This window comes from Pseudophryne corroboree, chromosome 5 (genome assembly GCF_028390025.1).
Source record: "Pseudophryne corroboree isolate aPseCor3 chromosome 5, aPseCor3.hap2, whole genome shotgun sequence".
Classification (NCBI taxonomy): Eukaryota; Metazoa; Chordata; class Amphibia; order Anura; family Myobatrachidae; genus Pseudophryne; species Pseudophryne corroboree.
Window position 1 is genome coordinate 33302680 of NC_086448.1, and position 274207 is coordinate 33576886.

Below are 274207 nucleotides of genomic sequence, written 5' to 3' on the forward strand. Positions count from 1 at the left end.
TTACGTGAGAATGTCAACACGCTGCAAGGTCGGTTGACGACATGAGACGACCGACAAACAATTAGTAACGGTCCAGGCGTCTCAGAAACACCGTCAGGTTTTTTTTATAAAAAACGCCCATTTACCTCAGTCGGTCGACACAGACACAGACACGGACACTGAATCCAGTGTCGACGGTGAATAAACAAACGTATTCCTCATTAGGGCCACACGTTAAGGGCAATGAAGGAGCTGTTACATATTTCTGATACTACAAGTACCACAGAAAAGGGTATTATGTGGAAGTGAAAAAACTACCTGTAGTTTTTCCTGAATCAGATAAAATAAAATGAAGTGTGTGATGATGCGTGGGTTTACCCCGATAGCAAATATTGGCGTTATACCTTTTCCCGCCAGAAGTTAGGGCGCGTTGGGAAGCACCCATTAGGGTGGATAAGGCGCTCACACACTTATCAAGTGGCGTTACCGTCTCCAAATACGGCCGCCCTCAAGGAGCCAGCTGATAGGCAGCTGGAAAAATATCCTAAAAAGTATATACACACAGACGGTGGTTATACTGCGACCAGCGATCGCCATCAGCCTGGAGATGCAGTGCTGGGTTGGCTTGGTCGAATTCCCTGACTAAAAATATTTTATTGATATAGAGCATTTAATAGGATGCATTCTATATATATGTATGCGAGATGCACAGAGGGATATTTGCACTCTGGCATAAAGATAAGTGCGTTGTCCATATCTCCCAGAAGATGTCATGGACACGACAGTGGTCAGGTGATACAGATCCCATACGGCACATGGAAGTATTGCCGTATAAAGGGAAGGAGTTATTTGGGGTCGGTCCGTCGGACCTGGGGGCCACGGCCACAGCTGGGAAATCCAACCTTTTTACCCCAAGTTACATCTCAGCAGAAAAAGACACTGTCTTTTCAGCCTCAATCCTTCCGTTCCCATGTGGGCAAGCGGGCAAAAGGCCAGTCATATCTGCCCAGACATAGAGGAAAGGGAAGTAGACTGCAGCAGGCAGCCCCTTCCCAGGAAAAGAAGCCCTCCACCAGTGGGGGGGTAGTCTCAAGAGTCTCAGCGCGCAGTGGGATCACTCGCAAGTTGACCCCTAGATCATACAAGTATTATCCCAGGGGTACAGATTGGAGAGTCGAGACATTTTTTCCTCGCAGGTTCCTGAAGCCTGCTTTACCAACGGCTCCCTCCGACAAGGAGGCAGTATTGGGAAAAAATTCACAAGCTGTATTTCCAGCAGGTGATAATCAAAGTACCCCTCCTACAACAAGGAAAAGGGTATTAGTCCTCCACACTATATTGTGGTACTGAAGCCAGACGGCTTGGTGAGACATAGTCTAAATCTGAAATCTTTGAACACTTACATAAAAAGGTTCAAATCAAGATGGAGTCACTCAGAGCAGTGATAGAGAACCGGAAAAAAGGGGACTATATGGTGTCCCTGGACATCAAGGATTACCTCCATGTCCAAATTTGCCCTTCTCAACAAGGGTACCTCTGGTTCGTGATACAGAACTGTCAATATCAGTTTCAGACGCTGCCGTTGAATTATCCACGGCACCCCGGGCCTTTACCAAGGTAATGGCCGAAAAGATGATTCTTAAAAGAAGAAAGGCATCTAAATTATCCCTTACTTGGACGATATCCTGAAAGGGACAAGTTTCCAGAGAACAGTTGGAGGTCGGAAATGATCTATCTAAAGTAGTTCTACGACAGCACGAGTGGATTCTAAATATTCCAAAAATCGCAGCTGTTTTCCGATGATACGTCTGCTGTTCCTAGGATTGATTCTGGGCATAGTCCAGAAAGAGGTATTTCTCCTGGAGGGGAAAGCCAGGGAGTTATCCGACCTAGTCAGAAACCTCCTAAATCCAGGCCAAGTATCAGTGCATCAATGCACAGGAGTCCTGGGAAAAATGGTGGCTTCTTACGAAGCGATTCCATTCGGCAGATCTCACGCAAAAACTTTTCAGGGGGATTTGCTGGACGAATGGTCCGGATCGCATTTTCAGATGCATCAGCGGATAACCCTGTCTCCAAGGACAAGGGTGTCTCTTCTGTGGGGGCTGCAGAGTGCTCATCTTCTAGAGGGCAGCACATTCAGCATTCAGGACTGTGTTCTGGTGACCACGGATGCCAGCCTGAGAGGCTGGGGAACAGTCACACAAGGAAGAAATTTCCAAGGAAGTGTGGTCAAGTCTGGAGATTTCTCTCCACATGAATATACTGGAGCTAAGGGCAATTTACGATGCTCTGAGCCTAGGAAGACCTCTGCTTCAAAGTCAACCGGTGCTGATCCAGTAGGACATCATCATGGCAGTCGCCCACGTAAACAGACGGGGCGGCACAAGAAGCAGGAGGGCAATGACAGCAAGGATTCTTCGCTGGGCGAAAGATCATGTGATAACACTGTCAGCAGTGTTCATTCCGGGAGTGGACAACTAGGAAGATTTCCTCAGCATAAATGAATTCCACCCGGAAAAGTGGGAACTTCATCTGGAAGTTTCCACATGTTTGTAAACCGTTGGGAAAGACCAAAGGTGGTTATGATGGCGTCCCACATGAAGCGCCAGGTCTAGAGACCCTCAGGCAATAGCTGGGACGCTCTGGTAACACCGTGGGTGTACCAGTCGGTGTATGTGTTCCCTCCTCGGCCTTTCATACCCAGTGTATGGAGAATGATAGGAAGGAGAGGAGTAAGAACTATACTCGGGGTTCCGGTTTGGGCCAAGAAGAACTTGGTACCCGGAACTTCAAGAGATACTATAAAGGATCTTGATTCAGCAAGAATCATGTCTGTTCCATGACTTACCGCAGCTGCGTTGACGCCAGGGCGGGTGAACGCCGGATCCTAAGGGAAAAAGGCATTCCGGAAGAGGTCATCCCTACCCTGGTCAGAGCCAGGAAGGAGGTGACCGCACAACATTATCACCGCTTAGGTGAAAATATGTTCCATGGTGTGAGGCCAGGAAGGCTCCACGGAAGAATTTCAACTAGGTTAATTCCTACATTTCCTGCAAGCAGGAGTGTATATGGGTCTCAAATTGGGGTCCATTAAGGTTCAAATTTCGACCGGTCGATTTTCTTCCAGAAAGAAATTGGCTTCAGTTCCTGAAGTCCAGAAGTTGTTAAGGGAGTACTGCATATACAACCCCTTTTTGATGTCTCCAGTGGCACTGGGCGATCTCAACGTAGTTTGGGATTCCTAAAATCACATTGTTTTAAACAACTCAAATCTGTGGATTTGATATATCTCACATGGAAAGTGACCATGCTGTTGGTCCTGGCCTCGGCCAGGCGAGTGTCAGAATTGGCGGCTTTATCTCACAAAGCCATATCTGATTGTCCATTCGGACAGAGCAAAGCTGTGGACTCGTCCCCAGTTTCTCCCTAAGGTGGTGTCAGCGTTTCACCTGAACCAGCTTATTGTGGTGCCTGCGGCTACTAGGGACTTGGAGGACTCCAAGTTGCTGGATGTTGTCAGGACCCTGAAAATATAGTTTCCAGGTCGGCTGGAGTCAGGAAATCTGACTTGCTGTTTATCCTGTATGCACCCAACAAGCTGGGTGCTCCTGCTTCTAAGCAGACTATTGCTCGTTGGATTTGTAGTACATTTCAGCTTGCACATTCTGTGGCAGGCTTGCCACAGCAAAAAATATGTAAATGCCCATTCCACAAGGAAGGTGGGCTCATCTTGGGCGGCTGCCCGAGGGGTCTCGGCATTACAACTCTGCCGAGCAGCTACGTGGTCGGGGGAGAACACGTTTGTAAAATTTTACAAATTTGATACCCTGGCAAAAGAGGACCTGGAGTTCTCTCATTCGGTGCTGCAGAGTCATCCGCACTCTCCCGCCCGTTTGGGAGCTTTGGTATAATCCCCATGGTCCTTTCAGGAACCCCAGCATCCACTAGGACGATAGAGAAAATAAGAATTTACTTACCGATAATTCTATTTCTCTGAATCCGTAGTGGATGCTGGGCGCCCATCCCAAGTGCGGATTATTCTGCAATACTTGTACATAGTTATTGTTACAAAAATCGGGTTATTGTTGTAGGAAGCCGTCTTTCAGAGGCTCCCTTTGTTATCATACTGTTAACTTGGTTTAGATCACAAGTTGTACGGTGTGATTGGTGTGGCTGGTATGAGTCTTACCCGGGATTCAAAATCCTCCCTTATTGTGTACGCTCGTCCGGGCACGGTACCTAACTGGAGTCTGGAGGAGGGTCATAGGGGGAGGAGCCAGTGCACACCACCTGATCTGGAAAAGCTTTACTTTTTGTGCCCTGTCTCCTGCGGAGCCGCTATTCCCCATGGTCCTTTCAGGAACCCCAGCATCCACTACGGACTCCGAGAAATAGAATTATCGGTAAGTAAATTCTTATTTTCTTTTACTTCTTTCCCCAGTTCACAGCGCATGATTTATCTCATTAATAGTATAAGATGGGACCTGACCTCCGCCATCTGCCCCTTTAGTCCATTGCTCTGATAAAGGAGCTGCGCCTAATCCGTACTTCGCTATGAGCGACTGAGCCACATTGATACCCCCTGACTGACCGTGCAAGCTGCTGATTCCCCAAAATGGCCGTCCTGCTCTGGAAAACCTATGTTGGGATGGCCGTAGACCATCAGTGATTAATAACCATTGATGGCCCCATGGCCGGACACTGAATGGAAGTAGCTTCACCAATGGATGTTCACCGAGGAAGTCCGATGTTGGACAGTAGTTGCGTTCATGCATGATTGGGGTTCAACCGATGGATAAAAACCATTGATCATTAATGATTGATCCATCAATGGACATCCCTACACCTATGGACATCAGGAGACATGTAGGGGAATCTACATAACTTATATTTGTACCCAATAAGATCTCCTCTGTGGGGGGAATTCAAATGTTTGAAAAGTCAGTTGGGTGTCTGTTTTTTTCCTATCTAATAGACAGGAAAAAAACAGACACCCAACTGACTTTTCAAACATTTGAATTCCCCCCTATATGTTTTCCCCACAAATACCCTCATCGTGCTCTATGACCTGCACAGCTGGGAACAAGGGGAAAGTGGGTTTGGTGCATTTCCCACCTTGCCTTCTGAACGCAGTTCCGCATCAGCGCCACCAGATGGCGGCATACCACCTCTGACAACTCTGCGCCCACTACGCCTGCGCAGATCCTGGCTCCTCCCTCTTCGGCGTTCCAATCCTCACGGTTACCAGGGAGACCGGGTCCTCTGTAAACCTCAGCGCTGTCTCCCCAGCCCCGCCTCTACGTGGTTGCAATTGGTTCCGGCTTGGTCAGAGGTCTCCTGCGATTGGTGGAGAGCAATGGGAGACGTCACTCGGCAGCGTGTACCCCGCCCACCTCGGTGTGAGTCTCCGTTATCTGCCTCCGGGAGGGACACATGTGGCGGCGGCGGGAGGAACGGAGCGACCGGGGAGCCCGGGGGTACAGGTGAGGGTCGGGGGCTGGTACCGGGACATAGGGGTTATGTGTATACGAGGGGCAGTATAGGGGATCTATGTGATGTACAGCACTATAGGGGGTATATAGGGGATGCGTGTGTATGAGGGACAGTATAGGGGTCTGTGTGATGTACAGCACTATAGGAGGTATATAGGGGATGTGTGTGTATATGAGGGACAGTATAGGGATCTATGTGATGTACAGCACTATAGGGGGTATATAGGGGATGTGTGTGTATATGAGGGACAGTATAGGGGTCTGTGTGATGTACAGCACTATAGGAGGTATATAGGGGATGTGTGTGTATATGAGGGACAGTATAGGGGTCTGTGTGATGTACAGCACTATAGGAGGTATATAGGGGATGTGTGTGTATATGAGGGACAGTATAGGGGTCTGTGTGATGTACAGCACTATAGGAGGTATATAGGGGATGTGTGTGTATATGAGGGACAGTATAGGGGTCTGTGTGATGTACAACACTATAGGAGGTATATAGGGGATGTGTGTGTATGTGAGGGACAGTATAGGGATCTATGTGATGTACAGCACTATAGGGGGTATATAGGGGATGTGTGTGTATGTGAGGGACAGTATAGGGGTCTGTGTGATGTACAGCACTATAGGAGGTATATAGGGGATGTGTGTGTATATGAGGGACAGTATAGGGATCTATGTGATGTACAGCACTATAGGGAGTATATAGGGGATGTGTGTGTATATGAGGGGCGGTATAAGTGATATATGTGATGTAGTACACTATAGGAGGTATATAGGGGGTATATATGAGGGACAGTATAAGTGATATGTGATGTAGTACACTATAGGGGGTATATATATATGAGGGGCAGTATATGGGATCTGTGTGATGTAGTACACTATAGGAGGTATATAGGGAATGTGTGTGTGTGTATATGAGGGGCAGTATAAGTGATATATGTGATGTAGTACACTATGGGGGGGGTATATATGCGGGACAGTATAATTGATATATGTGATGTAGTACACTTTAGGAGGTATATAGGGGGGTGTATATGAGGGACAATATGTGATGTATGTGATATTGTACACTATAGGGGCTATATATGAGGGACAGTATAGAGGTCTATGTGATGTAGTACACTATAGGGGATATATATGGGGACAGTATAAGGGATCTTTGTGATGTACAGCACTATAGGGGGGGGTGTTTGTATGTACATATGAAGGACAGTATATGGGATCTATATGATGTAGTACACTATAGGGGGTATATAGGGGATGTGTGTATATATAAGGGACAGTATAGGGGATCTGTGTGATGTAGTACACTATAGGGGGTATATAGGGGATGCACGTATATGAGGGACAGTATAGGGGATCTGTGTGATGTAGTACACTATAGTGGGTATATAGGGGATGTGTGTATATGAGAGACATCATAGGGGATCTATGTGATGCAGTACACTATAGGGGGTATATAGGGATGTGTGTGTGTATGAGGGACAGTATAGGGGTATGTGTGATGTAGTACACTATAGGGGATATATATGAGGGACAGTATAAGGGATCTTTGTGATGTACAACACTATAGGAAGTGTGTTTGTATGTACATATGAAGGACCGTATATGGGATCTATGTGCTGTAGTACACTATAGGGGGTATATAGGGGAAGGGAGTGTGTATGATGGACAGTATAGGAGATCTATGTGATCTACTTCACTATAGGAGGTATATAGGGAAGTGTGTATGAGGGACAGTATTGGGATCTATGTGATGTTGTACACTATAGCAGGTATATAGATGATGTGTATATGAGGGACAGTATAGGGGATCTATGTGATGTACTACACTAGGGGGTATATAGGGGATGTGTGTGTATATGAGGGACAGTATAGGGGATCTGTGTGATGTACTACACTAGGGGGTATATAGGGGATGTGTGTGTGTGTGTGTGTATATGAGGGACAGTATAGGGGATCTTTGTGATGTACTACACTATGGGGTATATAGGGGATGTGAGTGTATGAGGGACAGTATTGGGATCTATGTGATGTAGTACACTATAGGAGGTATATGGGGATGTGTGTGTATATGAGGGACAGTATGGAGCAGTGGTTCTCAAACTCGGTCCTCAGGACCCCACACAGTGCATGTTTTGCAGGTAACCCAGCTGGTGCACAGGTGTATTAATTACTCACTGACACATTTTAAAAGGTCCACAGGTGGAAATAATTATTTCACTTGTGATTCTGTGAGGAGACCTGCAAAACATGCACTGTGTCTGAGTTTGAGAACCTGTGGTATAGAGGATCTGTGTTATGTACTGCACTAGGGGTATCTAGGGGATGTATGTGTATATGATGGACAGTATAGGGGATCTGTGTATATGAGGGACAGTATAGGGGATCTGTGTGATGTACTACACTAGGGGGTATATAGGGGATGTGTGTGTATATGAGGGACAGTATAGGGGATCTGTGTGATGTACTGCACTAGGGGGTATATAGGGGATGTGAGTGTATGAGGGACAGTATTGGGAACTATGTGATGTAGTACACTATAGGAGGTATATGGGGGACAGTATAGAGGCTCTGTGTTATGTACTACACTAAGGGTATATAGGGGATGTGGTTGTGTATATGATGGTCAGTATAGGGGATGTGTTTGATGTACTAAACTATAGTTGGTATATATGAGGGACAGTATAGGGTATATACAATGTACTACACCAGATGTCTTCAAGGCACCCTAACAGTACATGTTTTAAGGATAGCCATGGTTGAGTATAGGTGACTTACTTAGCACTTCACTTTAACCGCCCGTGTCGCCCGCAGACTCCCCACAAGAGGAAGATGATTATGGAGGCTGCTCCTGCAGACAGCAATCTGTACCCGACGCACCACGAGAAAGACGACAGTATCCGGAAGGTGAGCGGTCTACACGTCCCTTATCTGCACATAACCGTATCCCAGTCACCGTGTCCCTGTTGCTGCCAGTCATGTTTTCTGCTGAGCCCTGTCTAATGCTCACCTGTCGGGCAGCAGAGTGCCCCCCAGTATAGGTCCCTCTGCTCCCCCTCCCTGGCTTCGTGTACTGGAGGCTTCTGGTGTGTGACAGGGAAGATGTCACTTATCTCACTGTTTATACTGAGAATTGTGCTCCCTTCCCAGTGACGGAGCCTGGTATATTAGGGACACCTGAAGGGAAGCTCGGGCGGGGAGAGTCACCCTCTAGAAAATGGACAAATAATAGAACAAGAAAGCAGCTTGATGATAATTCTCCTGCCGACCCTAATGCCTAGCGAGAACCTGGGTGCCGATTAAAGCCTGTAGGGGTCACATATATATTTACTGCACAGATGGATGATGTCACTGATGACATCACGTACAACCAGCAAATGGAAATGTAACGTGGTTTTGTGCTGATCCGATCTCTCTGTGGCTTGTTCATACAATACTTCTTGTTCTTACATGGACAGCGATTGGTGCGCCCCATCCAGACTGACGCACCAGACAGCATCACATTTAATTGGATAACCCTGTTAAGGTATTAGGTAGATTTTCGTTATGTTAACAGGATTTCACCTGTAAGATCTGCCTTAAATACTATCCGGATGTTCAAGGGAAATAAAAAAATCAATTAGCCCCGAATGTGAAACGCTCAGATAAAGTACACTGTTCAGTGTTACCCTGACATCGCGCTGTCTGTATTATTGCAGATTGATTTTCATGCGTTTTGTCGCTGGACCCCACATTATAAACGTTCCTCATTGTGTGTTTCCTGGGGCTGGGCCTGTTGTGTTATTCCTTAGCACCGGGACAGAAATGATAATTGTGCGGCCACCTTGACCCAATTACTGTTGCGTTTTACACCCAAAGCCAATTGTCTCTTTATCCCAATGTTCTGTCAGTCGGTTCAGTAGACAGTATGAATAAACGTCACGAAGGGCCCTGAGTAGTGTCCTCCTAAGCACAGTGTGTAGACGTCACGCTGAGTTTTACTGCTCCGTGTTACTTGGTTCCGGTATGAATGGTCGACCATGTTATGGTCGACAGTCATTAGGTCGACCACTATTGGTCGACATTGACACATGGTCGACACATGAAAATGGTCGACATATGAAAAGGTCGACGTGAGTTTTTTAACTTTTTTTGGTGTCGTTTTTTGCGTAAAGTGACTGGGAACCCCAATTAGTGCACCGCGTCCCCTCGCATGGCTCGCTTCGCTCGCCATGCTTCGGGCATGGTGCCTTCGCTCCGCTACCGCTTCGCTCGGCACACTTTACCGTTCCAATCGTAGTCCATGTGGATCGTAAAGTATGGAAAAGTTCCCCAAAAGAAAAAAAAGTTTAAAAACTCATGTCGACCTTTTCACGTGTCGACCATTGTCATGTGTCGACCATGTCAATGTCGACCTAATGACTGTCGACCATAACATGGTCGACCATGTGAACGGATACCGTGTTACTTGTAGTGGTGAGCGTTTATGTGAGAAAGAGGCGCCGGTCGGTGTTATATCTGTGGCGCACGGTTACCTGCTGCGCTGCCAGTAACAGTGCTCTGTACGGCATAATTGCCTACCTGACCCTCTCCATGAGGGAGAAAATGCTCTGTTCCTGGACTTTCCTGGTAATGTATGATTGCCATCACCTGTGGTGAAACACCTTTCTTATCAATTACCTAGCTCACCACAGGTGATGGCAATCATACATTACCAGGAAAGTCCAGGAACAGAGCATTTTCTGCCTCATGGAGAGGGTCAGGTAGGCAGGTATGCCGTACGGTAACAGCCCGATTGCTTGGTCTGTAGTCTGAGGCAGGATAATTGTGTGAACAGAGCAAGTGACTTCTCCCGGGACAGTTGCTCTTACTAGAGATGCAGCTGGACCTGTGCTTTCAGCAATTCAGAGACATAAACGCACATCAGCCAATCAGACACCAGCTTTCATGTGTTGTTTAACTTCCACTACTCTGATTGGTGGCCGTGGCTTAGTGCATAGTATGCATCTAAATGCAATGCTAGTACATAATATGCCCCCTTCCCAAGCTGTATTTCTCTAACGTCCTAGAGGATGCTGGGGACTCCATAAGGACCATGGGGAATAGACGGGCTCCGCAGGAGATAGGGCACTTTAAGAAAGCTTTGGATTCTGGGTGTGCACTGGCTCCTCCCTCTATGTCCCTCCTCCAGACCTCAGTTTTACACTGTGCCCAGAGGATGAAGGGCGCACTGCAGGGAGCTCTCTTGAGTTCTTTGCTACAGAAAGCATTTTTGTTTGGATTTTTACTTTTTCACAGGGAGCACTGCTGGCAACAGGCTCCCTGCATCGAGGGACTGAGGAGAGAGGGGCAGACCTACCTAACTGATAGGATCTGCTGCCTCGGCTACTGGACACCATTAGCTTCAGAGGGGGTGAACACCGGTTCGTCCTGGGCGTCCACCCCCGGAGCCGCGCCGCCGTTCTCCTCACAGAGCCAGAAGAGAAGAAGCAAGAAGACGTCTCAGGCGGCAGAAGCATTCAGCTTCACAGAGGTAACGCACAGCACTGCAGCTGTGCGTCATTGCTCCACATCACCTCACACACTCCGGTCACTGTATGGGTGCAGGGCGCAGGGGGGGCGCCCTGGGCAGCAATAGTAACACCTCTTGGATGGCAAATAGGTATATACATGTACAGCTGGGCACTGTACATGTATATAATTGAGCCCCCGCCATTTTTTCACCATTTTGAGCGGGATAGAAGCCCGCCGCCGAGGGGGCGGGGCTTCTCCCTCAGCACTCACCAGCGCCATTTTTCTCCCCACAGAATGCTGAGAGGAAGCTCCCCGGACTCTCCCCTGCTTACACACGGTGAAGGGGGTTTAAAAAGAGAGGGGGGGGGGGCACATAATTGGCGGATACAGTATAATACAGCGCTGCTGGGGGAAAAATATTCTGTGTTGGTCTCCAGGTTGTTGCGCTGGGGTGTGTGCTGGCATACTCTCTCTCTGTCTCTCCAAAGGGCCTCTCAGGGGATACTGTCTTCAGAAAAGTTTCCCTAGGTGTGTGCTGTGTGTCGGTACGTGTGTGTCAACATGTTTGATGAGGAAGGCTCGCTTAATGTGGAGGGGGGTGCTTGAATGTCAGGTCGCCGTCGGCAACGCTGACACCGGACTGGGTGGATATGCTAAATGCCTTGAATGCAAATGTAAATCTTCTGCATAAAAGATTAGACAAGGCTGAAGCTAGGGATCAGTCAGGTAGCCAGTCCGTGCCTGTCCCTGTGGAGCCAGGACCTTCAGGGTCTCAAAAACGCCCCATATCCCAGGTCGCTGACACAGATACCGACACAGATACTGACTCCAGTGTCGACTATGAGGATGCAAAATTACAGCCGAAGGTGGCAAAAGGTATTAGGTACATGATTATGGCCATAAAAGAGGTTTTGCATATCACCGAGGAACCCCCTGTCCCTGACACGAGGGTTCACATGTATAAAGGGAAAAAGCCTGAGGTCACGTTTCCGTCCTCATTTGAGCTAAGCGAATTATGTGAAAAGGCTTAGGTATCTCCGGATCGGAGACTACAGGTTCCCAAAAGGATTCTCATGGCGTATCCTTTTCCACAGAAGGATCGGATACGATGGGAATCTGCGCCTAAAGTAGACAAGGCGCTGACACGCTTATCCAAGAAGGTGGCACTGCCTTCTCAGGATACGGCGTCCCTCAAGGATCCTGCTGATCGCAAGCAGGAAATTACCCTGACGCACATTTACACACATTCAGGAACGATAGTTAGGCCGGCCATGGCGTCGGCCTGGGTTTGTAGTGCTGTCGTGGCATGGGCAGACTCCTTATCTACGGAGTTTGACTCCTTAGATAGGGATACCATCCTAATGACCATGGAGCATATCAGAGATGCTGCCTTGTATATGAGGGATGCTCAGAGAGACATTTGTTTACTAAGTTCTAGAATAAATGCTATGTCTATTTCTGCTAGGCGGCTCTTGTGGACCCAACAGTGGACGGGAGACGCCGACTCAAAGCGGCATATGGAGTAATTGCCATACAAGGGGGAGGAGTTGTTTGGAGAAGGCCTCTTGGATCTAGTCTCTACTGCTACGGCCGGTAAATTGAATTTTTTACCTTATGTTTCCCCGCAGCATTCTAAGAAGGTACCACATTATCAAATGCAGTCCTTTCGTTCCAATAAAAACAAGAAGGTGCGAGGATCGTCCTTCGTTGCCAGAGGTAAAGGCAAGGGAAAAAGGCTGCACTCAGCTAGTTCCCAGGAGCAGAAGTCCTCCCCTACTTCCGCAAAGCATGACGATAGGGCTTTCTGGGGGTAGGGGGGGTCAGATCAAGTGGGGGCACGTCTTCGTCTTTTCAGCCACGTCTGGGTTCAATCACAGGTGGATCCCTGGGCAATAGAGATTGTTTTCCCAGGGATACAGACTGGAATTCGAAGACATGCCCCCTCGCCGGTTTTTCAAATCGGCTCTGCCGGCTTCCCCGTCAGAGAGGGAGCTAGTGTTAGCGGCAATTCACAAATTGTACATTCAACAGGTGATAATCAAGGTTCCTCATCTCCAGCAAGGAGAGGGTTATTATTCATCCCTGTTTGTGGTACCGAAACCGGACGGTTCGGTCAGACCCATTCTAAATCTAAAATCCCTGAACCTGTACTTGAAGAGGTTCAAGTTCAAGATGGAATCGCTCAGAATGGTCATCGCCAGCCTGGAGGGAGGGGATTGGATGGTGTCCCTGGACATAAAGGATGCGTACCTTCATGTTCCGATTTCCCCCCCTCACCAGGCGTTTCTGAGATTTGCAGTACAGGATTGTCACTACCAATTTCAGACGTTGCCGTTTGGTCTTTCCACGGCCCCGAGAATTTTCACCAAGGTAATGGCGGAAATGATGGTGCTCCTGCGCAAGCAGGGTGTCACAATTATCCCGTACTTGGACTATCTCCTTATAAAGGCGAGATCTCGGGAGAAGTTGCTGGACAGCGTGTCTTTGTCCGTGAAGATGTTGCAGAGGCACGGTTGGATTCTCAATTTACCGAAATCCCAGCTAGTACCTGCAACGCGTCTGACCTTTTTGGGCCTGATTCTAGACCCAGACCAAAAAAGAGTTTTTCTTCCGGTGGAGAAGGCTCAGGAGCTCATAGCCCTGGTCAGGAACCTTTTAAAGCCGAAAAAGGGTTCTGTACATCATTGCACAAAAGTTCTGGGGAAGATGGTGGCTTCATTCATACGAGGCCATCCCCTTCGGCAGGTTCCATGCGAGGACCTTCCAATGGGACCTATTGGACAAATGGTCCGGGTCCCATCTACATTTGCAGAAACGGATCACCCTGTCTCCCAGGGCCAGGGTATCTCTCCTGTGGTGGCTGCACAGTGCTCACCTCCTAGAGGGTCGCAGGTTCGGCATTCAGGACTGGATCCTGGTGACCACGGACGCGAGCCTCAGAGGTTGGGGAGCTGTCGCACTGGGAAGAAATTTCCAAGGTCTCTGGTCAAGCCTAGAGGCTTGTCTCCACATAAATGTCCTGGAGTTAAGGGCCATTTACAACGCCCTACGCCAGGCGGAGGAATGGCTTCAGAACAAACCGGTTCTGATTCAGTCGGACAATGTCACGACAGTGGCTCATGTAAACCGCCAAGGCGGCACAAGGAGCAGAGTGGCCATGGCAGAGGCGTCCAGGATTCTGCGCTGGGCGTAAGGCTATGTAAGCGCACTATCAGCGGTGTTCATCCCGGGGGTGGACAACTGGGAGGCAGACTTCCTCAGCAGGCACGACCTGCATCCGGGAGAGTGAGGACTTCATCAAGAAGTCTTCACACAGATCGTGGATCGGTGGGGACTGCCTCAAAGAGACATGATGGCGTCCCGTCTCAACAAAAAACTAAAGAGGTATTGCGCCAGGTCAAGAGACCCTCAGGCGGTAGCGGTAGACGCTCTGGTGACACCATGGGTGTTCAGATCGGTCTATGCGTTTCCTCCTCTGCCTCTCATACCCAAAGTGTTGAGATTAATAAGACTAAGAAGGGTCAGAACAATTCTCATTGTTCCAGATTGGCCAAGGAGGACTTGGTATCCGACTCTGCAAGAGTTGCTCACAGAAGATCCGTGGCCTCTTCCTCTAAGGCAGGACCTGCTGCAGCAGGGGCCCTGTCTGTTCCAAGACTTGCTGCGTTTGACGGCATGGCGGTTGAACGCCGGATCCTAGCGGAAAAAGGGATTCCGGAGGAGGTCATTCCTACCCTGATCAAGGCTAGGAAGGATGTGACATCGAAACATTATCACTGTATATGGCGGAAATATGTTTCTTGGTGTGAGGCCAGAGCTGCTCCTACGGAGGAGTTCAATTTGGGCCGTCTGCTTCACTTCCTTCAAACGGGAGCGAATTTGGGCCTGAAATAAGGGTCCATAAAGGTCCAAATTTCGGCCTTATCCATTTTCTTTCAAAGAGAATTGGCTTCTCTTCCTGAAGTGCAGACTTTTGTGAAGGGCGTGCTGCATATTCAGCCTCCCTTTGTACCTCCGGTGGCGCCTTGGGATCTTAACGTGGTATTAAGTTTCCTCAAGTCACCTTGGTTTGAGCCACTCAAAACAGTGGAGTTGAAATACCTCACTTGGAAAGTGGTCATGATGTTGGCCTTAGCTTCTGCAAGGCGTGTTTCGGAATTAGCGGCTTTATCATATAAAAGCCCATACCTGATTTTTCACGTGGATAGGGCAGAGTTGAGGACTCGTCCTCAATTTCTGCCCAAGGTGGTCTCATCTTTTCATATGAAACAACCTATTGTTGTGCCTGTGGCTACACGGGACTTGGAGGATTCCGAGTCCCTGGATGTGGTCAGGGCTTTGAAGATTTATGTGACCAGAATAGCTAGAATCAGGAAGACGGAAGCTCTGTTTGTTCTGTATGCGGCCAATAAGGTTGGCGCTCCTGCTTCAAAGCAGACAATTGCTCGCTGGATATGTAACACGATTCAGCAGGCGCATTCTACGGCAGGATTGCCATTGCCTAAATCGGTTAAGGCTCATTCCACTAGGAAGGTGGGCTCTTCTTGGGCGGCGGCCCGAGGGGTTTTCGGCACTACAACTGTGCCGAGCTGCTACTTGGTCGGGGTCAAACACTTTTGCAAAGTTCTATAAGTTTGATACCCTGGCTGAGGAGGACCTCCTGTTTGCTCAATCGGTGCTGCAGAGTCATCCGCACTCTCCCGCCCGTTTGGGAGCTTTGGTATAATCCCCATGGTCCTTACGGAGTCCCCAGCATCCACTAGGACGTTACTGAAAATAAGATTTTACTTACCGGTAAATCTATTTCTCGTAGTCCGTAGAGGATGCTGGGCGCCCGTCCCAAGTGCGGACTTCTTCTGCAAGACTTGTATATAGTTATTGCTTACATAAGGGTTATGTTATAGTTGGTCGGTCTTGAACTGAGGCTATGTTACTTGTTCATACTGTTAAATGGGTAATTTATCACAAGTTATACGGTGTGGATGGTGTGGCTGGTATGAATCTCGCCCTTAGATTACAAAAATCCTTTCCTCGTACTGTTCATATCCTCTGGGCACAGTTTCTCTAACTGAGGTCTGGAGGAGGGACATGGAGGGAGGAGCCAGTGCACACCCAGAATCCAAAGCTTTCTTAAAGTGCCCTATCTCCTGCGGAGCCCGTCTATTCCCCATGGTCCTTACGGAGTCCCCAGCATCCTCTACGGACTACGAGAAATAGATTTACCGGTAAGTTAAATCTTATTTTATGTCTTTATCACTAATTAATGGGCACCCGGCCTAATTCAGACCTGATCACAGCAGCAAATGTTTTTCTCTAATGGGAAAAACCATGTGCACTGCAGGAGGGGACAGATGTAACATGTGCAGAGAGAATTAGATTTGGGTGGGGTGTGTTCAAACTGAAATCTAAATTTCAGTGTAAAAATAAAGCAGCCAGTATTTACACTGCACAGAAACAATATAACCCACCCAAATCTAACTCTCTCTGCACATGTTAAATTCTCCGTTTTATGCATGCTAACTCCTTTTCTCTTACGTCCTAGAGGATGCTGGGGTCTACATTAGTACCATCGGGTATAGATGGGTCCCTTGGGAGCCATGGGCACCTTTTAAGAGTTTAATTGTGTGGGCTGGCTCCTCCCTATATACCCCTCCTACCAGACTCCGTTTAGAAAATTTGCCCGGTGGAGCCGGTCACAGCTAGGGGAGCTCCTAGGAGTTTTTCTAGTTTTATTATTTCTTTTTTAAAAGCGTTAGGTACAGGCAGGCTGCTGGCAACAGCCTCCCTGCTTTGTGGGACTTAGGGGGGGGAGTAGGAACCAACCCTAGAGGTTAATTGTTCTCTAACTCCGGTGACAGAACACTGAGCTCCTGAGGGTGCTGATCGCAAGCCCACGAGGCGACCGCTCACTCCCGCAGCACGGCCGCCACCCCCTAACAGACCCAGAAGATGGGTGGTGAGTATGACGCCGGTGCCCCGGTAAGCGGGTCACCGTTGGGAAATGGCGGCACAAGGGTAGGAGCGTAGCTCTGACAGGCTGCGCTCCGGAGGGCTCAGTGGTACTTGTAGTGCGGCGCTGTGAGGGGCGCCCTGAGCCAGCGCATATACCCTACACTGGTCACTGATGCTAACAGGGGCTAATCCCACTGTTAGCAGCCAAATCACCTCAGGCCAGTATAAACACTGAAAGCGGGAAGACGCGCCATTACAGGGGGCGGGGCTTCTTCCTCAGAGCGGATCCAGCACTCACCAGCGCTATTTTATCCCTGCAGATCACACTGGAGAGACGCTGACAGGGAGCGCTGCCCTCCACTTAACTCCAGTGGATGGCAGCTGTTTAATCTATTAAGGTTATTCAAGAGAGCGCCGGCTGTCTACTGGGGCGCTGTGTGGCTGGCTCCATATTCTCTGTGTCTCTCTGAAGGTACTCTGGGGGAAACTGTGTCTGCATTTTCCTGTGTGTGTGTGTGTGTGTGTGTGTGTGCATATCTCACATAACCATGTCTAACAACTCTGTATCTTGTGCTGCAGAGTGTGTATCTTCTCCTGAAGAGTCTATTCCATATACTCAGGACTGTAATATACTGTCTCAGCCTTCTGAATCCGAACCCCCATGGGTGGATTCTATTAGGGGAATGATATCACAGATTTCATCTCGTATAGCTCAAAATGAGACAGTCTGTTGAAGTCTTGTCGTATTCAGCCCCCACTACCTCTTCAAAGACCCCAATTGTTTACCCTAGAAGCGTGCTCTTGCCCAGATAATGCAAGCTGACACGGATACAGACTCTGATACAGGGGACGGTGATGGGGATATGCAGGAGGGAGATGCATCCCTTACTAAAGGGGTGCAACTCATGATTGAGGCTATTAGGGGCATTTTACACATTACTGATAAGGTACCTGAGCCTGCAGAGGAGACTTACTTTACTGATACTAAGCAATCCTCTTATTACATTCCCTGCGTCTAAGGAATTAAACGCATTGGGGCAGATGTATTAACCTGGAGAAGGCATAAGGAAGTGATAAACCAGTGATATGTGCAAGGTGATAAAGGCACCAGCCATTCAGCTCCTAACGGTTAATTTACATATTGGAGCTGATTGGCTGGTGCGTGTATCACCTTGCACATATTACTGGTTTATCACTTCCTTATGCCTTCTTCAGGTTAATACATCTGCCCCATTGTTTGAAAAATCCTGGGAAAACCCGGAGAAAAAATTCCAGATCCCAAAAAGGGTTCTCATTGCTTTTCCTTTCCCTGAAGAGGACGGGAAAAAGTGAGAAATCCCGCCTATAGTAGACGCATCTGTGTCTAGGTTGTCTAAAAAAGTGGTTTTACCTGTCCCATGGTCCACCGCTTTAAAAGAGCCAGCTAACTGTAAGATTGAGACTACACTCAAATCATTATACACGGCTAATGGCGTAGCTTTAAGGCCTACTATTGCTTGTGCGTGGATTTCTAAAGCCATAGTAAAGTGGTCAGGCACATTACTAGAGGAATTAGATTCTATGGATAGAAGAGACATTGAACTGTTCTTACGTCACATACAGAACTCTGCAGGTTTCATGGTGGAGGCCATGAAGGACCTTGGCCATCTCAATGCGAGGGCTTCTTCCGTGGCAGTCTTGGCACGCAGGGGACTCTGGCTGCGCCAATGGTCTACAGTTGCGGAATCCAAGAAGAGTGTGGAGAGCCTACCCTTCACAGGTCAGGCTCTGTTTGGGGAAGCGTTAGATGCTTGGATCTCCACGGCAACTGCGGGTAAGTCAACATTCCTTCCCTCAGCTACACCACCTACTAGAAAATCTTATCCTACGTCAACCATGCAGTCCTTTCGGAGCGTGAAAGGTGAGAAGTCCAAACCCCCTTCCACTTTCTTTAGAGGAGGTTGGGGGAAATCCAGAAAACTTGCACCAGCAGGTTCACAGGAACAGAAACCTGGTTCTGCTTCCTCAAAATCCTCGGCATGACGGTGGACCTCGCAGCCTGGAGATCAGGCAGGTGGGAGCAAGATTAAGAAATTTCAGTCATGTCTGGGCATCATCAGGCCTAGACCCCTGGGTACAAGATATTGTTACCCAGGGGTACAGACTGGAGTTTCAAAAACTCCCACCTCACAGATTTTTTTCAAATCAGGCTTACCAGCTTTGCTGACAGAAAGTGCTATCCTACAGGAGGTTATTCAAAAATTGCTAAAGTCAAATGTGGTTGTTCCTGTTCCACCTCCCTTAACAAACAAGGGTTATTACTCAAACCTGTTTGTGGTACCAAAACCGGATGGTTTGGTCAGGCCAATATTGAATCTAAAGTCGTTGAAGCCTTATTTGAGAGAATTCAAATTCAAGATGGAGTCTCTGAGAGTGGTGATCTCAGGTCTGGAGGAGGGCGAATTTCTAGTATCGCTGGGTATCAAGGATGCGTACCTTCACATTCCGATCTGGCCACCTCACCAGGCTTATCTCAGATTTGCGCTGCTGGACTGTCACTATCCGTTCTAGACGCTGCAGAGGGTGTTCACCAAGGTCATGGCAGAGATGATGCTACTCCTCTGCAAGCAGGCGGTGAACATAATTCCTTATCTGGACGATCTGCTGATAAAAGCGTCTTCCAGGGAGAAGCTGTTTCAGAGCATTGCTCTCTCAACTCAACTACTCCAGGATCATGGGTGGATTCTGAGTCTTCCAAAGTCGCATTTGGAGCCGACAAGGAGACTGTCCTTCCTGGGGATGATCCCCGACACGGAAGTACAGAGGGTGTTTCTGCTGGAGGAGAAAACATTGGTGATACGGGCAATGGTTCAGGATGTCCTGAAGCCTGCCCGGGTATTGGTTCATCAGTGCATTCGCCTTCTGGGAAAGATGTTTGCCTCCTACGAGGCTCTACAGTACGGAAGATTTCATGCACGGTCTTTCCATATGGATCTCCTGGACAAATGGTCGGGATCTCCTCTTCACATGCACCAGAGGATACGTCTGTCACCGAAAGCCAGAATCTCGCTCCTCTGGTGGCTGCAAACTTCTCACCTACTAGAGGGCCGGAGGTTCGGGGTTCAGAGTTGGATCCTCCTAACCACGGATGCAAGCCTCAGAGGTTGGGGAGCAGTCATCCAAGGGGAAAACTTCCAAGGAAGGTGGTCAAGTCTGGAATCCATCCTTCCGATAAACATTCTGGAACTTAGGGCCGTGTACAATGGTCTTCTACAAGCAGCACATCTTCTGAAAGATCAGGCCATTCAGGTTCAGTCGGACAATGTAACGACAGTGTCCTACATAAACCGACAAGGCGGAACGAAGAGCAGAGCTGCAATGTCAGAGGTAACCAGAATCGTCCTCTGGGCAGAAAAACATGCGGTGGTGCTGTCAGCAATCTTCATTCCGGGAGTGGACAACTGGGAAGCCATCCAGGAGAGTGGGGCCTCCACCCATAGGTGTTCGCAGAGGTGAGAAGTCTTTTGGCGCGTACCTCAAATAGACATGATGGCCTCCCGCCTCAACAAGTAGCTTCGGAGGTACTGTTCCAGGTCGAGAGGCCCACAGGCGGTGGCGGTGGACGCCCTGGTATCTCCGTGGGTGTTCAAATCGGTGTATGTGTTCCCTCCACTTCCGCTCATCCCAAGGATTCTCAAACTAATAAAAAGAACAAGAGTTCAGGCGATCCTCATTGCTCCGGACTGGCCAAGGAGGGCTTGGTACGTGGCTCTTCTGGAGTTACTGTTGGAAGATCTGAGGCCTCTTCCTCTTCGAAAGGACCTTCTGCAACAGGGGCCGTTCGCTTATCAAAACTTGCCACGGCTACGTTTGACGGCATGGAGGTTGAACGCCTGATTTTAGCTCGGAAGGGCATTCCGAACAAGGTTATTCCTACCCTGATACAGGCTAGGAAAGGAGTAACATCTAAACATTACCATCGAATTTGGAAAAAGTATGTGTCTTGATGTGAATCCAAGAAGATTTCTACGGTGGAGTTTCAACTAGGGCGGTTTCTCCTCTTTCTGCAAGCAGGTGTGGGTGTGGGCCTGAGGTTGGGCTCCATAAAAGTCCAGATTTCGGCCTTGTCCATTTTCTTCCAGGAACAATTGGCTGCTCTCCCTGAGGTTTAGACTTTCTTGAAAGGGGTTCTGCACATCCAACCTCCCTTTGTGCCTCCTACGGCACCTTGGGATCTTAATGTGGTGCTGCAGTTCCTGCATTTGGATTGGTTCGAACCTTTACAGGAGGTTGAGGTCAAGTTCCTTATTTGGAAGGCGGTCACACTATTGGCATTAGCATCTGCTAGACGTGTGTTGGAATTGGGGGCATTGTCCTGCAAGAGCCCCTACTTGATTTTCCATGAAGATAGAGCTGAGCTCAGGACTCGGAATTTATTCCGAAGGTTGTGTTGGCTTTTCATATCAACCAACCTATTGTGGTGCCAGTGGCTACTGACGACTCAATTACTTCAAAATCCTTGGATGTTGTAAGGGCTTTGAAGATTTATGTGAAGAGAACTTCTTGTCGCAGAAAGTCAGGCGCTCTATTGTCCTTTCTTATCCCAACTAGGTTGGGTGTCCTGCTTCTAAGCAGGCGATTTCTCACTGGATCAGGTTTACTATCCAGCACGCGTATTCTATGGCAGGACTGCCGTGTCCAAAATCTGTTAAGGCCCACTCTACTCGTAAAGTGGGTTCTTCCTGGGCGGCTGCCCAGGGTGTCTCGGCTTTACGACTTTGCCAAGCGGATACTTGGTCAGGATCGAACACGTTTGCTAAGTTCTACAAGTTCGATACTTTGGCCTCTGAGGACCTCAAGTTTGGTCAATCGGTTCTGCAGGAGCCTGCGCGCTCTCCCTCCCGTACTGGGAGCTTTGGTACATCCCCATGGTACTAATGTAGACCCCAGAATCCTCTAGGACGTAAGAGAAAATAGGATTTTAATTACCTACCGGTAAATCCTTTTCTCGTAGTCCGTAGAGGATGCTGGGCGCCCATCCAGCGCTTCGTTCCTGCATTTGTTACTTAGTGTGGAGTACTTAACTATCTGTGTATTTCCTTCTCTCGAAGTATGGCCGTCTCCTCAGGCACAGTTTCTAGACTGAGTCTGGTAGAAGGGGCATCTCTGTGCCAAGTACTTACCTCATTGTGTCTATTAAGTACTTTTTCTGGGTACCCCACCTCTGTGCCTAGTATTTACCTGTTTGTGTACCCCTATCTCTGTGCCTAGCATTTATCTCTGTATCTAGTACTTACTCTCTGTGTACCCAATGTCAGGGCCTAGTACTTACCATTCTGTGACCCTTCCCCCGTGTCCAGTACTTGCCTCTCCAGTACCAACCTCTCTGTGTCCAATACATAACCTTTCTGCGCATAGTACTTACTGTACCTATCCGCTCATACTGTCTCTGACCATTACCCACTGTCCCCTGTGAGAAGCATTTTCTCCATCCCCCTTGCCCAGGTTCTCAGGCCCCCTGACTCCCCTGTGACTCGCAGCTGGCCTGTCTCTTGTTTCTGCTGCTTTGTGTTTTATGTCAGTGATCCAGTGCAGCCCCCGCCGCTAATCTCTGTATAATGAGCGCAGCGCGCCCACTTCTGTTATATTACATACTGAGAAGTAAAAGTGTGAATGATAAATTATCTGTTATTGGAATTCGTCATTTCTCCTTTCTGTGTATTTTACATGGAGTCTAAATACTGACTAGGGCTGGGATAGCAAATACACTGATTATTTACATGTACGGATGTGCTGCATGCTAACGCTGCTCGGCTGGACGTCACTGTCTCCCCCGTCTGTGTCACCCCTGTCTGTCTGCCACTCACCTGTAGAATGTAAGCTCTCACGAGCAGGGCCCTCTCCCCTTGTACTTTTCCCTCTCTTACTTACACAATGGTGGTCATTCCAAGTTGATCGCTAGCAGTTTTTAGCAGCCGTGCAAACGCTATGCCGCCGCCCACTGGGAGTGTATTTTAGCTTAGCAGAAGTGCGAACAAAAGGATCGCAGAGCGGCTACAAAAATATTTTGTGCAGTTTCAGAGTAGCTCCAGACCTACTCAGCGCTTGCGATCACTTCAGACCATTCAGTTCCTGATTTGACGTCGCGTACACGCCCTGCGTTCGCCCAGCCACTCCTGCGTTTTTCCGAACGGTCAGTTGACACCCAGAAACGCCCACTTCCTGTCAATCACTCTGCGGCTGCCTGTGCGACTGAAATGCATCGCTAGACCTTGTGTAAAACTACATCGCTCGTTGTAATAGTATGCTGCGCCGCATGCGCAGAAGTGCCGAGTTTTTACCTGATCGCTGCACAGCGAACGAATGCAGCTAGCAATCAACTCGGAATGACCCCCTCTGTTCTACTTCATACTCCCTACATCGGCACCTAACCCTGTGTTTCTGCCACCCTAATACTTATCGGAGTGTCCTGACCCCGATGCAGTTATGTTTATATACTCTGTACTTGCCCTACAGTGTGTTGTACTGTAAGTCACTGTTTATGTACTTTGTTAGGCGCTGCGGAACCCTTGTGGCGCCATATAAATAAAGGATAATAGTAATATGAATTGTAGTATGCCACCTGCATGTTCTGTACCAAAGGGCATTATTCAGGTTGCGATGCGACTGCAGTTTTTGAGAAACTGCGAACGCTTCGGGCCGTCGTTGGGGAAATGGGAGCGTGTCTGCGTTTTAGGCGTGGCTGTGTGTCGTCACGCGCAGCCGCTACAATCGAGAAAATAGTGGTGGGACTCCTTCCGTCGCAACCTGGCTGCGCCAGCAGGAGCCATCCACGATTTCTGTGACCACGCTGTAATTGCGGTGTGATCGCAGAGGGTGGGTGGCGGGTCGTATGCTGGGCAGCCTTGCCCTGCGATGGGCGGCCACAGCTACTTATAACTTACAGTAGCAGCGTATAACTACATGAATACCCCTTTCATACCATAAGCCCCGGGTCCAACCTGGGGGGTGTACTATGGTATGACGGCGACCAGCATACCGGCGCCGACATACCGACAGCGTGACGAGCGCCAATGAGCCCCCAAGAGGGAGAAAAAGTGTCAGGATTCCGGCGCCAGTATATTGTGCGCCGGGATCCCGACAGCCGGCAAACTGAAGACCACCCCAACCTGGGCTATGAACCCTGTTTTAAGCCGCGGCTTGAAACCCTGTTCACACCGTGAGCTGGACCGGGGTTGTTGCTAGGTCTTCCCTCTGCCGGGCACAGGGCCATCTTAATAGCAGTGTAGGCCCCTGGGAAAAGCAATGCACTGGGCCCCCTACCCATCCTCCAGCGGTAGGGATGGGGGGTGCTATCATCGGCAGCTTTGCTATCCCGCGGGTGGTAGGGGGTGTTCTATCTTCCGCTCAGCATGTAGGGCCTGGAGCAGTAATTTCTGCTAGGTACTCCTTTACTGCACAGAAGGTGGGAGATGGCGCGGGAGGGAGAACACTAAACTGTAGAAGGGGGCATATGGCTGAATGAATGGTCTGCGGTACATGACTTCTAGGGTGGTAGGGGGTGTTTAATATCCAGGGGAGTGGTGGATAGTGGACAGTGATCACAAAAAAGCGATATGGCGCGTATTTTACCCAAGAATTGATTGTGGGGATTCAAAAAAAAAAAAAAAAGCAAAAGAGGGTCCCTCAGGACACGCTATGACCAGCAGCACTGTCCTGCGCGGTCAGTCACCGTCTGCTCCATGTGCACCGCACATGACAGGAATTATCCTGCTTTGTGTGCTGTAGCTCGGGCTGTGACCTCCGCGGGCAGGCTGAAGAAATACTGTGCCCATCCAGTGAACTACAGGAGCCAGACCGCGGAGGAAGCAGGAAGATGCCAGCGGTAAGTGGCAGGAGAAGAGGCGGGTGCTACATCATGAGGGTCATGTGGGCTGGAGAGGAGTAGGGGGAAGCTCCTGCGGGACCAGACCCGCCCCGTTCATTCCCTCTAACCTGCCGCTCTGTATTGTAATCTAAACCCTGTCACCCGCTCCCCTCCTCTACGATACCCTGTTGGAGCTCCACAGGGCACAGGAGCGGGGTTGTACTGGAGGGATGTTAAAAACTGCCCCCCCTTCCACTGTGTGTATAACTGCCCCCCCCCCCTTCCCTTCCACCGTGTGTATAACTGCCTCCCCCTTCCACTGTGTGTATAACTACCCCCCCCCCCTTCCCTTCCACTGTGTGTATAACTGCCTCCTCCTTCCACTGTGTGTATAACTGCCTCCCCCTTCCACTGTGTGTATAACTGCCCCCCCCTTCCCTTCCACCGTGTGTATAACTGCCTCCCCCTTCCACTGTGTGTATAACTGCCCCCCCCTTCCCTTCCACCGTGTGTATAACTCCCCCTCCCCCCCCCCTCCCGTGCTCTACCTGGTGCAAAGTGTATAATGTGCTAAACCTGGTGCAATGTGTATAATGTGTTTTACCTGGTGCAATGTGTATAATGTGCTCTGCCTGGTGCAATGTGTATAATGTGCTTTACCTGGTGCAATGTGTATAATGTGTTTTACCTGGCGCAATGTGTATAATGTGCTCTACCTGGTGCAATGTGTATAATGTGTTTCTCATACGTCCTAGAGGATGCTGGGGATGCTTCAAGAACCATGGGGTATAGACTGGATCCGCAGGAGACATGGGCACACTATAAGACTTTGAATGGGTGTGAACTGGCTCCTCCCTCTATGCCCCTCCTCCAGACTCCAGTTAGATTCTGTGCCCAGTGAGACTGGATGCACACTGAGGAGCTCTCCAGAGTTTCGCAGAAAAAAATACTTTTTGTTAGGTTTATTATTTTCAGGGAGACCTGCTGGCAACAGTCTCCCTGCATCGTGGGACTGAGGGGAGAGAAGCAGAACTACTTCTGTGAGTTCAAAGGCTCTGCTTCTTAGGCTACTGGACACCATTAGCTCCAGAGGGTGTGATCGCTAGGTACGCCTAGATGCTCGTTCCCGGAGCCGCGCCGTCAACCCCCTTGCAGAGCCAGAAGTCTGAAGCCGGGTGCGTAGAAGAAGATCAGAAGACTTCAGTGACTGCAGAAGACGGCTTTTGGGGTACCGCGCAGCGCGCCATGCTCCCACATAGAGAACGGCACTGCAGGGCGCAGGGGGGGCGCCCTGGGCAGCATAATACCTCAAATAGCGACTTAGCACAAGTGTATACAGTGCCTAGGCATTAAATACAGAACCCCGCCAGTATAAATATGTAGAAGTAAGCGGGACTGAAGCGCGCCATTAAGGGGGCGTGGCTTAGCCCTCACGGCTCTAACCAACGCCATTTTCTCTTCACTTTCTCTTTTCGCTGCAGAGAAGCTAAGCCTGGCCTCCCACACTACTGTATAAGTAACAGGGTGCAAAACGGGTGGGAACAAGAGATTTGGTGCTATTTTATTGAATTGAAAAGCGCTAACAGGTCTGGGCAGTATATTACTCGCTGCAGAACCGGGATAGGCGCTGGGTGTGAGCTGGCAGAACTCCCTCTGTTTCTCTAACAGGCTTTGCTGTGGGTCTGTCTCCTATAGCACCAGTGTGGTTGTGGGTGTCGGTACGCGTGTGTCGACATGTTTGAGGCTGAGTGCTCTTCCCAGGAGGAGGCTGGTTTGGGGACAGAAAAGGCTGTGGGAGTGACCGTGTCGGCACCGCCGATGGCTGATTGGGTAAATATGTTGACTGTTTTGAATGCAAATGTGGCTCGGTTGACTAAGAGATTAGATAAATCTGAGTCTAAGAACCAGACATGGAGGAAATCCATGGAGGATGCATTGTCGCAAGCTCAGACCCCTTCGGGGTCACAGAAACGTGCATTTACCCAGATAGCGGATACAGATACCGACACGGACTCTGATTCCAGTGTCGACTATAGTGAGGCCAGATTAAATCCTAAACTGGCCAAGAGCATTCAGTACATGATTGTGGCGATAAAAGACGTATTGCATATCACGGAAGACCCTGCTGTTCCTGATACAAGGGTCTGTATGTTTAAAGGAAAGAAACCTGAGGTAACGTTTCCTCCCTCATGAACTGAACGCTCTTTTTGAAAAGGCTTGGGAAAATCCTGACAAGAAGGTACAGGTTCCCAAAAGAATCCCAGTGGCATATCCTTTCCCCTCTGGGGACAGGGAAAGGTGGGAGTCAACCCCCACGGTGGACAGAGCTCTATTGCGTCTGTCCAAAAAGGTAGCGCTTCCATTTCCTGACACGGCAGCCCTAAAGGATCCTGCGGATCGTAAGCAGGAAAATACACTAAAATCCATTTATGTCACTACAGGTTCGCTACTCAGGCCTGCCGTTGCTTCGGCATGGGTGAGTAGCGCTATTGAAAAGTGGGCAGATAACTTGTCATCTGAGGTAGATTCCCTAGACAGGGATAGCGTGCTTTTGTCTCTGGGTCACATCAGGGACGCTGCAGCATATTGAAAAGAAGCTGCAAGGGATATTGGCCTTTTGGGATCAAGGGCCAATGCCATGGCGGTCTCAGCAAGGAGAGCATTGTGGATTCATCAATGGAATGCTGATGCTGACTCTAAGAAGACTATGGAGTCTCTACCGTTTAACGGTAGTGTCTTGTTTGGTGACGGCCTCACTGACCTCGTATCTACGGCTACCGCAGGTAAGTCGTAATTTTTACCTTGTGTTCCTGCACAACAAAATAAAACGCCCCACTATCAGATGTAGTACTTTCGGCACAATAAATACAAAAAAGGACGAGGATCCTCCTTCCTTGCTGCGAGAGGAAAGGGAAAAAGGTCACAGGCTGTGGCAAGTTCCCAAGAACAGAAGTCCTCTCCGGCTTCTACCAAATCCACCGCATGACGTTGGAGCTCCTCTGCGGGAGTCCGCACCAGTGGGGGCACGTCTCAAACTCTTCAGTCAGGTCTGGGTTCACTCGGACCTGGATCCTTGGATATTAGAAATAGTAACCCAAGGGTACACATTAGAGTTTCAAGAAGTGCCCCCCTCACCGATTTTTCAAATTGGCCTTGCCAGCTTCTCTTCCAGACAGGGAGGTAGTATGCACTGCGATACTAAAGCTGTGTCAAAATCAGGTCATTGTCACGGTACCCCCGTCACAACAGGGAGAAGGCTTTTATTCGAGTCTGTTCGTGGTACTGAAGCCGGATGGCTCAGTCAGACTGATTCTGAACCTAAAATCCCTCAATTTCTTTCTAAAAAAATTCAAATTCAAGATGGAATCTCTCCGAGCAGTGATCTCCAGTCTGGAGGAGAGGGATTTTATGGTGTCGGTCGACATAAAAGATGCATACTTACATGTCCCCATATATCCTCCACATCAGGCTAATCTGAGGTTTGCTGTTCAGGATTGTCATTACCAATTTCAGACGTTGCCGTTTGGTCTGTCCACGGCTCCAAGGATTTTCACCAAGGTTATGGCGGAAATTATGGTTCTCCTGCGCAAGCAGGGAATCACAATTATCCCGTACTTGGACGATCTCCTCATAAAGGCGAGATCCAAGGAGCAGTTGCTGAAAAACGTTGCGCTCTCACTGACGATTCTGCAACAATATGGTTGGCTCCTAAACTTGCCAAAATCACAGTTGGTTCTGACGACACGGCTGTCGTTCCTGGGTATGATTCTGGATACAGAATTGCAGTTTTTCTTCCAGTGGAAAAGGCTCTGGAAATACAGAACATGGTAAAACAGATTCTGAAACCGGCAAGAGTGTCGATTCTTCAATGCACTCGGTTGCTGGGGAAGATGGTGGCGGCCTACGAGGCCATTCAGTATGGCAGGTTCCATGCCAGGGTGTTTCAGTGGGACCTGTTGGACAAGTGGTCCGGGTCTCACCTGGACATGCACCAGAAAATACTTCTATCTTCCAGGACCAGGATCTCCCTCCTGTGGTGGCTGCACAGTTCTCACCTTCTGGAGGGACGCAGGTTCGGGATTCAGGATTGGATCCTGGTGACCACAGATGCAAGTCTCCGAGGCTGGGGAGCAGTCACACGGGGAGAAATTTTCAGGGAAAATGGTCAAGCCAGGAAGCTTGTCTGCACATAAACATTCTGGAATTAAGGGCCATTTACAACGGCATTCTGCAAGCGGAACATCTTCGCGGTCTGCCCGTCTTGATTCAGTCAGACAACATAACAGCAGTGGCGTACATAAACCGCCAGGGCGGAACAAAGAGCAGAGCGGCAATGGCCGAGGCCACAAAAGTTCTTCGCTGGGCGGAGAGACATGCAAGCGCTCTGTCAGCGGTCTTCATTCCAGGAGTGGACAACTGGGAAGCAGACTTCCTCAGCAGACACGATCTCCATCCAGGAGAGTGGGGTCTTCATCAAGAGGTCTTTGCAGAAGTGACAAGTCGTTGGGGAATTCCTCAAATAGACATGATGGCGTCCCGCCTCAACAAGAAACTTCAGAGATATTGTTCCAGGTTGAGGGACCCTCAAGCAATAGCGGTGGACGCCCTAGTGACACCATGGGTGTTTCCGTCGGGCTATGTGTTCCCTCCACTTCCACTCATTCCAAAGGTGATAAAGATTATAAGAAGAACAAGGGTTCAGGCGATACTCATTGTTCCAGACTGGCCAAGGAGGGCCTGGTATCCAGATCTTCAGGAGTTGCTCATAGAAGATCCCTGGCTGCTTCCTCTTCGGGAGGACCTGTTACAACAAGGTCCGTGCGTGTATCAGGACTTACCGCGGCTGCGTTTGATGGCATGGCGGTTGAACGCCAAATCCTAGCCAGAAAGGGTATTCCCTGTGAGATCATTCCCACTCTTCTTCGGGCTAGAAAGGAAGTAACGGCGAAGCATTACCACCGTATTTGAAGAAATGTGTCTTGGTGTGAATCCAAGAAGGCTCCTACGGAAGAATTTCAGCTAGGGCGTTTGCTCCATTTTTTGCAAGCTGGTGTGGATGCGGGCCTGAAGTTAGGCTCTATTAAAGTACAAATTTCGGCCTTATCAATTTTCTTTCAGAAAGATTTGGCCTCCCTTCCAGAAGTTCAGACCTTCGTGAAAGGCGTGCTGCACATCCAACCTCCCATTTGTGCCTCCTGTGGCACCATGGGATCTTAATGTGGTATTGCAGTTCCTGCAATCTCATTGGTTTGAACCTTTACGTAAGGTTGAGTTAAAATTCCTTACTTGCAAAGTAGTCATGCTGTTGGCCTTGGCATCCGCAAGGCGGGTGTCTGAATTGGCGGCTTTGTCTCACAAAAGCCCCTATTTAATCTTCCATGCAGATAGAGCGGAGTTGAGAACTCGTCAGCAATTTCTGCCAAAAGTGGTTTCAACGTTTCACGTAAACCAGCCTATTGTGGTGCCAGTGGCTACTGACGCCTTGGCGGAATCGAAGTCTCTTGATGTGGTCAGAGCTTTGAAAATCTATGTCGCCAGAACGGCTCAAATTAGAAAAACGGAGGCTCTGTTTGTCCTGTGGGCTCCCAACAAGATTGGGGCTCCTGCTTCTAAGCAGACTATTGCACGCTGGATCTGTAATACGATTCAGCAGGCTCATTCTACGGCGGGATTGCCGTTACCGAAATCGGTTAAGGCCCATTCTACCAGAAAGGTGGGCTCACCTTGGGCGGCTGCCCGAGGGGTCTTGGCATTACAGCTTTGCCGAGCTGCTACTTGGTCGGGATCAAACACCTTTGCGAAGTTTTACAAGTTTGATACCCTGGCTGAGGAGGACCTTGTGTTTGGTCAATCGGTGCTGCAGAGTCATCCGCACTCTCCAGCCCGTTTTGGAGCTTTGGTATAATCCCCATGGTCCTTACGGAGTCCCCAGCATCCTCTAGGATGTATGAGAAAATAGGATTTTAATACCTACCGGTAAATCCTTTTCTCTTAGTCCGTAGAGGATGCTGGGCGCTCGTCCCTGTGCGGACAATGGGGGTAATTCTGAGTTGATCGCAGCAGGAACTTTGTTAGCAGTTGGGCAAAACCATGTGCACTGCAGGGGAGGCAGATATAACATGTGCAGAGAGAGATAGATTTGGGTGGGGTGAGTTCAATCTGCAATCTAAATTGCAGTGTAAAAATAAAGCAGCCAGTATTTACCCTGCACAGAAACAAAATAACCCACCCAAATCTAACTCTCTCTGCAAATGTTATATCTGCCCCCCCTGCAGTGCACATGGTTTTGCCCAGCTGCAAAAAAATTTCCTGCTGCGATCAGCTTGGAGTTACCCCCCAATATCTGCAGTACTTGTTTAATAGTTTAATGCTTGTGTTATACAAAGGTTGTGTTTCGGTTATGGTCAACCTGTTGCTGATTTTGTTCATGCCGTTGACGGGACTTGTTGCTAATGCCATGTTGTACGGCGTGTTTGTGGTGTGAGCTGGTGTGTATCTCACCCTTAGTTTAACAATAAATCCTTTTCCTCGAAATGTCCGTCTCCCTGGGCACAGTTTCTATAACTGGAGTCTGGAGGAGGGGCATATAGGGAGGAGCCAGTTCACACCCATTTAAAGTCTTAAAGTGCCCATGTCTCCTGCGGATCAAGTCTATACCCCATGGTTCTTGAAGCATCCCCAGCATCCTCTACGGACGTATGAGAAACACATTGCACCAGGTAGAGCACATTATAGGGGGTAATTCCAAGTTGATTGCAGCAGGAATTTTGTTAGCAGTTGGGCAAAACCATGTGCACTGCAGGGGAGGCAGATATAACATTTGCAGAGAGAGTTAGATTTGGGTGGGTTATATTGTTTCTGTGCAGGGTAAATACTGGCTGCTTTATTTTTACACTGCAAATTAGATTGCAGATTGAACACACCCCACCCAAATCTAACTCTCTCTGCACATGTTATATCTGCCCCCCTGCAGTGCACATGGTTTTGCCCAACTGCTAACAAAATTCCTGCTGCGATCAACTTGGAATTACCCCCTAAGGGAAAAGGATTTACCGGTCGGTATTAAAATCCTATTTTTACCTGGTGCAATGTGTATAATGTGCTCTGCCTGGTGCAATGTGTATAATGTGCTCTACCTGGTGCAATGTGTATAATGTGTTTTACCTGGTGCAATGTGTACAATGTGTATAATGTGCTCTACCTGGTGCAATGTGTATAATGTGCTCTACCTGGTGCAATGTGTATAATGTGTTTTACCTGGTGCAATGTGTACAATGTGTATAATGTGCTCTACCTGGTGCAATGTGTATAATGTGCTCTGCCTGGTGCAATGTGTATAACGTGCTCTACCTGGTGCAATGTGTATAATATGCTCTGCCTGGTGCAATGTGTATAATGTGCTCTACCTGGTGCAATGTGTATAACGTGCTCTGCCTGGTGCAATGTGTATAACGTGCTCTGCCTGGTGCAATGTGTATAACGTGCTCTACCTGGTGCAATGTGTATAACGTGCTCTACCTGGTGCAATGTGTATAACGTGCTCTGCCTGGTGCAATGTGTATAACGTGCTCTACCTGGTGCAATGTGTATAATGTGCTCTGCCTGGTGCTATGTGTATAATGTGCTATACCTTGTGCAATGTGTATAATGTGCTCTGCCTGGTGCTATGTGTATAATGTGCTCTGCCTGGTGCTATGTGTATAATGTGCTATACCTGGTGCAATGTGTATAATGTGCTCTGCCTGGTGCAATGTGTATAATGTGCTCTGCCTGGTGCAATGTGTATAATGTGCTATACCTGGTGCAATGTGTATAATGTGCTCTACCTGGTGCAATGTGTATAATGTGCTCTACCTGGTGCAATGTGTATAGGAGGTTCTATCTGGTGCAATGTGTATAAGCAGCACTACTGTGGGGTGTAATGTGAATTGGCCCTATTATGTGGCCTCGCCCCTTCCCCCACAAAGCCACGCCCTAATTTTTTACTGCGTGCCATCTGCGCGCACTGTCCATTCTTTCGCTTATAGGAGGGGGAACACCAATTCACTATCTGCCAAAGGGCGCCAAAATGTCTAGTTACATCTCTGGTGCAGGGTGTCCTGTATGCTACACAGCCCAGCAGCATTGTCACCCTATCCCCCCACCTTGCAACACTTTTGTAGTGTCCAAATCAACTCTGTTTTTATATTTGAATCATCAATAAGAACCTTCATTCCGATGGGACTCAGAAAAAGACCGGTAGGACTCCAATTTTTAAAAGTGAGGGGTCCCTGGGACCCAGTTTTTTTCAGCTCAGCGCGATCACTGGTGGAGTGGGCATTTATCATTTTCCGGTGGGAGGGCCGCTTGCTTGACTGCAGATATCTCCAGTTCCTGGAAATAGATTTCTTGGCTGTCAATGGGATAAAAACACTAGAGTCCCACCTTTCATTATGTATTGGGGTCTTGGGGATCAGAGGTCAGGAGCCAGAGCAATCCACCAACAAAAATATAAAACTGCATATTAGGCGTGTGGAGCTGGAGCAGGGACCGGCTGCTGGAAGGCTGATATCTCTGGTTCTGGGCATAGTAGAGACAATCAGCCAGTGTCCACAGAGAGGGGAGAGTCCCCGCTTTTAGATTATATCCTCAGAAGAACGCTAACTCAGTCTGATATCTCCGGTTCCCCAGGGCCGATTTAAAAAAAAACCCTGGTACCCCTGGAGAAAGGGGACACTCGGCTATCAACCTAGGGCCCTTATACTCCTGGGGCCCTTGGACAACTGCCCATTGAGCCCATACGAAAAGACGGCCCTGCAGCCGGGACTTGCATATGACATCTCCATGCGCTGGTGATCCGTCTCTCTGTATACTGGAAGCGTGATCCAGGTCACATCGTTCACACAGCAGGCTACCCGGTCGGTGCCAGGTTTGGCCCTGGTAGCTACCAGGCTCTGATTCCCAGGTAACACAACCCAGGTAGACCCTTTCACAGCAAACCTGGAGCCAAATTTGAGCCTGGATTTTGATATTAAAAGCATTGAGCATAAACATGCCGGGAAGCAGCGGCTGGTAAATACCCCCACACTTAGGAAACAGCCTTTCACCTACTCTATAGCGTGCAAAAACCCTGCACCATGAGCCAGAAGATTTACAATTGTGATTAATGCACAATCCCTTCTCCCAGTCCCCAGTAGCCACTGACGGTGGTCCATAGCCCAGACAGCCTCTCTATAATATATATTACACTGAGCTGTCCTGTCTGTGTCACGCGCAGTAGGAGCGGGGTTTGTGGTACAGTTGTGTGTGCAGTTTATGTGTTAGTGTGACCAGGTTACAGAGGGTCATAGTGTGTTGTATAGCTGCTATGTAACTCTCTCCCCGCACAGTACTGTCATACTGTCTTATGTTTATTGATTGTCTTTATTACACTTTTGTATTTTTTGGGGTGTGTGGTTGTTGGGGATCGGTTTGTACACCTCCTCTCAGTCACTTCCCTCTGGCGTTGCCGGTGTTTGGGAGCTGTGCAGATCCGGTGACCCTTGCACTTTGGCCTGTTTATGTTGGATATCAGTAAGGTGAGAGGACACAGGGAATCAGGGGGGAGCCGCACAGAGCAGGTCCATGGTAACTATTGTATTTATACGGCGCCTCCGTACTCTGCCACGCTTTACAGTTGGTACCGTACTGGGGTTACTCCCTGACGGTGTCACGTACAGGCCTTGGAGCTGGCTATTTCTATTATAACCATTTATATTATGTCTCCCTCCTCCTGCTGCAGACATCATCGCAGCACTCTCCATTATACGCAAGTAGCAATGCACTGCATCACACCCCGCCTGCCACACAGAGCAATGCACTGCATCACACTCCATCTGCCACGTATAGCAGTGCACTGCATCTCCCTCCATCTGACGCGTATGACATCGCACTGCATCTGACGCGTATGACATCGCACTGCATCTCCCTCCATCTGACAAGTATAACATCGCACTGCATCTCCCTCCATCTGCCACGTATAGCAGTGCACTGCATCTCCCTCCACCTGCCACGTATAGCAGTGCACTGCATCTCCCTCCATCTGACGCGTATGACATCGCACTGCATCTCCCTCCATCTGACACGTAAAACATCGCACTACATCTCCCTCCATCTGACACGTATAACATCGCACTACATCTCCCTCCACCTGCCACGTATAACATCGCACTGCATCTCCCTCCACCTATAACATTGCACTGCATCTCCCTCCATCTGGCGCGTATGACATCGCACTGCATCTCCCTCCATCTGACAAGTATAACATCACACTGCATCTCCCTCCATCTGCCACGTATAGCAGTGTACTACATCTCCCTCCATCTGACACGTATAACATCGCACTGCATCTGACAAGTATAACATCGCACTGCATCTCCCTCCACCTGCCACGTATATCAGTGCACTGCATCTCCCTCCACCTGCCACGTATAACATCGCACTGCATCTCCCTCCACCTGCCGCGTATAACATCGCACTGCATCTCCCTCCATCTGGCGCGTATGACATCGCGCTGCATCTCCCTCCATCTGGCGCGTATGACATCGCGCTGCATCTCCCTCCATCTGGCGCGTATGACATCGCGCTGCATCTCCCTCCATCTGGCGCGTATGACATCGCGCTGCATCTCCCTCCATCTGACGCGTATAACATCGCACTGCATCTCCCTCCACCTGCCACGTATAGCAGTGCACTGCATCTCCCTCCATCTGACGCGTATGACATCGCACTGCATCTCCCTCCATCTGACACGTAAAACATCGCACTGCATCTCCCTCCATCTGACACGTAAAACATCGCACTGCATCTCCCTCCATCTACACGTATAACATCGCACTGCATCTCCCTCCACCTGCCACGTATAACATCGCACTGCATCTCCCTCCACCTGCTACCTATAACATCGCACTGCATCTCCCTCCATCTGGCGCGTATGACATCGCACTGCATCTCCCTCCATGTGGCACGTATGACATCGCACTGCATCTCCCTCCATCTGACAAGTATAACATCGCACTGCATCTCCCTCCACTTGCCGCGTATAACATCGCACTGCATCTCCCTCCATCTGACACGTATAACATCGCACTGCATCTCCCTCCATCTGGCGCGTATGACATCGCACTGCATCTTCCTCCAACTGGCGCGTATGACATCGCACTGCATCTTCCTCCAACTGGCGCGTATGAAATCGCACTGCATCTCCCTCCATCTGGCGCGTATGACATCGCGCTGCATCTCCCTCCATCTGACGCGTATGACATCGCGCTGCATCTCCCTCCATCTGACACGTATAACATCGCACTGCATCTCCCTCCATCTACACGTATAACATCGCACTGCATCTCCCTCCACCTGCCACGTATAACATCGCACTGCATCTCCCTCCACCTGCCACGTATAACATCGCACTGCATCTCCCTCCACCTGCTACCTATAACATCGCACTGCATCTCCCTCCATCTGGCGCGTATGACATCGCACTGCATCTCCCTCCACCTGCCGCGTATAACATTGCACTGCATCTCCCTCCATCTGGCGCGTATGACATCGCACTGCATCTCCCTCCATCTGACAAGTATAACATCACACTGCATCTCCCTCCATCTGCCACGTATAGCAGTGTACTACATCTCCCTCCATCTGACACGTATAACATCGCACTGCATCTGACAAGTATAACATCGCACTGCTCTCCCTCCACCTGCCACGTATATCAGTGCACTGCATCTCCCTCCACCTGCCACGTATAACATCGCACTGCATCTCCCTCCACCTGCCGCGTATAACATCGCACTGCATCTCCCTCCATCTGGCGCGTATGACATCGCGCTGCATCTCCCTCCATCTGGCGCGTATGACATCGCGCTGCATCTCCCTCCATCTGGCGCGTATGACATCGCGCTGCATCTCCCTCCATCTGACGCGTATAACATCGCACTGCATCTCCCTCCATCTGACGCGTATGACATCACACTGCATCTCCCTCCATCTGGCGCGTATGACATCGCACTGCATCTCCCTCCATCTGGCGCGTATGACATCGCACTGCATCTCCCTCCATCTGGCGCGTATGACATCGCACTGCATCTCCCTCCATCTGACAAGTATAACATCGCACTGCATCTCCCTCCACCTGCCACGGGATGCGGTCAAGATGCCGCCGGCCGGAATCCCGGTGATCGAAATACCGACGCCGGAATCCCGACCGCCACAATCCCGACATATTCTCCCTCCGTGGGTGTCCACGACACCCATAGAGGGAGAATATAATAGTGTGCCGAGCGTAGCGAGGCACCGTGCCCGCAGCGTGGCGAGCGAAGCGAGCCCGCAAGGGGCTGCGTTCCGCTCGCCACCCCTGTCGGGATTGTGTGGTCGGGATTGCGGCGTCGGTATTTCGACCGCCGGGATTCCGATCGGCGGCATTTAGTACTGATCCCCCTGCCACGTATAGCAGTGTACTGCATCTCCCTCCATCTGACACGTATAACATCGCACTGCATCTGACAAGTATAACATCGCACTGCATCTCCCTCCACCTGCCACGTATAGCAGTGCACTGCATCTCCCTCCATCTGACGCGTATGACATCGCACTGCATCTCCCTCCATCTGACACGTAAAACATCGCACTGCATCTCCCTCCATCTGACACGTAAAACATCGCACTGCATCTCCCTCCATCTACACGTATAACATCGCACTGCATCTCCCTCCACCTGCCACGTATAACATCGCACTGCATCTCCCTCCACCTGCTACCTATAACATCGCACTGCATCTCCCTCCATCTGGCGCGTATGACATCGCACTGCATCTCCCTCCATCTGGTGTGTATGACATCGCACTGCATCTCCCTCCATGTGGCACGTATGACATCGCACTGCATCTCCCTCCATCTGACAAGTATAACATCGCACTGCATCTCCCTCCACCTGCCGCGTATAACATCGCACTGCATCTCCCTCCACTTGCCGCGTATAACATCGCACTGCATCTCCCTCCATCTGACACGTATAACATCGCACTGCATCTCCCTCCATCTGGCGCGTATGACATCGCACTGCATCTTCCTCCAACTGGCGCGTATGACATCGCACTGCATCTCCCTCCATCTGGCGCGTATGACATCGCGCTGCATCTCCCTCTGACGCGTATAACATCGCACTGCATCTCCCTCCATCTGACGCGTATAACATCGCACTGCATCTCCCTCCACCTGCCACCTATAACATTGCACTGCATCTCCCTCCATCTGACGCGTATAACCTCGCACTGCATCTCCCTCCATGTGGCACGTATGACATCGCACTGCATCTCCCTCCACTTGCCGCGTATAACATCGCACTGCATCTCCCTCCACCTGCCGCGTATAACATCGCACTGCATCTCCCTCCATCTGACACGTATAACATCGCACTGCATCTCCCTCCATCTGGCGCGTATGACATCGCACTGCATCTTCCTCCAACTGGCGCGTATGACATCGCACTGCATCTCCCTCCATCTGGCGCGTATGACATCGCACTGCATCTCCCTCCATCTGGCGCGTATGACATCGCGCTGCATCTCCCTCCATCTGACACGTATAACATCGCGCTGCATCTCCCTCCATCTGACACGTATAACATCGCGCTGCATCTCCCTCCATCTGACACGTATAACATCGCACTGCATCTCCCTCCATCTGGCGCGTATGACATCGCACTGCATCTCCCTCCATCTGGCGCGTATGACATCGCACTGAATCTCCCTCCATCTGGCGCGTATGACATCGCACTGAATCTCCCTCCATCTGGCGCGTATGACATCGCACTGCATCTCCCTCCATCTGGCGCGTATGACATCGCACTGCATCTCCCTCCATCTGGCGCGTATGACATCGCACTGCATCTCCCTCCATCTGGCGCGTATGACATCGCACTGCATCTCCCTCCATCTGACACGTATAACATCGCACTGCATCTCCCTCCACCTGCCACGTATAGCAGTGCACTGCATCTCTCTCCATCTGACGCGTATAACATCGCACTGCATTTGACGCGTATAACATCGCACTGCATCTCCCTTCATCTGGCGCGTATGACATCGCACTGCATCTCCCTCCATCTGGCGCGTATGACATCGCACTGCATCTCCCTCCATCTGACACGTATAACATCGCACTGCATCTCCCTCCACCCGCCACATATAGCAGTGCACTGCATCTCTCTCCATCTGACGCGTATAACATCGCACTGCATTTGACGCGTATAACATCGCACTGCATCTCCTTTCATCTGGCGCGTATGACATCGCACTGCATCTCCCTCCATCTGGCGCGTATGACATCGCACTGCATCTCCCTCCATCTGACACGTATAACATCGCACTGCATCTCCCTCCACCCGCCACATATAGCAGTGCACTGCATCTCTCTCCATCTGACGCGTATAACATCGCACTGCATTTGACGCGTATAACATCGCACTGCATCTCCCTCCATCGGACGCGTATGACATCGCACTGCATCTCCCTCAATCTGACGCGTATAACATCGTGGAGCATTTGGGAAACATATGTCCTCTGCATTGTAAAAATATATATATACTGGCGCCGGCTTTTGATCCAATAAGGGACAATACCAAATCATAAAATTATCAACAGTTTATCAGATACATAATAAAAATTATATGCTGAAAATTTTAAAATAGGTGAAATAACAGTTCTCTGTCTGAATTAGGTTGTCACAGTTCTCTCTCTTTACTGTATAGATAACAGGGAAATATTTGTAAATGACCACTTCGTTCTCTCTCAGATTGACATTCGCAAAATCTGGTTAGGGCTCATTCCTCATCATAGTCATTGGTTAATTTAAAGTGCAGTGTTTACCCAGTCCTTGCAGTTGTAGTCCCCAAGGATCCCAATTGCAGCTGTGGATCCAAATGGCAGTAGGGGATGGTTCCGGGTTCCCAGACTGAAACACTTATAAAGGTCCAATGGAGGCACAAGAGTCTAATTAATACCAGTCGAAGCAGAGGTGGAGATCGTGCTGGTGGTCAGAGATTATATGAAGCTCAACGCGTTTCGCTGGACTAATAGGCTGCCAGCTTCCTCATGCTCCTGCATGCATATAATGTCAGCCCGTTGGGGACATTATAAACCTGCAGATGACCAGGGGAGACCTTCGCTGTCACTGGCAGTAACCCCAATAATAGATCACACTAAACACAACCAATCCAGCTCAGGAGTGGGGATCATGGCTCTTTGGTAGTTCTATTATTATACCTATCTGCCTGCATGTACAGGGACTGCCTAGACATGTTATACCCCACGTGGTAGTGGATTGTGTTATCCATTGTGCGCGCAGCCAGATGGCATGTTACGGTTACATGAAGTACTGCGTTACTGCACACTATTGCTAGAAGTAGTTCTGTCATGGACACAAGTATTAGCATTACATGGATTATAATATAGGGGGCGATTCAGATCTGATCGCTGCTGTGCGTTTTCGCGCAGCAGGCGATCAGGTAGTAACTGCGCATTCGTATGCACTGCAATGCACACGCGTGTCGGACAGCAACAAAAAGCATCGCTGGTCAGCGACGGGATGGTGCGAAAAATCCGATCACACGGGCGTTTGCAAGGTGATTGACAGGAGGAAGCTGTTTGTGGCTGGTGACTGACTGTTTGTTTATTGGGAGTGCCCGGAAAAACGCAGGCGTTCCCAAGCGTTTTCAGGGCGGGCGTGTGACGTCAGCTCCAGCCCCGATCAGCCTGATGTGATTACACTGTAGGAGTGAGTCCTGGGCTGCACACAGTGGATTTTAGCAGCTCGGCCTACACATGGGATCGCACACTTGCATGCCGAATTTACACTCCCCCCTGGAGGCGGCGACTGTCTGAACGCAGGACAGCAAAGATTGCATCCCAGCGATCAGATCTGAATCACCCCCATAGTTAGCTAATGTGCAATATATATGTCGTACCGCACCCTGGGGGTTATTCAGAGTTGATAGGAAACAAAAGAAAGCACACTAATGGGCAAAACCATGTGCACCACACTAATGGGGCAGATGTAACATGTGCAGAGAGAGTTAGATTTGGGTGGGTTATTTTGTTTCTGTGCAGGGTAAATACTGGCTGCTTTATTTCTACACTGCAATTTAGATTTCACTTTGATCACACCCCACCCAAATCTAACTCCCTTTGCACATGTTTCATCTGCCCCACCTGCAGTGCACATGTTAACTTTTTTGGTTTGCTAACACCTCTGAATAACCCCCACATACTGTACCTCTCCAGCATCGAGCACTGGCCGGCTGCTCCACCTTAAAGATTTTAGGCTGCACTCCGCAATCAAATGAGTCTTTCTTCATTTATTTTTTATTTATTCCCGCTATTCAGCAAAGGGTTAATGGAGAAGATGACACCGTTCTCTTCACTGATAGAGGCCAATTTGTCATAGCCGCTGTGAGGATACTGGGTTCAAAATCACTCAGTCATGGTGGTAGATGAAAAACCAACAGTGGTTTATTGAGCAGAATGGGTTATAAACAGCTCAGCACACTTCTGTGATCCAATTCTACACGACAATTCCCTCCTGGAACTCCTGACAGAACATTACTTCTTAGCCAGTCTCCTGCCACTCTCTGACCTTCTCTCTCAGATCTCTCTCACCTCCCCTGTTTGCCATTATCAAACCTTTGTCTTTTCTACCATAAGGCGACACCCCCAGAACAGTTTCAGAGCAAACCTACTTTCACATGCCCTGGCATGTCCCCTAGGCCACAATAGATGTTAACTCAGAGGTTCTCAAACTCGGTCCTCGGGGGCCCACACAGTGCATGTTTTGCAGGTCTCCTCACAGAATCGCAAGTGAAATAATTAGCTCCACCTGTGGACCTTGTAAAATGTGTCAGTGAGTAATTAATACACCTGTGCACCTGCTGGGTTACCTGCAAAAGATGCACTGTGTGGGCTCCCAAGGACCGAGTTTGAGAACCTCTGTGTTAACTAAATTAACCTTACTTACTTAATCTGATTGTGTGGCCTGGAATCCATTGTGTGGGGAAGAATGAGGGGGTTGTATGGCCTGACATCTGAGACTGGCTGTATCTACCCAACAGCAAACACACAGGTTATCTGAGCAGTCACATGGGGGAACATTATTTTACAAGCTATAACACAATAACCAATACATCCATACATCGAAAACATAACTGTACCCTTGTAACACTAACATCATACAATATAATACAATATTGCCTAGTATATAGCCAAATACAGATCAACAATTAGTGTAGTCCATGGGTAGGACCAGGGCTAGGAAAGTAACCACGTGTCTTTTACCACTGTGCGACACGACGCGCCGGCTGTGTCATCACGTGTCGTCACAGCCGCAAATATTCATTATCACCCAAATGTATGACCGAGGTGACCGCAGCAGATATCTGATCCCTCCGTATTCGTCAGCTGTCACAACCCCACATATATTCCTATGGGGATGCGATGCGGTCACATTTACTAAGCTGATTAGCCCCAACAGCTAACGCAATCTGATGACAGCTCGTTGCAGCCTGTAGGCTGCAGATCGTAAAAATTGTCTGGCAGAGGGTTCCTCCGGATCTTTACCCCAAGCATTGTCCACGATGCGTGGGTAGTCAGCGGACGGTGCGTGCGCCAAAGTCCCACTAGCACTCCGAACATCTAGCAGAGATGGGCACCTCTCAGAGCCCCTGTCCCTGCGGGTGTAGAGGTACAGTATATGCCCGGGCGGAGTAATCCTGCAATGCGATGTTGGACGCTTATATTGCACCTATTGACTGATCTTTAACCGACGCTACGTCTTTGTACGCAGACGCTGGGACTCCCCGAGCCACCGGTTGGCGTTTCAGTACTAGTCCAGGCGGCTGCGCCATCTGCAGAATGGTGCACAGTTGTAATACACATTCGCAGCTGCATCGCACATCTTTATCCCTCTAGGGCTTGTCAGCCGCATTGCCCCCTGTGATATGTTGTATGGTGCCGTTCACCCCCTGGTGTTGCGTTAATTCTCCTGTATTATATCATACACAAAGTAGAATTAAGTAGTACTGTACTATTAAGAGCTATCTGCCCAATCTGTTTACATATTTGTGTGAAAGTCTGTCCCATGTGAAAATCCTTTCTCTGCGACTGAGATGACATGAACCGTGTTCCCAGCCAGGCGATAGTGATCAGATTTATGACCTAGTTTCCATATCATCCAGAACAAAGGCTTTCCATTGTCTTCCTTTGTCTCCGTGTGTCTATAGCAGAGTACTGGCAGCGTACCATGGTGGAGGCTGGGGTGCTGGGTATAACGCCTGGCCAGGCCACAACGCAGCTGGTCCCTTCTATACATACTCTACCGATGAGATCACTCCTTCCCGATACCTCGCATTGTGGGGGTTTCCCCTATCCCCGGGACCCCCCTCCTTTGCTGCAATAAAGTAAAGTGCAATGAGTTCAGTTCAGCGTATTGTCTCACCGCCGTACGTACGGGGGCTGTAGTGAAGGTGTGACAGGTATGTACGGGGGCTGTAGTGAAGGTGTGATGGGTACGTACGGGGGCTGTAGTGAAGGTGTGACAGGTACGTACTGGGGCTGTAGTGAAGGTGTGGCAGGTACGTACTGGGGCTGTAGTGAAGGTGTGACAGGTACGTACTGGGGCTGTAGTGAAGGTGTGACAGGTACGTACGGGGGCTGTAGTGAAGGTGTGACAGGTACGTACGGGGGCTGTAGTGAAGGTGTGACCGGTACGTACGGGGGCTGTAGTGAAGGTGTGACAGGTACGTACGGGGGCGGTAGTGAAGGTGTGACAGGTACGGGGGCTGTAGTGAAGGTGTGACGGGGGTATACGGGGGCTGTAGTGAAGGTGTGATGAGTACGTACGGGGGCTGTAGTGAAGGTGTGACAGGTACGTACGGGGGCGGTAGTGAATGTGTGATGGGTACGTATGGGGGCTGTAGTGAAGGTGTGACAGGTACGTACGGGGGCTGTAGTGAAGGTGTGACAGGTACGTACGGGGGCGGTAGTGAAGGTGTGACAGGTACGTATGGGGGCGGTAGTGAAGGTGTGACAGGTACGTACGGGGGCGATAGTGAAGGTGTGACAGGTACGTACGGGGGCGGTAGTGAAGGTGTGACAGGTACGTACGGGGGCGGTAGTGAAGGTGTGACAGGTACGGGGGCTGTAGTGAAGGTGTGACAGGTACGTACGGGGGCTGTAGTGAAGGTGTGACAGGTACGTACGGGGGCGGTAGTGAAGGTGTGATAGGTACGTACGGGGGCGGTAGTGAAGGTGTGACAGGTACGTACGGGGGCGGTAGTGAAGGTGTGACAGGTACGTACGGGGGCTGTAGTGAAGGTGTGACAGGTACGTACGGGGGCTGTAGTGAAGGTGTGATAGGTACGTACGGGGGCGGTAGTGAAGGTGTGACAGGTACGTACGGGGGCTGTAGTGAAGGTGTGACAGGTACGTACGGGGGCTGTAGTGAAGGTGTGACAGGTACGTACGGGGGCTGTAGTGAAGGTGTGACAGGTACGTACGGGGGCGGTAGTGAAGGTGTGATAGGTACGTACGGGGGCGGTAGTGAAGGTGTGATGGGTACGTACGGGGCGGTAGTGAAGGTGTGACAGGTACGTACGGGGGCGGTAGTGAAGGTGTGATAGGTACGTACGGGGCGGTAGTGAAGGTGTGACAGGTACGGGGGCTGTAGTGAAGGTGTGACAGGTACATATGGCGGCTGTAGTGAAGGTGTGACAGGTGCCCCCTGTGAGATACCTTTGCTGCATAAACCTTTCCAGCTCTTCAGCTGCCGACAGGTGCTGCGGTATCGTTAGATGCGCTTTGTGTGCGCGGTTATCATCTGCCCAGACGGCACGCATCCTGTGCCGCCCAACTACAGTGTTTATGGGGCAGATGTATCATAGCTTGGAGAGAGGTAAAGTAGCAGCTAATCAGTTCCTAACTGCCATGTTACAGGCTGTATTAGTAAAATGACAGGAGCTGATTGGTTGCTACTTTATCTCTCGACAAACTTTGCTAAATTTCCTTAATCTGTCGCTGGATTACAGCACATGTGGCCAGGGTATTCTGCCAGATCCTGTATTTTCTTGTTTCAGTATAATATGGACACAGCAATGGCGTTCTGACATGAGAAGTGACTTATAATACACAAGTGGTGATAATATGAGTATAATAGTATAGTTCTGACATTATTGGTTATAATAGGTGAGTATTGATGTCATCGCTTCAGTGTCTGTTAGAAAAACGTGTATCTGTGGCGTGCGTTCCCGCGCGTCTGCAGCTACAGTGTATCAGTTCTATGTATATATAGGGAGATATATTGTCAGTGGGCGGCGGTGGTACTTCTGCCGCACAGCTATGGGTATATACATTGGTGCCCACGCCGTCGGTATTGCAGCCTGCTGCCCCTCCATCGATGCAGTGCTCCTACTATGAACTCAGTGGGGGCTGCCAAGCTGCACGTTCTCCCTTTTGAAGTGACCGTTTTGTTTTCAGTTCACAGCAACCCCTCTGTCTCTGTTCCCCTCCTACCAGGGCGCACACAATCCCCAAATCTCCGTCCTCTTTCATCCGACACAAAGCCCCCAGCTCACGTCATTCACATCTCAGCTCCTGGAGGGTTCTTTGTGTTGTGACCGAGATTTCTGGGAATTAAAACATGATGTGAGATTACTGGACGACCCAAATAAATATGTGTACATCTATACATGTGATAAAACTGTGCTGGTTGTGTCTGTACATGAGAAAAGTACTTCTAGGGACTATTCATGAACTATGGAGACTTAGGCCCTCATTCCGAGATGATCGTGCTGTGCTAAATTTAGCACAGCTACGATCATTCACACTGACATGCGGGGGGACGCCCAGCACAGGGCTATCCCGCCCCGCATGTCAGTGCCGCCCCCCCCCCCCCCCCCCCCCACCACCTGCGTTGGCCGGACCGCGCCCACTAAACAGCGTCCAAACGCCGCCGTTCCGCCCAGCGACCTACTCTGCCTGTCAATCAGGCAGAGGCGATTGCACAAGTGAGATGCCTTCGCATCTCGCTGTGTGCGCATGCGCAGTAGATCTCTGGACCAGCTGCTTCTCCCGTGGGCAGCTTTACGTGGCTTCCTTACGAGTTAGTAGCCCCCAAGCATCTATTTGTGTTAATCCCTGAAGGAAAAACTGCAAATATTGTTTACAAAGAAATTGTGTGCTCAATGTGTTCAATATAATCCCGACAGCCGACAATACAGGCAGCCGGAATCCCGGCGCACAGGGTCTGTTCCGACACCCATAGAGTGAGACTAGAACCTGTGGCGAGCCACCGAGCCCGCAGCATGGAGAGCGCAGCGAACCCCCTAGGGGACACTTAGCTCTCGCCCCACTGCCGACATTATATCGGGTGGGATGCCGCTGTTGGGATCTTGACAGCCGGTAATTAGTATGTATTTCATATATACATCACAATATTAGATGCTGCTGTCTCTGTAACATCAGTTCAGCTGAGCAATAACAGATATCCACACGAATAAGAGACAGAAGGTGGATGGTCCTCTACGGTACTGCTCAGGACAAAGGGATAAGATAAAAGTCCCCCCGTGACTAATAACCAGTAATGTGCCCCCGCAGACACTGAGCACAGGCACCTAATTACCCATACAGTAATAACAGGGAGACCTTATATTATACAGTATAGAGGCGGCTTCTCTCTGTATTATAGGGATGTGACGGTTATAAAATCCTATATCCCTGTGTTATTCCAGCTACCTACACTGATTACCTGTACAGGTGAGGGGTTCTAGGTACAGTATAGAGGCGGCTTCTCTCTGTATTATAGGAATGTGACGTGTTATATGCTCCTGTATTCCTGTGATATTCCAGCTGGTTACACTGATTACCTGTACAGGTGAGGGGTTCTAGGTACAGTATAGAGGCGGCTTCTCTCTGTATTATAGGGATGTGACGTGTTATATGCTCCTGTATTCCTGTGATATTCCAGCTGGTTACACTGATTACCTGTACAGGTGAGGGGTTCTAGGTACAGTATAGAGGCAGCTTCTCTCTGTATTATAGGGATGTGACGTGTTATATGCTCCTGTATTCCTGTGATATTCCAGCTGGTTACACTGATTACCTGTACAGGTGAGGGGTTCTAGGTACAGTATAGAGGCAGCTTCTCTCTGTATTATAGGGGTGTGACGTGTTATATGCTCCTGTATTCCTGTGATATTCCAGCTGGTTACACTGATTACCTGTACAGGTGAGGGGTTCTAGGTACAGTATAGAGGCGGCTTCTCTCTGTATTATAGGGGTGTGACGTGTTATATGCTCCTGTATTCCTGTGATATTCCAGCTGGTTACACTGATTACCTGTACAGGTGAGGGGTTCTAGGTACAGTATAGAGGCGGCTTCTCTCTGTATTATAGGGATGTGATGTGTTATATGCTCCTGTATTCCTGTGATATTCCAGCTGGTTACACGGAGTACCTGTACAGGTGAGGGGTTCTAGGTACAGTATAGTGGCAGCTTCTCTCTGTATTATAGGGATGTGACGTGTTATATGCTCCTGTATTCCTGTGATATTCCAGCTGGTTACACTGATTACCGGTACAAGTGAGGGGTTCTAGGTACAGTTTAGAGGCAGCTTCTCTCTGTATTATAGGGATGTGACGTGTTATATGCTCCTGTTTTCCTGTGATATTCCAGCTGGTTACACTGAGTACCTGTACAGGTGAGGGGTTCTAGGTACAGTATAGAGGCAGCTTCTCTCTGTATTATAGGGATGTGACGTGTTATATGCTCCTGTATTCCTGTGATATTCCAGCTGGTTACACTGAGTACATGTACAGGTGAGGGGTTCTAGGTACAGTATAGAGGCGGCTTCTCTCTGTATTATAGGGATGTGATGTGTTATATGCCGTTGTGATATTGCAGCTGGTTACACGGATTACCTGTACAGGTGAGGGGTTCTAGGTACAGTATAGAGGCAGCTTCTCTCTGTATTATAGGGATGTGACGTGTTATATGCTCCTGTATTCCTGTGATATTCCATCTGGTTACACTGAGTACATGTACAGGTGAGGGGTTCTAGGTACAGTATAGAGGTGGCTTCTCTCTGTATTATAGGGATGTGACGTGTTATATGCTCCTGTATTCCTGTGATATTCCAGCTGGTTACACTGAGTACATGTACAGGTGAGGGGTTCTAGGTACAGTATAGAGGTGGCTTCTCTCTGTATTATAGGGATGTGACGTATTATATGCTCCTGTATGCCTGTGATATTCGAGCTGGTTACACTGATTACCTGTACAGGTGAGGGGTTCTAGGTACAGTATAGAGGCGGCTTCTGTCTGTATTATAGGGCTGTGACGTGTTATATGCTCCTGTATTCCTGTGATATTCCAGGTGAGGGGTTCTAGGTACAGTATAGTGGCAGCTTCTCTTTGTATTATAGGGATGTGATGTGTTATATGCTCCTGTATTCCTGTAATATTCCAGCTGGTTACACTGATTACCTGTACAGGTGAGGGGTTCTAGGTACAGTATAGAGGCGGCTTCTCTCTGTATTATAGGGATGTGACGTGTTATATGCTCCTGTATTCCTGTGATATTCCAGCTGGTTACACTGATTACCTAGAACCCCTCACCTGTACAGGTAATCAGTGTAACCAGCTGGAATATCTCAGGAATACAGGAGCATATAACACGTCACATCCCTATAATACAAAGAAAAGCTGCCTCTATACTGTACCTAGAACCCCTCACCTGTACAGGTAATCAGTGTAACCAGCTGGAATATCACAGGAATACAGGAGCATATAACACGTCACATCCCTATAATACAGAGAGAAGCTGCCTCTATACTGTACCTAGAACCCCTCACCTGTACAGGTACAGTATAGAGGCAGCTTCTCTTTGTATTATAGGGATGTGACGTGTTATATGCTCCTGTATTCCTGTGATATTCCAGCTGGTTACACTGAGTACAGGTGAGGGGTTCTAGGTACAGTATAGAGGCAGCTTCTCTCTGTATTATAGGGCTGTGACGTGTTATATGCTCCTGTATTCCTGTGATATTGCAGCTGGTTACACTGAGTACCTGTGCAGGTGAGGGGTTCTAGGTACAGTATAAAGGCAGCTTCTCTTTGTATTATAGGGATGTGACGTGTTATATGCTCCTGTGATATTCCAGCTGGTTACACTGAGTACATGTACAGGGGAGGGGTTCTAGGTACAGTATAGAGGCAGCGTCTCTTTGTATTATAGTGATGTGTTATATGCCGCTGTGATATTGCAGCTGGTTACACTGATTACCTGTACAGGTGAGGGGTTCTAGGTACAGTATAGAGGCGGCTTCTCTCTGTATTATAGGGCTGTGACGTGTTATATGCTCCTGTATTCCTATGATATTCCAGGTGAGGGGTTCTAGGTACAGTATAGAGGCAGCTTCTCGCTGTATTATAGGGATGTGACGTTATATGCTCCTGTATTCCTGTGATATTCCAGCTGGTTACACTGATTACCTGTACAGGTGAGGGGTTCTAGGTACAGTATAGAGGCAGCTTCTCTCTGTATTATAGGGCTGTGACGTGTTATATGCTCCTGTATTCCTGTGATATTCCAGCTGGTTACACTGAGTACCTGTACAGGTGAGGGGTTCTAGGTACAGTATAGAGGCAGCGTCTCTTTGTATTATAGGGATGTGATGTGTTATATGCCGCTGTGATATTGCAGCTGGTTACACTGATTACCATAGAGGCGGCTTCTCTCTGTATTATAGGGCTGTGACGTGTTATATGCTCCTGTATTCCTGTGATATTGCAGCTGGTTACACTGAGTACCTGTACAGGTGAGGGGTTCTAGGTACAGTATAGAGGCGGCTTCTCTCTGTATTATAGGGCTGTGACGTGTTATATGCTCCTGTATTCCTGTGATATTCCAGCTGGTTACACTGAGTACCTGTACAGATGAGGGGTTCTCATAATGGTATCCGGATGATAGATAGGCAGTGTCCAGTTAGACAGTCAATAGATAGACACTGTTAGACAGACATTAGGTAGACGGGGTCAAAAGGTTGACATGAAAATGGTCGACATATAAAGGTAGTCACAGTGTTTTCTCCAATTTTGAAATGTTTTTTGGACTATTTCATACCTTCTCTATCCATGTCGGCATAGAGTTTGTTATAAACCTTGTGGCGAGAAAAGCAAGCCACCGAGCTGGAAGCGTGGCGAGCGAAGCAAGGTGATGCCTTTCTACAATTGCGGGTCCCAGATGACAAAAATATCCACACAAACCACAAAAATGCGGAAAAAAAATTGTCTACCTTTTCTCTTACGTCCTAGAGGATGCTGGGGTCCATTTTAGTACCATGGGGTATAGACAGTTCCGCAGGAGCCCTGGGCACTTTAAAACTTTTTTAGCTGTGTGAACTGGCTCCTCCCTCTATGCCTCTCCTCCAGACCTCAGTTTAGAAAATGTGCCTGGGAGACTAGATGCACATTAGTGGAGCTCTACTGAGTTCTGCTAGAAAATAGACTGTTAGGTTTTTTATTTTACAGGAAAGCTGCTGGCAACAGCTTCCCTGCTTCGTGGGACTTAGGGAGGGAAGTAGAACCAACTTCTCAGTTCAATGGTCCTGCTTCCGCTGACAGGACAACATTAGCTCCTGATGGGTACTGAACACAGCTCCAGCCTAGCCAGCGTTCACTCCCACAGCACTGCTGCCATCCCTTAACAGAGCCAGAAGTCAGAAGGCTGGTGAGTATATTACCGGAGACCTGCAGAGAGGGGTCCTCCGGTCATCGTGGCGGCATAAAGGTACAGCGCAGCGGCGGCTGCGCGCTATGTTTTCAGCACAGGGTGCAGAGCGCAGGGGGCGCGCTCTGAGGACATATATTAATCCTTACTCTCACTGGAAAAAAGGCATCTCCCTGAAAGCTGAGGAGATGCCAGCCCCAGCCAGTATAAAAATGTTTAGTGCTGAGGGGGAAGCGCGCCATTGATAAAGGCGGGGCTTTACCTCAGAGCGGCCAGTACACTCACAGGCGCCATTTTCTCTCCACAGAAGCGCCGGTGAACTGCTCCTCAACGCTGTCTCCTCAGAACCGCTGTCACAAGTACCAGGATTATAGGGGGGACATTTTTATTATTCATTAGCGCTGCTACTGTAATTTTTGTTATATAATTATATAAATTACGAACAGGGCGCTTTGTGTGGACTGGCAATTCCCTTTGTGTTTTTTCTCTGACCGACATTCGGAAGGTCTGTCCCCAATAGGCCCCCGTGTGCCAGTGGGTGTGTGTGTGTGAGTGTACAGTATACGTGTGTAACATGTCAGAACACAGGGAGGATTCTTCCCCGGAGGAACCCATATTTGAAGCACAAGAGGGTAATATGGTGGGCCTTCCCTCTCAGAAGGAGCTGTTGTGGGTGAGACAATTGCAAACTAATGTCACAACTTGCTAAAAAATTCTCAGAGTCTGAACAACAGACAAAGCATTGGAGACAGTCTGTGGAAGACGCGTTATTCACGATTCCCTCACTTTCCTCCACTCACAGCCCTTCCAGTTCACATAAATTTATGCAGGGGGACACAGACACAGATTCCGACACGGATCTAGACACCGGAGAGTTGAGAGGGGTTGATCCCAAATTGGCGAAAAGCATTCAATGTATAATAGTTGCTGTAAAAGATGTGTTGGAATTTCCTGATGCAACACCACTACCTGAGGAAAAAGATTATTTTAAATTAAATAAAAAACAGGTGGTGACTTTCCCTCCTTCTAAGGATTTGAATGCATTTTTTTGAAGAAGCTTGGTCTAACCCTGAAAATAAATTTTCTATTCCCAAGAGGATACGTGTTGCATACCCGTTCCCTGAGGACGACAGACGTAAATAGGAATGTCCCCCGATGGGGGACACCTCAGTTTCCAAACTGTCTAAGAAAATAATTTTGCCGACACCAGGGTCAGCTTCCTTAAAAGATCCTGCTGACCGCAAACTGGAATCTACGTTAAAATACATATATATAGCTAATGGAACAGCACTCAGACCCACCATTGGGTGTGCGTGGGTGGGTAATGTTGTGGAAAAATGGCCAGACAACTTTCTACTTAATACTCTCGGTCATATCAAGGATGCTGCAGGTTATTTAGTAGAAGCTATGAAGGATGTTGGTTTATTAAATTCAAGATCCTCCGCTATGGCGATTTCAGCTCGCAGGGCTATATGGATTCGCCAATGGAACTCTGATGCAGCGAAATATTGAGGCACTCCCTTACACTGGTGAGGCGCTATTTGGTGACAAACTGGACGCCATGATTTCAACGACAACATTGGGCAAGTCCGCTTTTCTGCCTTCTGCAGCACCTCCAGCTAAGAGAGATTTTCATACTCATACGATGCAGTCCTTTCGGCCCAACAAATAGAAAAAGGCAAAAGGTACCCCCTTCTTCGCTGGTCGAGGGCGGGGTAAAGGTCGAAAACCTGCCACACAGGCAGGTTCCCAAGGGCAGGAGCCAACCGCTGCTTCTGCTACAACCACTGCATGACGCTAGGACTCCCATTCAGGAGTCCGGTCGGTTGGGGGCCCGTCTACTATTCTTCAGTCAGGTCTGGGTTCACTCAGGTCTAGATCCTTGGGTACTACAGATAGTAACTCAAGGGTACAATCTGGAATTTCAAGATCTTCACCCATGCCGATTTTTCGAATCGGCCTTACCAGTTTCTGTTCAGGACAGCACAAAAGTGCTGGACGCAATACAGAAATTATGTCAAAACAATGTAATTTCCTTGGTTCCTGTAATGCAACGAAAAACAGGGTTTTATTCAAGTCTGTTTGTGGTACCGAAACCGGATGGTTCTGTCAGACCGATTTTTAAACTTAAAATCCTTGAATCTTCATCTGAAACGGTTCAAATTCAAAATGGAGTCACTGAGGGCAGTAATTTCCAATCTGGAAGAGGGGGAATTTATGGTGTCAGTAGACATCAAAGATGCTTATTTGCATGTTCCCATATACCCTCCACATCAAGCATACCTGAGGTTTGCCATTCAAGACTGTCACTATAGGTTTCGGACGTTGCCTTTCGGCCTCTTCATGGCTCAGAGAATATTCACCAAAGTTATGGCGGAGATGATGGTTCTCCTTTGCAAGAAAGAAGTCAACATAATTCCTTACCTGGACGATCTCCTCATAAAAGCGAGATCCAAGGAAACGTTCGTGCAGAACATCGCACTGTCCATGACGGTGCTTCAACAGCACGGTTGGATTATCAACCTTCCAAAATCTCAGTTGGAACCAACAGTGAGATTATCATTCCTGGGAATGATATTGGACACCGAGGTACAGAAGATATTCTTACCTCTGGAAATTCAGAGGCTGGTCAAACTACTTTTGAAACCAACACGCGTGTCGATCCATCAGTGCATCCGCCTGATTGGCAAGATGGTAGCAGCTTACGAGGCACTACAATATGGCCAATTCCATGCCAGGGTTTTCCAGTGGGACCTGCTGGACAAGTGGTCAGGATCGCATCTTCACATGCATCGAACAATAATCCTGTCGGCAAAGACAAGAGTTTCACTCCTGTGGTGGCTACAAACTTCTCACCTACTGCAGGGACGCAGGTTCGGGATTCATGCCTGGGTCCTGGTAACCACGGATGCAAGTCTCTGAGGTTGGGGAGCAGTCACGCAAGGGGAAAACTTCCAAGGAAGATGATCACTTGCTTAAAACTAGCGCTCTCTCTACACAAATAAAGGATCTTTAATATTGACACGCAGAAATCCCCTGTGTATTCTCTCTTCTGGAAAAACACTTACAGGTGGTTTCTTTCACGTGTGTCCATAAAGGTATCTTTAAAAGGCTTAACGATTTCACCCACTGGTATCACAGTATTCTTTCAATATTTAGCTTGACAGTATGTAACTTACATTAAAATTCTGTCCCGCGTTCCCATAAAGGTATCTTTATCCTCTCTGTATGTTGGTGTCCAATAGGGATTCCCAGCAGAACACACTTGTTTTCCAAAAAAGGATTTTTATTTAAAATGCAAAAAAGTCATAAAAAATAATAATAGGTAAGTCCGCATACATGCATTGGAACTGGGTGTCGGCAGTTGATGTAAAACCCCGTGAAGAGACGCACCGGCTGCAGACAGGTAAGCGTACCGCACGGAATCTGAATCACCGATCTCCAGGACCTTCTGTATGCAGACACAGGACGGCTTCGACGCGTTTCCGGGAGTCCACTCCCCTTTTTCAAGAAGTACCGTCCTCTTCCTCTGGTCCGATATTTATACTCTAAGTGCACATACAGCTGATCACAATAATACAATATACAGGCAATTATTTATAGAACCATAAAAACCACTTTGTAAGAACATTTAATCATACAAATAAAACTTCTTTCCCTGTTATTAATATTATCCGCTATTTGCTTCGTTCGATGTTTTGCATGTATGTTACTGCAATTTTTATTTATATTCTTAATACACATAAAATACAATAATTAATGATAATTAAAATGGGCTATTTCGTATTACATGATTACCCCACAGTTTCCTATCTTATGCATTTTGCACGCATTACAAAGAATCCAACAGTAGATAAAAAATACAAAACAAAAGGAGACCCGTACTTAATGAGCTGCCTCCGTGTGCAGATTTGTCCCTTCATTTATATAAAATCCGAAAAAACGGGAAAAGGGAAGTAAAAAAATGTAAAAAATGGGGATTCGTTAAACCTTTATTTAAAATGTTTTGTGATGCACACGGAAGCATCTCCCGGACGGGTTCCCCGCATTGTCTCACTCACAGATATAACATTGCTTGGAGATGCAGATACCCTCCCCTGGGGAACATGCAACAAAACACACCAGTACAACCTTGATATTATAATATAGGTAACTGTCCGGTAATATAACCGGCTATTAACAAAAGTATATCACCTTACTTTAGTATAGGCAGGGTTATATATAGAATCTCATACAGGAAGGTGCATCTCCCCCAAAAAAGGAGTATCGACTCTCCAGCACATAAGGTTTACAAACATAACGTGACTCTCTGATGTTATAAAGTCCTCCAAAAGGGCAATCTTTTTCTTTCTTCCGTAGGGGTTATGATTACAGTCCATGGCATATTCTTTCCAATGATTAGGTCCCTCATATGGGTTGGGAAAAAGAAAAGACAAAACAACACCATACAAGTGTATTAGTATACTGATTTTTTAAATAAACCATTTTGTCTCGAAATCCATATTGAGACCATTTGGTGTTAGAGTTCTCAATTCATATATGGTTTTCATCTCTAGTTTTGCTAAATTAATTTCTGTGTTTTTAGTTCTCCAATCACCCTTCCCAATTTTTATTCCACAAAAACTTTTTAAACCTTTTATATCACATTTATGTTTTTCCTTAAAATGGAAAGATACACTATGTCCTTCCATACCGTTTCTGATGTTTCTGACGTGTTCATTCATTCGCTCTTTTAGCATTCTACTCGTCCTCCCCACATATTGGGTACCACATTGACATTCCAGCAAATAAATGACATTTTTACTACAACATGTAATAAAATCCTTAATAGGTAATGTTTTTTGTGTCTGATTTGATTTATAATGTGTTAGTTTCGTGGCCTCTGATTTACAGTTTTTACACATATTGCAGCTACCACAACGGTAAAAACCTTTGGATGTTATCCTTGTTTGTCTTTTTTCTATTTCCAACGTACTTTTAACTAACATAGTTTTCAAGTTGTCCGCCCTTCTGTAGGTAAATTTTGGTATGGTCGTTATGTGACCTTTTAATAACGGATCCCTAGTGAGTATCCCCCAATGTTTTCGTATGATCCCTTCCACTTGTTTATATTGAGATGAAAATTTACTTATAAAATTAATACCTTTTGTTTTGTTTTTAACCTTTTTAACATTACCAATTAATTCCTCCTGTAGTAGAGCTCGATTCTCTATTTTTGCTCTATGTACTGATAGAACAATAGGACATTATTGGAAACGGAAGCAGAGTACATAAAATTGGAAAACCCCTCCATACCAGTTATTTATGTTCTGCCCAAACTCCATAAGAGTATAACCCACCCCCCTGGACGCCCAATTGTGGCAGGAATTAATTCCATAATGTCAAATTTGTCAGCATATATAGATAGTAAGATCCAACCCCTTGTTTTAGAAACAAAATCATATCTGAAGGATACAGGGGCGACCATAAAGTGTGTAAAAACTGTAAATCAGAGGCCACGAAACTAACACATTATAAATCAAATCAGACACAAAAAACATTACCTATTAAGGATTTTATTACATGTTGTAGTAAAAATGTCATTTATTTGCTGGAATGTCAATGTGGTACCCAATATGTGGGGAGGACGAGTAGAATGCTAAAAGAGCGAATGAATGAACACGTCAGAAACATCAGAAACGGTATGGAAGGACATAGTGTATCTTTCCATTTTAAGGAAAAACATAAATGTGATATAAAAGGTTTAAAAAGTTTTTGTGGAATAAAAATTGGGAAGGGTGATTGGAGAACTAAAAACACAGAAATTAATTTAGCAAAACTAGAGATGAAAACCATATATGAATTGAGAACTCTAACACCAAATGGTCTCAATATGGATTTCGAGACAAAATGGTTTATTTAAAAAATCAGTATACTAATACACTTGTATGGTGTTGTTTTGTCTTTTCTTTTTCCCAACCCATATGAGGGACCTAATCATTGGAAAGAATATGCCATGGACTGTAATCATAACCCCTACGGAAGAAAGAAAAAGATTGCCCTTTTGGAGGACTTTATAACATCAGAGAGTCACGTTATGTTTGTAAACCTTATGTGCTGGAGAGTCGATACTCCTTTTTTGGGGGAGATGCACCTTCCTGTATGAGATTCTATATATAACCCTGCCTATACTAAAGTAAGGTGATATACTTTTGTTAATAGCCGGTTATATTACCGGACAGTTACCTATATTATAATATCAAGGTTGTACTGGTGTGTTTTGTTGCATGTTCCCCAGGGGAGGGTATCTGCATCTCCAAGCAATGTTATATCTGTGAGTGAGACAATGCGGGGAACCCGTCCGGGAGATGCTTCCGTGTGCATCACAAAACATTTTAAATAAAGGTTTAACGAATCCCCATTTTTTACATTTTTTTACTTCCCTTTTCCCGTTTTTTCGGATTTTATATAAATGAAGGGACAAATCTGCACACGGAGGCAGCTCATTAAGTACGGGTCTCCTTTTGTTTTGTATTTTTTATCTACTGTTGGATTCTTTGTAATGCGTGCAAAATGCATAAGATAGGAAACTGTGGGGTAATCATGTAATACGAAATAGCCCATTTTAATTATCATTAATTATTGTATTTAATGTGTATTAAGAATATAAATAAAAATTGCAGTAACATACATGCAAAACATCGAACGAAGCAAATAGCGGATAATATTAATAACAGGGAAAGAAGTTTTATTTGTATGATTAAATGTTCTTACAAAGTGGTTTTTATGGTTCTATAAATAATTGCCTGTATATTGTATTATTGTGATCAGCTGTATGTGCACTTAGAGTATAAATATCGGACCAGAGGAAGAGGACGGTACTTCTTGAAAAAGGGGAGTGGACTCCCGGAAACGCGTCGAAGCCGTCCTGTGTCTGCATACAGAAGGTCCTGGAGATCGGTGATTCAGATTCCGTGCGGTACGCTTACCTGTCTGCAGCCGGTGCGTCTCTTCACGGGGTTTTACATCAACTGCCGACACCCAGTTCCAATGCATGTATGCGGACTTACCTATTATTATTTCTCTATCGTCCTAGTGGATGCTGGGGTTCCTGAAAGGACCATGGGGAATAGCGGCTCCGCAGGAGACAGGGCACAAAAAGTAAAGCTTTTCCAGATCAGGTGGTGTGCACTGGCTCCTCCCCCTATGACCCTCCTCCAGACTCCAGTTAGATTTTTGTGCCCGGCCGAGAAGGGTGCAATTCTAGGTGGCTCTCATAAAGAGCTGCTTAGAGAAAGTTTAGCTTAGGTTTTTTATTTTACAGTGATTCCTGCTGGCAACAGGATCACTGCAACGAGGGACAGAGGGGAGAAGAAGTGAACTCACCTGCGTGCAGGATGGATTGGCTTCTTGGCTACTGGACATCAGCTCCAGAGGGACGATCACAGGTACAGCCTGGATGGTCACCGGAGCCGCGCCGCCGGCCCCCTTGCAGATGCTGAAATAAGAAGAGGTCCAGAATCGGCGGCTGAAGACTCCTGCAGTCTTCTAAAGGTAGCGCACAGCACTGCAGCTGTGCGCCATTTTCCTCTCAGCACACTTCACACGCAGTCACTGAGGGTGCAGGGCGCTGGGGGGGGGCGCCCTGGGAGGCAAATGTAAACCTATATAAAGGCTAAAAATACCTCACATATAGCCCCCAGAGGCTATATGGAGATATTTAACCCCTGCCTGTATTCACAAAATAGCGGGAGACGAGCCCGCCGTAAAAGGGGCGGGGCCCATCTCCTCAGCACACGGCGCCATTTCCTCTCACAGCTCCGCTGGTCAGGACGGCTCCCAGGTCTCTCCCCTGCACTGCACTACAGAAACAGGGTAAAACAGAGAGGGGGGGCAAATTTAATGGCAATATCTTGATATATATAAAGCAGCTATAAGGGAGCACTTATTATAAGGCTATCCCTGTCATATATAGCGCTTTTTGGTGTGTGCTGGCAGACTCTCCCTCTGTCTCCCCAAAGGGCTAGTGGGTCCTGTCTTCGTTTAGAGCATTCCCTGTGTGTCTGCTGTGTGTCGGTACGTGTGTCGACATGTATGAGGACGATATTGGTGTGGAGGCGGAGCAATTGCCAAATATGGGGATGTCACCTCCTAGGGGGTCGACACCAGAATGGATGCCTTTATTTATGGAATTACGGGATAGTGTCAACACGCTAAAGCAGTCGTTTGACGACATGAGGCGGCCGGACAATCAATTAGTGCCTGTCCAGGCGCCTCAAACACCGTCAGGGGCTGTAAAACGCCCTTGCCTCAGTCGGTCGACACAGACCCAGACACAGGCACTGATTCCAGTGGTGACGGTGACGAATCAACCGTATTTTCCAGTAGGGCCACACGTTATATGATTTTGGCAATGAAGGAGGCGTTACATTTAGCTGATACTACAGGTACCACTAAACAGGGTATTATGTGGGGTGTGAAAAAACTACCTATAGTTTTTCCTGAATCAGAAGAATTAAATGACGTGTGTGATGAAGCGTGGGTTGCCCCTGATAAAAAGCTGATAATTTCAAAGAAATTATTGGCATTATACCCTTTCCCGCCAGAGGTTAGGGAGCGCTGAGAAACACCTCCTAGGGTGGACAAGGCGCTAACACGCTTATCAAAACAAGTGGCGTTACCTTCTCCTGAGACGGCCGCACTTAAAGATCCATCAGATAGGAGGATGGAAAATATCCAAAAAAGTATATACACACATGCAGGTGTTATACTACGACCAGCTATAGCGACTGCCTGGATGTGCAGTGCTGGGGTAGTTTGGTCAGAGTCCCTGATTGAAAATATTGATACCCTGGACAGGGACAATATTTTACTGTCGTTAGAACAAATAAAGGATGCATTTCTTTATATGCGTGATGCACAGAGGGATATCTGCACACTGGCATCACGGGTAAGTGCTATGTCCATTTCGGCCAGAAGAGCTTTATGGACGCGACAGTGGACAGGCGATGCGGATTCAAAACGGCATATGGAAGTTTTGCCGTATAAAGGGGAGGAGTTATTTGGAGTCGGTCTATCAGATTTGGTGGCCACGGCTACAGCCGGGAAATCCACCTTTCTACCTCAAGTCACTCCCCAACAGAAAAAGGCACCGACTTTTCAACCGCAGCCCTTTCGTTCCTTTAAAAATAAGAGAGCAAAGGGCTATTCATATCTGCCACGAGGCAGAGGTCGAGGGAAGAAACAGCAACAGGCAGCTCCTTCCCAGGAACAGAAGCCCTCCCCGGCTTCTACAAAAGCCTCAGCATGACGCTGGGGCTTCTCAAGCGGACTCGGGGACGGTGGGAGGTCGTCTCAAAAATTACAGCGCGCAGTGGGCTCACTCGCAGGTAGATCCCTGGATCCTGCAGATAATATCTCAGGGGTACAGGTTGGAATTAGAGACAGATCCACCTCGCCGTTTCCTGAAGTCGGCTTTACCAACGTCCCCTTCCGAAAGGGAGACGGTTTTGGAAGCCATTCACAAGCTGTACTCTCAGCAGGTGATAGTCAAGGTACCTCTTCTACAACAAGGGAAGGGGTATTATTCCACTCTTTTTGTGGTACCGAAGCCGGATGGCTCGGTAAGGCCTATTCTAAATCTGAAGTCCTTGAACCTGTACATAAAGAAGTTCAAGTTCAAGATGGAGTCACTCAGAGCAGTGATAGCGAACCTGGAAGAAGGGGACTTTATGGTATCCTTGGACATCAAGGATGCGTATCTCCACGTTCCAATTTACCCCTCACACCAGGGGTACCTCAGGTTCGTTGTACAAAACTGTCACTATCAGTTTCAGACGCTGCCGTTTGGTTTGTCCACGGCACCTCGGGTCTTTACAAAGGTAATGGCCGAGATGATGATTCTTCTTCGAAGAAAAGGCGTATTAATTATCCCATACTTGGACGATCTCCTAATAAGGGCAAGGTCCAGAGAACAGCTAGAGATGGGATTAGCAATATCTCAAGAGGTGCTAAAGCAGCACGGATGGATTCTGAATATTCCAAAATCCCAATTAATGCCGACAACTCGTCTGCTGTTCCTAGGGATGATTCTGGACACGGTTCAGAAAAAGGTTTTTCTTCCCGAGGAAAAAGCCAAGGAGTTATCCGACCTGGTCAGGAATCTCCTAAAACCAGGAAAGGTGTCTGTACATCAATGCACGCATCTTCAGATGCACCTGCGGATAACCCTGTCTCCAAGGACAAGGGTATCTCTTCTGTGGTGGTTGCAGAGGGCTCATCTATTGGAGGGCCGCAGATTCGGCATACAGGATTGGATCCTGGTGACCACGGACGCCAGCCTGAGAGGCTGGGGAGCAGTCACACAAGGAAGAAACTTCCAGGGAGTGTGGTCGAGCCTGGAAAAGTCTCTTCACATAAACATTCTGGAACTAAGAGCAATCTACAATGCTCTAAGCCAGGCGGAACCTCTGCTTCAAGGAAGACCGGTGTTGATCCAGTCGGACAACATCACGGCAGTCGCCCATGTAAACAGACAGGGCGGCACAAGAAGCAGGAGTGCAATGGCAGAAGCTGCCAGGATCCTTCGCTGGGCGGAGAATCACGTGATAGCACTGTCAGCAGTGTTCATCCCGGGAGTGGACAACTGGGAAGCAGACTTCCTCAGCAGACACGATCTTCACCCGGGAGAGTGGGGACTTCATCCAGAAGTTTTCCACATGCTAATAAACCGTTGGGAAAGACCAATGGTGGACATGATGGCGTCTCGCCTCAACAAAAAACTGGACAGGTATTGCGCCAGGTCAAGAGATCCGCAGGCAATAGCTGTGGACGCGCTGGTAACACCTTGGGTGTACCAGTCGGTGTATGTGTTTCCTCCTCTGCCTCTCATACCAAAGGTATTGAGAATCATACGGCAAAGCGGAGTGAGAACGATACTAGTGGCTCCGGATTGGCCAAGGTGGTCTTGGTACCCGGAACTTCAAGAGATGGTCACGGACGATCCGTGGCCTCTACCTCTAAGACAGGACCTGCTTCAGCAGGGACCGTGTCTATTCCAAGACTTACCGCGGCTGCGTTTGACGGCATGGCGGTTGAACGCCAGATCCTAAAAGGAAAAGGCATTCCAGAAGAAGTCATTCCTACCTTGATTAAGGCAAGAAAGGAAGTCACCGCGAAGCATTATCACCGCATTTGGCGGAAATATGTTGCGTGGTGCGAGGATCGGAGTGTTCCGACGGAGGAATTTCAACTGGGTCGTTTCCTACATTTCCTGCAATCAGGATTGTCTATGGGTCTCAAATTGGGATCTATTAAGGTTCAAATTTCGGCCCTGTCAATATTCTTCCAAAAAGAATTGGCCTCAGTTCCTGAGGTCCAGACTTTTGTCAAAGGAGTACTGCATATACAGCCTCCTGTGGTGCCTCCGGTGGCACCGTGGGATCTAAATGTAGTTTTAGATTTCCTCAAATCCCATTGGTTTGAACCACTAAAAAATGTGGATTTGAAATATCTCACATGGAAAGTGACTATGTTACTGGCCCTGGCGTCCGCCAGGAGAGTATCTGAACTGGCGGCTTTATCTTATAAAAGCCCTTATTTAATTTTCCATTCGGATAGGGCAGAGCTGCGGACGCGTCCGCATTTTCTCCCTAAGGTGGTATCAGCGTTTCACCTGAACCAGCCTATTGTAGTGCCTGCGGCTACAAGCGACTTGGAGGACTCCAAGTTGTTGGACGTTGTCAGAGCTTTAAAAATATACATTTCAAGGACGGCTGGAGTCAGAAAATCTGACTCGCTGTTTATACTGTATGCACCCAACAAGTTGGGTGCGCCTGCTTCTAAGCAGTCGATTGCTCGTTGGATTTGTAACACAATTCAACTTGCACATTCTGTGGCAGGCCTGCCACAGCCTAAATCTGTTAAGGCCCATTCCACAAGGAAGGTGGGCTCATCTTGGGCGGCTGCCCGAGGGGTCTCGGCATTACAACTCTGCCGAGCAGCTACGTGGTCAGGGGAGAACACGTTTGTAAAATTCTACAAATTTGATACCCTGGCAAAGGAGGACCTGGAGTTCTCTCATTCGGTGCTGCAGAGTCATCCGCACTCTCCCGCCCGTTTGGGAGCTTTGGTATAATCCCCATGGTCCTTTCAGGAACCCCAGCATCCACTAGGACGATAGAGAAAATAAGAATTTACTTACCGATAATTCTATTTCTCGGAGTCCGTAGTGGATGCTGGGCGCCCATCCCAAGTGCGGATTATCTGCAATACTTGTACATAGTTATTGTTAACTAATTCGGGTTATTGTTTAGGGAGCCATCTTTCAGAGGCTCCTCTGTTATCATACTGTTAACTGGGTTTAGATCACAAGTTGTACGGTGTGATTGGTGTGGCTGGTATGAGTCTTACCCGGGATTCAAAATCCTCCCTTATTGTGTACGCTCGTCCGGGCACAGTACCTAACTGGAGTCTGGAGGAGGGTCATAGGGGGAGGAGCCAGTGCACACCACCTGATCTGGAAAAGCGCTACTTTTTGTGCCCTGTCTCCTGCGGAGCCGCTATTCCCCATGGTCCTTTCAGGAACCCCAGCATCCACTACGGACTCCGAGAAATAGAATTATCGGTAAGTAAATTCTTATTTTTTTATGACTTTTTTTTGCATTTTAAATAAAAATCCTTTTTTGGAAAACAAGTGTGTTCTGCTGGGAATCCCTATTGGACACCAACATACAGAGAGGATAAAGATACCTTTATGGGAACGCGGGACAGAATTTTAATGTAAGTTACATACTGTCAAGCTAAATATTGAAAGAATACTGTGATACCAGTGGGTGAAATCGTTAAGCCTTTTAAAGATACCTTTATGGACACACGTGAAAGAAACCACCTGTAAGTGTTTTTCCAGAAGAGAGAATACACAGGGGATTTCTGCGTGTCAATATTAAAGATCCTTTATTTGTGTAGAGAGAGCGCTAGTTTTAAGCAATTTTTTTCTTTGTGATAATCTGTGGTAAATAGGAGGTATTGGGTGTTTCCTCCACTGCATTAGAACTAGCAGCAATTAACAAGCGCAAGGCTGCTATCAATTCCCTTTTCCAAGGAAGATGGTCAAGCCAAGAAACGCTTCTTCACATAAACATTTTGGAGTTGAGGGCAGTCTACTACTGCCTTCAACAAGCGGTTCATCTTCTTCAAGATCATCCCATCCAGATCCAATCAGACAATGTTACAGCAGTGGCTTACATAAACCGTCAAGGAGGAACGAAAAGCAGAGTGGCCATGGCAGAGGTGACCAAAATACTCCTCTGGGCAGAAAAACATGCAACAGCTCTGTCAGCGGTCTTCATTCCGGGAGTGGACAACTGGGAAGCAGACTTCCTCAGCAGACACGATCTCCATTCCGGGGAGTGGGTCCTCCACCCGAAGTATTTGCGGAAATAACAAGTTATTGGGGCGTTCCTCAAGTAGACATGATGGCGTCTCGTCTCAACAAGAAACTTCAGAAGTATTTTTCCAGGTCGAGAGACCCACAAGCAATAGCAGTGGATGCACTGGTGACCCAGTGGGTGTTCCAGTCAGTATACGTCTTCCCTCTACTTCCACTAATACCCAAAACTCTCAAGATTATAAGAAGAACAAGGGTACGGGCGATACTCATCGCCCCAGATTGGCCAAGAAGGGCTTGGTATCCAGATCTTCAGGAGTTACGGATAGAAGATCCTGTTTCTTCCTCTTCGAGAGGACCTTCTTCACCAGGGGCCGCTGGTTTATCCAGACTTACCGCGGCTGCGTTTGACGGCATGGCTCTTGAACGCCAGATCCTAGCTCGTGTTCCAAATGAAGTCATTCCTACACTTATTCAGGCCAGGAAAGGGGTAACGTCCAAGCATTACCATCGTATTTGGAGAAAATATGTATCTTGGTGTGAAGCCAAGAAGTCTCCTGCGGTGGAGTTTCAATTAGGACGTCTTCTCCTATTTCTATAAGCTGGTGTGGATGCGGGTTTAAGATTAGGATCTATCAAGGTCCAAATTTCGGCTTTGTCCATTTTCTTTCAGAAACAGTTGGTTTGCCTTCCTGAGGTACAGACGTTTGTAAAAGGGGTACTGTGCATCCGACCACCATTTGTGACCCCCGCGGCGCCATGGGACCTTAATGTGGTGTTGCGTATCCTTAAGTTGGACTGGTTTGAACCTCTGCAGGAGGTGGAATTGAAGTTTCTCACTTGGAAAGTGGTCATGCTACTGGCCTTGGCATCAGGCAGACGATTGTGTCTGAATTAGGGGCTTTGTCTCACAAGAGCCCTTACTTAATTTTTCATGAAGATAGAGCTGAACTAAGAACACGTCAACAATTTCTTCCCAAGGTTGTGTCTTCTTTCCATATTAACAAACCTATTGTGGTGCCAGTGGCTTCTGACACCTCAGCCGTTTCCAAGTCCTTAGATGTCGTCAGAGCGTTGAGGACTTATGTTACTAGAACGGCTCGGATTAGGAAAACAGAGGCTCTGTTTATCCTTTATGACCTCCACAAAATTGGGTGTCCTGCTTCTAAGCAGACTATTGCGCACTGGATCAAAGGTACCATTCAGCACGCTTATTCCACGGCAGGATTGCCGTTACCGAGTTCGGTAAAAGCCCACTCTACACGGAAAGTGGGTTCTTCCTGGGCGGCTGCCCGGGGTGTCTCGGCCTTGCAAATTTGCCGAGCAGCTACTTGGTCAGGTGCAAACACGTTTGCTAAGTTTTTTACAGGTTTGACACCTTGGCTGCTGACGACCTTCTCTTTGGTCAGTCAGTGCTGCAGGGACATTAGTACTTTCCGGACCGTACTGGGAGCTTTGGTACATCCCCATGGTACTAAAATGGACCCCAGCATCCTCTAGAACGTAAAAGAAAATAGGATTTTAATATACCTACCGGTAAATCCTTTTCTCGTAGTCCGTAGAGGATGCTGGGCGCCCGACCAGTGCTCTTTCTTCCTGCATTGTATATTATCTTCTTACACAGATTTGCGTGTGTTACGTTATTTTACAGGAGTTGCTGTTGTGTTTAATTACGCTTCGTGACATGTCAGTTGTATGCCGTGTTGTGAGGCATGTTAGAGCGGTGTGAGCTGGTATGAATCTCACCAATAGTTTAATGTTAAATCTTCTCTTGAAGTTGTCAATCTCCTCGGGCACAGTTCCTATACTGGGGTCTGGAGGAGGGGCATAGAGGGAGGAGCCAGTTCACACAGCTAAAAAAGTCTTTAAGTGCTCAGGGCTCCTGCGGAACAGTCTTTACCCCATGGTACTAAAGTGGACCCCAGCATCCTCTACAGACTACTAGAAAAGGATTTACCGGTATGTCGACCTTTTTGACCCTTCGACCTTTCGTACGGTCTTCTTTTTTTCATGTCGACCTTTTGACCCTTCGACCTATTGGCTGTCTAACTAGACACTGTCTATCTGTTATGCCGCACCCCTTATAGTATATATAAAGGCCTATTCTCTCTCTGTTACAGGGATGTGACCCGTTTGCCCAGACGCAGCGCAGTAAGTTGCAGCACCGACGAGCTCGCATCAATCAGCAGATCAACAAGGAGATGAGGATGAGAGCGGGAGCAGAAAACCTCTTCCGGTCAGTGCAGATATTACCTGTACAGCCTGACAGATGGCCACGTTACTGGTAGAGAGATGCTGTAAATGGGAGACTTAGCCCTGCTCATTTCTCCGAGCTCTGATTGTGACCTATCGGTGACTGCTGATCATTCTCCTCTTTATTTTCTCTTTTGATGCACTTGAAACATGGCAGTATTACCTGATTTTCAATACCCCCCCCCCCCCCCCCCCCCCTTCATTTGTATTTAAGACAGTAGTGTAATATACCCCACACCCACTGTTTCTGCGCTTGGCGCTGCCCATATAAACGTGTGTGTATGTATACAGTGTGTGTGTGTGTGTGTGTATGTGTGTGTGTGTGTTTATATGTGTGTGTATGTGTGTATATATATATATATATATATATATATAATACACACACATATAGGTGTGTGTATATATATATATATATATATATATATATATATATATATATATATATATATATAGTTTTTTTTTTTCTTTTTTTTTTTTTTTTCTTGGGGGGGGGGGGGGGAGGGAGATTGACTCTCTTTTGGCACCGTTTTGCCTTCTTTCCAAGAGACTTGCCGTACAGTAAAGTGCAGGCGGTGTAGCGATGTGACATACTGGACTCGTCACTGCTGGGCATATTTTTATTTAAATTAAAATCCTGCTTAGGGATACGAGTCCGGCCACAATTGTTGCAGTGTTGTGGAGGGGGGAGGGGCTGGGGTACATGTATATTTAGGTCACATATAGGGATCTATGGAACAATATTATATATCTTATTGCCACAGCCTCTTCGATACTAGCTAGGTAAGGGTTAATTCACTACTGCTACAAGCTCACCTTGGGGTGATGTGGACATGGGTGACCCTGCCGGCCGAATTCAAGCCAATATAAAGACGCAAAACTAAAAAGTATAGAACTGCGCTTATATAAATGTGTAAAAAAAATTCAAACCTTCTTTTTTTTTTTTTTATCTTTTTTTAAATAAATTAGGACACTGGTAGGGCAATGTAAAAGTGATAGAATTCATCAGAATATAAAATATACTAGTACAGAGATTCCCAGACGCTGCCCTCAAGGCACCCTAACAGTCCAGGTTTTAAGTATAGCCATGCTTGGCCACAGGTGACAAATTAATGTAACCATCTGTGAAGAGTCATGGATATACGGTCAAGGTATTAAATAAATCCATGGCTCGGCACATAGGGTTATATCAATTTGACTGAGGTACTAAGTACTGTAAGTCCCTGTGGCCAAACATGGTTATACGTAAACCTGGTTGCCTTAAAGACCGCGTTTGGGAATTTCTGTACTAGTACCATATACATCCGAATAAATGTTAAAAAGGACAAATTAAAAGTTCATCATGCATATGAAATAATAATTAATCGGAAATGAATGTTCCAATGTCCGTTGGAATTCCGGAGGTTAATACATGGTTATAACAGTGAAGAATGACTGTGGAACTACAAGTTCAAAATGCAAACTGACACAAAGAACGCTATTGAGATTATCAGATGCTCTGTCTGAAACGCAGCGTCCCATATCCAATGTGTGCCGGAGGACCGGCTGTAGTTTAGGTCTGAGTTACCGCTATGTGCTGCGGCTTCTCTCGTCCTCACGATGACTAGCGCGGAACTGTTGTTCAAACTCCGGCAGATACCAAGGATTATCTCTGGTCTTTCCCACAGCAGAGAAGACCGTATGTAGCAGTGTGATTAAAGCCCTGATGCGTTTCACTCCCATTAACAGGCTGCTGTATCAAAGATATAGCAGTCTATGGGCCTAATTCAGCATGGGTTATAGATGTGTGATGAAACGCACATCTACAGTCCTTTACTATAACTTGCAGGGGTACGCCCAGCAAAGGGCAAGTCCGCCCCGCATGCCGGGTCACGATAACCCTCCCCCACCCGGCACACATGCAAGCACATCGTAAGACTGCAGTGCTCTTGTATGTTCAGCGTCGCCTCTTGCCTACGCAGTCGGTGGGCAGCCATCTTGTGGGTTGCAGTGGCTGCTTGTGACGTCACGTAGTCGCCGCAGCCTGACCCACAAACACCTCCGTTGACTGGACCCCAAACAGTGCGTCGACACCTACACAATGGTGCGTCAACACCCCGTTCCCGCCCCCCCTTTGCATGTGATTGCACGCTGGTATTTTTTCTCCATCCAAGGATTAGTACATAGGGCCCGATTCAGTAAGCTGCGCTGAAGTGCGAGAATCGTCAAAGACCAGGGGATGAGCATCAGTTTGTCTCTCTTCTCGTACCAGGGTTTAGTTTCAGGGCAGCGTCCAGAACATTGCAGCTGGGTGTGTGTGTGCTGTAATTAGTAGATATGGGAGTTTGTATCTTTGCTGCTACAAAGAAAACAATCCTAGAATCCAAGTTGTTTTCAGTAATTATCTCCCATGGAGGCTGCTCCCCCCCCACGCTGGCTGTGCTCTTTACTGATTGTTTTACCAGGGTGAGTGTTCGGCAGCTGGTGATTTATCGCCCTGGAATCTGGGAGGCTCTCAGACTCCTTGGAGATTAATCTGTTTATCACTCATTACTGAGCGGCTGCCGTTATTATCAAGAACAATCTCTGATCACTTCTACCAACTATATGCAGTCTCTGCATCATGAGCGACCAATAGGTTTACAGATAAGTTACTGAAGGGTGTTTGTATATTATATTATATTGGTGAAAACGTGGAGTGACGCAGAGGGTACCAGTAACTCTCAAATACCCCATACATTAATCATTAAGTAACAATAGTGACTTCTGCACACACCAGTCGGCCAGGGAACAATGGCTTCATAGCTTGAAGACCACCCCCAAGATGAGTGAAACCAGTTGTCTGATCTATCTACTGATCACTCCTAGTTATTGATCAGCTTCCTCTCTGTATCTGATCACTCCTAGTTATTGATCACCGACCTCTCTGTATCTGAATCAGTGGGTTTCTTCCCTGGTTACAGAAAAAAGACCCCCGGGGGTCCACCATGGGGATGCAGTCAATTTACCTCCAATCAAAATCCCGAAGGTCGAAATCCCGACCGCAATTGACCGACGGTCAAAATCCCGACAAGGTCAAAATCTCGACATGGACAAAATACCGACATTTAAAATACCGACAAGGTCAAAATACTGGCATGTAAAATGCAGACAGGTCAAAATGCCGACATGAATTTTTCATGCTTTTTTCATTGAAACCGACTTGTTCATACTTAACCATCCCAGTGGACCTGGAGGGGGATATAATAGTATGCGAGCGCAGCGAGGGGACGCGGTACACTTATATGGTGTCCATGTCGACCTATGTCGACATACACAAACACACACACACACAAAATTAAACCGCATGTCGGTATTGTGACCTGTCGGTATTTTGAGCTTGTCTGTATTTTAACTGTCCGGTATTTTGTCCATGTCGGGATTTTGACCGTCGGTCAATTGCTGTCGGGATTTCGACCGTCAGGATTTTGATTGGAGGTATTTCATACCGATCCCCCACCATATGTTGCTATTCATGAAATCCTTTATATCGCACAGATTAGCGCCCTGTTTCTCTGTTTTATTGGCTCCTAATGGCTGTGCAGGTCTCCACTCACAGGGATACCGGGGTGCTAACACCCATACACGGATACACATATGTGCTGCTTGCTATCTGGGGGCATGCTGTTATTACACTGTACATGGGCAGCACTCTCTCTATAATCTGCTTCTCCAATGTGGGGATAAGTACACAGTAAGGCGGGCCTCCATAATAATAAGAGGAATCTCCCCAGCGCTGGGGGAGGGTAAAGCGGTAATCCTGGTTATATCCCAGTAACGTGTCTGTTACTGGGCTAGACGTATCCTGGGACTGTCCTGATAAATGTCTCCACTTCTCCCAATATAATGGACAACTGTATATTATAACGCTACAGTGCGCTACTGTATATTATAATGTAGGGATGACCAAAAGAGAGTGACCAAGAATAAATGTAGGTAAATAGTAAATTTTATTTAATAATGACATCCACATACATACTATTGATATATAGAAAAAATACATATATATATATATATATATATATATATATATATATATATATATATATATATATATATAATATAATTATACACACGTAATAACAATACCCTATTGTCTGCGCTGGGAATCGTATGGCTGCGCCATAATGGGAATCTGCTAAAATACCTTAGGTGCTCCAATATTTGTGTAATATACTGTAGAGATATTTCCCTGATACCCTTTAGTATATAATAATAATTAAAATACCAATGATCAATAACATAAAATAGTTTATTCATATTAAATAAACAGAGGGATGTAAAACCTTCACATAAAGAATAATACAATACATAAAGTGCAATAAATTTCCGTATGTAATGATAACAACTTATAGCCTGCTACTTTCTTAGGGGTATAATGTTGTTAGTTCTGCACCTCACCCTCTCGGGTGTGAGCTCATAGGTGAACTCCCCCTTAGGCTTTGCAGGCAGTTGTAAGAATGAACCAACGCGTTTTGTCCTCTTAATGGACTTCGTCAGGAGTACAGATCAATAGGTTAATAGACAGGATATAATACAAATTCAACGTAGGTAGGTAGGTATTCCTTTGATAGGTGGCATGAATTTTGTAGGGTAATGTTGTACCAAACTCATCTTCTAAAGAGCATATTGCTAAAACATATCATGTGATTTTCATCCATTGGTGTCATCATAGATGTCAACAGATCCGCTCTCTAGGGTAACGTTTGTAGTACCAAGTGTGACAGGACGGTACCGTACGTAAGCACTCGCCGCTTGCCGCGTCCCGTTGACTGCGCACAGAATGGAAGGTCAAGCCGCACGAGGCCTGACCACATAGGGGATTCCCGCTTACCGTCAGTAACCGCCTGTTACTGACTCCACCCACTGCGCTGTGGGCGGGTTCTTGCTGCCACCACCAAACTCCTAACCTGCCGTGGCGTTTGGAACCACGGTTCTGCTCTGTATGTGCCGACGCACTGCTTTACCACAGCTGTGTGGTGCTGACGAATCCCCACTAGCCACTTGCTAGGCCTCTACCGGTAGCTGGCGGAAGGCGGAGCTTGGAGACGTCAGGTGCTTCCCTGGACAGCCGGAGAACGGGGCTAGGTTTGGCCTAACCCTGTTGGTCACAAGATGAAGCAGTCTTCTTGAGGCAAAGGTGTTTATTGCTCAAATAACCTTTAAAAAGGCTCCTCCCTATTGCTAGGGGCAACAGCATACAATCAAGATCTTTTCAGCAGAAGAAGATGTTACAATACACAATCCTATGGGCCAACTGCCCTCCTTTTATCCCTCTCCAAGACCCTCTACCACAGGGGGTAAGCCCGCCCTGTGGTGTACAACCAATCAATGTTTACCCATGAGCTGTGCATGCTCTGGACTCATGCACACCTAACATTGTCCCCAATGGACAGTGGGGAGTGGCCGGTCTCCTTTGTCTCTCCCATCTGGGAGAGCAGGCTACTCCCACGGTGCCGTTCAGTCTGGCTGGGGGGAAGTTTTCCCTCCTAAACTGACTTCCAGAAACCTGCCCGGGACCCCTTCTCACTGCCTGCAGCCTGGATTTGGGCTCCAGAGCTGGGCAGCCTGGCTCCCCGGTCCAGGTCTCTGGTCCACTACGGCTGATCTCCATGGAGCTCCAAGAAACCACTCAGCTTGTTTTATAGCTAAGCTGCTTCTCTTTCTCCCTGTCCCCATTGGAACTGTGAGGCTGGATGGGAATGCATTCCGTTTTTAGGGAAAAGGTCTGGGAGAATCCATCAGCCTGCACAGCTATGGATTCCCCCCTCCTGGGACACACAATCAAGTAAGTGCATTTTATCTTTAAATACATTAAATTTTTAAATCACACTGTACATTTCCCTTTGTTAAATATACACTGAGCCTGTGCCCTGCACAGGCTCTACATACTCAGGCACTGCAGTGCCTTCCCTAGCCCTGCAGCCTGGCTGCGAGGGCTCTCTGTGTGCTGGAGGTATGGGGCTGGCTTCCCCCATCCTCCAGCCTGCTTTTCTGCCTCTGGGGTTCCAGGGAGCTGGCTCTCCCTGTCCCCCCAGGGAGGCACTAATCAGTGGCCTCGCCGCACGCAGCGCCGCACCCCCCTGTACCGAAGTCCGGCGGACCGGGACACTTGTCCCGGCCGCCGTGACCCTGGCTTGTTTCAGCGCTGAGGCTCCCGGACCCCAGCGCTCACCATCCTGCTGGCCCGCCTAATGTGCCCACGCCGCTAGGGAGCCGGCTAGCCCGGTCCCCCCTGAGCGGTGCCTGTCTTGTGGCCTCGCTGCAGCGTCCGGCGGGGAGCCGGGCTGCAGCGCACCCCCCTCGCCGGCTAGCAGCCCGGGACGTCCGTCCCGGCTGCTGCGGCTGGCCACCCGTGCTGTGCTGAGGCGCTGGGAGCAGAGCTCCCGGCCCCCAGCGGCGGCTCTCACATAGAGCACTGCAGCGGGAGCCGAGCTCCCAGCCGCAGCGCTCACCCTTCTCCCCGGCGCGCACACTCCAGTGCGCCCGGGGCTACACTGACCGCTGCCGGGAGCGGAGCTCCCGGACTCCGGCGGTCAGCGGCTGCCTCCTCTCCCCCGGCGCGCACACTCTGCTGAGCGCGCCGGGGGCTGTCCTCCCTGCCGTGGTCTCCGGAGGGGTCCGGGACCACGGCGCATTCTAAGAAAATACATTTTTATCCATTTATAAAACACGGCGCCTAGCGCCCACATTATATTTCAAATTTGGCGCCAAGAGCCCCTTTGTCTTGGCAAATGGCGCCGGGCACTAGGGATTAACCCCTTCAGTGCCAGGGCGGCCATTTGCCTCGTGGCTGGGGGCTCTCCGGCCACACTCCTCCCCCCCCATTCAAGCGGGTCAACCAGGGACCCATGTCCCAACGATTTGGGTCCTGGTCCCGCAGTCCTTAACGAGGTTACCGGGAGTTCTTTGGGGGTTCAGGCTCCTCCTGTCGTGACAGTCCATCTGCATTGCTATGAGCCTTGCCTTGCTTGTGGATAATATGGAAGTCATAAACCTGAAGAGCAAGGCTCCACCGCAACAGTCTGCCGTTTTCCCCCGTGGTGTGTTGGAGCCACCGTAATGGATTGTGGTCCGTTACCACCGTAAAATGGCGGCCATACAAATAGGGCTGAAGCTTCTTCACAGCCCAAACAATAGCCAAACACTCCTTTTCAATTGTGGCATACCCCACCTCCCGCGGTAGCAGCTTTCTGCTCAAATAGGCCACAGGGTGCTCCTGCCCATCCGGCCCCTCCTGGCTCAGTACTGCCCCGAGTCCGTACTGTGACGCATCAGTTTGTACAACAAAGTTTTTACTATAGTCCGGCGCCATCAGTACTGGGGCTTGTACTAGAGCAGTTTTCAACGACTGGAATGCCAACTCACATGCGGTCGTCCAGTCAACTATCTTGGGGAGTTTCTTCTTAGTCAGATCAGTCAGGGGTTTGGCCACAGAACTAAAGTCAGGGACAAAACGTCTGTAGTATCCTGCGATCCCTAAGAAAGCCAGGACCTGTCTCTGGGTTGTGGGCCGGGGCCAGTCTCGGATCGCCTCCACCTTCGCTGGTTCAGGCTTCACCTTACCTCCCCCCACACGGTGCCCCAGGTACTGTACCTCTGTCATCCCCATTTGGCACTTGTCTGCCCTGATGGTCAGACCTGCCCACCGAATCCTCTCTAACACCAACCCCACATGGCCCAGGTGCTCTTCCCAGGTTCGGCTGAAGACAGCAATGTCATCCAAGTAGGCCTGGGCGAACTCTCGGAACCCCTTCAGCAGGTCATCGACCACACTCTGGAAGGTGGCTGGCGCATTCTTCATCCCGAATGGCATCGTTTTGAACTCAAACAAGCCAAAGGAGGTGATGAAGGCGGACCGTTCCTGAGCCTCGGGAGTCATTGGTATCTGCCAATACCCCTTGCTCAGATCGAATGTAGAGATGTACTTCGCCCCAGCCAGCTCGTCTAACAGTGCGTCAATGCGGGGTAGGGGATAGGCGTCGGATTTGGTTACTTCGTTCAACCGGCGGTAGTCTACGCAGAACCTGGTTGTCCGGTCCTTCTTGGGAACCAGTACAACGGAGGCGGCCCAGGGACTGTTGGAGCGCGTGATTACGCCTAGCGCTAACATCTCCTGCACCTCTTGGTAGATACTCGCCTGCGCCTCTGGTGAGACCCGATACGCGGGTTGCCGAATCGGCCTATGCTCACCAGTGTCTACATGATGGGCACGTAGGGAAGTCAGGCCGGGCTTCCTGCTGAACTGGGCCTCAAAGGACAGCAGCACTGACTCCAGCTGCTCCCTCTTGTGGTTACCAAGCTCACTGCTCCAGCTAACTTCCTCTACACCACCCTCACCCTTGGCATCCGCGAGGAGGTCAGGAATGGGATCTTTTCCTGGTTCCTCCATCGGCAGGCAGCACACAGCGGCTACCGACTCCACACGCTCGTGGTATGCCTTCAACATGTTTATATGGTAGGTACGCTGCCTCCTACCATCGCTGTCAAATGACACCACGTAGGTGATGTCGCTTAGGCGTTTTGCAACCGTGTACGGTCCCGCCCAGGCAGCCTGGAGCTTGTTCTGACGTGTGGGCACCAGAACCAGCACCTTCTGCCCTACTCCAAAGACCCGAGCACGCGCGCCCTGGTCATACCAAGTCTTCTGCTTGGTCTGTGCTTCCGCAAGATTCGCTTGCGCTAGTCCCATGAGATTCTCTAACCGATCTCTGAGCTTCAACACATACTCCACCACGGACTCATCCTGGTGGATCAGCTCCCCCTCCCAAGCCTCCCGGAACAGGTCAAGAGGTCCACGGACTCTGCGGCCATATAGTAACTCGAAGGGCGAGAATCCGGTTGACTCCTGGGGCACCTCCCGATATGCAAACAGGAGGTGCGGCAGGTATCGCTCCCAGTCTCCTCCCTCCGAAGTCACAAATGCCCGTAGCATCTGCTTCAGAGTGCCATTGAATCTCTCGCAAAGTCCGTTAGTCTGGGGATGATAGGGGGCAGTGCGGAGTTGGCGCACCCCGCACTTCGCCCAGAGACACTGGACCAGATCACTCATGAACTGCGTCCCTTGATCGGTTAGGATCTCACTGGGGAACCCTACTCTACTAAATATGCCTAGCAGAGCGTCCGCTACCTTTTCCGCAGTGATGGCGGACAGAGCCACAGCCTCTGGATACCGGGTAGCATAATCCACCACGGTGAGGATGTATCTCTTCCCCGATCTACTGGGCACAGGTAGGGGACCGACTATGTCCACGGCCACTCGTTGGAAAGGTTCCCCGACTATTGGCAAAGACCTCAGGGGAGCCCGAGCACTGGGGCGTCCAAGCCGTTGGCACACATCACAGGACTTACAGTAGGTCCGGACGTCATCCGACACTCCGGGCCAAAAAAAGTTCTGCGTCAGGCGCCTCAGTGTCCGGTCCCTCCCCAGGTGTCCCGCCAAAGGAATTTCATGGGCAACTGACATCAGTTGCTCCCGAAAGCTCCTGGGAACCACCAGTTGAACTTTCTCCCGCACTGGCCTATCCCCCTCTACCTTGGCTACCCGGTACAGTAACCGTTTCCACCAGGTCACACTCCCTGCCCCCATCCCAGCAAGGCCGCGGCCAGCTTGGCGCCTCATGCCTTCCAGGGATGGGTCAGAGAGCTGAGCTGCCCTAAACTCCTGCCTGCGGCCCTCACTTTCTCCTAGGTTTGGACACTCTACAGGGGGAATATTGGGGTCAGTCAAGTTGGGGTCAGTCATGGTAGGGTCGGGGTAGTCACTCATACTCACCGCCGGAGTTGGCAAACCACTAGGGACAGGAGCATCACTGGGCACCCGCACAGGATTCAGCAAACTGGAACCGACATCCTCTGCGTTGCTAGGGGACGTAGGCCCACCAGAGGCAAGGGGCAGATGTGCTGATCTGGCCGCTGTGGTCTTTTCCTTTGGGATGGCTGACGCTGTGGTTGGCGGTTGTTCAGCCGCTGGGGTCTTTTCCTCTGGGCTGGGCGGTGCTGGCAGAGACGATGAAGACTGTAGTCTGGCCGCTTGACTCCGGGTGATGGCGTTCGCGAAGGCAGTAACGATCCCTCCACCGAGATCATTCCCCAAGACGACATCAGTTGGGAGGCCATCCATGACGGCAACATCTCTTAACTCTTGTCCAGCTCCCCAGTCGAGGTAGACTCTGGCCATGGGCACTTCTCGCTCTAGCCCATCGGCCACTGTAACTTTTGCAGTGCAACCCTGCAGTACGGCAGCAGGGTCGACCAGGTGGGGGCTTACAACGGTGATGGAGGCCCCAGAGTCTCTTAAGCCTTCGCCCTGCAGGGATCCCACTTGGACCGGCTGCAGGTGCCGCCACATATTTGGTGGGGGCTTCTTAGCCATACAGGTGACTCTTTCCGTGGAGTCCACCTGTTTCTTGCCACACTCCATCGGACTGACTGGAGGGGGTACAGTCTCTGGAAGCTCATCTTCCCGGGTTAAGCAAGCAATCCGGGCTCCAGCACTCGGATTTGGGGCACGAGTCTGGGGTGCTTGGGATGCAGGACAGTTCATCCTCAGATGTCCGATCTTCCCACAGCCATAGCACTTTTTGTCCAGGCGTGGCTCCGATGGCCTCTGATTACTGGCAGGGGCACTGCGGGGCGGTTGCTGGCCAAAAGCACCCGGGTTGGAAGATGCTTGCTTTGGGGGGCGATGAGCTGAAGAGGGGTGTCCCCCTGGTGGTACAGTCTTTTGGGGTTGGCTGCTGGTTGGGCTCTTCTGCCCCTGCGGCCGAATTGCCACATATTTGTCTGCTAACTGGGCAGCCATCTTTAAGCTGGGTGGCTCCCGATCTAGCACCCACTCCTTCACTTCTGGGGCGCACCTGCGGTAGAACTGCTCCCTGCAGATCAGGTCGATCAGTGCGTCCCACGTAGTGGCTTCCGAATCCTTCACCCACTTCACCACGTACTGCCGCAGCTGGGTGGCGAACTGCTCATGGGTGCTGCTAGGATTCTTGGGCAAGTCTCTGAATTTCTTCCTGTAAGACTCTGGAGTGATGAAGAATCGCTGGAGGAGGGCCTTCTTGACTTCGTCGTAGTTCCCACAGTCCTCCGTTGCCACTCCTCGATAGGCCTCCAAGGCCTCTCCATGCAGAGTGGGCACAAGGTGTCTCACCCACTCCGACTTGGGTAGATCATGTAGTTTACAAGTCCTCTCAAAGACTTGCAAATGTCCATCAATGTCCCCATCACTGTCTGCAAACTTGGCAAACTGAACTCGTCCTGATCGGTGTACAACAGCTGACAACGGCTCCCGGGGTACCACGGCCTGTGATGCCCGCTCCGCATGCCACATCCGAATGACAAGCATGCGTTCTTGCTCCGTTGCCCTTTCCCCCAATTCCGCTAGCCGATCTGCTAGGGTATCCGGGTCGCCCCCCCTGGGACGTTGGGATCCTGGCCCTGCTAGGGATTGCTGGGAAACATGGCTGTTGTGAGAGAGGGCGGGGCTTGTGGATCTCACCGGTCCTGTGCGAAGGTCCACTGTTGGGTCGTCCTCTGCGATGCTGACGCCGTCAGTGTTTTCCACCTCCACCTGAGACTCCTCCCAGCTCCTGAGCGCCGCCTGCATGACGCTCTTGGACGCGTTGAAAGGGACATCCACACCCTTCTCCTGGCATACGATCTCCAGATCATCCTTGGACATTCCGCTGAATTCCGCCATCTTGTGCGTCCTCCTGCGCTGCAGTTACTCCTCTCCTGAGTAACTCGGCTTCTCCAATCAGGTGATGAAAAGCCGCCTGGGATTATCCCACCACTATGCCACCAATTTCTGTGACAGGACGGTACCGTACGTAAGCACTCGCCGCTTGCGGCGTCCCGTTGACTGCGCACAGAATGGAAGGTCAAGCCGCACGAGGCCTGACCACATAGGGGATTCCCGCTTACCGTCAGTAACCGCCTGTTACTGACTCCACCCACTGCGCTGTGGGCGGGTTCTTGCTGCCACCACCAAACTCCTAACCTGCCGTGGCGTTTGGAACCACGGTTCTGCTCTGTATGTGCCGACGCACTGCTTTACCACAGCTGTGTGGTGCTGACGAATCCCCACTAGCCACTTGCTAGGCCTCTACCGGTAGCTGGCGGAAGGCGGAGCTTGGAGACGTCAGGTGCTTCCCTGGACAGCCGGAGAACGGGGCTAGGTTTGGCCTAACCCTGTTGGTCACAAGATGAAGCAGTCTTCTTGAGGCAAAGGTGTTTATTGCTCAAATAACCTTTAAAAAGGCTCCTCCCTATTGCTAGGGGCAACAGCATACAATCAAGATCTTTTCAGCAGAAGAAGATGTTACAATACACAATCCTATGGGCCAACTGCCCTCCTTTTATCCCTCTCCAAGACCCTCTACCACAGGGGGTAAGCCCGCCCTGTGGTGTACAACCAATCAATGTTTACCCATGAGCTGTGCATGCTCTGGACTCATGCACACCTAACATTGTCCCCAATGGACAGTGGGGAGTGGCCGGTCTCCTTGGTCTCTCCCATCTGGGAGAGCAGGCTACTCCCACGGTGCCGTTCAGTCTGGCTGGGGGGAAGTTTTCCCTCCTAAACTGACTTCCAGAAACCTGTCCGGGACCCCTTCTCACTGCCTGCAGCCTGGATTTGGGCTCCAGAGCTGGGCAGCCTGGCTCCCCGGTCCAGGTCTCTGGTCCACTACGGCTGATCTCCATGGAGCTCCAAGAAACCACTCAGCTTGTTTTATAGCTAAGCTGCTTCTCTTTCTCCCTGTCCCCATTGGAACTGTGAGGCTGGATGGGAATGCATTCCGTTTTTAGGGAAAAGGTCTGGGAGAATCCATCAGCCTGCACAGCTATGGATTCCCCCCTCCTGGGACACACAATCAAGTAAGTGCATTTTATCTTTAAATACATTACATTTTTAAATCACACTGTACATTTCCCTTTGTTAAATATACACTGAGCCTGTGCCCTGCACAGGCTCTACATACTCAGGCACTGCAGTGCCTTCCCTAGCCCTGCAGCCTGGCTGCGAGGGCTCTCTGTGTGCTGGAGGTATGGGGCTGGCTTCCCCCATCCTCCAGCCTGCTTTTCTGCCTCTGGGGTTCCAGGGAGCTGGCTCTCCCTGTCCCCCCAGGGAGGCACTAATCAGTGGCCTCGCCGCACGCAGCGGCGCACCCCCCTGTACCGAAGTCCGGCGGACCGGCACACTTGTCCCGGCCGCCGTGACCCTGGCTTGTTTCAGCGCTGAGGCGCCGGGAGCGTAGCTCCCGGACCCCAGCGCTCACCATCCTGCTGGCCCGCCTAATGTGCCCACGCCGCTAGGGAGCCGGCTAGCCCGGTCCCCCCTGAGCGGTGCCTGTCTTGTGGCCTCGCTGCAGCGTCCGGCGGGGAGCCGGGCTGCAGCGCACCCCCCTCGCCGGCTAGCAGCCCGGGACGTCCGTCCCGGCTGCTGCGGCTGACCACCCGTGCTGTGCTGAGGCGCTGGGAGCAGAGCTCCCGGCCCCCAGCGGCGGCTCTCACATAGAGCACTGCAGCGGGAGCCGAGCTCCCAGCCGCAGCGCTCACCCTTCTCCCCGGCGCGCACACTCCAGTGCGCCCGGGGCTACACTGACCGCTGCCGGGAGCGGAGCTCCCGGACTCCGGCGGTCAGCGGCTGCCTCCTCTCCCCCGGCGCGCACACTCTGCTGAGCGCGCCGGGGGCTGTCCTCCCTGCCGTGGTCTCCGGAGGGGTCCGGGACCACGGCGCATTCTAAGAAAATACATTTTTATCCATTTATAAAACACGGCGCCTAGCGCCCACATTATATTTCAAATTTGGCGCCAAGAGCCCCTTTGTCTTGGCAAATGGCGCCGGGCACTAGGGATTAACCCCTTCAGTGCCAGGGCGGCCATTTGCCTCGTGGCTGGGGGCTCTCCGGCCACACCAAGCCGAGCGTATTATTACAAATATCAAGTGCTTTTCATCCACAGGTGTCAACAGATCGTAACTTGTAGTGACAGTAGCTGTGAGAGTGTGTGGGTGTGTGTGTGTGTGTGTGTGTGTATATCTATCTATCTATATATATATATATATATATATATATATATATATATATATATATATATATATATATATATATATATATATATAGCAAAGCGAGCCACCATGCCCACAAGGGGCCTCGATGCGCTTGCTCTGCTGCCGGCATTCTGGCGGATGGGATGCCGCTGTCGGTATAGTGCCGGGATCCCATACCGATCCCGCAGGAGTAATGGTGTCCTATCGGGTGCATCCCCCATTTCCGAGCTTTCAGTATTCCCAGTATTCCAGCCAGCAAGGATCGTCGCCGTCTGTCGCCGGTATTTATGAATATTTAGCTTCACTAATTATTAGAAATGAGTGACGTCTCTGAGGCACAGCTTCATACCTCAAGCCTCGCAGTGACTTTCCAGGTTTCATTATTATGAATACTGTTCCCTGACAGTAAGCGGCTGATTCCAAGACTGACACAAGGTGACAGGTGGATCAATCCGTACGTACTTGCGCAGTAAGCTGAAATCGGCGAGAACCCTCCGCATTCCCCTTGTGTCAGTCTCGGAATCAGCCGCTCACTGTCAGGGAACAGTATTCATAATAATGAAACCTGGAAAGTCACTGCGAGGCTTGAGGTATGAAGCTGTGCCTCAGTGAGGTATGGGTCATTGGGTCGACCACGCTTCGGTCGACAGTCATTAGGTCGACCACTATTGGTCGACCTATCAAAAGGTCGACCTAATGACCGTATCCTGTGACCGGACCACAGTATCTGTGACTTGGGTGTTTCTGGTTGGCGACTATGTGATTGCGCAGTACTGATCCATTGGCAGCGCGCAGACAGGTGGGACACCTGTACGGTACTAATAATGACATTACCAGGACACGGCCAGGCACAGATCTGTGCGACTCCGCATCAGCCCCTAAATGCCCCTCGCTGGTGTAGGTGACGCAGCGCTTCCACTAACATACTATGTGGAGGTACATTCTCCATTCCCCCATACAGAACCCTTACAAAGCACCAGTGTGTGTGTCTAATGTCATTATCTCCACCACATGTGTGCGGTAATAGTATGTAATATAGTATATTCTATATTTGCTCTTCCGCTGGGCTCTCCTGGTTGCTACGATCTGTGTTCGCACTAATACGGAGAAGTGCGTCTGCACAGGTTCCGCTGAGGATTTTATTTGATCTCCCTGATAAGACATTATTCTGTAGTTCTTAAATTCAGAATGAGTTTGGCAGATGTTGCTGTAATGGTGAATAAAGTCAGAAGCTGGAAATAGACTTTTTGGATTATACATTATAAATAGACGGAACCAAGCGTGTTCTTTGGCACACGTTTCCTGGTGATATCCTGGGCCACAGACACTGATTATACAGCGCCGCACCTGAACTAGGTAACACTCTTTGTATCAGCAACACAGTCTACAGATTTACTAAAAATACACCCAGGTCGTCTTTGTTCTCCCCCTAATCCCATCCGTGGCCATGCCAGGACTTTGTATTCCGCTCCGGGGAGGTAGTTTCCGGTTACCTGTGGACAGGTCTCTGACGGTGGCTGTTATTTCATATCTGCCCATAAAACATTTAGGATGAGTGAGCACAATGTCTGTCACCGTCTGTTCTGCACACAGATAACGCGCACACAAAAGCTCCGGGAAATGTTCCTTTCTGCCCAGGGGCTATTGTGTGGCCGGGGGGCGTTGTGTACGGCCGTCGCTCTGAGGACGGGAAGGCTTTGTGTTCTGTCAATGCTTCACTCACACAAAGGACAGCAGAATGAGCAGTATCAGGAGTCTCCGGCATGATAAGCAGACACGTCCTAATCTCTGGCTGGTGTATGTACATAGAGGGATAAATCTGTGTACAGCGGAGCAACAGAGAGACCCCGCAGGCCTTATACAGTCAGCACCACCCCGCCATAAACAGGCCGTGTTACTGTCCACATGTATCTAGTAAAAGGTTTCCTGAAATCGCCTCCGTTCCAGCTGCTCCGTCCTGAATAGAGATGGATAGACATACCACGCTTGTAATATATGTAATAGAAATGTAGCAGTGATCTTACCGGGACACAAGGAAATAAGATATTGATAATGAAACCTAATGTTATGTATAGAACAGATAAGTATCCAGCATGTATTCCCTGTATATCGGGTGCTGTAATTATGTGTGACATGTAGTTCTGGGCGACTCCTCGATAATAACAGTGGGAAAGGGCTTCGATCATTGATGCACATTACTGTATATACAGCATGCGCTCAGAGTATTCTATTAGAGGTCTGCAAATTCCTACAAGACAGAAATAATGTTCTAAATCCGCTGTGATGTCATTTCCTGTATTGTTATAACTGTGACACCTGTCTATAACAACTGCCCAGTTGTAGGTAATCAGGATATTACAAACTCCTTGTGCTCCGATAAGTATATTTATCTAACTCTTTGATAGCTTATAGTTTTACTCTACATTACAGTATACTTTATTTGACTAATATATATATATATATATATATATATATATATATGTGTGTGTGTGTGTGTGTGTGTATGTATGTATGTATGTATGTATGTATATATATATATATATATATATATATATATATATATATATATATATATATATATATATATATATATATATATCTCCTATTTCTCTGACGTCCTAGTGGATGCTGGGACTCCGTCAGGACCATGGGGATTAGCGGCTCCGCAGGAGACAGGGCACAAAAATAAAAGCTTTAGGACTAGGTGGTGTGCACTGGCTCCTCCCCCTATGACCCTCCTCCAAGCCTCAGTTAGGTTTTTGTGCCCGTCCGAGAAGGGTGCAATCTAGGTGGCTCTCCTAAAGAGCTGCTTAGAAAAAGTTATTAGGTTTTTTATTTTCAGTGAGTCCTGCTGGCAACAGGCTCACTGCAACGAGGGACTTAGGGGAGAAGAAGTGAACTCACCTGCGTGCAGGATGGATTGGCTTCTTAGGCTACTGGACACCATTAGCTCCAGAGGGATCGAACACAGGCCCAGCCATGGAGTCCGGTCCCGGAGCCGCGCCGCCGACCCCCTTGCAGATGCCGAAAAGTGAAGAGGTCCAGAAACCGGCGGCAGAAGACTTTTCAGTCTTCATGAGGTAGCGCACAGCACTGCAGCTGTGCGCCATTGTTGTCAGCACACTTCACACCAGCGGTCACTGAGGGTGCAGGGCGCTGGGGGGGGCGCCCTGGGCAGCAATGATAATACCTTGTTCTGGCTAAAAATACATCACATATAGCCCCTGGGGCTATATGGATGTATTTAACCCCTGCCAGGTCTCACAAACACCGGGAGAAGAGCCCACCGAAATAGGGGGCGGGGCCTATCTCCTCAGCACACAGCGCCATTTTCCTGCACAGCTCCGCTGCGAGGAAGGCTCCCAGGACTCTCCCCTGCACTGCACTACAGAAACAGGGTAAAAAAACAGAGAGGGGGGGCACTTTTTTGGGGATATTGTTATATTAAGCTGCTATAAAGGAAACAACACTTCTGTAGGGTTGTTCCTATATATTTATAGCGCTTGGGTGTGTGCTGGCAAACTCTCCCTCTGTCTCCCCAAAGGGCTAGTGGGGTCCTGTCTTCTATCAGAGCATTCCCGGTGTGTCTGCTGTGTGTCGGTACGTGTGTGTCGACATGTATGAGGACGATGTTGGTGTGGAGGCGGAGCAATTGCCGGTAATGGTGATGTCACCCCCTAGGGAGTCGACACCGGAATGGATGGCTTTGTTTATGGAATTACGTGATAATGTCAGCACGTTACAAAAATCAGTTGACGACATGAGACGGCCGGCAAACCAGTTAGTACCTGTCCAGGCGTCTCAGACACCGTCGGGGGCTGTAAAACGCCCTTTACCTCAGTCGGTCGACACAGACCCAGACACGGACACCGAATTTAGTGTCGACGGTGAAGAAACAAACGTATTTTCCAGTAGGGCCACACGTTATATGATCACGGCAATGAAGGAGGCTTTGCATATCTCTGATACTGCAAGTACCACAAAAAGGGGTATTATGTGGGGTCTGAAAAAACTACCTGTAGTTTTTCCTGAATCAGAGGAATTGAATGAAGTGTGTGATGAAGCGTGGGTTAACCCCGATAGAAAACTGCTAATTTCAAAGAAGTTATTGGCATTATATCCTTTCCCGCCAGAGGTTAGGGCGCGATGGGAAACACCCCCTAGGGTGGATAAGGCACTCACACGCTTATCAAAACAAGTGGCGTTACCGTCTCCTGAAACGGCCGCCCTCAAGGATCCAGCTGATAGGAGGCTGGAAACTACCCTGAAAAGTATATACACTCATACTGGTGTTATACTGCGACCAGCCATCGCCTCTGCATGGATGTGCAGTGCTGGGGTGGTTTGGTCGGATTCCCTGACTGAAAATATTGATACCCTGGATAGGGACAGTATTTTATTGACTATAGAGCAATTAAAGGATGCTTTTCTTTATATGCGAGATGCTCAGAGGGATATTTGCACTCTGGCATCGAGAGTAAGTGCGATGTCCATATCTGCCAGAAGAAGTTTATGGACGCGACAATGGTCAGGTGATGCGGATTCCAAACGGCATATGGAAGTATTGCCGTATAAAGGGGAGGAATTATTTGGGGTCGGTCTATCGGATTTGGTGGCCACGGCAACAGCCGGGAAATCCACCTTTTTACCTCAGGTCCCCTCCCAACAGAAAAAGACACCGTCTTTTCAGCCGCAGTCCTTTCGTTCCTAGAAGAACAAGCGGGCAAAAGGACAGTCATATCTGCCCCGAGGCAAAGGAAAGGGTAAGAGAGTGCACCAAGCAGCTCCCTCCCAGGAGCAGAAGCCCTCCCCGGCTTCTGCAAAGCCCTCAGCATGACGTTGGGGCTTTACAAGCGGACTCAGGGGCGGTGGGGGGTCGACTCAAGAATTTCAGCGCACAGTGGGCTCACTCACAGGTGGACCCCTGGATCCTGCAGGTAGTATCTCAGGGTTACAGGTTGGAATTCGAGAAGTCTCCCCCTCGCCGGTTCCTAAAGTCTGCTCTGCCAACGTCTCCCTCAGACAGGGCGACGGTATTGGAAGCCATTCACAAGCTGTATTCTCAGCAGGTGATAGTCAAGGTACCCCTCCTACAACAGGGAAAGGGGTATTATTCCACACTATTTGTGGTACCGAAGCCGGACGGCTCGGTAAGACCTATTCTAAATCTGAAATCTTTGAACCTGTACATACAAAAATTCAAGTTCAAGATGGAGTCACTCAGAGCAGTGATAGCGAATCTGGAAGAAGGGGACTTTATGGTGTCCCTGGACATCAAGGATGCTTACCTGCATGTCCCAATTTGCCCTTCACATCAAGGGTACCTCAGGTTCGTAGTGCAAAACTGTCATTATCAGTTTCAGACGCTGCCGTTTGGATTGTCCACGGCACCTCGGGTCTTTACCAAGGTAATGGCCGAAATGATGTTTCTTCTGCGAAGAAAAGGCGTATTAATTATCCCTTACTTGGACGATCTCCTGATAAGGGCAAGGTCCAGAGAACAGCTGGGGGACGTAGTAGCACTAACCCAAGTAGTGCTGCAACAGCACGGGTGGATTCTGAATTTTCCAAAATCTCAATTGACCCCGACGACACGTCTGCTGTTCCTGGGAATGATTCTGGACACGGTTCAGAAAAAGGTGTTTCTTCCGGAGGAGAAAGCCAGGGAGTTATCCGAACTTGTCAGGAACCTCCTAAAACCAGGAAAAGTGTCTGTGCATCAATGCACAAGAGTCCTGGGAAAAATGGTGGCTTCTTACGAAGCGATTCCATTCGGCAGATTCCACGCACAAACTTTTCAGTGGGATCTGCTGGACAAATGGTCCGGATCGCATCTGCAGATGCATCAGCGGATAACTTTGTCTCCACGGACAAGGGTGTCTCTTCTGTGGTGGTTGCAGAGTGCTCATCTGTTAGAGGGCCGCAGATTCGGCATACAGGACTGGGTCCTGGTGACCACGGATGCCAGTCTGAGAGGCTGGGGAGCGGTCACACAGGGAAGAAACTTCCAGGGAGTGTGGTCAAGCCTGGAGATGTCTCTTCACATAAATATACTGGAGCTAAGAGCGATTTACAATGCTCTAAGCCTGGCAAAACCCCTGCTTCAGGGTCAGCTGGTGTTGATCCAGTCGAACAACATCACGGCAGTCGCCCACGTAAACAGACAGGGCGGCACAAGAAGCAGGAGGGCAATGGCAGAAGCTGCAAGGATTCTTCGCTGGGCGGAAGATCATGTGATAGCACTGTCAGCAGTGTTCATTCCGGGAGTGGACAACTGGGAAGCGGACTTCCTCAGCAGACACGATCTACACCCGGGAGAGTGGGGACTTCATCCAGAAGTCTTCCACATGATTGTGAACCGTTGGGAAAAACCAAAGGTGGATATGATGGCGTCCCGCCTCAACAAAAAACTGGACAGGTATTGCGCCAGGTCAAGAGACCCTCAGGCAATAGCTGTGGACGCTCTGGTAACACCGTGGGTGTTCCAGTCAGTGTATGTGTTTCCTCCTCTGCCTCTCATACCAAAAGTACTGAGAATTATACGGCAAAGGGGAGTAAGAACGATACTCGTGGCTCCGGATTGGCCAAGAAGAACTTGGTACCCGGAACTTCAGGAGATGCTCACGGAAGATCCGTGGCCTCTACCTCTAAGACGGGACCTGCTTCAGCAGGGACCGTGTCTATTCCAAGACTTACCGCGGCTGCGTTTGACGGCATGGCGGTTGAACGCCGAATTCTAAGGGAAAAAGGCATTCCGGAAGAGGTCATCCCTACCCTGGTAAAAGCCAGGAAGGAGGTGACTGCACAACATTATCACCGCATTTGGAGAAAATATGTTGCGTGGTGTGAGGCTAGGAAGGCCCCGACGGAGGAATTTCAACTGGGTCGATTCCTACATTTCCTGCAAACAGGATTGTCTATGGGCCTCAAATTAGGGTCCATTAAGGTTCAAATTTCGGCCCTGTCGATTTTCTTCCAGAAAGAATTGGCTTCAGTTCCTGAAGTCCAGACTTTTGTAAAAGGAGTACTACATATACAGCCCCCGGTTGTGCCCCCAATGGCTCCGTGGGATCTTAATGTAGTTTTGGATTTTCTCAAATCCCATTGGTTTGAGCCACTCAAATCGGTGGATTTGAAATATCTTACATGGAAAGTAACCATGCTACTGGCCCTGGCTTCAGCCAGGAGAGTGTCAGAATTGGCGGCTTTATCGTATAAAAGCCCATATCTGATTTTCCATTCGGACAGGGCAGAACTGCGGACGCGTCCTCAGTTTCTGCCTAAGGTGGTTTTCAGCATTTCACCTGAACCAGCCTATTGTGGTGCCTGCGGCTACTAGCGATTTGGAGGATTCCAAGTTGCTGGACGTTGTCAGGGCATTGAAAATATATATTTCAAGGACGGCTGGAGTCAGAAAATCTGACTCGCTGTTTATACTGTATGCACCCAACAAGCTGGGTGCTCCTGCTTCTAAGCAGACGATTGCTCGTTGGATTTGTAGCACAATTCAACTTGCACATTCTGTGGCAGGCCTGCCACAGCCTAAATCTATCAAGGCCCATTCCACAAGGAAGGTGGGCTCATCTTGGGCGGCTGCCCGAGGGGTCTCGGCATTACAACTCTGCCGAGCAGCTACGTGGTCGGGGGAGAACACGTTTGTAAAATTCTACAAATTTGATACCCTGGCTAAAGAGGACCTGGAGTTCTCTCATTCGGTGCTGCAGAGTCATCCGCACTCTCCCGCCCGTTTGGGAGCTTTGGTATAATCCCCATGGTCCTGACGGAGTCCCAGCATCCACTAGGACGTCGGAGAAAATAAGATTTTACTTACCGATAAATCTATTTCTCGTAGTCCGTAGTGGATGCTGGGCGCCCATCCCAAGTGCGGATTGTCTGCAATACTTGTACATAGTTATTGTTACAAAAAAATCGGGTTGTTATTGTTGTGAGCCGTCTGTTCAGAGGCTCCTACGTTTGTCATACTGTTAACTGGGTTCAGATCACAAGTTGTACGGTGTGATTGGTGTGGCTGGTATGAGTCTTACCCGGGATTCAAAATCCTTCCTTATTGTGTACGCTCGTCCGGGCACAGTATCCTAACTGAGGCTTGGAGGAGGGTCATAGGGGGAGGAGCCAGTGCACACCACCTAGTCCTAAAGCTTTTATTTTTGTGCCCTGTCTCCTGCGGAGCCGCTAATCCCCATGGTCCTGACGGAGTCCCAGCATCCACTACGGACTACGAGAAATAGATTTATCGGTAAGTAAAATCTTATTATAATAGCCCAGATCTGTGACTTTGTGCTTCATTTGCTAACGCTGGGCGGAGTCAAAACAGTGGGCGGAGTTAGTCAAATGAGTCACAGATCTGGGCAAATCTATAGGAGACTTGGAGCAGGAGCAGATGCTATGGGCATGGCACAGGCAGGGGTGCATACCTCCCAACTTTCTTCAGGCAGGAGGGACACACGCACAGCAAAAAGGGGCCATGGCTAACGGGAAAGGGGGCGTGGCTTCGCGGGTGGACCCACAATTGCGAGCCACGCCCCTGTTTTCGTCAGTGAGGGGGCATGCCCAGCGCTCTGTGAGCTGCTGGCATGCCCCCAGCGGCGGATTATGAGTCCGGGGGGCCCAGGGCACTATGCCTGCTGTGGGTCTGGGGGCGTTGCCTAATTGCGCCTCATGGCCACGCCCCCTTATGCAAATTCCGGGATTTTTTTTTTTTTATGGGATTTTGGCCCCTCAGCTAGGGATAAATCCAGATGGGGTGGTTGCTCCCCCATACACACCCGCACAGGCAGAAGACAGCAGGGATGCTGCTGCCTCCCTGCAACACCGCAGACCTGCCAACACGCAGCAGCACAATGCTGCCGCTGTTACTGGAAGGACGGGGGAGCTTCAGAGCTGGGACAGAGCTACTCCAGCCGCGGGCCCCCTAAAACTGTGAGGCCCGGGGTACGTACCCCCTGGGCCCACCCTTAATCCGTACCCCCTGATGCCCCCTCTCCCTCCGTCTCCACTAAATAGACGCTGTGTGCATGCTAAGCAGAACAGCGAGTACAGGAGCTTCCCAACTGCCCCCCACCCACCACGGGACACTGCAACCCGTGGGTGGGATAGTGGGACAGACCCAAAAAAATGGGACTGTCCCGCTAAAATCGGGACAGTTGGGAGGTATGGGGGTGTGTAAGGTGGTATGCCATACAGACAGACGGGCACCGGCTCACTGTGTACTTGACCCCCCACATCAGCATACTCAGCAGGGGCTCTCTGGCGCAGAGGAGCGTCACTTTCTGGCACACTCCACTCTTCTTAGCTGCAGTTTTGTGGGGCACCTGCCGCTGTGCAGGTTCCGTACCGCCTCTGTTATCTCCAGCCGCGGCAACCCCAACGCTAGCTGCAGCGCTGCCGCCCGCAGTGAGGTGCGCCCAGCTCCTTCACACACTTTAGCCGGTGGGCAGCGCTGCAGAAGTCCGCGCTGCTTGCAGGATCCGACCCCCTCCTCCCTCCAGCCGCAGCGTCTCCTGGGGGCTAACCAGTCACTCCCAGTCTCCCCTTACCACAGTGCCCGGCAGCCGCGCGAGGTCCGCGGTATGTGACTGAGGAGTGGGAGGGGGGGGGGGATGCGGACGGGCAGAGGAAGCAGGACTCCAGCCTGGAGAGCGTCAGCCATGCCAAGTCTCCACCAGCAGCAGATCCCAACAGGTTGGAGTGGAACAGCAGCAGCCAGCAGCAGTGACTCCGGTAAGACACATCTGTCTGTCACCACTGTTCTGTCCCTAATACCAATCTCTCCCGTGCCCTGTGTTCTGTCATGTCCCTGTCACCCCTGGCCTTACCCTGTCACCCTTATCCTGGCCCTTTCACCCTTATCCTGGCCCTTTCACCCTTATCCTGGCCCTGTCAACCAAATCCTGGTCCTGCCGCCCCTACCCTGGCCCTGTCACCCCTATCCTGTCCCTGTCATTTCTGTCCTTGCCCTGTCACCCCCGTCCTTGCCCTGTCACCCCCGTCCTTGCCCTGTCACCCCCGTCCTTGCCCTGTCACCCCCGTCCTTGCCCTGTCACCCCCGTCCTGGCCCCGTCACCCCCGTCCTGGCCCCATCACTGCATACCCTCCAACTACCTTTTTGGCAGGTACAGTGCCCGCAGTGCCTCCAGACCCCTCCCCAATGCACCACACCTCCGCACCTTCCCCTCCACCACATGCGACACTCCACCCCTCCCCCACACGCTGTACCCCCAGACCCCTACCCCACCAGCGCCTCCCACTCCCCCACCACCCACAGCACCTCCAGACCCCCTCCACCATCCACCCCCCATATATGTCTCCCCCCACACCTACCCCCCTCCACCCACAGCATCTGCAGACACTCTCCTCCATTCGCGGTCCCCCCCTCACCCACCCACGGCACCTCCGCACCTGCCCCTCCACCACCTGCAGCGCCTCCGGACTCCCTTCCCCGTCCGCCGCACCCACCGCGGTGCCTCCGGACCCCCTACCCCACCAACGGCACCCCCGCCCCTTCCCATCCCACAGCACCTCCGGAACTCTTCACCCATCCGCAACATCCCTGCACCGGCCCCTCCCCAGTGGCACCCCTGCCCCTCCCCCACCTGCAGTGCCTCCGGACCCCTCCCCCATCTACAGCCCCCACTCTTCTGTCTCTCCCCCACCCGCAGCACGTCCCAACCCTTCCCCATCCGCCCCCCCCCCCCCCCCCCCCGCATCTGCCGCCCCTCCACCTGCAGCATCTACAGACACCCTTCCCCATCCGCAATCCCCCCCCGCACCCGCTCATTCTGTACATCGTGCCCTGCAGGTGCTGTTCACGCTGTCGCAAGGGGCTGCGCCTCCTTCACCATCGCACGCCCTTTCATTGTGCAATATTTAACCACTAACCAAGGAATGCAGGTAATACTCCATATAATACAAATATTGAACCCCATATAGGCATGCAAGGGTTAAAGGGGCGTGGCCCCTTGCGACGGTGTGAAGAGCGCCCGTAGGGCGCGATGAAGCACCTAGTTGAGATTAATAGTGGCCGTGGTCTGAAGCGCTAATTAGCTTTTTGCAGGAGATTTCTGTACCGTTCTGTCACCTGCAGCTGTTGATTTTGACAGCTGCAGGCGTCAATACCTCATTCACAGCCACAGTCAATGCTGAGTTACAGACCAGCGTGTGCTAGAAGCACCAGAGCAAAGAGACACTACAGGCAGGAAAGAGGAAGTGCTTGTTTTGTAAGAGGGGCAGAGCACTAGGCTGAACACTAATTTTCTTTAAAAAAAAGAAAAAAGGGGGTGGGGGGGGGGGGGGGGGGGGGGTTGATACATCAGCCCCTAAGGAAGTCTGGTATAGCAGACAGGTGAAGTTTTTAGAAATGAAGTGGGAAGACAGAGGTAATATTATGGGTAGAGCTGATATGCTCCCAGGAAAATGTGCATTTGCAGGGAACATTTGATACCATGCAGGCTGATAGAGAGACTGTTAGGGCAGGGGTGTGAGTGCCAGAAGAGTGGGAGAGGTCTTGTATGCGGGAGTGTCGGGAAGTGATCAAAGTTATGGTGACAGAGGAAGAGTGGGAGAGGTAGAGAGAGAGCATGGACTGAGATGAGGTTGGAGATGTAGATAAATGGAGTGATGACATGATCTGAATGTCTGGGTGTGTAGCATAAGCTGTATTGTGGTCAGTACGGATGGTGTAATGGTTAGCGTTTCTGTCTCAGCACTGAGGTCGTGGGTTTGTATATTCTCCCCATGCTTGTGTGGGTTTCCTCCGGGTACTCAAGGGTGTGTTACTAGGGCAGACTAGATGGGCCAAGTGGTTCTTATCTGCCATCACATTCTATTGGAGGAGAGGACCTGATGATGCAAAGTGACTGGATTGGAAGATAAGCTTTGAGGATAAATGTGACAGTGGAGAGTCAGGAGAGAGACAGGCCTGAGCGTAGGAGGTTGCAGTGGTCCAAGTAGGAAGGGACAATGGCATGAAGATTTTGTAGACTCGCGGGTGAAGAAGGGTAATATTTTAGACACATTGCAGTTACTAAGATTCTTGCGGCTCTGTGTATTTTCCATAATTAATTAATTATTTTTAGTTGCATTACGTCAGCCCGCCACCTCCCTCCCCCTCTCCGCCACTCCAAGTGTAAAGAACCGTAACGGGGATATACACCTCAGATGGAATCTTGCACCATTCCAAACCTTATCTCCAACTCTACATGAGCCACTGTGCGCAGGATACCTGTCAAGGGCTGCGCACGTGTTCACACATCAAATGAAAAGAACTCCTCAATATCGCAATGAAACAAGTTCAGTTACTACGCGCGAGGATCGTTGTATCTCCCAAAGCATAATACGATAAATCCGCATTTCTCCTGCAGTTCTGAGATTAGTCACTGATTCTGGATAGAGGTGGAAGCCGATCACCTGCTCCTCGGACAGCAGTCTGTGCTGTGTTCCCCATAGGCCTCCCGTGTGTGCTAGCCTGCAGGATGCTGTACCCAGCTGATAGTCAGCAATGCTCTTCCTGTTATGGAGCAAAACTGTGTTTCTTTCTCTCCTTTCCTGCTGATTTCATCCTTTTTTTTTTTTTTTTCCAACTTGCTTCCAAGTCCAGTCAGCATGACCGCTCACTCTCCACCTAATCCTGTTCTGCTGTGTGTGTGTTGATGTGAGTGTTGGGGTGTTGGTGTGTGTGTGTGTGTGTGTGTGTGTGTGTGTGTTGCACATATCAAGGTTGAATATACCAATGTAGGATTTTTATTCTTCCAGTTCTTTTTCTCTAAATCCCACCTCGGTAGAAGAGCGTGCGGCGGTTCACTGTATATACAGTACTGTACAGCGCTGAGGAGTGTGTCCAGCACAGTCTAGATTAGTAGAGTGCATAATACAATCTGCTGTGTCATACAACTGAGGAAATAGTGTGCATCTCAATACTGGCAATTGAAAGTGCTGGAACCCTACCTGTACAGTAGAGTACAGTACCGTACAATGGTGTAGATGGTGTACAGTGCTATATAGATAAGGAGAGTGCTGGAACCCTACCTGTACAGTACTGTACAATGGTGTACAGTGCTATATAGGTAAGGAGAGTGCTGGAACCCTACCTGTACAGTACTGTACAATGGTGTAGATGGTGTGCAGTGCTATATAGGTAAGGAGAGTGCTGGAACCCTACCTGTACAGTACCGTACAACGGTGTAGATGGTGTGCAGTGCTATATAGGTAAGGAGAGTGCTGGAACCCTACCTGTACAGTACCGTACAACGGTGTAGATGGTGTGCAGTGCTATATAGGTAAGGAGAGTGCTGGAACCCTACCTGTACAGTACCGTACAATGGTGTAGATGGTGTGCAGTGCTATATAGATGAGGAGAGTGCTGGAACCCTACCTGTACAGTACCGTACAATGGTGTAGATGGTGTGCAGTGCTATATAGATGAGAGTGCTGGAACCCTACCTGTATAGTACTGTACAATGGTGTGCAGTGCTATATAGATAAGGAGAGTGCTGGAACCCTACCTGTACAGTACCGTACAACGGTGTAGATGGTGTACAGTGCTATATAGATGAGGAGAGTGCTGGAACCCTACCTGTACAGTACTGTACAACGGTATAGGTGGTGTGCAGTGCTATATAGATGAGGAGAGTGCTGGAATCCTGCCTATACAGTACCGTACAACTGTGTATATGGTGTACAGTGCTAGATAGATAAGGAGAGTACTGGAACCCTACCTGTACAGTACCGTACAATGGTGTAGATGGTATAAAGTGCTATATAGATAAGGAGAGTACTGGAACCCTACCTGTACAGTACTGTACAATGGTGTAGATGTACAGTATAATATTTATATGGGGAGTGCTGAAACCTGCCTATACAGAACCATATAACGGTGTAGATGATGTACAGTATAATATAGATATAGGGAGTGCTGGAACCATACCTGTATTGCACAACGGTGTAGATGATGTACAGTACAATCTAGGGAAAAAATGCTCTTACAATACAAATAACATACCAAGTCAGAACCTTTTCTCTGACGTCCTAAGTGGATGCTGGGACTCCGTAAGGACCATGGGGAATAGCGGCTCCGCAGGAGACTGGGCACAACTATAAAGAAAGCTTTAGACTACTGGTGTGCACTGGCTCCTCCCACTATGACCCTCCTCCAGACTTCAGTTAGTATCTTGTGCCCGGCTGAGCTGGATGCACACTAGGGGCTCTCCTGAGCTCCTAGAAAGAAAGTATATTTTAGGTTTTTTTATTTTACAGTGAGATCTGCTGGCAACAGACTCACTGCAGCGAGGGACTAAGGGGAGAAGAAGCGAACCTACCTAACAGGTGGTAGTTTGGGCTTCTTAGGCTACTGGACACCATTAGCTCCAGAGGGATCGACCGCAGGACCCGACCTTGATGTTCGTTCCCGGAGCCGCGCCGCCGTCCCCCTTACAGAGCCAGAAGCATGAAGAGGTCCGGAAAATCGGCGGCAGAAGACTTCGGTCTTCACCAAGGTAGCGCACAGCACTGCAGCTGTGCGCCATTGCTCCTCATGTACACCTCACACTCCGGTCACTGATGGGTGCAGGGCGCTGGGGGGGGGGGGGGGGGCGCCCTGAGGGCAATATTACACACCTTGGCTGGCAAAAATACACCATATATAGTCCCAGAGGCTATATAGGTGTAAATTAATACCCCTGCCAGAGTTTCAAAAACGCGGGAGAAGTCCGCCGAAAAAGGGGCGGGGCTAACTCCCTCAGCACACTGGCGCCATTTTTCCCTCACAGCTCCGCTGGAAGGAAGCTCCCTGGCTCTCCCCTGCAGTCTACAATACAGAAGGGTAAAAAAGAGAGGGGGGGCACTAAATTTAGGCGCAATATATATATATATATATATATATATATATATATATATATAGCGCAGCTATAAGGGGATATAATTCAGTTAGTCCCTGTATTATATAGCGCTCTGGTGTGTGCTGGCATACTCTCTCTCTGTCTCCCCAAAGGGCTTTGTGGGGTCCTGTCCTCTGTCAGAGCATTCCCTGTGTGTATGCGGTGTGTCGGTACGGCTGTGTCGACATGTTTGATGAGGAGGCTTATGTGGAGGCGGAGCAGATGCCTGTAAATGTGATGTCACCCCCTGCGGGGTCGACACCTGAGTGGATGGTGCTGTGGAAGGAATTACGCGACAGTGTCAATTCCTTGCATAAAAGGTTTGACGACATACCAAATGTGGGACAGTCGGCTTCTCAGCCTGTGCCTGCCCAGGCGTCTCAAAAGCCATCAGGGGCTCTAAAACGCCCGCTACCTCAGATGGAAGACACAGATGTCGACACGGATACTGACTCCAGTGTCGACGACGATGAGACTAATGTAACTACCAGTAGGGCCACATGTTACATGATTGAGGCAATGAAAAATGTGTTGCACATTTCTGATGTTACCCCCGGTACCACAAAAAAGGGTATTCTGTTTGGAGAGAGAAAACTACCAGTAGCTTTTCCTCCATCTGAGGAGCTAAATGAAGTGTGTGAAGAAGCGTGGGCTTCCCCTGATAAGAAACTGGTAATTTCTAAGAGGTTACTAATGGCGTACCCTTTCCCGCCAGAGGATAGGGCACGTTGGGAAACATCCCCTAGAGTGGATAAAGCGCTCACACGCTTGTCAAAGAAGGTGGCACTACCGTCTCCGGATACGGCCGCCCTGAAGGAATCTGCTGATAGAAAGCAGGAGGCTATCCTGAAGTATATGTATGTATGTATGTATGTGTGTATATATATATATATATATATATATATATATATATATATATATATATATATACACACACACACACACACACACACACACACACACACACACACACACACACACACACACACACACACACACACACGTGTTATACTGAGACCAGCTATTGCTTCAGCATGGATGTGCAGTGCTACAGCTGCGTGGTCCGATTCCCTGTCAGAAAATATTGATACCCTAGACAGGGACACTATATTGCTAACTGTAGAGCATATTAAAGACGCACTTTTATACATGAGGGATGCACAGAGGGATATTTGCCGGCTGGCATCCAAAATTAGTGCAATGTCCATTTCTGCCAGGAGAGGGTTATGGACTCGGCAGTGGACAGGAGATGCAGATTCCAAAAGGCACATGGAAGTTCTGCCTTATAAGGGTGAGGAGTTGTTCGGGGATGGTCTCTCGGACCTCGTTTCCACAGCAACAGCTGGGAAGTCTACATTTTTACCCCATGTTCCCTCACAGCAAAAGAAAGCACCGTATTATCAGGTACAGTCCTTTCGGCCCAATAGGGGCAAGCGGGTTAAGGGCGCGTCCTTTCTGCCCAGAGGCAGAGGTAGGGGAAAAAAGCTGCAGCATACAGCCAGTTCCCAGGAGCAAAAGTCCTCCCCCGCTTCCTCTAAGTCCACAGCATGACGCTGGGGCTCCACAGGCGGAGCCAGGTACGGTGGGGGCCCGTCTCAAATATTTCAGCAATCAGTGGGCTCGCTCACGGGTGGATCCCTGGATCTTTCAGATAGTATCTCAGGGGTACAAGCTGGAATTCGAGAAGTCTCCCCCCCGCCGTTTCCTCAAATCTGCCTTACCAACCACTCCCTCAGGCAGGGAGGCAGTGTTACAGGCAATTCACAAGCTGTATTCACAACAGGTGATAGTAAAGGTACCCCTACTTCAACAAGGACGGGGTTACTATTCCACAATGTTTGTGGTCCCGAAACCGGACGGTTCGGTGCGACCCATTTTAAATCCTTGAACACATATATAAAAAAATTCAAGTTCAAGATGGAATCGCTCAGGGCGGTTATTGCAAGCCTGGACGAGGGGGATTACATGGTATCACTGGACATCAAGGATGCTTACCTGCATGTCCCCATTTACCATCCTCACCAGGAGTACCTCAGATTTGTGGTACAGGATTGTCATTACCAATTCCAGACGTTGCCGTTCGGTCTATCCACGGCTCCGAGGGTCTTTACCAAGGTAATGGCCGAAATGATGATACTCCTTCGAAAGAAGGGAGTTTTAATTATCCCGTACTTGGACGATCTCCTGATAAAGGCGAGGTCCAGGGAGCAGTTGTTGGTCGGGGTAGCACTATCTCGGGAGGTGCTACAACAGCACGGCTGGATTCTAAACATTCCAAAGTCACAGCTGGTCCCTACGACACGTCTACTGTCCCTGGGGATGGTTCTGGACACAGAACAGAAAAAAGTTTCTCCCGGAGGAGAAGGCCAAGGAGCTGTCATCTCTAGTCAGAGGCCTCCTAAAACCAAAACAGGTGTCGGTGCATCACTGCACGCGGATCCTGGGAAAGATGGTAGCTTCCTACGAAGCGATTCCATTCGGCAGGTTTCATGCAAGAACCTTTCAGTGGGACCTGTTGGACAAGTGGTCTGGATCGCATCTTCAGATGCATTGGCTGATAACCCTGTCTCCAAGGACAAGGATGTCTCTGCTGTGGTGGCTGCAGAGTGCTCATCTTCAAGAGGGCCGCAGATTCAGCATACAGGACTGGGTCCTGGTGACCACGGATGCCAGCCTTCGAGGCTGGGGGGCAGTCACACAGGGAAGAAACTTCCAAGGACTATGGTCAAGTCAGGAGACTTCCCTGCACATAAATATTCTGGAACGAAGGGCCATTTACAATGCCCTAAGTCAGGCAAAACCCCTGCTTCAAAACCAGCCGGTACTGATCCAGTCAGACAACATCACGGCGGTCGCCCATGTAAACCGACAGGGCGGCACGAGAAGCAGGACGGCAATGGCAGAAGCCACAAGGATTCTCCGATGGGCGGAAAATCACGTGTTAGCACCGTCAGCAGTGTTCATTCCGGGAGTGGACAACTGGGAAGCGGACTTCCTCAGCAGGCACGACCTCCACCCGGGAGAGTGGGGACTTCATCCAGAAGTCTTTCAAATGATTGTAAACCGTTGGGAAAGGCCACAGGTGGACATGATGGCGTCCCGCCTAAACAAAAAGCTAGAAAAGTATTGCGCCAGGTCAAGAGACCCGCAGGCGATAGCTGTGGACGCTCTAGTGACACCATGGGTGTACCGGTCGGTTTATGTGTTCCCTCCTCTTCCTCTCATACCAAAGGTACTGAGGATAATAAGGAGAAGAGGAGTAAGAACTATACTCATTGTTCCGGATTGGCCAAGAAGAGCTTGGTACCCGGAACTTCAAGAAATGATCTCAGAGGACCCATGGCCTCTACCGCTCAGACAAGACCTGCTGCAGCAGGGGCCCTGTCTGTTCCAAGACTTACCGCGGCTGCGTTTGACGGCATGGCGGTTGAACACCGGATCCTGAAGGAAAAGGGCATTCCGGAGGAAGTCATTCCTACGCTGATTAAAGCTAGGAAAGAAGTAACCGCAAACCATTATCACCGCATATGGCGAAAATATGTTGCGTGGTGTGAGGCCAGGAAGGCCCCAACGGAGGAATTTCAGCTGGGCCGTTTCCTGCACTTCCTACAGTCAGGGGTGACTATGGGCCTTAAATTGGGTTCCATTAAGGTCCAGATTTCGGCTCTATCGATTTTCTTCCAGAGAGAACTGGCTTCACTACCTGAAGTTCAGACTTTTGTTAAGGGACTGCTGCATATTCAGGCCCCTTTTGTGCCTCCAGTGGCACCTTGGGATCTCAACGTGGTGTTGGATTTCCTAAAGTCACATTGGTTTGAGCCACTGAAAACCGTGGATTTGAAATATCTCACGTGGAAAGTGGTCATGTTGTTGGCCTTGGCTTCGGCCAGGCGTGTATCAGAATTGGCGGCTTTGTCATGTAAAAGCCCTTATCTGATTTTCCATATGGATAGGGCAGAATTGAGGACTCGTCCCCAGTTTCTCCCTAAAGTGGTATCAGCTTTTCATCTGAACCAACCTATTGTGGTGCCTGCGGCTACAAAAGACTTGGAGGCTTCCAAGTTGTTTGACGTAGTCAGGGCCCTGAAAATTTGTTTCCAGGACAGCTGGAGTCAGAAAGACTGACTCGCTCTTTATCCTGTATGCGCCCAACAAGTTTGGTGCACCTGCTTCAAAGCAGACTATTGCTCGCTGGATCTGTAGTACGATTCAGCTTGCACATTCTGCGGCTGGACTGCCGCATCCTAAATCAGTGAAAGCCCATTCCACGAGGAAGGTGGGCTCTTCTTGGGCGGCTGCCCGAGGGGTCTCGGCTCTTCAACTTTGCCGAGCAGCTACTTGGTCGGGGTCAAACACGTTTGCTAAATTCTACAAGTTTGACACCCTGGCTGAGGAGGACCTAGAGTTTGCCCATTCGGTGCTGCAGAGTCATCCGCACTCTCCCGCCCGTTTGGGAGCTTTGGTATAATCCCCATGGTCCTTACGGAGTCCCAGCATCCACTTAGGACGTCAGAGAAAATAAGAATTTACTCACCGGTAATTCTATTTCTCGTAGTCCGTAGTGGATGCTGGGCGCCCATCCCAAGTGCGGATTGTCTGCAATACTTGTATATAGTTATTGCTTAACTAAAGGGTTATTGTTGAGCCATCTGTTGAGAGGCTCAGTTGTTATCATACTGTTAACTGGGTATTGTATCACGAGTTGTACGGTGTGATTGGTGTGGCTGGTATGAGTCTTACCCGGGATTCAAAATCCTTTCCTAATTGTGTCAGCTCTTCCGGGCACAGTATCCTAACTGTGGTCTGGAGGAGGGGCATAGAGGGAGGAGCCAGTGCACACCAGTAGTCTAAAGCTTTCTTTATAGTTGTGCCCAGTCTCCTGCGGAGCCGCTATTCCCCATGGTCCTTATGGAGTCCCAGCATCCACTACGGACTACGAGAAATAGAATTACCGGTGAGTAAATTCTTATTATCTCTCATGTTCCCCAAACCATTCCTGAACAATGTGTGCAGGGCACATTATACTGCTGAAAGAGGCCATTAGGGAATACTGTTACCGTGAAGGCGTGTACTTGGTCTGCAGCAATGTATAGGTAGGTAGGTGGTACTTGTCATAGTAATATTCACGTGAATGGCAGGACCCAAGATTTCCCAACAGAACACTGCCCAGAGCATCACACAGCCTCCGCCATCTTACCTTCTTCCTGGAGTGCATCCTGCTGCCATCTCTTTCCCAGGTAAACAACATACATGCACCCGGACGTACATGATGTCAAATAAAACGTGACTCATCAAAGTGGCTCAGGATCCTTACGCTTGCCCATTTATCCTATTACCAACACATCAGGGTAAATGTAATAGCCTGCCAATTGCAAGCATCTGCGGGTTCCCGGTAAGTCTGCTTGATGTTCTAAAGTACCAATTGTTTAAAAGTCAAAACAAACCTGGTTTTGCCTTTTAAATGATTGTTACTTTAAACCATATGACGGACTCACCAGGAACACTGCAGGTGCCAGCAGTTCCCAGGATATTTCATTTACCCCATCAACCTCAAGAATGGAGTGTTCACTTCCTGCCACCCTTGACATCTGCCATTGAAACGAGATAATTAATCAATGTTATTCACTTCACCTCTTAGTGGTTTTAATGTTATGACATTACTGTATGATGGACAGATACACTACAGGGTGCACAAAAAAGAAAGTGAGCTCTGTATCTGAGTAAGGCCTGCAGTCTCTCCGCTCTGGAATTCCCTGTGGCTGGGCTTCTTGCTGAGGCACATTAGTAGTAAGGCCTGCAGTCTCTCCGCTCTGGAATTCCTGGTGGCTGGGATCCATGCTGAGGCACATCAGGAGTAAGGCCAGCAGCCTCTTCGCTCTGGAATTCCCTGTGGCTGGGATCCATGCTGAGGCACATCAGAAGTAAGGCCCGTAGCCTCTTCACATTGGAACACCCTGTGGCTGTGATCCAGGCTGAGGCACATCAGGAGTAAGGCCCACAGCCTTCCTGCTCTTGAACTCCCTGTGTAGAGGGGGAGGAGCTATTGCATGGTGGTGTATAGAGGGGGAGGAGCTATTGCATGGTGGATGTAGAGGGGAGGTGCCAACTACAGACCTATATAGTAGGCCGAGTGCCAAGTTCTACGCATTGCCCTCTATACCCAGGGTTAGCAGTAATTGTTCTAATACTTTACCTTGTGTGTATGGTGTCAGTAAGTCTGAATGTCGATCTCCCAGTTCAGTACAGGTGCTGTTGTTTGCCTTCTCTTCCCAAATATTTTCATCTCCTCCAAAAGCTCTTCTGTCAGTCTGTGTAATTAATCTTCTCGCAGTGCAGAACCTTATCTCAGGCAGCAGGTAAAGAGCTGGTCCCCTACATTTGTTATACTGAGGTATAACCTAAAACTATGTCAAGCACATAATGTTGTCCCATTCTGATCTCTATTTACAGTAAGAGAGGAATCTATGTTCTAACCATCCCCTCTGATGTTCTGACTATAATGTGTCCTTACAGGGCCACTACCAACCACAAAGTCCGGGAGACCGTGGCACTAGAGCTCAGCTACGTCAACTCCAACCTGCAGCTTCTGAAAGAGGAACTGGAGGAACTGAACAGCTCGGTGGAGGTCTATCAGAATGAGAGGTAACATTTGTCTGCTGTGGCCTTATAGAAAACCACACATGTGTTACATGAGAGCTTACATACATCACAGGACTGTCTCCTGGCCTGACCGTTGGGCACCACAACCTCTGTCCATTATCACCGCACGCTTGCTGCAGGTCACAGTCCTTGGCTGACCACGTCATTAAGCCAGCCTGGCTGACTTGTGATGAGTTCCTACAGGATGTTGATGGGGATTATTTGTCGTTTCTGGTCCACACTTATAGTTATTAGGATCGGTTTGTTCTAAGACCACCGGCATATTGCTGTGCGGGAGAACACTTCTGTAAGTCAGAGTAAGCGGTTGGAAAATGATGTCCTGGTCATTCCGAGATTTCTGCGTTAATGCTGTATTTCTCTATCGTCCTAGTGGATGCTGGGGTTCCTGAAAGGACCATGGGGAATAGCGGCTCCGCAGGAGACAGGGCACAAAAAGTAAAGCTTTTCCGATCAGGTGGTGTGCACTGGCTCCTCCCCCTATGACCCTCCTCCAGACTCCAGTTAGATTTTTGTGCCCGGCCGAGAAGGGTGCAATCTAGGTGGCTCTCCTAAAGAGCTGCTTAGAGAAAGTTTAGCTAGGTTTTTTATGTTACAGTGATTCCTGCTGGCAACAGGATCACTGCAGCGAGGGACTGAGGGGAGAAGGAGTCAACTCACCTGCGTGCAGGATGGATTGGCTTCTTGGCTACTGGACATCAAGCTCCAGAGGGACGATCACAGGTACAGCCTGGATGGTCACCGGAGCCGCGCCGCCGGCCCCCTTGCAGATGCTGAAGACAGAAGAGGTCCAGAATCGGCGGCTGAAGACTCCTGCAGTCTTCTAAAGGTAGCGCACAGCACTGCAGCTGTGCGCCATTTTCCTCTCAGCACACTTCACACGGCAGTCACTGAGGGTGCAGGGGGCTGGGAGGGGGGCGCCCTGGGAGGCAAATGAGTACCTATAAAGGCTAAAAATACCTCACATATAGCCCTAGAGGCTATATGGAGATATTTAACCCCTGCCTGATTTCTCAAAATAGCGGGAGACGAGCCCGCCGGAAAAGGGGCGGGGCCTATCTCCTCAGCACACGGCGCCATTTCCTCTCACAGCTCCGCTGGTCAGGACGGCTCCCAGGTCTCTCCCCTGCACTGCACTACAGAAACAGGGTAAAACAGAGAGGGGGGGCAAATTTATGGCGATATTTTTATATAACAAAGCAGCTATAGGGGAGCACTTATTATAAGGCTATCCCTGATATATATATATAGCGCTTTTGGTGTGTGCTGGCAAACTCTCCCTCTGTCTCCCCAAAGGGCTAGTGGGTCCTGTCTTCATTAGGAGCATTCCCTGTGTGTCTGCTGTGTGTCGGTACGTGTGTGTCGACATGTATGAGGACGATATTGGTGTGGAGGCGGAGCAATTGCCAAATATGGGGATGTCACCTCCTAGGGGGTCGACACCAGAATGGATGCCTTTATTTATGGAACTACGGGATAGTGTCAACACGCTAAAGCAGTCGTTTGACGACATGAGACGGCCGGACAATCAATTAGTGCCTGTCCAGGCGACTCAAACACCGTCAGGGGCTGTGAAACGCCCTTTGCCTCAGTCGGTCGACACAGACCCAGACACAGGCGATGACTCCAGTGGTGACGGTGACGAATCAACCGTATTTTCCAGTAGGGCCACACGTTATATGATTTTGGCAATGAAGGAGGCGTTACATTTAGCTGATACTACAGGTACCACTAAACAGGGTATTATGTGGGGTATGAAAAAACTACCTATAGTTTTTCCTGAATCAGAAGAACTAAATGACGTGTGTAATGAAGCGTGGGTTGCCCCTGATAAAAAGCTGATAATTTCAAAGAAATTATTGGCATTATACCCTTTCCCGCCAGAGGTTAGGGAGCGCTGGGAAACACCTCCTAGGGTGGACAAGGCGCTAACACGCTTATCTAAACAAGTGGCGTTACCCTCTCCTGAGACGGCCGCACTTAAAGATCCATCAGATAGGAGGATGGAAAATATCCAAAAAAGTATATACACACATGCAGGTGTTATACTACGACCAGCTGTAGCAACTGCCTGGATGGGCAGTGCGGGGGTAGTTTGGTCAGAATCCCTGATTGAAAATATTGATACCCTGGACAGGGACAATATTTTACTGTCGTTAGAACAAATAAAGGATGCATTTCTTTATATGCGTGATGCACAGAGGGATATATGCACACTGGCATCACGGGTAAGTGCTATGTCCATTTCGGCCAGAAGAGCTTTATGGACGCGACAGTGGACAGGCGATGCGGATTCAAAACGGCATATGGAAGTTTTGCCGTATAAGGGGGAGGAGTTATTTGGAGTCGGTCTATCAGATTTGGTGGCCACGGCTACAGCCGGGAAATCCACCTTTCTACCTCAAGTCACTCCCCAACAGAAAAAGGCACCGACTTTTCAACCGCAGCCCTTTCGTTCCTTTAAAAATAAGAGAGCAAAGGGCTATTCATATTTGCCACGAGGCAAAGGTCGAGGGAAGAGACAGCAACACGCAGCTCCTTCCCAGGATCAGAAGCCCTCCCCGGCTTCTACAAAAGCCTCAGCATGACGCTGGGGCTTCTCAAGCGGACTCGGGGACGGTGGGCGGTCGTCTCAAAAATTACAGCGCGCAGTGGGCTCACTCGCAAGTAGATCCCTGGATCCTGCAGATAATATCTCAGGGATACAGGTTGGAATTAGAGACAGATCCACCTCGCCGTTTCCTGAGGTCTGCTTTACCAACGTCCCCCTCCGAAAGGGAGACGGTGTTGGAAGCCATTCACAAGCTGTACTCTCAGCAGGTGATAGTCAAGGTACCTCTTCTGCAACAAGGGAAGGGGTATTATTCCACTCTTTTTGTGGTACCGAAGCCGGATGGCTCGGTAAGGCCTATTCTAAATCTGAAGTCCTTGAACCTGTACATAAAGAAGTTCAAGTTCAAAATGGAGTCACTCAGAGCAGTGATAGCGAACCTGGAAGAGGGGGACTTTATGGTATCCTTGGACATCAAGGATGCGTATCTCCACGTTCCAATTTACCCCTCACACCAGGGGTACCTCAGGTTCGTTGTACAAAACTGTCACTATCAGTTTCAGACGCTGCCGTTCGGATTGTCCACGGCACCTCGGATCTTTACAAAGGTAATGGCCGAGATGATGATTCTTCTTCGAAGAAAAGGCGTATTAATTATCCCATACTTGGACGATCTCCTAATAAGGGCGAGGTCCAGAGAACAGCTAGAGATGGGATTAGCACTGTCTCAAGAAGTGCTAAAACAGCACGGGTGGATTCTGAATATTCCAAAATCCCAGTTAATGCCGACAACTCGTCTGCTGTTCCTAGGGATGATTCTGGACACGGTTCAGAAAAAGGTTTTTCTCCCGGAGGAAAAAGCCAAGGAGTTATCCGAGCTTGTCAGGAACCTCCTAAAACCAGGAAAGGTGTCTGTACATCAATGCACAAGAGTCCTGGGAAAAATGGTGGCTTCTTACGAAGCGATTCCATTCGGCAGATTCCACGCAAGAATTTTCCAAAGGGATCTGTTGGACAAATGGTCAGGGTCGCATCTTCAGATGCACCTACGGATAACCCTGTCTCCAAGGACAAGGGTGTCTCTTCTGTGGTGGTTGCAGAGTCCTCATCTATTGGAGGGCCGCAGATTCGGCATACAGGATTGGATCCTGGTGACCACGGACGCCAGCCTGAGAGGCTGGGGAGCAGTCACACAAGGAAGAAACTTCCAGGGAGTATGGACGAGCCTGGAAACGTCTCTTCACATAAACATTCTGGAACTAAGAGCAATATACAATGCTCTAAACCAGGCAGAACCTCTGCTTCAGGGAAAACCGGTATTGATCCAGTCGGACAACATCACGGCAGTCGCCCATGTGAACAGACAGGGCGGCACAAGAAGCAGGAGGGCAATGGCAGAAGCTGCAAGGATTCTTCGCTGGGCAGAGAATCATGTGATAGCACTGTCAGCAGTGTTCATCCCGGGAGTGGACAACTGGGAAGCAGACTTCCTCAGCAGACACGATCTTCACCCGGGAGAGTGGGGACTTCATCCAGAAGTCTTCCACTTGCTGGTAACCCGTTGGGAAAGACCAATGGTGGACATGATGGCGTCTCGCCTCAACAAAAAACTGGACAGGTATTGCGCCAGGTCAAGAGATCCGCAGGCAATAGCTGTGGACGCGCTGGTAACGCCTTGGGTGTACCAGTCGGTGTATGTGTTTCCTCCTCTGCCTCTCATACCAAAAGTATTGAGAATTATACGGCAAAGAGGCGTAAGAACGATACTAGTGGTTCCGGATTGGCCAAGGAGGACTTGGTACCCGGAACTTCAAGAGATGATCACGGAAGATCCGTGGCCTCTACCTCTAAGGAGGGACTTGCTTCAGCAGGGTCCCTGTCTGTTTCAAGACTTACCGCGGCTGCGTTTGACGGCATGGCGGTTGAACGCCGGATCCTAAAGGAAAGAGGCATGCCGGAAGAAGTCATTCCTACTTTGATTAAAGCAAGGAAGGAAGTAACCGTGCAACATTATCACCGAATTTGGCGAAAATATGTTGCGTGGTGCGAAGATCGGAGTGCTCCGACGGAGGAATTTCAACTGGGTCGATTCCTACATTTCCTGCAATCAGGATTGTCAATGGGTCTCAAATTGGGATCTATTAAGGTTCAAATTTCGGCCCTGTCGATTTTCTTTCAAAAAGAATTGGCTTCAGTCCCTGAAGTCCAGACCTTTGTTAAGGGAGTGCTGCATATACAGCCTCCTGTGGTGCCTCCAGTGGCACCGTGGGATCTAAATGTGGTTTTGGACTTCCTAAAATCTCATTGGTTTGAACCACTAAAAAAGGTGGATTTGAAATATCTCACATGGAAAGTGACCATGCTTCTAGCCCTGGCTTCTGCCAGGAGAGTGTCAGAATTGGCAGCTTTATCTTACAAAAGCCCATATCTGATTTTCCATTCGGACAGGGCAGAACTGCGGACTCGTCCGCATTTTCTCCCTAAGGTGGTGTCAGCATTTCATCTGAACCAGCCTATTGTAGTGCCTGCGGCTACAAGTGACTTGGAGGACTCCAAGTTACTGGACGTTGTCAGAGCATTAAAAATATATATTGCAAGGACAGCTGGAGTCAGAAAATCTGACTCGTTGTTTATATTGTATGCACCCAACAAGATGGGTGCTCCTGCGTCTAAGCAGACGATTGCTCGTTGGATCTGTAGCACAATCCAACTTGCACATTCTGTGGCAGGCTTGCCACAGCCTAAATCTGTAAAGGCCCACTCCACAAGGAAGGTGGGCTCATCTTGGGCGGCTGCCCGAGGGGTCTCGGCATTCCAACTTTGCCGAGCAGCTACGTGGTCAGGGGAGAACACGTTTGTAAAATTTTACAAATTTGATACTCTGGCTAAGGAGGACCTGGAGTTCTCTCATTCGGTGCTGCAGAGTCATCCGCACTCTCCCGCCCGTTTGGGAGCTTTGGTATAATCCCCATGGTCCTTTCAGGAACCCCAGCATCCACTAGGACGATAGAGAAAATAAGATTTTACTTACCGATAAATCTATTTCTCGGAGTCCGTAGTGGATGCTGGGCGCCCATCCCAAGTGCGGATTATCTGCATAAATTGTACATAGTTATTGTTAACTAATTCGGGTTATTGTTGAAGGAAGCCATCTTTCAGAGGCTCCGCTGTTATCATACTGTTAACTGGGTTTAGATCACAAGTTGTACGGTGTGATTGGTGTGGCTGGTATGAGTCTTACCCGGGATTCAAAATCCTCCCTTATTGTGTACGCTCGTCCGGGCACAGTACCTAACTGGAGTCTGGAGGAGGGTCATAGGGGGAGGAGCCAGTGCACACCACCTGATCGGAAAAGCTTTACTTTTTGTGCCCTGTCTCCTGCGGAGCCGCTATTCCCCATGGTCCTTTCAGGAACCCCAGCATCCACTACGGACTCCGAGAAATAGATTTATCGGTAAGTAAAATCTTATTTTTTCTGGATTCAGTTACAGAGTGGGCAGGGGAATGGAGCCGGTCAGTATGAGTCTTCTCTGGTTCCTAGTGAATGGGTCCGTGCTGGAGAACATTATACTGTACATTGGTGGTCATTCCAAGTTGTTCGCTCGTTGCCGATTTTCGCTTTGCTGCGATTTGTTGCTAAATGCGCATGGTATGCAGCGAGCATGCGCTTAGTTATTTAAGTAAAAACTTAGCAGTTTTGCTGTTGTCTGTGCGGTGCTTTTCAGTCGCACTGCTGATCGGTGAGTGATTGACAGGAAAGGGGCGTTTCTGGGTGGTAACTGAGCGTTTTCCGGGAGTGTGCAAAAAAACGCAGGCGTGTCAGGGAAAAACGCGGGAGTGTCTGGAGAAACGGGGGAGTGGCTGGCCGAACGCAGGGCGTGTTTGTGACGTCAAACCAGGAACTAAACGAACCGAGCAGATCGCAATCTAGGAGTAGGTCTGGAGCTACTCAGAAACTGCAAGAAAATATTTAGTAGCAGTTCTGCTAATCTTTCATTCACTATTCTGCTAAGCTAAGACACAATCCCAGAGGGCGGCGGCCTAGCGTGTGCAATGCTGCTAAAAGCAGCTAGCGAGCGAACAACTCGGAATGACCACCATTGTGTATTAGATTTCTTCCTCTTATGCCTGGAAAGACTGGGGGGCTATTGTGGTCCTTTTATGGCACCTCTGCTCTCACAGTCTCCGTGGCTTCAGCCGCTAGCTACATCTTTATCAAAGTCTGTAACGCTCTACAGTGCATCTGGAAAGTATTCACAGCGCTTCACTTTTTTTTCGCATTTTGTTATGTTACAGCCTTATTCCAAAATGGAATAAATTAATTTTTCCCCTTGAAATACTACACACAAATCCCCATAATGACAACGTGAAAAAAGTTTTTGGGAGGTTTCTGCAAATTTCTTAAAAATAAAAAACTAAGAAATCTCATGTACATAAGTATTCACAGCCTTTGCTCAATACTTTGTTGATGACCTTTGGCAGCAATTACAGCCTGAAGTCTTTTTGAATATGATGCCACAAGCTTGGCACACCTATCTTTGGGCAGTTTCGCCCATTCCTCTTTGCAGCACCTCTCAAGCTTCATCAGGTTGATGGGTAGCGTCGCTGCACAGCCATTTTCAGATCTCTCCAGAGATGTTCAATCGGATTCAAGTCTGGGCTCTGGCTGGGCCACTCAAGGACATTCACAGAGTTGTCCTGAAGCCACTCCTTTGATATCTTGGATGTGTGCTTAGGGTCGTTGAAAGATGAACAGTCGCCCCAGTCTGATGTTAAGAGCGCTCTGGAGCAGGTTTTCATCCAGGATGTCTCTGTACATTGCTGCATTCATCTTTCTTCTATCCTGACTAGTCTCCCAGTTCCTGCCGCTGAAAAACATCCCCACAGCATGATGCTACCACCACCATGTTTCACTGTAGGAATGGTATTGGCCTGGTGATGAGCGGTGCCTGGTTTCCTCCAAACATGACGCCTGGCATTCACACCAAAGAGTTCAATCCTTGTCTCATCAGACCAGAGAATTTTGTTTTTCATGGTCTGAGATTCCTTCATGTGCATTTTGGCAAACTCCAGGCGGGCTGCCATGTGCTTTTTACTAAGGAGTGGTTTTCGTCTGGCCACTCTACCATACAGGCCTGATTGATGGATTGCTGCAGAGATGGTTGTCCTTCTGGAAGGTTCTCCTCTCTCCACAGAGAAATGCTGTAGCTCTGACAGAGTGACCATCGGGTTATTGGTCACCTCCCTGACTAGGGCCCTTCTCCCCCGATCGCTCACTTCAGCCGGCCGTCCGGCCAGCTCTAGGAAGAGTCCTGGTGGTTCCGAACTTCTTCCATTTACGTATGATGGAGGCCCCTGTGCTCATTGGTACCTTCAAAGCAGCTGATATTTTTCTGTACCCTTCTCCAGATTTGTGCCTCGAGACAATCCTGTTTCGGAGGTCTACAGACCATTCCTTTGACTTCATGTTTGGTTTGTGCTCAGACATGCACGGTCAAGTGTGGTACCTTATATAGACAGGTGTGTGCATTTCCAAATCATGTCCAGTCAACTGAATTTACCACAGGTGGACTCCAATTAAGCTGTAGGAACATCTCAAGATTGATTAGTGGAAACAGGATGCACCTGAGCTCAATATTTGAGCTTCATGGCAAAGACTGTGAATACTTATGTACATATGATCTCTTAGTGATAATAATCACGTTGTCATTATGGGGTATTGTGTGTAGAATTTTGAGGGGAAAAAAATAATTTATTCCATTTTGGAATAAGGCTGTAACATAACAAAATGTGGAAAAAGTGAAGCTCTGTGAATACTTTCCGGATGCACTGTAATCCAGAGACTGTCCATGAATTCAGGTGATTTATGTCAGTGATAACACCTGTCCTGAGACGTCCTGCTGTATGTGTGGCTCTCACCCCTGTAAATGACTTTGTACTTTCAGTGACGCCATCAGTGTTCCCATGATCCCGCTCGGATTGAAAGAGACTAAAGATCTGGACCTGGCGGAACCTCTGAAAGTAAGTTCTAGTGGCCTCGTGTTACCTTTCATAATCCGATATGTGCACTCCACACACGCCTCCCCCTCCTTCACCACACTGCACTGCACAAACACCTCCCTTTCCCTTACTGCACTGCACACACGCCTCCCCCTCCTTCGCCACACTGCACTGCACAAAGACCTCCCCCTCCCTTACTGCACTGCACACACGCCTCCCCCTCCTTCACCACACTGCACTGCACAAACACCTCCCTTTCCCTTACTGCACTGCACACACGCCTCCCCCTCCTTCACCACACTGCACTGCACAAAGACCTCCCCCTCCCTTACTGCACTGCACACACGCCTCCCCCTCCTTCACCACACTGCACAAACACCTCCCTTTCCCTTACTGCACTGCACACACGCCTCCCCCTCCTTCACCACACTGCGCTGCACACATGCCTCCCCTTCCTTTACCGCACTGCACACACGCCTCCCCCTCCTTCACCACACTGCACAAACACCTCCCTTTCCCTTACTGCACTGCACACACGCCTCCCCCTCCTTCACCACACTGCGCTGCACACATGCCTCCCCTTCCTTTACCGCACTGCACCCATGTCTTCCCCTCCCTTACCACATTGCACCCACACCTTCCCTTACCGCACTGCACACACACGCCGCCCCTTCCCTTACTGCACTGCACACACACGCCTCCCCTTCGCTTACCACACTGCACACACACCTACTCCCTTGCGGCACTGCACACACACATACCGCTCCTTCACCGCACTGCACAATCACCTCCTTCACCAAACGCCTCCCCTTTCCTTACTGCAGTGCACACACCTCCTCCCTTACGGCAGTGCACACATGCCTCCCCCTCCTTCACCACACTGCACTGCACAAACACCTCCCTTACCGCACTGCACTCTCTCCTCCCCTTCCCTTCCCACACTGCACACATGACCCCCCTTCCCTTACCGCACTGCACACACGCCTCCGATTCCCTTACCGCACTGCACACACTCCTCCCCCTCCCTTACTGCACTGCACTCTCGCTTCCCCTTCCCTTAGCCCACTCCCCTTCCCCTACCTTACTGCACACACGCCTCCCCTTTCTCCTTTCCTTACCGCACTGAACATTCCTCCCCTTCCCTTACTACACTGCACACATGACCCCCCCCCTATCCTTACTGCACTGCACACACGCCTCCACTTCCCTTACCGCACTGCACACCCTTTCCCTTACCGCACTGCACACACTCCTCACCCTTCCCTTACCACACTGCACAAGTGTCCCCCCCTTTCCTTACTGCACTGCACACACGCCTCCGCTTCCCTTACCGCACTGCACACCCTTTCCCTTACCGCACTGCACACATCAACCCCCCCCCCTTTCCTTACTGCACTGCACACACGCCTCTGCTTCCCTTACCGCACTGCACACATGCCTTCCCTTTCCTTATTGCACTGCATACACACACAGCCCCCTCACTTACTGCACTGCACACATGCACCCACATCCCACCTCCCTTACTGCACTGCACATATACCATTGCACAGCCTTAATTGTGTGGGCTCCTTAGCACAGATTTCCATCTTGTGTCTATAGAAGGGTGTCTGTAGGTGCCGGGTCTCTGCCGTTAGTGTAGTGCCTGTTTGGTCCAGTCTCTTCTCCCTGCTACCTTGCTGTAGTATGTTGCTCTTGGGGTTTGGGATGGAAGACCTAGCTGATACTGTGGATGACTGCTGATGATGCAGATGATCTACTTCTGTCACCTCTCTCCAGGATTTCCTTGCTGACCACTATGGTGAAGACGGCAGCCTCTATGAGAAGGAGATAAATGAGCTCATGAATCTACGACAGGTCAGTATCTTCTATGTGAATTAGGCTGCGTATCATTAAGGAGTAATGATGTCCTGTTCCTATAAGACCTGTGAAAGCCTAGAGTCCTAGCAGCAGGCTGTGACTCTATGCAGACCGCTCTCTCTCCAGGCCATGAGGACCCCCAGTCGCAGTGAGGCCGGCCTCGAGCTCCTGATGGAGTATTACAACCAGCTTTACTTTCTGGACAACCGTTTTGTCCCCACTAACAGGACCCTGGGCGTCTTCTTCCACTGGTCAGTATCTTTCCATCTTCTGATGAGGTCTTTGGAATTAATTCTGAATTTCTTTACATGAATTTGCCCGACAAGGATGAACGGCGATAATTAGAAAATGTTTTTGTCTTCCGTAAACTCTTAAACTTAGGCCTGTGTACTAATAAAAACTGGTGCAGGTGGAGAACCGTTCTTGGCTTCGGCCATCTGTGAGTGGGAAACACCTTCTGATAACTTTGTTAATTACTGTACACATGGTGTAAAACCTCCGTATCCATTCTCTTATATTATTAATGTGGTGTCTCTTTGGACAGTCGGGGTCATTCCGAGTTGATCGCACGCTAGCTAGTTTTAGCAGCCGTGCAAACGCTATGCCGCCGCCCACTGGGAGTGTATTTTAGCTTAGCAGAAGTGCGAACGGTTGTACGGCAAAGCGGCTCCAAAAAATGTTTGTATAGTTTCAGAGTAGCTCAAAACCTACTCAGCGCTTGCGATCACTTCAGACCATTCAGTTCCGGATTTGACATCACAAACCCGCCCAGCGTTCGCCCAGCCACGCCTGCGTTTTTCCTGGCACGCCTGCGTTTTTACGCACACTCCCTGAAAACGGTCAGTTGCCACCCAGAAACGCCCACTTCATGTCAATCACTCTGCGGCCAGCAGTGCGACTGAAAAGCTTCGCTAGACCTTGTGCAAAGCTACATCGTTCGTTCTGCCCGTACGTCGTGTGTGCGCATTGCGCCGCACTGCCAATTTTTAGCCTGAACGCTGCGCTGCGAACAAATTCAGCTAGTGATCAACTCGGAATGACCCCCCCATGTCCTAAGAATATTGATATAGCATTACTGTCACCATCATATGCCATTAGAACACGGAGATGGAACCGTTACCACTGCTGCACATTAAATTCCACACCCCTAGAGGAACGGGAAATTCAGGGGAGAGGGGTCTCGGCTATTGTGAAGCCATCTCACGTTAGTGAGTTTGTAGCAGCGGTCTGGCAGCCTTACTTGGGTTGGAAGAGAATGATCAGCAGTTGTGAGTTTGGGGTAAAGTGGCAGATGTATTAACCTGGAGCAGTGATACAGCAGTGATAAGTGGAAGATGACAACGCACCAGCCAATCAGCTCATAACTGTCATTTTTCAAATCCGTAATGATTGGCTGGTGCGTTATCACCTTGCGCTTCTGACTGGTTTATCTCTTCTTTATCCCTTCTCCAGGTTAGTACATCTGCCCCACTGTCCTTTAACCGTTTTATGGTTATGGCATATGCTCCTAAACAGTATGAAAGGCTCTTAACAATGTGAGGCCTCAAAACGTTTGATTTACAGGTACGATTCTCTGACTGGGGTTCCGTCCTGCCAGAGGGCTCTGGCTTTTGAGAAGGGAAGTGTGCTGTTCAATATGGGAGCCCTTTACACCCAGATTGGGGCAAGACAGGATCGCCTGACTGTGCACGGAGTGGAGACGGCCATTGATGCCTTTCAGAAGGCTGCGGGTGGGTATTGCATGTGTAGGGCATGATTCTGAGTCAAACGCAGTCCACACACAATGGGGCAGATGTATGAAGCCTTCAGAAGTGATAAACCAGTGATAAGTGCAAGGTGATAATGCACCAGCCAATCAGCTCCAATCTGTAAATTGACAGGAGCTGCCTGGCTGGTGAGTTATCACCTTGCACTTATCACTGGTTTATCACCATTGTCACGTAGCGGAGTGATTATTTGCAACTGCGTAGGCATGAGAAGTTCTGCAAGCCCCTAACTGATGGGCGTTCCTGTGCGGTGACTGGGAGGCGGCTAGCAGTGCACGCAAACACGGGCCGTTCAGTGGGCGTGTTATGGGAGAGTCGTAGGTGAGTCACAGCAAGCAGCTAAATTCCCAAACGCACAGCTATAGCCGTAGGAGGCTGTGGGTAGACGGAGACACTGCAGCTGCCATAGGGTATGATGCAAGTGTCATTGGGGCGACCGATGGTGGCGTATAAGGATTCTCCAATCGGTATTACAGTGTGTATGTGCGGCCGCACGGATGTACACAAGGGATGGCGTTTGTAGGGCATTCGCATAAACTCACAGAACAGCGACCACCAGTACCCGCTGCTGCCTGAGCTTCTGTGTGCGACCGCCAATACCCGCTGCTGCCTGAGCTTCTGTGTGCGACCACCAGTACCCGCTGCTGCCTGAGCTTCTGTCTGTGAACACCAATACCCGCTGCTGCCTGAGCTTCTGTGTGCGACCACCAGTACCCGCTGCTGCCTGAGCTTCTTTGTGTGACCACCAATACCCGCTGCTGCCTGAGCTTCTGTGTGTGACCACCAATACCCGCTGCTGCCTGAGCTTCTGTGTGCGACCACCAATACCCGCTGCTGCCTGAGCTTCTGTGTGTGACCACCAATACCCGCTGCTGCCTGAGCTTCTGTGTGCGACCACCAATACCCGCTGCTGCCTGAGCTTCTGTGTGCTACCGCCAATACCCGCTGCTGCCTGAGCTTCTGTGTGCGACCACCAATACCCGCTGCTGCCTGAGCTTCTGTGTGCGACCGCCAATACCCGCTGCTGCCTGAGCTTCTGTGTGCGACCGCCAATACCCGCTGCTGCCTGAGCTTCTGTGTGCGACCGCCAATACCCGCTGCTGCCTGAGCTTCTGTGTACGACCACCAATACCCGCTGCTGCCTGAGCTTCTGTGTGCGACCGCCAATACCCGCTGCTGCCTGAGCTTCTGTGTGCGACCACCAGTACCCGCTGCTGCCTGAGCTTCTGTCTGTGAACACCAATACCCGCTGCTGCCTGAGCTTCTGTGTGCGACCACCAATACGCGCTGCTGCCTGAGCTTCTGTGTGTGACCACCAATACCCGCTGCTGCCTGAGCTTCTGTGTGCGACCACCAGTACCCGCTGCTGCCTGAGCTTCTTTGTGTGACCACCAATACCCGCTGCTGCCTGAGCTTCTGTGTGCTACCGCCAATACCCGCTGCTGCCTGAGCTTCTGTGTGCGACCACCAATACCCGCTGCTGCCTGAGCTTCTGTGTGCGACCGCCAATACCCGCTGCTGCCTGAGCTTCTGTCTGTGACCACCAATACCCGCTGCTGCCTGAGCTTCTGTGTGCGACCACCAATACCCGCTGCTGCCTGAGCTTCTGTGTGTGACCACCAATACCCACTGCTGCCTGAGCTTCTGTGTGTGACTACTAATACCCGCTCTGCCTGAGCTTCTGTGTGTGACCACCAATACGCGCTGCTGCCTGAGCTTCTGTGTGCGACCACCAGTACCCGCTGCTGCCTGAGCTTCTGTGTGCGACCACCAGTACCCGCTGCTGCCTGAGCTTCTGTGTGCGACCACCAATACGCGCTGCTGCCTGAGCTTCTGTGTGCGACCACCAATACGCGCTGCTGCCTGAGCTTCTGTGTGTGACTACTAATACCCGCTGCTGCCTGAGCTTCTGTGTGCGACCACCAATACCCGCTGCTGCCTGAGCTTCTGTGTGTGACTACTAATACCCGCTGCTGCCTGAGCTTCTGTGTGTGACTACTAATACCCGCTGCTGCCTGAGCTTCTGTGTGCGACCACCAATACCCGCTGCTGCCTGAGCTTCTGTGTGCGACCACCGATACCCGCTGCTGCCTGAGCTTCTGTGTGCGACCACCAATACCCGCTGCTGCCTGAGCTTCTTTGTGCGACCACCAATACCCGCTGCTGCCTGAGCTTCTGTGTGCTACCAATACCCGCTGCTGCCTGAGCTTCTGTGTGCTCCAGTATGTACTGACTGTCTGAGGCTTTGTTCTATGTTATTGTATTATCTCATTGTGATCCTTGTTATAGGTGTACCTGTATACTTCTTATTCTCATTTCCTCATGTATCGTTATAGGGCCTAATTCAGGTTGGATCGCAAATCACGATCCAACCGCAATAATTACATTCGCCCCACGGGCACATGCGCAGGTACCGGCTTGCGCATGCGCCCGCATTTAATGCAGGTGCTCCACAGTATTTGCAAACGCAGGGCGGCAGTACTCCGTTTCCAAGACAAAGCATTGTGGGGGCGGCGGCTTACAAACGGAGGCTTGGCGGCGTTATCGGGCGCCACTCCGATCAAAAATATGGCTGCGCTGGCAGTAGGCTTCCATAATTTCTGTGACTGCGCACTAATTGCGGTATGATCGCAATTAGCGCGTGGTCGCAGGTGGGGGGCGGCAGGAAGCATGCTGGGAGGCCTTGCCCTGCGATGGGCGGCCCCCAGCATGCGAGTCAAAGGACTGCAAATTCTGCTAAAAAGCAGAATTTGCAATCATTACTGAATTAGGTCCATAAGGCCTAATTCAAGGTTGATTGCAAAACAACATTTTCCTCTAATGGGCAAAACCATGCTGCACTGCAGGTGTGGCAGATGTAACATGTGCAGAGAGAGTTAGATTTGGGTGGGTTATATTGTTTCTGTGCAGGGTAAATACTGCCTGCTTTATTTTTACACTGCAATTTAGATTTCAGTTTGAACACACCCCACCCAAATCTAACTCTCTCTGCACATGTTACATCTGCCCCACCTGCAGTGCACATGGTTTTGCCCATTAGAGGAAAATGTTGTTTTGTAATCAACCTTGAATTAGGCCCATGATCTGTTATGTGTAATGTTACTGATCTATTGCAAGCTTGCAGAGCAACTCCAGCGGTATTTACAGTATATAGACTTTAGTCCCTTATTTCTGTCACCGCAATGACCGCACTCACCAGCGTGACAGACAGACATTGTATTTGTTGGTAAAAAGATCATGTACCACAATGTTGAAGCTGGGTACACATTAGACAATTTGCCCGATTCCGATGGCTTGGAACGACAAATTGTTAAAATCATCCAATGTGTACCCACTATGTTTCTGATGATGCTCACTCCCGCGGGTCATCAGAGACATTGCCCGTCTGACCTGCATGCAGATCAAGCTAGCGATATCACTAGTGAGGGCAATGCTGCTGAATGCAGCATGGCCTCTCTTGCCCTGCCATCGCTGCCGGCATCGGCAAGTGTGTATGCACTTGCCGATGCCGGTTGCCGCGATGTCGTGCTGGGTACACATAGTCTACTGTGTACCCAGCTTAAGACATATATAAATCTAACAGCATTGTCCGCCATAAATGGCGCTTTAATTGGCATTTAGTTCCATTAGGAATGCCTGGTAATGCGCAGCTCTCTTCTCTTCTCCCCAGGGTGCTTTAGTTACTTAAAAGAGAACTTCTCCAACGCCCCGAGCCTGGACATGAGTGCGGCCTCCCTGAATATGCTGGTGCGGCTGATGATCGCGCAGGTCCAGGAGTGCATCTTTGAGAAGTTTGTCCTGGAGAACCCCCAGAATAACTTCTTCTCCCAGCTCCAGTTGGCTCAGGAAGCGGCCAGAGTAAGTGCTCTCTGCTGGGATGTATCAGTAGTTTTATTAGTCTTCCGATGTTGGGGCCTTTTGTGTAGTGGGGAGTTTATTTTATACTTTCATATTCAGGTATTTGGAGGATCCCCTCTATCTGTGTCCACCTCTGCTCAGGAAACTCTCCTCTGTCTGTACTCTTCCCTGCTCAGAAGGCTCTCCTCTACTCTGGAGGATCTCCTCTGTCTATGCTTTTCTCTGCTCAGAAGGATCTCCCCTGCCTGTGCTCTTCTCTTCTCAGAAGGATCTCCCCTGCCTGTGCTCTTCTCAGGAGGAACTCCTCTGCCTGCACTCTCTGCTCAAGAGGCTCTCCTCTGCCTGTGCTTATCTCTGCTCAGGAGGATCTCCTCTGCTCATGAGGTTTCCCTCTTCTCCTCTGCTCTGTATATGCTCCCCTCTGCTCAGGAGGATCTCCTCTGTCTGTGCTCTCCTCTGCTCAGGAAGATCTCCTCTACCTGCGCTCTCCTCTGCTCAGGAAGATCTCCTCTACCTGCGCTCTCCTCTGCTCAGGAAGATCTCCTCTACCTGCGCTCTCCTCTGCTCAGGAGGATCTCCTCTGCCTGCGCTCTCTGCTCAGGAGGATCTCCTCTGCCTGCGCTCTCTGCTCAGGAGGATCTCCTCTGCCTGCGCTCTCTGCTCAGGAGGATCTCCTCTGCCTGCCCTCTGCTCAGGAGGATCTCCTCTGTCTGTGTTTACCTCTGCTCTGGAGGATCTCCTCTACCTGCGCTCTCCTCTGCTCAGGAGGATCTCCTCTGCCTGCGCTCTCTGCTCAGGAGGATCTCCTCTGCCTGCGCTCTCTGCTCAGGAGGATCTCCTCTGCCTGCCCTCTGCTCAGGAGGATCTCCTCTGTCTGTGTTTACCTCTGCTCAGGAGCATCTCCTCTGCCTGCGCTCTCTGCTCAGGAGCATCTCCTCTGCCTGCGCTCTCTGCTCAGGAGCATCTCCTCTGCCTGCGCTCTCTGCTCAGGAGCATCTCCTCTGCCTGCGCTCTCTGCTCAGGAGCATCTCCTCTGCCTGCGCTCTCTGCTCAGGAGGATCTCCTCTGCCTGCGCCCTCTGCTCAGGAGCATCTCCTCTGCGCTCTCTGCTCAGGAGCATCTCCTCTGCCTGTGCTTACCTTTGCTCTGGAGGATCTCCTCTGCCTGTGCTTACCTCTGCTCTGGAGGATCTCCTCTGCCTGTGCTTACCTCTGCTCTGGAGGATCTCCTCTGCCTGTGCTTACCTCTGCTCTGGAGGATCTCCTCTGCCTGTGCTTACCTCTGCTCTGGAGGATCTCCTCTGCCTGTGCTTACCTCTGCTCTGGAGGATCTCCTCTGCCTGTGCTTACCTCTGCTCTGGAGGATCTCCTCTGCTCATGAGGATTCCCTCTTCTCTGCTCTGTATATGCTCCCCTCTGCTCAGGAGCATCTCCTCTGCCTGCGCTCTCTGCTCAGGAGCATCTCCTCTGCCTGCGCTCTCTGCTCAGGAGCATCTCCTCTGCCTGCGCTCTGCTCAGGAGGAACTCCTCTGCCTGCGCACTGCTCAGGAGGATCTCCTCTGCCTGCGCTCTGCTCAGGAGGATCTCCTCTGCCTGCGCTCTGCTCAGGAGGATCTCCTCTGCCTGCGCTCTGCTCAGGAGGAACTCCTCTGCCTGTGCTCTGCTCAGCAGGAACTCCTCTGCCTGTGCTCTGCTCAGCAGGAACTCCTCTGCCTGTGCTCTGCTCAGCAGGAACTCCTCTGCCTGTGCTCTGCTCAGGAGGAACTCCTCTGCCTGTGCTCTGCTCAGGAGGAACTCCTCTGCCTGCGCTCTGCTCAGGAGGATCTCCTCTGCCTGCACTCTCTGCTCAGGATGACCTCCTTTGCCTGTGCTCTCCTGCTGAGGAGGATCTCCTCTGCCTGTGCTCGCCTCTGCTCAGGAGGACCTCCTCTACCTGTGCTCGCCTCTGCTCAGGAGGACCTCCTCTGCCTGTGCTCGCCTCTGCTCAGGAGGATCTCCTCTGTCTGTGCTCTCCTCTGCTCAGGAGGCTCTCCTCTGCCTGCGCTCTCTGCTCAGGAGGATCTCCTCTGCCTGCGCTCTCTGCTCAGGAGGATCTCCTCTGCCTGCGCTCTCTGCTCAGAAGGATCTCCTCTGCCTGTGCTTACCTCTGCTCTGGAGGATCTCCTCTGCCTGTGCTTACCTCTGCTCTGGAGGATCTCCTCTGCTCATGAGGATTCCCTCTTCTCTGCTCTGTATATGCTCCCCTCTGCTCAGGAGCATCTCCTCTGCCTGCGCTCTCTGCTCAGGAGCATCTCCTCTGCCTGCGCCCTCTGCTCAGGAGCATCTCCTCTGCGCTCTCTGCTCAGGAGCATCTCCTCTGCCTGTGCTTACCTCTGCTCTGGAGGATTCCCTCTTCTCCTCTGATCTGTATATGCTCCCCTCTGCTCAGGAGGATCTCCTCTGCCTGCGCACTGCTCAGGAGGATCTCCTCTGCCTGCGCACTGCTCAGGAGGATCTCCTCTGCCTGCGCACTGCTCAGGAGGATCTCCTCTGCCTGTGCTCTGCTCAGGAGGAACTCCTCTGCCTGTGCTCTGCTCAGGAGGAACTCCTCTGCCTGCGCTCTGCTCAGGAGGAACTCCTCTGCCTGCGCTCTGCTCAGAAGGATCTCCTCTGCCTGCACTCTCTGCTCAGGAGGATCTCCTCTGCCTGTGCTCGCCTGCTGAGGAGGATCTCCTCTGCCTGTGCTCGCCTCTGCTCAGGAGGATCTCCTCTACCTGTGCTCGCCTCTGCTCAGGAGGACCTCCTCTGCCTGTGCTCTCCTGCTGAGGAGGATCTCCTCTGCCTGTGCTCGCCTCTGCTCAGGAGGATCTCCTCTGCCTGTGCTCGCCTCTGCTCAGGAGGATCTCCTCTGCCTGTGCTCGCCTCTGCTCAGGAGGACCTCCTCTGCCTGTGCTCTCCTGCTGAGGAGGATCTCCTCTGCCTGTGCTCGCCTCTGCTCAGGAGGATCTCCTCTACCTGTGCTCGCCTCTGCTCAGGAGGATCTCCTCTACCTGTGCTCGCCTCTGCTCAGGAGGATCTCCTCTGCCTGTGCTCGCCTCTGCTCAGGAGGATCTCCTCTGCCTGTGCTCGCCTCTGCTCAGGAGCATCTCCTCTGCGCTCTCTGCTCAGGAGCATCTCCTCTGCCTGTGCTTACCTTTGCTCTGGAGGATCTCCTCTGCCTGTGCTTACCTCTGCTCTGGAGGATCTCCTCTGCCTGTGCTTACCTCTGCTCTGGAGGATCTCCTCTGCCTGTGCTTACCTCTGCTCTGGAGGATCTCCTCTGCCTGTGCTTACCTCTGCTCTGGAGGATCTCCTCTGCTCATGAGGATTCCCTCTTCTCTGCTCTGTATATGCTCCCCTCTGCTCAGGAGCATCTCCTCTGCCTGCGCTCTCTGCTCAGGAGCATCTCCTCTGCCTGCGCTCTCTGCTCAGGAGCATCTCCTCTGCCTGCGCTCTGCTCAGGAGGAACTCCTCTGCCTGCGCACTGCTCAGGAGGATCTCCTCTGCCTGCGCTCTGCTCAGGAGGATCTCCTCTGCCTGCGCTCTGCTCAGGAGGATCTCCTCTGCCTGCGCTCTGCTCAGGAGGAACTCCTCTGCCTGTGCTCTGCTCAGCAGGAACTCCTCTGCCTGTGCTCTGCTCAGCAGGAACTCCTCTGCCTGTGCTTACCTCTGCTCTGGAGGATCTCCTCTGCCTGTGCTTACCTCTGCTCTGGAGGATCTCCTCTGCTCATGAGGATTCCCTCTTCTCTGCTCTGTATATGCTCCCCTCTGCTCAGGAGCATCTCCTCTGCCTGCGCTCTCTGCTCAGGAGCATCTCCTCTGCCTGCGCCCTCTGCTCAGGAGCATCTCCTCTGCGCTCTCTGCTCAGGAGCATCTCCTCTGCCTGTGCTTACCTCTGCTCTGGAGGATTCCCTCTTCTCCTCTGATCTGTATATGCTCCCCTCTGCTCAGGAGGATCTCCTCTGCCTGCGCACTCTGCTCAGGAGCATCTCCTCTGCCTGCGCTCTCTGCTCAGGAGCATCTCCTCTGCCTGCGCTCTCTGCTCAGGAGCATCTCCTCTGCCTGCGCTCTCTGCTCAGGAGCATCTCCTCTGCCTGCGCACTGCTCAGGAGGAACTCCTCTGCCTGTGCTCTGCTCAGGAGGAACTCCTCTGCCTGTGCTCTGCTCAGGAGGAACTCCTCTGCCTGCGCTCTGCTCAGGAGGAACTCCTCTGCCTGCGCTCTGCTCAGAAGGATCTCCTCTGCCTGCACTCTCTGCTCAGGAGGATCTCCTCTGCCTGTGCTCGCCTGCTGAGGAGGATCTCCTCTGCCTGTGCTCGCCTCTGCTCAGGAGGATCTCCTCTACCTGTGCTCGCCTCTGCTCAGGAGGACCTCCTCTGCCTGTGCTCTCCTGCTGAGGAGGATCTCCTCTGCCTGTGCTCGCCTCTGCTCAGGAGGATCTCCTCTGCCTGTGCTCGCCTCTGCTCAGGAGGATCTCCTCTGCCTGTGCTCGCCTCTGCTCAGGAGGACCTCCTCTGCCTGTGCTCTCCTGCTGAGGAGGATCTCCTCTGCCTGTGCTCGCCTCTGCTCAGGAGGATCTCCTCTACCTGTGCTCGCCTCTGCTCAGGAGGATCTCCTCTACCTGTGCTCGCCTCTGCTCAGGAGGATCTCCTCTACCTGTGCTCGCCTCTGCTCAGGAGGATCTCCTCTACCTGTGCTCGCCTCTGCTCAGGAGGATCTCCTCTGCCTGGTCTCGCCTTTGTGTGCCCTTCTGTGACTGTTGTGTTTTTGTCTCCACCACTCTAGGTTGAAGACGTATATACGTTGGTATACAGAACCATGATGCATCCACCTGTTAAAGACTATGTCCCTTTCTCTTGGACCACCATGGTCCGTGTAAAAGCCGAACATTTCAAGGCACTGTCCCACTACCACGCTGCTAATGCTCTGTGTGACTTCTCCAGTGAGTATCTGCTTGTCTTATGCTCCCATAGAGGGGTCTAGTCACCTGTTCTAATCCAAATGCTCCACTCCTAATACAAGAACCTCTCTCCCCCAACTAGTAGAACCAGCATGCCTTGTAGTTGGTCACACTGCCAGTGCTGCAACAAATGCTGCTCACTAGACGACACTCGGCCTGCCAGTCAGGGAAAGATCGGGATACACCATTAACCGTTTCATTTACTTGTGCAATACATATTTGCTTTTGGGTTATAAACAAACCTTTAAAATGAGAAACCGCTTTCTATCCCGATTTCTCAGACATGAATTTCTGTGCTGGTCTTCACATGTTGTGCTCGGTCTGCGTGAGAACATAAAAAAGAAATACTTATAATTAAATCTCCCTCCCCACAAGTCCAGATGTGTCCGTACGCCGCTTTGCTCTCAGCGAGACAGGTTCGCTAGTGCGGCGCCAGATCTCGCCCTAAATTTTGGTGACTCTCACACTGCCGTCACTACTGCACCATACTTACCATAGCACTTCAACTGCACGAACGTCGCACAAATACATGCTACTATCTTCTAATGTGACGCAGCCCCTCCCCTAGTGTGACACAGCCCCTCCCCTAGTGTGACGCTATGCCACGCCTCCCCCCTTGTGACGCTACCCCTCCCCTCACGCTTGTGCAGATAGGGAAGGTAACCATACTATACTGATAACCTCGTCCTCTCTGTGCTGAGCTGATTTGCAGAGCAGCCGCTGCACATTTTATCATCCATGTTATTCCATTCGCTCTTCCCCATGTACAGGGATCACTGTTAATTATTTATAGTGCTCAGTAACTATTGTTTGCTGCATTGTGAGCAGTGACAGATTCTACAGACGGAGGCAGAGACGGACGGAAACGGCTGCAGCGCCAATAATAACACGTGAATAAAACATTAACCAGCCAGACTAATTTTTCCACATTGTATCCACAAGTGGCTATTACATGAGAGCTGCAGTGTAATGGGAGGCTGAGGTGGGCTATTGCATGAGAGCTGCAGTGTAATGGGAAGCTGAGGTGGGCTATTGCATGAGAGCTGCAGTGTAATGGGAATCTGACGTGGGCTATTACATGAGAGCTGCAGTGTAATGGGAGGCTGAGGTGGCTATTGCATGAGAGCTGCAGTGTAATGGGAAGCTGACGTGGGCTATTACATGAGAGCTGCAGTGTAATGGGAGGCTGAGGTGGCTATTGCATGAGAGCTGCAGCGTAATGGGAAGCTGAGGTGGGCTATTGCATGAGAGCTGCAGTGTAATGGGAGGCTGAGGTGGCTATTACATGAGAGCTGCAGTGTAATGGGAGGCTGAGGTGGCTATTACATGAGAGCTGCAGTGTAATGGGAGGCTGAGGTGGGCTATTACATGAGAGCTGCAGCGTAATGGGAGGCTGAGGTGGGCTATTGCATGAGAGCTGCAGTGTAATGGGAAGCTGACGTGGGCTATTACATGAGAGCTGCAGTGTAATGGGAGGCTGAGGTGGGCTATTGCATGAGAGCTGCAGTGTAATGGGAAGCTGACGTGGGCTATTACATGAGAGCTGCAGTGTAATGGGAGGCTGAGGTGGGCTATTGCATGAGAGCTGCAGTGTAATGGGAAGCTGACGTGGGCTATTGCATGAGAGCTGCAGTGTAATGGGAAGCTGATCTGGGCTATTGCATGAGAGCTGCAGTGTAATGGGAGGCTGAGGTGGCTATTGCATGAGAGCTGCAGTGTAATGGGAAGCTGATCTGGGCTATTGCATGAGAGCTGCAGCGTAATGGGAGGCTGAGGTGGGCTATTACATGAGAGCTGCAGTGTAATGGGAGGCTGAGGTGGCTATTGCATGAGAGCTGCAGCGTAATGGGAAGCTGAGGTGGGCTATTGCATGAGAGCTGCAGTGTAATGGGAGGCTGAGGTGGCTATTACATGAGAGCTGCAGTGTAATGGGAGGCTGAGGTGGCTATTACATGAGAGCTGCAGTGTAATGGGAGGCTGAGGTGGGCTATTGAGAGCTGCAGCGTAATGGGAGGCTGAGGTGGGCTATTGCATGAGAGCTGCAGTGTAATGGGAAGCTGACGTGGGCTATTACATGAGAGCTGCAGTGTAATGGGAGGCTGAGGTGGCTATTGCATGAGAGCTGCAGTGTAATGGGAAGCTGAGGTGGGATATTGCATGAGAGCTGCAGTGTAATGGGAAGCTGAGGTGGGATATTGCATGAGAGCTGCAGTGTAATGGGAAGCTAAGGTGGGCTATTGCATGAGAGCTGCAGTGTAATGGGAAGCTGAGGTGGGCTATTGCATGAGAGCTGCAGTGTAATGGGAAGCTGAGGTGGGCTATTGCATGAGAGCTGCAGTGTAATGGGAAGCTGAGGTGGGCTATTGCATGAGAGCTGCAGTGTAATGGGAAGCTGAGGTGGGCTATTGCATGAGAGCTGCAGTGTAATGGGAAGCTGAGGTGGGCTATTGCATGAGAGCTGCAGCGTAATGGGAGGCTGAGGTGGCTATTGCATGAGAGCTGCAGCGTAATGGGAGGCTGAGGTGGGCTATTGCATGAGAGCTGCAGTGTAATGGGAAGCTGAGGTGGCTATTACATGAGAGCTGCAGTGTAATGGGAGGCTGAGGTGGCTATTACATGAGAGCTGCAGTGTAATGGGAGGCTGAGGTGGGATATTGCATGAGAGCTGCAGTGTAATGGGAAGCTGAGGTGGGCTATTACATGAGAGCTGCAGCGTAATGGGAGGCTGAGGTGGCTATTGCATGAGAGCTGCAGTGTAATGGGAGGCTGAGGTGGCTATTGCATGAGAGCTGCAGCGTAATGGGAGACTGAGGTGGCTATTGCATGAGAGCTGCAGTGTAATGGGCAGCTGAGGTGGGCTATTGCATGAGAGCTGCAGTGTAATGGGCAGCTGAGGTGGCTATTGCATGAGAGCTGCAGTGTAATGGGAGGCTGAGGTGGCTATTGCATGAGAGCTGCAGTGTAATGGGAGGCTGAGGTGGGCTATTGCATGAGAGCTGCAGTGTAATGGGAGGCTGAGGTGGCTATTGCATGAGAGCTGCAGTGTAATGGGCAGCTGAGGTGGGCTATTACATGAGAGCTGCAGTGTAATGGGAAGCTGAGGTGGCTATTGCATGAGAGCTGCAGCGTAATGGGAGGCTGAGGTGGCTATTGCATGAGAGCTGCAGCGTAATGGGAGACTGAGGTGGCTATTACATGAGAGCTGCAGTGTAATGGGAGGCTGAGGTGGCTATTGCATGAGAGCTGCAGTGTAATGGGCAGCTGAGGTGGGCTATTACATGAGAGCTGCAGTGTAATGGGAGGCTGAGGTGGGCTATTGCATGAGAGCTGCAGTGTAATGGGAGGCTGAGGTGGCTATTGCATGAGAGCTGCAGTGTAATGGGAAGCTGAGGTGGGCTATTGCATGAGAGCTGCAGTGTAATGGGAAGCTGAGGTGGCTATTACATGAGAGCTGCAGTGTAATGGGAGGCTGAGGTGGCTATTGCATGAGAGCTGCAGTGTAATGGGAAGCTGATCTGGGCTATTGCATGAGAGCTGCAGCGTAATGGGAGGCTGAGGTGGGCTATTACATGAGAGCTGCAGTGTAATGGGAGGCTGAGGTGGCTATTGCATGAGAGCTGCAGTGTAATGGGAAGCTGATCTGGGCTATTGCATGAGAGCTGCAGCGTAATGGGAGGCTGAGGTGGGCTATTGCATGAGAGCTGCAGCGTAATGGGAAGCTGAGGTGGGCTATTGCATGAGAGCTGCAGCGTAATGGGAAGCTGAGGTGGGCTATTGCATGAGAGCTGCAGCGTAATGGGAAGCTGAGGTGGGCTATTGCATGAGAGCTGCAGTGTAATGGGAAGCTGAGGTGGCTATTACATGAGAGCTGCAGTGTAATGGGAGGCTGAGGTGGCTATTGCATGAGAGCTGCAGTGTAATGGGAAGCTGATCTGGGCTATTGCATGAGAGCTGCAGCGTAATGGGAGGCTGAGGTGGGCTATTACATGAGAGCTGCAGTGTAATGGGAGGCTGAGGTGGCTATTGCATGAGAGCTGCAGTGTAATGGGAAGCTGAGGTGGGCTATTGCATGAGAGCTGCAGTGTAATGGGAAGCTGAGGTGGCTATTGCATGAGAGCTGCAGTGTAATGGGAAGCTGAGGTGGGCTATTGCATGAGAGCTGCAGTGTAATGGGAAGCTGAGGTGGGCTATTGCATGAGAGCTGCAGTGTAATGGGAAGCTGAGGTGGCTATTGCATGAGAGCTGCAGTGTAATGGGAAGCTGAGGTGGGCTATTGCATGAGAGCTGCAGTGTAATGGGAAGCTGAGGTGGCTATTACATGAGAGCTGCAGCGTAATGGGAGGCTGAGGTGGCTATTGCATGAGAGCTGCAGTGTAATGGGAAGCTGAGGTGGCTATTACATGAGAGCTGCAGTGTAATGGGAGGCTGAGGTGGCTATTGCATGAGAGCTGCAGTGTAATGGGAAGCTGATCTGGGCTATTGCATGAGAGCTGCAGCGTAATGGGAGGCTGAGGTGGGCTATTACATGAGAGCTGCAGTGTAATGGGAGGCTGAGGTGGCTATTGCATGAGAGCTGCAGTGTAATGGGAGGCTGAGGTGGCTATTGCATGAGAGCTGCAGCGTAATGGGAGGCTGAGGTGGCTATTACATGAGAGCTGCAGTGTAATGGGAGGCTGAGGTGGGCTATTGCATGAGAGCTGCAGTGTAATGGGAAGCTGAGGTGGGCTATTGCATGAGAGCTGCAGCGTAATGGGAGGCTGAGGTGGGCTATTGCATGAGAGCTGCAGTGTAATGGGAGGCTGAGGTGGCTATTACATGAGAGCTGCAGTGTAATGGGAGGCTGAGGTGGCTATTGCATGAGAGCTGCAGTGTAATGGGAAGCTGAGGTGGGATATTGCATGAGAGCTGCAGTGTAATGGGAGGCTGAGGTGGGCTATTGCATGAGAGCTGCAGTGTAATGGGAGGCTGAGGTGGGCTATTGTATGAGAGCTGCAGTGTAATGGGAGGCTGAGGTGGGCTATTGCATGAGAGCTGCAGCGTAATGGGAGGCTGAGGTGGCTATTACATGAGAGCTGCAGCGTAATGGGAGGCTGAGGTGGGCTATTGCATGAGAGCTGCAGTGTAATGGGAGGCTGAGGTGGCTATTGCATGAGAGCTGCAGTGTAATGGGAGGCTGAGGTGGCTATTACATGAGAGCTGCAGTGTAATGGGAAGCTGAGGTGGCTATTACATGAGAGCTGCAGTGTAATGGGCAGCTGAGGTGGCTATTACATGAGAGCTGCAGTGTAATGGGAGACTGAGGTGGCTATTGCATGAGAGCTGCAGTGTAATGGGAGGCTGAGGTGGCTATTGCATGAGAGCTGCAGCGTAATGGGAAGCTGAGGTGGCTATTACATGAGAGCTGCAGTGTAATGGGAGGCTGAGGTGGGCTATTGCATGAGAGCTGCAGTGTAATGGGAGGCTGAGGTGGGCTATTGCATGAGAGCTGCAGTGTAATGGGAGGCTGAGGTGGGCTATTGCATGAGAGCTGCAGTGTAATGGGAGGCTGAGGTGGGCTATTGCATGAGAGCTGCAGTGTAATGGGAGGCTGAGGTGGGCTATTGCATGAGAGCTGCAGTGTAATGGGAGGCTGAGGTGGCTATTACATGAGAGCTGCAGTGTAATGGGAGGCTGAGGTGGGCTATTACATGAGAGCTGCAGTGTAATGGGAGGCTGAGGTGGCTATTACATGAGAGCTGCAGTGTAATGGGAGACTGAGGTGGGCTATTACATGAGAGCTGCAGTGTAATGGGAGACTGAGGTGGCTATTACATGAGAGCTGCAGTGTAATGGGAGGCTGAGGTGGCTATTACATGAGAGCTGCAGTGTAATGGGAGGCTGAGGTGGGCTATTGCATGAGAGCTGCAGTGTAATGGGAGGCTGAGGTGGCTATTACATGAGAGCTGCAGTGTAATGGGAGACTGAGGTGGGCTATTACATGAGAGCTGCAGTGTAATGGGAGACTGAGGTGGCTATTACATGAGAGCTGCAGTGTAATGGGAGGCTGAGGTGGCTATTACATGAGAGCTGCAGTGTAATGGGAGGCTGAGGTGGGCTATTGCATGAGAGCTGCAGTGTAATGGGAGGCTGAGGTGGCTATTACATGAGAGCTGCAGTGTAATGGGAGGCTGAGGTGGGCTATTACATGAGAGCTGCAGTGTAATGGGAGGCTGAGGTGGCTATTACATGAGAGCTGCAGTGTAATGGGAGACTGAGGTGGGCTATTACATGAGAGCTGCAGTGTAATGGGAGACTGAGGTGACTATCCTCTGTTACATCTGGTCCCAGAACACCGCTTACATGGGGTACAGTATCCAGATGATTCTCCCGTACCTGGCGCACATGGCACCACGTGATCCCTCCCGCTGGCAGCGTGGCAGTGCTTACTCCAGCCGTCCTGGACTTTATATAATCCAATCATCCAGTGACCGCCAATGGGTTAGGATTGTGTGACCATCACACCCCAATTCAATACTCTTATAGGATGTGTTCTAACTTAAGATATTCAATCCTTACTTCCCAATAATTCTGAGTACACCTACTGTAGCTTCTGATGGGAAAATAAAAAATCGCTTGTCTGGACAAACCCAACGCGATGGTCACACACATTGATGTAGAACATATAATAGATCCTGCACTGTATGACCAGGGATCGCTGCGCGATAGACAGTGACTGTGTATCCTATCAGTCATGTCCCTGCTAATTGACAGTGCGCCTCAATAAGATACCGGTTACCTAACCCTATATAGCTTTACGCTGATACGTTATAGGACTTCCACGCAGCTGTCATGGGCCCTCATTCCGAGTTGTTCGCTCGCTAGCTGCTTTTAGCAGCAGTGCAAACGCTAAGCCGCCGCCCTCTGGGAGTGTATCTTAGCTTAGCAGAATTGCGAACGAAAGATTAGCAGAATTGCGAATAGAAAATTCTTAGCAGTTTCTGAGTAGCTCGAGACTTACTCCTAGATTGCGATCACTGCAGACTGTTTGGTTCCTGGTTTGATGTCACATACACGCCCTGCGTTCGGCCAGCCACTCCCCCGTTTCCCCAGGCACGCCTGCGTTATCACCTGACATGCCTGCGTTTTTTAGCACACTCCCGGAAAACGGCAAGTTACCACCCAGAAACACCCACTTCCTGTCAATCACTCACCGATCAGCAGAGCGACTGAAAAGCGTCGCTCGGCCCTGTGTTAAACTGCTTCGTTTGTTGCGAAAGTACTTTGCGCGTGCGCACTGCGGCCCATGAGCATGCGCAGAAATGCCGATTTTAGCCTGATCGCTGTGCTGCGAAAATCTGCAGCGAGCGATCAACTCTGAATGACCACCATTGTCCTGTATTCCGGGTGCTGACACAGAAAGCTTCCTGCGCACTTAGCACTGAAAGGGTTAAAGAGGCTGTTGCTGCGAGCACCATAATTTCACAGGAGCAGCGAGTGTGGCCGGTGCCATTTAATCCTGCTGTCGTCACCCAGCTGTAATACTCACCCAGGGCAAGAGCCCATTAATAAGGCCCATTCTTCAGCAGCCTGATCCCAGCTCCGTGCATCCTGCGCCGCGGTGTAAATCCCCAGATTATCCGCCGCAATCTCTTTATGTGAATTCCTTCCAGGATGATAGTTGTGCATGTTCTACAATGGCACAGTACAAATCTCTGAGGGGGAACAGTCTCGGATAATTGTATTCACAGTATAAGTACAGTACGAGCCAGTTACACCAGTAGTATATTACAGATGCATAACGTAGCATTATAGTATTAAAGGGACGCTTGCTAGACTGTTGTCCCGTTATCCGCCATGGAAGTGGCTCTTCCTGCTGCTGATAATGCAGATTATACGGACAGCTTTGATTGTAGCAAGTGTCTCCTAACCCTGGGTGATTCTGCCGCCGTCGCGTTGCCCACGCAGCTCGTAGGCTCCCGCTTTGCGCTCATAGGCTCCCGCTTTGTGCTCATAGGCTCCCGCTTTGCGCTGCTGCTTACCATTCTGTATCGCCGCTTAACAGCGTGATATGATACACAATGTTGTACTGTACCGCAGCAATTAAAGTAGAACATCCACAAGAGCGGCAGCCTTTCACCAGTATCTCAGCGCTGTGATAAACGGCTTCTCTGTATTCAGAAACGTAATACTCTATTGTGCATTTGCAGGCAGAACAATGGAACACACTCTCTGTACCATGGGGCAGATGTATTAAGCCTTGAGAAGAGTTAAAGCAGTGATAAGTGGAAGGTGATAAGTTCTAGGCCCAGGATTTTTAGGATCTAAAAAACAAAAATTAGGTTTTTTCAATCCATGTTTTAGGATTTTATAGGTTTTAAAGATCTCAGTTTAGGAATTTATACGTTGTATGAAAATAAAACAAAACCACGCAACATATCATTATGTTTGAAACACTGTGCCGTTACTACAGATGTGTCCTGCAACCACACCTCCCTACTGTCCCGATATTTGTGGGACAGTCCCTTTTTTTCTTTTTATGGTGGGGGAGGGATAGGCGATGTGTGCATGTGCACAGCGTCTCTTCATGGGAGACAGGAACTGGGCAGGGGAGGGCCTGTGTGCAGCCTCCATTGCGGCCCCCTCCTCTCCGGCAGCGAGTAAACTATGGCATTATACTAGAGTCTACTGCGCATGCGCAGGTCTCCGGTAACATGGCGCCCGCGCCTTGTTCCTGGGGAATTCTGCAGTGCACAGGCGCAAATCACTCGGAAATGGCAGCGGTAGCCATTTTCCAAGTGATTTGTGTCTGCAGTGCAGGGCCACTGCTTGGTAAGTATATTATATGGGTGCGGGGAGTGGGCAGTGTGGGCCCCCCCTGGACCCACAGGCCCGTTTGCACCCATTATAGAAAAGCCTATGGGCTTGAGGGCATGGCCAGCGGCTCACAGAGTGCCGGACATGCCTCCACAATGACAAAGACAAGGAGGCATGGCTCGCAACAACGGCATTCCTGCAAGACCACACCCCCTTTTCAGTGGGCACGCCCCCTTTTTGGTCGTGTAGAAATTAAGGGCCTAATTCAGACCTCGCTAGATTTTTTTGCAGCGCTATGAGCAGATAGTCGCCGCCTATAGGGGAGTGTATTTTCGCTTTGCAAGTGTGCGATCGCATGTGCAGCCGAGCGGTACAAAAAAGTTTTGTGCAGTTGCCCAGAACTTACTCAGCCGCTGCGATCACTTCAGCCTGTTCGTGCCCGGAATTGACGTCAGACACCCGCCCTGCAAACGCTTGGACACGCCTGCGTTTTTTCAACCACTCCCAGAAAACGGTCAGTTGACACCCACAAACGCCCTCTTCCTGTCAATCTCCTTGCGATCGGCTGTGCGAATGGATTCTTCGTTAAACCCATCGCTCAGCAACGATCCGCTTTGTCCCATACAACGCGCCTGCGCATTGCAGTGCATACGCATGTGCAGTTCTGACCTGATCACAGCGAAAAAATCTAGCGTGCAATCAGGTCTGAATTACCCCCTAAGTATGTTATCCCTGGTACATAAAACACAAAAGGAGACTGACATTTTGAGTGTACTGGGAAAGGATTAGAATAGGTTAGAACCTAAGAATCCTGGGCTTAGTGATAACGCACCAGCCAATCAGTGCTAACTGTCATTTTTTCAAACCCATAATGATTGGCTGGTGCGTTATCGCCTTCCACTTATCACTTCTCCAGGCTTAATACATCTGCCCCTATGTACGAAGACCACGGATGCCACAGAATGTATAAGTACTCTTGCAATCCGGTGATGGAGTTTGGTTGTAGCTCACTCTGTGTTTTTTTGCAAGTTGAACATACTTTATTCTATGGAGACTATGGTACAGTGTGAGAATGGGGCGACCACAGGAGATGTCTGATTTCTCTGCTGATTCCCTCTAGTAAAACAAGGAGAAGCAGCGATAGCCGGGATTATCAGAATGTAAGATCTCACGAGCAGGGCCCTCTTCCCTCTTGTGCTTCTCCTTCCCTGACTTTTACTAGCATCTACCCCATACTGCCTACAACGACACCTAACCTTCAGTTTCAGCCATCCTGATACTTATTTCATTATCATGTCCCCTTATGTTTATATACCCTGTACTTGTCCGTCATTGTCTTGTAAGTTACTGTTTTCTTATATTGCTCATTTGTTTATGTACTCTGTAACTTGGTGCTGCGGAACCCATGTGGTGCCATATATCGCTAATGAGAAATAGACCCATAATGATGACCTTAAAATTGAAGCCATTAATTGGTTGTACCTGCAATACCGTGACTGCCCACATGATTTGCTGTTGAGTCTTTGTAAATATGTGGTCACAGTGAGAACTGCAATTTACAATGAGGGGTAAATTTACTTACATTTGTGTGTGAACTTTTATTACAACCTGCTGGACATCTGCTTTGGATTGTTGTCCAAAAATACAGGATTTACTAACCATTATTTTGAGCGTACTTTGAAAAGCGTTGGCGATAGCGCCATATTGTTTCTGTGTAGCTTCCCGTCAGATTGTCCCCTTTCCAATTAGACTCTGCTGTGAAATAGACGTCAATCTACGGCAGATTCAAAGCGCTGTCTCTTATAGAACCTGGGACCTCGCACCTGCCCCTGCACATCTCTGTACATTACTGCAGCTTCTCTCCCCGTAGAGGCACCAGTTCTGCACTGACCCTCCTGGGACTGGATTTCATTATCAGAATTACAAGCAGGGACACCGTTTTGGCTAGAAGACTCAGGGGGAGATGTATCAAACCAGTGGGAGCATGTAACAACCAATCACATTCTATGTATCTTTGTGTATAATGTATTTGCTAAATGAATGATAGCTAGAATCTGATATGGGCAACACTTGTCCTCTATAGAATGTTTGATGCATCCCCCCCTATGAGATGGACCTCTGACTCTGTTATGGGGTAACTAAAGGACGACACTGGGAGATCCCACCTCCCTCATTTCAGGTTGTAGCTGGAATTATTTAGCACTTAGGTAATGATTTGTGGTGGGGTAAATGGGACCAAGCATGGATACATTGTGTAGTGACTACTTTATTATTATTATTATTATTATTATTATTATTATTATTATTATTACTACTGTGATTACAGTGTCCTGCTCATGCATATAGGATAATATCTGCTTTCACTTCCAGCCTCACCGGGACAGGAGTTGATGGATCACGAGAAGGCGTTCCTGCAGTTCCACACCACACCACCAGAGGGCCTCAACATCAGCTTCTTGCTACAAGACCAAGAGGAGCGCAGGAAACTAGGTAAGGCTCCCTCCCCGAAGAGCTCAACCAGACTCCTTTCTCCTGGAGAGGTTTGTCTACTCCAAGCTTAGCCCTGACTGTGTACTGGTGTATAAAGCTCTATGTTACCTGCAGGTGAGAGAGTGGGGAGCCGGGTATAATAACCCTGTGTTACATACAGGTGAGAGAGCGGGGGACCAGGTATAATAACCCCTGTGTTACATGCAGGTGAGAGAGTGGGGGGCAGGGTATAATAACCCCTGTGTTACATGCAGGTGAGAGAGCAGGGGGCCGGGTATAATAACCCCTGTGTTACATGCAGGTGAGAGAGTGGGGGGCAGGGTACAGGTATAATAACCCCTGTATTACATACAGGTGAGAGAGCGGGGGGCCGGGTATAATAACCCCTGTGTTACATGCAGGTGAGAGAATGGGGGGCCAGGTATAATGACCCCTGTGTTACCTGCAGGTGAGAGAGCGGGGGGCCGGGTATAATAACCCCTGTGTTACATGCAGGTGAGAGAGTGGGATCCGGGTATAATAACCCCTGTGTTACATGCAGGTGAGAGAGTGGGAGCCGGGTATAATAACCCCTGTGTTACCTGCAGGTGAGAGAGTGGGAGCCGGGTATAATAACCCCTGTGTTACCTGCAGGTGAGAGAGTGGGGGGCCATGTATAATAACCCCTGTGTTACCTGCAGGTGAGAGAGCGGGGGGGCGGGTATAATAACCCCTGTGTTACATGCAGGTGATAGAGTGGGAGCCGGGTAAAATAACCCCTGTGTTACCTGCAGGTGAGAGAGCGGGGGGGCGGGTATAATAACCCCTGTGTTACATGCAGGTGATAGAGTGGGAGCCGGGTATAATAACCCCTGTGTTACATGCAGGTGAGAGAGCGGGGGGCAGAGTATAATAACCCCTGTGTTACATGCAGGTGAGAGAGTGGGGGGCCGGGTATAATAACCCCTGTGTTACCTGCAGGTGAGAGAGCGGGGGGCCGGGTATAATAACCCCTGTGTTACATGCAGGTGAGAGAGTGGGGGGCAGGGTACAGGTGTAATAACCCCTGTGTTACCTGCAGGTGAGATAGCGGGGGGCCGGGTATAATAACCCCTGTGTTACATGCAGGTGAGAGAGTGGGGGGCTGTGTATAATAACCCCTGTGTTACCTGCAGGTGAGAGAGTGGGGGGCCGGGTATAATAACCCCTGTGTTACATGCAGGTGAAAGAGTGGGGGGGCCGGGTATAATAACCCCTGTGTTACCTGCAGGTGAGAGAGTGGGGGGCCCGGTATAATAATCCCTGTGTTACCTGCAGGTGAGAGAGCGGGGGGCCGGGTATAATAACCCCTGTGTTACATGCAGGTGAGAGAATGGAGGGCAGGGTACAGGTATAATAACCCCTGTGTTACATGCAGGTGAGAGTGGGGGGCAGGGTACAGGTATAATAACACCTGTGTTACATGCAGGTGAGAAAATGGGGGGCAGGGTACAGGTGTAATAACCCCTGTGCTACATGCAGGTGAGAGAGTGGGGGGCAGGGTACAGGTGTAATAACCCCTGTGTTACATGCAGGTGAGAGAGTGGGAGCCGGGTATAATAACCCCTGTGTTACATGCAGGTGAGAGAGTGGGCGGCAGGGTACAGGTATAATAACCCCTATGTTACATGCAGGTGAGAGAGTGGGGGGCAGGGTACAGGTATAATAACACCTGTGTTACATGCAGGTGAGAGAGTGGGGGGCAGGGTACAGGTATAATAACCCCTATGTTACATGCAGGTGAGAGAGTGGGGGGCAGGGTACAGGTATAATAACACCTGTGTTACATGCAGGTGAGAGAGTGTGGGGCAGGGTACAGGTATAATAACCCCTGTGTTACATGCAGGTGAGAGAGTGGGGGCAGGGTACAGGTATAATAACCCCTGTGTTACATGCAGGTGAGAGAGTGGGGGGCAGGGTACAGGTGTAATAACCCCTGTGTTACATGCAGGTGAGAGAGTGGGGGCAGGGTACAGGTATAATAACCCCTGTGTTACATGCAGGTGAGAGAGTGGGGGGCAGGATAGAGGTATAATAACACCTGTGTTACATGCAGGTGAGAGAGTGGGGGGCAGGGTACAGGTGTAATAACCCCTGTGTTACATGCAGGTGAGAGAGTGGGGGGCAGGGTACAGGTGTAATAACCCCTGTGTTACATGCAGGCGAGAGAGTGGAGGGCAGGGTACATGTATAATAACCCCTGTGTTACATGCAGGTGAGAGAGTGGGGGGCAGGGTACAGGTGTAATAACCCCTGTGTTACATGCAGGTGAGAGAGTGGGGGGCAGGGTACAGGTATAATAACCCCTGTGTTACATGCAGGTGAGAGAGTGGGGGGCAGGGTACAGGTATAATAACCCCTGTGTTACATGCAGGTGAGAGAGTGGGGGGCAGGGTACAGGTATAATAACCCCTGTGTTACATGCAGGTGAGAGAGTGGGAGGGGGGCAGGGTACAGGTATAATAACCCCTGTGTTACATGCAGGTGAGAGAGTGGGGGGGGGGGGCAGGGTACAGGTGTAATAACCCCTGTGTTACATGCAGGTGAGAGAGTGGGGGGCAGGGTACAGGTATAATAACCCCTGTTACATGCAGGTGAGAGAGTGGGGGGCAGGGTACAGGTATAATAGCCCCTGTGTTACATGCAGGTGAGATAGTGGGGGGCAGGATAGAGGTATAATAACCCCTGTATTACATGCAGGTGAGAGAGGGGGGGCGGCAGGGTACAGGTATAATTACCCCTGTATTACATGCAGGTGAGAGAGTGGAGGGCAGGGTACAGGTATAATAACCCCTGTATTACATGCAGGTGAGAGAGTGGGGGGGAGGGCAGGGTACAGGTATAATAACCCCTGTATTACATGCAGGTGAGAGAGTGGGGGGCAGGGTACAGGTATAAAAACCCCTGTTTCTGCTGCGGGGTACACTGGGCTCCACAAGGAATTACATCGGGGGTGTAGAGTAGGATCTTGATCCGAGGCACCAACAGGCTCAAAGCTTTTGACTGTTCCCAAGATGCACAGCTCCGCCTCCTCTATAAACCCGCCTCCATGCCAGTGAGCTCAGTTTGTAAGTTGGTGCCTTGCAGTATGCGGGCACTTTACAGGTGGCTGCCTTAGGCAGCGTTTTTCAAAGTTATTTTAAAGACTGAACAGAGGATTCTGTTTGAAGACTTCAAGGGCTGCTGCTGGTAAAGTCTTAGTGACTTTAAAGCGTGCAGCTCCATCACCCCCAGCGGCGCTGTATACTCCCGTGCCGGGGTTGCCGGGTCACTGCAGCGGAGACGAAGGCTTCTTCCTAACTGTGAGTCGCACACACGCCGACGTCTCTGGGATCGCGGGGCCGCAGACAAGGAGGAAGTAAGGGGCTCCTGTGCCGCACTTTACCGCGATCGAGCGGGCCGCGCACGCGCTGGCGTGGGCACTGATTACTGGGCAGCTTGCTCCACTAGCCACCAGGGTATTATTTTGGGCACAGGTCATGGGGATTTAGTACAATTCCCCCGTTTTATGTTCTGCCCGCATACCCGGTGGGGATGCCAGCAGGGGGAGCAGTCCGGACTTGAGGCCCCTTCCCCCAGCCCCAGGGCGCCATTTCTACAATGTTCCCGCCTTGGAGCTGCCTCCTTCTCCTTCACTCCTGGTCAGCGGCCATTACAGCTTGAGCCTTGCAGTTTCCTGGGATTGCTGGGGCAAATCCTCCTCTGTGGAACCGCCTGACTGCCAGTGCTGTGCTTCCTACAGGACACTTGAGTATTCTACCTGTCACTGGGACAGTGTTAGTTAAGAAAGAGTGCATACCTTCAGGGTTGTGTGGTACAAACACCCTGTGATATACATCCAGTGCTTACTGTGTTTGTTATATCTTTAGTTATCACACATAGCCATACTGAGTATTACTTTGTATTGCTAGTCCAGTGCAGTTTATGGTACATAATTTCTGTATGGTACGTTTGTGACTATATATCTGTGTGTGCATGTAGCTGCTGCGTGGTTTCTTCCTTATTGCAGGGTATTTCACTCAGCGTGCTATTCCTAAATTGCTATACCTGAGAGGGCCAAGTGTTTCAGGTTTTTCTATTTTCAATATAGGATTATATCACAAAATATACTGTCGGGGTATTTTTGCTTGTGATTTATAGTCGCCATATATTCTATATCTATTGAACCTCTGGTCTGTGCCGTCTGAGAGTTCTTGCTAGGTATAGTGCTGCTACACCTTGTACCGGGTTGCCCATTATTGTGCACATAGTTATGTCTGCTACACGTGGCAACAACGTTGGGGCCTCTCCCACACTGCGTGGTAGTGAGGCCGCTGACGCAACGGAGGATAATTTAGCAGCTGAGAGTTCTGGTTCAGGGGGTTCATTACCCTCCAGTGGGTCAGTAGCGCTTGGGGCATCACAGGATCCGCCTTGGGCTTCATTCTCCACATTGCTAAGCACGCTTGTGACTAAATTGATGCCCCCTGTGGGACCACCTGTGCCACTGCAGCAGTTTATGGTCCCTGCTGTGAACCCGCCATGGGTGGATCAGCTTTCCACTCAGCTGCAGCATTTGAACCGATCTATGACTGAATCTAAGTCTCACTCTCTCCCGCCTAAGACTAAGTCGTCTTCTAAACGGGCCATTACCTCCTCCCAATCCACGGCTTTAACCGACACGTCATCTGAAGAGGTCGGTGCATATACTGACCCCACTGACGCTGACGTTTCAGATGGGGACGGAAAGTCATCCGTGGATGTCCCGGATTTGATTGAGGCGATTCGGCTCATTCTTCAAGTATCTGATGATTCTGAGCCTGAAACTGTCTCCAAGAAACCGGATAGATTTAAGCGTAAGAAGGTGGTTAAACAGATTTTAACCTACTCTAAACACCTGGTTGACATACGTCAGGAATCCTTGGAAAATCCGGTGACAAAGCTATCCTCTCTCTGCAGAGCTATGTAAAAATTGGGAAACCCCACCGCCTGTAGATTCTCATGTGGCGCGTATAGTTGTTTCCTCTGCTCTGCCAGTAACTACCGTCACCTCTCTGAAGGAACCGACGGATAGACGTGTGGAGGGCTGTTTAAAAGCGATATATACCCTAACGGGGGCTGTGCATAGGCCAACAATTGCAGTGACTTGGGCTGCTGAAGCGGTTGAGGTGTGGGCTCAGGAACTCGAGGCAGAACTGTCTGTCGACGCGTCTGAGCATGCTCGACAATGTCTCTCATATATTGCCACGGCTTCTCTGTACCTTAAGAAGGTGGCCTCCGATGCTGAAGTGCTCGCGGCGAAGGCGGCTACTGCGTCCATCTTGGCCAGACCTAGCCTTTGGTTGAGATCCTGGTCGGCGGATTTGGATTCCAAGAAAACACTGGTGGTGCTTCATTTCAAAGGAGACATTCTCTTTGGAGAAGACCTAAATAAGATTGTGGGTGATCTGGCTATGGCTAAAACAGCTTGCCTACCTAGTACGGCTCCTTCCGCACAGAAGGCTAAAAGTACTTTCCCTCGGCCCTTTCGTACTCCAGGTAAAGCAAAAGGTCCCAGGCGTACCTAAAGCAAGCTCGTTCTTCCAGACGAAACAAGCCCAGACCAAAGCGTGCCTGGGCTGCCTGTCAGCCAGCTTCCAAAACTGACAAGCCTGCCGCATGACGGAGCGGGCCTCCCTCTGGGGGATCCCAGGGTGGGGGGCCGACTTCTAGGTTTTGCCCAGTAATGGTTGAAGACCACTTCAGATGCCTGGGCGAGGGAAGTCATCACTCGAGGTTACGCCATACCCTTCAAGAATTGTCCCCCGCAGCGGTTTTGCCTGACAGATGTGCCTCTGGATCCAGCAAAAGCAAACACGTTGCACACAGTGGTACATTCCCTCCTGGTCACAGGAGTGGTGGTACAGGTGTCTCTGACTCAGAGGGGCAAGGGGTACTATTCCATGTTGTTTCTAGTCCCGAAACCAAACGGGTCCTCGCGGCCCATTCTCAATCTGAAGTCCTTGAACAAGCATGTGCGGGTCTCCAAGTTTCTTATGGAAACTCTGCGCTCTATTGTTCTGGCTATGGAGCCTGGGGACTATATGGTCTCCCTGGACATACAGGATGCCTACCTGCATATTCCTATTGCGGTTTCTCATCAACAGTACCTGCGGTTTGCGGTGGGCAACCTTCATTACCAATTTCGGGCGTTACCCTTTGGTTTGACAACGGCTCCCTGAGTTTTCACCAAAGTAATGGCGGTCATGACGGCTACACTCCGCCGTCAAGGGGTCCGGATCCTACCGTACTTGGACGATTTGTTGATCCTGGCAAATTCCCCAGAACTTCTCCTGTGTCATCTCAATCTGACGGTCCAGTGCATGACAGCCCACGGGTGGCTGATCAACTGGAAGAAATCCTCCCTGGTTCCTGCTCGGAGCATGTTACATCTGGGAGCGTTATTGGACACTCACAACCAACGGTTGTTCCTGTCTCAGGAGAAAGTCCTGAAGCTTCAGGACAGGATTCGATGCGTTCTATCTCGTCCGCGAGTGTCGATTCATTCGGCAATGCAAGTGCTAGGTCTCATGGTGTCTGCTTTCGACATGGTGGAGTATGCTCAGTTCCACTCTCGCCCTCTGCAGAAGTTAATTCTGACCAAGTGGGACGGTCTGCCTCACCGGATAAGATCTCACATGATCTCATTATCTCCGGAGGTCCGCCTGTCGCTGAGCTGGTGGCTGCAGGACCATCAATTGAGCAGGGGCCGTCCGTTCTGAATATCCGACTGGGTCCTCCTGACAACGGATGCCAGTCTGAGGGGTTGGGGCTCGGTGTTGGAACAACACTCTCTTCAGGGTCGGTGCACCAAGGAGGAGTCTCTACTCCCGATAAATATTCTGGAACTGCGGGCAGTGTTCAATGCGTTGACACTGGCCCAGCATCTCATACAGAACAGACCTGTTCAGGTGCGATCGGACAACGCCACCACGGTGGCGTACATAAATCATCGGGGCGGCACTCGAAGCTGCATTGCAATGAGGGAAGTATCAAGGATTCTTCAGTGGGCAGAACGCCATCTGCCGGCCATATCAGCAGTGTTCATTCCTGGCGTTCTGAACTGGGAGGCGGACTATCTCAGTCGTCAGGATGTGCACGCCGGAGAATGGAGCCTACATCCAGAGGTGTTTCAACTTCACGTGGACAAGTGGGGCCTCCCAGATGTGGACCTGATGGCGCCTCGACACAATCACAAGGTTCCGGTCTTCGGAGCAAGGACAAGGGATCCTCAAGCAGCGTTCGTGGATGCTCTGTCAATCCCATGGAAATTTCGGCTGCCGTACGTGTTCCCTCCGGTGTCACTCCTGCCCAGAGTAATACGGAAGTTTGAACAAGAAGGAGGAAACCTACTTCTGCTAGCTCCAGCGTGGCCCAGATGGCACTGGTTCTCCGATCTACAGGGCCTCTCGCTAGATTGTCCCCTTTTACATCCACAATGACCAGACCTCCTCGTTCAGGGCCCTTGTGTTTACCGGGACTGGCTTTGACGGCATGGCTCTTGAAAGCTTCTGTCCTGAGGGCCAAGGGTTTTTCTGAGGCGGTCATTCAAACTATGTTGAAGGCCTGTAAGCCGGCTTCTGCTCGGATTTACCATAGTGTCTGGAATGCTTACTTTACATGGTGTGCGTCTCACAATCATGACGTTTTCAAGTTTAGCACGGCCAAACTGTTGGCCTTCCTACAACAGGGCCTGGACTTAGGCCTGCGTCTGGCCTCCCTCAAGGTTCACATTTCTGCCTTGTAGGTTTGGTTTCAGAGAAAGATTGCCACCCTACCTGATGTCCATACATTCACTCAGGGTGTGTTGAAGATTCAGCCTCCTTATGTGCCGCCTGTGGCCCCTTGGGACTTGTCGGTGGTTTTGGAGGCCTTGCAAGTGTGTCCGTTTGAGCCTCTTGCCTCTGCTGACCTGAAGTGGCTTTCCCTTAAGGTCCAATTCTTGCTGGCTATTGCTTCAGCTAGAAGGGTCTCGGACTTGGGTGCCTTATCCTGCAAGTCTTCCTATTTGATTTTTCACAGTGACCGGACGGTTCTTCGAACGCGGCCTGGTTATTTGCCTAAGGTGGTGTCTTCTTTCCACCTTAACCAGGAAATTGTGGTTCCGGCTTTTAATTCTCCTGAGTTGTCTCCCAAAGAACGGTCTTTGGATGTGGTACGGGCTCTCCGTATCTATGTGAAGAGAACTTCCTCCGTAAGGAAATCTGATTCTCTTTTTGTGTTGTTTGGTTTTCACAAACGTGGCTAGCCTGCTTCCAAACAGACTCTGGCTAGATGGATTAGAATGGTGATTGCACATGCTTATGTACAGGCTGGTCGTCCAGCTCCTGCTACCATTAAGGCCCATTCTACTCAGTCGGTTGGACCTTCTTGGGCGGCCCACCGTGGTGCAACCCTTGAACAATTGTGCAAGGCGGCTACGTGGTCCTCAGGGAACACGTTTATAAGGTTTTATGCCTTCGATACCGCCGCTTCCCAGGATGCTTCCTTTGGACGCCGGGTTCTTGTGCCTGCTACAGTGCGTCCCCTCCCGTGAGGAACTGCTTTGGGACATCCCCAATGTAATTCCTTGTGGAGCCCAGTGTACCCCGCAGCAGAAAACGAGATTTATGGTAAGAACTTACGGTTGTTAAATCTCTTTCTGCGAGGTACACTGGGCTCCACAAGGCGCCCACCCTGACGCACTTAGCTTTTTTGGGGTGGTATTGGCATAGCCGCTGACACCCTCTCCTGCGGTGAGTGTGTGGTGTAATTGGATACGATCGGTTGTCGTCTCTGGTACCTGCTACTGCATTGGACTGGTTAACAAAACTGAGCTCACTGGCATGGAGGCGGGGTTATAGAGGAGGCGGTGCAAGGCATCTTGGGAACAGTCAAAAGCTTTGAGCCTGTTGGTGCCTCGGATCAAGATCCTACTCTACACCCCCGATGTAATTCCTTGTGGAGCCCAGTGTACCTCGCAGAAAGAGATTTAACAACGGTAAGTTCTTACCATAAATCTCGTTATTGCATGCAGGTGAGTGAGTGAGCGGCAGGGTACAGGTATAATAATCCCTGTGTTATATGCAGGTGAGAAAGTGGGCGGCAGGGTGCAGGTATAATAATCCCTGTGTTACATGCGGGTGAGAGAGTGGAGGGCAGGGTACAGGTATAATAACACCTGTTATATGCAGGTGAGAGAGTGGGGGGCAGGGTATAATAACCCCTGTGTTACATGCAGGTGAGAGTGGGGAGCAGGGTACAGGTATAATAACCGCTGTATTACATGCAGGTGAGAGAGTTGGGGGCAGGGTACAGGTATAATAACCCCTGTGTTACATGCAGGTGAGAGAGTGGGGGGCAGGGTACAGGTGTAATAACCCCTGTGTTACATGCAGGTGAGAGAGTGGGGGGCAGGGTACAGGTGTAATAACCCCTGTGTTACATGCAGGTGAGAGAGTGGGGGGCAGGGTACAGGTGTAATAACCCCTGTGTTACATGCGGGTGAGAGAGTGGAGGGCAGGGTACAGGTATAATAACACCTGTGTTATATGCAGGTGAGAGAGTGGGGGGCAGGGTATAATAACCCCTGTGTTACATGCAGGTGAAAGTGGGGAGCAGGGTACAGGTATAATAACCGCTGTATTACATGCAGGTGAGAGAGTTGGGGGCAGGGTACAGGTATAATAACCCCTGTGTTACATGCAGGTGAGAGAGTGGGGGGCAGGGTACAGGTGTAATAACCCCTGTGTTACATGCAGGTGAGAGAGTGGGGGGCAGGGTACAGGTGTAATAACCCCTGTGTTACATGCAGGTGAGAGAGTGGGGGGCAGGGTACAGGTATAATAACCGCTGTATTACATTCAGGTGAGAGAGTGTGGGGCAGGGTACAGGTATAATAACACCTGTGTTACATGCAGGTGAGAGAGTGGGGGGCAGGGTACAGGTATAATAACACCTGTGTTACATGCAGGTGAGAGAGTGGGGGGCAGGGTACAGGTATAATAACAACTGTGTTACATGCAGGTGAGAGAGTGGGGGGCCGGGTACAGGTGTAATAACACCTGTGTTACATGCAGGTGAGAGAGTGGGGGGCAGGGTACAGGTATAATAACCCCTGTGTTACATGCAGGTGAAAGAGTGGGGGGCCACATACAGGTATAATAACCCCTGTGTTACATGCAGGTGAGAGAGTGGGGGGCAGGGTACAGGTATAATAACCGCTGTATTACATGCAGGTGAGAGAGTGGGGGGCAGGGTACAGGTATAATAACCCCTGTGTTACATGCAGGTGAGAGAGTGGGGGGCAGGGTACAGGTGTAATAACCCCTGTGTTACATGCAGGTGAGAGAGTGAGGGGCAGTGTACAGGTATAATAACCGCTGTATTACATGCAGGTGAGAGAGTGGGGGGCAGGGTACAGGTGTAATAACCCCTGTGTTACATGCAAGTGAGAGAGTGGGGGGCAGGGTACAGGTGTAATAACACCTGTGTTACATGCAGGTGAGAGAGTTGGGGGCAGGGTACAGGTGTAATAACACCTGTGTTACATGCAGGTGAGAGAGTGGGGGGGCAGGGTACAGGTGTAATAACCCCTGTGTTACATGCAGGTGAGAGAGTGGGGGGCAGGGTACAGGTATAATAACCGCTGTATTACATGCAGGTGAGAGAGTTGGGGGCAGGGTACAGGTGTAATAACACCTGTGTTACATACAGGTGAGAGAGTGGGGGGCAGGGTACAGGTGTAATAACCCCTGTGTTACATGCAGGTGAGAGTGGGGGGCAGGGTACAGGTATAATAACACCTGTGTTACATGCAGGTAAGGCCCACCTGAAGACTGCAGTGATGAAGCATGAAGAAGCCATGCGGATCCACGGCTTGTGTAAGATTCTCCGGAAGATGGACATCCTGCAGGAAGTCCTCGCCCTGGCGCACAAGCGCTCGCTCAGTAATTACTCAGACATCGACCACGAGGAGGATTTCTTTGAGACTGGTGACGCCCCTGACATTCAGCGTAAGGATATATTATTCTCCACTTATAGGGCGAGTCTCATTATTATATGGCGGCAACTGCCCTGTGCCCAATCATTATCCCATAGCACATCCTACACAGCCCTGATGTACTTATTAATCAGGTGTGGTATATGATGGGGAATACAGATTGTAAGCTCCACTGGCTCAGGGAGTGATGTAGGTGACTAAAATACTCTCTGTACAGCGCTGCACAGTATGTGTGCGCTATATATAAAATAACCGTTAATAAATAAATACCTTTTTCCTTTTCCAGCCAGAACCCAGCAGAAGCCGGAGATAAAGATCCCAGTCTTCGCTAAGGTGAAAGTGACGGACATTTTCCACCGCCTGGTGAGTGCGGATACCAGAGTCATGCAACGTACAATAACCGCAGACGCCGCTTTACCGATTGTGGTTAACTCGAGTACGGTGGCCGCATTGGTCAGATGAAGTCACCGTACTATTCCTGCGCCACTCACGTTTCCTCCTGAATTGACCTTATACATAAGTGTTTGGGGTTCACAAGTAGTGCGATATGGAATTCCTGGAATTAATTAATAATGTATATTCTGCTTCTATGTGTTGCCCTCCTGCACTAATGTCCTGTAGGGAGACTTTATATTATTATTATGTAACGGAGGCAGCGCTGCGACCAGTTGTATAACGGTATAAATCGCTGATGGAGAAGAGGGTGATGCTTAAACATAATATCTATACGATCCCCCAGTATATAAGGGAGGAAACGCTGACACATCTAATAATGAATGTGAGTTTATGTATCTCCTACCGGAGGTGTGGGGCGGTATCAGACCCACAGAAGACGTGCATATCTGCCCTGCGTGATGTGGGCGTTATGTATCCGCTGAATCTACGTCTCCCATAGCTGAGCCGTTTCTTTCTGTCGTGTTGTCGCATAGTCACTGCACGGCTGAATCTTCTTCCCGTTTCGCTCGCGTAGAGAAGTGTCAGCTGGTGCTCCGATAGGACACATCCTGCTCCGCAGCTGACTGCTTCTGGGGCTTCCACAGTCTGAGCAGGGGGTGTATGAATGGTTAACACAACGTCATGTCAACATTCATCACCTCAACATAAGAACCTGGAAAAATTGTTGGCATTCATCACGTCTACATAGATAATATGTCGACATGATAAACTGTCGACAAACAGTTCCTGGTGGTCTGGCCGTATCGGATGACATATCGCTCAGTGGGTACCCGGCTTACCCCTAACCCGACGGCCCCTAACAGCCTCCTCAGAATGTCGACATTTCAGATGTCATTAAGAATGTTGACCTTCTGACTGGATAGTGTCTGGATACCCGCCTCCCCTGACAGTGGCGCAGTCCTTGTGCTTTAAAGTGTCAGTTCTATAGAACGTCTGTGAGTAATAGAGATATGGAGGAAAGCACATGGCATTTACCAAACCTAATAAACAAAAAGAAAATGGAGTTGTACTGCTAGGTGCACAAAACTAAGATAAAATTTAACTTTTATTAATACATTATGTTAAAAGACCGATATTTCGGACAGTGTGCGAAAAATAGGGTTAAAATTGGATAAAGGATCCAAAAATGTGCTCTGAGATAGAGAAGTGGTGAGAGTTAAAAAATGTGTCTGCTCCTTTGATTGCACTGATTCTCTAATGGGGCGTATTTAAATGTATCTTTAGTATACTTATTCCGTATTATATACCCCTAATAGAGAAAAAACAATTGAATTTAAGGGTACCGATCCTTTGATAACCCACTGTAAATTTAATGAACTGTATTAAATAGGGCAGAAATGACCTCCGTAAATTCTGCTGTTACCACCTGTCACCATTATTATAGAGACTCAAATTGTAACGCCAGATACAAACTACTCACTGTTTTCAAATATATTTAATGGGGCAATATGCTCAATATAAGGGAATCTATCCTATTCCCCAATTGCCATAATGGCAGGGTGCTGAATACCGTATGTAGAATAGGCTGCTACAGACACACAGACCGCTAAGCCTGCGTCAATAGGAAAAAGTGTGTGCAAAAGGCCATATATACTGATGTAATAAATCACGGGAATGGCTGTGGAGTGCCCAGTACCTTATAGATATAAATCTCCTTTGTATTAATTCACATAAGTATTGCCCTAGTCACTCTATGGTGATGTGTTGTCCTAAATGCTATTAGGACAAACAGGGGCAATATTGGTAATAACACTGAAAAACACTGGGTAAATGATTGTATCTGTATATATTAATTACACATCTATCCAGTAAATTTCAAGTATTGAATTTCCTTATGTTACCAGTGTGAATACTCTGAACATGGGACACGCCTGATAAATGTTATGGGACTTCTCTTGATCACTGACTGATAGTCCTCTGCATGTGCACACAACTACTTGGTGCTGTCATTTCTAAATCCCGCTAAGTGTCTCCAGTCATACCAACTGGAACATGACTGGAGATTAGCCAGTACTGGCCGTGAAGTGCTGGGACACCTCTGAATGCACACTAACAATAGTGGAAAACCTACTATGAATATATGATACCGCTGCAGCGATCTGTGAGCTGCTAGGCAGTGGTCTAATTGACCGGTCAATTAGACCACTGCCTAGCAGCTCACAGATCGCTGCAGCGGTATCATATATTCATAGTAGGTTTTCCACTATTGTTAGTGTGCATTCAGAGGTGTCCCAGCACTTCACGGCCAGTACTGGCTAATCTCCAGTCATGTTCCAGTTGGTATGACTGGAGACACTTAGCGGGATTTAGAAATGACAGCACCAAGTAGTTGTGTGCACATGCAGAGGACTATCAGTCAGTGATCAAGAGAAGTCCCATAACATTTATCAGGCGTGTCCCATGTTCAGAGTATTCACACTGGTAACATAAGGAAATTCAATACTTGAAATTTACTGGATAGATGTGTAATTAATATATACAGATACAATCATTTACCCAGTGTTTTTCAGTGTTATTACCAATATTGCCCCTGTTTGTCCTAATAGCATTTAGGACAACACATCACCATAGAGTGACTAGGGCAATACTTATGTGAATTAATACAAAGGAGATTTATATCTATAAGGTACTGGGCACTCCACAGCCATTCCCGTGATTTATTACATCAGTATATATGGCCTTTTGCACACACTTTTTCCTATTGACGCAGGCTTAGCGGTCTGTGTGTCTGTAGCAGCCTATTCTACATACGGTATTCAGCACCCTGCCATTATGGCAATTGGGGAATAGGATAGATTCCCTTATATTGAGCATATTGCCCCATTAAATATATTTGAAAACAGTGAGTAGTTTGTATCTGGCGTTACAATTTGAGTCTCTATAATAATGGTGACAGGTGGTAACAGCAGAATTTACGGAGGTCATTTCTGCCCTATTTAATACAGTTCATTCAATTTACAGTGGGTTATCAAAGGATCGGTACCCTTAAATTCAATTGTTTTTTCTCTATTAGGGGTATATAATACGGAATAAGTATACTAAAGATACATTTAAATACACCCCATTAGAGAATCAGTGCAATCAAAGGAGCAGACACATTTTTTAACTCTCACCACTTCTCTATCTCAGAGCACATTTTTGGATCCTTTATCCAATTTTAACCCTATTTTTCGCACACTGTCCGAAATATCGGTCTTTTAACATAATGTATTAATAAAAGTTACATTTTATCTTAGTTTTGTGCACCTAGCAGTACAACTCCATTTTCTTTTTGTTTATTAGGTGTTACTCATGGTTGTCTTAGGTAGCACCCCCGACATGAGATTATAGGATTTCTCCAGATATTATAATCGGGGTCTTTTCCAGATATTTCTTTAGAGCATTTTGAGAGTGCAGATTTTTCTTTGTTTCTTGTTGTCGCATTTACCAAACCTAAACACACAGTACAGGGACCACAGACTGTCCATCCAATGATCTCTGTACTCTAGTAACCCCCTGCGCTGTGCGCACACGGGTCAGGGATAATACGGATCTATAAAGCGTCTGTCTGTGGCTAGATTTGTATCTTATGCTCATACATCTATTAGAGGCTCACTTACCGTATGTGCTTGTCTTGCAGGGTCCGCTGTCTGTGTTCTCGGCAAAGCACAGGTGGCGGCCGGCACAGAAGGTCCACCTGGCCCGGGGAGATGATGGCTTTGGGTTCACGCTGAGAGGGGACTCTCCGGTGCTGATCGCGGGAGTGGTCCCTGGAGGCTGTGCAGATGTACGTATGTTATACTGACCCGAGTCCCCCGTAGTCGCAGAAGCCTTGTACCCTCACCTGTACTGAGCAGCGCTTTACCCTTATTGCCGGAAATATCGCCTTACTGAGGGACTAGTATCAACAATTGCTGTGAGTACTACCCGTGGCCATGTAGAGGTCCTCTCCCTGTTACCGGGTGCCCCAGAGCTGCAGCGCTGAGTCATGTGAGCCGTTACTGCAGGGTGATCAGGCCGTTTCCGGCCCGTAGTGTTCCTGTAGTTTAGTTTGGGTTTAGTATGAAATACCTACAATCAAAATCCTGACGTTCAAAATACAGACAACAATTGACCGACGGTCAAAATACAGACATTTAAAATATCGACAAAGTCAAAATATCGACATTTAAAATGTCGACGGGTCAAAAAGTTGACACAAGTTTTTCATTTGTTTTTGTTTTTTTGGTGTGCATGTCGACATGGGCACCGTGTCCGCTCGCTGCACTCGCCATGCTTCAGGCGCGGTGCCTCGCTGCGCTGGGCACACTGTTATATTCCCCCTCAAGGTCCACTGGGATGGTAAAGTATGAACAAGTCGGTTTCAGTGAAAAAAATCATGAAAAACTCGTGTCGACTTTTTGACCTGTCAACATTTTAAATGTCGGGATGTTGACCTTGTCGGGATTTTAAATGTCAGTATTTTGACCTTGTCGGTATTTTGACGACGTCAGTATTTTGACCGTCGGGATTTTGATTGTAGGTAAATTGACTGCATCCCGTTGGGTTCTATAGACGGACTCTTGTCTGCCAAAGCTGAGAACGACTCTAGTCTTCAGCTAACATCTACAGATACATATTTCCAGATACTAAGTTCCCATAACACTTCTTTCATTCATCCTGCCGCAGTGTGCCGGCGTGAAGGAGGGTGCTTACATCGTGTCGGTGAATGGGGAGGACTGCAAGTGGGCCAAACACTCTGACGTGGTTCAGTTGCTGAAAGACGCAGGGAAGGAAGGCGTGGACATAGAGGTGGTGACGTTCCAGAGCGCCGACATGCACAACATGGTAAGCTACAAGTCCCAGCTGCAGGTGCCTGTTTGTATTTGCAGGACAACGACTTGTCGTGAATAGTATAGAATGATCTACATCCCTAACACAGTCCTGGGCTCACCAGACACAAGGCTATAAATTATTATATCTGGAATAAATTCATACAATATTGATTGAATATTGATGTGAACAAAAATTGCTGCTGTAGCGACACCCTGATATATAGCCATGATATCGTGACACATCGTTCCTGTAAGAAGAACAAAAACAGACCAGAGACGCCTGATCCCCATATATACCACATGTACCGTCCGGTATGAGCCCAGAGATGCCTGATCCCCACATATACCGACCAGTGTGAGCCAGAGACTCCTGATCCCCACATATACCGACCAGTATGAGCCCAGAGACGCCCGATCCCCACATATACCGACTAGTGTGAGCCCAGAGACGCCTGATCACCACATATACCGACCAGTGTGAGCCCGAGACGCCTGATCACCACATATACCGACCAGTGTGAGCCCAGAGACGCCTGATCTCCACATATACCGACCAGTGTGAGCCCAGAGACGCCTGATCCCCACATATACCGACCAGTGTGAGCCCAGAGACGCCTGATCCCAACATATACCGACCAGTGTGAGACCAGAGACTCCTGATCCCCACATATACCTACCAGTGTGAGCCCAGAGACGCCTGATCCCCACATATACCGACCAGTGTGAGACCAGAGACTCCTGATCCCCACATATACCGACCAGTGTGAGACCAGAGACGCCTGATTACTTATATATACCCACCAGTGTGAGCCGGAGACTCCTGATCCCCACATATACCGACCAGTGTGAGTCCACAGACGTCTAATTACCATATATACCGATCAGTGTGAGCCCAGAGACGCCGAGTCCCCACATATACCGACCAGTGTGAGCCCACAGACTCCCGATCCCCACATATACTGACCAGTGTGAGCCCAGAGATGCCCGATCTCCTTATAAACCGACCAGTGTGAGCCCAGAGACGCCCGCTCCCCACATATACCAACCAGTGTGAGCCCAGAGACGCCTGATCCCCACATATACCGACCACTGTGAGCCCAGAGACACCTCATCCCCACATATACTGACCACTCTGAGCCCAGAGACGCCTGATCCCCACATATACCGACCAGTGTGAGCCCAGAGAAGCCCGATCCCCTTATATACCGACCAGTGTGAGACCAGAGACTCCCGATCCCCACGCGTACCGACCAGTGTGAGCCCAGAGACGCCCGCTCCCCACATATACTGACCACTCTGAGCCCAGAGACGCCTGATCCCCACATATACCGACCAGTGTGAGACCAGAGACTCCTGATCCCCACATATATCCACCAGTGTGAGCCCAGAGACGCCTGATCCCCACGCGTACCGACCAGTGTGAGTCCAGAGGCGCCCGATCCCCACATATACCGACCAGTGTGAGCCCAGAGACGCCTGATTACTATATTTCTCATACGTCCTAGAGGATGCTGGGGATATAGACGGGATCCGCAGGAGACATGGGCATTTTAAGACTTTGAAAGGGGTGTGAACTGGCTCCTCCCTCTATGCCCCTCCTCCAGACTCCAGTTTAGAATCTGTGCCCAGGCAGACTGGATGCACACTGAGGAGCTCTCCTGAGTTTCTCTGAAAAGACTTTTGTTAGGTTTTTTATGTTCAGGGAGCACTGCTGGCAACAGTCTCCCTGCATCGTGGGACTTAGGGGAGAGAAGCAGACATACTTCTAATGAGTTTAAAGGCTCTGCTTCTTGGCTACAGGACACCATTAGCTCCTGAGGGTTTGGAACACTAGTTACGCCTAGGGGTTCATTTCCAGAGCCTGCCGTCACCCCCCTTGCAGAGCCAGAAGTCAGAAGACAGGTGAGTAGAAGAAGATAGAAGACTACAGTGACGGCTTCTGAGGTACCGCACAGCGATCGCGCTGCGCGCCATGCTCCCACACACAGCGGCACTACAGGGTGCAGGGCGCGGGGGGGGGGGCGCCCTGGGCAGCATAAAAATCCTCATTTGAGACTGGCAGAGTGTGATTAGAGTGCCTAGGCACTAAATCCTTACCCCCACCAGTATAATTATTTAGAAAAATAGCGGGGCTGAAGCACGCCATGAAGGAGGCGGGGCTTAGCCCTCACAGCTCTCATCAGCGCCATTTTCTCTTCACAGAGCTGCAGAGACGCTGGTCCTTCCTCACCTTTGCTGTACAAGTAACAGGGTGCAAAACGGGGGGGGGGGCACAGTTAATTTGGTGCTAAAATAAGTATTCTAAAAGCGCTGCAGGGTCTGAGGCATTATATTAAAGTTTCAGTACCGGGATAGGCGCTGGGTTGTGAGCTGGCAAACTCCCTCTGTGTTTCTCTGACAGGCTTTACTGTGGGTCTGTCCCCTATTTGCCCAGTGTGTCTGTGGGTGTCGGTACACGAGTGTCGGCATGTCTGAGGCAGAGTGCTCTTCCCAGGAGGAGACTGTGTTAGGGGCAGAAACGGCTGTGGGAGTGACCCTGTCGGCACCGCCAACTCCTGATTGGGTAAATGTGTTGAATGCTTTGAATGCTAATGTGGCTCTTATTAATAAGAGATTAGATAAATCTGAGTCTCAGAACCAGGTATGGAAGAAATCTGTGGAGGATGTGTTATCACAGGTCCAGACCCCCTCGGGGTCACAAACGTTCGTTTGCTCAGTTGGCAGGCACAGATACCGACACGGACTCCAGTGTCGACTATAGTGATACCAGATTAGACCCAAAATTGGCAAAGAGCATTCAGTACATGATTGTGGCAATAAAAGACGTGTTGCATATCACGGAAATCCCTGTTGTTCCTGATAGAAGGGTCTGTATGTATAAGGGAAAGAAACCTGAGGTAACGTTTACTCCCTCTCATGAACTGAATACCCTTTTTGAAAAAATGTGGGAAAATCGTGACAAAAAGTTTCTGATTCCCAAAAGGATTCAGATGGCGTATCCGTTCCCCTCTGGGGATAGAGAAAAGAGGGGAGTCACCTCCCATTGTGGACAAGGCTCTATCAGGGTTGTCTAAAAAGGTGGCTTTACCATCTCCTGACACGGCAGCCCTTAAGGATCCTGCGGATCGTAGACAGGAAAATACGTTAAAATCCATTTTCTCTTACGTCCTAGAGGATGCTGGGGACTCCGTAAGGACCATGGGGATAGACGGGCTCCGCAGGAGACATGGGCACTAAGAAAGAACTTTAGGTATGGGTGTGCACTGGCTCCTCCCTCTATGCCCCTCCTCCAGACCTCAGTTTATTACTGTGCCCAGAGGAGACTGGGTGCATTACAGGGAGCTCTCCTGAGTTTTCCTGAAAAGAAAGTATTTTGTTAGGTTTTTTATTTTCAGGGAGCCTGCTGGCAACAGACTCCCTGCATCGAGGGACTGAGGGAGAGAAACAGACCTACTTTAACGTCCGGCTCTGTTTCTTAGGCTACTGGACACCATTAGCTCCAGAGGGAACGGAACGCAGGTCTCACCCTCGCCATTCGTCCCGGAGCCGCGCCGCCGTCCTCCTCGCAGAGCCGGAAGATAGATGCCGGGTGAGTATGTGAAGAAAGAAGACTTCAGAGGCGGCAGAAGACTTCAGTTCTTCATTGAGGTAACGCGCAGCGCCATTGCTCCCACACAGACACACACAGGTAGGCACTGTAAGGGTGCAGGGCGCAGGGGGGGCGCCCTGGGCAGCAATAAGAACCTCCAGATCTGGCAATAAAGATATATACAGGCTAGGCACTGTATATAAAAGAGATCCCCCGCCAGTTTTTTGAATATTTCAGCGGAACCGAAGCCCGCCGCTGAGGGGGCGGAGCTTGTTCCTCAGCACTCACCAGCGCCATTTTCTCCACAGCACACCGCTGAGAGGAAACTCCCCGGACTCTCCCCTGCTTACCACGGTGAAAGAGGGTTTTAAAGAAGGGGGGGGCACATAATTTGGCGCAAATAGATGATTACAGTGCTATCTGGGTAAACATATTGTGTTTTTTCCTGGGTCATTAGCGCTGGGTGTGTGCTGGCATACTCTCTCTCTGTCTCACCAAAGGGCCTTGTGGGGGAACTGTCTTCAGATAAGAGGATTCCCTGAGTGTGTGGTGTATCGGTACGCGTGTGTCGGCATGTCTGAGGTAGAAGGCTCTCCTAGGGAGGAGGTGGAGCAAATGAGTGTGGTGTCTCCGTCGACAACACCGACACCTGACTGGTTGGATATGTGGAATATTTTAAGTGCTAATGTGAATTTATTGCACAAAAGGTTGGACAAGGCTGAGTCCAGGGAACATGCAGGGAGTCGAGCCCTGCCTGCCCCTAGGTCGCAGGGACCTTCGGGGTCTCAAAAGCGCCCACTATCCCAAATAGTAGACACTAATACCGACACGGATTCTGACTCCTGTGTCGACTACGATGATGCAAAGTTACAGCCAAAATTGGCTAAAAGTATTCAATATATGATTAGTGCAATAAAAGATGTTTTGCATATCACAGAGGAACCCCCTGTCCCTGACACGAGGGTACACATGTATAAGGGGAAGAAAGCTGAGGTAACCTTTCCCCCTTCTCATGAGCTGAACAAGTTATTTGAAAAGGCTTGGGAATCTCCAGACAAGAAATTGCAGATTCCCAAAAGGATTCTTATGGCGCATCCTTTCCCGGCTAAGGACAGGATACGGTGGGAATCCTCCCCAAGGGTGGACAAAGCGTTGACACGCTTATCCAAAAAGGTAGCGCTGCCTTCCCAAGATACGGCTACCCTCAGGGATCCTGCTGATCGCAAGCAGGAGGCTACCTTGAAGTGCATTTACACACATTATGGTACCTTACTCAGACCGGCGATAGCGTCGGCTTGGGTTTGTAGCGCTGTAGCAGCGTGGACAGATACCTTATCGGCGGAAATGGATACCCTGGATAAGGATACCATTTTATTGACCCTGGGTCATATTAAAGATGCTGTCTTATATATGAGAGATGCTCAAAGAGACATTTTCCTACTGGGTTCTAGAGTCAACGCTATGTTGATTTCTGCTAGACGAGTCCTATGGACCCGGCAATGGACAGGTGATGCCGACTCAAAGAGGCATATGGAGGTTTTACCTTACAGGGGTGAGGAATTGTTTGGAGAAGGTCTCTCGGACCTGGTCTCCACAGCTACGGCAGGGAAATCAATTTTTTTGCCTTATATTCCCTCACAGCCTAAGAAAACGCCACATTATCAAATGCAGTCCTTTCGGTCAAATAGAAACAAGAGAGTACGAGGTGCGTCCTTTCTTGCCAGAGGTAAGGGCAGGGGGAAAAAGCTGCCAACCACAGCTAGTTCCCAGGAGCAGAAGTCCTCCCCGGCCTCTACAAAATCCACCGCATGACGCTGGGGCTCCGCTGAGGGAGTCCGCCCCAGTGGGGGCACGTCTTCGACTTTTCAGCCACATCTGGGTTCACTCACAGGTGGATCCCTGGGCAATAGAAATTGTTTCCCAGGGTTACAAGCTGGAATTCGAAGAGGTGCCTCCTCGCCGGTTTTTCAAATCGGCCCTACCAGCTTCTCCCCCAGAAAGGGAGATAGTGTTAAATGCAATTCACAAATTGTATCTTCAACAGGTGGTGGTCAAAGTTCCCCTACTTCAACAAGGGAGGGGGTATTACTCAACCTTGTTTGTAGTCCCGAAACCGGACGGTTCGGTCAGACCCATTTTAAATTTAAAATCCTTGAACCTATACTTGAAAAGGTTCAAGTTCAAGATGGAATCGCTCAGAGCGGTCATCGCCAGCCTAGAAGGGGGGGACTATATGGTATCCCTGGACATAAAAGATGCATACCATTCATGTTCCCATATATCCACCTCATCAGGCGTACCTGGGGTTTGCGGTACAGGATTGTCATTACCAATTTCAGACGTTGCCGTTTGGGCTTTCCACGGCCCCGAGGATTTTCACCAAGGTAATGGCGGAAATGATGGTGCTCCTGCGCAAGCAGGGTGTCACAATTATCCCGTACTTGGACGATCTCCAAATAAAAACTAGATCACGAGAGCAGTTATTGAACAGCGTGTCACTTTCACTGAAGGTGTTACAGCAACACGGCTGGATTCTCAATATCCCGAAGTCACAGTTGGTTCCTACGATTAGTTTGACCTTCTTAGGCATGATTCTGGATACGGACCAGAAAAGGGTTTATCTTCCGATAGAAAAGGCCCAGGAACTCATGACTCTGGTCAGGGACCTATTGAAGCTAAAACAGGTGTCAGTGCATCACTGCACTCGAGTCCTGAGAAAGATGGTGGCATCTTACAAGGCCATTCCCTTCGGCAGGTTCCATGCGAGGACCTTCCAATGGGACCTACTGGACAAGTGGTCCGGGTCACATCTACAGATTCATCAATTGATCAACCTGTCCCCCAGGGCCAGGGTATCTCTCCTGTGGTGGCTGCAGAGTACTCACCTTCTACAGGGTCGCAGGTTCGGCATTCAGGACTGGGTTCTGGTAACCACGGACGCGAGCCTCCGAGGTTGGGGAGCAGTCACACAGGGAAAAAACTTCCAAGGTCTTTGGTCAAGTCAAGAGACTTGTCTTCACATCAACGTCCTGGAGCTGAGGGCCATATACAACGCCCTTCGTCAAGCGGAGACTTTGCTTCGCGACCTACCGGTTCTGATCCAGTCAGACAACATCACCGCAGTGGCTCATGTAAACCGCCAAGGCGGCACAAGGAGCAGAGTGGCAATGGCGGAAGCTACCAGGATTCTTCGCTGTGCGGAAAATCATGTAGGCGCACTGTCAGCAGTGTTCATTCCGGGAGTGGACAACTGGGAAGCAGACTTCCTCAGCAGACACGATCTACGTCCAGGAGAGTGGGGACTTCATCAGGAAGTCTTCGCACATATTGCAAGTCAGTGGGGACTGCCCCAGATAGACATGATGGCGTCCCGCCTCAACAAAAAACTACAGAGGTATTGCGCCAAGTCAAGAGACCCTCAGGCGGTGGCTGTGGACTCCCTAGTGACACCGTGGGTGTTCCAGTCGGTCTATGTGTTTCCTGCTCTTCCTCTCATACCCAAGGTGTTGAGAATAATAAGAAAAAGAGGAGTACAGACAATTCTCATTGTTCCAGATTGGCCGCGAAGGGCCTGGTATCCGGATCTGCAGGAAATGCTCACAGAAGATCCGTGGCCTCTTCCTCTAAGACAGGACCTGTTACAACAGGGGCCCTGTCTGTTCCAAGACTTACCGCGGCTGCGTTTGACGGCATGGCGGTTGAACGCCGGATCCTAGCGGAAAAGGGCATTCCGGATGAGGTCATTCCTACTCTGATAAAGGCTAGGAAGGACGTGACAGCTAAACATTATCACCGTATATGGCGGAAGTATGTTTCTTGGTGTGAGGTCAGGAATGCTCCTACGGAAGAATTCCATCTGGGCCGTTTCCTTCACTTCTTACAAACTGGAGTGAATTTGGGCCTAAAATTAGGCTCCATTAAGGTTCAGATTTCGGCCCTATCCATTTTCTTTCAGAAGGAATTAGCTTCTCTCCCAGAAGTACAGACTTTTGTGAAGGGAGTGCTGCATATACAGCCTCCTTTTGTACCTCCGGTGGCGCCTTGGGACCTTAACGTGGTGGTTAAGTCGCACTGGTTTGAACCACTTAAAACGGTGGAATTAAAATATCTCACTTGGGAGGTGGTCATGTTGTTAGCCTTGGCTTCGGCTAGGCGAGTGTCGGAATTGGCGGCTTTGTCTCATAAAAGCCCCTATCTGGTTTTCCATATGGATAGAGCGGAATTGCGGACCCGTCCTCAATTCTTGCCTAAGGTGGTGTCATCTTTTCATATGAACCAACCTATTGTGGTGCCTGTGGCTACGCGAGACTTGGAGGATTCAGAGTCCCTTGATGTGGTCAGGGCTTTGAAAATTTACGTGGCCAGAACGTCTAGGGTCAGAAAAACAGAAGCACTGTTTGTCCTGTATGCAGCCAACAAGGTTGGCGCTCCTGCTTCAAAACAGACTATTGCTCGCTGGATCTGTAACACGATTCAGCAGGCTCATTCTACGGCTGGATTGCCATTACCAAAATCGGTTAAGGCCCATTCCACTAGGAAGGTGGGCTCTTCTTGGGCGGCTGCCCGAGGGGTCTCGGCATTACAACTGTGCCGAGCTGCTACTTGGTCGGGTTCAAACACTTTTGCTAAATTCTACAAGTTTGATACCCTGGCTGATGAGGACCTCATGTTTGCTCAGTCGGTGCTGCAGAGTCATCCGCACTCTCCCGCCCGGTTTGGAGCTTTGGTATAATCCCCATGGTCCTTACGGAGTCCCCAGCATCCTCTAGGACGTAAGAGATAATAAGATTTTAAACCTACCGGTAAATCTTTTTCTCCTAGTCCGTAGAGGATGCTGGGCGCCCGTCCCAAGTGCGGACTACTTCTGCAAGACTTGTATATAGTTTTTGCTTACATAAGGGTTATGTTACAGTTTTCATCAGTCTCGGACTGATGCTGTGTTGTTTCATACTGTTAACTGGTTCGTATATCCCAAGTTATACGGTGTGGATGGTGTGGGCTGGTATGAATCTTGCCCTTGGATTAACAAAAATCCTTTCCTCGTACTGTCCGTCTCCTCTGGGCACAGTTTCTCTAACTGAGGTCTGGAGGAGGGGCATAGAGGGAGGAGCCAGTGCACACCCATACCTAAAGTTCTTTCTTAGTGCCCATGTCCCCTGCGGAGCCCGTCTATCCCCATGGTCCTTACGGAGTCCCCAGCATCCTCTACGGACTAGGAGAAAAAGATTTACCGGTAGGTTTAAAATCTTATTTACGTCACCACAGGTGGGTGAGTAGTGCTATCGTAAAGTGGGCAGATAACTTGTCATCTGATATAGAAACCCTGGATAGGGATAGCATCCTTTTAACACTGGGTTATATCAGAGACGCTGCAGCCTATCTAAAGGAAGCGGCGAGAGATATTGGCCTTTTGGGATCAAAAGCCAATGCCATGGCGGTTTCAGCTAGGAGGGCATTGTGGATTCATCAATGGAATGCTGATGCCGACTCAAAGAAATATATGGAATCTCCCATATAAAGGTGGTGTCTTGTTGTTTGAAGGTCTCGCTGATTTCGTAACTACGGCTACCACGGGTAAGTCGTCATTTTTGCCTTATGTCCCTCCACAACAAAAGAAAGCTCACCACTTGCAGATGCAGTCCTTTCTGCCAAATAAATACAAAAAAGGCCGAGGTTATTCCTTCCTTACTAGTAGAGGAAGAGGAAAAGGTAAAAGATCTCCGGCCGTGGCAGGTTCCCAGGAGCAGAAGTCCTTCCCGGCTTCTGCCAAATCCACCGCATGACGCTGGGGCTCCTCTGCGGGAGTCCGCACCAGTGGGGGCACGTCTCAAGCTCTTCAGTTAATTCTGGGCTCTTTCGGCCCTAGACCCATGGATTTTAGAAATAGTGTCCCAGGGGTACAAACTGGAGTTTCAAGACGTTCCCCCTCGACGATTTTTCAAATCAGCCTTACCAGCTTCTCTTCCGAACAGGGAGGTAGTATGCGATGCAATACAAGAGTTGTGTCTGAATCAAGTCATTGTCAGGGTCCCCCCGTCACAACAGGGAGAAGGCATTTATTCCAGCCTATTTGTGGTCCCGAAACCGGACGGCTGGGTCAGACCAATTCTGAACCTAAAGTCCCTCAATCTTTACCTAAGGAAATTCAAATTCAAGATGGAATCTCTCCGAGCAGTGATCTCCAGTCTGGAAGGAAGGGGATTTCATGGTGTCGGTCGACATAAAGGATGCCTACTTACACGTCCCCATATATCCTCCGCATCAGGCTTACCTGAGGTTTGCTATTCAGGATTGTCATTACCAATTTCAGACGTTGCCGTTTGGTCTGTCCACGGCTCTGAGGATTTTCACCAAGGTAATGGCAGAAATGATGGTTCTCCTTCACAAACAAGGAGTCACAATTATCCCTTACTTGGACGATCTCCTGATAAAGACGAGATCCAAATACAAGCTGGAGCAGGACATTGCGCTCTCCCTGACCGTTCTGCAGCAACATGGTTGGCTCCTAAACTTGCCAAAGTCACAGTTGAATCCGACGAAACGGCTGTCGTTTTTGGGAATGATTCTGGACACGGAATTACAGAAAGTTTTTCTTCCAGGAAAGGCTCTGGAAATTCAGAATTTGGTCAAACAAATTCTGAAACCAGCGAGAGTATCAATCCATCAATGCACTCGATTGCTGGGGAAGATGGTGGCGGCCTACGAGGCCATTCAATTTGGCAGATTCCATGCCAGGGTGTTTCAGTGGGACCTATAGGACAAGTGGTCCGGATCCCATCTGCACATGCACCGGAAAATAATCCTGTCCTCCAAGACCAGAATCTCACTCCTGTGGTGGCTGCACAGCTCTCACCTCCTAGAGGGACGCAGGTTCGGGACCCAGGACTGGATCCTAGTAACCACGGATGCGAGTCTCCGAGGTTGGGGAGCAGTCACACAGGGGGAAACCTTCCAGGGAAAATGGTCAAGCCAGGAAATTTGTCTACACATAAACGTTCTAGAGTTAAGGGCCATTTACAACGGCCTTCTTCAAGCGGAACTTCTTCGCAACCTGCCCGTCCTAATACAGTCGGACAACATAACAGCAGTAGCGCACATAAACCGCCAGGGCGGAACAAAGAGCAGGGCGGCAATGGCAGAGGCCACAAAAGTTCTCCGCTGGGCGGAAAGACATACAAACGCTCTGTCAGCAATCTTCATTCCAGGAGTGGACAACTGGGAAGCAGACTTCCTCAGCAGACACGATCTCCATCCAGGAGAGTGGGGTCTTCATCAAGAGGTCTTCACAGAAGTGACAAGTCTTTGGGGAATTCCTCAAAAAGACATGATGGTGTCTCGCCTAAACAAGAAACTTCAGAGATATTGTTCCAGGTCGAGGGACCCTCAAGCAATAGCAGTGGACGCGCTGGTGACACCATGGGTGTTTCAGTCGGTGTACGTGTTCCCTCCGCTTCCACTCATTCCAAAGGTGCTAAAGATCATAAGAAGAACAAAGGTTCAGGCGATCCTCATTGTTCCGGACTGGCCAAGAGGGCCAGTGTTTTCTGAGGTAAAAAAGCTCCCCAGGGCGCCCCCCCAGCGCCCTGCACCCAGTGGTGTGTACTGTATGGGAGTCCGGCGCGCACTGTGTTTGCATTGACGCGTGGTACCTCTAAATGCCGTCATTCTGAAGAGAAGTCTTGTTTTCTTCTTAATGCTCACCTGTCTTCTGACTTATAGCTTTGAAGAGGTGGTGACGGCAGGCTGTGGGAGCGAGCATCCGAGAGCACCCGGCGTTCATCTCCCCTCAGGTGCGGGAGGCGTCCTGTCAGCAGCAGCAGAGCCCTGAAACTCATTAGAAGTGGGTCTAGACTGCTCTCCCCTCTATCCCACGAAGCAGGGAGTCTGTAGCCAGCAGATCTCCCTGAAAATAAAAAACCTAACATAAGTCTTTTCAGAGAAACTCTAAGAGCTCCCCCGAGTGCCTCCGTCTCGCAGGGCACATTTTCTAAACTGAGTCTGGGGAGGGATATAGAGGGAGGAGCCAGGTCACGCCCCTTTGAAAGTCTTAAAAGTGCCCATGTCTCCTGCGGATCCCGTCTATACCCCATGGTTCTTTTGGTGTCCCCAACATCCTCTAGGACGAAATAGAAAGATATGAGATACTGTAGATAGATAGATGGATATGAGATAGATAGATAGATAGATAGATAGATAGATAGATAGATACTAGCAGGTTTATTGGCTGCCCGCAGTCCGTGTTTATGGTAACGTGTAACGATGCGCGGTCTGTCTGTCTGTCTTGCGGCCGCTGTTGTCACTGGTTCTATAGAAGGATTTTCCTGTCACTAATACTAATTTGCTTTTCTCCGTGTGACTTTGTCTTTCCCGTGACAGGTGCTGGACAAGAAGACGTCTATGCTGACGTCCAGCGAGATCCTGAGAGGTAATAAGGAGAACGGCAGGAAGACCATCGTCATCAGTAAACACTCCAGCACCCTCTTCCTCTGGAATAGGAAAAATAATGGCGGCAAGCGGAACCCGAACATCCCGAATATCAGCGCTCTCCAGCTGCCGTTCAGCGCCGTGCAGAGCAATGAGTCCATGTACTGAATCCAGACTCTACCCCACTGCCAGAAACGGGACCAGCGCCTGGAATAAGCCCCCGATTCCCGGTATCCCTGCGCACACGTATACCGGCACAGCCGCGCTCGCTGTGATCCTGCCTTCCAGGCTGAGACTTTATTTTCCTCTCTGTAAATAGGTGTAAAAGATAATTTATAAATTGCTCTGTGACGTGATGGACACGAGGACCGGAGTGATAGACATTATTTTGTGGTAATTAAATGGATTGTTTAGGAAATAAAACAGGTTGTTACTAGTACAGTCATTGTGTGGGGTTGTAGTCCATCCTATCACAGCACATGCTCCCTCGCTGAGTGGGCGGAGCCTGGGGAGTGAGTACACACATGTACACACTCTCACGCAGACTCTCTGGATCCCGTAATCCCTGTCACAGACTCTCTGGATCCCGTAATCCCTGTCACACAGACACTCTGGATCCCGTAATCCCTGTCACACAGACTCTCTGGATCCCGTAATCCCTCTCACGCAGACACTCTGGATCCCGTAATCCCTCTCACGCAGACTCTCTGGATCCCGTAATCCCTGTCACGCAGACACTCTGGATCCCGTAATCCCTGTCACACAGACTCTCTGGATCCCGTAATCCCTGTCACACAGACTCTCTGGATCCCGTAATCCCTGTCACACAGACTCTCTGGATCCCGTAATCCCTGTCACACAGACTCTCTGGATCCCGTAATCCCTGTCACACAGACTCTCTGGATCCCGTAATCCCTCTCACACAGACTCTCTGGATCCCGTAATCCATGTCACACAGACTCTGTGGATCCCGTAATCCATGTCACACAGACTCTGTGGATCCCGTAATCCCTGTCACACAGACACTCTGGATCCCGTAATCCCTGTCACACAGACTCTGTGGATCCCGTAATCCATGTCACACAGACTCTGTGGATCCCGTAATCCATGTCACACAGACTCTGTGGATCCCGTAATCCATGTCACACAGACTCTGTGGATCCCGTAATCCCTGTCACACAGACACTCTGGATCCCGTAATCCCTGTCACGCAGACTCTCAATAGGTCCCATAGTCTCTGTCACGTGGACACTTGGGGTCTTGGAATCTGTTTCGCTGAATTTTGGGGTCCTAAAATCTCTGACCTGAAAACAATAGAGGCCCCATCTGTGAACGCGCTGTGGAAAGGTGTGCACTATTTATTTATTACTAGGTGATTCATCACACCCTACGGGTGCTCTTCACACATTCGCAAGGGGCTACGCCTCTTTAACCCTTACAGGCCCTAGGGGCGTACAATATTTTTATTATATGGAGTATTACCTCCAATCATAATTTTGTGCATGGTTAAATATTGCACGGACAAAGGGCCTTGCAACGGCGTGAACAGCGCACGCAGGGCCTGATGAATCACCTAGTAGGTGCTGTGGTTAGGGGAGTGGCGGGTGCATGGGAGACGCGGATAGGGTCCGGGGGTGCCGGGGGAGGGGCAGTTACGCGGGTGGGGGAGAGGTGGGTTTGGGGGTTTGCCGCGGGTAGGGGATGGAGTCCTGAGCTACCACTGGAGGAGGAGGAGGGGCGGTTGCAGAGAGGGCGCGGATGGGGGAGGGGGTCGGGAGGTGCTGTGGGTGGGGGAGGATTGGGTGCAGAGGGGGCGCGGATGGGGTATGTAGATGCTGGTGGGGGTGAGGGTGAGGGGCCGCGGATGAATGAGAGGGTCTGGAGATGCTGTCCGTAGGGAAGGGTCAGGCGGGGAGCGTTTGGGGGAGGGGTTGCAGAGGTGATGCGGGCTGGGGAGGAGTGGTTGCGGGGTGCCGCGGATGGGGTCTGTAGATGCTGCAGGAGGTGCTGTGGCTGGGGGAGAGGCGGGTGGTGGAGGGGTTGGTGCAGAGGGGGTGCTGTGAATGGGGGAGGTGATCGGGAGGTGTTGCGGGTGGGGGAGGGACGGAGAAGTGGTGGCCATGCATGTGTTCCGGAGGCGCGGCAGGTGTGGGGCTGTTGCGGGTGGGGGAGGGGTTACGGATGCGCAAGGGGCGGGGGTGCTGCGGGTGGGGTAGAGGGTGGGGAGGCGCAGCAGGTGGGGGAGGGGTTGTGCGAGTGTGGTAGAGGGTGGGGAGGCGCAGCAGGTGGGGGAGGAGTGGGGTTGACGCAGGGAGGGGAGGGTGCAAGTGGGGTAGAGGGTGGGGAGGTGCAGCAGGTGGGGGAGGAGTTGGGTTGATGCGGCCGGGGGAGTGGCAGGTGTGGGGGTGCTGCGGATGGGAGATGGGGTCCATAGGTGTTGCGTGTGGTGAAGTGGCGGGTGCCGAGTTTTGGGTAAGGGGTCTGGAGGCACCACGGGTGAGGGAAGGGAGGGTGCCATGGATGGGGGTGGGGTCCGGTGGCGCTGCCGGCGGGGAAGAGGTGGGTGCTAGGTCGCCAGGGGAGGGGTGGGTGCGGGGGTGCTGCGAGTGGGGTAGGGGGTCGGGAGGAGCGGGGTTGGGTGCAGGGGTGCCGCGGTTGGGGGAGGGGCGGGTGCAGGGGTGCTGCCGGTGGGGAAGGGGCGGGTGCGAGTGGGGTAGAGGGTGGTGGAGTGGCAGGTGTGGGGGTGCTGCGGATGGGGTCCATAGGTGCTGCGAGTGGCAGGTGCAGGGGTGCCGTAGTTTAGGTAGGCGGTCTGGAGGCGCCATGGGTGGGGGAGGGCAGAGTGCTGCGGGTGGGGTAGGGGCAGGGTTGACGCGGGAGGGTGAGGGCCAGGTATGAGGGAGGAGCAGGGTTGACGTGGGTGGGGGTGGTGGAGTGGCGGGTGCCGTGGTTTGGGTAGGGGGTCTGGAGGTGCCATGGGTGGGGGAGGGGGTTCCGCGGGTGGGGGTCCGGTGATGCTGGGGCGCCGTGGGTGGGGGAGGGGGGAGACTCGGGGCGGGATGTACTAACTTCTACCACTGCGGTATCTGGCTTAACGCATGCTGTGTGGTTCTCCTCAGTAATAGGATCGCTGCCCTTAGTTTTCTCCTCACTGCGCTTCCGCCTCGGCCACTCAGTCCTGAACTCTCCCTAGCGGTTGATCAGCGCTGCGCTCCCCCTGTCAGTCGCGCATGCGCACTTGTCTCTGCTGTGTGCCATAACCAGTGTGCGCATGCGCGACTGACCGGGGGCGCGCAGCGCTGATCAACCGCTTCGGAGAGTTCAGGACTGAGTGGCTGCGGCAGTATATGAGGCGGAAGCGCAGTGAGGAGAAAACTACGGGCAGCGATCCTATTACTGAGAACACACAGGATGCATTAAGCCAGATACCGCAGTGGTAGAAGTTAGTACATCCCACCCTGACTCCACCCAGCGCTGTGACTCCTCCCAGCGCTGTGACTCCGCCCAGAGTTATACACACAGTCACAGATCTGGGCTATTATATAGGAGATAGTAAATAAATAGGAAATCTGAGAGCTTATGTTAAAAAAGAGTTTCTGCTGCGGGGTACACTGGGCTCCACAGGGAATGACATTGGGGTGTAGAGTAGGATCTTGATCCGAGGCACCAACAGGCTCAAAGCTTTATTGTTCCCAGAATGCTTAGCGTTGCCTCCTCTATAACCCCGCCTCCGTGCACAGGAGCTCAGTTTTGTAGTTGGTGCCATGCAGTAAGCAGGCATACAATAGGGGGGCTGCTCCAGCAGCCCTGAGAAGAAGCTTTTAATGAAAAATGAAGACTTCAAGGGCAGACTTTGTTAGATGTCAGTCAGACATCTCCTGCTGCAGCTCCATCACCTCCCCCGCCCTGGTTGCTGGTACTTACAGCGGAGGCTCCGGTTTCTTCCAGTTAGTCACACACACACTACCACTGTTCTCCTGGATCGCGTGACCGCACTCAGGGAGGAGGTAAGTGGGTCCCCTCGGCGGGACCCTCTGTAAATCGCGATCCCGTGCTGCTGGTGGGAGGTGGGCCGCGTGCGCTGGCGTGGACACTGTGGCAGTACAGGGACCCCACTAGACCGCTAGGGCAAGGGCATAGGTCGGTTTCCTCATAAACCGTTTTTATAAGCCCACAGTACCCGGTGGTGAAGTCCAGCAGGGGGATAAGGCTTTGACCTGTAGCTCCTCCCCCTGAGCTGATCCTGGGACTGTTTGGGCAAATCCTCCTCAGAAAGCCGCCTGCACGTCAGCGCTGTGCATTTTACAGGACACTTAAGTATTCTACATGTCTGCTGACAGTGTTAATTAAGAAAGTGTGCATTTAGGCCCTCATTCCGAGTTGATTGCTCGCTAGCTGCTTTTAGCAGCCGTGCAAACGCTAAGCCACCGCCCTCTGGGAGTGTATCTTAGTTTAGCAGAAGTGCGACCAAAAGGATCGCAGACCGGCTACAAAATAATTTTGTGCAACTTCAGAGTAGCTCCAGACCTACTCCTAGCTTGCGATCACTGCAGACTATTTAGTTCCTGTTTTGACGTCACGAACATGCCCTGCGTTCGGCCAGCCACGCCTACGTTTCCCCAACCACACCTGCGTTTTTATCTGGCACTCCTGCGTTTTTTCTCTCACTCCCTGAAAACGGTCAGTTGACACCCAGAAACACCCACTTCCAGTCAATCACTCTGCGGTCAGCAGTGCGACTGAAATGCTTCGCTAGACCTTGTGTGAAACTACTTCGGCTGTTGTGAAAGTACGTCACGTGTGCGCCTTGCGCCGCTTACGCATGCGCAGAAGTGCCTTTTTTTGCCTGATCGCTGCGCTGCGAACGAAAGCAGCTAGCGATCAACTCAGAATTACCACCTTAGTCAGGGTTATATAGTACAAGTACCCTGTGATATACATCCAGTCTTTACTGTACAATGTTATATCTATTGAGTGTATAGCTATACTTGGTACTACTTTGTATTGCTAGTCCAGTGCAGTTTTATTGCCTGTCATAATTTCTGCATTGTTTTATGTGACTATGTGTGTGTGCATATAGCTGCTGTGTGACCTCCATTTCGTGTATCTCACTCAGATTGCTATCCCTATATTTTATAACCTGAGGGGGCTAAGTGCATCAGGTTTATCATTTAATATAGGTGTTTCACAAGATATACTCAGTGTGTATTTCTCTAACGTCCTAGTGGATGCTGGGGACTCCGTAAGGACCATGGGGAATAGCGGCTCCGCAGGAGACTGGGCACAGCTAAGAAATAATTAGGACTACCTGGTGTGCACTGGCTCCTCCCACTATGACCCTCCTCCAGACTTCAGTTAGAATCCTGTGCCCGGCCGAGCTGGATGCACACTAGGGGCTCTCCTGAGCTCCTAGAAAGAAAGTATATGTTAGGTTTTTTATTTTACAGTGAGATCTGCTGGCAACAGACTCACTGCAGCGAGGGACTAAGGGGAGAAGAAGCGAACCTACCTAACTGGTGGTAGCTTGGGCTTCTTAGGCTACTGGACACCATTAGCTCCAGAGGGATCGACCGCATGGAACCGGCCATTGGTGTTCGGTCCCGGAGCCGCGCCGCCGGCCCCCTTACAGAGCCAGAAGCAAGAAGAAATCCGGAAAATCGGCGGCAGAAGACATCAGTCTTCACCAAGGTAGCGCACAGCACTGCAGCTGTGCGCCATTGCTCCTCATACACACTTCACACTCCGGTCACTGAGGGTGCAGGGCGCTGGGGGGGGGCGCCCTGAGAAGCAATAAATACACCTTGGCTGGCAAATATATCACAATATATAGCCCCAGAGGCTATATATGTGATAAATACCACTGCCAGAATCCATAAAAAAGCGGGAGAAAAGTCCGCGAAAAAGGGGCGGAGCTATCTCCCTCTGCACACTGGCGCCATTTTCTCTTCACAGTGCAGCTGGAAGACAGCTCCCCTGGCTCTCCCCTGTAGTTTTCAGGCTCAAAGGGTTAAAAAGAGAGGGGGGGCACTAAATTTAGGTGCAATATTGTTTATACAAGCAGCTATTGGGGGAAAAATCACTCGGTTATAGTGTTAATCCCTGCATTATATAGCGCTCTGGTGTGTGCTGGCATACTCTCTCTCTGTCTCCCCAAAGGACTTTGTGGGGTCCTGTCCTCAGTCAGAGCATTCCCTGTGTGTGTGCTGTGTGTCAGTACGGCTGTGTCGACATGTGGGATGAGGAAGGTTACGTGGAGGTGGAGCAGAGGCCGATAAATGGGATGTCGTCCCCTGTGGGGCCGACACCAGAGTGGATGGATAGGTGGAAGGTATTAAACGACAATATCAACTCCTTACAAGGCTGGATGACGTAAAACAGCTGTGGGACAGCCGGCTTCTCAGCCCGCGCCTGCCCAGGCGTCTCAAAGGCCATCAGGGGCTCAAAAAAGCGCCCGTTACCTCAGATGGCAGACACAGATGTCGACACGGAGTCTGACTCCAGTGTCGACGAGATTGAGACATATACACAATCCACTAGGAACATCCGTTACATGATCTCGGCAATAAAAAATGTGTTACGCATTTCTGACATGAACCCAAGTACCACATAAAAGGGGTTTTATTTTTGGGGAGAAAAAGCAGCCAGTGTTTTGTTCCCCCATCAGATGAATGAATGAAGTGTGTAAAGTAGCGTGGGTTCCCCCAATAAGAAACTGGTAATTTCTAAAAAGTTACTGATGGCGTACCCTTTCCCGCCAGAGGATAGGTCACGTTGGGAGATATCCCTTAGGGTGGATAAGGCGCTCACACGTTTGTCAAAAAAGGTGGCACTGCCGTCTTAGGATACGGCCACCTTGAAGGAGCCTGCTGATAAAAAGCAGGAGGCTATCCTGAAGTCTGTATATACACACTCAGGTTATATACTGAGACCTGCAATCGCCTCAGCATAAATAGTGCTGCTGCAGCGTGGTCTGATACCCTGTCAGATAATATTAATACTCTAAGACAGGGAAAATAGTTTGCTAACATAGAGCATATTAAAGACGTTGTCTTATATATAAAGGATGCACAGAGGGATATTTGCCGGCTGGCATCCAGAATTAATGCAATGTCCATTCTGCCAGGAGGGTATTAGAAACCGGGCAGTGGACAGGTGATGCTGCCTATAAAAGGCACATGGAGACAGGTGCGGTAGGGGCGCGTCTCGGGAACTTCAGGGACCCGTGGGTTTGCCCACTGGTGGATCCCTAGGTTCTGCAAATAGTATCACAGGGATACAGGCTGGAGTTCGAGGCGACTCCCCCTCGCCGTTACCTCAACTCAGCCTTGCCTGTTGCCCTCGGAGAAAGGTAGTACTGGCGGCAATTCACAAGCTGCACTTCCAGCAGGTGAAATCTAGGTACCCCTCTTTCAACAAGGCCGGGGTTACTATTCCAAAATGTTGTGGTACCGAAACCAGACGGTTCGGTGAGACCCATTCTAAAATTGAAAGCCTTGAACACTTATATACGAAGGTTCAAGTTCGAAATGGAATCGCTCAGGGCGATTATTGCAAGCCTGGAGGGTATCACTGGACATCAAGGATGCTTACCTGCATGTCCCTATTTACCCTTTTCACCAGGAGTACCTCAAAATTGTGGTACAGGATTGTCATTACCAATTCCAGACGTTGCCGTTGGTCTATCCCCGGCACCGAGGTATTTACCAAGGTAATGGCCGAAATAATTATCCCGTACTTGGACGATCTCCTTATAAAGGCGAGGTCCTGGGAGCAGTTGTTCGGCGGAGTAGCACTATCTCGGGAAGTGCTACAACAGCACGGCTGAATTCTGAATATTCCAAAGTCGCAGCTGGTTCCTACGACGCGTCTACTGTTCCTGAGTATGGTTCTGGACACAGAACAGGATAAAAAGGGTTTCTCCCGGAGGAGAAGTCCAAGGAGTTGTCGTCTCTAGACAGAGACCTCCTAATACGTATACAGGTGTCGGTGCATCAATGCACGCGAGCCCTGGGAAGGATGGTAGCTTCTTACGAAGAAATTACATTCGCCAGGTCCCATTCAAGGATTTTCCAGTGGGATCTGTTGGACATGTGGTCCGTGTCGCATCTTCAGATGCATCGGCGGATAACCCTGTCTCCAAGGGCCAGGGTGTCGTTGTTGTGGTGGCTGCAGAGTGCTCATCTTCTAGGGGGCCGCAGATTCGGCATACAGGACTGGGTCCTGGTGACCACAGATGCCAGCCTTCGAGGCTGGGGGGCAGTCACACAGGGAAGAAACTTCCAAGGCTATGGAAAAGTCAGGAGACTTCCCTACACATAAATATTCTGGAACTAAGGGCCATTTACAATGCCCTAAGTCAGGCTAGACCCCTGCTTCAACACCGGCCGGTGCTGATCCAGTCAGACAACATCACGGCGGTCGCTCATGTACACGACAGGGCGGCACAAGAAGCAGGATGGCGATGGCAGAAGCCACAAGGATTCTCCGATGGGCGGAAAATTATGTGTTAGCACTGTCAGCAGTGTTCATTCCCGGAGTGGACAACTGAGAAGCAGACTTTCTCAGAAGACACGACCTCCACCCGGGAGAGTGGGGACTTCATCCAGAAGTCTTCCAAATGATTGTACACCGTTGGGAAAGGCCACAGGTGGACATGATGACGTCCCGCCTCAACGAAAAGTTACAAAGATATTGCGCCAGGTCAAGGACCCTCAGGCGATAGCTGTGGACGCTCTGGTAACACCGTAGGTGTACCAGTCGGTGTATGTGTTCCCTTCTCTGCCTCTCTTACCCAGGGTAATGAGAATAATAAGAAGGAGAGGAGTAAGAACTATACTCATTGTTCCGGGTTGGCCAAGAAGAGCTTGGTAACCAGAACTCCAAGAAATGATCTCCGAGGACCTATGGCCTTTGCCAGGGGAGGGGTGGGTGCGGGGGTGCTGCGAGTGGGGTAGGGGGTCGGGAGGAGCGGGGTTGGGTGCAGGGGTGCCGTGGTTGGGGGAGGGGCGGGTGCAGGGGTGCTGCCGGTGGGGAAGGGGCGGGTGCGAGTTGGGTAGAGGGTGGTGGAGTGGCAGGTGTGGGGGTGCTGCGGATGGGGTCCATAGGTGCTGCGAGTGGCGGGTGCAGGGGTGCCGTAGTTTAGGTAGGCGGTCTGGAGGCGCCATGGGTGGGGGAGGGGCAGGGTATGGGGGAGGAGCAGGGTTGACGTGGGTGGGAGTGGCGGGTGCCGTGGTTTGGGTAGGGGGTCTGGAGGTGCCATGGGTGGGGGAGGGGGTTCCGCGGGTGGGGGTCCGGTGGTGCTGGGGCGCCGTGGGTGGGGGAGGGGCCGGTGTGGGGGTGCCGCAGGTGGGGGATGGGCGGGGGGGGGGAGACTCGGGGTGGGATGTACTAACTTCTACCACTGCGGTATCTGGCTTCACGCATGCTGTGTGTTCTCCTCAGTAATAGGATCGCTGCCCTTAGTTTTCTCCTCACTGCGCTTCCGCCTCGGCCACTCAGTCCTAAACTCTCCCTAGCGGTTGATCAGCGCTGCGCTCCCCATGTCAGTCGCGCATGCGCACTTGTCTCTGCTGTGTGCCATAACCAGTGTGCGCATGCGCGACTGACCGGGGCGCACAGCGCTGATCAACCGCTTCGGAGAGTTCAGGACTGAGTGGCTGCGGCAGTATATGAGGCGGAAGCGCAGTGAGGAGAAAACTACGGGCAGCGATCCTATTACTGAGAACACACAGGATGCATTAAGCCAGATACCGCAGTGGTAGAAGTTAGTACATCCCACCCTGACTCCACCCAGCGCTGTGACTCCGCCCAGAGTTATACACACAGTCACAGATCTGGGCTATTATATAGGAGATAGTAAATAAATAGGAAATCTGAGAGCTTATGTTAAAAAAGAGTTTCTGCTGCGGGGTACACTGGGCTCCACAGGGAATGACATTGGGGTGTAGAGTAGGATCTTGATCCGAGGCACCAACAGGCTCAAAGCTTTATTGTTCCCAGAATGCTTAGCGTTGCCTCCTCTATAACCCCGCCTCCGTGCACAGGAGCTCAGTTTTGTAGTTGGTGCCATGCAGTAAGCAGGCATACAATAGGGGGGCTGCTCCAGCAGCCCTGAGAAGAAGCTTTTAATGAAAAATGAAGACTTCAAGGGCAGACTGTGTTAGATGTCAGTCAGACATCTCCTGCTGCAGCTCCATCACCTCCCCCGCCCTGGTTGCTGGTACTTACAGCGGAGGCTCCGGTTTCTTCCAGTTAGTCACACACACACTACCACTGTTCTCCTGGATCGCGTGACCGCACTCAGGGAGGAGGTAAGTGGGTCCCCTCGGCGGGACCCTCTGTAAATCGCGATCCCGTGCTGCTGGTGGGAGGCGGGCCGCGTGCGCTGGCGTGGACACTGGCAGTACAGGGACCCCACTAGACCACTAGGGCAAGGGCATAGGTCGGTTTCCTCATAAACCGTTTTTATAAGCCCACAGTACCCGGTGGTGAAGTCCAGCAGGGGGATAAGGCTTTGACCTGTAGCTCCTCCCCCTGAGCTGATCCTGGGACTGTGTGGGCAAATCCTCCTCAGAAAGCCGCCTGCACGTCAGCGCTGTGCATTTTACAGGACACTTAAGTATTCTACATGTCTGCTGACAGTGTTAGTTAAGAAAGTGTGCATTTAGGCCCTCATTCCGAGTTGATTGCTCGCTAGCTGCTTTTAGCAGCCGTGCAAACGCTAAGCCGCCGCCCTCTGGGAGTGTATCTTAGTTTAGCAGAAGTGCGACCAAAAGGATCGCAGACCGGCTACAAAATAATTTTGTGCAACTTCAGAGTAGCTCCAGACCTACTCCTAGCTTGCGATCACTGCAGACTATTTAGTTCCTGTTTTGACGTCACGAACATGCCCTGCGTTCGGCCAGCCACGCCTACGTTTCCCCAACCACACCTGCGTTTTTATCTGGCACTCCTGCGTTTTTTCTCTCACTCCCTGAAAACGGTCAGTTGACACCCAGAAACACCCACTTCCAGTCAATCACTCTGCGGTCAGCAGTGCGACTGAAATGCTTCGCTAGACCTTGTGTGAAACTACTTCGGCTGTTGTGAAAGTACGTCATGTGTGCGCATTGCGCCACTTACGCATGCGCAGAAGTGCCTTTTTTTGCCTGATCGCTGCGCTGCGAACGAAAGCAGCTAGCGATCAACTCAGAATTACCACCTTAGTCAGGGTTATATAGTACAAGTACCCTGTGATATACATCCAGTCTTTACTGTACAATGTTATATCTATTGAGTGTATAGCTATACTTGGTACTACTTTGTATTGCTAGTCCAGTGCAGTTTTATTGCCTGTCATAATTTCTGCATTGTTTTATGTGACTATGTGTGTGTGCATATAGCTGCTGTGTGACCTCCATTTCGTGTATCTCACTCAGATTGCTATCCCTATATTTTATAACCTGAGGGGGCTAAGTGCATCAGGTTTATCATTTAATATAGGTGTTTCACAAGATATACTCAGTGTGTATTTCTCTAACGTCCTAGTGGATGCTGGGGACTCCGTAAGGACCATGGGGAATAGCGGCTCCGCAGGAGACTGGGCACAGCTAAGAAATAATTAGGACTACCTGGTGTGCACTGGCTCCTCCCACTATGACCCTCCTCCAGACTTCAGTTAGAATCCTGTGCCCGGCCGAGCTGGATGCACACTAGGGGCTCTCCTGAGCTCCTAGAAAGAAAGTATATGTTAGGTTTTTTATTTTACAGTGAGATCTGCTGGCAACAGACTCACTGCAGCGAGGGACTAAGGGGAGAAGAAGCGAACCTACCTAACTGGTGGTAGCTTGGGCTTCTTAGGCTACTGGACACCATTAGCTCCAGAGGGATCGACCGCATGGAACCGGCCATTGGTGTTCGGTCCCGGAGCCGCGCCGCCGGCCCCCTTACAGAGCCAGAAGCAAGAAGAAATCCGGAAAATCGGCGGCAGAAGACATCAGTCTTCACCAAGGTAGCGCACAGCACTGCAGCTGTGCGCCATTGCTCCTCATACACACTTCACACTCCGGTCACTGAGGGTGCAGGGCGCTGGGGGGGGGCGCCCTGAGAAGCAATAAATACACCTTGGCTGGCAAATATATCACAATATATAGCCCCAGAGGCTATATATGTGATAAATACCACTGCCAGAATCCATAAAAAAGCGGGAGAAAAGTCAGCGAAAAAGGGGCGGAGCTATCTCCCTCTGCACACTGGCGCCATTTTCTCTTCACAGTGCAGCTGGAAGACAGCTCCCCTGGCTCTCCCCTGTAGTTTTCAGGCTCAAAGGGTTAAAAAGAGAGGGGGGGCACTAAATTTAGGTGCAATATTGTTTATACAAGCAGCTATTGGGGGAAAATAACTCAGTTATAGTGTTAATCCCTGCATTATATAGTGCTCTGGTGTGTGCTGGCATACTCTCTCTCTGTCTCCCCAAAGGACTTTGTGGGGTCCTGTCCTCAGTCAGAGCATTCCCTGTGTGTGTGCTGTGTGTCAGTACGGCTGTGTCGACATGTGGGATGAGGAAGGTTACGTGGAGGTGGAGCAGAGGCCGATAAATGGGATGTCGTCCCCTGTGGGGCCGACACCAGAGTGGATGGATAGGTGGAAGGTATTAAACGACAATATCAACTCCTTACAAGGCTGGATGACGTAAAACAGCTGTGGGACAGCCGGCTTCTCAGCCCGCGCCTGCCCAGGCGTCTCAAAGGCCATCCGGGGCTCAAAAAAGCGCCCGTTACCTCAGATGGCAGACACAGATGTCGACACGGAGTCTGACTCCAGTGTCGACGAGATTGAGACATATACACAATCCACTAGGAACATCCGTTACATGATCTCGGCAATAAAAAATGTGTTACGCATTTCTGACATGAACCCAAGTACCACATAAAAGGGGTTTTATTTTTGGGGAGAAAAAGCAGCCAGTGTTTTGTTCCCCCATCAGATGAATGAATGAAGTGTGTGAAGTAGCGTGGGTTCCCCCAATAAGAAACTGGTAATTTCTAAAAAGTTACTGATGGCGTACCCTTTCCCGCCAGAGGATAGGTCACGTTGGGAGATATCCCTTAGGGTGGATAAGGCGCTCACACGTTTGTCAAAAAAGGTGGCACTGCCGTCTTAGGATACGGCCACCTTGAAGGAGCCTGCTGATAAAAAGCAGGAGGCTATCCTGAAGTCTGTATATACACACTCAGGTTATATACTGAGACCTGCAATCGCCTCAGCATAAATAGTGCTGCTGCAGCGTGGTCTGATACCCTGTCAGATAATATTAATACTCTAAGACAGGGAAAATAGTTTGCTAACATAGAGCATATTAAAGACGTTGTCTTATATATAAAGGATGCACAGAGGGATATTTGCCGGCTGGCATCCAGAATTAATGCAATGTCCATTCTGCCAGGAGGGTATTAGAAACCGGGCAGTGGACAGGTGATGCTGCCTATAAAAGGCACATGGAGACAGGTGCGGTAGGGGCGCGTCTCGGGAACTTCAGGGACCAGTGGGTTTGCCCACAGGTGGATCCCTAGGTTCTGCAAATAGTATCACAGGGATACAGGCTGGAGTTCGAGGCGACTCCCCCTCGCCGTTACCTCAACTCAGCCTTGCCTGTTGCCCTCGGAGAAAGGTAGTACTGGCGGCAATTCACAAGCTGCACTTCCAGCAGGTGAAATCTAGGTACCCCTCTTTCAACAAGGCCGGGGTTACTATTCCAAAATGTTGTGGTACCGAAACCAGACGGTTCGGTGAGACCCATTCTAAAATTGAAAGCCTTGAACACTTATATACGAAGGTTCAAGTTCGAAATGGAATCGCTCAGGGTGATTATTGCAAGCCTGGAGGGTATCACTGGACATCAAGGATGCTTACCTGCATGTCCCTATTTACCCTTTTCACCAGGAGTACCTCAAAATTGTGGTACAGGATTGTCATTACCAATTCCAGACGTTGCCGTTGGTCTGTCCCCGGCACCGAGGTATTTACCAAGGTAATGGCCGAAATAATTATCCCGTACTTGGACGATCTCCTTATAAAGGCGAGGTCCTGGGAGCAGTTGTTCGGCGGAGTAGCACTATCTCGGGAAGTGCTACAACAGCACGGCTGAATTCTGAATATTCTGTTGGACATGTGGTCCGTGTCGCATCTTCAGATGCATCGGCGGATAACCCTGTCTCCAAGGGCCAGGGTGTCGTTGTTGTGGTGGCTGCAGAGTGCTCATCTTCTAGGGGGCCGCAGATTCGGCATACAGGACTGGGTCCTGGTGACCACGGATGCCAGCCTTCGAGGCTGGGGGGCAGTCACACAGGGAAGAAACTTCCAAGGCTATGGAAAAGTCAGGAGACTTCCCTACACATAAATATTCTGGAACTAAGGGCCATTTACAATGCCCTAAGTCAGGCTAGACCCCTGCTTCAACACCGGCCGGTGCTGATCCAGTCAGACAACATCACGGCGGTCGCTCATGTACACGACAGGGCGGCACAAGAAGCAGGATGGCGATGGCAGAAGCCACAAGGATTCTCCGATGGGCGGAAAATTATGTGTTAGCACTGTCAGCAGTGTTCATTCCCGGAGTGGACAACTGAGAAGCAGACTTTCTCAGAAGACACGACCTCCACCCGGGAGAGTGGGGACTTCATCCAGAAGTCTTCCAAATGATTGTACACCGTTGGGAAAGGCCACAGGTGGACATGATGACGTCCCGCCTCAACTAAAAGTTACAAAGATATTGCGCCAGGTCAAGGACCCTCAGGCGATAGCTGTGGACGCTCTGGTAACACCGTAGGTGTACCAGTCGGTGTATGTGTTCCCTTCTCTGCCTCTCTTACCCAGGGTAATGAGAATAATAAGAAGGAGAGGAGTAAGAACTATACTCATTGTTCCGGGTTGGCCAAGAAGAGCTTGGTAACCAGAACTCCAAGAAATGATCTCAGAGGACCTATGGCCTTTGCCAGGGGAGGGGTGGGTGCGGGGGTGCTGCGAGTGGGGTAGGGGGTCGGGAGGAGCGGGGTTGGGTGCAGGGGTGCCGCGGTTGGGGGAGGGGCGGGTGCAGGGGTGCTGCCGGTGGGGAAGGGGCGGGTGCGAGTTGGGTAGAGGGTGGTGGAGTGGCAGGTGTGGGGGTGCTGCGGATGGGGTCCATAGGTGCTGCGAGTGGCGGGTGCAGGGGTGCCGTAGTTTAGGTAGGCGGTCTGGAGGCGCCATGGGTGGGGGAGGGGCAGGGTATGGGGGAGGAGCAGGGTTGACGTGGGTGGGAGTGGCGGGTGCCGTGGTTTGGGTAGGGGGTCTGGAGGTGCCATGGGTGGGGGAGGGGGTTCCGCGGGTGGGGGTCCGGTGGTGCTGGGGCGCCGTGGGTGGGGGAGGGGCCGGTGTGGGGGTGCCGCAGGTGGGGGATGGGCGGGGGGGGGGGGGGAGACTCGGGGCGGGATGTACTAACTTCTACCACTGCGGTATCTGGCTTCACGCATGCTGTGTGTTCTCCTCAGTAATAGGATCGCTGCCCTTAGTTTTCTCCTCACTGCGCTTCCGCCTCGGCCACTCAGTCCTAAACTCTCCCTAGCGGTTGATCAGCGCTGCGCTCCCCATGTCAGTCGCGCATGCGCACTTGTCTCTGCTGTGTGCCATAACCAGTGTGCGCATGCGCGACTGACCGGGGGCGCACAGCGCTGATCAACCGCTTCGGAGAGTTCAGGACTGAGTGGCTGCGGCAGTATATGAGGCGGAAGCGCAGTGAGGAGAAAACTACGGGCAGCGATCCTATTACTGAGAACACACAGGATGCATTAAGCCAGATACCGCAGTGGTAGAAGTTAGTACATCCCACCCTGACTCCACCCAGCGCTGTGACTCCTCCCAGCGCTGTGACTCCGCCCAGAGTTATACACACAGTCACAGATCTGGGCTATTATATAGGAGATAGTAAATAAATAGGAAATCTGAGAGCTTATGTTAAAAAAGAGTTTCTGCTGCGGGGTACACTGGGCTCCACAGGGAATGACATTGGGGTGTAGAGTAGGATCTTGATCCGAGGCACCAACAGGCTCAAAGCTTTATTGTTCCCAGAATGCCTAGCGTTGCCTCCTCTATAACCCCGCCTCCGTGCACAGGAGCTCAGTTTTGTAGTTGGTGCCATGCAGTAAGCAGGCATACAATAGGGGGGCTGCTCCAGCAGCCCTGAGAAGAAGCTTTTAATGAAAAATGAAGACTTCAAGGGCAGACTGTGTTAGATGTCAGTCAGACATCTCCTGCTGCAGCTCCATCACCTCCCCCGCCCTGGTTGCTGGTACTTACAGCGGAGGCTCCGGTTTCTTCCAGTTAGTCACACACACACTACCACTGTTCTCCTGGATCGCGTGACCGCACTCAGGGAGGAGGTAAGTGGGTCCCCTCGGCGGGACCCTCTGTAAATCGCGATCCCGTGCTGCTGGTGGGAGGCGGGCCGCGTGCACTGGCGTGGACACTGTGGCAGTACAGGGACCCCACTAGACCACTAGGGCAAGGGCATAGGTCGGTTTCCTCATAAACCGTTTTTATAAGCCCACAGTACCCGGTGGTGAAGTCCAGCAGGGGGATAAGGCTTTGACCTGTAGCTCCTCCCCCTGAGCTGATCCTGGGACTGTGTGGGCAAATCCTCCTCAGAAAGCCGCCTGCACGTCAGCGCTGTGCATTTTACAGGACACTTAAGTATTCTACATGTCTGCTGACAGTGTTAGTTAAGAAAGTGTGCATTTAGGCCCTCATTCCGAGTTGATTGCTCGCTAGCTGCTTTTAGCAGCCGTGCAAACGCTAAGCCGCCGCCCTCTGGGAGTGTATCTTAGTTTAGCAGAAGTGCGACCAAAAGGATCGCAGACCGGCTACAAAATAATTTTGTGCAACTTCAGAGTAGCTCCAGACCTACTCCTAGCTTGCGATCACTGCAGACTATTTAGTTCCTGTTTTGACGTCACGAACATGCCCTGCGTTCGGCCAGCCACGCCTACGTTTCCCCAACCACACCTGCGTTTTTATCTGGCACTCCTGCGTTTTTTCTCTCACTCCCTGAAAACGGTCAGTTGACACCCAGAAACACCCACTTCCAGTCAATCACTCTGCGGTCAGCAGTGCGACTGAAATGCTTCGCTAGACCTTGTGTGAAACTACTTCGGCTGTTGTGAAAGTACGTCACGTGTGCGCCTTGCGCCGCTTACGCATGCGCAGAAGTGCCTTTTTTTGCCTGATCGCTGCGCTGCGAACGAAAGCAGCTAGCGATCAACTCAGAATTACCACCTTAGTCAGGGTTATATAGTACAAGTACCCTGTGATATACATCCAGTCTTTACTGTACAATGTTATATCTATTGAGTGTATAGCTATACTTGGTACTACTTTGTATTGCTAGTCCAGTGCAGTTTTATTGCCTATCATAATTTCTGCATTGTTTTATGTGACTATGTGTGTGTGCATATAGCTGCTGTGTGACCTCCATTTCGTGTATCTCACTCAGATTGCTATCCCTATATTTTATAACCTGAGGGGGCTAAGTGCATCAGGTTTATCATTTAATATAGGTGTTTCACAAGATATACTCAGTGTGTATTTCTCTAACGTCCTAGTGGATGCTGGGGACTCCGTAAGGACCATGGGGAATAGCGGCTCCGCAGGAGACTGGGCACAGCTAAGAAAGAATTAGGACTACCTGGTGTGCACTGGCTCCTCCCACTATGACCCTCCTCCAGACTTCAGTTAGAATCCTGTGCCCGGCCGAGCTGGATGCACACTAGGGGCTCTCCTGAGCTCCAGGAAAGAAAGTATATGTTAGGTTTTTTATTTTACAGTGAGATCTGCTGGCAACAGACTCACTGCAGCGAGGGACTAAGGGGAGAAGAAGCGAACCTACCTAACTGGTGGTAGCTTGGGCTTCTTAGGCTACTGGACACCATTAGCTCCAGAGGGATCGACCGCATGGAACCGGCCATTGGTGTTCGGTCCCGGAGCCGCGCCGCCGGCCCCCTTACAGAGCCAGAAGCAAGAAGAAATCCGGAAAATCGGCGGCAGAAGACATCAGTCTTCACCAAGGTAGCGCACAGCACTGCAGCTGTGCGCCATTGCTCCTCATACACACTTCACACTCCGGTCACTGAGGGTGCAGGGCGCTGGGGGGGGGCGCCCTGAGAAGCAATAAATACACCTTGGCTGGCAAATATATCACAATATATAGCCCCAGAGGCTATATATGTGATAAATACCACTGCCAGAATCCATAAAAAAGCGGGAGAAAAGTCCGCTAAAAAGGGGCGGAGCTATCTCCCTCTGCACACTGGCGCCATTTTCTCTTCACAGTGCAGCTGGAAGACAGCTCCCCTGGCTCTCCCCTGTAGTTTTCAGGCTCAAAGGGTTAAAAAGAGAGGGGGGGCACTAAATTTAGGTGCAATATTGTTTATACAAGCAGCTATTGGGGGAAAAATTACTCGGTTATAGTGTTAATCCCTGCATTATATAGCGCTCTGGTGTGTGCTGGCATACTCTCTCTCTGTCTCCCCAAAGGACTTTGTGGGGTCCTGTCCTCAGTCAGAGCATTCCCTGTGTGTGTGCTGTGTGTCAGTACGGCTGTGTCGACATGTGGGATGAGGAAGGTTACGTGGAGGTGGAGCAGAGGCCGATAAATGGGATGTCGTCCCCTGTGGGGCCGACACCAGAGTGGATGGATAGGTGGAAGGTATTAAACGACAATATCAACTCCTTACAAGGCTGGATGACGTAAAACAGCTGTGGGACAGCCGGCTTCTCAGCCCGCGCCTGCCCAGGCGTCTCAAAGGCCATCAGGGGCTCAAAAAAGCGCCCGTTACCTCAGATGGCAGACACAGATGTCGACACGGAGTCTGACTCCAGTGTCGACGAGATTGAGACATATACACAATCCACTAGGAACATCCGTTACATGATCTCGGCAATAAAAAATGTGTTACGCATTTCTGACATGAACCCAAGTACCACATAAAAGGGGTTTTATTTTTGGGGAGAAAAAGCAGCCAGTGTTTTGTTCCCCCATCAGATGAATGAATGAAGTGTGTAAAGTAGCGTGGGTTCCCCCAATAAGAAACTGGTAATTTCTAAAAAGTTACTGATGGCGTACCCTTTCCCGCCAGAGGATAGGTCACGTTGGGAGATATCCCTTAGGGTGGATAAGGCGCTCACACGTTTGTCAAAAAAGGTGGCACTGCCGTCTTAGGATACGGCCACCTTGAAGGAGCCTGCTGATAAAAAGCAGGAGGCTATCCTGAAGTCTGTATATACACACTCAGGTTATATACTGAGACCTGCAATCGCCTCAGCATAAATAGTGCTGCTGCAGCGTGGTCTGATACCCTGTCAGATAATATTAATACTCTAAGACAGGGAAAATAGTTTGCTAACATAGAGCATATTAAAGACGTTGTCTTATATATAAAGGATGCACAGAGGGATATTTGCCGGCTGGCATCCAGAATTAATGCAATGTCCATTCTGCCAGGAGGGTATTAGAAACCGGGCAGTGGACAGGTGATGCTGCCTATAAAAGGCACATGGAGACAGGTGCGGTAGGGGCGCGTCTCGGGAACTTCAGGGACCAGTGGGTTTGCCCACAGATGGATCCCTAGGTTCTGCAAATAGTATCACAGGGATACAGGCTGGAGTTCGAGGCGACTCCCCCTCGCCGTTACCTCAACTCAGCCTTGCCTGCTGCCCTCGGAGAAAGGTAGTACTGGCGGCAATTCACAAGCTGCACTTCCAGCAGGTGAAATCTAGGTACCCCTCTTTCAACAAGGCCGGGGTTACTATTCCAAAATGTTGTGGTACCGAAACCAGACGGTTCGGTGAGACCCATTCTAAAATTGAAAGCCTTGAACACTTATATACGAAGGTTCAAGTTCGAAATGGAATCGCTCAGGGCGATTATTGCAAGCCTGGAGGGTATCACTGGACATCAAGGATGCTTACCTGCATGTCCCTATTTACCCTTTTCACCAGGAGTACCTCAAAATTGTGGTACAGGATTGTCATTACCAATTCCAGACGTTGCCGTTGGTCTGTCCCCGGCACCGAGGTATTTACCAAGGTAATGGCCGAAATAATTATCCCGTACTTGGACGATCTCCTTATAAAGGCGAGGTCCTGGGAGCAGTTGTTCGGCGGAGTAGCACTATCTCGGGAAGTGCTACAACAGCACGGCTGAATTCTGAATATTCCAAAGTCGCAGCTGGTTCCTACGACGCGTCTACTGTTCCTGAGTATGGTTCTGGACACAGAACAGGATAAAAAGGGTTTCTCCCGGAGGAGAAGTCCAAGGAGTTGTCGTCTCTAGACAGAGACCTCCTAATACGTATACAGGTGTCGGTGCATCAATGCACGCGAGCCCTGGGAAGGATGGTAGCTTCTTACGAAGAAATTCCATTCGCCAGGTCCCATTCAAGGATTTTCCAGTGGGATCTGTTGGACATGTGGTCCGTGTCGCATCTTCAGATGCATCGGCGGATAACCCTGTCTCCAAGGGCCAGGGTGTCGTTGTTGTGGTGGCTGCAGAGTGCTCATCTTCTAGGGGGCCGCAGATTCGGCATACAGGACTGGGTCCTGGTGACCACGGATGCCAGCCTCCGAGGCTGGGGGGCAGTCACACAGGGAAGAAACTTCCAAGGCTATGGAAAAGTCAGGAGACTTCCCTACACATAAATATTCTGGAACTAAGGGCCATTTACAATGCCCTAAGTCAGGCTAGACCCCTGCTTCAACACCGGCCGGTGCTGATCCAGTCAGACAACATCACGGCGGTCGCTCATGTACACGACAGGGCGGCACAAGAAGCAGGATGGCGATGGCAGAAGCCACAAGGATTCTCCGATGGGCGGAAAATTATGTGTTAGCACTGTCAGCAGTGTTCATTCCCGGAGTGGACAACTGAGAAGCAGACTTTCTCAGAAGACACGACCTCCACCCGGGAGAGTGGGGACTTCATCCAGAAGTCTTCCAAATGATTGTACACCGTTGGGAAAGGCCACAGGTGGACATGATGACGTCCCGCCTCAACTAAAAGTTACAAAGATATTGCGCCAGGTCAAGGACCCTCAGGCGATAGCTGTGGACGCTCTGGTAACACCGTAGGTGTACCAGTCGGTGTATGTGTTCCCTTCTCTGCCTCTCTTACCCAGGGTAATGAGAATAATAAGAAGGAGAGGAGTAAGAACTATACTCATTGTTCCGGGTTGGCCAAGAAGAGCTTGGTAACCAGAACTCCAAGAAATGATCTCAGAGGACCTATGGCCTTTGCCGCTCAGACAGGACCTGCTGCAGCAGGGGGCCTGTCTGTTTCAAGACGCACCGCGGCTGCGTTGACGGCATGGCGGTTGAACGCCGGATCCTGAAGGAAAAGGGAATTCCGGAGGAAGTTATCCCTACGCTATTTAAAGCTAGGAAAGAAGTGAACGCTAACCATTATCACCGCATATGGCGGAAATATGTTGCGTACTGTGAGGCCAGGAAGGCCCCAAAGGAGAAATTTCAGCTAGGTCGATTTCTGCACTTCCTACAGTCAGAGGTGACTATGGGCCTACAATTAAGGTCCAGATTTCGGCTCTATCGATTTTCTTCCAAAATGGAACTGGCTTCACTGCCTGAAGTTCAGACATTTGTCAAGGGAGTGCTTCATATTCAGCCTCCTTTTGTGCCTCCAGTGGTACCGTGGGACCTCAACGTGGTGTTGGGTTTCCTAAAGTCACATTGGTTTGAGCCACTCAAAACCGTGGATTTAAAATATCTCACGTGAAAAGTGGTCATGCTTTTGGCCTTGGCTTCGGCAAGGCGGGTGGCAAAATTGGCGGCTTTGTCATGCAAAAGCCCCTATTGGATTTTCCATATGGATAGGGCAGAATTGAGGACTAGTCCCCAGTTTCTTCCTAAGGTGGTATCAGCTTTTCACTTGAACCAACCTATCGTGGTGCCTGCGGCTACTAGGGACTTGGAGGACTCCAAGTTACTGGACGTAGTCAGGGCCTTGAAAATTTATGTTTCCAGGACGGCTGGAGTCAGGAAGACTGACTCGCTATTTATCCTGTATGCATCAAACAAGATGGGTGCTCCTGCTTCAAAGCAGACTATTGCTCGCTGGATTTGTAGCACAATTCAGCTTGCGCATTCTGTGGCTGGCCTGCCGCAGCCTAAATCTGTAAAAGCCCATTCCACGAGGAAAGTGGGCTCTTCTTGGGCGGCTGCCCAAGGGGTCTCGGCTTTACAACTTTGCCGAGCTGCTACTTGGTCAGGGGCAAACACGTTTGCAAAATTATACAAATTTGATACCCTGGCTGAGGAGGAACTTGAGTTCTCTCATTCGGTGCTGCAGAGTCATCCGCACTCTCCCGCCCGTTTGGGAGCTTTGGTATAATCCCCATGGTCCTTACGGAGTCCCCAGCATCCACTAGGACGTTAGAGAAAATAAGATTTTACTCACCGGTAAATCTATTTCTCGTAGTCCGTAGTGGATGCTGGGCGCCCGTCCCAAGTGCGGACTGTCTGCAATACTTGTATATAGTTATTGTTAACTAAAAGGGTTATGGTTGAGCCATCTGTTGAGAGGCTCTGTTATGTTCATACTGTTAACTGGGTATAATATCACAAGTTATACGGTGTGATTGGTGTGGCTGGTATGAGTCTTACCCGGGATTCAAAATCCTTTCCTTATTGTGTCAGCTCTTCCGGGCACAGTATCCTTACTGAAGTCTGGAGGAGGGTCATAGTGGGAGGAGCCAGTGCACACCAGGTAGTCCTAATTCTTTCTTAGCTGTGCCCAGTCTCCTGCGGAGCCGCTATTCCCCATGGTCCTTACGGAGTCCCCAGCATCCACTACGGACTACGAGAAAATAAGATTTTACTTACCGATAAATCTATTTCTCGTAGTCCGTAGTGGATGCTGGGGACTCCGTCAGGACCATGGGGACTAGCGGCTCCGCAGGAGACAGGGCACAAAAATAAAGCTTTAGGATCAGGTGGTGTGCACTGGCTCCTCCCCCTATGACCCTCCTCCAAGCCTCAGTTAGGATACTGTGCCCGGACGAGCGTACACAATAAGGAAGGATTTTGAATCCCGGGTAAGACTCATACCAGCCACACCAATCACACCGTACAACTTGTGATCTGAACCCAGTTAACAGTATGACAACGTAGGAGCCTCTGAACAGACGGCTCACAACAATAACAACCCGATTTCTTTGTAACAATAACTATGTACAAGTATTGCAGACAATCCGCACTTGGGATGGGCGCCCAGCATCCACTACGGACTACGAGAAATAGATTTATCGGTAAGTAAAATCTTATTTTCTCTAACGTCCTAGTGGATGCTGGGGACTCCGTCAGGACCATGGGGATTATACCAAAGCTCCCAAACGGGCGGGAGAGTGCGGATGACTCTGCAGCACCGAATGAGAGAACTCCAGGTCCTCTTTAGCCAGGGTATCAAATTTGTAGAATTTTACAAACGTGTTCTCCCCCGACCACGTAGCTGCTCGGCAGAGTTGTAATGCCGAGACCCCTCGGGCAGCCGCCCAGGATGAGCCCACCTTCCTTGTGGAATGGGCCTTGACAGATTTAGGCTGTGGCAGGCCTGCCACAGAATGTGCAAGTTGAATTGTGCTACAAATCCAACGAGCAATCGTCTGCTTAGAAGCAGGAGCACCCAGCTTGTTGGGTGCATACAGTATAAACAGCGAGTCAGATTTTCTGACTCCAGCCGTCCTTGAAATATATATTTTCAATGCCCTGACAACGTCCAGCAACTTGGAATCCTCCAAATCGCTAGTAGCCGCAGGCACCACAATAGGCTGGTTCAGGTGAAACGCTGACACCACCTTAGGCAGAAAATGAGGACGCGTCCGCAGTTCTGCCCTGTCCGAATGGAAAATCAGATATGGGCTTTTATACGATAAAGCCGCCAATTCTGACACTCTCCTGGCTGAAGCCAGGGCCAGTAGCATGGTTACTTTCCATGTAAGATATTTCAAATCCGCCGATTTGAGTGGCTCAAACCAATGGGATTTGAGAAAATCCAAAACTACATTAAGGTCCCACGGAGCCACTGGGGGCACAACCGGGGGCTGTATATGTAGTACTCCTTTTACAAAAGTCTGGACTTCAGGAACTGAAGCCAATTCTTTCTGGAAGAAAATCGACAGGGCCGAAATTTGAACCTTAATGGACCCCAACTTGAGGCCCATAGACAATCCTGTTTGCAGGAAATGTAGGAATCGACCCAATTGAAATTCCTCCGTGGGGGCCTTCCTGGCCTCACACCACGCAACATATTTTCTCCAAATGCGGTGATAATGTTGTGCAGTCACCTCCTTCCTGGCTTTTACCAGTGTAGGAATGACCTCTTCCGGAATGCCTTTTTCCCTTAGAATTCGGCGTTCAACCGCCATGCCGTCAAACGCAGCCGCGGTAAGTCTTGGAATAGACACGGTCCCTGCTGAAGCAGGTCCCGTCTTAGAGGTAGAGGCCACGGATCTTCCGTGAGCATCTCCTGAAGTTCCGGGTACCAAGTTCTTCTTGGCCAATCCGGAGCCACGAGTATCGTTCTTACTCCCCTTTGCCGTATAATTCTCAGTACTTTTGGTATGAGAGGCAGAGGAGGAAACACATACACTGACTGGAACACCCACGGCGTTACCAGAGCATCCACAGCTATTGCCTGAGGGTCTCTTGACCTGGCGCAATACCTGTCCAGTTTTTTGTTGAGGCGAGACGCCATCATGTCCACCATTGGTTTTTCCCAACGGTTCACAATCATGTGGAAGACTTCTGGATGAAGTCCCCACTCTCCCGGGTGTAGATCGTGTCTGCTGAGGAAGTCTGCTTCCCAGTTGTCCACTCCCGGAATGAACACTGCTGACAGTGCTATCACATGATCTTCCGCCCAGCGAAGAATCCTTGCAGCTTCTGCCATTGCTCTCCTGCTTCTTGTGCCGCCCTGTCTGTTTACGTGGGCGACTGCCGTGATGTTGTCCGACTGGATCAACACCGGCTGACCCTGAAGCAGGGGTTTTGCCAGGCTTAGAGCATTGTAAATCGCTCTTAGCTCCAGTATATTTATGTGAAGAGACATCTCCAGGTTTGACCATACACCCTGGAAGTTTCTTCCCTGTGTGACCGCTCCCCAGCCTCTCAGACTGGCATCCGTGGTCACCAGGACCCAGTCCTGTATGCCGAATCTGCGGCCCTCTAACAGATGAGCACTCTGCAACCACCACAGAAGAGACACCCTTGTCCGTGGCGACAAGGTTATCCGCTGATGCATCTGCAGATGCGATCCGGACCATTTGTCCAGCAGATCCCACTGAAAAGTTCGTGCGTGGAATCTGCCGAATGGAATCGCTTCGTAAGAAGCCACCATCTTTCCCAGGACTCTTGTGCATTGATGCACAGACACTTTCCCTGGTTTTAGGAGGTTCCTGACAAGTTCGGATAACTCCTTGGCTTTCTCCTCCGGAGGAAACACCTTTTTCTGAACCGTGTCCAGAATCATTCCCAGGAACAGCAGACGTGTCGTCGGGGTCAATTGAGATTTTGGAAAATTCAGAATCCACCCGTGCTGTTGCAGCACTATTTGGGTTAGTGCTACTACGTCCCCCAGCTGTTCCCTGGACCTTGCCCTTATCAGGAGATCGTCCAAGTAAGGGATAATTAATACGCCTTTTCTTCGTAGAAGAAACATCATTTCGGCCATTACCTTTGTAAAGACCCGAGGTGCCGTGGACAATCCAAACGGCAGCGTCTGAAACTGATAATGACAGTTTTGCACCACGAACCTGAGGTACCCTTGATGTGAAGGGCAAATTGGGACATGCAGGTAAGCATCCTTGATGTCCAGGGACACCATAAAGTCCCCTTCTTCCAGATTCGCTATCACTGCTCTGAGTGACTCCATCTTGAACTTGAATTTTTGTATGTACAGGTTCAAAGATTTCAGATTTAGAATAGGTCTTACCGAGCCGTCCGGCTTCGGTACCACAAATAGTGTGGAATAATACCCCTTTCCCTGTTGTAGGAGGGGTACCTTGACTATCACCTGCTGAGAATACAGCTTGTGAATGGCTTCCAATACCGTCGCCCTGTCTGAGGGAGACGTTGGCAGAGCAGACTTTAGGAACCGGCGAGGGGGAGACTTCTCGAATTCCAACCTGTAACCCTGAGATATTATCTGCAGGATCCAGGGGTCCACCTGTGAGTGAGCCCACTGTGCGCTGAAATTCTTGAGTCGACCCCCCACCACCCCTGAGTCCGCTTGTAAAGCCCCAACGTCATGCTGAGGGCTTTGCAGAAGCCGGGGGGGGCTTCTGCTCCTGGGAAGAAGTTGCTTGGTGCACTCTCTTACCCTTTCCTTTGCCTCGGGGCAAATATGACTGTCCTTTCGCCCGCTTGTTCCTATAGGAACGAAAGGACTGCGGCTGAAAAGACGGTGTCTTTTTCTGTTGGGAGGGGACCTGAGGTAAAAAGGTGGATTTCCCGGCTGTTGCCGTGGCCACCAAATCCGATAGACCGACCCCAAATAATCCCCCCCCCTTATACGGCAATACTTCCATATGCCGTTTGGAATCCGCATCACCTGACCATTGTCGCGTCCATAAACTTCTTCTGGCAGATATGGACATCGCACTTACTCTCGATGCCAGAGTGCAAATATCCCTCTGTGCATCTCGCATATATAGAAATGCATCCTTTATATGCTCTATAGTCAGTAAAATACTGTCCCTATCCAGGGTATCAATATTTTCAGTCAGGGAATCCGACCAAACCACCCCAGCACTGCACATCCATGCAGAGGCGATGGCTGGTCGCAGTATAACACCAGTATGAGTGTATATACTTTTCAGGGTAGTTTCCAGCCTCCTATCTGCTGGATCCTTGAGGGCGGCCGTTTCAGGAGACGGTAACGCCACTTGTTTTGATAAGCGTGTGAGCGCCTTATCCACCCTAGGGGGTGTTTCCCAGCGCGCCCTAACCTCTGGCGGGAAAGGATATAATGCCAATAACTTCTTTGAAATTAGCAGTTTTCTATCGGGGTTAACCCACGCTTCATCACACACTTCATTCAATTCGTCTGATTCAGGAAAAACTACAGGTAGTTTTTTCAGACCCCACATAATACCCCTTTTTGTGGTACATGCAGTATCAGAGATATGTAAAGCCTCCTTCATTGCCGTGATCATATAACGTGTGGCCCTACTGGAAAATACGTTTGTTTCTTCACCGTCGACACTAGATTCGGTGTCTGGGTCTGTGTCGACCGACTGAGGTAAAGGGCGTTTTACAGCCCCTGACGGTGTCTGAGACGCCTGTACAGGTACTAACTGGTTTTCCGGCCGTCTCATGTCGTCAACTGATTTTTGTAATGTGCTGACATTATCACGTAATTCCATAAATAAAGCCATCCATTCCGGTGTCGACTCCCTAGGGGGTGACATCACCATTACCGGCAATTGCTCCGCCTCCACACCAACATCGTCCTCATACATGTCGACACACACGTACCGACACACAGCAGACACACAGGGAATGCTCTTATCGAAGACAGGACCCCACTAGCCCTTTGGGGAGACAGAGGGAGAGTTTGCCAGCACACACCCAAGCGCTATAAATATATAGGAACAACCCTATAGAAGTGTTGTCTCCCTTATAGCAGCTTAATATATATCAAAAACGCCAAAAAAAGTGCCCCCCCCCCTCTCTTTTTTACCCTGTTTCTGTAGTGCAGTGCAGGGGAGAGTCCTGGGAGCCTTCCTCGCAGCGGAGCTGAGCAGGAAAATGGCGCTGTGTGCTGAGGAGATAGGCCCCGCCCCCTATTTCGGCGGGCTCTTCTCCGGAGTTTGTGAGACCTGGCAGGGGTTAAATACATCCATATAGCCCCAAGGGCTATATGTGATGTATTTTTTAGCCAGAACAAGGTATTCTCATTGCTGCCCAGGGCGCCCCCTGCAGCGCCCTGCACCCTCCGTGACCGCTGGTGTGAAGTGTGTGACAACAATGGCGCACAGCTGCAGTGCTGTGCGCTACCTCATGAAGACTGAAAAGTCTTCTGCCGCCGGTTTCTGGACCTCTTCGCTTTTCGGCATCTGTAAGGGGGTCGGCGGCGCGGCTCCGGGACCGGACTCCATGGCTGGGCCTGTGTTCGATCCCTCTGGAGCTAATGGTGTCCAGTAGCCTAAGAAGCCAATCCATCCTGCACGCAGGTGAGTTCACTTCTTCTCCCCTAAGTCCCTCGTTGCAGTGAGCCTGTTGCCAGCAGGACTCACTGAAAATAAAAAACCTAAAAACTTTTTCTAAGCAGCTCTTTAGGAGAGCCACCTAGATTGCACCCTGCTCGGACGGGCACAAAAACCTAACTGAGGCTTGGAGGAGGGTCATAGGGGGAGGAGCCAGTGCACACCACCTGATCCTAAAGCTTTATTTTTGTGCCCTGTCTCCTGCGGAGCCGCTAGTCCCCATGGTCCTGACGGAGTCCCCAGCATCCACTAGGACGTTAGAGAAATAGATTTACCGGTGAGTAAAATCTTATTTTTTCTCTGTGATTTCAAGTCACCATATACCTCTTGAATTCCCTGTTTGTGCTGTTACACTGCACAGGGGGTTCTTGTCAGGTATTGTGCTGCTGATATTGTACTGGGTTGCCCTGCATTGAGCTTTCGGATATGTCAGCTACAAGGGGCAACGGAGCTGGGGCTGATCCCACATTGTGTGGTGGTGACGCTGCAGACGCATTTGAGGAAAATATAGCAGCTGAGGGTTCAGGTTCTGGGGGCTCTTTACCCTCCAGTGCGATCGTAGCAACGGGGGTTCAAAATGACCCGCCTTGGGCTACTTTCGCCACGCTTTTGAATACTCTGGTAACTAGATTAACGCCCCCTATGGGACCTGTGCCGGTACAACCGCTTATGGTCCCCGCGGTTAACCCGCCTTGGGCAGATCAGCTGCCTGCTCAGTTACAGCAATTGAACCAATCACTGACTACTCAGAAGTCTAACCCTCGCCCGCCTAAGACCAAGGGGTCCTCTAAGCGGGCCATTACTTCCTCACAATCCACCAACGTCCCAGACACCTCGTCTAATGAGGATGGCGTTTATACTGACCCCACAGATTCTGATCCTGATGCTTCTGATGGGGAATCTGTTTCACAGGTGGATGTTCCTGACTTGTTGGAGGCTATCAGGCTCATTTTTCAGATTACTGATGACCCGGAGCCTGATGCTGCCCCTAAGAATTCGAACAGATTTAAACGTCAGAAAGTGGTTAAACAAGTTTTACCTCATTCTGATCATTTAGTTGACATATGTCAGGAGTCCTGGGAAAATCCAGGATAGAAATTCACGCCTCACAAGAAGATGCTGGCTCGCTATCCCCTCGCTGCGGAGCTAAGTAAAAATTGGGAAACACCCCCGCCAGTGTATTCGCATGTGGCGCGGCTAGTGGTATCCTCAGCTCTGCCAGTAACTACCATCACGTCTTTGAAAGAACCGACGATAAGCGTGTGGAGGTTGTTTAAATTCGATTTACACCTTAAAGGTGCTGCGCATCGGCCCACCATTGCAGCGACATGGGCTGCAGAGGTTATTGAAGCGTGGGCTCAGGAGTTGGAAGCTGAGATGTCTTCCAACGCTTCTGATCATGCTAGACAATGCTTATTGTATATTGTCACAGCTCCTCATTACATTAAAGAGGCAGCTTCTGATGCCGGTATCCTGGTGGCCAAGGCTTCTACTAGGTCCATACTGGCTTGACGGATTCTATGGTTGAGGTCCTGGTCCGTGGATCTGGACTCTAGGAAAACAAACTCTGGAGGTACTCCCTTTGAAGGGAGACATTCTTTTCGGAGAAGACCTCAACAAGATTGTGGCTGACTTAGCTTCTGCTAAAACAGCTTGTCTACCTTGTACTGGTTCTTCGGTACCGAAGGCTAAGAGTACTTCCTTTCTCAAAGGGTCAGGCGCACCCGAAACAGGCTCGCACTTCCAAACCCAATAAGCCCAAACCCAAACAGGCCTGTCAGCCTGCTTCCAAGACTGATAAGCCTGCCGCATGACGGGGCGGGCCTTCCTCTGGGAATCCCAGGGTGGGGGGCCGACTTATAGGGTATACCCAGGAATGGTTGAAGACCACTTCCGATGCCTGGATACGGGAAGTCATCACTCGAGGTTACGCCGTATCCTTCATAAATCATCCCCCTCATCGATTTTGCCTGACAGACGTCCCTTCAGATCAGGTGAAGGCAAAAACTCTTCATTCTGTGGTACAGTCCCTCCTGGACACAGGAGTGGTAGTACAGGTGCCTCTGGCTCAGAGAGGCAAGGGGTACTATTCACCGCTGTTCCTAGTCCCGAAACCGAATGGGTCCTCCCGGCCCATTCTCAACCTCAAGTTCTTGAACAAATTTGTGAAGGTCTCCAAGTTTCGTATGGAAACTCTTTGCTCTATTATTCTGGCATTGGAACCTGGGGATTATATGGTCTCCCTGGAAATACAGGATGCTTACCTGCATATTCCCATTGCAATGTCTCATCAGCAACACCTGAGGTTTGCGGTTGGCAACCTCCATTATCAATTTCGGGCGTTACCTTTTGGTTTGACCACGGCTCCACGAGTCTTCACCAAGGTAATGGCTGTACTCCACCGTCAAGGGGTCAGGATCCTACCGTACCAGGACGACTTGTTGGTCCTGGCAAATTCCCCAGAAATTCTCCTACGCCATCTGGATCTGACTATCCAGTTTCTGCAAGCCCACGGGTGGCTCATCAACTGGAAGAAATCTTCCCTGGTCCCTGCTCAGAGCATGGTGCACCTGGGGGCGTTGTTGGACACACAACCAGCGGTTGTTCTTGTCTCAGGAGAAAGTCCTGAAGCTTCAGGACAGGATTCGATGCTTCCTATCTTGTCCGCAAGTGTCGATACATTCGGCAATGCAAGTGTGCTAGGTCTCATGATGTCGGCTTTCGACATGGTGGAGTACGCTTAATTCCATTCCCGCCCTCTGCTGAAGCTAATTCTTGCCAAGTGGGACGGCCTGCCTCACCGGATCAGGTCTCAAATTATCTCCTTGTCTCCGGAGGTCCGTCTGTCACTGAGCTGATGGCTTCAGGACCAACGACTGAGCAGGGGTCGTCCCTTCTGGATCTCCAACTGGGTCCTTCTGATGACTGATGCCAGTCTGAGAGGTTGGGGCACGGTGTTGGAGCAACACTCACTTCAGGGTCAGTGGACCAAGGAGGAGTCTCTTCTCCCGATAAACATTCTGGAATTGCGGACGGTGTTCAATTCATTGAACTTGGCCCGGCATTTAATACAGAACAGACCTGTTTAAGTACAGTCGGACAACGCCACCACGGTGGTGTATATCAATCATGAAGACGGCACTCGAAGCTGCATGGCAATAAGGGAAGTATCAAGGATTCTTCAGTGGGCGGAACGCCATCTGCCAGCCATATCGGCAGTATTCATTCCAGGGGTCCTAAATTGGGAAGCGGACTTTCTCAGTCGTCAGGACATACACGCCGGAGAGTGGAGCCTCCATCCAGAAGTGTTTCAACTCCTCGTGGATAAGTGGGGCCTTCCAGATGTGGACCTGATGGCGTCTCGATACAATCACAAGGTTCCGGTCTTCAGAGCAAGGACAAGGGATCCTCTAGCAGCGTTCGTGGACGCACTGGCAATTCCATGGAACTGCCATACGTGTTCCCTCCGGTGTCACTCCTGCCCAGAGTAATAAGGAAGTTCAAGCAAGAAGGAGGAATCCTGCTTCTGATCGCTCCCGCGTGGCCCATACGGCATTGGTTCTCATACCATCAGGGTCTCTCGATAGAGCGTCCCCTTCTACTTCCACAGCGCCCAGATCTCCTTGTTCAGGGCCCCTGTGTATATCAGGATTTACAATGCACAAAATGGAAAGCTGCTCAATCAGATTGTGATGTTACTCAGGTGCTAAAAGGGAGGGGTAATTCTGTATAAGAAAAAAACAATTTGGTTTCCCTAATGCACACTGAGTGAGAAATAATAATACTATTATACTAATACTAATAATTTGTGGGGTGCAGTGGCCCCTGTGTCGGTATGGCTGGGCGGCTTCAGGTCGGCACACCCTAACACTTTATTAACACTTATGATTTTTCCTATCACTTTGTATATATTTCTCTAACGTCCTAGTGGATGCTGGGGACTCCGTAAGGACCAGGGGAATAGACGGGCTCCGCAGGAGACTGGGCACTCTAAGATAGAATTAGTACTACTGGTGTGCACTGGCTCCTCCCTCTATGCCCCTCCTCCAGACCTCAGTTAGAATCTGTGCCCGGATGGAGCTGGGTGCATTTTAGTGAGCTCTCCTGAGCTTGCTATTAAGAAAGTATTTTAGTTAGGTTTTTTTATTTTCAGAGAGCTTCTACTGGCAACAGACTCTCTGCTACGTGGGACTGAGGGGAGAGAAGCAAACCTACTAACTGCGGCTAGGATGCGCTTCTTAGGCTACTGGACACCATTAGCTCCAGAGGGTTCGAACACAGGATCTTAACCTTGGTCGTCCGTTCCCGGAGCCGCGCCGCCGTCCCCCTCGCAGAGCCAGAAGACAGAAGCCGGCGGATGAAGCAAGAAGACATCAAAATCGGCGGCAGAAGACTCCTGTCTTCACATGAGGTAGCGCACAGCACTGCAGCTGTGCGCCATTGCGCCCACACTAACCCACACACTCCGGTCACTGTAGGGTGCAGGGCGCAGGGGGGGGCGCCCTGGGCAGCAATTTGAGTACCTCCTGGCAAAAGCAGCATATATACAGCTGGGCACTGTATATATGCACGAGCCCCCGCCAATTTTTACACCAAATCGCGGGACAGAAGCCACTGAGGGGGCGGGGCTTCTTCCTCAGCACTCACCAGCGCCATTTTCTCTCCACCGCTCCGCTGAGAGGAAGCTCCCCAGGCTCTCCCCTGCAGACTCACTGTAGAAAAAGGGTAAAAAGAGAGGGGGGGCACATAAATTTAGCGCAATAATCATTTATACAGCAGCTACTGGGTAAACACTAAGTTACTGTGTGATTCCTGGGTCATATAGCGCTGGGGTGTGTGCTGGCATACTCTCTCTCTGTCTCTCCAAAAGGCCTTGTGGGGGTCCTGTCCTCATATAGAGCATCCCCTGTGTGTGTGGTGTGTCTGTACGCTTGTGTCGACATGTTTGACGAGGAGGGCTATGTGGAGGCAGAGCAGGTGCAGATGAATGAGGTGTCCCCGCCGACGGCGCCGACACCTGATTGGATGGATATGTGGAAGGTGTTAAATGATAATGTAAACTCCTTGCATAAAAGGTTGGATAAAGCTGATGCCTTGGGACAGTCGGGGTCTCAGCCCATGCCTGATCCTACAGCGCAGAGGCCGTCAGGGTCTCAGAAGCGCCCACTATCCAAAATTGTTGACACAGATATCGACACGGATTCTGACTCCAGTGTTGATGACGATGATGCAAAATTGCAGCCTAAAATGGCTAAAGCCATCCGCTACATGATTATAGCAATGAAGGATGTATTGCACATATCAGAGGTAAACCCTGTCCCTGACAAGAGGGTTTATATGTTTGGGGAGAAAAATCAAGAGGTGACTTTTCCCCCTTCACATGAATTAAATGAGTTATGTGAAAAAGCATGGGATTCTCCTGATAGGAAAGTGCTAATTTCCAAAAGGTTACTTATGGCGTACCCTTTCCCGCCAACGGACAGGTTACGCTGGGAATCCTCCCCTAGTGTAGACAAAGCTTTGACACGCTTATCTAAGAAGGTGGCCCTGCCGTCACAGGATACAGCCACCCTAAAGGATCCTGCGGATAGGAAGCAGGAAGGTATCCTGAAGTCTGTTTATACACATTCAGGTACCATACTGCGGCCGGCAATTGCATCGGCCTGGATGTGTAGTGCTGTAGCAGCATGGACAGATACTCTGTCTGAGGAACTGGATACCTTGGACAAGGATACTATTTTACTAACCCTGGGGCATATAAAAGACGCTGTCCTATATATGAGGGATGCCCAGAGGGACATTTGCCTACTGGGCTCTAGAGTAAATGCAATGTCAATTTCTGCCAGAAGGGTCCTGTGGACTCGGCAATGGACAGGTGATGCCGACTCTAAAAAACACATGGAGGATTTACCTTATAAGGGTGAGGAATTGTTTGGGGACGGTCTCTCGGACCTAGTTTCCACAGCTACGGCTGGGAAGTCAAATTTTTTGCCATATACTCCCTCACAGCCTAAGAAAGCACCGTATTACCAAATGCAGTCCTTTCGTTCACAAAAAAGCAAGAAAGTCAGAGGTGCATCCTTTCTTGCCAGAGGCAGGGGTAGAGGAAAGAAGCTGCACCTTACAGCTAGTTCCCAGGAACAGAAGTCCTCCCCGGCTTCCACTAAATCCACCGCATGACGCTGGGGCTCCACAGGTGGAGCCGGGAGCGGTGGGGGCGCGTCTCCGAAATTTCAGCCACCAGTGGGTTCGCTCACAGGTGGATCCCTGGGCTATACAGATTGTGTCTCAGGGATACAAGCTGGAATTCGAAGTGATGCCCCCTCACCGTTACCTCAAATCGGCCCTGCCAGCTTCCCAGCAGGTGGTGGTAAAGGTTCCCCCCCCTTCAACAGGGAAAGGGTTACTATTCCACAATGTTTGCGGTACCGAAACCGGACGGTTCGGTCAGACCAATATTGAATTTAAAGTCCCTGAACATTTATCTGAAAAGATTCAAGTTCAAAATGGAATCGCTCAGAGCGGTCATTGCAAGCCCGGAAGAGGGGGATTTTATGTTGTCTCTGGACATCAAGGATGCTTACTTGCATTTCCCCATTTATCCACCTCATCAGGAGTACCTCAGATTTGTGGTACAGGACTGTCATTACCAATTCCAGACGTTGCCGTCTGGTATGTCCACGGCACCGAGAATATTTACCAAGGTAATGGCGGAAATGATGGTGCTCCTTCGAAAGCAAGGAGTTACAATTATCCCATACTTGGACGATCTCCTCATAAAGGCGAGGTCCAGAGAGCAGTTGCTGATCAGCGTAGCACACTCTCAGGAAGTGTTGCAACAGCACGGCTGGATTCTGAATATTCCAAAGTCGCAGCTGATTCCTACGACGCGTCTGCCCTTCCTGGGCATGATTCTGGACACAGACCAGAAGAAGGTGTTTCTCCCGGCGGAGAAGGCTCAGGAGCTCGTGACTCTGGTCAGAGACCTCCTAAAACCAAAACAGGTGTCGGTGCGTCACTGCACGCGAGTCCTGGGAGAGATGGTGGCGTCATACGAAGCCATTCCCTTCGGCAGGTTCCATGCGAGGATCTTTCAGTGGGATCTGTTGGACAAGTGGTCCGGATCGCATCTTCAGATGCATCGGCTGATCACCCTATCCCCCAGGGCCAGGGTGTCTCTTCTGTGGTGGCTGCAGAGTGCTCACCTTCTCGAGGGCCGCAGGTTCGGCATACAGGACTGGGTCCTGGTGACCACGGATGCAAGCCTCCGAGGATGGGGGGCAGTCACTCAGGGAAGAAACTTCCAAGGGCTGTGGACAAGTCAGGAGGCTTGTCTGCACATCAATATCCTGGAACTAAGGGCCATATACAACGCCCTGAGTCAAGCGGAGCCTCTGCTTCGCAACCAACCGGTGCTGATTCAGTCAGACAACATCACCGCAGTGGCTCATGTAAACCGCCAGGGCGGCACAAGAAGCAGGGTGGCGATGGCAGAAGCCGCCAGGATTCTTCGTTGGGCGGAGAATCACGTGCAAGCACTGTCAGCAGTGTTCATTCCGGGAGTGGACAACTGGGAAGCAGACTTCCTCAGCAGGCACGACCTCCACCCGGGAGAGTGGGGACTTCATCAAGAAGTCTTCACGCAGATTGCAAATCGATGGGAACTGCCACAGGTGGACATGATGGCGTCCCGCCTCAACAAAAAGCTAAAAAGGTATTGCGCCAGGTCAAGGGACCCTCAGGCGATAGCTGTGGACGCGCTAGTGACACCGTGGGTGTTCCGGTCGGTCTATGTGTTTCCTCCTCTTCCTCTCATACCCAAGGTGCTGAGAATTGTAAGAAAAAGAGGAGTGAGAACAATACTCATTGTTCTGGATTGGCCAAGAAGGACTTGGTACCCGGACCTGCAAGAGATGCTCACAGAGGACCCATGGCCTCTGCCTCTCAGACAGGACCTGTTGCAACAAGGGCCCTGTCTGTTCCAAGACTTACCGCGGCTGCGTTTGACGGCATGGCGGTTGAACGCCGGATCCTAGCAGAAAAAGGCATTCCGGATGAAGTTATTCCTACGCTGATAAAGGCTAGGAAGGACGTGACAGCAAAACATTATCACCGTATATGGCGAAAATATGTTGCTTGGTGTGAGGCCAAGAAGGCCCCTACAGAGGAATTCCAGCTAGGCCGGTTCCTACACTTCCTACAGTCAGGAGTGACTATGGGCTTAAAATTAGGATCTATAAAGGTCCAGATTTCGGCCCTATCCATTTTCTTTCAAAAGGAACTGGCTTCACTTCCTGAGGTTCAGACGTTTGTAAAGGGAGTGCTGCATATTCAGCCCCCTTTTGTGCCACCAGTGGCACCTTGGGATCTTAACATGGTGTTGAGTTTCCTGAAATCTCACTGGTTTGAGCCACTTAAGACCGTGGAGCTAAAGTATCTCACGTGGAAAGTGGTCATGCTATTGGCCTTAGCTTCGGCTAGGCGTGTGTCAGAATTGGCGGCTTTATCATGTAAAAGCCCCTATCTGGTTTTCCATATGGACAGGGCAGAATTACGGACTCGTCCGCAATTTCTGCCGAAGGTGGTGTCATCTTTTCATTTGAACCAACCTATTGTGGTGCCTGCGGCTACTCGTGACTTGGAGGATTCCAAGTTACTTGATGTAGTCAGGGCTTTGAAGATTTATGTAGCCAGAACGGCTGGAGTCAGGAAAACTCACTCGCTGTTTATCCTGTATGCATCCAACAAGCTGGGTGCTCCTGCTTCAAAGCAAACTATTGCTCGCTGGATCTGTAACACGATTCAGCAAGCTCATTCTGCGGCTGGATTGCCGCATCCGAAATCAGTAAAAGCCCATTCCACAAGGAAAGTGGGCTCTTCTTGGGCGGCTGCCCGAGGGGCCTCGGCATTACAGCTTTGCCGAGCAGCTACTTGGTCGGGTTCAAACACTTTTGCAAAATTCTACAAGTTTGATACCCTGGCTAAGGAGGACCTTGTGTTTGCCCATTCGGTGTGCAGAGTCATCCGCACTCTCCCGCCCGTTTGGGAGCTTTGGTATAATCCCCATGGTCCTTACGGAGTCCCCAGCATCCACTAGGACGTTAGAGAAAATAAGATTTTACTCACCGGTAAATCTATTTCTCGTAGTCCGTAGTGGATGCTGGGCGCCCGTCCCAAGTGCGGATTTTCTGCAATACGTGTATATAGTTATTGCTTACATAAAGGGTTATGTTATGTTGGCATCCGTTGGTTGATGCTCCGTTGTTGTTCATACTGTTAACTGGGTATGGTTATCACGAGTTATACAGTGTGATTGGTGTGGCTGGTATGAGTCTTACCCTGGATTCCAAAATCCTTTCCTTGTAATGTCAGCTTTTCCGGGCACAGTTTCCTTAACTGAGGTCTGGAGGAGGGGCATAGAGGGAGGAGCCAGTGCACACCAGTAGTACTAATTCTTTCTTAGAGTGCCCAGTCTCCTGCGGAGCCCGTCTATTCCCCATGGTCCTTACGGAGTCCCCAGCATCCACTACGGACTACGAGAAATAGATTTACCGGTGAGTAAAATCTTATTTTTTGTATTCTTTTAATCGCACTTCACTTATATAGCACTTATGTGCTTCTTATTAACCCCTATTAACTTTCACCTGTGTGCTGACCTGGGGTAGCCGACCTGTGCCGACGTGATGGGGTCCTGCACCCTGGACCCATACCTAGTGTTAGGGACTACCAGTGACAGAGACGCCTTACCGAACGGCCTGGGGGCTTAACCCTATATCTGCAGATATACGCAACTAAGATCTATGTATTATCTGATTATTATGTAGTATTATTATTTCTCACTCAGTGTGCATTAGGGAACACAAATTGTTTTTTCTTACACAGAATTACCCCTCCCTTTTAGCACCTGAGTGACATCACAATCTGATTGAGCAGCTTTCCATTTTGTGCATTGTATTTAGAGAGGCATGGATGGGTCAGCATTAGGAGGGATTGCTGACTCCAGAGTGCCATTGGAGAAGTTAGGGGTGTCTCCAGGTAAGCTGGCTCTCAGATTCTGTAGGAGCCATTATCATGTTGCCTTACACTGGGCATTCAGACCCAGACATATACTGTATGTAATTATTTATGGGGTGGGTGTGGGGTGCGGTGGCCCCTGTGTCGGTATGGCTGGGCGGCTTCAGGTCGGCACACCCTAACACTTTATTAACACTTATGACTTTTCCTATCACTTTGTATATATTTTTGTATTCTTTTAATCGCACTTCACTTATATAGCACTTATGTGCTTCTTATTAACCCCTATTACCTTTCACCTGTGTGCTGACCTGGGGTAGACGACCTGTGCCGACGTGATGGGGTCCTGCACCCCGGACCCATACCTAGTGTTAGGGACCCCCAGTGACGGAGACGCCTTGCCGAACGGCCTGGGGGCTTAACCCTATATCTGCAGATATACGCAACTAAGATCTCCGTATTATCTGATTATTATGTAGTAGTATTATTTCTCTGACGTCCTAGTGGATGCTGGGAACTCCGTAAGGACCATGGGGAATAGACGGGCTCCGCAGGAGACTGGGCACTCTTAAAAGAAAGATTAGGTACTATATCTGGTGTGCACTGGCTCCTCCCTCTATGCCCCTCCTCCAGACCTCAGTTAGAATCTGTGCCCGGCCAGAGCTGGATGCACCTAGTGGGCTCTCCTGAGCTCACTAGAAAAGAAAGTATTTGTTAGGTTTTTTATTTTCAGTGAGATCTGCTGGCAACAGACTCACTGCTACGAGGGACTGAGGGGAGAGAAGCAAACCTACCTGCTTGCAGCTAGCTTGTGCTTCTAAGGCTACTGGACACCATTAGCTCCTGAGGGATCGAACACAGGGCCCGATCTCGATCGTCCGTTCCCGGAGCCGCGCCGCCGTCCCCCTTGCAGAGCCAGAAGACGGAAGATAAAGATGAAAAACGGCGGCTGAAGACTCCTGTCTTCATTAAGGTAGCGCACAGCACTGCAGCTGTGCGCCATTGCTCCCATAGCACACCACACACTCCGGTCACTGTTGGGTGCAGGGCGCTGGGCAGCAATTAGTTTACCTTTTGGCACAAATAGCACATAATACAGTGTATAACACTGTATATGTGCAAAACCCCCCGCCATTAACATTATAAAAAGTGGGAGAAGCCCGCCGCTGAAGGGGCGGGGCTATCTTCCTCAGCACAGCTAGCGCCATTTTTCTTCACAGCTCCGCTGGAAGGACGCTCCCCAGGCTCTCCCCTGCAGTATCCAGTACAACAAGGGTAAAAAAGAGAGGGGGGGCACATAAATTTAGGCGCAAATTGGTGTTAATAAGCAGCTATTGGGAAAAATCACTCAGTATAGTGAAAATCCCTGTGTTATATAGCGCTGTGGTGTGTGCTGGCATACTCTCTCTCTGTCTCCCCAAAGGACTTTGTGGGGTCCTGTCCTGAGTCAGAGCATTCCCTGTGTGTGTGCGGTGTGTCGGTACGGCTGTGTCGACATGTTTGATGTGGAGGGCTACGTGGAGGGGGAGCAGGAGCCGATAAGTGTGATGTCGCCCCCTACGGGGCCGACACCGGAGTGGATGGATATGTGGAAGGTATTAACCGACAGTGTCAACTCTTTACATAAAAGGTTTGATGACGTAACAGCCTTGGGACAGCCGGCATCTCAGCCCGCGCCTGCCCAGGCGTCTCAGAGGCCATCAGGGGCTCATAAACGCCCGCTAGCTCAGATGGCAGACACAGATGTCGACACGGAGTCTGACTCCAGTGTGGACGAGGATGAGACCAATGTACAGTCCACAAGGGCCATCCGATGCATGATTACGGCAATGAAAAATGTGTTGCACATTTCTGACATTAACCCGGTTACCACTAAAAAGGGTATTATGTTGGGGAGAAAAAGCAGCCAGTGACTTTTCCCCCATCTGATGAATTAAATGAATTGTGTGAAGAAGCGTGGTGTTCCCCTGATAAGAAACTAGTGATTTCTAAGAGGTTACTGATGGCGTACCCTTTCCCGCCAACGAATAGGTTACGCTGGGAGACATCCCCTAGGGTGGACAAGGCGCTCACACGATTATCTAAAAGGGTGGCACTGCCGTCTCAGGATACGGCCGCCCTAAAGGAGCCTGCAGATAGAAAGCAGGAGGCTATCCTGAAGTCTGTATATACACACTCAGGTACTATACTGAGACCTGCTATTGCTTCAGCATGGATGTGTAGTGCTGCAGCAGCATGGTCTGATAGCCTGTCAGACAACATTGATACCCTCGACAGGGATGCTTTTTTGCTAACCATAGAGCATATAAAGGACGTTGTCTTGTATATGAGGGATGCACAGAGGGACATTTGCCGGCTGGCATCTAGAATTAATGCAATGTCCATTTCTGCCAGGAGAGTATTATGGACTCGGCAGTGGACAGGTGATGCTGATTCTAAAAGGCACATGGAGGTTTTGCCTTATAAGGGTGAGGAATTGTTTGGGGACGGTCTCTCGGACCTCGTATCCACAGCAACAGCTGGGAAGTCGACTTTTTTACCTCAGGTTTCCTCACAGCCTAAGAAAGCACCGTATTATTAAGTACAGTCCTTTCGGCCTCAGAAAGGCAAGCGGGTCAGAGGCGCATCCTTTCTGCCCAGAGGCAGGGGTAGAGGGAAAAAGCTGCACCAGACAGCCAGTTCCCAGGAACAAAAATCCTCCCCTGCTTCCACTATGTCCACCGCATGATGCTGGGGCTCCACAGGTGGAGCCAGGTGTGGTGGGGGCGCGTCTCCGGAACTTCAGCGACCAGTGGGTTCGCTCACAGGTGGATCTGTGGGTTCTACAAGTGGTATCTCAGGGATACATGCTGGAGTTCGAGGCGACTCCCCCTCGCTGTTACCTCAAATCAGCCTTGCCAGCGGCTCCCAGGGAAAGGGAGGTAGTGCTGGCGGCTATTCACAAGCTGTACCTTCAGCAGGTGATAATACAAGTTCCCCTCCTTCAACAGGGACGGGGTTACTATTCCACAATGTTTGTGGTACCGAAACCAGACGGTTCGGTGAGACCCATTCTAAATTTAAAATCCTTGAACACTTATATAAGGAAGTTCAAGTTCAAAATGGAATCGCTCAGGGCGGTTATTGCAAGCCTGGAAGAGGGGGACTTTATGGTGTCGCTGTACATCAAGGATGCTTACCTGCATGTCCCCATTTACCCACCTCACCAGGAGTACCTCAGGTTTGTGGTACAGGACTGTCATTACCAATTCCAGACGTTGCCGTTTGGTCTGTCCACGGCACCGAGGGTATTTACCAAGGTAATGGCCGAAATGATGATACTCCTTCGGAAGAAGGGAGTTATAATTATCCCGTACTTGGACGATCTCCTTATAAAGGCGAGGTCCAAGGAGCAGTTGTTAGTCAACGTAGCACTATCTCGGGAAGTGCTGCAACAGCACGGCTGGATTCTGAATATCCCAAAGTCGCAGCTGATTCCTGCGACGCGTCTGCTGTTCTTGGGCATGATTCTGGACACAGTACAGAAGAAGGTGTTTCTCCCGGTGGAGAAGGCCCAGGAATTGTCATCTCTGGTCAGGGACCTCCTGAAACCAAAACAGGTGTCGGTGCATCACTGCACGCGAGTCCTGGGAAAGATGGTAGATTCTTACGAAGCAATTCCCTTCGACAGGTTCCATGCAAGGATCTTTCAGTGGGATCTGTTAGGCAAGTGGTCCGGATCGCATCTTCAGATACATCGGCTGATCACCCTGTCCCCGAGGGCCAGGGTGTCTCTGCTGTGGTGGCTGCAGAAGGCTCATCTTCTCGAGGGCCGCAGATTCGGCATACAGGACTGGGTCCTGGTGACCACGGATGCAAGCCTCCGAGGTTGGGGGGCAGTCACTCAGGGAAGGAACTTCCAAGGACAGTGGTCAAGTCAGGAGACTTCCCTTAACATAAATATTCTGGACCTAAGGGCCATTTACAACGCCCTGAGTCAAGCAGAACCCCTGCTCCAAAACCAACCGGTGCTGATTCAGTCAGACAACATCACGGCGGTCGCCCATGTAAACCGACAGGGCGGCACAAGAAGCAGGATGGCGATGGCAGAAGACACAAGGATTCTCCGATGGGCGGAGAATCACGTGCTAGCACTGTCAGCAGTGTTCATTCCGGGAGTGGACAACTGGGAAGCAGACTTCATCAGCAGGCACGCCCTCCACCCGGGAGAGTGGGGACTTCATCCAGAAGTCTTCCTGCTGATTGTAAATCGTTGGGAACGGCCACAGGTAGACATGATGGCGTCCCGTCTCAACAAAAAGCAAAAAAAATATTGTGCCAGGTCAAGGGACCCTCAGGCGATAGCTGTGGACGCACTAGTGACACCGTGGGTGTACCAGTCGGTTTATGTGTTCCCTCCTCTTCCTCTCATACCCAAGGTACTGAGGACTGTAACAAAGAGAGGAGTAAGAACTATACTCATTGTTCCGGATTTGCCAAGAAGAACTTGGGCCCTCATTCCGAGTTGTTCGCTCGGTATTTTTTATCGCATCGCAATGAAAATCCGCTTAGTACGCATGCGCAATGTTCGCACTGCGACTGCGCCAAGTAACTTTGCTATGTAGAAAGTAATTTTACTCACGGCTTTTTCATCGCTCCGGCGAACGTAATGTGATTGACAGGAAATGGGTGTTACTGGGCGGAAACACGGCGTTTCAGGGGCGTGTGGCTGAAAACGCTACCGTTTCCGGAAAAAACGCAGGAGTGGCCGGAGAAACGGTGGGAGTGCCTGGGCGAACGCTGGGTGTGTTTGTGACGTCAACCAGGAACGACAAGCACTGAACTGATCGCACAGGCAGAGTAAGTCTGAAGCTACTCTGAAACTGCTAAGTAGTTAGTAATCGCAATATTGCGAATACATCGGTCGCAATTTTAAGAAGCTAAGATTCACTCCCAGTAGGCGGCGGCTTAGCGTGTGTAACTCTGCTAAATTCGCCTTGCGACCGATCAACTCGGAATGAGGGCCCTGGTACCCAGAACTACAAGAAATGATCTCAGAGGACCCATGGCCTCTGCCTCTCAGACAGGACCTGTTACAGCAGGGGCCCTGTCTGTTCCAAGACTTACCGCGGCTGCGTTTGACGGCATGGCGGTTGAACGCCGGATCCTAACGGAAAAGGGCATTCCAGATGAAGTGATTCCTACGCTGATAAAGGCTAGGAAAGACGTGACGTTTGTTAAGGGAGTGCTGCATATTCAGCCCCCTTTTGTGCCTCCAGTGGCACCTTGGGATCTTAACGTTGTGTTGGATTTCCTGAAATCCCACTGGTTTGAGCCACTTAAGACCGTGGAGCTAAAATATCTCACGTGGAAAGTGGTCATGCTATTGGCCTTAGCTTCGGCTAGGCGTGTGTCAGAATTGGCGGCTTTGTCGTGTAAAAGCCCTTATCTGATCTTCCATATGGACAGGGCAGAATTGAGGACTCGTCCCCAATTTCTCCCTAAGGTGGTATCAGCGTTTCATTTGAACCAACCTATTGTGGTGCCTGCGGCTACTAGGGACTTGGAGGACTCCAAGTTACTAGATGTAGTCAGGGCTTTGAAATTATATATAGCCAGGACGGCTGGAGTCAGGAAAACTGACTCGCTGTTTATCCTGCATGCGCCCAACAAGCTGGGTGCACCTGCTTCAAAGCAAACTATTGCGCGCTGGATCTGTAGCACGATTCAGCAAGCTCATTCTGCGGCAGGATTGCCGCGTCCTAAATCAGTAAAAGCCCTTTCCAAAAGGAAGGTGGGCTCTTCTTGGGCAGCTGCCCGAGGGGTCTCGGCTTTACAGCTTTGCCGAGCTGCTACTTGGTCGGGTTCAAACACATTTGCGAAGTGCTACAAGTTTGATACCCTGGCTGAGGAGGACCTTCCCTTTGCTCATTCGGTGCTGCAGAGTCATCCGCACTCTCCCGCCCGTTTGGGAGCTTTGGTATAATCCCCATGGTCCTTACGGAGTCCCCAGCATCCACTAGGACGTCAGAGAAAATAAGAATTTACTCACCGGTAATTCTATTTCTCGTAGTCCGTGGTGGATGCTGGGCGCCCGTCCCAAGTGCGGACTCTCTGCAATACTTGTATATAGTTATTGCTTAACTAAAGGGTTATTGTTATGAGCCATCTGTTACTGAGGCTCCGTTGTTGTTCATACTGTTAACTGGGTATAGTATCACGAGTTATACGGTGTGATTGGTGTGGCTGGTATGAGTCTTACCCTGGATTCCAAATCCTTTCCTGGTAATGTCAGCTCTTCCGGGCACAGTTTCCCTAACTGAGGTCTGGAGGAGGGGCATAGAGGGAGGAGCCAGTGCACACCAGATATAGTACCTAATCTTTCTTTTAAGAGTGCCCGGTCTCCTGCGGAGCCCGTCTATTCCCCATGGTCCTTACGGAGTTCCCAGCATCCACTACGGACTACGAGAAATAGAATTACCGGTGAGTAAATTCTTATTTTCTCACTCAGTGTGCATTAGGGAACACAAATTGTTTTAACTTATATCAGGATTTAGCCCGTCTGGCTTTGACGTCGTGGCTCTTGAAGCTTCTGTCTTGAGGGCCAAAGGATTTTCTGAGGCGGTCATTCAAACTATGTTGAAGGCCCGGAAACCGGCTTCTGCTCGGATTTACCATAGGGTCTGGAATTCTTACTTTGCTTGGTGCGCATCTAATAATCATGACGTTTACAAGTTTAGTACGGCCAAACTTTTGGCCTTTCTACAACAGGGCCTGGACTTGGGCCTTTGTCTGGCCTCCATCAAGGTTCATATTTCTGCCTTGTCGGTTTGGTTTCAGAGGAAAATTGCGACGTTACCTGATGTACATACGTTCACTCAGGGCATGTTGCGGATTCAACCTCCCTATGTCCCGCCTGTGGCCCCTTGGGACTTGTCGGTGGTTTTAGAAGCCTTGCAAGGGTCTCCGTTTGAGTCTCTTGAATCTGCAGACCTTAAGAGGCTTTCTCTTATGGTGTTGTTTCTGCTGGCTATTGCCTCTGCTAGACGCGTGTCGGATTTGGGTGCCTTATCTTGTGGGTCACCATATCTGATTTTTCACCGTGACCGGGCGGTTCTTAGAACACGTCCTGGGTATTTACCTAAGGTGGTGTCTTCTTTCAACCTTAATCAGGAGATTGTGGTTCCGGCCTTTGTCTCTCCTGAATTGTCTTCGGTCTTTGGATGTGGTACGGGCTCTCCGTATCTATGTGAAGAGAACAGCCTCCATCAGGAAGTCTGATTCTCTCTTTGTTCTGTTTGGTTTTCACAAACGTGGCTTGCCTGCTCACAAGCAGACCCTAGCCAGATGGATTAGAATGGTGATTGCACATGCTTATGTACAGGCTGGTCGCCCAGCTCCTGCTACCATCAACGCCCATTCTACTCGGTCGGTTGAACCTTCTTGGATGGCCCGCCGTGGTGCGACCCTTGAACAATTGTGCAAGGCGGCTACGTGGTCCTCAGTGAACACGTTCATAAGGTTTTATGCCTTTGATACTTCTGCCTCCCAGGAAGCTTCCTTTGGACGCCGGGTTCTTGTGCCCGCTACAGTGCGTCCCCTCCCATAAGGAACTGCTTTAGGACATCCCCAATGTCATTCCCTGTGGAGCCCAGTGTACCCCGCAGCAGAAAACTAGATTTATGGTAAGAATTTACCAATGTTAAATCTCTATCTGCGAGGTACACTGGGCTCCACAGGGCACCCACCCTGACGCACTTAGCTTCTGTGGGTTGGTATAGCATTAGCCGCTGACACTTTCTCCTGTCGTGAGAGTGTGGTGTATGTGGCTACTAACAGTTGTCGTCTCTTTTACCTGCTACTTCATTGGACTGGTTAACTAAAAACTGAGCTCCTGTGCAGGGAGGCGGGGTTATAGAGGATGCGGCGCTATGCATTCTGGGAACAGTAAAGCTTTGAGCCTGTTGGTGCCTCGGATCAAGATCCTACTCTACACCCTAATGTCATTCCCTGTGGAGCCCAGTGTACCTCGCAGATAGAGATTTAACGGGGGTCATTCCGAGTTGTTCGCTCGTTATTTTTCTCTCGCAACGGAGCGATTAGTCGCTAATGCGCATGCGCAATGTCCGCAGTGCGACTGCGCCAAGTAAATTTGCTATGCAGTTAGATATTTTACTCACGGCATTACGAGGTTTTTTCTTCGTTCTGGTGATCGTAATGTGATTGACAGGAAGTGGGTGTTTCTGGGCGGAAACTGGCCGTTTTATGGGTGTGTGCGAAAAAACGCTACAGTTTCTGGGAAAAATGCGGGAGTGGCTGGAGAAACGGAGGAGTGTCTGGGCGAACGCTGGGTGTGTTTGTGACGTCAAACCAGGAACGAAACTGACTGAACTGATCGCAGATGCCGAGTAAGTGTGGAGCTACTCAGAAACTGCTAAGAAGTGTCTTCGCAATTTTGCTAATCTTTCGTTCGCAATTTTGATAAGCTAAGATTCACTCCCAGTAGGCGGCGGCTTAGCGTGTGCAAAGCTGCTAAAAGCAGCTAGCGAGCGAACAACTCGGATTGACCCCCAACAACCGTAAGTTCTTACCATAAATCTTGTTATTCCACAATACACATAAGAACCAGTAGGTGGCAGTAGTACTGTGTGAATGAGACCTTTCACTGTCTGCTCAGATAAGAACTTTGTATTCTAGGGTCATTTTGGCATTAATATTCTCCATCAGCATTAATACAAGTATGTACTTTTTCTGGTGTTCATCCATAGTACATGGTACAGAGCATTACTATGTATAAATCACAGTATAGAGGATAACCATGTATAAATCACAGTATAGAGGATTACTATGTATAAATCACAGTATAGAGGATAACTATGTATATAAATCACAGTATAGAGCAGTGGTTCTCAAACTCGGTCCTCAGGACCCCACACAGTGCATGTTTTGCAGGTAACCCAGCAGCTGCACAGGTGTATTAATTAATCACTGACACATTTTAAAAGGTCCACAGGTGGAGTTAATTATGTCACTTGTGATTCTGTCAGGAAACCTGCAAAACATGCACTGTGTGGGGTCCTGAGGACCAAGTCTGAGAACCTGTGGTATAGAGGATATGGGGCGTAAATTCATACAGGCGCCCGTAGGCGGAATAGAAAGTGGTGCCCTCCCACTGGCTCCGGTTTGCCCATGTATGGCGTCCCAGCGACTTGCCAATGGTACATCTGGGAGGAAAAAGATTCCTTATTGCAGCTAATTGTGGTGATACGGGGCCCGATGATTCTGTTTAGTGTATACGGTGTATAATGTATAGGTCTTTGTGTCTGTTGTTACTGTCGTCTATACACCACTATATCTGTGACGTCAGCCAGCTGTTTTTTAGCTACATTAGACATATAATCCCACAATGAATTGCGCTGTCATAAAAATGTGACTCTGTGTTTGCATATAAGAACTTGCAATCTGAGTGTTAATAATTTGGTAAATCTATAGAGATGTAAATCTGAGACGTCTTAATGTACAGTAAGTAAATATTAATCCATGGTTCTTGGCGTTACCCGAGGAGCACCTGTAGCAGATATGATAAAAAGTGACAGGAAAATTTTTGTAGTTTATGAAGTTCTACACACTGGAGGCGCAACCCAAATTTTGATCCGATTGTCAGTTTGGGGATTATCGTTCACGCAATGCAAGCCACGCATCGGTAATGTTGTCATTATGTCACTCCCCTTTTCATCCCCTTAGGGTCGGTTTATTAACATTCTAATGGCGTAGTTTTCCTATTTCCCACCTGAAGAATACCTACAGTATGTTACATTTCAGCTTCCTAACATATCGGGAAGTAAGAGAATTAGTGATGAGTGAGTGAGAGCTTTCGCATTTACATATATATATATATATATATATATATATATATATATATATATATATATATATATATCTTGCACGTGTTTTACACTAGAGGGCAGTGTTGCTGCAGGTGAGACACAAGCTGCAGCAATAATGTAACCCTCACCCACATTCCTACAGTATGTTATACGAGATTCTGCCTTTTGTGCATTATTACAGTATTTCAGGACAAGCGGAAAAAAGTATTTGATAATATTTATAATTCAACTTTCTATCACCATAGAAAAACATTTATACATTGTTGGATATATATTTAAAAAGAAAAGAAACACAAACATGGAACCTGCTCAACTGAAGTGGAATATGTAACCCAGCAGATGAGGCATTCTGGGAGTTGCAGTTCCACATCATATGGAGAGGCACTAGATGTAGAGGTTACCCTGTACATCTGTCTTGGACGTGTGTATTCCCTGTTGTGTGTACAGATTTGGGAATATAATATAGCTCTATGGTTGGCTTAGTCGTTGTTCGGTGCTGGGTCCAGGCGTCAGGATCATTACTAACCACCGGTTACTGTCATTGGACGATAACCAAACGCACAGACTGACGGTGATCCTTTTCCGCCCACTGCTTGATAACAATCTGATCTATTCTATTCAGATTAGTAAATGGGTATAGCGGTTATTCTGCAGTCAGTATAGGTCAGGTGTATTAGGGCATTACGCTGGGTCCAGTATGCATTGATGTATTATGCAGAGCTTCCCATGGTCAGTGACCATTAATAGGCTCTAACCTGGTGGCCGATATAATCGTGCAAAGCATCTTCACAATTCACTTCTATGGTGTTCTCACGTCTACGCAGATGCTGAATCACTAATGATGGGAACTTTGGCTTGATCTTACTGTTGGGGGAACAATAAGAGGAGACACCATGAATTGCAGGGAGCACAGGAGAAGTGTACGCATAAACAGTTTCCACTAATCCCTCCAATGCCCGACCAGGTGCTTCAGAGGTCTATTCATGAAGCGGTGAAAGGAGTGGAGAAGTTGCCCATGGCAACCAATCAGCTGCTCCGTACAATTGTATAGTATGCAAATTATAAATGTTACTTCAATGCTGATTGGTTGCCATGGGCAATTTCTCCACACTTTTCACTGCTTCATGAATAGACCCCTAAACTTTCACCCCTTAGTTTCACTGAAGGCTCTCCAGCCCCCTGGTCCTGTTTATGTTAGGCCCTATAACTCCACCCTTCTTCCCTGTAGTTGTTAATTCTGTAACTTTGCGGCTGCAGATTAAAGAGGAAAGAACAATCTTGACTTTCAGTAGATTAGAGTGCAGGCCTACCCGGCCCTTCAAGCACCGGCCACAGTCCAGCTCCCTGAGGGCCATAGGTGACTGGTTGGAGTCAGACAGTCGAGGATTGATGATGTCACAACTGCTGAGCGGTAATTGGGAGAAGAACTGGTACCCGACCGATGCAGCCCCTGGTCTGTCCCTAGCAATTATGGGAGTTAGGGCGGCACGGAGCAGCATTATCGCACTTATACTCTATTATCACCCTAGGCACAGTCCTTCCTCCACGCACAGTATTAATGTACTGCAGCAGGTATCAGACGCTCATCCTGTCTAGACACCTTGGCCCAAAATCACTTGGCTGAGCCGCCCAATTTAACAAGACGCTAATCATAAAACTGTATTCACTGGAACAAACCAGAGATCTATTATTTATGTGATCATTATTGTAAATGCGGTGTCCGTGAGTCGTCTCTCTGGGCGCTTGGCATTGCTGGCACGGGAAGGGTTAATGGTCTTACAGGGGTCATATGTGGGCAAACAGAACTGGGAATATAGACCAGGACATAGCTGATGTTTCCTAATCATTATAGGAATGGGACTCTATTAGAGAGAATGTACAGTCACACATGTCATCTGCAGCAATGGTTATTCCACACTGAGGGGGGGATTCAAATGTCTGAAAAGTCAGTTGGGTGTCTGTTTTTCCCTGTCTATTAGATAGGAAAAAACAGACACTCAACCGACTTTTCAAACATTTGAATTCCCCCCTGATTGTCTCAGATCCTTATCCCGGATGCGCAGATGACCTGTAGTTTCCAGGTGCTAGATACGTAAATTTAGAGGGAAATAAGCTGTTTATTGCTAACAACTGATTCCTCATAAGATTCCTTTTGAAATTGAAGTCACATCAGTCTGCTGAGCTCGTTGGAAATACTTAATATTTTAAGATTTTCAATCTTGTATCAGTAATAAGTGAAATAGATAAACCTGTACTGGTCTAACTGTTGTCCCCATTTCTCCTCCTCTTCATCCTTTTGTTTCCATTCTTCTCTTCCTCGTTTCCCCAATCCTCCTTATCCTTTTCTCCCCATTTCACTCCTCTTTGCATCTTCTCTTCTCCCAATTATTTTCCTTTCTTTCCTATTCTCACTATTCCTCCTCTTGCACTCTTTTCTTTTTCCCTCTTCTATTCGTTCCCTCCTTCTCTACTTTCCATTCCTAACCTCCCCGTCTTCCAATTCCTTACTTCCTCCTTTTCATCTCCTTCTGCCCATTGCTCTCGTCCTCCTCTTCTACTGATTCCTCCCCTTATCCTCTTCTCATTCTGCCCATTCCTCTCCTCTTCTGCCCATTCCTCTTCTTTTCCTCTCATCCTTTTCTGCCCATTCCTCTTCCCCTTCTGCCCATTCTTCTCCTTCTCCTCTTCTCTTCTCCTTCTGCCCATTCTTCTCCTTCTCCTCTTCGCCTTCTGCCCATTCTTCTCCTTCTCCTCTTCCCCTTCTGCCCATTCTTCTCCTTCTCCTCTTCCCCTTCTGCCCATTCTTCTCCTTCTCCTCTTCTCCTTCTGCCCATTCTTCTCCTTCTCCTCTTCTCTTTCTGCCCATTCTTCTCCTTCTCCTCTTCTCTTTCTGCCCATTCTACTCCTTCTCCTCTTCTCCTGCTCTCTTTTCCTCTGCTCCTTCTGCCCATTCCTCTCCTCCTCTTCTCCTTCTTCCTATTCCTCTCCTCCTCTACTTCTGCCCATTCCTCTTCTCCTCTTTTTCTTCTTCTCCTCCTCCCTATTCCTCGCCTCTTCTTCACCTTTTGCCCATTCCTTTTCCCCTTTCGCCTGTCCCACTAAAACTTACAGTCTCAATTCCCTAGAACACACTCGCCACAGCCAAGTAGTCTACTAGATTTAAGTAGGCTGTGGGAGGAAATTGAATCACCCAGTGGAGGGCCATACAAACTCCAATGGTATCTAGCCTTAGCCTGGCCTATTCTCTGTGCGACTTCCTCTGGTATTGTTTAATTTTTAAAAACTCAATAAAAATATGACTACCAACAATCTGCTCTCCTTATAGTATGGGGCTAGAGCCCTGCTGATATTGTCACTAGAATGAGCTCAGTAGGAAGGATGAAGATCCCCCTCTTAATCATGATGATTTTACTATTACATGATAATTAACAAGAAACGGGGTCAACAAACAATTTTTCGCACAGGGATCATGCTGCAAACATAACATTATGCAGAATTGCAGAAGAGCCGACAAACTCCCTTAAATAATCCTCCTAGCTATGGATGCTGCACTGATGGTTATGGATGGAGTGTGTGTGTGTGTGTGTGGGGGGGGGGGGGGGGGGGGTATTGTCGTACATTAGTGCACATAGGATGCATGACAACGTTTACAGATTTATTTATTTTATTTTGCATGCTTATGTATCCCTGGGCATATTTGTCCATTCTGCTTTTCCTACGTATTCCCCCTTTTAATTAATCCTAATTGGCATCACTTATTCAGTTAAGCCCAGGCTAATTCATTGCCCATTTTGGCAGGTACTCAGCGTAATCATAAATAGACATAACCCGCCCTGTATGTCCAGTTGCCCATGCAGCAATGATGGAGTTAAAGCATCACTTGCAGTTCCCCAGATGTGCAGTAGATGGCAGTGTTGCTGTGTGCACTGTGCTGGCTGTGGGGTCTCTGTCTGCTCCCCTCCCTGTAGTTTATAGTTGAAGTAACTTTGTTTCACTGCCAACATGTGCTTGGTCATCAGTTTTCCAGGAGCCTCTGAGAGGTGGAGGTCTCTGGGCTGCTGAGAGGAGACCAGATCCCCGGCTCACGCTCGCCTCGGCCCGTACAGCCCCCAACTCCCATCTATGTAATGGGGCATGCTGAATAAAGGGGGTCTACCTTCCTATTCCCAGTTACATTACTCTGTGTATGTTTTATCATCGTCTCCAAATCGTGCGGCTCTGTATAGTAAAATTATTGATTATAATGCATACTTGCCTACCCTCCCTAATTCTGCAGGAGACTCCCTGAAATAGCAGCAATCTCCCTGACTCCCTGAATAGACCTAAAATCTCCCTGATTGCAGAGATTTCAACATTCAAATGGGATCATCAGCGCCACTTCCCTGCATTGGTTATAAGGCACAATGATACCTATGGCTACATGCATTGTAAATAAGGTTTCTCATGGCCACTTACAGTATATGGAACCTCTTGTAAAGCACATTACACAAACAAATCCTGCAATATATCAGTTTCTTTTCTTCCAACAATTAGATCTTACTAACTTTGGGGATCATTTACATTTGGATGTAAGCCATGTTTATGACGCATCTCTCAGATGTAGCGGTGCACGTCCGCGCTGACAGGGGTTACTGTCACACTCTCCCTGAAATGCTTTTTGAAAAGCAGGCAAGTATGTTATAATGTACACTCACACACTGATACACACACACTGATACACACACACACATTGATGCACACACTGAATTTCTGTGCAAATTTGTTATTATTATTATTATTATTATCCTTTATTTATACGGCGCCACAAGGGATCCGCAGCGCCCAATTACAGAGTACATAATGAAATGAGCAAACAAGAAAACAGCACTTACAGGACAAGACAATATAGGACTGGTATAGAAAACCCGGGGTTAGGAGCCATCAAAGGGAGTATGGAGTACAAGACAGTGTAAGTAAGAGAAGGAAAGGCACATGAGGAGAGAAGGCCCTGCTCTTGTGAGCTTACAATTCAGTTCTATATACTGTATGTATGTATGTATGTATGTATGTGCATTTTCTCTCTACTTGTGAGAATCTATCATACGGATGCAGAGATTTTGGGGGTCATTCCGAGTTGATCGCTAGCTGCCGTTGTTCGCTGCGTAGCGATCAGTGAAAAAAACGGCTAATCTGCGTATGACCGCAATGCGCAGGCGCGTCGTACGGGTACGAAGTCCTTTGTGGTTTTGCACTGGTTCTAGCGACGATTCCAATCGCACAGCCGAACGCAAGGAGATTGACAGAAAGTTGGAGGTTCATGGGTGTTTCGAAAAACGCAGGCGTGGCTGGGCGCTTGCTGGGCGGGTATCTGACATCATTACTGTGTCACTCGTCGCAGCAATCATCGCACAGGATAAGTAACTACAGGGCTGGTCTTGTTTTGCACAAAATGTGTTTGCAGGCGCTCAGCTGCACAAGCGTTCGCACTCCTGCAAAGCGAAAATACACTCCCCCGCGGGCGGCGACTATGCGTTTGCACGGCTGCTAAAAACTGCTAGCAGGCAACTCGGAATGAGGGCCTTTGTCATCTAGAGTTTTTAATTGATTCTGCAAGTTCATTTAACCCCTCCAGTGCTGATTCATAAAGAAACGATCTATCCAAGAGACCTTGGGTAATATATATATATTAATGGGCCAGTGATGTATCAAGTGTGGATACGTAACATGACAGGAGCTGGTTGATCAGTACTTTATCTCTCTCCAAGCGTTGATAAATCTCCCCCTTGATTCCGTGCTACGTTGAGTCTGGTACACACATGTATGGAGTATATCCTGCAAGGTGTACACAGGTGAACAGGATACACGGAAGAAGAAAGGACTAGACCAGCAATACAACCAGACAGAACAGTAACTATTCTATGACATATGAAGAATGGAAAGTCTATTTATTAAAGTTCTCACCCCTGAATTCACGCGGGAACAGCAGTTGTCACTGTATTGCTGCAATTTACTAACGGCGCATATCCCAGCTCTCTCCTGCGTTTCTCTGAGTATCGCGGGATGCCGCAGTCTGCTTTCATTTATCAGCTCCGTAAAGTAAGCCCTATTCAGAACGTATTTAGCCTCAAAAAGTGGAGAGTGATAAAGTACCAGCTAATCAGATCCTAACTGTCATTTTTCAAACACATTCTGTAACATGGCAGCTAGGAAGCTGATTGGCTGGTACTTTATCTCTCTCCGCTTTATCACTTGTTAAGGCTTAATACATTTGGGCCATAAATGACAATCTCCTTGCCGTCAATGTTAGTCTACCGGAGAGCGGGAGGAAACCACCACAAGGAACCTCAGACTGATGAATAGCAGAGCTCCAACATTCAGAATCCCCGCCATGTGCCGAGATGGGGAATGGTATTTAAAGGGATTTATTTAGGATCCTCCTTACTCTGCTCCATACCTTTATAATCTGTTATCGTCGTGTATTCCATCACTTCCGCCTCTATTTATGCTAGCGAAAGTGATTATCGTCACAGGAAACTGTCACTTTTATACAATACACTCAGTGTCGGACTGGGGTATAAAGGACCCACCAGGGGAATGCAGTGATAGGTGCCCATACTTGGGGGTGTGGCCAGCCTACAAAGGGGGTGTGGCCAGCCTCCACAGAGGCTTGAAATGCACAATAGTCTTGTGCAGTGTAATGCAACATACAGGTATCTACCATGTATAATACAAGTGCACCGTCTAGAACCTGATCCCTAGAGGAAGGAGTGGGCCCTCAGGCAGTGAGACTTACCGGTGATTTCCCTGGTACCCCTGTGGGCCAGTCCGACCCTTAATACACTTTATGTTGTTTTCTGACTGTTTGTTAATAGAGGACGTGCAAATTATCCAGTCTGAGGAGACAGAGGAAAACTATGAAAGATAATATTGTATGAGAGTGTTTAAAAAACCAAAGGACTAAAAAATACGTTCGTGCCGGCGGTCGGGCTCCCGGCGACCTGCATACCGGCGCCGGGAGCCCGATCGCCGGCTTACCGACAGTGTGGTGAGCGCAAATGAGCCCCTTGCCGGCTCGCTGCGCTCACCACGCTACGGGCACGGTGGCGTGCTACGCGCGCCACACTATTTTACTCTCCCTCCAGGGGGGTCGCGGACCCCCACGAGGGAGAATAAGTGTCGGTATGCTGGCTGTCGGGCTCCCGGCGCCGGTATGCTGGTCGCCGGGAGCCCGACCGCCGGCATACTGAAGACCACCCAATAGGACGACATCCTCTTATTGGAATCTGATTTAGCATTGGATGCCCAGGGCCTGAAAACAAAAATACAATTCAGATTTCTTCACTTTTACATAATATCCCCAAAAATGTTTTAAAAAGACAAATTTATTGTGCGCCATTTCATTGATTTCATTTGAAATGAGTTTGACCTCCATGTAAATTATTATGGGGGTAATTCAGACCTGATCGCTAGGGTGCGTTATTCACATCCCTGAGATCAGGTAGTCGCCGCCTACAGGGGGAGGGGGAAATCGCTGTGCAGGGGTGCGATCGCATGTGCAGGAGAGCTGCACAAACAGCAGTTTGTGCGGTCTCTGCACAGCCCAGGACTTACTCTTCCAGTGTGATGATCGGGGCCGGAGCCGACGTCATGAATCCTCCTACAAAACGCCTGCGTTTTTCTGGACACTCCCTAGAAACAGTCAGTTGCCGCCCACAAATGCCCTCTCCTGTCAATCTTCTTGCAATTGCCGGTGCAATCTAATTTTTGAGAGACGGGTCCTGCTTCCTATTGTATATATTACTCCTGATTTATTTGTCACATTAAGGGTGGGATGTACTAAAGAAAAAATGCGATAAAACTCCCATTTTGGGTTTCTTTTTATTGCATTTTCATATGTACTAACACCCGGCTGCCACATTTTGGCCCATGAGGGTATCGCCATCTTTGGATGGCGATACCCTATAGAAGCCTGTGGGCTTATCGCCCCCTGCTGCTGATGCCGCCCCCCCCCCCCCGGGATACCTTCTTCCCCAAAAGGTAAACTCCGACGACGACTAGCAACGCAGCCGTAGGTCCTTCCGGCTGCAGGGTGGAGGAGGAAGCGCTGGGGACAGCCTGCTGCTGCTTTCCGGCCTGGAGGGGAAGAAGTGCCTAGGGAGGTGACGGAGACCCCGGCACACCACCTCACAGGTATCGCGGGGGGCCTCCATCACCGCAATGCGATTTTGATTGCATATTCTAGTACATATGCGATCAATGTCGCGGCATGGGAGGCGATGTATGTTAATACATCTCGCCCATATTGTGCACATTGACTGGTCTGAAATAAATAACGTTATACAGAACATACAGCAGCCACTGCTTTTATTACATACAGACTGCTATTACACAGGGGTGCTGAGAGGGGGGAGCCGGCCCAGCTTGGAGGGCCCGTCTCCGAGGCTGTCTCCACGGCTCTGCTATTACTGTACGTCCCAACAATATCCAAAATCCTGAGTACAATATCCATATTATCTGTCAGTCATCGATTAGTCTTCTGTGGGAAAAGGTGTATAATGAGCAACACAGCCCTACTGGCACTCACTATGGATACTTGAAGTCTTCTTTAAAAAATATTAGATATTATTTGTTAGCAGTTATTAATATAACGCATACATATGACGCAGCGCTGTACAGACTATATGATTATGTAGTTCTCAGTCCCTGCCCCAGTGGAGTTTACAGTCTGTTGCCCATATTTATCAAGCCTTGGAGAGTAATACATAGCACGGTGATAAGGTACCAACCAATCAGCTCCTAACTGTCATTTTTCAAACACAGCCTGTAACATGGCAGTTAGGAGCTGATTGGGTGGTACTTTACCTCCGTCCATTTGAATTTGATCACTCTCCAAGGCTTGATAAATGGGCCACTATATTTCCTATCACACGGACACACACAAACACACGCTACATTTTTTATTTATTTTTGTGTCAGAAGCCCAATTAACCGGCCAGTGGGTTTGTGGAGTGTGGGATAAAACACATGCAAACTCCACACAGATATGGATGGGGAAAAGGCCCATAACTAAGGAGGGGTGTGGGGGTGTGCAGCACCATCGTGCCTGGTATGGTGCTGTGCAGCCAGTAGTGCTGCGGCAGAGCTTCCACGGACCTACGCAGCCTGCAGTGCCTAAGAACGCTCAGGGGGTGGAGCTGGCACCGGGCGGCACAGAGTCCTACTCCGGCACTAGCTGTGGGTGAAATCATTGCATGAGCCCTGCAATGCTGATCACTGCACCACTGTGCTGTCCATATACGAATATTTCTGTAAAAGCCACATAGTACAGAATATAAAGTGTTTTTATTTGACCTTGTGGTTATATCAAACCTTCTCTTCTATTCAGATACCAAATGGCATTCACAACACCTAGATCTGGGGGAAACGTGGGATGTGGACACATTGCTAAAATACAAATCGCTGAAAGTGGCCACATATGGGTCAGGGGGGAGATGCTCTTTTCTATAAGTGTAACGCAAATCGCGCAGATTTTATTCATAGCGGTGTATTCAATTCGCGCCAATAATTTCAGAGCTATTGAATTCACCCCCCTGCTTATTCAATTGTAGGGCATTTTTGCCCATTTTTAAGGCATTTTTGCCAATGCCTTATCACTTCTTTTTTTTTTAGCAAAAAAGCATTGGCGGACAATGCCTCAAAATCATCAAAAACAGACCGCGTTTTCCCTGGCGCAGGTGGATTCGCCAATCTACATGTTTTTCGCTCCTGCTGAATTTTTCGCCTAGGCGAACAAACGTCCCTGCTGTTGAATAGGCCGAATCCCCATTCTCTCCAAAAAATAGTGAAAAGTGACGTTTTTCAGCCCTAATTGAATAGCCCCCATAGTATGTGGACATTTACAAAGATACTGTAGGTATGTTTTGGAATAAGGTTCTCGATTTTATTAACCAATTGTTAAACCTTCATTTACCTTTACATCCTCCACCGTTACTTTTGGCAAATGTTACTATATGGAAGTCTGATTTTAATATCTCTCCATTAATTCCAATACTCGCTCTTATTGATATGATGGCTGAGAAAAATATCCTGAATAAATGGATGAAAAAAATCAGCCCCCTTTTATCAATGACATTCAAACAGATCTCTTCGAGCGTAGCTATCTGATAGGAAGGAAAGGGACACTGTTAATGAATTAGAAAGGAAAGCAAAAGGGTTTTATAAAATATGGGAACTTTACATTAAAACACTTTCATCCAAGATTCCGTCTCAAATTGCGCAAGTTTTCGTCTCAGCTACTGCACATGTAACTGTTACGTCACATAGATGACATCACATTATAGATAAGACTTAACGATACATTTTATTTCTCCTTCTTGACTTTCCATAATGAGTGCAGTTTTCTTACTTCTCTTACAGTACATGAGTTATGTAGCTTAATGGCCCTATATATGCTACGGGCTAGATTTACTAAGATGGGAGTCCTATTTAAGATGGGATGTTGCCCATAGCAACCAATCAGATTCCAGGCTTTATCTTATAGATGGTGCTAGATAAATGAGAAGTAGACTCTGATTGGTTGCTATGGGCAACATCCCATCTTAAATAGAACTCCCATCTTAGTAAATTTACCCCTATGTCCCTATAGGTTTGGCCATCTGCTATAGTAGATCAGTGTATACAGTATTTCCACTTTTTATTTGTCTTTTTCTTTCTCTCTTTTTTTTCTTTTCCGTTCCTAAAAAAATAAATTAAAAAAAATGACATCTCGCTTGAATGTTTTCTTTTTCTTTTATTATTATCTTATCAGATCTGTATCCTATTTTGTCAGTGTTGGTCCCCATTCAGATGTGGCTGCAGGTGCTGTGTCCGTCGCAAAGTACAGATTATCGCTACTGCGTGTGCGAGAACAGTCCTGCAATGGTGGACGCAGATCGGCATCAGACCGCCAGTGACTGACAGTATAATGCCATTTGGAAGGCGTGTCGCCGCCGTTTCAGGGGAGGGAAGAGGCCAGGATCTCCGACAAAGGATGGAGATTTCCTGGCCTCTAGATAGCTCCTGCGGCGGACGGCTTGTGCGACCGCAGGGTTCATACAACAGGCTGATGGTGCCGCAGATGATCCAATACTCCGGCCATGGAACTGGCGCAAGTCGCAATGATGCGACTGACGCCGGTGTCTGAAGACGCTGAAAGTGGGCGTCTCTGGTTGTAGAAAATCATCAGTAACATTAGCATAAAACGGAACTGTGGCAAAATCCGCGTCCACGTCTGACACCAAATCTGCGGCAGCGGTGAGCACAGTGAGTCGGAGCCTTTTATTTATTTGATTCATTTTTGAATACATATATTTCTGAGAGGGTATCGTCGACCATGTTATGGTCGACAGTCATTAGGTCGACCACTATTGGTCGACATTGACATGGTCAACATGGACACATGGTCGACACACGAAAATGGTCGACACATGAAAGGTCGACACATGAAAAGGTCGACATGAGTTTTTTAACTTTTTTTCCTTTGGGGGAACTTTTCCATACTTTACGATCCACGTGGACTACGATTGGAACGGTAATCTGTGCCGAGCGAAGCGGTAGTGGAGCGAAGGCACCATGCCCAAAGCATGGCGAGCGAACGCGGTGCACTAATTGGGGTTCCCAGTCACTTTACGCAAAAAACGACACCCAAAAAAGGTAAAAAAACTCATGTCGACCTTTTCATGTGTCGACCTTTCATGTGTCGACCATTTTCATGTGTCGACCATGTGTCCATGTCGACCATGTCAACGTCGACCAATAGTGGTCGACATAATGACTGTCGACCATAACATGGTCGACCATTCATACCGGAACCTTCTGAGAGATATTGGTGCCTCTGTAATACAACTTTTACTGTTAGTTTACGGGTCCTTTACATTGGATTCAGGCAGCATTTTATTGTCTTGCAGACGCCCATTTATTACCCACAAATCACATGTGGTGAGTATATGGGAATAATATTATCACCAGCTGGTCTCGGCTGAGCGGATATATGACAGAGCTCTAACATGGAAAGAGAGCAGCGTTATACAGTGACCCCCCGGCTTCTGTGTATATCATGACTGCAAATACACCTGGATACAAGTATTGCCTTCTATCCATCTCTCCAGAGCCGCAGTGTGAGGGCCACTTACAGCGCAGATGGCCCCGTAACACAGGCACACTACAGCGACAATCAGCCTAATGGACAAACAGGGGAGTGTGAGTGAAGCCACTGCCAGGCGCAGGGTCCAGGATATGCCATTGGTCACTGGAGTGTAGGGCCATAGGTCACTGGAGGCACTCCCCTTGCAGCTTTTAGAGACGCCCCGAGCGCACTTAGAATGGGCATGCCTCTCCTTACTGGTTCCAATAGCCACACCCCCTTGACATGACCTTATGACATTACCTGTTTTGGGGACATATTCTATCCCTGCTATGGCCTTGTGGACAAACCATGTTGCAATACAAGGGTTGGAAATCCATTTATTATTTTTGAAAAAGAGTTGGACAGATTCTTATAGTGGCGCAAATAAACAAGATATTTCTAATATTACCCGTTAGGGTCAAAAGTTCATCGATATTCTCGTGTTAAGTGCATAAATGAGAAGGATATAGCGATCTACTGAAAGAAACCTTTATGTGAAAGAACAGCATCTTTTGAACGTAAGCTTAAAGTGAGCACCGATTCTAAGGAGGGTTCAGTGTGTATGCGTGGTACTATACAGTTTTGGGAGTGTACAAGGGTGAAAGAAACCTTTATAGGAGTAGTCTGGAGTGTGTAAAAGTAAGCACGCATGTAAGCCGCATTTTATCATGCACACAAAGAGTGAACCCATTGGATTAAGCCGTTGCACATCGTGAATAGATTGGTTTAGGAGGATCCCAGGTGGAAGTTGCACACTGAAGCATCTCATGAAGGACTCTCTTTGAACATTTGTATACATATTGTGTTTTTTCCACATATCAACCATAGGAATTGAATCAACGTATGGACTTAACACGAGAATATCAATGAACTTTTGACCCTAACAGGTAATATTAGAAATATCTTGTTTATTTGCGCCACTATAAGAATCTGTCCAACTCTTTTTCATATGTACAATTTTGATGTGTTTGGTGACACATTAGGATAGAATCTTGTGTTCGGCTGCATTGGGAGTGCGCAGGGGGATATCTTGAATTGTTGTTGTATTCCATTTATTATTTTGCATGCAGGGTAAAAACAGGCTGCTTTTGCATGCAGCCCCCAGATGTTGGATAGCTTTAATATTATTATTACACTGCAGTTTAGAGTAGGGATGGCCATTGATGAATGTTGGCTAGCAACAGTCAATGGTTTGTGACCAATGGCGGATGGTTTTGTCATCAATGGAGATACCATGGTTCTCCACCATCGGTGGCGGAGACTCCGGGCTGGATTCAGAGGTGTAAGAGGGCACCTCAGGGTTTGCACCATGCCGGTACACATGCGGAAGGCGGCATAGTAGCGCAGCTGAGTATCCGGGATAAATGGCAATTGCGCATGCATTGGCGTCCACCTCTCAATCAGGGCCTCAGTGATGGAGTTTTTTTCCGATGGTTTCATACCATTGATGTTAGAGATCACCTCCCACATGCCCCATCCTTCTCTCTGCACATGTTACATCTGCCTGCCTGCAGTGCCGAATGATTTTGCCAAACTGACAGATTTGCTTTACTCCCAACTCTGAACCAGCGCCTTATTACGAATGTGGTTTAAACGACTCTGGGGTCTATTTGCTAAGATTTGGACGGAGTTAAAGTACCAGCCAATCAGCTCCTACCAGCCATGTTACAGGCTGGCTTTGAAAAATGACAGTTAGGAGCTGATTGGTTGGCGCTTTATCTCCGTCCACTTTATCTCCATCCAAGGCTTAGTAAATAGCCTGAGTAATAGGCTTATTGGCCCTCATTCCAAGTTGTTCGCTCGCTAGCTACTTTTAGCAGAAATGCAAACACAAAGCCGCCGCCCTCTGGGAGTATATCTTAGCATAGCAGAATTGCTAACGAAAGCTCCAGACCTACTCCTAGATTGCGATCAGCTCAGTCCGTTTAGTTTCTGGTTTGACGTCACAAACACGCCCAGCGTTCGGCCAGCCACTCCTCCGTTTCCCAGCCACTCCCGCGTTTTTACCTGGCACGCCTGCGTTATTTAGCACACTCCCTGAAAACGGCCAGTTTCCGCCCAGAAACACCCACTTCCTGTCAATCACACTACGATCAGCAGAGCGATTGAAAAGCTTTGTTCGCCCGTGAGTAAAATAGCATAGTTTTGTGTAAAATTGCTTAGCGCCCGCGCCCTGCTGTGCATACGCATGCGCAGAACTGCCGGATTTTAGCCTATCAGCAACTCTGCTAAAATTAGCAGCGAGCGAACAACTCGGAATGACCACCATTGTACAGTACCTTTGTCACTAACACACCTTTATAGAGAAAAATCAACTACGGGACAGTGCCCCTCCCACTCTGTCTAGTACGGTGCTATTTATCATGTGACGCACGGTGCCCACTATTACAGCCGGCTGTACAGGTAGGTGCAGGGATCTGGAGTCCTATACGGTGCTATCAGCAGCTGTGCGCAGTTTGCACTGTCTGGCGGTCGGCATTAGGGGAGTGGTCACATTGCACAACTCTACAGAAGGGGAAAACCGTGCAACACACGCCAGATTTCCCTTCCGTCTCTGCGTCAGGCCCGGTGGGTTTTGTTTGCAATGGAAACTTTGCTATAATGAGGAAAAATAAAATATATACAGTAAATATAAAATCAAACCTAATAAATGGGATATTAGTTGAGGAGACTTCGGCTTCTGTGCCCTCGGGCTGGGGGGCATTTTGCTCCGCTGGGGTTGTGTGATTGTACAGTTGGTGTGATCTCTATTCCTGTCAGCAATCTCCGACACTGAGGTTCTCCCACGAGTAATACACTTGTGCCTGGGGGTAAACAGACACTGAGACCCATCGCCTCTTATTCCTACTGATCACAGGCAGTGTCAGTGTCAGACACAGTGGAGCGTTTTTTTCCCCACTGCGTATACGCCAAAGCCGCACTGTGAAACGGTTAAGTAGCGACAAATCATGCACAGAGGATTTATTTGCAAAGTGAGTGACAAGTAGTCAGGGTTTGGGGGGAAGGTAACGGGTTTGGTTAAAGAAACGCAGGCGTGCCGGGACTATTTTATAGGCGTTCCCTAGTCAGCCACTTACAGCTATAGAGGCCCCGGCATCTCAGGAGAGCCGCTCAGTCTGAGACAGCATAGGGTTGGTCCGATTATGCGTCGTTGTGCGTCCGATGTTCCAGCTTATGTACATGAGCGGCGTATGTGAGCCGCCGGCAGTGGGCGTCTCCGTGCACAAGACGGCAGCTGAGCCATTAGCATATTTTTGTAAGCACCCTGCGGGTGCAACTGCCGGCACCTCTATATCAGGCCCTAAACATCCCTCACGGTTCTTCTGTAATGAATAGTAAAAAGTCCTCTTCTTTTCCTTTCCATCTTCTGGAAACCCCCCCTCCTGCCCCCCACCCGCACTGTTTAGATGTCTCTCTCTCACTAATTGCAGAGCCCCCGACAGTGATTTGTTGATAGACTGCCGTCCACGGCCCTCCTGCCTTACAGTAAGAGAGGAACAATCTGCAATTCCCAGTACAAATGAGAACGAGATTCCCACAGTCATTAATGCTGCTCACCGCTGTCTGGTCTTTAATGGAGGGACGTAGCGCAGCGGAAGGGAATGGCTGCTGAATGTTTAATAAAGAAAACATCGTCTCCTCAATAAACATATTATGACAGCAGCAGCCTCTTAAGCTTATTACCTCCCTGCTAGTTCTTTACTTAACTCTACAATAACCGCCTTAATAGCCCGAGAGGGAGCTGAGGTGAAAGTCCTATTAAAAAATGTATTTCCGAATTTAATTGAAGTTCCATCTGTGGGGAGAGATGCGGTAGACGATAAGGTCACCTCACCAGAGACTCGTGCAAGCTTTCTCTCATCTGCGGGATGCGCTCAGGAAAAGAAAACGCTGCGCTGGAGCTCCAGCAATTGTGCGCAGAGTCCTGAAGTAACTGCCCAATACCACACACCTGGTACAGGTGGAGTTTCCCTAATAGGGCAGGCCCCACCACAAATGGTTTACACACTTTACACAATTTTCCAAACTGAACTTGAGGCAGATTTACTGGTGTTAAGCCACTGAAATTTTCAGATATTTTTCAAATTGTGATTTTTACTGTTTTAACCCTAACCCTTTCCTCCCACAGCCTAACCCTAACCCTCCCCTCCCACAGCCTAACTCTCCCCTCCTGCAGCCTAACCCTCCCCTCTTGCAGCCTAACCCTCCTCTCCCACAGCCTAACCCTCCCCTCCTGCAGCCTAACCCTCCCCTCCTGCAGCCTAACCCTCCTCTCCCACAGCCTAACCCTCCCCTCCTGCAGCCTAAGCCTAACCCTCCTCTCCTGCAGCCTAACCCTCCCCTCCTGCAGCCTAACTCTCCCCTCCTGCAGCCTAACCCTCCCCTCCTGCAGCCTAACCCTCCTCTCCCACAGCCTAACCCTCCCCTCCTGCAGCCTAACCCTAACCCTCCCCTCCCACAGCCTAACCCTCCTCTCCTGCAGCCTAACCCTCCTCTCCCACAGCCTAACCCTCCCCTCCTGCAGCCTAACCCTAACCCTCCTCTCCTGCAGCCTAACCCTCCCCTTCTGCAGCCTAACCCTCCCCTCCTGCAGCCTAACCCTAACCCTTTCCTCCCACAGCCTAACCCTAACCCTCCCCTCCCACAGCCTAACCCTAACCCTCCCCTCCCACAGCCTAACCCTCCTCTCCTGCAGCCTAACCCTCCCCTTCTGCAGCCTAACCCCAACCCTCCCCTCCCACAGCCTAACCCTCCTCTCCCGCAGCCTATCCCTCCTCTCCTGCAGCCTAACCCTAACCCTCCCCTCCCACAGCCTAACTCTAACCCTCCCCTCCCACAGCCTAATCCTCCTCTCCTGCAGCTTAACCCTAACCCTCCCACAGCCTAACCCTCCCCTTCTGCAGCCTAACCCTCCCCTCCTGCAGCCTAACCCTTTCCTCCCACAGCCTAACCCTAACCCTCCCCTCCCACAGCCTAACCCTAACCCTCCCCTCCCACAGCCTAACCCTCCTCTCCTGCAGTCTAACCCTCCCCTTCTGCAGCCTAACCCCAACCCTCCCCTCCCACAGCCTAACCCTCCCCTCCCGCAGCCTAACCCTCCCCTCCTGCAGCCTAACCCTCCTCTCCTGCAGCCTAACCCTAACCCTCCCCTCCCCTCCCACAGCCTAACGTTAACCCTCCCCTCCCACAGCCTAACCCTCCTCGCCTGCAGGCTAACCCTAACCCTCCCCTCCCACAGCCTAACCCTCCCCTCCTGCAGCCTAACCCTCCCCTCCTGCAGCCTAACCCTCCCGTCCCACAGCCTAACCCTAACCCTCCCCTCCCACAGCCTATCCAGAGCCGGATTAAGGGGAGGTCCCGGGGATACGTACCCCCGGGCACCCCTTCCAAAAAGGGCCCCCTGCCACACCACAGATCGGATCTCTCTTCCAATCCGATCTGTGGTGTTGTGCTCCCGTCCGCACTGCAGCGGCGGCCATACAAACAGGACAGCTGAGCGACGGCTCAGCTGTCCAATAACGTATGAGTGAAGTAGGCTGCCCCAATGGCTGAGCGGCAGGCTGCTTCATTCATACGTGATTGGAGAGCTGAGCCGTCGCTCTGCTGTCTGTGCGGTTGGCGGGGACGGGAGCGCAGTTCGTTCACTAGATGGTATGTGAGTGCCTCCTCTCTTGAATAGGGGCCCCACTGTTTTAAGTACCCCGGGCCCCCCAGCGACTTAATCCGGCACTGAGCCTATCCCTCCTCTCTTGCAGCCTAACCCTAACCCTCCCCTCCTGCAGCCTAACCCTCCCCTCCTGCAGCCTAACCCTAACCATCCCCTCCCACAGCCTAACTCTAACCCTCCCCTCCCACAGCCTAACTCTCCTCTCCTGCAGCCTAACCCTAACTCTCCCCTCCCACAGCCTAACCCTCCTCTCCTGCAGTCTAACCCTAACCCCCTCCTCTCCCACAGCCTAACCCTCCCCTCCCACAGCCTAACCCTCCTCTCCTGCAGCCTAACCCTAACCCTCCCCTCCCACATCCTAACCCTCCCCTCCCCTCCCACAACCTAACCCTAACCCTCCCCTCCCACAGCCTAACCCTCCCTTCCTGCAGCTTAGCCCTCCCCTCCTGCAGCCTAACCCTAACCCTCCCCTCCCACAGCCTAACCCTCCTCTCCTGCAGCCTAACCCTAACCCCCCCCCTCCCACAGCCTAACCCTCCCCTCCCACAGCCTAACCCTCCTCTCCTGTAGCCTAACCCTAACCCTCCCCTCCCACATCCTAACCCTCCCCTCCTACAGCCTAACCCTAACCCTCCCATCCCACAGCCTAACCCTCCCTTCCTGCAGCTTAACCCTCTCCTCCTGCAGCCTAACCCTAACCCTCTCCTACCACAGCCTAACCCTCCCCTCCCGCAGCCTAACCCTCCCTCCTGCAGCCTAACCCTAACCCTCCCCTCCCACAGCCTAACCCTCCCCTCCTACAGCCTAACCCTAACCTCCCACAGCCTAACCCTCCCCTTCTGCAGCCTAACCCTCCCCTCCTGCAGCCTAAACCTAACCCTCCCCTCCCACAGCCTAACCCTACCCTCCTGCAGCCTAACCCTAACCCTCCCTTCACACAGCTTAACCCTCCCCTTTCACAGCCTAACCCTCCCCTCCCACAGCCTAACCTCCCCTCCTACAGCCTAACCCTAACCTCCCTGCAGCCTAACCCTCCCTTCCTACAGCCTAACCCTCCCCTCCCGCAGCCTAACCATCCTCTCCTGCAGCCTAACCCTCCCCTCCCACAGCCTAACTCTCCCCTCCTGCAGCCTAACCCTCCCCTCCCACAGCCTAACCCTCCTCTCCTGTAGCCTAACCCTAACCCTCCCCTCCCACATCCTAACCCTCCCCTCCTACAGCCTAACCCTAACCCTCCCATCCCACAGCCTAACCCTCCCTTCCTGCAGCTTAACCCTCCCCTCCTGCAGCCTAACCCTAACCCTCTCCTACCACAGCCTAACCCTCCCCTCCCGCAGCCTAACCCTCCCCTCCTGCAGCCTAACCCTAACCCTCCCCTCCCACAGCCTAACCCTCCCCTCCTACAGCCTAACCCTAACCTCCCACAGCCTAACCCTCCCCTTCTGCAGCCTAACCCTCCCCTCCTGCAGCCTAAACCTAACCCTCCCCTCCCACATCCTAACCCTCCCCTCCTACAGCCTAACCCTAACCCTCCCATCCCACAGCCTAACCCTCCCTTCCTGCAGCTTAACCCTCCCCTCCTGCAGCCTAACCCTAACCCTCTCCTACCACAGCCTAACCCTCCCCTCCCGCAGCCTAACCCTCCCCTCCTGCAGCCTAACCCTAACCCTCCCCTCCCACAGCCTAACCCTCCCCTCCTACAGCCTAACCCTAACCTCCCACAGCCTAACCCTCCCCTTCTGCAGCCTAACCCTCCCCTCCTGCAGCCTAAACCTAACCCTCCCCTCCCACAGCCTAACTCTCCCCTCCTGCAGCCTAACCCTAACCCTCCCTTCACACAGCTTAACCCTCCCCTTTCACAGCCTAACCCTCCCTTCCTGCAGCCTAACCCTCCCCTCCCGCAGCCTAACCCTCCTCTCCTGCAGCCTAACCCTCCCCTCCCACAGCCTAACTCTCCCCTCCTGCAGCCTAACCCTAACCCTCGCCACCCGCAGCCTAACCCTCCCCCTTCAACCTAAACCTAACTCCTCCCCGCAGCCTAACACTAACCCTAACCTCCTGCAGCCTAACCCTCCCCTCCTGCAGCCTAATCCTAACCTCCTCCCGGCAACCTAACCCTCCCCTCTTGCAGCCTAACCCTAACACCCCCTTCAGCCTAAACCTTACCCCCCCACAGCCTAACCCTAACACCTCCCCACAGCCTAACACTACCCCTAACCTTCTGCAGCCAACCCTCCCCTCCTGCAGTCTAACCCTCCCTTCTCACAGCCTAACCCTCCCCTCTCACAGCCTAACCCTCCCCTCCTGCAGCCTAACCCTAACCCTCCCCTCACACAGCCTAACCCTCCCATCTGCAGCCTAACCCTCCCCTCCTGCAGCCTAACCCTCCCCTCCTCTCCTGCAGCCTAACCCTAACCCTCCCCTCCCACAGCCTAACCCTCCCCTCCCACAGCCTAACCTTCCACTCCTACAGCCTAACCCTAACCCTCCCCTCCCTCATCCTAACCCTCCCCTCCCACAGCCTAACCCTCCCCTCCAACAGCCTAACCCTCCCCTCCAACAGCCTAACCCTCCCCTCCTGCAGCCTAACCCTCCCCTCCTGCAGCCTAACCCTAACCCTCCCCACCCGCAGCCTAGCCCTCCACCCTTCAGCCTCCCCCGGCAGCCTAACCCTAACCCTCCCCTACTGCAGCCTAAACCTAACCCTCCCTCCACAGCCTAACCCTAACACCTCCCTGCAGCCTAACACTACCCCTCCCCTCCTGCAGCCTAACCGTAACCCTCCCCTACCACAGCCTAACCCTCCTCTCCCACAGCCTAACCCTCCCCTCCGGCAGCCGAACCCTAACCCTCCCATACTGTAGCCTAAACCTAACCCTCCCTCCACAGCCTAACCCTAACACCTCCCTGCAGCCTAACACTACCCCTCCCCTCCTGCAGCTTAACAGTAACCCTCCCCTACCACAGCCTAACCCTCCTCTCCCACAGCCTAACCCTCCCCTCCTGCAGCCTAACCCTAACCCTCCCCTCCCACAGCCTAACCCTCCCCTCCTGCAGCCTAACCCTAACCCTCCCCTCTCACAGCCGAACCCTAACCCTCCCCCCTGCAACCTAACCCTAACCCTCCCCCCTGCAGCCTAACCCTAACTCCTCCCTGCAGCCCAACACTAACCCTAACCTCCTGCAGCATAACCTCCCCTCCTGCAGCCTAACCCTAACCTCCCCCCGGCAGCTAACCCTAACCCTGCCCATTGCAGCCTAACCCTATCTCTCCTCCCTTCAGCCTAAACCTAACTCCTCCCCCCACAGCCTAACCCTAAGCCCTCCCTGCAGCCTAACACTAACCCTAACATCCAGCAGCCTAACCCTCCCCTCCTGCAGCCTAACCCTAACCCTCCCCTCACACAGCCTAACCCTCCCATCTGCAGCCTAACCCTCCCCTCCTGCAGCCTAACCCTCCCCTCCTCTCCTGCAGCCTAACCCTAACCCTCCCCTCCCACAGCCTAACCCGCCCCTCCTACAGCCTAACCTTCCACTCCTACAGCCTAACCCTAACCCTCCCCTCCCTCATGCTAACCCTCCCCTCCCACAGCCTAACCCTCCCTTCCAACAGCCTAACCCTCCCCTCCAACAGCCTAACCCTCCCCTCCTGCAGCCTAACCCTCCACTCCTACAGCCTAACCCTAACCCTCCCCACCCGCAGCCTAGCCCTCCACCCTTCAGCCTCCCCCGGCAGCCTAACCCTAACCCTCCCCTACTGCAGCCTAAACCTAAACCTAACCCTCCCTCCACAGCCTAACCCTAACACCTCCCTGCAGCCTAACACTACCCCTCCCCTCCTGCAGCCTAACCGTAACCCTCCCCTACCACAGCCTAACCCTCCTCTCCCACAGCCTAACCCTCCTCTCCCACAGCCTAACCCTCCCCTCCGGCAGCCGAACCCTAACCCTCCCATACTGCAGCCTAAACCTTACCCTCCCTCCACAGCCTAACCCTAACACCTCCCTGCAGCCTAACACTACCCCTCCCCTCCTGCAGCTTAACCGTAACCCTCCCCTACCACAGCCTAACCCTCCTCTCCCACAGCCTAACCCTCCCCTCCTGCAGCCTAACCCTAACCGTCCCCTCCCACAGCCTAACCCTCCCCTCCTGCAGCCTAACCCTAACCCTCCCCTCTCACAGCCTAACCCTAACCCTCCCCCCTGCAGCCTAACCCTAACCCTCCCCCCTGCAGCCTAACCCTAACTCCTCCCTGCAGCCCAACACTAACCCTAACCTCCTGCAGCATAACCTCCCCTCCTGCAGCCTAACCCTAACCTCCCCCCGGCAGCTAACCCTAACCCTGCCCATTGCAGCCTAACCCTATCTCTCCTCCCTTCAGCCTAAACCTAACTCCTCCCCCCACAGCCTAACCCTAAGCCCTCCCTGCAGCCTAACACTAACCCTAACATCCTGCAGCCTAACCCTCCCCTCCTGCAGCCTAACCCTAACCTCCCCCAGGCAGCCTAACCCTAAACATCCCCTCATGCAGCATAACCCTAACCCTCCCCTCCCACAACCTAACCCTAACCTCCCCTCCCACAGCCTAACCCTCCTCTCCTGCAGCCTAACCCTAACCTTCCCCCCCCCCCCCGCAGAATAACCCTAACCCTCCCCTACAGTAACAGTGAGGGGGTTAGGGTTAGGCTGTGGGGAGGTTTGGGTTAGGCTGTGGGGGAGGTTAGGGTTAGGCTGTGAGGGGGTTAGGGTTAGGCTGTGGGGAGGTTAGGGTTAGGCTGTGGGGGAGGTTAGGGTTAGGCTGTGGGGGAGGTTAGGTTTAGGCTGTGGGGGAGGTTAGGTTTAGGCTGTGGGGGAGGTTAGGTTTAGGCTGTGGGGAGGTTAGGGTTTGGCTGCAGGGGGGTTAGGGTTAGGCTGTGGGGGAGGTTAGGTTTAGGCTGTGGGGAGGTTAGGGTTTGGCTGCAGGGGGGTTAGGGTTAGGCTGTGGGGGAGGTTAGGGTTAGGCTGTGGGGGGGTTAGGGTTAGGCTGTGGAGAGGGTTAGGGTTAGGCTGTGGAGAGGGTTAGGGTTAGGCTGTGGGGAGGTTAGGGTTAGGCTGTGGGGGAGGTTAGGGTTTGGCTGCAGGGGGGGGGTTAGGGTTAGGCTGTGGGGGAGGTTAGGCTGTGGGGAGGTTTGGGTTAGGCTGTGGGGGAGGTTAGGGTTAGGCTGTGAGGGGGTTAGGGTTAGGCTGTGGGGGAGGATAGGCTGTGGGGAGGTTTGGGTTAGGCTGTGGGGGAGGTTAGGGATTGGCTGCAGGGAGGGTTAGGGTTAGGCTGGGGGGGGGTTAGGGTTAGGCTGTGGGGGAGGTTAGGGTTAGGCTGTGGGGGAGGTTAGGGTTAGGCTGCGGGGGAGATTAGGGTTAGGCTGCGAAGGAGGTTTGGGTTAGGCTGTGGGGAGGTTTGGGTTAGGCTGTGGGGGAGGTTAGGGTTAGGCTGAGGGGGTTAGGGTTAGGCTGTGGGGGAGGTTAGGCTGTGGGGAGGTTTGGGTTAGGCTGTGGGGGAGGTTAGGGTTTGGCTGCAGGGGGGGTTAGGGTTAGGCTGTGGGGGAGGTTAGGGTTAGGCTGTGGGGGAGGTTAGGATTAGACTGTGGAGGGAGTTAGGGTTAGGCTGTGGGGAGGGGAGGGTTAGGCTGTGGGGGAGGTTAGGGTTAGACTTGCGGAGGAATAGGGTTAGGCTGAAGGGGGGTTAGGCTGCGGGGGAGGTTAGGGTTAGGCTGTGGGAGAGATTAGGGTTAGGCTGTGGGGGAGGTTAGGGTTAGGCAGCGGGGGAGGTTAGGGTTGGGCTGCGGGGGAGGTTAGAGTTAGGCTGTGGGGGAGGTTAGGCTGCAGGGGGGGTTAGTGTTAGGCTGCAGGGGAGGTTAGGGTTAGGCTCCTATCCTGGATGTGATAAATGATACACGCCGGCGGTTCTTCATCTGATGAAGAGCTTTGGTAAGGAATTATAATTATTATAGTGTAAAAATACTGATAATTAATACATAGATCCCTGTATGTGTTCTGGGCTTCCAGTTTATTGGGGAATCTTATCTGAAATCAGCAGAGGAGCGTTGTTTTGGTTTTTCCAGTTAGAAGGTATTACACAGAACCATGCTGTGCCGCAGAGTGTAGACTCAAATGTAAAATCTGCAGAACAGACTATGGTCCCCATTTATCAAGCCTTGGAGAGTGATAAATAGCACAGTGATAAAGTACCAACCAATCAGCTCCTAACTGTCATTTTTCAAATCCAGCCGGTAACATAGCAGGTAGGAGGTGGTTGGTTGGTACTTTATCACCGTGCTATTTATGCCTCTCCAGGGCTTGATAAATCTGGGACTTTAGGGACTTATTCAGAGGTGGCCCCTGCTGAGACATCGCATGTCAGGCCCGTAGCACAGGTACAAAAGCATTGCACATTGGCGACGCTTTTGTTCCTGGTGAGTAGCTCCCTACCAGCACCGCTCCTGCGCTTTGGCAGGGAGCTACCCACCGCGTCCCGGGTCACAGCGGCTGCAAGTTACGTCATGCAGCCGCCGCGGCCCGTCCCGCCACCGACTCTGCCTGTCAATCAGGCAGAGGCGATCACTGCCAGTGATAGCATCTCACTGGGCTCCCGGGGTGCGCACTCCACAAAATTTCGGTAGTTGTTCCTGGGAGGTATTAGGGAGGTGGCTAAAAATATGCGGAGATTTCACGGCCAGTGGCTGCGGCTTTTTCTGTAGTTGCACTGATCTCATGTTTGTTGATTGCGACCGATGGTGGGACTTAATACGCATGTCGGCAGATTAGCGCCACAGCCAGGGGGGGGCGTCCCTATACAAATTCCATCGGCTCCACAGGGCTGGGGCAATATTGGATGTTGTGACCAATGGCGCAACTGTTTACGCACAGTGGGGGTCATTCCGAGTTGTTCGCTCGCAAGCGGCTTTTAGCAGCTTTGAACACGCTAAGCTGCCGCCTACTGGGAGTGAATCTTAGCTTCTTAAAATTGTGAACGAAAGATTCGCAATATTGCGATAAGACATCTCTGTGCAGTTTCTGAGTAACTCGAGACTTACTCGGCATCTGCGATCAGTTCAGTGCTTGTCGTTCCTGGTTTGACGTCACAAACACACCCAGCGTTCGCCCAGACACTCCTCCGTTTCTCCAGCCACTCACGCGTTTTTCCCAGAAACGGTAGCGTTTTTTCACACACACCCATAAAACGGCCAGTTTCCGCCCAGAAACATCCACTTCCTGTCAATCACATTACGATCACCAGAACGAGGAAATAACCGTGAGTAAAATTCCTAACTGCATAGCAAATTTACTTGGCGCAGTCGCAGTGCGAACATTGCGCATGCGCTCTAAGCGGAAAATCGCTGCGATGCGAAGAAATTTACCGAGCGAACAACTCGGAATGACCCCCAGTGGACGATCAGCGCCACAGCTGGAGGGTATTTCTGTATGAATTCCATTGGCAGTCATGGCGACATTAAAGCCCACCTCAGGTCCTTAAAGACCCGTGAGGGGGCCGCGTTCTGTTAACATCGCAGAGCTAAAAACACTGCTCGCCATTTGTGCTCTGTATGTAAGAGCAGTCAGTGCTTTCCCTGCATGCGGTAATAACGTGCAAAAAAACAAAAACAAAATGCATTTCAACCCCCCCCCTTTCCCCACACACACACCTCACATCACAGGGTGGGTGGCTAGGTGCAAATTTGCCCCATCAGTCTGGATTTTCTCCTGCTGGTAACTGAGCTATGCGTCAGTCATGAAGAAGATTCAGGTCTGGATGACAAGACAGCCGAGGCGTGTGCCCCAGGTGTAGGGCGTTGATGAGCCGGATCCAGGGCTAGATATTGTGGCCCCTGTCAGTGAGTCGGGCCCCTGTGCACTCAGCACTGATCTGCCCTCTGGTTCTGTCAGTGCAGAGATATCAGTGCGGCCAGAGAGAATAACACGACACAGGGCCTGTAAGGGTTAAATCCAAGGTCCGGCAAAGACAAACTTCTTCCACTATGTGCGAGCGGTAACCCTGGGTCTCCCCAGAGCCGGACTTCAGTAACCAAGCAGCAGCGCTGTAATTAGGAGGAAAGGAAGCGAGGAAAATAAAACATGACCCCCCCCCCACACAATCTCTCCACCCACAGCGCCTAACATATAACCCCCCTCCAGTCCCCCCTCCCTCTGCCAGCTTCACCCTATGTCAGCAGATTCTGCTGAGGTCCAGCCAGTGGGTTTTATTAATTTGATTAATTAAAGTGCATGTCATGGAGGTAATTAGCCTGTAATTGGGAGTGACAGGGATGTCAGGGATTGTCCCTCAGAGGAGAACATGAGCTTCCTCACCGTGCAGCCAGCGCACAGTGCACCGTGGCTTTAATTAATGGCATCTGTGTGCGCCTCTCCTGCAGTGTTCCTCTCACCTGGTGCAGCTCAGCCACACCTCTCCTGATGGAAACATGTTCCCCGGGGGACCCCCCAGCTCTATACTCTGAGCCCCATGGGGCTAGATGTGCAATGAACCGATCTTACTGTGGGGTAGATGTAGCGAACCTGTGACTGAAAATGGAGAATATGCCCGTGTCAGCTTCTGCCATTTCATAGACCGTGCTAGATAATGTCAGTCAGAAGGTGCTTGTGTGCTTCCAGCAACTTCCCCACTTTATCTCTCTCCAAAGATTGATAACTCTCTCCTTGTGACTGCACTTTATCTGTTTTGATCTTTAGACAGGGCCGTACCTTCCCCTTCTGCCACCCAAGGTCTCTGCACTGGCACACTGTCCACCCCCAGCCCACTCAATGCCGGAGCTATCAGGGTAGGGATGGAATTTGAATGATGGTCAATGTTTTAGGCATCGATGGTGAGGTTCCAATGTATTTTCACCCGCTGAGCTTTCCTTTACGATGTCCCGTACTGCACGACAGCAGCCAGCCCAGCATGCGCAGAGGACACTTATACCCACTGTTTTCACCAGCAAATCGTCTTCTGCACATGTGCGGCTATTCCATAGTGGGAACCATCAATGGTAGATGGTATCATTGCTCCCTCTCTCTCTCTCTCTCTCTCTCTCTATATGTATGTATGTATATATATATATAAAAATATTAAGATCCATTATTTGGATGGGACCATCACATTTACTGATGCCCAGTGTACACAGGGTGGGGGCACAGGTGAGATGCATGTAACTAGGTGTGTGCCAGTGGTGCCCTGCACACAGCGCAACTGCACTGTGTGCGCACCATCTGGCAGCACCACCTGCACGGCCGCTACCCGCTCTCACTTACTGCCTCCTGCTTGGCACCTCTGCAACACTGCCCTGCACGCGGGGGGGAGGGGGGGGATGTTTCTGATCTTTTTTTATGTAGAGAAGCCAGAGCCGCAGGCCGCTATTTCAGCTCCACCCCCTCTGTGATTTGGCTCCACCCCCTTCAAAGACCCGCAAATCGCAGGTTGTGCTCTTGTGCTGTTGTAACCTCCGACTGCCTCAGTTCCTCCGCTGGCTGCTGCATCCTATAATTACAGCCCATTGCCTGGTCCTCTTCCTGGAGGCACTTGTATGTGATATTATTCCAAAAATACTTATATCTGCCGTAATGTATAAAAAGGGGACTCTGCTGCTGTGATGTGTAAAAAGGGGGACTCTGCTGCTGTAATGTGTAAAAAGAGGGCTCTACCTGCCTAATGTGTAAAAAGGGGGACTCTGCCTGCCGTAATATTTAAAAAGGGGGACTCTGCCTGACATAATGTGTACAAACAGGTCTCTACCTGCCTTATGTGTAAAAAGGGGGACTCTGCTGCTGTAATGTGCAAAAAAGGGGACTCTACCTGCCGTAATGTATAAAAAAGAGGACTCTAACAGCCGTAATGTGTAAAAGCCTAAGGTAGCTCTGCCTGCCGTAATGTGTAAAACGGGGCTCTACCTGGTGTAATGTGTGTAAGTGGCGCTACTGTGTGGTGTCATTTGAATAATGGAGACTACTGCGCAGCACAATATGAATTGGTATTTTGTGGCCAAGCCCCTCCCCATGAAGCCACGACCCTATATTTTTCCACTGGCCCTATTTTAAATATGATGGGGGGGGGGGGGGGGGGGGCGCCGATGCTGTTTCTTGCACACGGTCCTAAAATGTGTAGTTACGGCACTGCAGTGTACACAGGGTGGGGGCACAGGCTGAACTGCACGTGTCAGTCGGCACAGGTGGGACTGCATAATACCTGTGTACACAGGGTGGGGTCAGAGGTGGGCTGCACAGTGACAGACTATACATAGTGGGGGCACAGGTGGGACTGCACGGTGTCAGTGGGCATAGTTGGGGCTGCATAGTACCAGTATACAGAGTGGGGAACAGGTGGGACTGCACAGTGTCAGTGAACGGGGGGGTAGAGCTTTACAGTGGCAGTGTCTACTACAAGGTGGAGGCACAGTCGGAGCTACACAGTACAATACCAGTATACTAGTCTTTATCTGCTTAGTTTGCAGACAGCCGCTGACTCCCAGTACAATCTGTCTGGAGGTGAAGCTGGCCCAGAAGTTCGCTCTTTACGCAGGGAGTTCACATAGCACTATTCTAGGCTGCTCCTGACTGCACGGTTGTGTCTATGTTCCCTTCGTGATCAGGACCAGCAAGTGACAGCGCGAGAGGGCAAAAGAGAACTTCCGCCCTTACACATACTTGCCTACTCTCCCGGAATGGCCGGGGGGCTCCCGAAAATCGGAAGAGCAGGCAAGTCTCCCGATTCGCGGGGTCCCCCCTGCGCGTCCGCCCACTTAGTGTGTAAAGTGGGCGGTCCGGGCAGTCGATGACGCGATTCTTGCTGAATCGCGTCATCATAACCACGCCCCCTGCAGTGTAATGCCGGTGATCGCGGCATTACAGAGCGGGGGCGTGGCTTAAAGGAGGTGTCATTGTGACCCCGCCCTTGCTCCACCCCATCCCCTACGTCACAGCCTCCCCTGCCCGCCCTCTGAGCCGACCTGGCTGCTCTCTTCCGCAGAGCCTGCATTCCACCTGGTTTTAAGCAGCCACAGAACCTGTGTAATTCATGAGTGTCCCAGGTTAAAGAATTAATATGGTCAGCCTAGTTTATGGGAAAGGTCCTCTCCACGAAGGGTAACTAGACGATACCCTAACTGCACTGGCCTTTGCCCCTCCCCCCTTCCCTGTACATGCCCTAACAATAAGCTCTGACTCCTTTATTCACTCTCCATCTCTTATGGACCTGAAAAAGGACACCTGGCTCCCCATTGGTCAGAGGTGGACATTTTCTTATAGACTGCTATAGAGGCAGCCATTTTCTGCTAGTCCCTGCTGTTCAGCAGCCATTCAGGGGTTAAACATTATAACTCAGAGCAGTCAGAAGCAGGAGGACCTCTGCTTGCCTCCCACAGCCAGGCGGCCCTGGATCACTTAAATTTTACTGGCCCAGGGGGCAGATCATGATGGCACCCTGCCCCATTTGCCAGCCAGCCTCTGCTCTCAGGACATTGGGCAGCTGCCAGTAACCCAATGTTTGCCAAGTGACATGGCGATAGAAGGATTCTAGATCTTTCCTGGCCTCTAGAGAGGACATATAGATATTCTGGTCACACCAGTACACTACGGGGATATCTCAGAGGTGGTTCCATTTATCCCATATCATTAGTCATTAGTGACTAAAGGGCCCTACACATTGGACGCCAAGGTCCCCAACGTGCGATACAGCCGAAGGACAGCCCGGCAGGGGAAAGGTGACGAGAAAGGGAAGTTTCTTCACTTTCCCCGTCACCCGGTCCCATAGCCCTGCATGCTAATATGGACGAGATTGTCCATATCGGCTTGCATGCATAATATGAACGATATCTTCTTGTTCATTAATGAACGAGATCATTCATATCTTTCAGTGTAATCGGCCAGTGTGTAGGGCCTATTACAGTAATGCGCTGGGGGGTAATTATTCTAATTCTTCCTTTTAAATCCCACCGATGGCGGGGAGGCATAACAAGGTTCTGTACATGTTGAGGGATTTGTTCCATAAATAAAACTTAACTGCAGCACAATATAGAGCACTTTCCCAATTATAGTTTCATCATCCGCGCCCTAAAATGTACATTTCTATGCAGTAAATCGTTATATGTCCCATTATTATATAATGACATTTCCCACTGACAGTCTGACAAGCCGCACAGAGAGTCCACGGCCGTTCTTTGGTGGTAATTCAGACCTGATCGCTAGGCTGCGTTTTCATACAGCTGGTGATCAGGTCAGAACTGCGCATGCGTATGCACCGCAATGCGCAGGCGCATCACATGGGTACAAAGCGGATCGCCGCTCAGCGATGGGTTTGTAAGAAGGATTCATTTGCATGGGCGATCGCAAGGTGATTGACAGGCAGAAGGCGTTTGTGGGTGGCAACTGACCGTTTTCTGGGAGTGGTTGGAAAAACGCAGGCGTGTCCAAGCGTTTGCAGGGAGGGTTCCTGACGTCAATTCCGGTCCCGGACAGGCTGATGTGATCGCAGCGGCTGAGTAAGTCCTGGGCTGCGCAGAGACTGCACAAGATCAGTTTGTACAGCTCGGCTACACATGCGATCGCACACTTGTACAGCGAAAATACACCCCCCCTGTAGGCGGCGACTATCTGATCGCAGCAGTGCAAAAATCACCTGCTAGCGATCAGGTCTGAATGAGGCCCCATGTTACCCGGCAGTCCCAATAAAAGTTTCAGTAAAACTTTAATACAAATGATGTAAGTTCCTGGATCCCTGGCGTAGGCTGCCCGGCTTCTCTCTCCCTTGGTCAGGAGAGAGATGTGTGGCTGCCCCATCCTAGGAGTGCCACCCTGCCTGTCAGTTTCAGGGTTTTTCCCTTTGCCCTGATCACCACACATTGCAGGGTATTTGTCATCACAGCCGTTCTGTCTCCTGCCCCACACAGGGCCATATTATCCATAAGGCTGACTAGGCTGAAGCCTAGGGGCCTCGCAAGGGCTAGGGGCCCATCATTTTTTTTGTGCTGAGGCACTGTTACCTGTGCCCTAGGGCTCCAATGGTTAAAGGCACTTTGCACCTTGCACACTTGTAGCCAGTGGAGGTTTGTTTTGGGACAATGGGGGAGGGGGGGGGGGGTGAGAAGGGCAGCGGACCAATAGCACACCAGCGCTATTTCAAAAGAGAAAATGAAAGGAAGAATGACTGCACTGTGAGAAAATAGGTCAGAAGACTTTATTTCTCCTGGGAATCGGTGTCCGTGTGACTACTGACAGTGTAACTGACGACATAAGCTCTGCTCCCAATGCCAGCTGTTGTGCCGTGAAAGATTCAGGTGCCAGAAGGGGCCCGAAATACCTGAAAGCCAAGGGGCCCAGCCATGGATTAATACGACCCTGGCCCCACACAGTACTCAGGTTCAACACTCTCTCCTCTATGGATGCCTTTTAGGGGCTGATTCTCGCACGCAGTGATGACATTCCAACTGGGCATGCGTCCTACACAGTGTACGCACAGAGGAGCAGCAGCGAGTGAGACATCTACGTCGGGATGTATCTACGCCGGACGTGCGGGATGCTGGACGATCTCTGACTTTTTTTTATGAAAGGGGCAATCATTTACAAGCCATGGTTTGGAAGGCGTGCTACAAGACGTGCTATGGAAGTGTCGCGGGTGTGTCACTGCGCTCTCACCACCAGGCCAGGCTGACAGAGTTTGTACTATGCCTCCATGGAGCTTGCATTCCCAATGTATCTGGATTACCATCTGCTGACTCTGCTTACCCACAAGGTAATGAGTTATTAGAAATTTGGATGCCAGGCTCTAACCCATCTGGGCTGGTTATAAACCATCAAAGTTTGCCTCGTTTCCTGGGTAGCACTGGAGACACTTGCCATATCTACCTCATGGATCTTACCAGGTGTCGCTGACTGATCGATGGCTCTGGTCGGGCTGTAGCACTGCATATAGTATTTGTCAGTCACGTATAGTAAATGTGTGTGTGATCGCCGTCTCACAGGCCGGAGTGGCTGCAAAAAGGTTAAAAGAATAAAAAAGCAGGCAGGAGAAAATAAGAAGTAATGACTTGTAAGGCAAATGTGCTGACGGCTGGAATCCTGCAAGGACATCTCAGCATCTGAGCATCCACAGGTCTCTGTGATTACATCTGTGGCTGTATACATGGTGTCCATCCGAATAAAGCACACAACACATCAGAGGCCTGGACTGCGAGAGCCGAGCACCGGAGACACTAACAGACACTGACAAGTAAACAAGAATGAAGCTTTCCAAAAGCTGGAGAAGATTGTCAGGCCGCAGAATTGCTGCCTCAGCACAAGTCTGTCAGTGCAGGCGAGAGAGTGGTCAGTCATACAGCTGAGAGAACTGCAGGGGACACTTCATAACCAGCAGCCCGGATCATGCAGGCCCACCTGGTCCACTTCCTTACCAGCAGCCTGGCATAGCTCATGCAGGCCCACCTGGTCCACTTCCTTACCAGCAGCCTGGCATAGCTCATGCAGGCCCACCTGGTCCACTTCCTTACCAGCAGCCTGGCACAGCTCATGGGCCCACCTGGTCCACTTCCTTACCAGCACCCTGGCACAGATCATGCAGGCCCACCTGGTCCTCTTCCTTACCAGCGGCCTGGCCCAGCTTATGCAGGCCCACCTGATCCTCTTCCTTACCAGCAGCCTGGCACAGCTCATGCCCAGATCATGTAGGTACACCTGGTGCTTTTCTTACCAGCGGCCAGGCACAGCTCATGGAGGCCCACCTGGTCCTATTCCTTACCAGCATCCTGGCATAGCTCATGCAGGCCCACATGGTCCTCTTCCTTACCAGCGGCCAGGCACAGCTCATGCAGGTCCACCTGGTCCTCTTCCTTACCAGTGGCCTGCACAGCTCATGGAGGCCCACCTGGTCCTCTTCCTTACCAGCACCCTGGTATAGCTCATGCAGGCCCACATGGTCCTCTTCCTTACCAGCGGCCTGGCACAGCTCATGCAGGCCCACCTGATCCTTTTCCTTACCAGCGGCCTGGCCCAGCTCCTGCAGGCCCACCTGATCATTTTCCTTACCAGCAGCCTGGCCCAGATCATGCCCAGATCATGCAGCCCCACCTAGTCCTTTTCCTTACCAGCTGCCCGGCCCAGATCATGCAGGCCCACCTGGTCCTCTTCCTTACCAGCACCCTGGCCCAGCTAATGCAGGCCCACCTAGTCCTCTTCCTTACCAGTTGCCCGGCCCAGCACATGCCCAGATCATGCAGGCCCACCTGGTCCTCTTCCTTACCAGCACCCTGGCCCAGCTCACGCAGGCCCACCTGGTCCTCTTCCTTACTAGCACCCTGGCCCAGCCCACGCAGGCCCAGCTGGTCCTCTTCCTTACCAGCAGCCTGGCACAGCTCATACAGGCCCACCTGGTCCTCTTCTGGCACAGCTCATGTTGGTCCACCTGGTCCTTTCCTTACCAGCGGCCAGGCCCACCTGGTCCACTTCCTTACCAGCAGCCTGGCATAGCTCATGCAGGCCCACCTGGTCCACTTCCTTACCAGCAGCCTGGCATAGCTCATGCAGGCCCACCTGGTCCACTTCCTTACCAGCAGCCTGGCATAGCTCATGCAGGCCCACCTGGTCCTCTTACTTACCAGCGGCCAGGCACAGCTCATGCAGGCCCACCTGGTCCTCTTCCTTACCAGTGGCCTGGCACAGATAATGCAGGTACACCTGGTCCTCTTCCTTACCAGTGGCCTGGCCCAGTTTATGCCCATATCACACAGGCACACCTGGTCCTCTGCCACCAAGTTAGGCATTGTATGACACAGAATCTTTATGTCCTCTTACTATTATCAGCTACCTGTATGTAACACAATAAGAGGGGTTGAACAAGCAGTGCAGGTGGAGGGGAATTTATTGCAGCACTCAGCTATATCCTTTACATAATAAATGTGTGATATAAAGAGAGAGCACTGTCCCTATAATAATGCATGTGTGTTAAAACGATTGAGCACTGTCTATATATTAATGAAAGAATGTGTATTATAAAGAGGGAGCACTGTCCATATAATAATGAATATGTGTTATATAAAGAGGGAACACTACCCATGAATGTGTGTTATAAAGAGGGAGCACTGTCCATATAATAATGAATGTGTGATATAAAGAGGGAGCACTGTCCATATAATAATGAATGTGTGATATAAAGAGGGAGCACTGTCCATATAATAATGAATGTGTGATATAAAGAGGGAGTACTGTCCATATAATAATGAATGTGTGTTATAAATAGCGATGAGCGGGTTCGGTTCCTCGGAAACCGAACCCCCCCGAACTTCACCCATTTTACACGGGTCCGAGGCATACTCGGATTCTCCCGTATGGCTAGGTTAATCCGAGCGCGCCCGTACGTCATCATCCCGCTGTCGGATTCTTGCGAGATTCGGATTCTATATAAGCAGCCGCGCGTCGCCGCCATTTTCACTCGTGCATTGGAAATGTTAGGGAGAGGACGTGGCTGGCGTCCTCTCCGTTTATTAATGTTGATGCAAATATTTGTGCTTATTGCTTAATTGTGGGGACTGGGGAGCAGCTGTATAATATAGGAGGAGTACAGTGCAGAGTTTTGCTGACAGTGACCACCAGTATACGTTGTCTGCCTGAAAAACACTCCATATCTGTGCTCAGTGTGCTGCATATATCTGTGCTCACACTGCTTTATTGTGGGGACTGGGGACCACCAGTATATTATATAGGAGGAGTACAGTGCAGAGTTTTGCTGACAGTGACCACCAGTATACGTTGTCTGTCTGAAAAACACTCCATATCTGTGCTAAGTGTGCTGCATATATCTGTGCTCACACTGTTTTATTGTGGGGACTGGGGACCAGCAGTATTATATAGGAGGAATACAGTGCAGAGTTTTGCTGACAGTGACCACCAGTATACGTTGTCTAACTGAAAAACACTCCATATCTGTGCTCAGTGTTCTGCATATATCTGTGCTCACACTGCTTTATTGTGGGGACTGGGGACCACCAGTATATTATATAGGAGGAGTACAGTGCAGAGTTTTGCTGACAGTGACCACCAGTATACGTTGTCTAACTGAAAAACACTCCATATCTGTGCTCAGTGTGCTGCATATATCTGTGCTCACACTGCTTTATTGTGGGGACTGGGGACCACCAGTATATTATATAGGAGGAGTACAGTGCAGAGTTTTGCTGACAGTGTCCACCAGTATACGTTGTCTGCCTGAAAAACACTCCATATCTGTGCTCAGTGTGCTGCATATATCTGTGCTCACACTGCTTTATTGTGGGGACTGGGGACCACCAGTATATTATATAGGAGGAGTACAGTGCAGAGTTTTGCTGACAGTGACCACCAGTATACGTTGTCTGCCTGAAAAACACTCCATATCTGTGCTCAGTGTGCTGCATATATCTGTGCTCACACTGTTTTATTGTGGGGACTGGGGACCAGCAGTATTATATAGGAGGAATACAGTGCAGAGTTTTGCTGACAGTGACCACCAGTATACGTTGTCTAACTTAAAAACACTCCATATCTGTGCTCAGTGTGCTGCATATATCTGTGCTCACACTGCTTTATTGTGGGGACTGGGGACCACCAGTATATTATATAGGAGGAGTACAGTCCAGAGTTTTGCTGACAGTGACCACCAGTATACGTTGTATGCCTGAAAAACACTCCATATCTGTGCTCAGTGTGCTGCATATATCTGTGCTCACACTGCTTTATTGTGGGGACTGGGGACCAGCAGTATTATATAGGAGGAGTACAGTGCAGAGTTTTGCTGACAGTGACCACCAGTATACGTTGTCTGCCTGAAAAACACTCCATATGTGTGCTCAGTGTGCTGCATATATCTGTGCTCACACTGCTTTATTGTGGGGACTGGGGACCACCAGTATATTATATAGGAGGAGTACAGTGCAGAGTTTTGCTGACCAGTGACCACCAGTATACGTTGTCTGCCTGAAAAACACTCCATATCTGTGCTCAGTGTGCTGCATATATCTGTGCTCACACTGCTTTGTTGTGGGGAATGGGAACCAGCAGTATTATATAGGAGGAGTACAGTGCAGAGTTTTGCTGACAGTGACCACCAGTATCTATAGCAGTACGGTACGGAAGGCCACTGCTCTACCTACCTCTGTGTCGTCAAGTATACTATCCATCTAGATTCTATACCTGTGGTGCATTTTAGTTTTGCAGTTTGCTGACAGTGACCACCAGTATATATAGCAGTACGGAAGGCCACTGCTCTACCTACCTCTGTGTCGTCAAGTATACTATCCATCTAGATTCTATACCTGTGGTGCATTTTAGTTTTGCAGTTTGCTGACAGTGACCACCAGTATATATAGCAGTACGGTACGGAAGACCACTGCTCTACCTACCTCTGTGTCGTCAAGTATACTATCCATCCATACCTGTGGTGCATGTCAGTTGTGCGCAGTATATATAGTAGTAGGCCATTGCTATTGATACTGGAATATAATTCCACACATTAAAAAATGGAGAACAAAAATGTGGAGGTTAAAATAGGGAAAGATCAAGATCCACTTCCACCTCGTGCTGAAGCTGCTGCCACTAGTCATGGCCGAGACGATGAAATGCCATCAACGTCGTCTGCCAAGGCCGATGCCCAATGTCATAGTAGAGAGCATGTAAAATCCAAAAAACAAAAGTTCAGTAAAATGACCCAAAAATCAAAATTGAAAGCGTCTGATGAGAAGCATAAACTTGCCAATATGCCATTTACGACACGGAGTGGCAAGGAACGGCTGAGGCCCTGGCCTATGTTCATGGCTAGTGGTTCAGATTCACATGAGGATGGAAGCACTCATCCTTTCGCTAGAAAACTGCAGTGCCACTCCTAGATGGGCCAGGTGTTTGTGTCGGCCACTTGTGTCGCTTAGCTTAGTCACACAGCGACCTTGGTGCGCCTCTTTTTTTCTTTGCATCATGTGCTATTTGGGGACTATTTTTTTGAAGTGCCATCCTGCCTGACACTGCAGTGCCACTCCTAGATGGGCCAGGTGTTTGTGTCGGCCACTTGTGTCGCTTGGCTTAGTCACACAGCGACCTTGGTGCGCCTCTTTTTTTTCTTTGCATCATGTGCTGTTCGGGGACAATTTTTTTGAAGTGCCATCCTGCCTGACACTGCAGTGCCACTCCTAGATGGGCCAGGTGTTTGTGTCGGCCACTTGTGTCACTTAGCTTAGCCATCCAGCGACCTCGGTGCAAATTTTAGGACTAAAAATAATATTGTGAGGTGTGAGGTGTTCAGAATAGACTGAAAATGAGTGGAAATTATGGTTATTGAGATTAATAATACTATGGGATCAAAATGACCCCCAAATTCTATGATTTAAGCTGTTTTTGAGGATTTTTTGTAAAAAAAAACACCCGAATCCAAAACACACCCGAATCCGACAAAAAAATTTCAGGGAGGTTTTGCCAAAACGCGTCCGAATCCAAAACACGGCCGCGGAACCGAATCCAAAACCAAAACACAAAACCCGAAAAATTTCCGGTGCACATCACTAGTTATAAAGAGGGAGCACTGTCCATATAATAATGAATGTGTGATATTATATAAAGAGGGGGCACTGTCCATACAATAATGAATGTGTGATATAAAGAGGGAGTACTGTCCATATAATAATGAATGTGTGTTATAAAGAGGGAGCACTGGGGGTCATTCCGAGTTGGTCGCTCGTTATTTTTTTCTCGCAACCGAGCGATTAGTCGCTAATGCGCATGCGCAATGTCCGCAGTGCGACCGCGCCAAGTAAATTTGCTATGCAGTTAGGTATTTTACTCACGGCATTACAAGGTTTTTTCTTCGTTCTGGTGATCGTAATGTGATTGACAGGAAGTGGGTGTTTCTGGGCGGAAACTGGACGTTTTATGGGTGTGTGTGAAAAAACGCTACCGTTTCTGGGAAAAACGCGGGAGTGGCTGGAGAAACGGAGGAGTGTCTGGGCGAACGCTGGGTGTGTTTGTGACGTCAAACCAGGAACGACACTGACTGAACTGATCGCAGATGCCGAGTAAGTCTGGAGCTACTCAGAAACTGCTAAGAAGTGTCTATTCGCAATTCTGCTAATCTTTCGTTCGCAATTTTGATAAGCTAAGATTCACTCCCAGTAGGCGGCGGCTTAGCGTGTGCAAAGCTGCTAAAAGCAGCTTGCGAGCGAACAACTCGGAATGACCCCCACTGTCCATATAATAATGGATGTGTGATATAAAGAGGGAGCACTGTCCATATAATAATGAATGTGTGTGTGATATAAAGAGGGAGCACTGTCCATATAATAATGAATGTGTGTTATAAAGAAGGAGCACTGTCCATATAATAATGAATATGTGTTATATAAAAAGGGAACACTGCCCATATAATAATGAATGTGTGTTATACAGATAGAGCACTGCCCATATAATAATGGATGTGTGATATAAAGAGGGAGCACTGTCCATATAATAATGAATGTGTGTGTGATATAAAGAGGGAGCACTGTCCATATAATAATGAATGTGTGTTATAAAGAGGGAGCACTGTCCATATAATAATGAATATGTGTTGTATAAAGAGGGAGCACTGCCCATATAATAATGGATGTGTGATATAAAGAGGGAGCACTGTCCATATAATAATGAATGTGTGTGTGATATAAAGAGGGAGCACTGTCCATATAATAATGAATGTGTGTTATAAAGAAGGAGCACTGTCCATATAATAATGAATATGTGTTATATAAAAAGGGAACACTGCCCATATAATAATGAATGTGTGTTATACAGATAGAGCACTGCCCATATAATAATGGATGTGTGATATAAAGAGGGAGCACTGTCCATATAATAATGAATGTGTGTGTGATATAAAGAGGGAGCACTGTCCATATAATAATGAATGTGTGTTATAAAGAGGGAGCACTGTCCATATAATAATGAATATGTGTTGTATAAAGAGGGAGCACTGCCCATATAATAATGAATGTGTGATATAAAGAGGGAGCACTGTCCATATAATCAGGGCCGGTTCAAGGGCGCAGAGCGCCCCGGGCAGGAAAGGGGCGTGGCCTAATACAGGGGGGCGTGGTGAGTCACGCCCCCTGTACATTGAAAGCGCCGCTTGAATGCTGAGCGGTGCGCGATGACGTCATCGCGCACCGCACAGCAAAAGGTCCTCTCCACGAAGAGAAACTAGACGCTATGCGTCTAGTTCCCTTCGTGGAGAGGACCTTTGCTGTGCGGTGCGCGATGACGTCATCGCGCACCGCTCAGCAGTTACTCTCCACGAAGGGAAACTAGACGCATAGCGTCTAGTTCCCTTCACAGGAGGCGCCGAGGACGGGGACGGCAGCGGGCAGCGGAGGCGGACGGGGGACACAGCGGGCAGCAGTGGCGGATCTTGCCACGGTGCGGCGCCCTCCGGAGAACCGCCACTGCATATAATAATGAATGTGTGATATAAAGAGGGAGCACTGTCCATATAATAATGAATGTGTGTTATAAAGAAGGAGCACTGTCCATATAATAATGAATATGTGTTATATAAAGAGGGAGCACTGTCCATATAATAAAGAATGTGTGATATAAAGAGGGAGCACTGCCCATATAATTATGAATGTGTGTTATAAAGGGGATCCGGACTGAAAGTCGACAGTAACTAGGTCGACAATGTCTAGGTTGACCACTATTGGTTGACAGTAACTAGGTCGACAGGGTGACTAGGTCGACAGGGTCTTTAGGTCGACATGTTCTAGGTCGACAGGTCAAAAGGTCGACCTGAGTTTTTCACAATTTTTTTCTTTTTTTTAACCTTTTCATAACGATCCACGTGGGCTACGATTGGAACGGTAATCTGTGCCGAGCGAAGCGAAGGCACCATGCGAGGGGACGCGGTGCACTAATTGGGGTTCCCGGTCACTCTACGAAGAAAACGACACCAAAATAACATTAAAAACTCATGTCGACCTTTTGACCTGTCGACCTAGAACATGTCGACCTAAAGACCCTGTCGACCTAGACACCCTGTCGACCTAGTTACTGTCGACCAATAGTGGTCGACCTAGACATTGTCGACCTAGTTACTGTCGACTTTCAATACCACACCCGTTATAAAGAGGGAGCACTGTCCATATAATAATGAATGTGTGATATAAAGAGGGAGCACTGTCCATATAATAATGAATGTGTGATATAAAGAGGGAGCACTGTCCATATAATAATGAATGTGTGATATAAAGAGGAAGCACTGTCCATATAATAATGACTGTGTGATATAAAGAGGGAGCACTGTCCATATAATAATGACTGTGTGATATAAAGAGGGAGCACTGTCCATATAATAAAGAATATGTGATTTAAAGAGGGAGTATTGAATGATTGTTATAAAGAGGGATCACTGTATATATATATATATATATATATATATATATGAACAGAAAGTATGAGCGCAAACAAACGGTAATAAACTTTCTTATATATATGTATACATATAAATAAACACACATGGAAAGTCCCGTGGAACTAAAATGTCCACAGAATTGAATAAGAAGCAATGTTCCTCAGGTTCACTGACAGCCAATATCGTTTGGAAAGGAAGATTTGTCAGTGTGCACTTCTGGAGCTTCCAGCTGTCGCCTCCCCAATGTTACCCGATCCCGAACGGGTGATAGTCCTGACAAAAGATTGAAGAAGCAGGGAGCGCCAATAGTGCATTAAAAGAGTACAATGGTTTTTATTTTTAAAAATCCAGATCGGTCACAAGTAAAAAACCCGTACCATAAAAGGCGGTCAAACCACCGCTTGTATAACCAGCATAAGATTTTACCCCACTGTACCCCACTGCCCATGGCGTGGTCTGACGTTGTGGATCTGAAATCGAGAATACTGCTTCGCACAGTGGGGTAAAATCTTATGCTGGTTATACAAGCGGTGGTTTGACCGCCTTTTATGGTACGGGTTTTTTACTTGTGACCGATCTGGATTTTTAAAAATAAAAACCATTGTACTCTTTTAATGCACTATTGGCGCTCCCTGCTTCTTCAATCTTTTGTCAACACATATATATATATATATATTGATGTCTGTGCTTTATAGAGTATTACTGGGAGGGTGGTCTTCAGTATGCCGACTGACGGGATCCCGGCGCACAGTATACTGGCGCCGGGATCCCGACAGCCGGCATACCGACACTTATTCTCCCTCGTGGGGGTCCACGACCCCCCTGGAGGGAGAATAAAATAGTGTGGCACGCGTAGCGCGGCGAGCGAAGCGAGCCCGCAAGGGGCTCATTTGCGCTCGCCACACTGTCGGTAAGCCGGCGGTCGGGCTCCCAGCGCCGGTATGCTGGTCGCCGGTAGCCCGACCGCCGGCATATCGTAGTGAACCCTACTGGGAAGTAGGTATGGAGGATTATAGTGTTATAATAGCCTAATATAACAGATTTCAGCACCACGGAGAGCTCTCCTTTGCTCCCGAGGAGTACTTCTCCTTACTGCTTTGAGTGACCCCCCACCTTATCCTCCTCCTTCCTCTCTAGAAGAAAACAAATTCTCCCCATGACAGGGGCAGCCAGGCAGGGAGAGCAGAGGCCGCAGGACATCCATCAATAGGCCCATGATTGGAAGAGTGTGGATAAAGTGGCATGATTCCGTCCTGTGAGTGTGGAAGACTGGGATAGAGGAGGTAGGCCGCTCCTAATGTATTCACATCCCATTCACAGAGTCAATATATACTGTGAATGAGACAGGCAGTGACAGCCGCCTGCATTATTTTAAAAGGAAAGCATCTGCTCATTACTCACTTTAATGAGCACTCTGACATTCATATGGTAGGACTCCGCAGCCCGGAGGATGGATGGTTATAGACAGGGAGGAAGGTGCGGCGGTTCTCTGGTGTCAGGTCCAACTCCTGGTATTTACAAACCAGCCGCAGGTAGCAGAGGTGGGCACGGAAGCGCCCACAACAGTGTATATTGGGCCCACCCCCCTGTGACTTTATCTCATTCCCTGGTGTACATACGTCAGCGTCCGTCCATGCAGTAATACCAATTGGTGACGTTTCATTAGCATTGCAGCTCTGCACGGACGCAAATGGGATGCATGCGCGCTGCGAGGTAGACATGCGCAGTAGCAAAAAAATCACCCCAAAATCAGCATCACCTCTGAAACAGGCCCACAGTGTGGCATGTGCCCATATTTATTTATTACCACGTATTTATATAGCGCACACATATTCCGCAGCGCTTACAGAGAATATTTGCCCATTCCCATCAGTCCCTGTCCCACTGGAGCTTACAATCTATATTCCCTATCACATGTACACACAGACACATTCACGCTACGGTTATGGATGTGGACTGCGGTGGGACGTGGACTGCAGTCAGTATAGTTACAGAACCGTATGGGCCCCCAAGAATGTTTCAGAAGAGGAAATAAACTACAGTAAGTGCATGTTATAGACCAGTGTTTCTCAGGACCCCCTAACAGGTCATGTTTTCCGGATCACCTGTGGAACTTTAAAATGTGTCAGTTAGAAATGGATGTACCAATGTGAAAGTGGATAATGACTGCACCTGCTAGGTGGTCTGGAAAACCTGTACTGTTAGAGGTCCAAAGGACCAAGTTTGAGACCATTATAGACTATGGGGTCTATTTAGTAAGCCTTGGATGGAGATAAAGTGGACGAAGATGAAGGGGGATATCCAATTAGCCCCGGTGCCGCGGCTTATCTGGGAATTTGTTTCACCTGCCTCCGGCAGGCGAAGCAGAATCCCCGGAAACAACCCCGTTTTCATCCGAAAACGGGTCTGTTTCACATGAAAACACACAGGTTTCACTGAACCTGTGTGTTTTCAGGAGAAAGGTTTTTTTTTTTTTTTACAGGCAATCAATCTGGATAGCCTGTAAATTAGAATAACGTCTCAATAATTTCTTCCACTTTTATATTTTATTTGTAGTTAGAAAATAAGAGAAGAGTTTCAGAAGTTGGAGAAAACAGTGGGCGGAAGAAGAAAGGAAAAATAAAGGAAAATGAAGGAAGAGAGACAGTGAAATACAAGTAAAAGGATAACTAAAAATGAGAAAAAAAAGAAGAATTGGGGGGGGGGGGGGGGGAGCTATAAGACTAGGGGCCTGATTCAGACCTGGTCACTGCAACAGAAGCGATCGCAGGCTGAAGCCATATGTATTGTGAATCTCACTGGTTCAATCACCTCTGCCTGATTGACAGGCAAAGGCAGTCACGGGGCTGGAGGGGGTGTACCGGCGGCGTTCAAACGGCATTGGTTGGGGCGTGGTCCGGACAATGCAGACGTGTCTGGACCGTTGCTGGGGCAGGTTACGGCGACTGCGTGATGTAACATACAACCGCTGTGACCAAAAACATGGTGGGTACCCACCTACCTCCGCAAGGGTGAGGGGGAGGTAGGGCCTGCCATGCGGGGCGGATTGTGCTGGGCGTCCCCCCACATGTCAGAGTTTTTGATCGTAGATGTGTGTTTTTACATACATCTATCATCAGGTCTGAATTAGGCCCTAAGGGTGTTATTGGGAACAGCATGGCGAGCGAAGCGAGGGGACGCGGTGCACTAATTGGGGTTCCTGGTCACTCTACAAAGAAAACGACACCAAAAAAACATGAAAAACTCATGTCTACCTTTTTTCATGTCGACCTTGTTCATGTAGACCTAATGGCAGTGTCGACCTACTTATAGTGTCGACCTAGCCACTGTCGACCAATGGGTGTCGACAATTTGGGTGTCGACCCTGAGTCCCAGACCAACTCTGAGGAACTACAATACCTGCAACTCATTTTGACACACCACAATACTTGCACCCTACTCTGACACAACACAACACCATTATCCCACTATAAATCACCACAATTTCTGCACTCACTCTAATGGCCCGTACACACTGGCCGATATATCGGCCGTTCTCTTGAACGGCCGATATATCACGGGTCCGTCGGCCAGTGTGTACGGCCGATACGTCTGTGAACTCCGTCGTTCGCAGACGTATCGCGTCGGCCCCGCAGCAAAGCCGACGGCCAATATATCTACAGATATATTGGCGCGTCGCTGTGTGTGTACGGCGGTCGGCCGACCGCCCGTACACATGCTGTGGCGGCCAGCGGTGATTGACAGCCGAACTGGGTGGGCGTGTGCACACGCCCGCCCAGTTCATGACGTCAGTCCCCGACGGATCGGGCAGTGTGTATGCTCAACACACTGCCCGATCCGTTCATAGATATATTCAATTGATCTGCAGATATATCTACTAGTGTGTACCCACCTTAAGACACCACAACACCTGCACTGCACTATTAGACACCCCAATACTTCCACCTCAAGTATTGGAGTACCAGCAATCCACCATCAGCATACAGTAAGGGAGTAGTAGCAACCCACTATGATTACATTACAGTACCCCATTCTCAGCATATAAGAGTACTATTACCTCACTGATTACAGTACAGTACCAGCTCCCTACTCTCAGCATATAAGAGTACCAGCACCCAACTCTCAGCATATAAGAGTACCAACTCCCTACTCTCAGCATATAAGAGTACCAGCTCCCCACTCACAGCATATAAGAGTACCAGCACCCCACTCTCAGCATATGAGTATCAGCACCCCACTCTCAGCATATAAGAGTACCAGCTCCCCACTCTCAGCATATAAGAGTACCAGCTCCCCACTCTCAGCATATAAGAGTACCAGCTCCCCACTCTCAGCATATAAAAGTACCAGCTCCCCACTCTCAGCATATAAGAGTACCAGCTCCCCACTCTTAGCATATCAGAGTACCAGCTCCCCACTCTCAGCATATAAGAGTACCAGCTCCCTACACTCAGCATATCAGAGTACCAGCTCCATACTCTCAGTATAAGAGTACCAGCTCCCCACTCTCAGTATAAGAGTACCAGCTCCCCACTCTCAGCATATCAGAGTACCAGCTCCCTACTCTCAGCATATCAGAGTACCAGCACCCACTCTCAGCATATAAGAGGACCAGCTCCCTACTCTCAGCATATAAGAGGACCAGCTCCCTACTCTCAGCATATAAGAGTACCAACTCCCCACTCTCAGCATATAAGAGTACCAGCACCCCACTCTCAGCATATAAGAGTACCAGCTCCCCACTCTCAGCATATAAGAGTACCAGCACCCCACTCTCAGCATTTAAGAGTACCAACTCCCTACTCTCAGCATATTAGAGTACTAGCTCCCCGCTCTCATCATATAAGAGTACTAGCTCCCCATTCTCAGCATATAAGAGTACCAGCTCCCTACTCTCAGCATATAAGAGTACCAGCTCCCTACTCTCAGCATATGAGTACCAGCTCCCCACTCTCAGCATATAAGAGTACCAGCTCCCCACTCTCAGCATATAAGAGTACCAGCTCCCCACTCTCAGCATATAAGAGTACCAGCTCCCCACTCTCAGCATATAAGAGTACCAGCTCCCCACTCTCAGCATATAAGAGTACTAGCACCCCACTCTCAGCATATGAGTACCAACTCCCTACTCTCAGCATATAAGAGTACCAGCTCCCCACTATCACCATATAAGAGTACCAGCACCCCACTCTCAGCATATAAGAGTACCAACTCCCTACTCTCAGCATATAAGAGTACCAGCTCCCCGCTCTCAGCATATAAGAGTACCAGCTCCCCGCTCTCAGCATATAAGAGTACCAGCAGGGCCGTTTCTAGACAATTTGGCTCCCAGTGCGAGATTTCAAAATGCGCCCCCCCCCCCCCCCCATTGCTATAAAAAAAAATTGCGTGCCCCCCCCCATATAGCCAGAAAAAAAGCATGCGCGCGCCGGAGGCGCGCGCGCTCCCGACAAGGCTGTGTGGCCTGATTGAAATGGGCGTGGTCTCATTACAGTGGGCGTGGCCTCGTCTGATATCACGCCCACCACAGGGGGAAAAAATAAAAATAAAAAAGTCCCCTTTTTACACATTACACCAGGCAAGTGTCCCCATATTACACAGCGCGGCAGGCAGGTGTCCCCATTTTACAAAGCGCGGCAGGCAGGTGTCCCCATTTTACAAAGTGCGGCAGGCAGGTGTCCCCATTTTACAAAGTGCGGCAGGCAGGTGTCCCCATTTTACAAAGTGCGGCAGGCAGGTGTCCCCATTTTACACAGTACGCAGGCAGGTGTCCCCATTTTACACAGTACGCAGGCAGGTGTCCCCATTTTACACAGTACGCAGGCAGGTGTCCCCATTTTACACATTACGCTGGCAGGTGTCCCCATTTTACACAGTACGCAGGCACGTGCCCCCATTTTACACAGTACGCAGGCAGGTGTCCCCATTTTACACAGTGCGGCAGGTATCCCCATTTTACACAGTGCGGCAGGTGCCCCCATTTTACACAGTGCGGCAGGTATCCCCATTTTACACAGTGCGGCAGGTGCCCCCATTTTACACAGTGCGGCAGGTGCCCCCATTTCACACAGTGCGGCAGGTATCCCCATTTACACAGTGCGGCAGGTGCCCCCATTTTACACAGTGCGGCAGGTATCCCCATTTTACACAGTGCGGCAGGTATCCCCATTTTACACAGTGCGGCAGGTATCCCCATTTTACACAGTGCGGCAGGTGCCCCCATTTTACACAGTGCGGCAGGTATCCCCTTTTTACACAGTGCGGCAGGTATCCCCATTTTACAGAGTGCGGCAGGTATCCCCATTTTACACAGTGCGGCAGGTGCCCCCATTTTACACAGTGCGGCAGGTGCCCCCATTTTACACAGTGCGGCAGGTATCCCCATTTTACACAGTGCGGCAGGTATCCCCATTTTGCAGAGTGCGGCAGGTATCCCCATTTTACACAGTGCGGCAGGTGCCCCCATTTTACACAGTGCGGCAGGTATCCCCATTTTACACAGTGCGGCAGGTATCCCCATTTTACAGAGTGCAGCAGGTATCCCCATTTTACACAGTGCGGCAGGTGCCCCCATTTTACACAGTGCGGCAGGTGCCCCCATTTTACACAGTGCGGCAGGTATCCCCATTTTACACAGTGCGGCAGGTATCCCCATTTTGCAGAGTGCAGCAGGTATCCCCATTTTACACAGTGCGGCAGGTGTCAAGTGGGGGGAGGGAGGGGGAGAGAGAGAGAGAGAGAGAGAGAAAAAGAATACTTACAACTTGCCGCTCTTCGGGTCCCGCGCGCCGGCCGCCTCCTCTGTAGATGGTTATCTCCAGTCCTCCTCTCCTCCCCCCGAGCGCTCCTGCTCGGGGGGCGGGGCTTCGCGGAATGACGCGTTTGCGTCGTGACGTCACGACGCAAACGCGTCATTCCGCGAAGCCCCGCCCCCCGAGCAGGAGCGCTCGGGGGGAGAGAGAGGGAGGAGAGCAGTGGTCACAAAGTGCCGCGGCAGGCGCCCCGTGCGGTTGCACGGCTCGCCCGCTGCTAGAAACGGCACTGAGTACCAGCTTCCACTCTCAGCATATAAGAGTACCAGCTCCCACTCTCAGCATATAAGAGTACCTGCTCCCCGCTCTCAGCATATAAGAGTACCAGCACCCACTCTCAGCATATAAGAGTACCAGCTCCACACGCTCAGTATAACAGTACCAGCTCTCCGCTCTCAGCATATAAGAGTACCAGCTCCCCACTCTCAGCATATCAGAGTACCAGCTCCCCACTCTCAGCATATAAGAGTACCAGCTCCCTACTCTCAGCATATAAGAGCACCAGCTCCCCACTCTCAGCATATAAGAGTACCAGCTCCCTACTCTCAGCATATGAGTACCAGCTCCCCACTCTCGGCATATAAGAGTACCAGCTCCCCACTCTCAGCATATAAGAGTACCAGCTCCCTACTCTCAGCATATGAGAGTACCAGCTCCCCACTCTCAGCATATAAGAGTACCAGCTCCCACTCTCAGCATATAAGAGGACCAGCTCCCCACTCTCAGCATATAAGAGTACCAGCTCCCCACTCTCAGCATATAAGAGTACCAGCACCCACTCTCAGCATATAAGAGTACCAGCACCTAGCTCTCAACATATAAGAGTACCAGCTCCCCACTCTCAGCATATAAGAGTACCAGCTCCCTACTCTCAGCATATAAGAGTACCAGCTCCACACTCTCAGTATAACAGTACCAACTCCCCGCCCTAAGCATATAAGAGTACCAGCTCCCCACTCTCAGCATATAAGAGTACTAGCTCCCTACTCTCAGCATATAAGAGTACCAGCTCCCCACTCTCAGCATATAAGAGTACCAGCTCCCTACTCTCAGCATATAAGAGTACCAGCTCCCCACTCTCAGCATATAAGAGTACCAGCTCCCCACTCTCAGCATATAAGAGTACCAGCTCCCTACTCTCAGCATATAAGAGTACCAGCTCCCTGCTCTCAGCATATAAGAGTACCAGCTCCACACTCTCAGTATAACAGTACCAGCTCCCCGCCCTAAGCATATAAGAGTACCAGCTCCCCACTCTCAGCATATAAGAGTACTAGCTCCCTACTCTCAGCATATAAGAGTACCAGCTCCCCACTCTCAGCATGTAAGAGTACCAGCTCCCTACTCTCAGCATATAAGAGTACCAGCTCCCCACTCTCAGCATATAAGAGTACCAGCTCCCCACTCTCAGCATATAAAAGTACCAGCTCCCCACTCTCAGCATATGAGTTCCAACTCCCTACTCTCAGCATATAAAAGTACCAGCTCCCCACTATCACCATATAAGAGTACCAGCACCCCACTCTCAGCATATAAGAGTACCAGCTCCCCACTCTCAGCATATAAGAGTACCAGCACCCACTCTCAGCATATAAGAGTACCAGCACCCCGCTCTCAGCATATAAGAGTACCAGCTCCCCACTCTCAGCATATAAGAGTACCAGCTCCCCACTCTCAGCATATAAGAGTACCAGCTCCCCACTCTCAGCATATAAGAGTACCAGCTCCCCACTCTCAGCATATCAGAGTACCAGCTCCCCACTCTCAGCATATCAGAGTACCAGCTCCCCACTCTCAGCATATAAGAGTACCAGCTCCCTACTCTCAGCATATAAGAGTACCAGCTCCCCACTCTCAGCATATAAGAGTACCAGCTCCCTACTCTCAGCATATAAGAGTACCAGCTCCCTGCTCTCAGCATATAAGAGTACCAGCTCCCCACTCTCAGCATGTAAGAGGACCAGCTCCCTACTCTCAGCATATAAGAGTACCAGCTCCCCACTCTCAGCATATAAGAGTACCAGCTCCCCACTCTCAGCATATAAGAGTACCAGCTCCCCACTCTCAGCATATGAGTACCAACTCCCTACTCTCAGCATATAAGAGTACCAGCTCCCCACTATCACCATATAAGAGTACCAGCACCCCACTCTCAGCATATAAGAGTACCAGCACCCCACTCTCAGCATATAAGAGTACCAGCACCCACTCTCAGCATATAAGAGTACCAGCACCCCGCTCTCAGCATATAAGAGTACCAGCTCCCCACTCTCAGCATATAAGAGTACCAGCTCCCCACTCTCAGCATATAAGAGTACCAGCTCCCCACTCTCAGCATATCAGAGTACCAGCTCCCCACTCTCAGCATATAAGAGTACCAGCTCCCCACTCTCAGCATATCAGAGTACCAGCTCCCCACTCTCAGCATATAAGAGTACCAGCTCCCCACTCTCAGCATATAAGAGTACTAGCACCCCACTCTCAGCATATGAGTACCAACTCCCTACTCTCAGCATATAAGAGTACCAGCTCCCCACTATCACCATATAAGAGTACCAGCACCCCACTCTCAGCATATAAGAGTACCAACTCCCTACTCTCAGCATATAAGAGTACCAGCTCCCCGCTCTCAGCATATAAGAGTACCAGCTCCCCGCTCTCAGCATATAAAAGTACCAGCTTCCACTCTCAGCATATAAGAGTACCAGCTCCCACTCTCAGCATATAAGAGTACCTGCTCCCCGCTCTCAGCATATAAGAGTACCAGCACCCACTCTCAGCATATAAGAGTACCAGCTCCACACGCTCAGTATAACAGTACCAGCTCTCCGCTCTCAGCATATAAGAGTACCAGCTCCCCACTCTCAGCATATCAGAGTACCAGCTCCCCACTCTCAGCATATAAGAGTACCAGCTCCCCACTCTCAGCATATAAGAGCACCAGCTCCCCACTCTCAGCATATAAGAGTACCAGCTCCCTACTCTCAGCATATGAGTACCAGCTCCCCACTCTCGGCATATAAGAGTACCAGCTCCCCACTCTCAGCATATAAGAGTACCAGCTCCCTACTCTCAGCATATGAGAGTACCAGCTCCCCACTCTCAGCATATAAGAGTACCAGCTCCCACTCTCAGCATATAAGAGGACCAGCTCCCCACTCTCAGCATATAAGAGTACCAGCTCCCCACTCTCAGCATATAAGAGTACCAGCACCCACTCTCAGCATATAAGAATACCAGCACCTAGCTCTCAACATATAAGAGTACCTGCTCCACACTCTCAGTATAACAGTACCAGCTCCCCGCCCTAAGCATATAAGAGTACCAGCTCCCCACTCTCAGCATATAAGAGTACTAGCTCCCTACTCTCAGCATATAAGAGTACCAGCTCCCCACTCTCAGCATATAAGAGTACCAGCTCCCTACTCTCAGCATATAAGAGTACCAGCTCCCCACTCTCAGCATATAAGAGTACCAGCTCCCTACTCTCAGCATATAAGAGTACCAGCTCCCTGCTCTCAGCATATAAGAGTACCAGCTCCACACTCTCAGTATAACAGTACCAGCTCTCCGCTCTCAGCATATAAGAGTACCAGCTCCCCACTCTCAGCATATCAGAGTACCAGCTCCCCACTCTCAGCATATAAGAGTACCAGCTCCCCACTCTCAGCATATAAGAGCACCTGCTCCCCACTCTCAGCATATAAGAGTACCAGCTCCCTACTCTCAGCATATGAGTACCAGCTCCCCACTCTCGGCATATAAGAGTACCAGCTCCCCACTCTCAGCATATAAGAGTACCAGCTCCCTACTCTCAGCATATGAGAGTACCAGCTCCCCACTCTCAGCATATAAGAGTACCAGCTCCCACTCTCAGCATATAAGAGGACCAGCTCCCCACTCTCAGCATATAAGAGTACCAGCTCCCCACTCTCAGCATATAAGAGTACCAGCACCCACTCTCAGCATATAAGAATACCAGCACCTAGCTCTCAACATATAAGAGTACCAGCTCCACACTCTCAGTATAACAGTACCAGCTCCCCGCCCTAAGCATATAAGAGTACCAGCTCCCCACTCTCAGCATATAAGAGTACTAGCTCCCTACTCTCAGCATATAAGAGTACCAGCTCCCCACTCTCAGCATATAAGAGTACCAGCTCCCTACTCTCAGCATATAAGAGTACCAGCTCCCCACTCTCAGCATATAAGAGTACCAGCTCCCTACTCTCAGCATATAAGAGTACCAGCTCCCTGCTCTCAGCATATAAGAGTACCAGCTCCACACTCTCAGTATAACAGTACCAGCTCCCCGCCCTAAGCATATAAGAGTACCAGCTCCCCACTCTCAGCATATAAGAGTACTAGCTCCCTACTCTCAGCATATAAGAGTACCAGCTCCCCACTCTCAGCATATAAGAGTACCAGCTCCCCACTCTCAGCATATAAGAGTACCAGCTCCCTACTCTCAGCATATGAGTACCAGCTCCCCACTCTCGGCATATAAGAGTACCAGCTCCCCACTCTCAGCATATAAGAGTACCAGCTCCCTACTCTCAGCATATGAGAGTACCAGCTCCCCACTCTCAGCATATAAGAGTACCAGCTCCCACTCTCAGCATATAAGAGGACCAGCTCCCCACTCTCAGCATATAAGAGTACCAGCTCCCCACTCTCAGCATATAAGAGTACCAGCACCCACTCTCAGCATATAAGAATACCAGCACCTAGCTCTCAACATATAAGAGTACCAGCTCCACACTCTCAGTATAACAGTACCAGCTCCCCGCCCTAAGCATATAAGAGTACCAGCTCCCCACTCTCAGCATATAAGAGTACTAGCTCCCTACTCTCAGCATATAAGAGTACCTGCTCCCCACTCTCAGCATATAAGAGTACCAGCTCCCTACTCTCAGCATATAAGAGTACCAGCTCCCCACTCTCAGCATATAAGAGTACCAGCTCCCTACTCTCAGCATATAAGAGTACCAGCTCCCTGCTCTCAGCATATAAGAGTACCAGCTCCCCACTCTCAGCATGTAAGAGTACCAGCTCCCTACTCTCAGCATATAAGAGTACCAGCTCCCCACTCTCAGCATATAAGAGTACCAGCTCCCCACTCTCAGCATATAAAAGTACCAGCTCCCCACTCTCAGCATATGAGTTCCAACTCCCTACTCTCAGCATATAAGAGTACCAGCTCCCCACTATCACCATATAAGAGTACCGGTCCAGCACCCCACTCTCAGCATATAAGAGTACCAGCTCCCCACTCTCAGCATATAAGAGTACCAGCACCCACTCTCAGCATATAAGAGTACCAGCACCCCGCTCTCAGCATATAAGAGTACCAGCTCCCCACTCTCAGCATATAAGAGTACCAGCTCCCCACTCTCAGCATATAAGAGTACCAGCTCCCCACTCTCAGCATATCAGAGTACCAGCTCCCCACTCTCAGCATATCAGAGTACCAGCTCCCCACTCTCAGCATATAAGAGTACCAGCTCCCTACTCTCAGCATATAAGAGTACCAGCTCCCCACTCTCAGCATATAAGAGTACCAGCTCCCTACTCTCAGCATATAAGAGTACCAGCTCCCTGCTCTCAGCATATAAGAGTACCAGCTCTCCACTCTCAGCATGTAAGAGTACCAGCTCCCTACTCTCAGCATATAAGAGTACCAGCTCCCCACTCTCAGCATATAAGAGTACCAGCTCCCCACTCTCAGCATATAAGAGTACCAGCTCCCCACTCTCAGCATATAAGAGTACCAGCTCCCCACTCTCAGCATATGAGTACCAACTCCCTACTCTCAGCATATAAGAGTACCAGCTCCCCACTATCACCATATAAGAGTACCAGCACCCCACTCTCAGCATATAAGAGTACCAGCTCCCCACTCTCAGCATATAAGAGTACCAGCTCCCCACTCTCAGCATATAAGAGTACCAGCTCCCCACTCTCAGCATATAAGAGTACCAGCTCCCCACTCTCAGCATATAAGAGTACCAGCATCTCATGCCCGGCCTGACGTTAGTCTGATGATGGATAGCCAGTACAGCAGAGAGTCAGGCTGAGGGCCGGGGAGCTCGGTAATAAATGAGGAGTGGGCAGCGGTACTGCGGACAGCACGGATGCAGTGATGTATGGGATGACAGGCTGTTAGCAATTGGTTCTCACATATGGAGCCATTTGTCAGGCTGCGGAGGAGAGGTGCAGCGAGTCGGTAACTCTTGCAGATTAACACATCTGTCAAACTCTCGTGCCAGCAGCCAGAGTCTCCTTCCCTCACGTACTCAGTGGCCACCGTCTCTGTAATGGACTCCGCATGGTGGAATGACATGGGAGACTGAGACATCACCTCTCTATGGGGTCTATTTATTAGGGGAAATAAAGGGCTGTGGTTCATAGGGTTGACAGTGTCTAGGTCGACCACTATTGGTCAACAGTAACTAGGTCGACAGGGTCTCTAGGTCGACATGGTCTATGTCGACAGGTCAAAAGGTCGACATGAGTTTTTAATGGGGGGGGGGGGGGGGGTTGTGTTGCTTTCTCCGTACAGTGACCGGGAACCCCAATTAGTGCACCATGCTTCAGGCAAGGTGATAAGATCCACTGGGTTTCTCTGGTAAAGCCTCTAGAAACCTAGATACCTAGGGCCAAATGTAATAGAGTGAGAGTTTCAGAAAGCGAGAGATTTGGTGAGGTTTTGTAATTTTTTTTTAAAGTGGCAATCATTTACACAGCAAAACCAGGTTGATCTTGCAGTGTAAATGATTGCCACTTTAAAAAAAATTGCAAAACTTTTCCAAATCTCTCACTTTCTGAAACTCTCACTCTATTACACTTGGCCCCAAGGATGGTGGTGGCAGAAGAGTCCCTGCTATCTACATCTCAGGATGGCGCTAACACAAGCATATACTTTTATGTGTAAAATACCGTATATACTCGAGTATAAGTCGACCCGAATATAAGCCGAGGCACCTAATTCTACCACAAAAACCTGGGAAAACTTATTGACTCGAGTATAAGCCTAGGGTGGGAAATGCAGCTCTAGCCGTACACAGCCCTCAGTGCCAGATATGCCCTCATACTGCCAGATATGCCCTCATACTGCCAGATATGCCCTCATACTGCCAGATATGCCCCCACAGTGCCAGATATGCCCCCACAATGCCAGATATGCCCCCACACTGCCAGATATGCCCCCACACTGCCAGATATGCCCCACAGTGCCTGATGTGCCAGATATGCCCTCATGCTGCCACATATGCCCCTCATGCTGCCACATATGCCCCCTCATGCTGCCAGATATGTCCCCTCATGATGCCACATATGCCCCCTCATGCTGCCAGATATGCCCCCTCATGCTGCCAGATATGTCCCCTCATGCTGCCAGATACGTCCCCTCATGCTGCCAGATATGTCCCCTCATGATGCCACATATGCCCCCTCATGCTGCCAGATATGCCCCCTCATGCTGCCAGATATGTCCCCTCATGCTGCCAGATATGCCCCCTCATGCTGCCAGATATGCCCCCTCATGCTGCCAGATATGCCCCCTCATGCTGCCAGATATGTCCCCTCATGATGCCACATATGCCCCCTCATGCTGCCAGATATGTCCCCTCATGCTGCCAGATATGTCCCCTCATGCTGCCAGATATGTCCCCTCATGCTGCCACATATACCCCCTCATGCTGCCAGATATGCTCCCTCCCCAAGTGCCAGGTATGCCCCACAGTGTTGTTACTTACCCCTCCGTCGTTCCCGCGCTGTCTTCTGGAGGGACACGAAGCACACAGCGCGCGGCTCTCCTGTGTCCCTCCTGAATCTTCGGCGGCCGCGGCAGGTCTATTAAAGGAAGTGCCGGTTCGTGATCAGAGGTCACGAACGGGTACTTCCTGTAATAGAACCGCCGCTGCTGCCGCCGGAGATGCAGGAGGGACACAGGAGAGCCGCGCGCTGTGCGCTCCGTGTCCCTCCTTCACACTGCTCTGCCTCTGCCTGTCACTGACTCGAGTATAAGCCGAGGTGGCTTTTTCAGCACAAAAAAAAGTGCTGAAAAGTCGGCTTATACTCGAGTATATACGGTATGTATCGTAATATTTGTCATTTATATTTATATTCTAGTTATTTTTTTGGTTTTTATCCACTAAGTGGAACGGGAAGCCGGACAAGCCGGATTACGTGCCATGTAACTGGCCAGGCAAAGATGGGAATAATCCCTTAGTGTTCCAGGATAGTATCACTCAGTCGCACCTAGTGATATTGTATGAATAGAGTATATTATGGTGATAGGTTATTTCTGTTGCCAGTGCCACATGTTGCTGAATAGGCTCGTGTGTAAACTCTGGATGTAGTTGGCATCCAAGCTTTCAGGATGCCGGCAGACGGAAGACCTGCTCCGGAAATCCCAACATCTGTCAGAATACCAACGTCGGAATCCCGACAGCCGACATCCCAAACATAAGTATCAGGGGAGGGTTAGGCTGTGGGAGGGGAGATTATGGTCAGGCTGCAGGAGGATTTGGGTTAGGATGCAGGAGGAGAGGGTTAGGCTGCGAAAAGGGAGGTTAGGGTTAGGCTGCTGGAAGGTTGGGTTAGGTTGTGAGTGGGGAGGTTAGGGTTAGGCTGCTGGAAGGTTGGGTTAGGTTGTGAGTGGGGAGGTTAGGGTTAGGCTGCTGGAAGGTTCGGTTAGGGACGGGTTAGGTTGTGAGTGGGGAGGTTAGGGTTAGGCTGCTGGAAGGTTGGGTTAGGGACGGGTTAGGTTGTGAGTGGGGAGGTTAGGGTTAGGCTGCTGGAAGGTTGGGTTAGGGACGGGTTAGGTTGTGAGTGGGGAGGTTAGGGTTAGGCTGCTGAAAGGTTGGGTTAGGTTGTGAGTGGGGAGGTTAGGCTGCTAGAGGGTTGGGTTAGGGTTAGGTTGTGAGTGGGGAGGTTAGGGTTAGGCTGCGGGTAGGGAGGTTAGGGTTAGGCTGCGAAAAGGGAGGTTAGGGTTAGGCTGCGGGTAGGGAGGTTAGGGTTAGGCTGCGGGTAGGGGGGTTAGGGTTAGGCTGCTGGAGGGTTGGGTTAGGGTTAGGTTGTGAGTGGGGAGGTTAGGGTTAGACTGCTGGAGGGTTGGGTTAGGGTTAGGTTGTGAGTGGGGAGGTTAGGGTTAGGCTGCGGGATGGGAAGTTAGGGTCTGCGGGAAAGGAGGGTTAGGGATAGGTTGTGGGAGGAGAGGTTAGGGTTAGGATGCGGGAGGGAAGAGTTAGGGTTAGGCTGTGTTAGGGGAGATTAGGGTTAGGCTGAGGTGGGAGGGAGGGTTAGGCTGCAGGAGGGGAGAGTTAGGATTAGGCTTCGGGAGGGTTAGGCTGTGTGTGGGGAGGGTAATGGTTAGGCTGCGGGTAGGGAGGGTTAGGCTGCAGGTAGGGAGGTTAGAGTTAGGCTGCGGGAGCGTTAGGGTTAGGCTGCGGGAAGGGAGGGTTAGGCTGCAGGTAGGGAGGTTAGAGTTAGGCTGCGGGAGCGTTAGGGTTAGGCTGCGGGAAGGGAGGTTAGGGTTAGGCTGCGGGTAGGGAGGGTTAGGCTGCAGGTAGGGAGGTTAGAGTTAGGCTGCGGGAGCGTTAGGGTTAGGCTGCGGGAAGGGAGGTTAGGGTTAGGCTGCGGGTAGGGAGGGTTAGGCTGCAGGTAGGGAGGTTAGAGTTAGGCTGCGGGAGCGTTAGGGTTAGGCTGCGGGAGGGAAGGTTAGGGTTGGGCTGCAGGAGGTAGGCATGACCTTTGCAATTTCTGTCATTCTTGGGGCATGGAAAGTGCTGCGGGAGCTGCTGCACATGCCCCGAGTCCCTCTGTCCAATGAATAGACGCTGCATGCTTGTGCATGGCATCTATTCACCATTTTCTGTAAGCAGAGCAGCAGGTGAGAGGGGGCCTCCCAATCCCTCACTGCGGGACACTGCGGCCTGTGGGTGCAGGACAGTGCCCGAAAAGTATGAATGTCCCACCAAAATTGGCACAGATGGGAGGTGTGAATACTTGCTTTCCCTCCAGAGAGATTTTGAATAGGAGATACTGATTGTAGAAGCACAGCTGGGAAAACTGAGATAAAAAACAAAAAACAAAACCAAGATGCATGCTTAGCAGTTACTGAACTTGCTATTTAAAGACAATAAATAATAAATAGTCTACTGAATGTGGGGTCACAGCTTCAAAAAGTATATTACAGTAGTGCAGCTTCCGATGTTGATAACATTTCAAATAAGTGATAAAAGCCCAGCAATGGCACTGTGGCCCCTAGTTCCCCTAACCGTGGGAACCAGATGGGCATTCTAGCTCAATTGCTTATCTATGAGCCGTGGTGATGTCAGAGCTGAGTACCCCATACGGTGTGACCGGCACTGCCCAGCGGCTCTAAACAAATACTAAACCAGGAATGCGGTCAGTGTACTAGCGCAATTATACTGTACCTGCTCCAATCTGCATCTTGTCCTATCATGAAACTACAGCTCTGTGCAAAAGTTTTAGGCAGGTGTGGTAAACTAAAAATGCTGCAAAGTAAGAATGCTTTCAAAAATAGAAGCGTTAATAGTTTATTTTTTTATCTATTAAACAAAATGCAAAGTGAATGAACAGAAGAGAAATCTAAATCAAACCAATATTTGGAGTGACCACACTTCGACTTCAAAACAGCATCAATTCTTCTAGGTACACTTGCACACAGTTTTTGAAGGATCTCAGCAGGGAGATTGTTCCAAACCTCTTGGCGAACTAACCACAGATCTTCTATGGATATAGGGGGTCATTCCTAGTTGATCGCTCGCTAGCTGTTTTTAGCAGCCGTGCAAAAGCTATGCCGCCGCCCACTGGGAGTGTATTTCAGCTTAGCAGAAGTGTGAACGCCTGTGCAGCCGAGATCTGCAAAAACAGTTTGTTCAGTTTCTGAGTAGCTCTGAACCTACTCAGCGCTTGCGATCACTTCAGCCTAATCGTGTCCGGATTTGATGTCATACACCCGCCCAGCCACGCCTGCATTTTTTCAGATACGCCTGTATTTTTACAAACACTCCCTGAAAACAGTCAGTTGACACCCAGAAACGCCCCCTTCATGTCAATCTTTTTGCGCCCGTCAGTGCGACTGAAAACTTCGCTACAACCTGTGCACAACCACAACGGGCATTGTACCCGTACGTCGCGCGTGCGCATTGCGCCCCATACGCATGCGCAGAAATGCCGATTTTTTTAGCCTGATCACTGCGCTGCAAACAATGGCAGCTAGCGATCAACTCGGAATGACCCCCCATAGGCTTGCTCATATCCATCTGTCTCTTCTTATAATCCCAGGACAGCCTCGATGATGTTGAGATCAGGGCTCTTTGGGGGCCATATCATCACTGGTTAATTCTCCAAGATGTCTGGAACCTCACTGACGAGTTTCTTTAAGAACTATGTGCAAGTGTACCTAGAACAATCAACGCTAGGGTTAATTTTGTTGGGAGCCAATTAACCTACTAGTATATTTTGGAGTGTGGGAGGAAACCGGAGTACCCAGAGGAAACCCACGCAAGTATGGGGAGAATGTACAAACTACACACAGTTAGGGCCATGGTGGGAATCGAACCCATGACCTCAGTGCTGTGAGGGAGTAATGCTAACCATTACACCATCCGTGCTGCCCATTGATTTGATTTAGATCTCTCTTCTGTTCATTCACTTTGCATTTTGGTAATTTATAAAAAAACATAACTATTAACGCTTCTATTTTTGTAAACATTCTTACTGTGCAGCATTTTTCCCCACAACTGCCTAAAACTTTTGCACAGTACTTTATAGGTACATTACCTGAAATGCTTAAACTCTTTTAATTTCCCTGCCTAGTTTTACAGCATTTTGCAGCAGCCAACTTCTCTCTGTTCCACAAGTCTACGGAAAAAATGGAAGATTCCAGGGTTCATGTGGAAAATTCCCAGAGAAATACGACGTATATCAATTTGGGAGTTGATGGGTGGGGATTTAGGGTAACTGCGTCTTACACATGATAAATATGTATCACACAATAGCTGTGACAGAAAGTGAGGTCACAATTTATTTTGCACAGGCCGGGAAACTCTCAGGAGAGAGAATTAATTGGAGATATGTTGCCGAATAAATCACAGGAGACGTTTTCAACGGTAAATGCTGCAGCGCGTACAACAGGGGAGAAAGCACGGAATCAAATCTGTGAATGTACAGGCTGTACGCAGTCTAGATATGAGAGGGAAGATTATGAGCTGGTGGCCTGACGCGGTGTTATGATTTGCGCAAAGCGAGACAGATTTTAAAGGGACACATTACAGGAATGAACTCAGGTTCCTGCATACTCTATGTATACTGATTACAGTAACGGCGCAGCTGATAACGCTCTTTCCCCTTGATAAAAAAAATCACTTATTGGCGCAGTTTGTTGAGAATATCTCTTGGTAGCCATTGGTCCAGAGCGGTTAGTGTTATATGCCTGAACGTGATATGCGGAAACCCACTAGTAAAAAATGACAAACGCACAATTTTCCATCCGGAACATCAATGAGAAATTCTGCAGAACAGTTTCGAATATTTGCGCTTTAGAAATTTCCGTAGGAAACACTGGAGTTCCACTCCTATCTTTTATTCCACATGAAAAAAAATAACTAGATATGTATAGTTTTTTGTAGACAGAGAATATGCACTGAGTGATGACATCACATGGCGGTCGGGGGTTAAACAGACTCTCAGTTAATACATGAAAAGAGAGGGGGTATGTGTGTGTATGTGGGGGATGGGAAGAGGGGCAGGTTGAACCGGTGTTTGTTACCTTACTGTCAGATTTGACTTTATTGGCGGTTACATTTCAGTTTGTGCGGTCGTATTGCGTTACTGTTTATAGCGCGTATTCTGTTACATTGCCCCCTAGATAATATTCTCATTCACATACTTTTCCCGTGATTCATTAGCAGTGTTGAGTAGCGGATTACAGGCCCCATAACGTAATGCATGTTTGAAATGTCCATCCATCGTACGGGGCATAACTCTGCTAAGTGATATAACAGAACAGTTCTTTAATTAGTGCATAGAACAGGCCTGGTGCTGATTGCTGCTTGCCGGCTGATGTGGAACTACAATTTCCAGCATGCCCTTCAGCTTGTTTTCAGTTTGTTGCTTTGTTGCAGCGGCCTTTCTCCTGTGCTTTTCAGCCATGTCCTTATATAATCAGTAATAGTTTTTTCTTTTGCTGACCTTGAATGTGATACATCTCCGCACCCTGGGTATAATCTCGCCCACGTACCAAGTATTTGTCAATTCCAGAGGGTTAAAAAATAAACAGCTCCGTCTAATGATATAAACCTGATACACTCCTAGGGCCATGTATGCGGGACACCGACCGCCAGAAGAGCAACAAATGACCCCTCATTTCAGTAATATAAAGACAACACTAATAATAGCTTACCATTCCCACATTCAAAAACCCCAAAGAGTCCTCAGGTCCACATTTACCCCCACGTGTACCCCTCAGACCTTCCCACATGCCCCGTTGAGCACCTGTGTACACTCACAGATAATCCAGTAACCTCATTTCTCTAACTTCAGTAAGTCTTATGTACAAATGTTAATAATGACAGCTTAGTACATACCTCCTAAATGAAGTGGGACAGCACCTATTTCGGTTGGAGGGTACTAGTAACTAGCTATGCCTCACTCGCTCCACCAGGCCAGAAGAGAAACTCAGTCCCATGGTACTTTGTAATAACAACCCCCCCCCCCACCCCCCCACACCCCCTCCCAAGCCCTCAACACAGACAGTGCTGCCCCAGAGGAAATAATGTCACTGTAATATACAATTAATGTGGCTTTATAACAAATGTATCCATGGAATTGATTGGTATAATAATGGTAATGTGACACTATATATATATATATATGTTTATATACTGTATGTATATATATACATATAATTCAGACTTCAATGCCCGCTTGCCATCAATCATTTAGTAATTTGCCCTGTTGCATACTGGCATGTAGGGGGTAAGCAGGGAAATGGGGGGCCGCACCACAGGCCCAGACATACAGTATCTAGCTGCGCCCAGTGGTGCAGAGAGGGGGTCGGGTACAAAGTACCGTTCCTCTCTAAGGCATTGGGATTAGCAGGGGGGTGGCACATGTGTCCTCCAGTATTGGGGGTCTGAGCTCTCAGCAGCCATTATGTCAGTGACGTGTAATAAACACAATAGGGCTGACGCGGGGCCCGACGCACATCGATGTGTGCGGGGTGTATCTTGCTTGTTTTTGTTCTGCACACGATCTAGACCTAAGAGTGTGCAAATATAGGCCTTACACAGTCATAAGCAACTGTATGTGTGTCCACTGTAGGGGTGTCACCTGAGGCCCAGATTTATCAAATCTTGGAAAGTGATAAATTGCACTGTGATAAAGTACTAGCCAATCGTGCTCTAGTGCTCATTTTCCTGGATGCTGGCTGGAGAGGAGGGGGCCCGGCGGACAGACACTGCACACAGGCCCCCTCCAGTCTGAATACGTCCCTGTCTTCAGCTCACACCCGGAAGAGAACCATTACTGCTGATCCACCACATTCAGTTTATTGCATCAATAGAAAAAATATTGTTGCAATTCATCGATAATGTTTACTGGGGCATATGAGGGATTCTATTCTCCCCAGCGATATCAGCTGAGCGATAGCAATAAGAGGACGATTAACGTTTTACCAGCCGGTCCCGGCGCATTCTGCATATATGCGCAGTGGAGGTAGAAACCCCTTACTTGGGCTTCCAATCCCACATTGGTGGAAACTTAGGACCTAATTCAGACCTCAGCCGCCGCCCATAGACAGTGAAAACCCGCCGTGTGTAAGTGTGCGAATGCACGTGTACGCCGCGTAAAAACCTTGCCAGACAGCGGACATCTGCAAATCCGTTCGCAACTCACTCACCATCGAATGATTTTTCCAGTCTGTGCGTAGCCCAGGACTTACTCCTATAGTGCAATACACACAGGCTGATCGGGGCCGGAGCTGATGTCAGACACCCTACCTGAAAACGCTTGGGGACGCCTGAGTTTTTCCTGACACTCCCAGAAAACGGCCCGTTACCAACCCCAAACGTCCGCTTCCTGTCAATCACCTTGCGTAAGCCTAGCGATCGGAATTTTCACACCATTCTGTCACTGTTTCCCCGGTGCCTGCGCATTGCGGTGCATACACATGCGCAGTCATTCGATAATCGGCCGCGGTGAAAATTCACACAACAGCAAGGTCCGAACTGGGCCCTTAATCCGTAAAGAAAAATATAGAGAAGTAAAAATTTTAAAAAATATATAGATTTACTTTTGAAAAAAAAATTGTTTTTCTTTTATAACAAAGTATTACCTCCTTGTACTGACTGACGGCTGTCGCCATCCTGAGAAGGCCATTGTTATGTGGAGATTGCCGCTGTCCAATACGTTCCCCATTTCTTGGCAGTATGCCGCACTGTTACTCCCCTCTTAGTGGCCGACTGAATGGGATACAAGTTACCGTGTGGGCCGTTCCACCCTGTGAAGTGCCGGAGAGTGCAATTAAATGATTGCGTCTGAAAATAATGGCTTCATTGACCCGTTTTTGGCTCACGCCTCCTAATTTCCGGAGGCACCAGTGCCTTGCGATAGTAGCGTCTGGTTAGTGTTAGCCCCCTCACTTTGTCCAAAGGCTTGCAATTTAATCAGTACGACAGGAGACAGCTGTAAAATCCTAGCACATTACCACTCCTGCATTATTAATGGTGGCTTTCTCATCCATATTCCTGCATTAATCCTCCATTTGTCTGTATGTTAATCCAGCCTGGAGTCAAGCGCGGTTGACAGGTAAAATGTCCGGTTGTTTGTGTTTATTTACTTAAATAACATATTTGGCAACGGTTCAGCTGATTAAAGTGAGTTGTTCGCGGTGAACAAAGTACTGTTTAAATAACTCATAACTATTTCTTGAGCACCTACTTAGAGTCTTGTAATACAATTTGGCACGGAGCGCCGGTGGCCATTTTCATAATGTGTTTTTTATACTGACGGCTTAGGTCATATGCATGTCAGCTGAGGCTTTAAACGACGTGACGGATCTCATCCTACAGCCTGAGAGCAGTTGCAGTTCCGCGTGAAGCCTCACCAACTTACTGGCAGCACGAGGCAAGGGAGAGATTGCCAGGACAATCCATGCCAATGGAATCAATGCCTGAAGACAATATTAGGAATTGTGGGGCTGAGGCACAGCTGGGTGGAAAATGGGCATAAGTTTCTCCTTAAGAAGTGCACGAAAAAATGATGAAACCAGTCAGAAATGCCCACTGGGCAGCTGCCGGAAGACAATCTTCCAGCAGCCGCCAATCTCAGAGGGACCTTCTGGCCCCTCTTCACCCTTGTATCTGATAAAGAGGAGAAAGATAAAGTCCCAACCAATCAGCTCCCAACTGCCATGTTGCAGACTGTGTTTGAAAAATGACAGGTAGGAGCTGATTGGTTGCTATTTTATCTCTCTCCACTTTATCTCTAAGACTTAGTACATCTGTGCCCCAGTGTCTGCTGTTCAGCCAATCACTGCTCATCAAGCAGCCTGGCGGCACCTCCATCCCGCAGCTGCAGACAGGGAAATGTAAATCCAGTAGTCCTCA

At 50.0% G+C, this 274207-nt stretch overlaps 1 protein-coding gene across 2 annotated transcripts; it reads left to right on the top strand.

Annotated features, from left to right (window-relative positions):
* Positions 1-5228: 5228 nt before the first annotated feature.
* Positions 5229-162812, top strand: RHPN1 (rhophilin Rho GTPase binding protein 1). 2 transcript variants are annotated; one of them, XM_063921208.1, is made up of 16 exons: positions 5229-5465; positions 8295-8387; positions 66053-66168; positions 101658-101786; positions 110298-110373; positions 112129-112206; positions 112336-112460; positions 113773-113939; positions 117646-117833; positions 122635-122791; positions 133973-134092; positions 144928-145122; positions 145396-145472; positions 149185-149331; positions 150213-150371; positions 162324-162812. In XM_063921208.1, the coding sequence occupies exons 2-16, from the start codon at positions 8313-8315 to the stop codon at positions 162537-162539; spliced, it is 2025 nt and encodes a 674-aa protein (XP_063777278.1). In that variant the 5' UTR covers positions 5229-5465; positions 8295-8312; the 3' UTR covers positions 162540-162812. The 2 variants fall into 2 exon arrangements, with proteins under 2 accessions (XP_063777278.1, XP_063777279.1); XM_063921209.1 differs by lacking the exons at positions 5229-5465; positions 66053-66168 and having other exon boundaries at positions 8301-8387.
* The last annotated feature ends 111395 nt before the right edge of the window (positions 162813-274207 follow it).

What these genes read in the sequence shown, in the direction of transcription:
- RHPN1 (XM_063921208.1), top strand. Translation starts at nt 8,313, where the DNA reads ATGATTATGGAGGCTGCTCCTGCAGACAGCAATCTGTACCCGACGCAC. An exon ending in GAGGTCTATCAGAATGAGAG is followed by an intron (nt 101,787 to 110,297) that starts GTAACATTTGTC and finishes TTGTACTTTCAG; the next exon opens with TGACGCCATCAGTGTTCCCA. An exon ending in TGCCTTTCAGAAGGCTGCGG is followed by an intron (nt 113,940 to 117,645) that starts GTGGGTATTGCA and finishes TCTTCTCCCCAG; the next exon opens with GGTGCTTTAGTTACTTAAAA.